Source organism: Hypomesus nipponensis, chromosome 27 (genome assembly GCF_054491055.1).
Source record: "Hypomesus nipponensis isolate SF chromosome 27, ASM5449105v1, whole genome shotgun sequence".
Taxonomy (NCBI): domain Eukaryota; kingdom Metazoa; phylum Chordata; class Actinopteri; order Osmeriformes; family Osmeridae; genus Hypomesus; species Hypomesus nipponensis.
The window spans coordinates 12300831-12577665 of record NC_140387.1 but is presented as its reverse complement, the minus strand read 5'-3'; the positions used below and the strand labels follow the sequence as shown (position 1 = coordinate 12577665).

At 42.0% G+C, this 276835-nt stretch overlaps 4 protein-coding genes, 2 long non-coding RNA genes and 3 pseudogenes across 11 annotated transcripts; 6 read left to right on the top strand and 3 right to left on the bottom strand.

Annotated features, from left to right (window-relative positions):
• Nucleotides 1–889: 889 nt before the first annotated feature.
• On the top strand, nucleotides 890–2198 carry LOC146220830 (uncharacterized; annotated as a pseudogene). The gene is made up of 3 exons (XR_014750901.1): nucleotides 890–1364; nucleotides 1557–1942; nucleotides 2052–2198. The product of XR_014750901.1 is annotated as an uncharacterized LOC146220830 (transcript).
• A 13355-nt stretch (nucleotides 2199–15553) lies between these two features.
• On the top strand, nucleotides 15554–16672 carry LOC146220829 (uncharacterized; annotated as a pseudogene).
• Nucleotides 16673–76535: 59863 nt separating this feature from the next.
• zbtb7c (zinc finger and BTB domain containing 7C) lies at nucleotides 76536–95244 on the top strand. The gene is made up of 3 exons (XM_084693914.1): nucleotides 76536–76617; nucleotides 90893–92244; nucleotides 93366–95244. Exons 2-3 carry the CDS (start codon nucleotides 90911–90913, stop codon nucleotides 93988–93990), a joined length of 1959 nt encoding a protein of 652 aa, XP_084550040.1. The 5' UTR covers nucleotides 76536–76617; nucleotides 90893–90910; the 3' UTR covers nucleotides 93991–95244.
• An 18173-nt stretch (nucleotides 95245–113417) lies between these two features.
• Nucleotides 113418–232039, bottom strand: pi4kaa (phosphatidylinositol 4-kinase, catalytic, alpha a). Of its 5 annotated transcripts, none has more exons than XM_084693900.1 (54): nucleotides 231656–232039; nucleotides 230779–230895; nucleotides 229724–229817; nucleotides 229475–229563; nucleotides 229300–229372; nucleotides 227451–227713; nucleotides 227208–227274; nucleotides 220665–220813; nucleotides 210163–210228; nucleotides 209976–210072; nucleotides 193838–194029; nucleotides 193532–193632; nucleotides 193241–193370; nucleotides 193016–193139; nucleotides 192799–192894; nucleotides 192389–192572; nucleotides 192162–192262; nucleotides 191874–192042; nucleotides 182913–182963; nucleotides 182691–182799; nucleotides 182421–182557; nucleotides 182157–182290; nucleotides 181960–182042; nucleotides 181778–181848; nucleotides 181548–181672; nucleotides 174520–174601; nucleotides 174350–174433; nucleotides 174157–174246; nucleotides 168202–168321; nucleotides 164857–164949; nucleotides 164569–164725; nucleotides 164227–164354; nucleotides 155290–155448; nucleotides 154750–154901; nucleotides 154519–154626; nucleotides 150752–150972; nucleotides 148736–148891; nucleotides 148575–148654; nucleotides 146952–147151; nucleotides 139178–139265; nucleotides 138875–139042; nucleotides 135454–135507; nucleotides 133422–133542; nucleotides 121076–121205; nucleotides 120914–120984; nucleotides 120735–120807; nucleotides 117125–117305; nucleotides 116936–117040; nucleotides 116718–116843; nucleotides 116473–116593; nucleotides 116090–116249; nucleotides 115867–115956; nucleotides 114898–114981; nucleotides 113418–114690 (listed from the first exon to the last, which is right to left on the bottom strand). In XM_084693900.1, the coding sequence occupies exons 1-54, from the start codon at nucleotides 231749–231751 to the stop codon at nucleotides 114639–114641; spliced, it is 6372 nt and encodes a 2123-aa protein (XP_084550026.1). In that variant the 5' UTR covers nucleotides 231752–232039; the 3' UTR covers nucleotides 113418–114638. The 5 variants fall into 5 exon arrangements, with proteins under 5 accessions (XP_084550026.1, XP_084550025.1, XP_084550027.1 ...); XM_084693899.1 differs by having other exon boundaries at nucleotides 193016–193145; nucleotides 231656–232038; XM_084693901.1 differs by lacking the exon at nucleotides 135454–135507 and having other exon boundaries at nucleotides 193016–193145.
• Nucleotides 200098–203930, top strand: LOC146220827 (uncharacterized). The gene is made up of 3 exons (XR_014750892.1): nucleotides 200098–200220; nucleotides 202627–202747; nucleotides 202892–203930. It is a non-coding gene; the product is annotated as an uncharacterized LOC146220827 (long non-coding RNA).
• Nucleotides 215819–216056, top strand: LOC146220826 (uncharacterized). Its single transcript, XR_014750891.1, has 2 exons — nucleotides 215819–215880; nucleotides 215955–216056. It is a non-coding gene; the product is annotated as an uncharacterized LOC146220826 (long non-coding RNA).
• Nucleotides 232040–239262: 7223 nt separating the features above from the next.
• On the top strand, nucleotides 239263–240540 carry LOC146220824 (uncharacterized). Its single transcript, XM_084694102.1, has one exon. The coding sequence runs from the start codon at nucleotides 239263–239265 to the stop codon at nucleotides 240007–240009; it is 747 nt and encodes a 248-aa protein (XP_084550228.1). The 3' UTR covers nucleotides 240010–240540.
• A 4198-nt stretch (nucleotides 240541–244738) lies between these two features.
• On the bottom strand, nucleotides 244739–245941 carry LOC146220823 (uncharacterized; annotated as a pseudogene).
• Nucleotides 245942–259017: 13076 nt separating this feature from the next.
• On the bottom strand, nucleotides 259018–262200 carry tor4aa (torsin family 4, member Aa). Its single transcript, XM_084693936.1, has 3 exons — nucleotides 262050–262200; nucleotides 260228–260683; nucleotides 259018–260024 (listed from the first exon to the last, which is right to left on the bottom strand). Exons 2-3 carry the CDS (start codon nucleotides 260681–260683, stop codon nucleotides 259167–259169), a joined length of 1314 nt encoding a protein of 437 aa, XP_084550062.1. The 5' UTR covers nucleotides 262050–262200; the 3' UTR covers nucleotides 259018–259166.
• Nucleotides 262201–276835: the final 14635 nt, after the last annotated feature.

Sequence of the window (276835 nt, the reverse complement as noted above, 5' to 3'; positions counted from 1 at the left end):
TGCGTGTGCATGTGCGACGATATGTGCCTCGGTAACTGTAAAGCCTCCATACCACCAGTCGGCGGTATAGCAGTCCAGTGATTTCTAAGGTAACATGACATTGCTGCGTGGTTCAAGTGGTTCCTTAGACTCGTCGTGGCTGCATTTGGGATGCAAGGCAGACACCTCGAGAGCTTTCGGTAAGTATATTTTTTAGGGCTGTGAAATGATTAAAATTTTCAATCAAATTAATCACAGGTTTCTGTGGATTAATCATGATTAATTACATATTACCGATTTTCCGAATTTTTGTCATTAGTGTGGGTCTTTGATTTTGCGGTACCTTGATGTTCGAGTCACCCGTTTCCACTCGCAAAACTTTGGTGAGCCCCTCATCCTCAACAATATCAATCGGTCTACAGCTTTTTGCAAAACATTTGGCAACTGTGCTAGTCACCTTGTCACAGGCAGACTTAGTGAGGGCCCTACGCTGTTCAGTGAGGGTGGTTTGGCGCATTCTACTTGAACTCCCATCTTTTGTTCTACTGTTCTAAGGATGTAACATGTCAGCAATGAGGGTAAGTGTTCCTATGAGTTATTTTTGTGCATGCTTTCTATAAAGCTTTCATGGGTTTGGCATGTCAATTAGTCTAGGATGAGTAAGTGTAGTGCCCTTTGATTTAAATAAAATACATAATTTAGTTTCCTCTCCTGTGAAATCATCATGCCAAACCTTTGACTGTTTACACTTGTTGGTATTGTCACTGTGCCCTATTTGCTTTCTGTCTTAGATTCCATATGGAAATGTGTATAAAACATTTTCTATTTATTTGATTTAAAAAAACACACAAAGGCCATCTGTAAGACAGTTATGGATGAGCTGAGACGCAGCTGTAAGTCTCCCCACGACATGGCCAACCAGGTAATGGAGGTCATGCACCTCAAGTATGGCAGAGCTCACCTGGCCTACCTGCTCAGTGTGCAGAACATCAGGGATGCTGAGTCTGGCCTGTATGGACAGAAGACCATCACTGGGCTTCTGAGGCAGGAGGATTCACCTGCTCCTTTTGGGGGATACGAAGACACAGATGGCTGGTATGGAGTGTCTGTGTCTGCACACTACCTGGTAGACAGTCTCCTCCAAGAGTACCAACGTCAGGAACAAGCTCTCACCCAGCTTTTGCAAGGTACCACACCCACAAACTGGCAAGGAAGGTGACTACCATCCGGCACCATGTCTTCTTATGCGATAATGAATGAAAATTGGATGATCCTGTCCTGCTGCAGTCTGAGTGTGAGAAGTCACTGGAGCCCATTTACGAAGGGCTGGCCTGTCGCTACAGTGCTGCTGGAGTAGGGAAGGCCAACTACCAGTGGGTGGACAGGTATGAATAACTTTACTAATAATGTTTTTATTTAGTACACACATCAAAGGGATGTATCAACATTTTGATAAGGCATCTGTTCTTATTTATTTTCAGTTTCGTTTTTATTTTAAGTTCATGATGAAGTCTATAAGGTCTCAAATCTAAATATGACACTGACCATGCACACATATTTTGTCTTGGTGTAAACAGGGATTGCTGTGCAGCTTTCAGAGTTGCTCACCCACAGCATCATGAGCATTTCCTGTGGGATGCATGGAAGACCACAGAAGACCTGAAGCAGCCTGATGTTCTGCTGCCTGGTGTGTTTGACCCTGTTTTGATGGTGGAAATCAACAGGGCCTCACAAATCATGACAAGGAAGGCCAAATATCCGGCACTACATGTGACAGGCAGGGACACAGGGGAGAGGTGAGCCAGACTGTCACCCAGTTCCACTGGACTGGAAGAATCACGAAACTGTGAGGACAGTCCCGACAGACCACCAAGTCTCTGAGCTGTCATCTGTACAAGCTGTGGTCTTCCACGTCACTGCTTCCCCTGTTTCCACTGTAGAGGACATAAGAGACATTTCTCAGGTAATCCAGATCTTTCTCACACACACACATTTAAAAACTTCTGCTGTCTATGATTATTGTCACTTAATGCTTAATGTAAATGTAAATGCAATGCTATTCTACATCAAAGACCTGGCTCCAGCACAGGTCATGCCTTCACAGCAACAGTCCCCACAGGCTGTCTTTTTCCACCCGCCCTCTTCTACCACAACCAAAGAAGAGAGCTCTACAGATACCCTAATCGACACAGGTACAGTCATTTAAATCAGCGGTCCGAGGCCCCCTGGTGGTCCGTGGCGGCATTGCAGGGAGTCCGCAACACAAGCCTATGTTGACCAGTCCACCATCAATTTATTTTTTATATATATATATATACAAATTCGCTGCACAGATTTTTCTAGATTTGTTTTGAATTTTTAATTTAAAAAAAATATATTTTATTAGCGTTCAGAATTTCACATACACATATTTCAATTTTTCAGATTCTATGTATATTGTTGGAGGTTTTTAAGTAGATATATCTAGATTAGTTTGAGGTAAATAAAAGCAACATGGAAAACCAAATGTTAAAACTTCCTTCTATCCACATGCACGCACACACACACAGGCACACGCACAGGCACATCAGTGGGCCGCGGATTACTTTCTAGTAAGAATGGGGATTTTTTTGTAGCAGTGGGGGCAGGTCTGTCCAAACACCCCCCCCCCCCCCAGCCGGTATATCACAGTATAGTAATTGTTCTGTAAATTCAATTCCGAAATGGTACAAAATAACCATACTGTACTTCATCATCACACTAAATTATTTATTACAAACAAAAACAACACGAGACAACACTAGAGTTAAAAACAAGATTCAAAAAAGTTCTAAAGCAGGATATACCATCATACTGCCCAGCCCTACTAATAGCTAATGTAATATTGCACATATTTTTGTTCTATTTCCCCTAAAGCAATAAGGTTAGGCTACTTAAAGAGACCTTCCACTCATAAAGTATGTTCTAAATGGCATAAATGCTGCCAATTAATAATTGACGTAACAACATATTGTAAAGGTTGCTGGTTTGATTCCCCGCCATGCCAAATTACGTTTTGTCCTTGGGCAAGGCACTTCACCCTACTTCCCTCGGGGGGAATGTCCCTGTACTTACTGTAAGTCACTGTGGATAAGAGCGTCTGCTAAATGACTAAATGTAAATGGTCAGTAGCCTATCGATTAAGGTGCTCGAAAGCATGTACACCGTCTGCTTCATTCGATCTTGATAGGCTAAGCATTCTGTAGCAAATAATAAAAATGAACCCACTATTTATTAATTAGGGTTCCTCCGATAGGAGCCATCGTATGGCAACAAACTACGAAGGGAACCCCCGATGACGAGACAGGTGCGTCGGTGGACGGACCAATCAGAGGACAGCATGCGAGTAGCACTCCATGAAGCACTTTGGGGTACGTTCAAGAACTGCACTGTAGATATTAACACTGACATTAATGTGCTCACAGAGAATGTCATTAGTATTATCTCCACAACCACAGACAGGCATGTCCCCAAAGTGACTGTTAAAGTATTTGATAACCAGAAACCATGGATGAATAGTAATACCCGGAATGCCCTGAATCAACGCACGGCTGCATATATATTAGGAATGGATACTGGCAATATGGATGACTACAAAGCAGCAGCATACAATGTCAGAAAGGTAGTGAAGGATGCCAAGAGGGAATATGGGGAGAAGATGGAGTCCAAATTCCAGCAAGGAGACCTCAGGAGCGTATGGCAGGGGCTAAAAATCATGACGGACTACAAACCCCCGCCCCCCTCCTCTGGAGGTGCAAGTAGGGAGTTGGTGGATAACCTCAACACTTTTTTTGCACGCTTTGACACCTGCCAAGGGGCCATTGCACCAGGGAGGGAGGGCGGCGGAGTAGGAGGGAGCGGAGGAGCACTCGTTCTCTCTGAACATGATGTCAGGAAGACATTTAAGCTGGTGAACGCCAGGAAGGCTGAAGGACCAGATGAGATAGCAGGGCGGGTTCTCAAGGTCTGCGCCGATCAATTGGCACCAGTGTTCACGGCTTTATTCAACCTGTCCCTAGCACAGTCCATCATCCCCACATGCTTTAAAAGGTCCACCATCATCCCCATACCCAAAAAACCTAGACCAGCCTGTCATAATGATTATCGCCCAGTTGCACTTACCTCTGTGGTGATGAAGTGTTTCGAGAAGCTGGTCAAGGCCCACATTTGCTCCTCACTGCCCAACACCCTGGACCCTCTACAATTCGCGTACCGGCCCAACAGATCCACTGAGGATGCCATTGCTCACATATTACACACTGTCCTATCACACCTGGACAAGAGTAAGGGGAAAGTGTTGAACTATGTGAGACTATTATTTGTTGACTATAGTTCAGCCTTTAATACCATCCTCCCCTCCACCCTCATCATAAAGCTCAGGAGCCTGGGGCTGAACGACGCCCTCTGCAGGTGGATCCTGGACTTTTTAACAGAGAGACCTCAGGTGGTGAAAGCAAGCCGACACACCTCATCCCCCCTCACCCTCAACACAGGGGCCCCCCAGGGCTGTGTTCTGTCCCCACTACTGTACTCCCTGTACACACACGATTGTTCAGCCACCGCAGACTCAAATACCATCATAAAGTTTGCTGACGACACCGTAGTGGTAGGCCTAATCCAAAATAACGACGAGAAGGCCTACCTGGAGGAGGTGAGGTGCCTGACACAATGGTGTCTGACAAACAATCTGCACCTCAACCCCAGCAAGACTAAGGAGATGCTGGTGGACTTCGGGAGGACACAGGTACGGGACTACACTCCTGTATCCATCAATGGGACCCCTGTAGAGAGGGTGGATACATTTAAATACCTCGGTGTCCAGATCACCGATGATCTGACGTGGTCAACCCACCTGGACACCGTGGGAAAGAAAACGAGACTGTTCCATCTCAGGAGGCTGAAGAAATTCAGAGCCTCCAAACCAGTCCTGCAGAGCTTCTACACATGCATCATTGAGAGCATGCTGACTGGGAACATCACCGCTTGGTATGGGAACACCACCATTCAGGGCCGTAAGGCTCTGCAGAGAGTGGTGTGTTTAGCTGAGCGTACCATAGGGGAGAAACTCCCTAATCTAGCAGACATTTACAGCAAGCGGTGCAAAGGCAAGACCAGCAGTATTCTGAAAGACCCCAGCCATCCAGGCTACGGACTTTTCTCTCTGCTCCGCTCTGAAAAGAGATACCGCTCACTGGCAGCAAGGACTGAGAGACTCAGGAAGAGTTTCTACCCCCAAGCTGTCAGGTATCTAAATGGCACTGACTAAAGCACTTTGAGCAACTGCACTTATATATATCTATATATATTTATTTAAGTAAACCCCCCCCCCCCCGCCACTCTTTAGACTATGTGCAATAACCCCCTGACATATTGAATGTATTTACTGTTTTTGTTATGTTTGTTATGCGTATATTTAGCATGGAGCCGACTGTGAACATTTCACTGCAATGTATTGTGTATGTGACAAATAAAATCTGAATCTGAATCTGGGTACCCCCACGCCAACTATGGGCCACATCAGACCATGGGGGCGCCACAGGAAATGCCCAAAAGTCCGATTTTCAAAGTGATAGCATTTCCACCCCATTGCTCCAATTCTTCTGAAACTTGGTGTGCATGCCTTATTTCTCTTGGCAAACAAAAAAGCCTCAAGGACCCATAAGGTCCGCCTGATTTATTTTCCTGTACAATGATAATTTGGTAAAACCTTCAAAATACCTCTTCTCTTGAACCAAAGGTCTAATTAACTTGAGATTTTGTACAGATATGTATGTATCGATGTGTATTGACGTATTTAAAAACTTTACTTATAGCAATTGAATTTGGGTAGAAAAAAATTTGTCCCGCTGCCCGCTCCCGCTAGAATGACAGTTGAATGTCACTTGTTTTTTTTAAACTCTGATCTATTTAAACAACACAGGACACAGCACTGCGGCATGTTAAAAAAGGGTCTCTTTCTAACGGACTAACATAAACATATTTTTGCTAGCCTACCTGCTGCAAAATTACACCAAGACAAGTAGAGCAATTTTATCCAGTGTAATTTATCACTTACCACTATCTTGTTTTTCATTATCCTCCTCCTCCTTTCTCTTCTTCCTTTTTTGGCTTCCTGAAGCATAATTCCGCTTGATGATGACTGCCGACCGACGAGGTTTTATATTTTGCCAGTAGCACAGATCATGAGAGGGGCCCCTTGAAGGGGATCCCGATAACAGTGTCATTGCACTTTACTGCATTGACTATCAAAGGGCTGTCACATAGTTTGTCGTTGCATTTTATTATTAACCAGTCGATGTCTTGGGGCCCCAAGCCAGCTCGGCGTCCCAAGCAATTGCTTGTTTTGCTTGCCTTGTTGCGACGGGCCTGTGTGTGTGTTGTAATTTCTTACCGGTACGGCGTACCGGGAAGAAATTTCTTACCGGTACCGGCCAGTACCGGCTTACTTTCACCCCTGCCCCTTGTTCCGCACGTTGCATATTGAAAATGCTGTGTGATACAGCGCAAAGAGGGACAGGTGGTCACACTACTTGACACATGCGCGAGCTTGACGAGACGCACACACATTCTTTCTGGAAATGGTGTGCTGACCAAGCCCCCAACCTTGGTCTTTAGCTCCTGTTTCATTTCGCTTCCAATTGCAGCTCGCCGTTACGAATATAAATTATTTTTCCCCGGCCATTGTTGTTTTCAACTGGAATCGCCTGATAGCCGGTTCAGAGGCAGCCACGTTTGGTAAGTCCTATTTTTACACAATTTAACCTAGAATCAATGATAGGGTTCGTGAAAGTACACTACCTGCATGTTTTGGTCGCGTCATGTTCATAAGTTCACCATTTTAAGGGTTCTGTCAACACCAAAAATGTCGAGGAGGGCAGCCTTTAGGAGATGTGGGAATTGTGCTTTTAGACAGATGCTCCGATTATTTTTGTGATTTGTTGAAAACTTGCAAGTGGAGTGAGACTGCGTCCAGGCGGTACATTGTTTTGACTTATATTGACCAGTTTCGATCTAAATACTCTTGCTACAGCCTGTGTTTTGAGTGACTTTGCATGGGTCAAAACTGAAGTCTGTGTCAAGTGTAGATGGGAAAAGCTTTATTTTTCACCACTGACATGGACCCTTTTTTCACTTTTACAGGTCATGCAGAGGCCTGCTCAACAGAGTGCAACAGAGCATAATTTGAGCAACAAGAGAGGATGCTGAGTGTAACAGAGGATGCAATAGAGAATGCCGAGGGCAACTGTTACGTTCCAGGACCCCTCCCTGTTTGTACTGCTTGTTTGCACTCTGTCCTGTCCCTGTCTGCTCTCCAGGGGTTCCAGGTCCTGCCCTCCTGTGGTCCAATCAGTGTCCTCCAATCAGTGGCAGCCAATTGGAGGCACTCAATTACCTTCAATTACACATCTGCTCCTGCCCTCTCCGGTTTTCCTTTGCTATTTAAGTTCCTTTGTTCCCTCCTGTTGAGAGGAGAGTTTGTCTTTTGCCATTAAGACCTTGACTGGGTGATGTATGGTTTATATGTTCTGTGTATACCCAGTGTTGTGCCGTTTGTTTAAACCCTGGGGGGAAGGGGGATTCCTGTAGGTTAGACGCCCATGGGCTTACATTCTACCCGTAGGATTACATTGTCTATACACCCTAGGTAAGACCCTGGACGGACCACCCCCTGTATTGTTTTGTTTAGGGCGCCTTATTTGTGTGCCAGATATGTTTGTATTGGGGGCGGTTGACAGGCTAGGGGTGGGGATGTTACCTATTTGATTTATTTGCTTTGGTCCTGCTCAGCCCCTTTCTCCCAGCCCCATCGTTTGGTCTTTGTCGTGCCCTGTGATTCCTGTTCTTTATTTTGGTATTTGTGAGGAGAAAATAAACTCCCTATATTTTCCGTTACCCCGGCTGTTCTGTGTCGTTTTCCCTATTGCCCACGCTCCTCAAACCTGGTTCCGCGGTTATTAGTTGCAGCGGGTTACGTTTACCTGCCTTCCAGAGGGATTCGTAACAGCAACACAGACCCCTTGCTGGATAGCTTCTCTTCTAACCTGCCCCCAAGACAGCTTCATCCAGCTGGCCTGCCCTGCCTGCCTTGATATCTCAGAAGATCACTGAATTACAACTGTTTAAACTTCATCCAAATCTTATTAAGCTTGCCACAGAACAAATGGCTTACTTTTCTATGCAGTAACTGACCACAAAGGTTCTCAACACTGAGAATAGCTCAGTAGGCTAGGACAGTGTACTGCAAGGAGCAAGGTCACAGGTTTAAACCCAGCCGCAGTCTTTTGGCCAGTCATAATTTTGATTATCTGTTTACTTAAACAGGATGACATCATTCTGATATACCATGTTCAATTTCACCTTGAAATGTCAACTGTTTCTTAACTTTTGTCCCAAAGCTGACCAAAGCTAATACTCAAATCACAGTTGGAGCGCCCCTTGGGTACCCAGCATGCAGTGCCTACTCTTTGGGTCTCGATTAAGGCAGTCACATTTTTCTCCCTGACCTTCCCTGCTTCGCTCTGTCTTGTCTTGTCTGCCTCAAGATACTCTCTCACCATCACTCTCCGAAACTTGATGGAATTAATTAGCTGGTCTCTTAATGCAATTGACACCATCTTCTCGAAGAGAAGCTTGGGTTCGGGGGAACCCAACTGTCCTGACGGGACATTCCAGCTGGCTACACGATGGACGCGTGGGAAAATTGACGTGTCGTGTGTCTAGCGGCGCTTTCCGTTGAGGATGTTGAAGATTTTTCGGAACCGTGATTACAGGCTTTCTGCTGTTTGGAAAAGGCGGTTGGGGGTAGAGCTGTTGGAGCTCTGACTGAACTTACATGGATTACAACAGGGATAAGTTCTCGGCTCTGCAAAGGAGGATCGAGGAGTTGGAGACCTTCCTGAAGGGTGGACGTGAAAATTGAGTTGCGTCTACTTGTCTAAACAACTACACCAATCTTATCTACTTTCAGCCTCGTAACCAGCACAGGCCTTGGCCAAGGCCGTTGCTGGAAAACAACTCCCCTGGATAGCGCTGAAGCGAGACTATCTTGCTCTTCCCTACCCCTCCCACACCATCATCTGTGGCTTGGTCTCTACCTGGGTCCTGACAAAGGATGTCTCCTTGCCAACACAATCTGCATAGGGAGAATCGGACTGATTGTGGCCTAGGTCAAGGGCGCCAACCCAGACCCACTCACACATTAACTTTCACATACTACAGATACCACCACCCCCCTTCCCCCCATCCAACGCCTTCGACTGCTTGTTTCCCCTGGGTGGCTGGCGGGTCTGTGTCCAGCGCCTACCATGGCTGCAGGTCCAGATGCTGCTTGTCTACCCCCCCCCCATTGCCCGTTGCAAGTGTCTTTGTAAATGTTGTGTTGTAAATGTTTTGTGGGCTTATGTGCTGAGGTTTTTGCCTGTTCCCACACTGTACTCCTCTAGGAGCATTGTCTGGGGTTTGCCTTTTTCTGTTCTCCTCTCTACTCATGTTATGCTTCGCTGTAACCTTTCTAGTTGGCGCCGCTAATGGCTGCCGAGGTAGGCTCTCCTGCCAAAGTAAATTCTGTGTCTGTGTAAACTTTCATGGCAAATAAACATCAATTCAGTGCAGTATGTCCAATAGGCAAAGACTTGTGGAAAATAGTACGGTTACAACAGCCGTGCGAGGGATTTCAGTTGTTGTGTTTGTTCAGTTAGAAGTTTGTAAAATTATTGTTTATCAGTTAATATAATCTTGTTGGTCACCCTCATTGTGCATGTTGTGTATTTTAATGGGACCAGAGAGTTGGCTGCTGTACTGCCATAGGCTATTCTCACAAGGAACTGAGCATGAGCTCTGCTGTAGCCCGGTTGCCCACATGACTATTGTTAATTGTGCATTGACTGAGATTCTGGAAAGAGATCAACTCAAGAAGAGTCACAATATCTGCTGTTTTTCAGCCATCTTGGGGAAAATGTGTCAATTGTGGGAGGCATGTTTTTGGACCACCCCTAAACCTCATGTGGCCGCTGCAGCATTTCTCCCTTGGCATGACCTGTGCTGTGAGAGAGGGAAACAGCATGTATGGAAGTTGTGTGGGCAGATGTGTCTTTATATAGGGTGAAATGCAATACAAAATGGCTGAAAGGGTTGTATGTATGTAAATGTCCACATTGCCTCAATATCTTTGTGTCAATAAACCTAATCATTTTGACTGATGGTTTTTCAAACCTTATTGGCTTTGAGATGACATAATTCTGAAGTAGTACCATGTGCAATTTGACATTGAAATGTAGACAGTTTCTTAACCTTCGTCTACCCTTTCTATTCATAAAATCTCAACAGTTGGTGTGTAGCAGAGAGGATAGAGAGACTGACTTGTAACCTTACGAGTTCAAATCCCCATTTAGCCTATTGTTGTTGGCCAAACATGAAGTCATTTTGCTTCTACATTGTACATTTTTATAATATTTTGCCATTTTGAGGAGGAACCCGCATCGCTGCTTGCAGCTATATTTATTATTTTTCTTCTCCGCTAAATGGCTCAATAGCTCAAAAAGTCCTGGACCCAATTTTTTCCAATTTGGCCCAATGATCACTCAGATCACTCATTACTCCCAGACGGCTAGTGGCCCATCTGCGCCCATAGGTGGCGCTATAAAACACGCCCATAGTCTACGTGATTTCCCCAGCGCCCCATTATTCCAAAATGCCTGAAAATGGGTATGCATGCCTTATTTCTCATGGGGAACAAAAAAGCCTCAAGGACCCATATTGTCAGACTCAGACATGAAAATCCCTCACCTTTCGGCAAAATTCGCCGTTTTGAAACCAAAACAGGTGGCTCCAGCTTGATGAATTGAGTCATTGAACACAGCAGGAGAGAACGCAACGTTAGCCAGCTAGCTAGTTAAAGCTCCGGTGGAAAATTCCAAATGAACGTATGTGCTGCCTACACACAACAGTGACACTGACAGATCTGGTTCAAAGTCCAAGGCCTATTTTTAGTCCCAGTCCGTCCCTGCCGTTCTATCAATAAGCAGACCTGCCAACCTGTACACAATTTGTGTAGCGGATACGCATTTTGACTTCAAAGTACGCTGGTACTTGTATTGGCTGTCAATCATGATGGAAGAGTAGACAAGTTAAGTTACAGCATGTCCACCATCTCTTGTGGGGGTTATGCATTAAGCCATTTGTGGTGCCCTTACCACATTGTGCCTCATATACTGTAAATGTTAGTCCCAGTGACAGGCTTGCATCAAATGGCTTGCATAATACTTAGTAAGGAGGCCATAATAATTTTTGACTCATGGCTTAAAATATGGAATATTAAGATTTTTCTTATGGGGGAGCATGCACCAGGACCCCCTTAGAGGGGTAATATCCTTCTCACCTTTTTCACCCCTGACCTGTTTTCATGCCTGCAGACTGATGAATGTTCTTGTACTGTCCAAATTTGGTACAACCTTCAAAACCCAGATGTGTAGAGTACATGTTTTTATAAAGGGTCAAATTGAATAAGAAATGCTATACAAAATGGCTGAAAGAAGTGTATTTATGTAAATGTACACATTGCCAATATCTTTGTGTTAGAAAATCAAATATAATTTTGACTGATTTTTCAAACCCAATAGGGTTCAAGTGAATTCAAGTGAATTGCTCCACAGGCACACTCCAAATTCTCACAGACTCATCCTGTCCCTTGACACTAGAGGTACCACCTGTCCCGCTCTGCGTTGTGTCGCACAGCATTTTCACCCCTTGTTCCTCACGTTGCATATTGAAAATGCTGTGCGATACAGCGCAAAGAGGAAGAGGTGGTCAACCTACTTGACACACGCGCAAGCTTGGCGAGACACACACACATCCTTTCTGGAAGTGGTGTGCTGACCAAGCCCCCACCCTTGGTCTTTAGCTCCTGTTTTATTTTGCTTTCAATCGCAGTTCCCCGCTACAAATATAAATTCTTTTTCTGCAAATTCATTAAAAAGGTAGAGGAGGGCAGCTTTTAGGAGAACAAGCGATTCCCCACAGACCTGTTGGCTCAGAATTTTGTTTTGGGACGAGAAAGTCTTTGTAATAAGCCTATGCGCCAAGGAGACCACATAGGCTTAGGCGGCAGCCATGTTCTGGTCGCGTCATGTTCGCAAGTTCACCACTTCACAGTTCGGTCGACACCAAAAATGTCGAGGAGGGCAGCCTTTAGGAGATGTGGGAATTGTGCTTTTAGCCAGATGCTTCGATTATTTTTGTGCTTTGTGGAAAACTCGCAAGTGGAGTGAGACTGCGTCCCGGGGATACATTGTTTTGACTTAGCCTCAGTGACAGACTTGGCTCGCTTGCAGTGTGTAAACAATATCGTAATTCACTCAATTCTAGTCCTAAAACGTCAGGGAGGGCTGCTTGTTGTAGACAAGTGTCTACTGAAGATAGCCAGTATATAGGATCCTTCAAAACAAGCTTATTTCATTTGTCATTTTCCTGAGAAAGCGACCTACGTTAGCCAGGCTAGTTTCACTCGGTCAGCCTATTTAAAGGTCTCAGACAGTCAGAATCACTGTTTACAGGCAAAGGCTGTAAAAAAGCTTTTCTTTGGTCAGATGTGTATATTGACCAGTTTAGAACTAAATACTCTTGCCAGAGCCTGGAATCGAGCCAAATGTTTTGAGTGACTTTGCATGGCCGGGTCTCCATCAGTTCAACACATTTGGATTCAAGCTCAAGTAATGCCACTGCATTTCACAGTCAAAACTGTAGTTTATGTCAAGTGTAGATTGTGATGCCATGAGAGTCTACATAGCCCTCAGCGGGACGGCTCAAAATAGTGCGAGGACACCGGGGTTGAACGAAAACAAGGGGTTTATTACTGATCCTCAGAATTAACAAAAAAAACTTGCATACAATGCCAGAAAACTTATACCGCCTCTTCCTTCTGCAGGCCTCCTTCTCCTCACCCCACACCGCTTAACTGTGGCTCTCCCTCTTTAACCGAACCCTTTCGGTCATTAGGGTCTGATCAGTCCCAGGTGTGCGGGAATGCCCCGCTTTGAGGGAGGGATGGAGCTCCCGACTCCCCCAGCAGAGGGAGCTATAGTTGCTCAGGGCTGCAGCCACCTCCAGGGAATGTAGCACCCCTCCAGGACCCAGCCTCTCGTGACGTCACACATCCCCCCCCTCGAGACCGATGTCCTCGTCGGGGTGAAGGAGGTAAAGAAGGCGTCACGCTGGGAGAGGGCGTCTGGATTACCGTGGCGCTTGCCAGCCCTGTGGACATCAGAAAAGTTAAATGCTTGTAGGCTCAAAAGCCATCTGGTAATCCTACTGTTCGTTTCTCTGTTCCTGGCCATACACTGTAGAGGGGCATGATCAGACACCACCGTAAAACGTTGGCCCAGAAGGTAGAACCGCAGGGATACGAGGGCCCAGGTTACAGCGAGACATTCCTTTTCCACCGTGGAATAGTTCTTCTCTCTTGGAAGTAGCTTCCTGCTTATGTAGAGAACGGGATGTTCCTCACCGTCATGTGCCTGGGCGAGTACTGCACCCAGACCCACCTCTGACACATCCGCCTGGACAATGAATTATTTCTTGAAGTCTGGCGCCACCAGTACTGGACTGGAGCACAGAGCTCGCTTCAGGTTAACAAAGGCCTTCTCCGCTGCAGGGTTCCACCTCACCATTCGTGAGTGCCGTTTGGTCGTCAGCTCCATTAAAGGTGTTGCTATGGTAGCAAAATCCGTAATAAATCGTCGGTAGTAGCCGGCTAGAACTAAAAACGACCTCACCTGCTTCTTGGTGATTGGCTGGGGCCAGTCCTGTATGGCCCGCAACTTGGCTTCCTGAGGCTTGACCAACCCTCTCCCAATGGTTTACCCCAGGTAGTTCGTCTCGCTGAAGGCCAGCCTGCACTTGAGCCCTGCTTCCCTGAGCGAATCAACCACTGCTTGCACTCGGGGTAGTTCGTCTCGCTGAAGGCCAGCCTGCACTTGAGCCCTGCTTCCCTGAGCGAATCAACCACTGCTTGCACTCGGGGTATGTGGCTGGCCCAATCTGGACTGTGTATGACCACATCATCCAGGTATGCTGCCGCGTACTTCTTGTGGGGAGCAAGGACTCGATCCATCAAGCGTTGGAACGTGGCAGGTGCCCCATGGAGACCAAAGGGGAGCCGGGTATACTGGTAGAGCCCCTCCGGTGTGGCAAAGGCGGTCTTCTCCTTGGACGCCGGGGTCAGGGGCACCTGCCAGTATCCTTTTGTGAGGTCAAGAGTGGTTAGGAAGCGGGCACGCCCTAAGTAGTCTATCAAGTCATCGACACGAGGCATTGGGTATGCATCAAATTCAGACACCTCGTTCAACTTCCGAAACTTATTACAAAACCGTACTGACCCGTCTGGTTTGGGAGTAAGTACGATAGGGCTTGCCCAGGCACTTTGGGACTCTTAGATCACTCCCAGCTCCAGCATCTTCCTTACCTCCTCCTGGATGGCCACTTTACGAGCCTCCGGCACGCGGTATGGGCGCTGGTTTACCGTTTTGCCCGGCACGGTGCGGATCTCGTGTTGATTCACCTCCGTGTGCCCGGGGAGGGAGGAGAAAACATCTTGGTTCCGGTCCACCTGTTCCAGGGCCATCTGTCGTTGATGTGGGGACACGCTTGGGCCCACCTGAACCTCTTCTCGCCCCTATTGTTGGCTTCGCTCAGTTCGCTGTCTACTCTTTTTGTGGCATCTTCCTCCTGACGGTCTAGCACTTCAACGTTAGTGTCGGTGGCGCTGCCACTGGTAGATGTACTACTACTACCGAATAATTCGGTGAGTTTTTTACAGTGTTGTACATCTGTTTAGTTAAACAGGATGACATCATCATGAAATACCATGCACAATTTTATGCAATTCCACTTTGAAATGTCAACCGTTTCTTAACCTTTGTCCCAAAGGTGACCAAAGCTAATACTCTGCCCTTTCTACTCATACATTCTCAGCAGTTGGTGTGTAGCAGAGAGGATAGAGAGGCTGCCTTGTAACCTTATGCTCATGAGTTCAAATCACCATTCAGCCTATTGTAGTTGGCCCAACATGAAGTAGTTTTGCTCTCGTTTTCCAACTCTTGACCTTCTACAATGTACATTTTTATAATATTTGCCATTTTGCGGAGGAACCCGCATCGCTGCTTGCAGCTATATTTAAAACTACTTCTGCATAATAATGCACTTAAAATACAAACATGAGCAAAGGCAGCAATCGCTATTGAATCAACAGGCATGTGCAGTTTAGCTAGCCCGGGGAAGAATACAGACAAAAAAAATCCCCAGTTAACTTAATGTAAATTAGCAAGAACTATAGACTAATACAATAACAGGCTTAAATGAACTGACAACATAAGTTATACGACTTACAGTTCTCAAGGACGCACACACGCAATCTCAACTGTGGTATGAAGTGCGTGTCCGTGCTATTCTCCGACATGCACTCTAACAATCACTGCTGATAGACGGCCTAACATTTTGTACAGTCCTATTTCTGATACCGTGGCAGCAGAAATGTTGCCGTGGCTGCCCAAAATCAACATAGATGAAACACATAATACTTACCTCCTGCAAAATACCCTCTGCAGTTCTGCCAAACACACCACCACTGCCCCATACAGCATCTCCATGTGCTTCCCGCACTGGACCCATCAAAACAGGAGGCCGCATCTTTGTCCTGGATCACAGCCGATGGACAGATCCAATGAAAACTGCTATTGATGGGTCTCCTAGCCAAGCACCATGGGGAGAAAGACCTTCTGAATAGGGTGGATGCTGGCTATGCTGCCATGTTGCAGAGTGCCTGCACAGATCCCAACAGCCTGCTGCACCCAACAACAAGGCAGCATATCTCTCAATATGTGAAACATCTTGCCAAGCTAATTAACACCAGCTCCTCACTCAACACCAACCCAGAGAAGCTCCTGGAGACCCAGCAGCTGTGGCAGCGTTTGACTGTCAAAAGTCAAACAGTTAACGTGCCAGTCACTCCTCTTGCTCCTGTAAACCCACCCACTCCTCTGCCTCCAATAAACCCACCTCGTTCCAGTAAACCCAGTGGGTTCCACTGAGGATGGCCCACTGACCAAGGCTGCAGTAGAGGTCATGGTAAAGGAGATCTTTGAAAGGCAGCAGGCAGCAATGCAGCAGCCTAAAAAAACAAGGACCTGCCTCGCATGTGGACAGCCAAAATGCCGCTACCTGAATGATGGCTCCTCTGTCCATTTCTTTTATCAGACTGGAGAGGTGAAGTATTTCTACTGTTCAAAGGAGGTCTTCATGTCCTATTCAGCTGAAGGCCTCACCAACCCCAGGATGGCCTTTGAGGATTTTGCTGCCACTGCCTTCTTTCAGCAGGAGTTGGAGGCCTCAAAGCAGAGAGGGGCAGAGAGAAAGAGGGTAACGGGAGAGAGGACGTCTTTGGAGCTTCAGCCTACTGGCCGTCTGTGCAGGTTCTGCCATCACCCAGTGAAGCAAGGCCCCAACAGTCCCCACCTTCATGGCAACGTTCCTGGAGTAGTTGGAAAGTGCATTTACTGTCCCTCCAGTTTTGTCCCTCTACCAGTCACAGGGCATAGTAAAGGAGATGACCTGGAGGGAGTTTCAGCAGTCTGCCTTTTATGAGGCTGAAAAGCAGAGGTGGATGGTTGAGAAGGGCAAGTGATACACTTGCTGTCTCACACTTATATATGTATGCTTATATAATTTTAATTTACTTCACTTGCCGTATCTTTTTCATTGCTCAACATAACATTACTGTACATATTTATTTGATAACATATAAACTCCTCAAAAAAAGTTCGGAAACGTTATTTTGGTCGATTGTTCCTACCCTTCAATAATATAAATTAGTATGGTATTTTATATTGTTGGAAAGCCTGATTAGTCTTGTAAGGATCGTGCATTCTTGGAATGAGCAACACAGCTAACCGTGTGGGTAGCGGCCCCAAAAAAGGTGCCAAAATCCCCTGCAATATTCTTCTGTTGGTATTCAGACGTGCTGTACGTGCCAGAGTGACCAATGCAAACATGTTGGCTGACTCGCAACGAATCCTGGTTGAGGAATGGGATGCCATCCCACAGCAGTGTGTGACCAGCATGAGGAGGAGGTGCCAGGCTGTTGTGTCTGCATATGGATCTTCCACACACTACTGAGGTCCCTGACAGTGTAAAATGAATAAAGTGTAAAAATGGCCAATATGTGTTGTTTTTTCCTTATTACCGTGGGAGAGTGCAATCATCCAATCCACCAAGCAAATCAAAAGGAGAATGAATACCAACAGAAGAATATTGCAGGGGATTTTGGCACAAAAAAATGGGCAGTTAGCTGTGTTGCTCATTCCACGAATGCACAATCCTTACAAGTTGTATCTTGTTGTAAAGGTGACAAGGTGAAAAATCAGACTTTCCAACTATATAAAATACAATACCAATTGGTATTATTGAAGGGTAGGAATAATCGACCAAAATAACGTTTTGGAACTTTTTTTGAGGAGTTTATATATCATTGTTCATATCTATGTACATTGCTGCACATTAAAATTACTGTATGTATTTTTGTTAATATTGTTCATAGCTATTTTGTGGTGTGTTGTGACGTTTAAGAATTATTATTAAAAAGTACTGCAGGTTCTCAAATTAAAAATATACGATAAACATCCAAGTGTTCTGTGTGAAATACATTCTACATACATTCTGTGTTCTCCTACATCTATTTGTAAACATAAAATATAATAAAGTCAATACAGTATTAAAATGTTTAAAACGGTACTTTATAATCTTGAAAATGAATCATGGGAATGGATATGTAATACTAAAAATAAGACACTTTGCCTTGGGTGGGATTTGATCCTGTTCTCTCAAATGCCCGTAGAAAAACTCACAAACATCCTCTACGGCTACACGCCTTCGCGTCCCAGTCCGGTATTGTCAGTGCTGGGAATTGCTGTGTTCAGTTACTATATTTAAAAAGCCCTTTCTCCTGTGGCAAGCGTACAGCTGTAATTCAGTCATATTTTGACATATCAAGGTGATTGTGGTCTGAAAATTATTAGATTACATGTTCATGAAAATAGGAGCAACAGCGAACGAGGAGTAAATAATGTAAATTTTTATGAAAATCCCAAATGGCCGACGCCCAAAATGGCGGACACGGGACACAATAAGTGTCCCAAATTTGTTGTGAAATTTTTGTGATGTCATCTTGAACCCTATTAGGTTTGAAAAAACATCAGTCAAAATTATATTTAATTTATTGACACAAATATATTGAGGCAATGTGGACATTTACATAAATACACCTATTTCAGCTAGGGGTGGGCGGTATACCGGTATGAATGCGAATACCGGTATTGCTTTGTGCCATGATATGGATTTTGCCATATCATGAATATCACGATATATTAATAAATGTATTAGTAAAGTGTTTCTGTTTGGTATAAAATATAAGTCAAGTGATACTGCCTTGGATTGCATTTTCATGACATTTTAAGAATAACTAATATCGTGATAAATACCTATACCGTCAGTGCTTTACCGTGATAAACATTTTAAGCCATACAGCCCAGCCCTACTTTCAGCCATTTTGTATTGCATTTCTTATTCCATTTCATCCTATTTAACGACATGTATTCTACACGTGTAACAAATGTCAAGTCAATTGGATCTATGGTTCAAGAGGAGAATGGTTTTGAAGGTTGTACCAAATTTGGACAGTACAAGAAAACGATATGGGTCCTTGAGGCTTTTTTGTTCTCCATGAGAAAATAAGGCATTTATACCATTTTACAGGCATTTTGGAGTAATGGGTGTGGCTTATAGCGCCACCTATGGGCGTACGTGGGCCACTAGCCGTCTGGGAGTAACGAGTGACCTGTTGTATCATTGGGCCAAACTTTTAAAAATCGTGTCAAGGACTTTTTGAGTTATTGAGCCATTTAATGGAGAAATATAATAATTATAGGAATACTACTAATAATAATACTAACAAAAACAATAGGTTTCCTCCTATGTTCTTCCTTGGCCCCTAATAAAAATTATAATAAAACCAAGAAAAACAATAGGTGCTGCTCTAGAGGCTTTGCAGCTTGGCCTCTAATAAGCCACAACTGCATTAGACCTACGCATTTTTATTCGGTCAAATGAGCATATAAACATGGATGCAAGAGGCCAGTACGGAGTCCATTTACGAGCAGAATCAGAATTCTGTTTATTCGCTATGTGTTACACAAACACGTAATTTACTGTGTAATGAAGGTGCAAACGATAAACATATACGGATCTTAAATTAAATAAGTATAAGTACAATAGTTTTACTAATTCTAAGAACTAAACAATCTAAGCAGAACACTGAATTAACAGACAATACACAAAAAACAGGACGCATCAACCGGCCAAGGCTGCCAAAGGAATCTCTGAAATAAGGGTTGTACTACATAGTCTCAATTTACGTTATGAGGTATCTTTTTAATAGTCCATCAAGATACATAAAATCCTAAACCTCAAATATATCTTGCCTACTCCATGTCTCAACTGTAGCCCACCTTTCCTATTTTTACACTTAGAGGTGATGAAAGAAATAAACTTTAAACATAATCCGCACAGTCTTGTGTAGTTACCTGACCTCCACAGTGACCACACTCACAACTTATATGACTCTTATATAATAACATCTTCTAAGTGAGCTTTCATGCTCCACTGGCTCACAGTTGTGTCTCAGGAGGTCGGTCAGTGTTTCACCGATAAGGACACAGCTGAGCAGAGAATCTCATGAAGTTCCTCACTCTCCAGATGGCACCAGACACAATTAATATGAGTGGTGGGATACAAGCACAATTAATATGAGTGGTGTGATACAAGCTTAAGCATGGCACCCACTCCAGCCTCCACCAGGCACAGTAAACAAAAAAGAAAGTTACATTGCAACAATAACATCTCAACATCTGCTGAGAAGGTGATCGGCTGCAATCTGCCTACCCTCGAGGACCTGCAGACATAGCCTCGGGAACATATTTTATCAAGGGGGTGCTGGGGGGGGGCCTTAATTTTGCGGGGCAGCAGGGACGTACTGGGAGTAAAAATAGGCCCTGAACTTTGATCCAGACCGGCCCACCAGAACTGGCGTCGTGGTGTCAGGGGTGCTGCAGCACCCTCAGCACCCGTAGTTCCCGCTGCCATGCCTGCACACCTCGAGGACCCTGAGGCAAGCGAGGAAGATTGTGGCCGACTCCTTCATATGGACCTTTATGTGTTTATATACACCTTTTGAATGTGAACACTGTCATATGTGGCTTTGGGATGTTCGGCTCCTCCTGTTAATGAATTGCCATGTGATGCTCAATTAGGGGCCGGAGTGTTGGAGCAGTTTTGTAATTTAAGTTTCCAAATGTACCCAAATTGTTAATGTTGATAAGTTTAGGTTAAATTAACGGAACATTCGAATTATGATTAGAAATTATGCAAAGGTGAATTTGGCCCCGGGCCATCGTTATTGTCGAGCCCTGTAATGTATTGTATCGTGTGAATAAAGTATCAGTTAACAACACTACTGAGACCTCCTGCCTGAACCGATCAAACCAACAATGGCAGCAAGTATTACCCAATCAGGGGTAGAATAGGACGAGTCTTAACAGCATGCGGGTGAGATGATTTGCATGAGATGCTGCGTTGACAACTCTGAAAATACGGGATAAACTATCTAAGCGCTATTTTATTCTCAAATACGGAACAATTACGTATTTAAAGGGACGGCTGGCAACCCTAGTACCAGCTCCACCGTTCACTTGGGTTTGTTTATAGCGAGTCATCACCTTCCCAAGATGGCGGAGAGTTGACACAAGAGCCAAGGGCAAATGGGGCGTCTATGTATGTATGTCTATGGTTCCAAACAGATTGTCAATTTGTTTACACTAATAACTTCTTAGCAAGTTATTTTTAAGTTTAACAGCCTGAGTTCATTGATCAGTTATTTGGGGTTGCTACATCACTCAAAAGAGCGGACAAACTGAGCATTTGATTTGACATGTCTTGACGTGCAAAAAATGTTTTAATTAACTGTTCTTCATAAGTAATCATATACCTTTTGTATATTACAATTAAGTTTAGGGTGTTAACTATACAAAACATAAAAAATCTCAATTTTGACAGAAATTGACAAATCTTTTTCGGCTCAGGCAGTGCTCGAAGTGGGCCGGTACTCACCGGTACGCAGTACGGTGAGTACCTCTACACCTCTACATTTTACTCTTAAGCGTACCAGCACCTTTTCTTGCGTACCGGTGTTACGTCCCAACTGGTTCCCAATTTAACTGGTTCCCCAGCTGTGCGTGCACCTATCAGTCTGCCTCTATCACCAGATTCGTCACAAATTCACAAACATATTATGTTTCATAATATACAATTATGAAATGAATTGATTTAAAAAGATATAGCGAACAAACACTCAGCAATAGGCTACACGAAATCGCATAGGAAACGAATGTTTCCATGTTGTGTTATGCGTATTTTGATTGTATTGTCTGGGTTAGCAGCGACGTTCTTAGTATGAATTTGTAATATGTGGTGTCAGAAGGAGCTGTGATGTCGTGGAAAATACCGATATTGCCTCGAAACAACCCAAAATACGTGCATAGTAGCCTACATTCGGGTAGTGTCTATGGGAACCAGTTGAATCAGAAGAAGCCAATTCAAAATGTTAACTGAAGGCCAACGTAGTTAAGAAATACTTAACGATTTAGGTACATTTTGTGAGCTGTTATAGCTTGCGGTGTTAATCAACTCTGGTGCCTACATGTTTTTACTCTAGTGCGATCGAATCCCACTTCATGCAAGCCTGCAAATGTTTTATTTTGTCTCCATTTATTTTGTCGCGAATGGTAGCCTAATGTAGTGCGCACGTAGCCTATTGGCCTACTTTAATATTTGCCGCAGCAAATATGAGATCCGACTTGAAAATCGCCAGTAATATGTTTGTGAATTTGTGACAAATCTGGTGATAGTAGTAGACTGATAGGTGCACGCACAGCTGGGGAACCAGTTAAATTGGGAACCAGTTGGGACGCAACACCGGCACCTTTTCTTGCGTGCCGGCACGCTAGATTTGAAAAAGTTATCTAGACAGCATCAACTGATGCCTGAGTAAAACAGATTTTTCACTGCTGCTTTCAAACCTAGAAACTAAACGACTTTCGTTTGTAAGTAGCCTAGTGCTATTAATGTTAGCCTGGCTTCAGAAAGGCACTAAAAGAACGCGTGTGCCAGAGCCAGACACGTCAACAGAGGTCAAGTCCAACCAGAAACTAGGGGTGCACCGATCCGATACCAAGATCGGATATCGGCCCCGATCTAGACAAAAAAGCTGGACCGGGGATCGGAAAAATTAGCCGATCGATGGGCCGATCCAGCACATCCTACGTCATTCGTCAGCAGCACGTGTGTCACATTGCTGGAAGAGTTGAGCATTACCAACATGGAGCGAGCCAAAGGGTCGGCTGTGTGGAAATACTTCACACTTGCTACGCCGACTAGTTTGTCGGCTGCTTGCAATATCTGCAAACAAAATGTTTCGAGGGGTGGTAGTAGTATGACAAAGTACAACATGACAAATTTAATCAAACACCTCAAAAAAGACATAAAGGCAATGAGTTTCACTACAGATATATGGAGCTATGCTGTGTGTCCAATGTCGCCTTTATGTTTAACTATCCACTGGTTGGACACATTTACATTACATTTAGTCATTTAGCAGATGCTCTTATCCAGAGCGACTTACAGTAAGTACAGGGACATTCCCCCCGAGGCAAGTAGGGTGAAGTGCCTTGCCCAAGGACACAACGTCATTTGGCACGGTGGGGAATCGATCCGGCAACCTTCTGATTACTAGCCCGACTCCCTCACCCCTCAGCCATCTGACTCCCAGGTGTACACGAGCTGTACACCACACAGTGCTATGCTACAAGCGAAGAACTTCCACGGTTCACACACCAGCGATACCATTTCGGCTGCAATGAAGGAGATGCCTGACCAGTTTTACATTCCTGTGAATAAAGTGCATGTCATACTCAGGGACAATGCAAGTAACATGAAAAAGGCCATGGATAACATGGAGGTGAGGAGCTTAGGCTGCTTTGCTCACATATTGCAGCTTGTAGTCAATGAGGGACTACTGTCACAACTGAGTGTGAGCGATGCCATTGCAGTCGGTAGACACATTGTGGGACATTTTAAACATTCCCCACTTGCATATTCATGGCTGCAAGATATCCAGCTCCAGATGCAAATGCAACCTAAACGCCTGCAACAAGACGTCAAAACAAGGTGGAATAGTACCTACTTGATGATACTGAGTTTTCGGTAACCCTTCCTTTTACAGTCCCATAAGTAAGTAAGACTTTATTTATATAGCACATTTCATACAAGAATTGTAGCTCAAGGTGCTTTACATAAAATCAATAAAAACTATAAAAACAATAATACAAGTGATAAAAGTCATAATTGAAATAGCAACAATAATATAACTAATAGAAGTAGTAAAACACTTCTGAGATAAAATTACTTAGATGCTTCGGTAAAAAGGTAGGTTTTAAGCTGTCTTTTAAAAATGTCTAGCGTGTTTGCTTCCCTAATATTTATGGGTAATTTGTTCCATAGTTTTGGGGCGTAATTAGCAAAGGCCGAATGACCAATCTTCTTATGACTGCTTCTGGTGACCTCTAATAGGCCTGCATTTGATGATCCCAGTGTTCTAGCTGGTGTGTAGTTTATAAGGGAGTTAGCAATGTAGCTAGGTCCTTGTCCGTGTAGAGCTTTGTATGTGAGGAAAAGGACCTTAAAGTCAATTCTGAAAGTGACAGGGAGCCAGCGTAAAGTAGCTAGGACAGGACTGATGTGTTCTCTCCTTTTAGTTTTGGTTAATAATCTAGCTGCAGAATTTTGAATGAGCTGTAGTCTTTCAGTGGTTTTCTTGGGGAGACCAGTGAAAAGTGCGTTACAGTAGTCTAGCCGGCTGGATATAAAAGCATGAATTAACTTCTCTGCATCATTTTGGTTTATGAATGGTCGTACCTTTGCTATATTCCTCAGGTGAAAGAAAGCTGTTTTGGTCACTTTATTTATGTGAGAGTTGAAATTCAAATCTGAGTCCAGGATTACACCGAGACTCGTCACCTCTGGTTTAAGACAGGGGGTTAAGCCTCCTAGATCCTTAGTAAGCATCTCTCTTTTGGATTTGGGGCCACATAATAGGACTTCGGTTTTGTCTTCATTTAATTTAAGAAAGTTATCATTCATCCATTTGTTAATTGCCAACAGGCAGTTGTTAACCCTTGTGCTGCCTTCGGGTCACATGACCAAAAGGTTCATAACGAACCATCGTTGTGTTTACCCAATTTTACCCTATACAAAAGCAAATAAAAATAATTTTCTTTTCACCTTCGCAATGTGGGGGGTCTGAGACAGCCCAACGATTAAAAGAAAATGCTTCATTTTGTTTTTGTATGCGGTAAAATTGTCGCAAACGAAGGTGGGTCACAATGACTGATGGGTCAGAATGAGGAGAACACAAGGGTTAATGGAATTGATGGCCGTTGCATCGTTGGGTTCAGTGGATATATATAGTTGTGTGTCATCCGCATAGCTATGGAAATCTATGTTATGTTCTCTGATTATGTCGCCGAGTGGTAACATATAAAGAGAAAAAAGTAATGGACCCAAGCAGCTTCCTTGAGCAACCCCATAGCAGTTCTCATGTTTCTTGGACCTATGGTCTCCTAAACTAACATAAAACTTCCTTCCTGTGATATGATTTTTTCCAGTTCAATACACTATTCGTGAACCCAATAAGCTTTTCCAGTCTTTTGATTAGGATGTCGTGATCAATGGTATTTAAGTACTAGGTATTTACGTAGAAAGTAAAGGGTATGTTTTGTGTTTTATTGGGTATTACCGATTGGTACCAAGGTGGTAAATACCTAGATAATTTGAAGTATTTACCCATTAACTAAATACTAAGATGCTGGTCATTACTGGGTATGTTTTCTGTATTATTGGGTATTACCGATTGGTACCAAGGTGGTAAATACAGATAAAATTCGAAGTACTTACCCATTAACTATTTATGGTTGGTTAGTTAGGCCTTTATATTTCCCATGGAACATAGGCCATTGATGAATCGTTTCCACCCTCGTCTGTCTTGAGCCATCCTTTCCAGCTGTTTCCACGTCAGCCCCTTCTTTATGAATTCCTGCTCTGTGCTCCTTCTCCAGGTGTTTTTGGGTCGTCCTCTACCCCGTTTGCCTTGTGGGTTCCTTGTCAATGCCTTTTTTGTTATTGCTGTTGTGTTTCTTCGTAGTATGTGTCCAATCCAGCTCCATTTTTTCCTTAACATCTGTATATCTACTGTTTCCTGTTTTGTGCATTCCCACAGGTTGATGTTGTTAATTGTGTTTAACCAGAAGACGCCAAGGATGCGTCTTAGACAGTGGTTTATGAAGGTTTGTAGTTTGTTTGTGGTGTTAGTGGTGGTTCTCCAGGTTCAGAGCCATTGAGCAGCACGGTTTTAACGTTGGAGTTGAAGATTTGGAGCTTCGTCTTGAGGAAGATATTTTTACTTTTCCAAATTTTGTTTAAGATGTTAAATGCTGTTCTTGTTTTCCCAATTCTTATCTTCACGTCCTCCTCTGTCCCACCATCAACAGCTATCACACTTCCCAGGTAGGTGAATATGTCAACATCTTCCAGCGTCTGGTCCCCGATGGTTATTGGGTCTGTGTTCTTGTTGTTTATCCGCATTACTTTGGTTTTTGGTTTTTAACTATTAACTAACGTGCTGGTTATTACTGGGTAATTTTCACTGGTCCTAATTAGGTAAAGACAGAAGACAAAACTTAGTATTTACCTGGAAACTTACAAATATTACTATTTAAATACCGCTGGTAGTAAGTTGGTATCTACAGGAGATATATATGGTAAATTATAATGTGTTATTGGGTAAATACCACTGCTAATAAGTAGGTAAAGACAGCCAAGCTCCAGCAGAATTACGAAAAAAATACTCTACTATTACCCTGCAGTTACCTAAGGTTAATGTCGGTAACAGTCCACGTCTAATGAGAATATAAGAAAGTACTTTCCAATAAAATACCTTTTCAGATACATTTATCGATATGGCCTCATTTACTTGGCTGGTATAGCACTACCTACCTCCGCGGGAAGTTTTCCTCAACTATCATGGTAAATCTTCTTGGATATGTTCCTGCGAATGTTTGGACTATTTACTCAGTAAGTAATCTAAAACTGGACTGTTAAAGGGAGCCGTGTTTGTCTCCATGGTGTTACCAGGTTCTTACCATATTCTTTGTGAGCGAATACCACTTTGTCAATGTTACCCATAGTATGAACTTGTACTTTAAGTTCCAAGGCGATATCAGGTAAAACATGGCTATGTACTCAGTAAGTAATCTGAAACTGGACTGTAAAAGAAAGCCGTGTTTGTTTCCATGGCGTTACCAGTCTCTTACCATATTGTTTTCAACAGTTCATTCCCTTTTCGTGGCAAAAAACACAAACTTGGATTATGTTACTAAGAAAAATATGACACTTCACTCTGTAAATTGGAAGATTACTTTAAATTAGAAAACTGTTTCCATGGCATGACATGAACAAATACAGTACAATGGTTAAATACATTTTTCAAATACATGTTATTAGCACAAGATCAAAATACAATCATTTACTAGAAAGGGTACAATTTCAAGGGAAATTGTAGGGTGTGCTTGCTTGCTTCAGTTGCAGGTGGGTCAGTTTTCCCTTTTAGTGATATTTCAAGCATTTAGCCTACTCATATTACATAATTCACTAAGAACACCCTTTGAAACAAGGAACCCCCTTTGAAACAAGCTACTCTTACGGTGCGTGTCCACGCGGAGCGGTGCGGAGCGTCGGCTTCCAATCCATTTTCAATTAAACCAGGGTTTGACCGCTGGTCTAGGGCATTGTGGGAAGGCGAGCGGGGCGTCGACGCTCGCGTAGGGTATTGTGGGAAGGCGAGCGGGGCGTCGAAAGTTGGATTTTCTCAACTATATGTAAATGTGGAGCGTGAAAACGCTAGCGTTGGCCAATCGGGTTGGTTTCTTGTTTCTTGTAACGTAGCAACTGTTTGTCATGGTAAACATTTCTAGGTTTGACAATTTGAAGATGGAAGAGAGCAACTCATTGTATGTGTGTCTACACACTCAGTCTTGTTTTATACTCCTCTGTATGATTAAAGAGATGTTAACAAAAAATGTATACCTGGCGCAGGGTTGCCGAGGTTGTCGGTGTCCCTGGTGTGTTAAATTCAGTCTCGTCACTTTAGCTAGCTACAGTACGCAACCTAGCTCTAACTTTCTTCTGTGCTAGCTGCATACTGTACTAGTCTAGCTACAGTAGTCTAGTTTACCCGGCACACGATTGACATTCAATGTTGAAATGCTACTTGGCAGTCACTCGCTAGCAATACAGTAAATGTGTAGTGGCCATAACCGAGCGAATGTTACTGAAGGGCTGTACAGTACTGTAGCCATAGCCTAGTTGACAAGATCATGCAAAATCTAGTCAGCGTATCTGATTCCTTGCATCATGCAGTGTAAAAGCTGTATTTTGATCGAGACAGGAGCACCTGTATTTATATCAATAATGATCAATATTGTAAGTACATGAACCCAAGTCTGCACACTTGTCCATGACACCGTTTTACACAAACTACAACAGTGACCTTAGAGAACAACAACTCTGTATTAAAAGGGCAATTGACTGCAAAACCTATTTTACCTTGTCATAGTTGAATAACGACAGTTCGGTGGGTAAAATGAACATACAGTGAATATCTAGTCCATTGACACCGCTTTCCTATTCAAATCTCAAAAAGAAAAAATTTGTCTGTAAAACGCTAGCTTTTCAACAAAGCCACTGGTGTGACGTAGGACTGGGGACCGCCCTTTTTGGCTCTGGTCTGTATCTTTGTCAAGCCACAATATTTACATCCAGACCAGCCCGAGGTAGCTTCTATCTCCGATACTAGTTTAGCTGCGCACTGCTCTGTGTAGGCTACTTATAAGGAATTACAAAGAAGGTTTTGAATTTTAACAAGGACATTGAAAATGGACCACCATTGTAAATGCTGTGTTCCAGGCTGTACAGGGTAGGCTAACACTCACAGTCTTCCCAAGGAGCCCAACATTCGACAGGCATGGATGCTGTTGTCGAGAAGATCCCGGCGAAGTTCGACACTCAATCATTCATTTGCTCTGAACATTTCACCCAAGACAGTTTTGACAACCTTGGACAATTTCAAGCAGGATTTGCTAGGAAGCTGAACCTGGAAAGAGATGCTGTTCCGACCGTATGCTCATTGCAACCGCAAGCTATAAGGACTGTATGATGTTGTGCTAACAGTTATTAGCAAAGCTAACGTATCCTGTAATATAGCGTTAGAATACCAGGTAGAATGCTAAATACGTTTCTACACACATCAAATGACTCGTGCTAGACTAGCTGTTGTCGGCATTAGAAGGGAAGCTTCCGAAAAAATAGCCAGAAAACAAACAGCAGTCTGGCTTATTGCTAACGCCTGTCTAGATGATCTATTTGAAAGAACTGGAGAAAGGCAGGTGCTGGATACAGGATAAGTTAGCAATGCTAGTAACTGTTACTAGTAACACCCAGACTGTAGGCATGTAAACTAGTTTAGCTTGCTTACGCAAGAGCATAGGTAGAATGTGTGAAAATTTAGCTTAGTTTATTGGCAATGGGGCTAACGTTGTTTCATGTTCCTGACTGTTTCATTCAAATAAATAACCTGTGTTTTGTAAATCTACAATTCACGATGCATGTTTGTCCAGATCTTTGTCATGTTATTTTTCAGTAAGATATCTAGAGCTAGCTAACTGAAGCCGAGTAGAATCACGATATGGTTTGGTTGCTAAGCTGTAGCCTACCGTTATACCCACCTAAGTCAATCCAGTTTGCTTCAAAAACAGAAGCTTGGAAACAAGTAATGTTATAATTTCAAATGATATGTAGTCAATCTGTTGAAAACAGTGTTGTTTAGACACAATAGATTTATTTGCGCGTTTTTATTTCAAGTCTCTTCCTTCGGTGTGTCAGTGAGTGCTGTTGTTGCTGGCTGTGTTGCGTTTTTGCTCCCCAGCTTCATTCGTGGAAAACCAACCAATCAGCGCGCAGCTTATCTAAATATTAATGAGCATACCATACAAAGAGAAAAGCTAGTGTTTTTTCCCAGGAACAATTCAGAGGGTCTATCAGGGGGCATAGAACAGCACCTGGGCCATTTTCAACCCAACCAATGTTACATACCCTATTCGGAGACCTTAAGGAACAGTGTGAAATACCTCAAAAACCCAGTCAATTGCCCCTTTAACTTCTCTGTATCTAACACGCCCCCAAGCTTGGAGCACTGTGGGAAGGCAAGCTGTGCAGAGCGTTAAAAAACGCTGTAGTGGACACTGGCTGGCAGTATTTCAGATGGAATTGTGATTCAAATAGTCTGCTAACTGAGAAAAAAAAGTCCCCCAAAACGTAAATAAGTTCAATATTAATTTAGGGGGACATGGCTAATTCAAAAGCAGTTTGCTAGAGGCAAGCTAGCTGCCGTTGCTATCCACACTCCATTGATTGTTTGAAAGCGGTTTCTTTTGTAAGGGATAATTAAGCAATAAGCCCCAAGAGGCCGTGGTTTGCGCTGATTTTAGAACAGGTAATGGGAGTTGATAGACTGTGGGCCAAGTCCGTTTTTCTCTTTTAGTTTTCGATTTGATAGATCTCCTTCAGGGAACTGGTAAATTTTTTATAACTGTATAAATAAATTGTTGTTGAGCACATAACGGCTTGTTTCCAACGTCAATTGTTGCACATTAAAAAGATAACGTATATATAATATCGCAAGTTAACAACTAAATGTTAGCCGGAGTAAGAACCAATCAAAGCTCGTGTTGTTACCTTGTCAACCTGAGTTGACCAATCACGTCATTGTTTGAATCGGTGCCTGAAGACCTGGATGTGGCTAGGAGTCGGAAATCGCTTTGGCTCTATTTTTTGTATTTCTCGTGTCCCAGTTCAACTTCTGATCCAAAAGGTTTTGGACCGGTCCTCTTTCTTCTAATGTAGGTGTCAATATGGGCGTGAGGTGGTTGAAGAGATCTTTTCCTTGTTCTCTGCAGAGATACTGTCTCAGAAGTAGACACAACACATGTAAATGGCCTCTGAATTATAATACCATTTGTCTTATGTGTTGTTCCCTTTCCAGATAGTGTTTCTTCACCAAAGTTGTTGTTGGCCCATACAAGAATTGCTTGAACTTGAACTGTAATGTTTGGTGGGATGTATGTATCACCTCTTTGCAATTGCAGTTCTGCTAGAGCGGTGTCATGTTCCAGTACTTGTGAGTTGGAGAAACAGTGCCCTAGACCATTCAGTTTTCCTAAAAGCTGAGCTGATCCTGTCGTATGTCGTACAGCCATGGCTAAGGAGGAATGTTTTGGCAACCAGCGTCCTCTCATTGCCAGATTCATGATATCTTTCTTGACACAATGACACAATCTTACGATTGTTCTCCACACTAACATTGGCACACAAACCACCAGTTCAAAATTCTGTAGTCATACCGTTTGTCCAAGCCAGGACATTGTATAATTCATTTGGTACAATATTTGAGGCAGTGTCCATCTGAAGGTCTTGCGCTGTGGGTGGCCATGGCAGTTTAGGAGTAGTTTTGCACTTGGCCTCAATAATCTCTGAGTGACATGGCTGCATGATAGAGAAGGCTTGAGTCTTTTGTTCCTTGCCCTGCTCCAACATGACTTGGTTCTGTGTCATCTTCACTATGGTCTGATGATGAGGATGATGGCTGTGTAGCTTTATCATGGATTACTTCATCAGCAGTTAAATCATCAACATACACTAAATAATTTATTGAACATTTCAGAAATCTCAATAAGGATGTGACTTTTGAAGTCCGGCTTTTAAGGAAAAGGCTTTTTAAGTTGAAATGTCAACACCTTCTTTTTCCTTAACTATTTTCTTAAAAAGGCCATTTAGCCATGAGAGCCTTAACACCTCACGGTTTCTCAGCAACCCATTTTCCACCACTGACTTGCAGAAATGGGTGTAGCCTGCCTGATATGGATTGCTTTCTGGATTTCCCTCTTGAGGAATTTTGGCCAGATGTCTTGTATAATGTCTGTAGCAGCTCAAATGATACATGGCCTCTGAAGCTACAAGATCCCTCCCACGTATGTGCATTAGTACACTTTCATCCCTCCGTTCCTCTGCAGCAACAAGTAGCTTACCGGCAGTTAGTGTTTCACACTGAGTTTCACACAAAAGTTTTTCTTTTGACCTTTTTCTGCTGTGACTGTTAGTAATGTATTGGTTCTTTCTGCATATTAGGCATCCAACAGGCAAGAGATGGGAATCTCTTTTTGGGAGGCTTGGGCCATCTGATGCAGAATGCAAAACCCGGATGCAGTGTCATCACTGACTTCCTCTGGTAGTAGTTGGGCTTTATCTACATATGTAGGGAACAGAACAAAGGGGACAAAGCATGTTTATCAAAGGTGGTTACTTTTAATATAGTAATCTCAATGTTTAGAATGGGAAAAAAAACATTTAATGTCTTTTTTTTTTTTACTTTCCTAAAAAAAAACAATGACTTTTGTGTTCAATTGATTGTCAACCTGTAATCTAATATTGAATCGATGCTTTTTGCCCTTGTTAAATGTCCAGCTTTTCAATAAAAAATGTAAGATACAAAGTGTTCAAAAATGTACATTTATAAAAAATCACATTGTGTAATTAAGATTCATTGGTAGTGTGAGGTTTATTTAACAAACATTTTTAAACCAACTACAATACACGTACAACAGTTACATGAAGCACCAATACAAAATTATCTTAAGAGAATTGGTAGAATTTATGTTTTTTTATACATACCTTCAGTATCTTTGGCTGCCTTTTCTCTCCTAAATGCTCTTGCAATGTGCTCTTTATTAGTGAAGAGCATGTAGCACTCCCTATGGAAGCCCACATTAACTGGCACATCTTGGTCTCGCCACGTCTCCGTCAAATTAAATTTCGCAAGTGCTTTTTCAGCAATCAAACTCTCAGCTGTGTTGAGATTGACCCATTTCTGGGCACACTGAACAAATGATGCCCACTTGCTTTTGAGAATAGGGATATTTGGATATTTTGAGAATAGGGATATTTGGATATTTTGTCTTCGAGGCAACATGTATACAGCACTTCATTGTTAATGCTAATGCTAATTATGTCAAATTAGTTGCCGGCTGTCATCGCGTCTCGTTTTTATGTTTTGCTGTATATGTAACATTAGATCACCCACAGGTGATCAATGGAGGTCTGACGGTAAGTGCTCAATGTATATTATAGCTCATGTCATGTAACGTTAGACAAAAACTATTTTTTTAAACTATTTTTAATAGCAGGCTTTCGTTCTTATCAGGGCGACTTGACAGGTTGTCAAGGAGACGGGGATTTGTTTACGTTTTCTGAGGCGACGTTTTAGTAGTCCTACAAATTTGCCCTTTTAAAAATGTAAACTTTTAAATCGATATCTTCATCAAATGGGCACATATCCACGTTGGAAACAATCGGTAAACAACTTATACACATTTTTCCATGCCATTTGTAAATAAATTACTTCATTCCCTGACAGGGATCAATGAAATTCACAATTTCAGGGTCCGGCCCACGGCCTATTGACCGGCGTTCTATACATTATCCCGCTTATTACACGGCTACTTGCCAACAAATAACTTAATACAGTGTGTCTTTTTACAATGTATTTGTTACCATTAGTATTGCTGATCAGCAGAGAAATAGTTCGCTTCCCTTGACAGCGGTCAAATATGCATAGCAACGGTCAAAAATGAGAAAAATGTTCACCGCAGAACGTTGGGAAGCCTCATTCAAGTGAATGGAGCATTCTACAGCATTAAGAACAGCCGTGTAATAAGACATTATTATATGGCAACGACGGTACGAGCGTTCTGATTGGCAAATGGGGAGTCATGCCAGACGCGTATTGCCCTCCTCAGTGGTCAATACGGCTCCGTATTGCCCTCTGACGTCATCTTCAATATGAGCGACGAGTCAGCTGCTAAGTTTTACTATCCAGATGATGCTGAAAAGATTTGTCATCGAAAGTGAGGATGAAATTGTCCAAATTAAAGCCCCTCCATCCACCGGCAGTGAGTATTTAAATTACAAAGGCACGCACTCCGTGGTGCTGATGGCCGTTTGCGATGCCCAGTACCGCTTTAACATGCTGGACGTTGGCGCTTACGGGAGGCAGAGCGACGGGGGAATTTTTCAGGCAAGTCGGTTTGGGCAGGGGCTTCTCCAGGGGAGACTTGACCTTCCTCCGCCAGCGGATCTCCCTGGAAGTGAGGTGCCCATCCCACACACGTTTTTGGGAGATGCAGCTTTCCCCCTACATGCAAATCTGTGCTTCCATTTCAAAAAGCAGTTTGTGAATTTTTAATTTGGCCTCAGAATTCTTATGTGGGGGTAGCTTTTGGAGCATAATGGCCACCATGTTTCCGAAAACACTGTCCTCATTCTGCGGACGAGCCTGTCTCTCTTCCCTGACTCGCCGTAGCTCCTCCAGCCTCTCCAGGATTGCCTCTTCCCCACCTTTCCTTTTTCGACACTGTGATGTTGGCTTTGATGTTGACTGTGATACTGGCGGCTGTGAGTCAGTTGACTGGGAATCAGCTGACTGGGAAGGCTGTGCTGTGCTGGTCCCAGGGAAGACGGCATCTAGGTCTTCCCTGTTAAGCGTTGTTTCTTCCTCATTCTCCGACTAGGAGGCAAAGGAATATGTTGTAAAATGTCAAGCCTTAATCCATAAGCATGGCATATTGAAAACCACATTGAGAGGAAATACACATATATATATATATATATAAATGTAATTTCAGCATGATTCCAATCATTCAGAGCATTGTGCCTCATCTCAGATTGCTTAGATACTGTGTATTTAAAGGGTTAATAAACTAGTAGCTTCAATGTTGCTGCCCCTGCAATATGTAGCCTAATGTTTGAGTGTGTCATTATGCTGCAGTCACACTACTCACCGTCACCTCCTCGTTGTCCGGGAAGTTTATCACGGTGTTATTGGTGAGCCTGACAAAGTCGTGCATTTATGAGAGGCTAATATAAAAGTCGGAGACACGCTTTCCTCCGGCATCGCCGCTTCTCCTCACCATCCTTTTCTTTGTCTTGTTATACCTGGTACACATACATCCTACTATTATGAGTGACCTTTATTAAGATAACTTAACACTATCTATAATTGCTATTCTATTGTATTCTGCTGTTAGCTACATTAGCCCCCAGGAGGAAATTAACGTTACCTGTCTCGCAGTTTCTTCCATCGTGCCTTGCACTCTACTACTGACAAGCCGATGCTCTCTGTGATCTCACCCCATGAATTCATTGACACTTGGGCATCTTTATAAAATGGCAAAGAGGCATTATACAGGTCAGGATATTTCCTCACCTGCTCCGCCAGTCTTTCCTCTATTCCTTCCATTGCAAACAGCTGTTGGAAATCAGCTGTTTTGAAAACAGCTGTTAAACGCTCGCGGAAAATTCAAAACAATGAAGTCAACGACGCGTGCCGTCTATCTAGCCAATCACATTTGAGCGACACTGTGACGACTTTAGCGCCAGTAGAAATTTCTCCTGGTAGGCGACACTTCAAAGCGACGGTTTAAAGTGTCGACCATGACATTATTTCTGTCGGCGACCATTTCAAAAGTGTCTGCGACCTATGTATAAATTGGGCTTTAGAATGTGGCTGTAAAATTAGCTCTGCAGCCAACAGCTGAGTTACTGTTGCTAACGTAAAGATAAATGGCATCAAGTGTGTGTGTGAATACAAATGCTGTAACGCCAGTGTTGTACACTTCTTTGTTATTTGGATAACCGTTATGCTGTTGGTGTTATGGCGTGCGCAATATCCGCCTTTCCCCTCATTGAAATTATTATAAGTGTGCACCTATGCAAACCAGGGTGATCAGATGAGAATGGGGAAATTAGAAGCATTTTACAGCAACAGGGGCTACGAGCCATTGCGATACATCCGTTGTAAACATTAGCGCATGTTGCCGCCCCTCTCCTCCTCATTAGCATTTAAAGTTACAGACACAGAAACAGCGCGTTCTAAGGAAAGCTGATTGTGGGACCACTTGTAGTGGCTATAATTCTGCACCATGGCTGATTTTCGGGAAAGAGACTTCAGATACAGTATTAGGGGACCACTAAGGCCTATATAAAAGCATCCAAAAACCGCATGTCATGTCGCCCTTAAATAAATAAATTTATGTATGGCTGCGGGAACTAGAAGTGCTGAGGGTGCTGCAGCACCCCGACAGCACGAGAATTTAAAATGATATGACTTTAAAATCCACCACTGTGGAATAGCCCCGCAATAGCGGACTGGCCATAGGGAACACCGGGAGAAGAATAAAGATGGAAAACGAGGATAAGGAACGTAAGGGTGGGGCTGAAAAATAAAGAGAAAAAAAGACGTCCCTTTCACTAGACAAGGTTTACCAATAAAAAAAAACTGCCATTTTTATTTTACACAAGGCTCAAAAAACTATTTTGCACTCAAATAAAGGCCCAAAAAGTTGGCCTTTAAGTATCGAATTCCCAAACTAGCATCACATCAAACACAGATTATGCATGCATTAGCAGGCAGCTGTGGTGGCATAGCTATTCGGGGGCCGGTTCTGGTGGGCTGGTTGGGATAAAAGTCTCCCAGTCCGTCCCTGCCGCCCCGCAACATTAAGCCACCCCCCTGATAAAATTTGTTCCAGAGGCTATGCATTATGTTGTTAATAAATAGGCTAACAATAAATTGTTGTTGTACCAGTAATCCAAGTTTTGTTTTTCACTGCAGAAATCTCAAATTCCATAATGATTTGCCAATGCAAGAGAGTACCGGCACCTTTTTTCCTCCACGTCAAGCACTGGGCTCAGGCTATAACAGTCGTTCTCAAAGTGTGGTCCGCGGATCACTGGTGGTCCGCCACTGCCCCTGTTGTGGTCCGTGACGGCCACACCCCTCTTTTCCAAAACCTTTTAGCAGACAGGCTACTGATTGCTGAGCCGGGTGGCACAACCGTAACGATATGCGTCAGGGAGGATGAATGGGAGCAGGGCCAGACTGATGGCATCACAAGGTTTTACCAATTGAAAAAATGCTATGTTTATTTTACATAAAGCTCAAAAATCTATTCTGCGCTCAAATAATGGCCAAAAATGTTCGCATTACGTGTGGAAATCCCTATCTTGCATCACATCAAACCCATACGTCCTAGGTTTGGGCTCGAATGTTTATGTAACCCTAGTTTTCAGGCCGCTAAGCCCCAGCAAATTTTCTGCGTTGTGTTGTGTGGTTTGTGCCAGGGTACGTGGAAAGAAGGGTATCTTTTGTCAGTTTCACAAAATAACCCCCAAATCAAATATAGAGAAGATAAGGGTTTGGACACCCAGTTTCCGGTCTTTTTGCAATCACTAGCAAAGTGTTAGTAGTATTATTTTCGGCATACCAAACAATCTACGTGTCAAATTTCATGAACATATATGGACGTTTACATGTCTAAATAATTTAGGAAAGTTACATTGATGAGAGAAAACCGAAAGACCACTCGGGCGATGCTCGGGCAACAATCTTTACTCTGAAAAGTGTTCTGTTTTGTCATCGTTCTGCTACTACGGGTTAGCATACAAGTGTTTTTTTTTTTATGCTAGCTTAACATTACTTTGTATAGCCAATGCCAAAATACACCATCATGTGTGAGGTGATCTGTGGTCGAGGGGAGGAAGGGAGGGGGGCAAGGGACTGACATGAGAAGAGTTCAATAAAACATCCAGCAGGTGGTGGTATACAGTCATTGAGATTTGATCGCATAGTTTGGAGATGTTGAAGCGTGATATCTTATTGTGGAGGACATAACTACGTCCCCGGATATATATTGACAGCATTGATGGTCAGTTTGGTGACCCTGGATAAAGTTAATATCCCCGGAAAAACAGCAGCGGCTAGTGTTTACTACAAGGATAAGTGCGGTCGGGCGCACGGCTAATTTTTTACCGGCTCTAATAATGGATAAGCAAACTAGGGGTGTCACGATACCAACAATTCAGTAGTCAGTGCCGATACCAGTAAAACAACACGATTCTCGATGCCCATTTCGATACCATGGTAAAAAAAAAGGATTTTCTAAGATGTACTTGAACCTGAAGCATGAACTTATTTATAAAATTATTTGGAAAAATAGTAAAATGTCATAAGACATACAAAGCAACACAGCATGGCGCAACATAATACAGAGCAATTAAGCCATTCAGCTAACAAGATGAACATGAGTTTACCTTCTAACCAAGGTAGGCTATAGGCTAATGTTAAAACTACAGCATAGCTAACCTAAACTACGTACATAACATAAGCCATTGTAAGTCTAGTGCCCACCATCTCAAACATTGTGTAACGTGTATGACAGATTAAAAAACAGAAAGAGTGCATTCTTTGGATGTATTCGGAACTTCGCTGCGACCACAACGAACATTGATTTATTTGGTATGATGCCAGTTGTTAGCATCGGTGCTGCGCCTCTTCTGGAAAGGCTCACCTTTAATTCTTTAAATCCGGATGACGATCTTTCAGTTAGCTAAATTGGAAGTATTACCTCCCTTGATCTGAAAAACACGGTACTATCTTCTGCATAGTGGCTTCTGCGGATTAATTATAACGCCATGGTCATCTGCCTCAAACGCAAAGTAGGCTATTTCCAAACACAACTTTTTGTGCCTATGTTGTAAACATGTAAAACAATGTAAACGTCGACTGGAATACTCCTGAATACTGCCCCCATCAGTTCCAGAAGAGGCGCAGCACCGATGCTAACATCTGGCATCGGTGCTCACAGTGTTTAAGGTACTAAAATGGGCATCGTCTGTGTTTTGTTATTTTAGCATCGAAAGGTATTGTAAGTATCGGTTCTCGTGACATCCCTAAAGCGAACTATATTTTTACAATATTTAGCTAAGGTAAGAAGTTAAAGCATAACATGAAATCAGTAAATCAGCTGAAAACGTGATACAATCATTTTTAACAATATTTGAAGTGGAATTTGATCAGAATATTAGCTAAAAACGGTCGGGATTGGACACAGTGACGTTAGTTTGTCACACGTTCGGCTGCTAGCACTGACAGCACATTCATTAAACATCAAGTCGCGCTGCTATACATTTGGCTCAACCCTTTACACAACATTGTTAACGATTGAACTAAACATATTCATGGTACAAACCAACACATTTACAATCAAATAAATGTTCTAGTGTTACAGCGCTCTGGGACTCAGCCTACCTTTTTGACATGAAAACAAAGTATGATTTCCAATATTGCGGAGGGTCAAAAAGGCGGTCCACTACGGCAAGGCCAAAGAGAAAAGAGCACCCTCTGCGGGCCATTATACAACAGTCCCTTACATTTACAACGTCTTGCTCCGTGCCTGATTAACACTCGGATCCAGGGGCGTAGCCAGGACATTATTTCTGGGGGGCCAGCTCTGGCCAGTCTTTTATTTGAGGTGGGACATGATTGTCAAAAACTACTATTTTAAAACTCACACACTGCATCACTCAGAGCAGCAGTTTTCTAACGGCTCATCTAGTCTTATGGACACTAATGATGTCTTATTGATAATCCCATGTTATTGGAATGGGTGCTTAGATAATGTGCGAGTGTGATGTGTCATGATTAAGTGAGGGGGTTCGGGAGCTTAACATGAGACAGGGCTGTTTTAGTGCAAGTGACAGAAAGACACAATATGAATTGTCATTTTAGGCACTGTAGCATGTGAGAGAGAAAGAGAGAGAGAGAGACTTTTTGACTTTTAAAGATACCTTTATTAGGCAGTTAGAACTACCAGCCAACCAAGCCATCTCACCACACCAAACCCTTCATATCAACACAAAACCACTTCACTTACAACTTCCACACAATATTAGTTCCTCATCAAACCAACCCCCCCCCAAACAGCAAAAAAACAAAAAAAACAAAACAAAACAATAAATATAAACCCCCTATTCACAGCTTTAACTCTAGACCCCCCTCCCCATCCACTGCACACAAGGCACCCCCTTTGACAAACTCCTCCATTTTCCCCACCATATTTGTAATACGAGAACTCAATTCTCAACCTTGCCGTGACCACCCCCAGCAACACTGCTCTCGCATCAACCGACCCCACTCCCCCACTCCTACTCTTCCTCGTCTTCCATATAGCGAGCTTGGCCTGCCCAAAAAGGAAAGATGCGAGGCATACTCTCCTCTTCTCTGGAACTGAGTACCTGGGTCCCCCTATAAACAACGGCACTGAAAACTCCCACCCGAGCCTCCTACTCCAGTCCTGCAGCACCCAAAACAGTGCCTGTAGCCTGGAACACTGACTAAAAAGATGCCTAACATCCTCCTCCTGATCGCAAAAAAAACATTCCCTCCCCACCGTAGGATCAAGGTGTGCCACGTGTCTGTTAGTAGCGATTGCCCCGTGAATAATCCTCCACTGCAGATCAGCTGTGCGCTTCTCTGTGGGAGGGTTATACAGGGTGCGCCAGCATCCTATCAGGGGGGAGTCAGTTCCTGAGACCACAGTCCATTTAGAGGGCCTAACCTCCACCAGTGCTCTCTGATGCCGCACTTTGACAGCCATCATGTAGAATGCCTTCCTGTTTACTTGCTCCAGGGTCCCACACCCGCCCACCCCGAAGGACAGGATAGATTTTACAGGTTGCTGTTCCGGCTGGACGTCCCTCAGCGCCGCCACAGTAATGGGTAGAAAACCCCCCTCATCCTCCAACTGTCCCTGATCCAGCTGCGCTGAGTCCTGTAACCACTGTGCGTACGATCTGGGCAGGGCCCGCCGGACTCCTTCCAGAGCTTTCTGCAACAGCCAGAGAGACCTGACCCCCGTGGCCGCTGCTATATCCTCCACTGATCTCCACCCGGCCACCGAGACAAGGTCGCCCAGCTTCGTAACGCCCGCAGCTATGCAGCCTACCCGTAAACTCCGGGACTGAAACAGCCCTATCTTCAAGAGCGGGTTGTGAAAAAGAGACTCCTGCCACACCCACGCCCCCGTTGAGGACAAGTCCCTTGTGAATGCCAGAGTCTTTTGCCACGCCAGCATCATAGACCGGTAAAAGGGAGTCAACTCCGCCAAATCCACTTCCCCAGGGCGGGTGAGGAACAACTGTCTCTCATAGTTGAAACCCCAAACCCTCCTTTAAAGGGCCCACGTGACACCCCTCCACCTCACCGCTGGATGTATCAGTAGCCTCTGCGTCGCCTGCAACCGGAAAGCGTCGACTCGGCTCCTCAAATCCACCAAACCCTGGCCGGGGGCCGGATCCAATGCTGACCAGACCAAAAGAAATCCACCAAAATCTTCTGCAGCTCCTGAAGGAAGCCGTCCGGGGGGTCTAGTGCACTCAAACGATGCCAGAGGGTGGAGGCAGCCAGATTGTTCACAACCAACACCCTCCCCCTGAAGGACATTACTGGCAACAACCATCTCCAGCTAGACAACTTGGCCACCACCTTGTCCACCACCCTTTCCCAGTTCAACCCCTGATAAGCATCAGACCCAAAGCACACCCCTAAAATTTTCAATCCCGATCTGCCCCACTGCAGCCCCCCCGACAGCCTGGGCTGTCCTGATGCCCCCCATCTCCCAATGAGATAAGCCTCGCTCTTCCCCCAGTTGACATTTGCTGAGGAGGCCCTCTCATACAGTTCTAACCCCTCTGTCACAACGTCAGCATCCCCCTGGCTCCTAAGGAGCACACACACATCGTCCGCGTATGCAGACAGTGCTATCGCTCCCTACCCTCCTACTCACGGGCAAGCCACACCCTGCAATCTGCTCCTCAATTTACATAGCAGTGGCTCTATGGCCAGAGCATATAACTGGCCTGAAAGTGGACACCCCTGCCTAATCCCCCTCCTAACTGGGACTGGCCGGCTCAAACCCCCCCCCCACCTTCACCATCACAGAAACATCACAATATAACAAACGCACCCACAACATGAAACCATTTCCAAACCCAAAGGACTCCATGACCTCAAAGAGATACGCATGGCATACACGGTCAAATGCTTTTTCCTGGTCAATTGACAGAATTCCCAAGTCATGCCCCCCAAGCTTTGCCCAATCAATAACATCCCTCATCAAAAAAATGTTGTCCATTATTGTCCTTCCGGGAACACAGTACAACTGGTCCTTGTGCAAAATGCTGTCTAGCACCACCTTCAGCCTGTTGGCCAAGCATCTGGATAAAATGTTATAGTCCAAACATGAAAGCGACACCGGTCTCCAGTTCCTGAGCAGCCCTAGATCCCCCTTCTTAGGCAGCAGTGACAACACTGCCCACCTACAGCTGCTTGGTAGCCTGTGTTCCTCAAACGCCTCCTGGTAAACTTCCAGTAGGTCAGGACCCAACACACCCCAAAAGTGTCTGTAGAACTCAGCTGGTAGGCCATCCAGCCCTGGCGACTTCCCCACCGACATCTGCTGGACTGCAGCAGTGAGCTCTTGGAGAGTGAGCCCCACCTCCAAAGCCTCCCTCTGGTCCGCCCTGAGCTTTGGCAGGTCCTGCAGCAGCTCTTGGGCACTCTCAGGATCCCTGTCACCAGCCCCATACAGGTCCGCTCTGGTGCGCCTCCTAACCTCCGCTGGATCCTAAGTGATCCCACCTGAAGGCAGACGAAGATGGAGCATCTGTTTCCGCTCGTCCTTCTTCCTTTCTAGGTTGAAAAAGAAAGCAGTGGGGCCGTCCATGTCCCTGATGTTTGTCACACATGCTCTAATAAGAGCCCCCTTGACCTGGTCCTGTAAAAAAGAACCTAACTCTACTCTCTTCAGATGTAAAACCCCTTGCGAGAGAGAGAGACAGAGAATGTAGGTAGATCCATGTAAATAATTGTACATAATTGTCTTGTTTGTTTGTTAGCTTAGGTCTATTTGTTATTCTTGAGAACATATCTGTCTGTTGTTCATCTTACATCTTTAGTTTTTCCTTAAGTGTAGAAAAACTAAAGATGTAAGATGAACAATATCACAAGCTTGTCCTCTTTATTGTTGAGGCTGTTTATGGTCAAGAACTAAGGGATACTGGTTACTTAACCGTTTACAGCAGCTGTATTCTCCGGTTGTGAGGATTTCTAGCAAATCGAACAACAAACTCATCTAAGTTTAAATACGCTGCCCTCTATGCTCAACACCCCATGCTTTTATTTCAATGTCAAGAGTAAATTAGCAACAGTGTGTTATCTATGACTAATGACAGCTGGGAATGGATTTAAGATCACTAGCTAGCGCTAGCTCGCTAGCCAGAGATAATCTTACAAGTTTGCAAAAATAACAGCAGCAGCATAACTCAACTCGCTCTGACACAAATCCTCAATGTCGACAGATTTTAACACATTAAATTGAGTGTGAAGATAACTTTATGATCTTATAATTTCAATGATCCTTTCAAGTATCACCAATTTACTCACCTGTTAGTTACAGTGGTATCCAGTGGTTAGCTGCTACTGCGCTGTAAGAATGCAGGTACGTTGGTTTGTGTCTTGCGTTGTTGATGGGGGCTGCAGCGAGGCAACAGCCCTGGTGGATTTAGGTGGTATTGCATTCTCAAATCTGGCTCATACTACTAGCTTTCTCATTGAATAATTGTTCTAAAATGATTTTTGCTCAATTTGAAACCCATCCCAAATGGGTAAACTAGCACCCAAATTATTTGCTTATGTCAAGAAAAGTTGCCTGGAAACGTGCTCGCGGATACTAACGGGACGAGCACAAAAGGGAACATTAGCAAATCGCTGATTTAGCCTAGCTGAGCTGAGTGAGAACTTTACCACTGAGCACTTTTCATAGAAATGAATGGGGACACCATCTTTGAAGACAAAAGTAGCTGTGTCTATTAACATATAAGTCTATGTTGTAGCATGAAAAAAGTGACAAATGACAATATAAGTATACGTTTTTAGCCGTTTCTGTTCAGTTTGTATATAATATTTTTTTTTTTTATGCAGTGAGGTTCATCAAACAGTCTTAAAACTTTTATTTTTTTCATAGCGGAAATCATAATGAGCAAAATACAATATCCCTTAGAAAATCATGTGCTGCTAACAATTGTATGGTGCCAGGTCTGGGTAGGAGCAGAGGCCTGTTGTTCCAGGGATATACTATTTAGTTAGATGGTCCGCAAGTTTTTATTTGTTGGCTAAGTGGTCCTTGGTCTGAAAAAGTTTGAGAAACACTGGGCTATAGCCAACAATGAGCGGCCGCAACATCCGACGGGTTCTTGCAGACCGCCACCCAATTATTCGGCTAATATTGTTGTAGCGTTGTCAACCCTGGGCTGGTCTTGGGCCTGAAAGATAAATATTAAATTTAATTAAAATATTCCCTTGCAAAAAAGAAGTATATTAAAGTATACTATAAGTATCCTAAAATATGGATAGTACACTTTTAGTTGACTTTTGATATACTTTTAAGAAGTATGCTTAGAAAATAGTTCACTTTTAATATACTTTTAAGAAGTATACTTAGAAACAGAAAATGGTATACATTTCTTCTGGAGTAGGATGTACGTTTTCTATTATTATACAGCAAAAACAGTCAAAATAATTTAAAAGTACCTTACAGGTTACATTTTTTAGATCCATCTCATTCTAATTATTCATGTCTATTAAAATGTATTATGCATTGCACATTGAATCGTTTTTTGGTACTGAAGCTGTAACCTTAATTACTGCTAAAACATTCTTATCAATTGGAGTATTAATGGAAGAAAAAAACGAAAAAGCTACATGAGAATTTGAAGGTTATACTGTCAAACTGACTGAAAAACGAAATAACAACGTGAAATAATGAATGTCATGTGGCTCATTGGCTAGTCAATTCCCATGATGCAAGTCGGTAAATAGTGTAAACATTTGCTGATAAGTTTGCCGTTTGTTTAATTAAGTAACATGATAATAATATACTTTTTATACTAAGTATACTTACAAAATAAACTTGAAGTATACTTCTTTTTGGTAAGGGTTTGCCTTTTTGTATCACCCAATATATGATACAAAAACAAAGGTCCGGTCTTGAGCCTGAAAGTCCCGGGCTGAAAAGTGGCCCCACTCCGGCCCTGATTGAGACCCAAGATTCCTAGATTGTTTATGGGGTTCAGGTCAGGCAAGTTGGTTGGCAAATCAAGCCCAGCAATACCATGTGCAGTGAACCAGTTACCGTTTTGGCACTGAGGGCAGGTGTATCAAGTCCTGCTGGAAAAGGAAATCAGCTTCTCCGTAAAGCTTGTCAGAAAATGGAAGCGTGAAGTGCTCTAAAATCTCCTGGTAGATGGCTGCATTGACTCTGGATGATCATTTCCTGGTCACGTCTATGTGTGGTGGCTCTTGATGCACTGACTCCAGCCTCAGTCCACTCCTTGTGAAGCTCCAAGTTCTTGAATTGGCTTTGACTGACAATCCTCTCAAGGCCGCCGCCATCCCTGCTACTTGTGCACCTTTTCCTACCACACTTTCCACTTCCAGTCAATGTTCCATGAAGAAGCTTTGCTACAGCACTCTCCAAACAGCCATTCCTTTCTGCAATGACCTTCTGTGGCTTACCTTTATCATGGAGGATGTTAATGAGTGTCTTCTGGACAACTGTCAAGTAAGCAGTCTTCCCCATAATTGTGGTTGTGTGTACTGAACCAGATTTAGAGATTGAAGGCTCAGGAATCCTTTTTTGAGTTAATTCGCTGATTAGAGCTCTTCTCTGATTGTCATTTCTGTGTTAAAATGTTTTATCTTTTTTTATAATATTTTGTGATACTGGATTTTTTTTTTCTCCATGAGCTGTAAGCCGTAAACCTCAAGATTTATGTGTAATGATTCTAGAAGGTTTCACTTTTTAAATGAAATTATGGGTAAAAATGAACTTTTCCATAATATACTAATTCTAAGAGATGCATTTGTTTAACGTTAAATACTGTAACTTTAATGAAACAACTTTGTTCAGCAAATCTGTAGTCTAGTCTTTTCAACCCTGTGAAACCTACCACCTACCACTAGGTGGGGTTGATCGTTAAACTCCTGCTTCATAGATACAGCTGTGAGAAGTCTGAGGTGGCAAACCAGTGTCAAATCATTACACTACTGCAAATGAGCTATGTGGAAGGAATGGATAACTGTGGCTATTATTTCTACTGCCTGATGTTTTCATAGAGTTTTGTGGGAAAATTAGTCAAGAAAAACAAGCCCTGGCAAGATGCATTCTTACAGCAAACCTCAATGGCATGGGCACAATAATGGTTTTGCAGCTTGTAAGAGTGACAGCTAATAAGATCTTAAGCTTTAAAAGATGCCGATGGGTCATAGGCTTCAAGAGTCAGTGCATGTAAATAAAAAAAATTGCCAAACGGGACCATTTTATTAAATACTTAAGCACATGAGATGTATAGGTATTAGATTTCTATACATGCATAAATGAAAAATGTCTGAAGACATGTTTTTATTTTGTTACTATAAAGTGATCTGTGTAGACAAAAGGACAAAAATATTTTATCAATTTTAAATTTAGGCTATATTTGAAAAGGTGCACTACCTTTTACAATTATACAATTAACTTGAAATTGAACAGTGAAATTATGAAACATATGAAACATTAGCTTACTCCTCACTCAGTTTTCATGCAGTTTTCCTCCAGGTGCAGAGATGGTAAAAGGGTGCACTCCCCCTCCTGGTGTAGCCATTGCACTGCAACGGGACCCCCTGTTGAGAGCGTTGACAGCCCTGAGCTGTGTGTGTGCATGCATGTGTGGTGAGCACCCGTTGAGTAGGTGGGTGAGCTGGATGGGAGTGGGAGAGGTGGGAAGGGGGCAGATGGACTGCAGAGGGAAGTTCAGGAGGGACACAGAGAGTGTCAGAAAGTGGAGAGGGAGGGAGGCAGAGAAGGGGGAAGGAGGTGATGGATAGGAGCGAGGGAGGGGCAGAAGGGGGTGATAGGTATATGACAGGAAGGGGTAGGAAGGGTGTCAGGTGCAAGTGAGGGCAGGGACTGGAGCATGTCGAGTAAGGTGGAAAAGGTCACCAAGAGAAATTAAAGAGTCAGGTTGACCTTCACGGCTATTTTAATAGAATTAACTCTGAAGTCCAAATCTATTTGGCAAATATATATAACTTAAAATTCATCCAGTTCAGTTAAATGATTGATTATCCTTAAAAACGTCCACCACAATATTCCTTGAGGGTAAGTGGAGTGAGACCTCTCCTAATAAATACAACATTGTGTCATCCCTACCATCCTTTTTAGAATCAATAACAATTGGACAAACTGAATTATAATTAAAAATATATAATGTTCATTACAGATCCTGGTGACACGTATGCTAAACAGTACCACATCAGCATATTTTTATTATTTAAGTATCTCCCCCTTGTAAATGTGTTTAGGTGTCTATGTTAGCCAGTTGTGCAAACTTTACTGATTGTGTGTGTTGTCTGGGCACCTCATCAGTTAGTTCCACAGTGAGACTGCGCTCTTTACCTCCTTTGACTGAGTCTTCTGTGGATAAACCGAGCCAATCATAAGATGAGCTTTTTGCAAAAACACAATATAATGTAACGAATAGTAAAGTGTGTAGTGTGTGTGTATTTGTTGGACATAACTCATGTTCTTGTGTGTCTACTGTACTGTAAAGTGATGAGGGGATGGGTTACGGGGAGGGACAGGACGAGGTCCGGGGGTGTTTAAATGGTGACACCCCACTGACGACTGAGCAACTTTCCATCAGCGCTGTCCTCTCTGAAACCTCTCTTTTTTAGACATATTGCCACCTCACAGCCTGTACAGGCACAAACAAATAGGAGTGTCGTGGATGTGTTGGGTTTATCCACAGCCAAAAGACATCCCACACAGTCCTAAGAGACTCACTCATTTTTTGGGGTAATCTTTTTAACGAAACATCCCCCTCCTCCTTGTGTCTTGCCCACAGTTGAAGTCATAGCTAAGTCATATTCCATTTGATGTTGACCTGCTTGAGGCTAGGGCTTAGCCCAGCGAGTGCAATTACAGATGTGGGGAAGTGTTTTAAACTACAACAGTCATGTGAATTAACTGTATCTGCAGGTGGAGCTAATTGTGTCTTTACAGTTGGCTATATGCTTTGATTCCTTCATATTGTCGCATTGTCTCTATTGTATCTTTACTAAATAAATACTACCTAAATAAGCATTTGTTCTACCAGTAACTGATTTGAGAAACAGAATTTACACCCACAAAGTCTTGCCTTTGCAGGTAGGATTCATTTGCACCTCCAAGTTGCCATGGCATTAAGAAAAATTCACATGTTCATCTTTAGTGGTCGAGAGGTGTGAGGCTATTTATAGACTGTTTCTGTCTCAGACTCTGCACATTAAACTTTTTCTGAAGTTTATGTTGAACTCAGAAGTTATTGTAGGAAAAGACTCGCAACTACAACTGACACAACGACATGAATACAAACATGGAAAATATCCTTGGCCAATTGTCCATAAAGGTTTTGAGTTTTAGTTGCTGGTTTGAGTTAGCTCCAAATGTATGTTAATTTTCCACAGCATTACACCAGACCTGAGTACTCCATTTCCATATAGGGCATAGCTTTCTCAAGATGCACCTTGGGGAGGGGTGTAACCAAAACTCTAATAATGTGGGTGTGGTCATCTGTCATGGTGAACTGCCTGCTTTTACCCCTCCTGATCACCAATCAGCATAGGCAACATCACCTCCACCCAACTCCTTGTTTACCAAGCCTGGGTAGGGGAGGGCTGTCTGTCTGGCTGGTTCAGCCTGTCTGAAGTTGGCCCGCAGCACTTGTGTCATCATAGTGTTTAGGTGGGGTTGGGGTTATGGTGATGGGTGTGTTCCTGAACATAGCTGCCTTTTTTAGTGTAGGGGCCTCTCAACCAACCAACGGACCAAATAGGTCCAGGCTTCCACCCCCACCCCAGAGGCTTGGTGGGAGAGGGGGCGGGGTGGGCGCTCATGTCTGTGGTAAACAGATGGCAGGAAAACAGTGTGCATAAAGCCAACGTTTCTGACTCAGTTGTGGCATTTGTCTCAAGTACTCTTGCCCTCACCTTTTACTTAGTTCCTGTAAAGAGCAAAGGTTTAATTTACATTTAGCAGACGCTCTTATCCAAAGCGACTTACAGTAAGTACAGGGACATTCCCCCGAGGCAAGTAGGGTGAAGTGCCTTGCCCAAGGACACAACGTCATTTGCCACGGCCGGGAATCAAACTGGCGACCTTCAGATTACTAGCCCGATTTCCTTACCGCTCAGCCACCTGACTCCCCATTTCCTGATAGTGACAAAAATATAAAATGTGTATGTGTGCATGTGACTGTGTGTATGTTTGTGCGTGTTGTGTGTGTGTGTTGTTGTTGGGGTGTGATTTTGACTCATGTTGGCACATGTCTGGGCTCCAAGAAGACACGTTCTGTGTTAGCAAGTAAAGTTGGACTTCTCATCATGCACTTCGCTCCCCCTGGTTGACTTGTAGTAGGGGGGACACACCCAGAGTCGAATGACAAACAACTCACCTGTACCTATGTCTGTAAACGTGTACGCATGCATATGCATGAATTATATAACCGCATGTGCAAGCAATTGATGAAGCAGTATTTGCAAAATCTCATAATACAATTATTTTAAAAGGAGCTGCTTCTAATAAAATAAATGGAAATGCATATAGATTGAGAATGACGAGAGTTTGGTTCTCTCTGGGCTTAAGAAGGTTTTTAATAGCAACCAATGTGCTGGCAATGGACAGTGCAGCCTAAAGGCAGCAGTTAAGTCAGGCCGGTGTCTCCTCCGTGATGTCCCGTCTGGGTGAGGAACCCTACAAGCCGCAGGGCCAAGCCATTCTACACTTGATTTACTGTCCTGCCACAGGTCCACTACTGTATAATTACTCCAGTACACACACACACACTCAAAAACAAGTAAAAACACACATCCATGAGTGATAAGTCTACATTAAGAGTAGAGAACATACACATACTGTACAAATTGAATCTATACTATTCAAACTGTCAGAAATGTTTAATTTGAATGCTGAAAAGATAATATTGACTCATAGTTATGTAGCTTCCTCTGACACAGATAAACAGTGCGCAGTGTGTTGTCTTCAGCAGAGCCTGCCCCGGTCCCTTTTGTCACTCTCAAACCTGCAATTGTATTCAAGGCCAAATATAGGAGTTGGAATGCTAGGGTGGGCTGTGTATGTGTCACACAACAAAGCGCAACACAAGGGTGTTGCCTTCTCCTTAACATCCTCCCCCTTAACCGCCTATGTTGTTTGCATGGAAACCTAGCGATTGTGCGCAATGAGGTCCAGCTCTCAGCCCTCCCAGCTTCCCAAGCACAACTTCAGACCAATTCACTCTCCTCCCTGCCTTTGCTTAATACTTGATTTTTTGACCGTCTTTCTCTCTCTGCCTCTTTCTTTCCACATCTCTTTACCTGTTTCTCTTTCTTGACTCAGCTTTTTTCACTCTCACTGCATGTATATTTCTCTCTCTTTCTCTCTCAACTTCTTTCTCTTCTCTTCTTTGTCTTGAATGCATTAATATCCATAGGAGATTAGCATAATCATTGTGAGATAAAAATTAAAAACTAAAGGCTGTGCAACATGTATGCATAGTCAGTGGATACTGAAATAAATTTAGGATTATGGGTCACATGACCAAAAAGCTAGAAGATTGAAGATCTTGAAGATGTTTTTTTGCTTTCTTTGAGTTGGAGCCTTCTACAGTCTTCTATGGTCAGTTCGCACCTTCCTTGTGTTCAAATGCAAGCATCGGCGGTCTGGGGAGGGTGGTTGGAGTCGTCTAGTGCTGAATTCACTAGCAGTGGGATATTAGAAATTAATTCTCGCAAATGTCCGATGAGCCACAACTTTTATTTGTTTTCAAAGCTGCCAACTGGGGTGGCAGCTGGGATAGCAAGGCTATTTTTAGGGTGGCAGTTGCCACCCCGGTAGATCAGCCCCTGTTGAGATGGGCATGGAAGACCAATCAACACGGCCTTTTACAAACAAAAATTACAAACCAGCCTCATTAGATGACACCCTCCTTGCAAGAAGCTGAGCTTAATCTGTAACAATAAAACACACATACTGTCTAATTGTGGCCTAGCGATGGTGACAACCCAGGCCTACTCATACACTAACTTTCACCTGTGGATTGTGTCTCTGTCTTGGGTCATGACCAAGGATGTCTCCATGGCAATACTATCTGCGAACTGAGAATCTGACTGATTGTGGCTTAGGCGAAGGCGCCAACTCAGGCACACTCATACACACCCCTTCCCCCATCCAACGCCTTCGCCTGCTTGTTCCCACAGTGTGGCTGGCGGGTCTGTGACCAGCGCCTATATGGCTGCAGGTCCAGATGCTGCTTGTCCATACCCCCCCCCCCCTGCAAGTCATGTGGTTCTGTAATGTTGTACAATGTATGTGCTTATGTGCTGAGGTGTTTTTTGCCTGTTCCCACACTGTACTCCTCTTTACATTTACATTTTAGTCATTTAGCAGACGCTCTTATCCAGAGTGACTTACAGTAAGTACAGGGACATTCCCCCCGAGGCAAGTAGGGTGAAGTGCCTTGCCCAAGGACACAACGTCATTTGGCACGGCGGGGAATCAAACCAACAACCTTCTGATTATTATCCCGACTCCCTAACCCAGAGGTGGGGAACCTTTTTTCTGCAAAGGGCCATTTGGATATTTATAAAATCATTTGGGGGCCGTACAGAATTATCAACTTTAAAATGTGCCTGCTATATTTGGTCAACCTTTTGATTACTAGCCCGACTCCCTCACTGCTCAGCCATCTGACTCTAGGAGCATAGTCTGGAGGTTGCCTTTTTTTCTCCTCTCTCTCCTCATGTTATGCTGAAAAGTTCTTCCAATCCTGTCTATCCCCTTGTCATGTTTGTGTATTTGCGAATTCAAGAGACCGCAGATAGAGTGCGGCTCATTAGATCAACTCGTATTATTGTTTTTGTTGATTTTATGTAAAGCATTTTGAGCTGCAATTCTTGTATGAAAAGTGCTATATAAATAAAGTTTTACTTACTTACATAAAGGATCTGTTTGACAAGGAAGTTCTCCTCCTTGTTCCACCCAATTTAGAAAAGTAATAGGTCTTATGTAGAGAGACTTGTCTGTCCCCTACACCCTATGTGCGAGGTAGTGTTGGAAATATGCAGACTAAAGCTGATAAATTTCTTCCACAGCGTGCATGTGTACAAGTGAGCAGGTGTGTGCACATACACTGTAGTGAATACTGTGTGAAGCCGTGTGTGTGTGGCCAGTGAGCAGTTTGACTACACCACCCAAGGTTATAGCAGGTTATAGGGAGGTTATAGGGAAAAGGGTTTGATTTGGGCGGGAGGAACATTGTATGAAGTACCAAGAGGAACCAGACCTACAATGACGAAAGTATCAAAAATACAGCTTTAATTGATAACTTCGGGGACCCACCACTAATACTCTCGTTCTCGGCACCCCCACAGCAACACACACCAATCGTAGTTTGGACTATAAAGGTAACTCATGCTTATCCTGGGTACAAGCTGAGGCTTACTGCCCAGGTGTGTTTAACAGCTTTGTGGGGGTCCGTCTGTACTCGGGGTCTCCCACAGGTCAGTTTTCCACGTGACGGCTTCCCGTCTTTCTGAGTGTCTGTTTGCGTGCCTCTCGCAGTCAGATCTTCAGGTATATTGGTGAGGGGAAAAAGTGTTCCACCCCCACCCCACTTCAATATGGTCAGATGGCTGAGCGGTTAGGGCAGGGGTGGGGAACGTCTGGCCCGCGGGCCGCATATCGTTTGGTCCGGCCTGCCATGGCACTGCAGGAACCATATTATTAGGTGCATTATTCGTTGGCAGCAGCACTATTAATATGTGGAAGAGGACCGTGGAAGCGCGCAGCGTTGCGTACCAATGTACCAAATTTTGCTCGCGCGCTCTCAGTAAGTGTGGAATTCCTTTCTAGCAAATCAAACCCAGAATACATTGTTGGTTTGGCCTAAGCCCCGAATGTTTACAACGCTGGCTCGGCGCCTGATTAACACTCGAATCGATAAGCAGTCTCAAAAATGGTAGCAATATAAAAAATAATACGATCCCTTTCCATAATCATGATACCCCCCCAGAAATATTCACTGCACCCCCAGTCAAAGCAGGCTGCATCCGTGCCAGCTAACATCACAAACCTCACAAAGAGAAGCAATTCCAGCCATCACATTAGGGTGAGTTAATTAAATGTTTGACCAAATATAGCAGGCACATTTTAAAGTTGATAATTCTGTACGGCCCCCAAATGATTTTATAAATATCCAAATGGCCCTCTGCAGAAAAAAGGTTCCCCACCTCTGGGTTAGGGAGTCGGGATAATAATCAGAAGGTTGTTGGTTTGATTCCTGGCCGTGCCAAATGACGTTGTGTCCTTGGGCAAGGCACTTCACCCTACTTGCCTCTGGGATAATGTCCCTGTACTTACTGTAATTCGCTCAGGATAAGAGCGTCTGCTAAATGACTAAATGTAAATATGTCCAGCGGCCAAAACCCACACCTCTTTCTGGCCACTTGCTCTGTCGGTCAATGTCAGTTGTTCGGGTTCAGAAGGCACAGGTCAGTCATTGATAGGGAGGTTATCAAACGTGCCCTCAAGCGGTCTCTGTCCGTCTGTCCATTTAAACAGATTAGTCAAATATGGTTCAACATAAAAAAAATCTGACTTTAGCGAGCATCCATTCTCTCTGCGTCATATCTGTTAAACTTTTATTCGAAACTTGTTTCAAATGTGGTTCAATCTTAAACAACTTATTCATGGCCTTGCGTTCCTTACGCCGCAAATCCTTTGATCACTAATGGCAAATTCGATTTTACAGAATTGCTCCCCATGTTTGCATGTACGTTTTAGCAAAAAGAATGTTAGTAAAGTAATATTCCGAAAAATCTAATCATTATTTATGTCTTTTATTTTTTTAAAGCTTTTTTTATCTTTTAAGAAGATATCTCTATACATATAAATTTAGCACTTAATGACTGTAACTGCAAGACACAATACGTAATTAGTCCTTAGAAAATATTGCTCGAGCCTTAATGCTTACTTCACTGATACGTCTATTTTCAACGTATTATTTTCTCACGGCGCAACCAACCATTAACCACCTGAATATCACAATAGTATACCAGACACCATTAGATCAACTCATGTAATGGACTTTACAGCAAAGGAATCCTGCCTATTAATCAGACCTCTCAATTCAAGGTTTTTACGGCCCTACGTCCATGAAACACAGCGGAAACGTCTATTTTCAACATATTATTATCACACGCAGATACAACACTATTCAACCAACAGAAAGCCGAGAATCCCGCCTCACTTTTTGAAATGTTTTTACGGTCCCGTCCCGTATCTGCGCGTCTTATGTTCTTTTTCAAGCAACTGATAGGCCTTCGTATTGCATCAATCAAAACAGTCATCAAGTGACATAAAATATAGTCTTGCCAATCTATTTATTAATTTGTCAAATTACTATAAAAAGTCGTGTCATGCCTTGCCTCATACAGAAACCATCCCTTCCCCTTTTACAAATAAATGTTGCACAGGTTCGTTGTCTAAACAGCTGTAGGACCACAGGTAAGCGGAAATGAACATAACCATTAAAAATGACAATTAAAGTCTGCTCACCTGCTGACACCCTTTTGCTGCAGATAATCTGTTCTTTGACGCCAATCTGATAGGGAGGTTTCTGAAGAATGTAGACCGGAAGGAGTCACGACAACGGAAAGGAGTTTGATTCTTTGGTTTATTAGTCGAGTACCCGGATCAAACAATCAGTTCAAGACAAACTGATGGCATGAGTGACAAAACATCTCTCTTCAGAGAGCTTAAATACAGTTGCTGGACATGTTCACATATAGAATGCACAGAATTGCTTCCTTAACGGGTCTTTAGTGGTCAGTACACTGATACACTAGAGCATCCTAGCAGGTGAACTGGTCGTTAATCACATAAGCTCTGTTTTGTCCATAATTTGCCTCACAGTCTCCTAACTGTCTGGACTGTGTGCTATATTCTGCTCGGTGGGAGTCTCGCTTCACGACCTTTGACCTTATAGATACTTAGGCTACACATGTACACAGAAAATCTGCATATCAGTCATCAAAAAGACATCAGGGGCCTCATGTATAAAGGATTGCGCAGCTTTCATACCAGAAGATGGCGTACGGCCAAAACTCGCAAAGTACCTACGCACAGAAATATTCACATGTATAAAACCGGTCGTACGCCAGGTCCTGCGCACCTTTCCTTTATAAATCACAATCAACGTGAGATTGACCGCACGTGAACGAGCCACTGACCCCGCCTTGCCTCCTCCCACAAATGAATATGCAAATGGACTATAAATGCACTCCTGAGGTCATTTATTTGTCTGAATAACCGTATTTCTTCGAATAAACGCCGCCCTCGAAGAACCGCCTCACCAAAAATGAACGTTAAACTCCACTGCGTTTATTCAAAGAAATACAGTGACTGTGACGGTTCTGACAACCGAGTATGGAGGCGAGAAAATGTGTCCTGTTTGTAGGGTTGCCAACTTCCTCAACCGCAAATGCGGGACACTTTCTCCCTCCCCCCCTGCTAATGTATGCAAATTCTGTGCCTGATGTGATGCTAGGTAGAGACTTCCATGAATTTTTTGGGCTGATTTCAGCGGAATTTTTTTGGGGGAGATTGAAACAAACAAACATAGCCGTTTGTCCAATTGGTAAAACGTTGTCTAGTAGAGGTAATTATGTTTACGTTTCTTAGCCTGGTTATCCATCTTCATATTGTCTCAAATTAGCTTTCGATCTGTCAGTGTCACTGTTGTGTGTAAGCGGCACGAAGGGCTGCATACATTCATTTGGAATTTTTCACCGGAGCTTTAGCTAGCTGGCTAACATTGCGTTCTCTCCTTCTGTGTTCAATGACTCAATTCATCAAGCTGTAGCTAACGTTAGCTAAGTCTGTCAACAGAGCTCCTGGGTAACTTAACTTAGATATACCAGAAAATATAACAATGATTGAAACCATCATTCACCAAATTCAGTCAGGTAAATCGCCGAGTCCAGGAGTGCTTTCGGCTTCTGATGGTCGTCTGCACTGGTGATGCAAGGCCCTTCGTGTTAATATTTCCATGCACTCGCGCTCCCTACTGACACGCGCACCTGTTCGCAGTTCACTGAATATGAATACCGGCCGGCGAGGCTGTGATTGGAAAACGGGACTGGAGCTGTCCCGGATGGGACAAATCAAAATCACCCATAAATCGGGATGTCCCGGACAAATCGGGACGGTTGGCAACCCTACCTGTTTAGCGGCCTGTCATCAGGTATTAGCGACAAAAGAAAGTCGGCGGAGTGGAAGACACTATTTGCACCCTTTCTTGTTTTTAACCTGTATTACTTTGAGATTTAGCTAAATGTAAAGTTGATTACAAATAAAATTATTATTATTATAGGACCATAAATGCTGTGGGTTCAGTGAACCGGACCATGGCAGAAATTAAGAAGAAATGGTCTGATGTAAAACTTTAAATGAAGAAACGAGTGGTGGCGCATGGTAACAGCATGGCAGCTATAGGGTTAGCGTGACATGCATTTCCTGAGTGATTTTGTCGTTTGTTTGACACCCTCAAGTTTAACAGAAGTTATTAAGTGGTGGCGGATTAAACAGAAGGCTATAGGCCCCTATAGCATTTCCCATTTGGGGTTTTGGCATTTTGATGTGATCATCCACATTAATGATCAATCTTTAATTTTTTTGTTTTTTGAATAGTCAACGTCATAAACGTAGTAGTGGAAAGTTTATTCTGTAATATTTGGTGAGTTTCGGCACTTTTCTATGAGGGGCCGTGAGGGACATTATTCAGAATACCCTCTCACACACACAACTGAAAAGCTCTCACACACACTACTGAAAAGCTCTCACACACACTACTGAAATGCTCTCAGACACACTACTGAAAAACTATACGCTCACACACACTACTGAAAAGCTCTCACTCACACTACTGAAATGCTCTCACACACACTACTGAAATGCTCTCACACACACTACTGAAATGCTCTCACACACACTACTGAAAAGCTCTCACACATACTAATGAAATGTGGTCATATACACAACTGAAATGCTCTTGCATAATATTGTGGAATATAACGGTTCAGTGGTGAATACGAGCATTACAATTAAAAAGGAAGGCCTTCCTTTCAACTGAAGGAAACAGGAAGTCCACACCAGGAAGTGCATTTGCTTTTACTGGATTTGAGGTAAACCACAATGCATGTTCACATGATCCTCTTAGTTTTTCACGTCCAAACATTATTTTTTTAAGTAAGAGGCAAAGAAGAGGATATTGTAATTTTTATTTACTAGTTCTCCGCAATGCATTGAGTCATTGCAAATTGAGGAGTCCCACAATTTCAGTCAGGAGGGGCTTTATAGAGAGCTTGGTGATCATACACAAACTCTATCTGCATTTTTTTGCTGTGTCCAGATATGATCATGAGGCTATGATCCAACAGGCATTTTGACGGCAACCACAAGCTGATTAGATGGCGGATGGTCTTTCATGGCTGTGTTGATGGCTTCAGCTGGACCATTATATACTTACGGTGCTTATCTAACAACAGAACCTCAAGTGTCTTGTCATTATTTTTGGGAGGAGTAGAGAACTTTACATTTACATTACATTTAGTCATTTAGCAGACGCTCTTATCCAGAGCGACTTACAGTAAGTACAGGGACTTGAAATAAAAAGCGTGCGTGTCATGTTGACATTGGTTGGCCAAACAACAAGCTTGAAAAATATATTCATGACAGCTTGCATTAGCAGATTGAGGCTACTTGGAGGACTATACGAAAATTTAAACTGAAACGCCTTCCGTTGCAACTGAAATTTTCATGTGTGTATGAGAGCTTTTCATATACGTGTTCGACAGCTTTTAATTTTTTGTATGAGAGCTTTTCAGTAGTGTGTGTGAGAGCTTTTCAGTAGTGTGTGTGAGAACATTTCAGTAGTGTGTGTGAGCGTAAAGCTTTTCAGTAGTGTGTGTGAGAGCATTTCAGTAGTGTGTGTGAGAGCTTTTCAGTAGTGTGTGTGAGAGCATTTCAGTTGTGTGTGTGAGAGCATATTCTGAATAATGTCCCTCATGGCCCCTCATACTTTTCAGTTCGAATTTGCCACGTTACAGAGCCAGACAAGACTTTACGGATGGTCCGCACATTCTCACGTCTGCTCAAAAGTTTCTGTGACGGCCCGCACATTCTCACGCCAAGTAAATCTTTAGAATCATTAAGTGTGCGTGAAAACCAGCGTACGCAAGTTTTTTGTGCGTACGCAACATTTATACATGAGGCCCCTGGTGTGTTCGACTTTATGCATCGCCTGCGGCACCAATCGGCGGCTGACTTGAAGCAGTGCATGTAGGTTAGTATTTTTGTCCGACTTGAAATGGCACCGATGCCATGTCATGGTTCGCCATCAAAGTACTGCAAGTGCCATTCAAGAGCAGCCGGCTGGGTCAGCCAGCACAGCTTATCCAGAGCAACTGCACCAGACCCACAGAAAAGAGAGTTACGACACTCTTTGATCTCGCCAACATGCAATTACGTGGTTCAAGTAGCTCGCTGTAGTTGCAAAAAACCCACTGCTGTCAACCTGTTTTAATGGTTTTCGGTGGGAAAGACAACAGCTCCATTTCTATTTACTGACATTTTCGGGATATTAACACATCAATATATTACTGGTGTGTTGTATCATGTACATGTCTGCTACTTTATTAACATTTATGTATTACATTTACTTATAACACTAGGCAGCAATATTGTAAAGCAGAGCTAGAAATGGCTATGCTAGCTACCGTACTGTAGCCTACTGTTTGTACTTAACATTTAGCCTTTGACTTTTGCTGGAAGTAAATGGGACTTGTTTTTTTCAGCCAACTTTAGCATTTAGCACGTTAACAACACTTATATTTGTAGTACTTGATGCAAGTTAAATCTAATCTCGCTAACAATCACAGCAGCAACTGCTCAGTTTAAGACAGAAAGGAGTTTGGTCAATAGAACAGAATATACACGGCAACCAATTGCATTCAATAAAACGTTTTATTATACAGGATGTCCAGTGAGAGGGTCATGTTTGTTTCCCCACCCATGTTCTTTCACTCCTGTTGTTTGAAGTATCTGGTGATCTAAATGTCTACTGTTCACAAACCTCAGACTAGACACGCACATCATCATAGTGGTTGAAATACAGTAGCTGGAAGCCTGTGCAAAGAGGGATTGTGATGGCAACATCTACAATACTGTCAATCCAAGAAGACATGCTGTCCCAAGGACATAGGGTTCCTCCGGTAGGAGGAATAATAAATATAGCTGCATGCAGCAATGGCTGATTTAAAAAAATCAGCCATTTGAAAAGACACACAGTAGGGTTAGATTTATAGTTGTCAATGTGTTGGAGTCCAGTTTCTACTCACATCTACCGATGAGCACTGGGGAGCAGAGGGAGACAGCTCATTTGGAAGAAGCCCTGGCAATTAGTCAAGCATGCATATTTCAAATATTCACAATAATCGACTTTTCATCTTACATTCAACCTTTTCTCAGATTTGTGTACAAAACATTGTCAAGCCTTCATATGAACTTGTGATTGAATCAGAGTATCAGTTTTGGACCGGCAGATCTTTAAAGCCTTATTTTAGCGATAAACTAGATTTCCTTTATTTTAATAATTTTTTTGAGATATTAAGTTGCCTTCGCACATGGTTACATGGTGTAGTGTCTCCCTTGTGTGTGGAACTGATCAAGTCCCGAGGTGAATGTGGTACTTATTTATGGACACACGAAATATGTGCAACAGGTGTAAAGTTTTAGTAAATGTTCATAATTTGGCAATTTTGTAATATATTCCTTTTTGTTTCCCAAACTATAGAAAGACATGTTTCCTACACACGTAGGGCTCGGAATAGAATCAATCGGAGTAATGTTCATGAGGAGAATAATTTTGTTGTTTTGGACAAATCTTTATTGTACAGAAAAATCCAATATGGTGGCTGTTATAGGTTCTTGAGGCTTTTTTGTTCCTCATGGGAAATAAGGCATGTGTAATACATTTCAGAATTTTGGGACAAATGGGATGAAAATTGGGGCGTGGGCTGTAGCGCCACCTTCTGTCTAAACTGCATCCAATCAGTGCTAAAGTGTAGTACCTACCCTTTCCGTTCATAGTTAATGTAATGTGTTTTTGAGTTAATGTAATGTCGTTTTCCATTTGGGGGAGCGTGTTTTTGTATTGGGGGGAGGTGAACAAGTCATCTGATTTGGGGGGAGTTGACTCGTATTGGGGGGGAGTGTTTTCATTTGGGGGATGTACGCATGTTAGGGGGTGTGTTTTGCACTTCAGGGCCACCGTACTAAACTTTTATTTTTATTATGACTAGAGGATGTAAAAAGCATTATTTTAGCATTGAATTTCCTTTAATTTGATCATTTTTTGAGATATAAAGTTGCCTTTGCACATGGTAACGTTTTGTAGTGTCTTCCTCTTGTGTGCAACAGATCAAGTCCCTAGGTCAATGTGGCACTTATTTATGGACATGGTTGCATACATGTACAACAGGTGCAACAGGGGCAAACTCACCATGCTTGGACCAATCATCACCTTCCAAGGCTTCTCCTACCACTGCTATGCTGACGACACGCAGCTGTACCTGTCGTTCCCCCAACTGATCCGGGGATCTCAGCTAGGATCGACGCGTGCCTCACAGACATCTCTGTCTGGATGACCAAGCACCACCTCCAGCTGAACCTAGCCAAAACAGAACACCTCATCATCCCGGCCAAATCTTCCATCTCCCACGACCTCTCAATCACCCTGGGATCTGCGACGGTGACCCCCTCATCCTCTGCCAGGAACCTTGGGGTTACCATGGATGACGAGCTCTCCTTCACGGCCCACATTGCTGCAGTCTCCCGGTCGTGTAGATTCACCCTCTACAACATCCGGAAGATTAGGAGATACTTGTCTGAGCATTCTACCCAGCTGCTAGTCCAAGCACTTGTCTTCTCAGTTGGACTACTGCAACTCGCTGCTCGCCAGTCTCCTAGCATGCGCAAGCCACCCTCTCCAGAGGATTCAGAATGCGGCAACCCGTCTGGTCTTCAATCTACCCAGACACTCCCATGTTACCCCGCTCTTCATATCCCTCCACTGGCTTCCCATCACGGCCCGTATCAGATTCAAGACTCTGGTACTGACCCTCCGAGTGGTGAACGGGATTGCACCCGACTACATCAAGTCTCTCCTCCAGCCTTACACCCCCACCTTCCACCTATGGTCTTCTTCTGACAACCGTCTGGTGGTCCCACCGCTCAAGACCGCCCGGTCCCAACACAAGCTCTTCTCCTGTCTGGCCCCCCAATGGTGGAATCAACTCCCCACCTCCATCAAAGACACTGACTATCTCCTCACCTTCAAGAAAAGGCTCAAGACACACTTGTTCCGGTAGTACAACGGCACTTAGGAATGGTTGGCTGGACCTGATGTTAGTTTCCTCAAGGATCACAATGACTCTGCTTAGAGACTTGTTGCTCTTGTTGGTTAGTGGTAACTGAGTTACATTTTTGTAGTCGCTGTGATATATTGTTTTAATGTTGCTTGTTTTTCCACAGGTACACTTGCACTTATAGCGGTTCATGTTGTTGAATTGTAACTTGTTTAACTACTTGCTCCTGTGGTTCTTTTCTTCTTCTTCACTAATTTTGGTTGTTCACAATATGTGCTTCATGTTTTTGGCTACTCATGTTTTGGCGTGATCTTGTTGTTATTATCAGTGACCTATGCATAAAAGCGTCTGCTAAATAAATAAATGTAAATGTAGCGATTGCGTTGGTTGAAATCAATTTAACGTTCCGTTGTACGGTTTAGGCTGAAATTAATTATTTTCATCAACAGATTGACACGTTTAGGCTGTGGCAATGAAGTTTGTGTTAAAGGGGCGATTGATTGCAAAACTGATTTGACCTTGTCATAGTTGAAAAATGACCGTTTGTTGTGTAAAACAGATATACAGTGAACCTCCATTCATTTAATTGAAACCTTTTTCCTATCAAAATTTCACTTTTTGAAACTGCAACTTGCAGCGCTAGGTTTTGAAACAGTGCAAGTTGTGACATCACAACTTGCAGCATCAACTTTGTCACGCCCCAACATTTACCTACAGACCAGCCCTCAGTCAGACACAAGTTTAGCTGCGCGCTAAACTGTGTACTTCCACGCAACAACAAGTTTTAATTAAACACAATTTAATCAATTAACACAAGCATATTTTAAATAGAAAACATTAGGAGCACAGACAAAAATTTAGGGGCACAGTCAGTTTCTGTTTTAAAAACTTTAAACATTGCATCATTATTAAACTATTGAATGAATTACACAAAATTTACCTGACATGATTGGTTACTTATTTATTCATTACATATGAATGTATAACTTTTTTGCATTCAATCTAACATTGTTTCAAACTGACTGGCTTGGCCAAGCTTTGTAGCATGGAAGTATAAATCTTTTTCCAGCTGACAGTTTTCAAATGTTTATTTTGATATGTGTCATGTTGGACGTTAGTTTGCCTAGTTCTATTGTTCACACTTGAGTGTGAATGTGAGCTAGCTATATCGCTAGCCAGGCTGTTACAGCGCAGGACAGATGCAGTAGGCTATCGCAGCATGAATAGTAGTTGAAATCTCACAAAAAATGGAAGAATAAACGTTTCCTGTAGCAAATAATGGTTTGAGAATTTTCGGGTTCCATAGATGCAAAAATGGTATTGCGTTAATAGCGCCAAATTATTTTTAACGTGTTAAACATTTCAAATTAATTGTTAACATGTTACTTTTCCCAGCCCTACTTTTTATTCATTAAGCAGACACTTTTGATTCCATCTGTACCTGTGAGTCTCTATAGACAATGCCTCCACACCCCTGAGATGTCCATCATTTGTTAGATCCCCCCCGAGACCGACTTAGCCCAGATGGAGTGGCTAGGAGGCAGGTTGGGTTGAGGTGCAAGACACCTCCTGCCTGCCTTAATTTTCACCTTCCCCAATGCATCTCCCGCAAGTGGTGACAGAGGGGTGCTTCTGTAGCACAGCAACTTGCCATTCAGCACAAGCCAGACTGGACTGTATGGTATGGTTGCCTTGGGAAAGGATATGTGTGTGCTGTCTCTGTGTGTGGACTTTGCAACATTCTTGTACGCTTGGCTGTACATGTGTGTGCATGCTGAGCCTGTGCATATGCATGAGTGTAGGTGTGTTAAGCGTGTGTGCATGGTTAGGCCCTGCATGTGTATATGTTTGTGTGATGTGTGATGATAATAAGGCTCTGAGGCAGACAAGATACAGCAGCAGGACCAGTGAGTCTCATCAGCTGATGACCTGGTGTTTACCGTGCCTATGTAGCCTGGAGGGAGCCCAGCTACCCTTCTTCCATGAGCTGACACAGCCAAGCGTAATTGGATCTCCCAATGCAAAAGATTCATCACCCCTCTAGTGATTTGCAATGCAGAACACAGGTGCATTAGGCAAGGTTTTGGAAATTGCTCTTACCAAGAAATTACAGTGGGTGATACGGTGTAGAGAATGAATGCATAAACAATTTTCTTCAATATTCTAATTTCAGGAGAAAATCATGTTGAGTTCATGTGCAGTGATTTTGGTCCGCAATTAAGAGTTCATTATGTGTTGTGATTTTAATGATCATGCTTTGTCTGTGCCCCTGTACAGTACATTCAGTTAATACATTCAGTTGGATAATCGTGTGGATAGTTAATTCACTTGCCCACACACCACACAGGCTAGACATAAAATAGTTCTGTTTTTTGTTTTAGACACAGTATCATACCTTCAGTGAGAACCCAAGTTTTATGCTAACATCAGTACGGTTGTTGGTTAGGCTGTATAAATACATCACATTATCGGTCTGACAGGATTATTACATAGCAAAGAGCATCTATACTTGTTTCGACGAGAGACACAGGTAGGGCCTACTGTGAATGTTCTGCCACCAGGTGTCAATAGAAATGTTGAGCCTTGCCCACGTTGAGTCTCGCCCCAAGTTGCATACTGTAGTTAGGGCTACTTGAGTGAGAGGGCAAGAAGTGAGTGTACCCAGGACTACTCTATTTCTCCTGGGGGTCAAAGGTTGAGGTCAGCACCACTGGCAACCCTGGTTATCAAGCATGCTGGGAAACTGGGGGGAGGACGATGAGGCCATGGAAACACTAGGGGAAACTGGTCTCTGACAACAGGTGACTATGAGTGTGAGTCCTCCTGGCCCCAAACATCTCTACACATGCACATACACACTCACACCCTTATCAGCGGTCCCTGTGAAGTCTGTTCCAGCAGGAAGTCGGAAGGAAGCTCTTGTGAGTGACCGTGGAGATAACCCTGCTGGTTCTTGTTTCCATGTGGTAGAGTAACCAGCACAGATACGTCCTGAGCTCTCCACAGATGATGCAAAATTACCCAATCCACCCAACTATGCACTTCTTAGAATGATACCTTTTCAAAAACATTGAATATCATGTAGACCTGTACAATCTTTGTTGGCCTGTGCTTTTATGATCAAAGACCAGTTTGAAATCCAGAATCAATGGGTTGGTTTTTCTTTTGGCATATGGCAGATTTGTGAATGCATTTCAGATTCAAAATGAGAAAAAACTCCAGAAAGAGATTACTTAGGCCAGCATATGACCAACATTTTTCTACCAGCATCCCAAGATTCAAGATGTAGATAGTTTATCAGTCTTGGTATCATATTCTTCTTTAATAAAGGATGAGGAATTAGTAGACTTCCAATCTACAGATAGTTTTGAAAGTCCAGATTTGTATAGATACTTGCAAATGCTGCACTATTATATTAAAGAGGTGAAGGAATCAAGGAAGGCAGAACTCTTTGATACACAAATGCTTATCAAAGCATTCAACTCGGAACCCCACATAGATTATTGGGGTCTTAATGAGACATTTCTTATAAGAATGTTATAAAAACTGAAATCTTTCAAAAGGAATGGGCTCTCATCTTCTACACCCAGATGACTACGACAAACTCACATTTTGCTGGAAAAACTGTGTACGATTTTCAAAATCACCCAAATGAAATTAAAGCAAATGAAAATTATTTCAGATCTAATGTTTGCAGCCTTTCTGGCCTGATGTTCAAACCACCACTGAGAGTGAAGGATTTGATATTGAGTTCACTTTCGGTACCTTGGAAACACATCTCAGAAACTGGATATCAGAGACAAATTTTTATAAACAATCATCATGGTAGCAAACAAGAAGACAAGATGCTAGCACCTCAAAGAGCCTCCCACCCTGAACCAATAGAAAGATCACATAAACAGAATACAGTGTACAGTATGGAAAGTATGACATTCTGTTAAAGATTACAGAAAGAAAAGGGAGAAGAGTGCTGGTCTAAATGGGACACATACTGTACCTGGCTAACAAAGCCTGACAACTGAAACAATAGTAAATGTTATAAAACATAAACAGTGTATGAAAAAATGATCAGGAGTGCATAGTTCTAAAATCTGTCATGGTCAGAGTCAAAAGACAGTCTGTATTTATTAGCAACATAGCAAAGCAACCACCGTTAACAGACAGGGTGAACAAAAATAATCCTATAATATACTGCAATGCAACTACAGTGCAACAATAACATCTTAATTGCTTAAGTAACACCAACTAGTCGTAACATGACATTTCCATTACAGTAGTGCCTACAAAAGTGCAGTAGAATCAATAACATAAGTGTAACATCAACTACTCTGGTGCAGGAAGGCGCAAAAGTTGTGGGTATCACAGGAAGTGTACAGGACTGTAGAGAATAAGACTACAGAACAATGTTTTATGTGATATTTTCATCTTGAATTATATTGGGTGAAGGTACCTCATTGTTATCAAACATCCCTAGGCTTCATCAGTCTGGCCACCCTTGGCTACTTTATCATGCCACAGCAGTAACTCAGTGATAGCATGAATGGTATGAAGACCCAGACACAGTACATACACCATCCCTAATCTAAGGAGGCCATCACACACTCTGCCTCCTCAACTGCTCCTCCGTCTTACTCAGAAACAAAGCGAGGGTGGACAAAGCAGGTCTGCCCACAGATGACCCAGAAATTGCAGCCTGCTCCTTGTTATCTACAAAGGCTTGACATGCATTGTGGAAGTCAGACAGTTTTTGCCAATTCCTGCTACTAAGACTGCTGTTCTACATATCTTTGGCATCTCTCTTTCAGTTTATTGAGAGAGCATCTAAAAAATACCTGTCTGGGAGCTTGCCCTGCCTGCCGGCCAACCTTCCTGTCTGTATGACTGTCCGCTGGTCTGTCTGTCCGCCTACCTGCCTGCTTACTTTGCTGTCTGCATGCCTGTCTGCCTGCCTGCCTTACTGCCTACTTACCTGTCTGAATGCCAGCCTACTGAACTGAACGCCTACCTGGCTGCCTGCTATTTGTCTGTGCCTGTCTGTCTGTCTCCGACAGTCTCCTCAGTGTGACTCTGTTCTGTAAACAGGTGCTGTGTGTAGGCTTGTTAGCAGCTGAGTGGGACGCTGTGTGTGTGTGTGTGTGTGGGGGGGGGGGGTCCCAGTCAACCCTCTGTGCCTATGGGCAGAGAGCAATGCCCAAGGAGGTGAGCTGATTACAGTTAGGCTTCCTGTAGGGCTCTGCCAATAAGCAACACTGTTATTTCAGAGAGAGAGGGTATCAGAGGAGCAGAGCAGTCAGGCAAAGATGGAGACCAAAGAGAGTACATACAGTATGTGACTGTAAATGGAACTCTGTACAGTTTTTTCTTTTACAATTTTAAATAGTCTTTAAACTTACAATACTTAAAGACATTAAAATAAATGCTATATTATTCAACAGATACGTGATTAATAATGATACTTGATACATGATACATATTGAATGCTAATGATGCAATGATATGGAATGGGAATCAAATATAATTACTATTAGGGAAACCCACATTACACAGTACGCTTTTAAACAGTTTTACTGTAATACACAGTGTATAGTCAACTTAAGATAAATGGTGTGATACTGGGTAATCCTTCTTTTTACAGTCCCATAAGTACTTGGTATTTACGTAAAAAATAAAGGGTATGTTTTGTGTATTACCGATTGGTGCCAAGGTGGTAAATACAGAGATAATTTGAAGTATTTACCCATTAACTAAATACTAACGTGCTGGTTATTACTGGGTAATTTTCACTGGTAATAATTAGGTAAAGACAGAAAACAAAACTTAATAATTACCTGGAAACATAAATATTACTATTTAAATACCGCTGGTAGTAAGTTGGTAACTACTGGAGACACATATGGTAAATTATTATGTGTTATTGGGTAACTACCACTGCCACTAAGTAGGTAAAGACGGCCAAGCTCCAGCTCTAAAAAAAAGCTCTATTATTACCCTGAAGTCACCTCAGGTTTATGTCGGTATCAGTCCACATATAATTATAATATAAGATAGTACTTTCCAATAAAATACCTTTTCAGATACATTTATCGATAATGGCCATACTCATTTACTTGTCTGGTAACAACCTCCGCAGGTAAGTTCTTGCGCATGTTTGGACTAAATACTTTGAATTATCTCTGTATTTACCACCTTGGTACCAATCGGTAATACCCAATAATACACGAAACATACCCTTTATTTTCTACGTAAATACCAAGTAGGGCTGTCAAACAATTACAATATTTAATTGCGACTAAATGCATTATTTTTTGATTAATCGCAAATAATCGCAAAATTATTAAATCTATTTAATTTGTAAAAATGTTACCCCAATGATTTTTTTTTTGTGGAAACAACATTAAAAGGGTGTACTTAACTTCAGATAGGCCTTACTGGGTGATAATGTCTATATAACAAGTTCAAATGGAATACAACTTAAATTGTGAGGGAGTTTTATTCACTCACAAACTATACTGCTGTATAATAAACATCCACAAAATTAGACGTATTCTGGAATATAAAATACATTAAAGACATGTTGTCTCATAGCCTACTACGATATCCTGCTCCATAATATTCAAATCTCACTCAAACATTCATATACTTTAGCAACCACAAATTGACCTTTATATTGAACAATACAGTTTCTATCTTGTTGAAAGTGTTGTCTGACATATATTACCGGAGCAAACGCTGCTGCTGCTACCGCTAACACTGCTAACTGCTGTGTGCTTTGCCAGCATGTGATAGGTTAGGCTGGAAGTACTCCGGTGATAACTAAACTCAGCCTGATAATCAGTAGGCTACACACAGCCTTAGTTTTGTCAGCCGAGCCGTCTCGCAACTTTTTGAAATGGAGCTTCCATCTAAAAACCCTCATTCAGCTACCGTCGGCAGCTGAAATCATGTGACGACAAGTGATTCCCAGGGTCAAAAAGAAACCTGTGTTAACGGCACGATTTTTTTTTGTCGCGTTAAAGTGAGATTGCGTCAACGCGTTATTAATGCGTTAACTTTGACAGCCCTAATACATAGTACTTAAGGGGTAAATACTTTGAATTTTCCCTGTATTTACCATCTTGGTACCAATTGGTAATACCCAATAATACACAAATCACACCCTTTATTTTCTACGTAAATACCTAGTACTTAAGGGACTGTAAAAGGAAGAGTTACCAGCCCCATTCAGTGTTCTTGTGTTGCTCACTGTTCAGTGTTGGTGCTGTTTTTTATCTATGTATCCTACCCATCAGATCGTCCTACCATGCATGCGTACACCAAGGTTAGGGTAATGGTTAGTCTAATGGTTTTGCCTTATGATAGGAAAATAGGACAAGGTAGGACACATTTTAAAACACCATGTCTAATGTGAGTGGCAAAGCAATTTATTTCATGCCCAATTAAGCTAGCGTAGTACTTTGAAGTTACTTACTTCCTGTGTTAAATTAATTCCTGAGGAAAACCGTCGGCATTGTGATATTTAGGTGACTGTACACAGTATACACACAAAAGCACAAACATCCATGATATCAACAAAATCACACTCCAGGGTTTCATATATCAGATCTACATCAGGAATAGGGGGAGTGATCCATCAATGGAGAGACAGAAAGAGAGAGAGAGTTACAGAGAGAGAGAGAGGGAGAGACCTGCAGAGTAGAAGGAGATGCCAGTGCATGTGGGTATCTGAATGGTTGTCAGGTCAGGCTTCCTCCCATTCCTTATTTCCCATACTGCACTGTGACTGACGGCAGTGGTAGGGGTGTGATGCATACTAACCATACTAACTTGTGTGTATGTGTCGGGATGGGCAAAAGGATAGACAGTTAGACAGTCAGGAAGGAGGGCAAGTTTAACTAATAGCCATTACCAGATCCAGCAGTAAAAATAAAAACTCTTAAAGGTGAGTAGGCTGGCAGACCTTTCTGACTATGACATTTACCCCAGCAGAGGAGGATGAAAGATGGAATCTGAGGCTGTGTCAGCAAATCTTAGAAGATGACAAAACACTGGCAGCTCAACTCAACTATAAGTCTGTGAGTCAATTCTTCTGTGTTCTTGTTGATCATTGACCATGTGCCGCATCTCACGATTGGAATGAATCACTGTTTCTGCACAAACAATTGCTAATTGTTTACCCTTAGTTAATTTGAGTGAAAGTGTGTGTAAGAAAGAAAGAAAGAAAGAAAGAAAGAAAGAAAGAAAGAAAGAAAGAAAGAAAGAAAGAAAGAAAGAAAGAAAGAAAGAAAGAAAGAAAGAAAGAAAGAAAGAAAAAAAAAAAGAAAGAAAGAAAGAAAGAGTGATGAAGAGAGGCATAGAAGGGTGAAGAGAGAGAGAGAAAGAGAAACAGAGATAGGTGTGAGCTTGGCTCAGTGAGAGCAGCTGTATAGAGGACACTGTGGGTGGAAGTGGTGGATTCGTGGGTGAGTTAAACGGCCAGTCCTCTGTGATCTCGTAAACAGTCCTTTACACCCAGCTTAATACATCGCTCATCACTAGACACAAGACTTAACAGGCCCTTATGGAAATTAAATTGCTCAAGCTTTACAGTTGGGCCCCCTGGCCAAAGGTGTGTGTGTGGGACAACATGTGGGACATTAATATTATGATGTGTGTGTGTGTGTGTGTGTGCACAGTCTGGTGTGTTAGCTGAATATGGTGTGCGACTTGTAACTGAATGCTCAACAACAGCAGTATTGCATGTGTGAGGGTTTTTTGTTCAGGCCTGAGGTGACAGGCACAGTTCGGGAGGGTCCTGCACATCTGTGCCCAGTCAATTTCTGGTTGCTGGACCACGTGGAGACTTAAACTATGAGAAATAATGAGAACGGCCGATCCTTAAAATAGACGCCTCCCTCTTCTCTGTGGTCCGCTCCTGTGAAGTCTTCGTCCAGCCATGACTTTCCATGTGAACCCTCCCTTCTCCCTCCTCCGTTCTGGTTAGCATCCCAGCTAAATCTGTAGCCTTGTGCCTGTAATTAGGCCTGTGCTGCCTGAGCTACACACTGGCAGCTGGCTCACTTCGACAAGCACTGGAGGAAACACCAAGAAGTCATTGTCTGATCAGCCATCCACCTGGCCAGCTGGCCAGGGAGAGAGGGGTCATGGGATCAGAGGTGGCGGGTGAAACTGTGTGAATGACATTGAGAGGTTGTCTTTTCTTTTCAGCCTTTCTCTCTCATGTTTGACTTTTCTTGCTACACGCCACCCCTTGTCCTGTTTCATCCTGTCTATCCCTTTACCCACCAGTCTAAAGCACAGAGAAGGCAGTATTGAAGTCTCTGGAAGTTTTGTGAGCTTTTACTTGCTATGAAAAAATATTATTAAGGAAATTACAGAGAAAGGGCCGGTGCAGGCTAGTTTGTGTAATTTAAAAACAACTTCTTCCCACTTTCTCCCACATTAGTGAATCATTAATTGCACAATCTAGCACAAATGTGTACATTAATGTACTTGCAACCATAGTGTGTATTGTACAGTACATACACACCCTGTCAAAACTCAAAGCCGGGTTACTTCCAAACTGTTAGGTTTTAAACTGTAAGTCTAAATTTGTTTTGGTTCATTTTGAACCACATGAAACATAAATTTCCTGTGCATTATTCCTCTGCAATAAAATCCACAAATTTAGATATATTGAAGATAGGAAATGAGTAGTGTGTCATTATAGCAAACAGTACATTTTACATTGAAATACACCTCCAGAAAAACCTTGCATAACTCTGAAATAACAAGATGCATTCCCCAGTCCACTTTGTTGTGATAAAATAAAAATTCCTGTCCAAACAGTGATATATTCCTTTTTATTGTAGAGGCTGAGTTTTTGGCTTGACCATGTGCATCTTTGAGACTGATTCTTTGTGAACGGTCTTTGATTCTTTTTGGACATAAAAGGCGGTTGGGGGCACTCATTTCTGTCAGTGGGTGGTTTGATAAAGACTGCCAGAACACACTGGCCATCCTGTAGTCACACACCCCTGGCAGAGCATGGCTATTTTAACCGCTCGCACTGCAAAACCTATAATCCTCCACTGACCAGCGCCCTCTCCTCCCCATAATGAGTATGTATATATTGATAGTCCAGAGGCATTATTGTGCTGTTTATACATTGTGCCATTTGAATCTGGAAAACAGTAAACAATTGATTGCGACAAACTGTGATTGCGAGCACTGTCACTCTCTCTCCCTCTCCCCCTTTCGCAATGATGACCCAGCAGAAACTCTCCCAGAGAGATATGGTATGGCCCTAGGTACTTTGGAACATCAATATCACTTGCTTCTTTTGCATGTATGCATACAATAGGCTATGGCCAGGGTTGTGTAGTCTGTATATGTTTTGTACGTACTCTTAACTGCAAACAAATAAAAAAACGTGACTTTATCTCAGTGAAGAACCTCTCTTACACGTGTGAAAGAGTCGAGGCCATCACTTTTTCCTTTTGCTGTTTTTGCGCAGCAGGTGCGATATTGTATTTTGATAGAGCTTTTCCCACCAGCCAAAAGGCCTTATTCAAAACCACAGGCTTAATCACAATGACAGTACAGCTGATAACAAACACTTTTACAGACGTCTAAAGAGACATCCTGTCTCCGAACACCAGCACAATCTCAACAAGAACAGAACAACGATCGTTTGGTCGATAAGAGCCCCAGAATGAGTTCAGAAGTAAACGTGACGACCGCCTGTCATCTTTTGTTACACAATTACTGATCGAGAAAGTAATTGTTTCACAATTGCAACAAACAACAACAAACAAATGTTGGCTTGTGTAACATTTCTGTCTCAGCCAGCCTGCATTAGGTTGTTAAAGCAACAGAGAAGGCTCTGCTGCCCCCATACCCAAACTCCTTCACCCTTTTCCCTCACACCTCTTCCCCTTTCAGTGAGTGAAAGAGACAAGATCCTGGTCCTGGGTGGGTAGGATGTATGTTGAGAGGAGAGAGAACTGTGTGAAACTGTGTAGGAGAGGCAAAGAAAAACATTCCAGTCTTGGCAGCAATAATGCTGCGGAGGGGAGGGCTGGTGGAGGAAGGACAGAGGTTAAAAGAACAGGGCATGGAGGGCATGGTGGGGGGGTGAGACTGCAGGGAGAGAGGGTGTGGGCATATGGGGATGGCTGGGGGGTGGTGAACTGAGGTAATATTGTTGGGTGTGTGGTTGGATCACATTCCTTTCCATGTCTTCTCATGCTGTGGGTTGTGGTGAGGTTGGCTAGGACAGAGGGAGGAGGGGGGATAGACAGAGGAAGAAACAGACAGAGAGGGGGGAGGGGCAAAAAGGGGGAACTCTGGTGTGAACCAGTCTGACCACTCCAGGGGCGTATCCTTGGCACTGCCTCACTGAGAAGCACGGGCACCCTACTCATCCCACCACTCCCTCTCTCTGTTTCTCTCCATCTCTCTCTCTGTCTCTCTCCCACACACTCTACCTCTTTATTTTCGTCTGACTTTTTTTAATAAAAAAGATAACAAATAAAAGCTTCTGTTTGTGTCTTTCACCCAAGTTCTATCTTTCCTTTTCTCTCTCTCTCTCCCTCTCTCACCCACTACTGTTGCATGACGCAAGTGTAACCTCTATGAGGGTAACATTTGCTTCTTGTCACAGAACACAACACACACAAATCTGAAGAGTGGAACACCTTCCTCATGCTTTTCTATGAATGTAGTCCAGCATGGTTGTAGTGTGTTCAATCAGGTGCATTGGTTGCACCCCAGGCATTGGTAAATTATCTGCTTCATTGAGAGGAACATGAAGTTTACGGGTATGTGCACAGAGTTGTTTTATCATGATCTGCCATTCTGGGATCCTTTCTCTGAAGATGGCACTTGCCAAGTTAAAGCAGTAAAAAATCAAATGTCTCAAAAACTGAAACTAATGCCTAAATATTTGCAGTAGCGTGTGGATATGATGAAATACAGTTGATTCGAGTCAATGTGACATGTTTTTGGCTGACATCAAAGCACTGTCATGTAATGTGAACTAGTACAATGTTATTACTGACTAGGAACACACAATATCTATACCAAAACACCTTTGCCATGTATACACCACCAAAATAAACATAATAGGACAGTCAAAGTTGATGGGAAACCATTCACCCAGTAGTTACATACAAAACAACGCAAATGCACAGAAAACGCTATTCAGGAGCTGAAAAGAGCTGAAAAGCAAAGTCATCAGTTTTTTCCCCTAAGGGAAAATAGGTTGCAGCCAGGTCTTAAAAAACACACATGAACACATGAAAGATAGCACATTAGACAAGATACACAAACAACAGTACAATACAATGCAGTGCAAGATCTCTTCATGTTATGACAAGATCAAAGACAAATCACTGAAAAGTGCAATCATTTTAGCAAATTTTGCATACTAATCGCAATGCACACAAAACACTTTTTTATGAGTTGGAACTTATCTCTTCCACCTAAAGGCTTCTGCATTTTGGTCAGTACAGTCCAACATGGCATGGGCCTTCCTAACATTACTGGCCACTCTGGCAAGCCAGCCAGCTAGATTCTGGTTCTTAAACCATGCCCCAATACATACATAAGACAGCATTGACTCAACAGAACTAAAGTTCTGATCTCTTCTGACTGAACTAAGATGTTGTTATTCCTTCTCCAATATAGTATCTGCATTAGCCTGAAAGCACAAGCTATTGTGAAACATAATACCCAAATATTTTTTCCACCAAATCAATTTCAATTCTCTAAATATCTGTGACTTTGGGGATTGATTCAATTAACTAAAATCATTAGAATCCCATAATTACCACTGGTGCACAGTGCCCGTGATGCAGTCAGTAATTAAGATGTTGGTAAGACACACACAGATTCCTGTAACTATAGATTGTGCAGTGCCCATGATGCTGTTGGTGAGTAAGATGTCGGTGACACACACACATTTCTGGAATTATAGATGGATGGTGCAGTGCCCATGATGCAGCTGGTGATGAGAGTTTTCCTTCTGGCTTCCATGTTATCAAATTGGACAGGCCACACAGGCTGTGAAGCTCCTGAAATCACCGCAATTGGCTCGCGCTCTGCAGCGATTGTTTCGGCAGCTGGTCGAATGTTTCCGCAAGACGGATGATAAAATTCACCATATTATATGATATATTTGGATAAAGCATGTTATTGAGATTTTACTATGTTAGTTGTGGGCTATAGCCTATCACCAGGCCCAAACGGAATACGCAGATTTTTTTCACATTTTCTGCGGTTACTCAGACTAAAAATCCGACTGAAATCTGCGGAGTTCCGCTAGCCTTCCTGTTTTATGTCGGACCGACCGAAGAGGTTCCACAACAGTTTGACGGCAAATATGGTTGATTGAATGTTGATTGAATGTTGACAGACTTCTCTTGCTGTAATTTGGGTCGATAAGTGTTTCCTTTTCAATTCTTAGCATTTTTGGCTAACGTTTTAATAACAGAGACGTAATATAAGTTGAAAAGTGTATTTACATTTTGCCTCAGACCAATTCGTTCTACTTGAAAATCTGCGGGTTTTTGTCGGAATTCTGTGCCCGCGTATTCCGTTTGGGCCTGCCTATCACTTAACACTCAACTTCACTCTGCTGGTAACAAACGGCCAACCATGTGTTTATCCCGATAAAAACGATATCCGATCAATTCTCAAAATGTAAACATAAAAAAAAAAAAATCCTGATTGTTGATTGTGTTGATTGTCAAGCCAACATATTTGTCCGTTGTTTCTAAACAGTGTGCTTAAGAACGAGATAGACAATCTGTCATAGCCCCCAATCAAGCAGAAGAGACACTGAAACCCATAGGCTACATCACAAACCAACTGAGAAATTTGGGAAGATTGACGACACAAAGTTAATCATCGAAGATGTGAAGTAACCTAATCCTATATGGAGTTGTATGCCCCACAGCACGTATTTTACGTCTTTATTACTTTATTTTACATCTATATTTAACGACTACAGCAACAAAAAGCCAAATGTTGCCACGTTATGTTGGGGTGCTGTTGCGACGGTTGTTAGAGCAACAAGTTGCCTAAATATAGTCTATGCCATGTCTATGTACCATGTCAGCTTTACATGTTAAATAGAAAACTCAGAGAAGGTGAAAGGCTTGGTGACCGGCGCCATTCGTAGCCGATTGTGGTGCTTTGCGGCGCTTCAGGCCGCTTCGCAGCCAGTGTGTCCCAGGCATTAGTTAGATTGAATCTATGGCTATGGATAATGGAACGCCGAGTTAGTCAAAATTAAATAAATAAATGAATAGGTAAATGAATAAATAAATACATACATAAATAAATATGGCTATGAAATAAACTCTGAAATAAAACAAAGATGGAAACAAATATATAAATATAGCATTATATAATTATATAGCTAAATAAATTTACCAACATCAACAAATAAATACATTTATTTATTTCAAAATTAAGTTTTTGTAGGGACAACATTTTTTTTTTTTTTGACTTTTACACACCACATGTATTTCCATATATATTTCCACACAACATTTATTTCCACACCACATTTATTTCTGTGCTGTATTTATTTCTGATCTCACATGCAAACGAGAGGGGCGTGGTTATCTTCAGACTATTTGACACGTCTGGTCGTATTACCAGACTTGGTAGCCACCTGTTTGTTTACTACACAATTTGCACCAAACATTGCTCTGCTCTTTTTCGGATTTCAAAAAGCCAAACCACTTCCAAATAACTGTAGAAGACGAACCCTTTTTATCAATAATTTCTTCATTGGAAGTTGCTGCCTCGCCATGGCTATCGCTGTTTTCCGCAATAAGAGTCATTTTACGCGGTTAACATTAGCTGCTCCCCTCGTGGTGCTCAGTCAGTATATTTTAGTGAGGGTAGGCTTAGGCTGCCATTTCTCTGCAACTTCCTACTGCATCACAGATGCAGACAAATTAAATGGACTGCTGTTCCTAATTTTTCTCTATCGATATTATTGAAAATGAATTAATGTTATGATATCTTTATTGAGGGAAGTCATTACTTTGATAAATCGATTAAAAAAAAATATTGCCCAGCCCTAATCCACATTATTTCAAAATCATGCTGCATTGTTATTCCACCCTCATTATATTGTCATTATGAGTGGGTGATGTGAATGTGCTACCTTTGCTGCCAGGTACAGGTTGACACAGGGCTGCACACACCCAACACACATGGCAGCACACACCCAACACACACAGATACAGCCACTTACACTATCTTTTATCCTCCACTCTATTTTCTTTGCTTTTTTTGTTGGTTTAAACTTTGTAATTCATTTCTGACATATTTTAGCTCCCCCTGTCTGGCCTAGCTCCTGTCTACCCCCAAAGCCCGAGCTCATGTTTTAGCCCCAACTCTGTTCCCTACTGCAACATGATGAATATGTCACTTTACTACCAGCCCCATCCTCAGCCTCAACTTCAGCCCCAGACCCAGGAGTTAATTTGCAGGCAAGGCCCTTGCGTCACTCCCCTCCCCTCGGCACAGGTGGACATGTAGGGAATGCTTCCAAATACTTTTGGTTCAGAGGGAGGGGGTGTTGGCTGATGAGTGGGTGTGCACATTTGTTTTGTTCTGTTTTCTTAGATAACTGTTTTGTGGTAAGGTTCACTTTCCTCTTTCGAGTCAGTGACACACCTTCAGTGCAAATTTGAGCTCCTCTGTCTTTCTTACCCACCCTACCTCCCTCCTCTCTTTCTCTGTATCTCTCTCAGTTTCACATGCCTACCAGAGAGGATTGGACTTGTCTTCATGACAGGGACTGAGTGTGAGAGGAACTGAAATCCAAACGCCTCTTCTTAAAGGTCAGTAACATCTCTACAGCTCACTATTGCTATCGAGACTTCTCTTTATATATCCATTCTTCTATGGTCTCATACACTTGTCAGAGAATGTTTCACTCTCAGTGGGTCATGTTTCATACTGTACATCTTAGGGAGCTACAGCATATTAGAGATACAGGAATCACACTATGGCCATGACTTACCTCAGGTCAGTGCGTTTTATTTTCCAGTGGATGAAAAAGCATTCAAAAGCATTCAACTACAGTCACTTTTTCAGGATAACCACATTGACAGAATTGTTTTATTTTGTGTTTTAGAGGTAAGTCAAATTGTAAGTTAAAGCAGAAACAAAGAGGTTGTTGAAAGGCACATGTATACAAGTACCGTTGTTTAGAGGAGTGTCTTAATTATAACATAGGTAAATTGAACACAGGATTGAGTTTGTAAAAATGTGTCTAGCTGTTATCATGTTCCTTTGAACTTAATGAAATTCTTATCTATGTTTGTCAGTGTACCACTCCAAAAATTGACAGGGTTTTAAGAAACAATACAAAAACATTTGATAAAATAACATTTTGAAATCCGTCACTCACAAAGAGCACATTAAATGGCCATAAATATGAACTTACTTCAAAACAATGCAACTTAGCTCCAGTAAGATGCTACAGTACAGTGATGGATACTTCATCTTTGTAGTTACTGACATATTACATTATTTATCAGTGTCCTCTGCCACACTGCACATTTCTCTACTGAAACACCATGCTAGTTCTTTGTTTCCTCCTGAACAAGACACAAAGCAATACGTTTACTTCTGAAGATCCAACCTTCTGACAGTCTTTCAGAAACTGATCATTTGTAAATATTTTTTTTTACACACATGCACTTACAAACAGCAGACAGATGATTTGATCCCAGATTGACAGAGCGGAAACACCCTATGTTTTCGCCATAGCAAAAAACTTTTCTGCAGTCCTATTTGCTGAGGTGAGGCCGGATCCACAGCCCTGAGTCGACCCAGGCCAACCTCACCCTGAGGGAAGAGAGATTACCTGGGGATAGCTGGCAGCCACACCTCTCTGTCTACTGAACCAGACTCTAAGGTCTACACTTCTACCCTCTCACTCTGACGAGGACTTTCTCACGTCTGGAATTTGATCCCTGAGTTTCTTTTGTTGGGATAAGGAGACTTTAGTGGTGTGTTCACAAACAGAGCAGGAGTAGGCTAGCTTTATTTGAACAGGCTCCAAATGAATGCAAAGCTTGCTGTATCTTAACGCTCAAAAAAGCATATCTACAGTCCTGAGCAGCTACGGGATGATAGCTGACAAAGCGATGGCTCTACCTATCTTTGTTGCCCCCCTCCACAGCCCTGTCAGAACTCTCCCACGGGCTGCCTTCCCTCCTTCCTGTATTTAATCAATAGTCAGAAGTGATGGACCAGTGTTATTGCATTCATGAGGGTGTAAAGGCACAGGTTCTGCTCTGCCGTGTTTGGTGAGTAAGCACCCGACCATCACAGATGAATTGAGGGTGGGAGGAGGCTTCAAGAGGGTGTCGTGGGTGGAAGGCCGAATATCTGCCAAAAAAGCTGAGTTTGGGGGATTTGTGTACTTTGGTGTTATTCACGAAGCAAATGCCTTTCTCCAACCGCCAAACATGCTCACACACACCCAGTGATCATTCCTACTGTCATTCTGAACTCTCTCTTTAGTAATCAAGTGATTGACATGCCAGTGTGTGTTGCATTGAATACGTTTTCACAATTACACACTTGAGTAAAGTAATATTTGAAAGGTTTTCAAACGCGAATTTGCTTAAGCCTGTCTGAAGCTCAAGATATGCTCACTTATTTTTATTTTATTCCATAAGATGTAATTATTCCGACAAGTGTATTGAAAAGTATTATTACACTCTTTGTTGCAGCTCTGTATGTTAAGCGGATAAGAGCATAACAAGTTAATCTTCAGAAAAACAAAGACTGTACAATATTCCATTGGTTTCATTTTGTATCGTGAGAGGCCTACTGAGCATGTCAACCCCCCGCCCCCTTGAGGTCTGCCTCTGCTTGAATGTCTATAGCCCTCCGCTCTGTGCGTCCTTGAGATGCTTCAGCTATGTAGGTGTTTCCTGTGTGGCCAACATCATCTAAAATAGTCTTTGTAACCACTGGCAACCCAGCTTTTCTAAGTGACACAGATCTCGCAAGGCATGATTTTCAAGCATTCAGGCACAAATTAAATTAAGAGATTCCACCACCGCTTGTGAGTATACCCTTGGTCTAACGTTAGAGAAAAAACTAATTGAGCATAGGATTAAAACAATACATATTTCATAATGTCTTTGAAAGATTTGGGTTGAAGAAGTGGGTCCACCCACCTGTGTGAGAGGCAGAGAGGGACTGGATGGCTGTTTAAAGGCATGAGTGTGTGGGCTAGCTGCATCTCTCACTACGGAAAGCAGCACTGATCCACCCACCCTTCCCAAACACACAATAGTTAACCTGATTCCTGAACCAACATGCCCTCTGTGCTCACTCACTCACATAGCGATAGGATGGGGGTTTATTTGTAATGGGGCTATAAGAGGAGATGGCAGCAGGGGGTCTTCTGAATGTGTGTTCTTGCGTCTGTATGTATGTGTATGTATGTGTGCGTGTGAGCATGTATGTGTGTTTGTGGCAGTATATGTGTGGGTATGTGTGCATGTGTGTGTTTGGCTGGCGTGACAGGCATCTGTCTCCCCTGCCCTGCAGCCTGGCTGGTTTTAATTAGGAGGTGCCAGAGAGCCCGAGGGCAGACAGAGGCTCTCCCGCCATGCTTGGCCTCCCCCTCGTTATCACCGCCGGGAGATGTCCTCACTCACCTCAACGCCTCACTCACACACACATGCAAACGCACCATCTCTTATCGAACACAGGCAAGTGCACACACACATACACACACAAACACGTAAACACACTATCTCTCACAGTACACACAGGCACCACACACACACGTCCCTTGCTCAGGCCTTTCATACAACTGATTATGGGACTACCTTTAAAATAACTTCTATTGACAATAGAAACCCACATCCAGACATACCTCATATAAGCTGTAAATACTAACTCATGCTGTCATTACAGAATGTACAAAATCATTCATCAATCTGCTGGATGAATGTAATACCCTTTTGGACTGGATTTAGAATGTGTGAAAAAAGGCAAAAGAAAAGAAACTGCTAAATGACTTAATGAATAGATGGCAGCAAAAAGAGTTCCCAACTTCACTCACCTAACTCTTGAAGCTGGGTTCCAGAATAACCTAAAGTAAAGAAAGCATGTGTTTGTGTGTATGTGCTTGTGTATGTTAATGTGATCGTCTGTCCTTGGAGTTGGTTTAGCAGGAGAAAGAGAGTTCACAGCAGAAGGTTATCTATACCAACACTTTGTGAATGTTTATCAATCCCCTACACCCCAGTTTCTTACTCTTTTCTTTCATCCTATCCACCCTGTCTCCTGCCCTTCTATCCCTCCCTACACCTCCATCTGCTTCTCCCTCTTGTCCCTTGTTTCAACCCCTCCCGGTCCCTTCCTCCCTCCCTCTCTTTCTCCCTCCTTCCTGGGTGAGCCTGCTGGCGCCGGCAGCCCTGGTATGGCTGCCATGCTGAGAACCAGTGGGTGGCAGCAAACAGGTACTCCAGAGCCTGACACTTACTCAGCCTTCGGCCTCCTGGCCGCGAACACACTGTTCCTCCAGCCCTCAACCACGACAGCCTCCAAGCTGGACCAAATATATTTAACCCACTCACTCACTCACCAGGAGCATTGCAGATATTTGATAAAAAAACAGTTTGGCAAGTACAGTACTCAGTCAAATCTTAAGCATCCAAGTTTTTTTTACCAAAAATATGATCTTAAATAGTATTTTTTGGGGTATTTGTGACTCAGTATAAAGTGCAATGTGGAGAAAATGATTGTTTAATTATTCAAACATTGTGTCTTAGCCTTTTTACATTACTTTTTATTTTATTTGTGCATAAATCGCTTGCACAGTCCTGTACATTAGACACAGTAAACTCTGGTTGATCTGTAGATTTCAATAAAATATGAAAATGTATCTTTTTCCGATTGTCTAGTCGGTGCTGGGTGGTGAGAGAAGGTCAGACGGATAAAATATTTTTAACTTGACAATAATATTGTAATAATACTTACATATCAATATACTAAACACAAATAGTGTAGGGGGCCCTTTGATTGGCATGAAAAAACAATACAAAATGATGCCAATTAAAGGGCCCCCTACACTATTTTTGTTTAGAGCCCCCAAAACCCTATGGCACTGATCAGAGGGCAATACTCTAGAAATATAAATTAACGCTTGTTAACCACCTCACCTGAATTCACCTTCAACATCACTGCTAAAGTTGTATAAATATGCAGGTTTCAGTGGACTCAACTAGAATTGTTTACTGGACACTGGACCATGCCATTTTGGGGATTTTATTAGACTGGTTGCCCATTGCATAAAAAAAGTGCTCTATGTGATGTCAAACAGGAAATTCTCACGGCCCAGGTGTTCCTCTTATGCAATGCCCATCTTTGGAAAGTGTCTTTTCATTACGGAACACTGAAGTTCTGTAAACCCAGAATGCTAAGAGACAGACAAAAGAACATAATGTTGACATGGACAGTTGTTGTTGTAGATATATGGAATATATATTTTCAGAGGTCATTGTCTGGCTGATGCAGTTGCCATAGATATTGTGTTCACCCTTTAAATGAAAAATAGGAACTTGACTTCCAACACAATCTGGCATAGTCTGAAAGTTTAGAGACAGCACTCTTAAGAGAACACTTTTCCTACTCTTCACTTTACTATTTTTCAGTCTCACTTTCTCTTTCCTTCTCTTACTATTTCCCTCTCCCACTTTCTCCCTCCCCTCCACTTCTTCTCTCAGTACACAGCTCTGCCATCTCTGAATTTGAAGAATAAGAGTGCCCTCGTCTGTTTTTGTTGCTGACACCCCTGTTGGCCAGAGCTTGACTGTCAACATATTGGGAAAAGTACACTCCTACCTTTAACCTGATTCTCTGTTCTCTGAGTCAGACAGAGAAAGTATACTCTGCTTATTCGTATTTCCTTTCTATACTTCACTAGGGTGGAGCACAAAGCATGAATTCATGTTTGCTCACCCTTCACCCTTCATTATTTTGGCTCCAGTGGTCTTGACACCTGTTTTTCTTCAACAATAGTATGATGTTTTTATGAAAAATCAGTTGCAAGACACACAGTCCAATAATCTACTGTACATTCAGTTCTTGTAAGACCCTTACCTCGGTGTGTTTTATGTTAGCCCTTTGATTAAGACTTGTAGTTTCGTGTAGTGCCCTAAAATAAAACAATCATGTGTATTGCCTTGAGGGATGTGATGGAGGCAATGCTTATCAGTCAGTCTGTCTGTCTGTCTGTCTTTCTGTCTGCTTGCTTGTCTGCCTGCTGGGAACAGGAAGTAGTTTGCAGAGTTTGGTGTGCGAGAGTACTGCCCCAGATTACATTCAGATTACCATACAATACGTACCAATCGTCATCTCACAGACTGCCTACGTTTAACACAAACAGTTCCTGAGCTTCTGACTGACACCTACTGACTGTATTCAATATACCGTAGTCTATCATTAGTGCCAACAGGTAACCTTTTAACCTATGTTATAGGTTTAAAGTTACAGTGTCTTGGTAACTATCAGATATGAATTAAGTGTATAAAATGTATTTTTTTGAATCCCATTCTGTCCAGTTTGTTGAATATTTTCTAAATTGCTCAAGTGAAATCCTAAACCTATACTAGCAAAGCCAGTGTATAACACAAATGCAATGAAATCATTTTACATTATGATGAGAGTTTTAAGTGTGTGAAATGAAAGTTCTAGTTAGGATCAAACATGCACCTGTGTTTTCATTTTTGTGATAGAGAAGAATGAATGACAATGCCTGTTTTTGACAGACATTGTGTTTTCCACCTTCCATCTTAACATCATAAAACAGAGAATCTAAGCCGATCTACAAATATTTTCCTTTGTGAACAGGCAAGTGGCATAAATAGTCTTCCAAACTTGTTTCATTTCTTCCGTTTTTTTCTTCTTTTTCCCTAGTTCTCCCTAAACAACCCTTTCCCGTTTCACCCCACTCCCTCCATACTGAAATCCACTCTAACAAAACTAAAAATTCATTTTGTCTGACCTAAATCAGAGGGTGTCTGCGCCATAAGCTTATTACACACTACGCTTAAACTTGTGTTGTGGAGGAGGATGGGGTATTATTATCTTTTAGCTACCCACCCTGCTATAAAAACTAGTGGTGCGACATCTCCACATTGCAGTGTGGCTGCCCTCCCTCTTGCCTACACTCAACTACACACACAAGGCTGCCTCCCTGCTTGCCTGTTTGCCTCACTGCTGGAAAGTCCACACTCTAGCTGCTCACCAGTCCGTTCCTGACCAAGACAGCTCCAATTTCTTCTGTTCCAGTTATTTTACGCTGTTGTACCGTGTACTTAGATTTGCTACCGGATAGTCCCTTTTTTGTGAATGGCCGTCCGGGGATGTGTGAGGAGCTTGTGAATGGACTGACAGACAGCGTAGGCATCAACGTAGACAAGGCAATGTCGACAGGTCACGCAGCACCTGTGGTGTAGTCTTGGAATGAAAAGAAACACGCAAGGATAATTAAAAGGTAAATACGGTAGGTGACATCTGAGACTTTTCCTCTCCCGGTAATCTCCTACATACTTCTTGGAATGTTGTGAAACAAATCTGGACGTGTTGATTTTTTTGTTGATGCCAGAGCATGCTCTCTGTGAGTGTCTGTGTGTGTGTGTCTTGTGTATCTTTGTCTTAAATATTTGTAAGATGCTTATGTTGTACAGTTTGTGTACCTGTTCACTGTGTGTTTGTGTGTGTGTTAGTGTATTGGAGTGCTACAGTATGAGTTGTAGACTATGAGTGTTGGTTGCAAGTGTTTCACCCAGGTGCTAACACACTGACAGTAGATCAGAGTGTGTCTACTTATCTGATGACTCACATAATTATTTGGGTAGGACTGGAGACACTGTTTAAAGAAAATGAAGGTGCCACAGTCTTAGTTTTAATAAAAATGCAGAAGCAACATGCAGGGTGATTTAGAATTTTAAACATAGTCTGATGGAAAAAAAATTGTGGGGTGGGGGGTGGTTTGGCTTTGAAATAGGAGAACTGTTAAGGCTTGTGGGCAAGTGATTCAGTTACTGAAACACACATGTATAGTCCATAATAGTGAAAACCATTATTTAAACTATAAACATTTTCATGTTTTTTCATGTATATATATATGTATGTGTAATCAATATGCCATATAGTAAAATGTGGCTTAAATTATATATTTTTTCTGCCATTGCTGTCCTTCGTGCCACAACCAGTATTAAAATACAAGGATTAAGCTCTTAGAGTGTGACATAATTGATAAATTTAGTTGTTTCCTTGAAAGAAGGGGTAAATCTAGACTCGTGGACAGTCGGCAACTCGGCATTTAAAGAATACTGTACCCTGTGTTGAAAAAGGGGAGATTTAGTGAAGTCACTGATCTTTTCACGAGATTACCATATATGAGACTATCACAAAAATATATTGCAGTTTATTATTTTCAAATAAATGTACTGTAAGGTACAATAGAGTATGCCCAAGAATTACATACTTTTTACTTGTCTCTCCGATGTCAAATTTATTTAGATCTCTCTCTTTTATCTTAGAAAGACAGTTTGAAGGGAGAGAGATGAGAGGGACAAACATCACAAAGTGCAAGAACTGGGATTCTATCTCCTTATAAACAGGTGAACTATACTGTTGTACAAACCGTAGTGCTTCAATCTTTGCCATTGAACAGCTTCACTGAGTGATACAGATAATGGTGTGAGGCTGCAGGTTTCCCTCAAGGCTAGAGTGAATACATACTCTTGTGAGAATGACCCACACTCCGTAAAACATCCATCTCTGACTTTATTCCAGATTTGAATGGATAATGATTGATGTTATAATTTGCATCAATGTTTCAACAGTGTTGACTGATACCTATTGAAAGTATGTAAAGTAACAGTATTTTAACATACACCATGAACATGACTTATGACATTTTTCCACGCACCTGGGATCAATGTCTCAAACTCTGTGTGAATTCATCCGTAAAAGTATGCATAAGGGGAAAACTGGAAAACCCTGTAGGCTACACAATGTTTTTCTCAGATTTATGAACACTTGAGTATGCAACAGATATCACACGTTTGTCTTTGATTCCACTTAACTTGTGATTATGCACACGTGAACGAGCTAGTAGTCCACACCCTGTCAACTCCCATATTTGACCTTACATGGTTGTTGAAACGCCCATATTTTGTCAGGTTTCTCAATAAACTTCTCAATTAATCCATTATGAACAATGAATGATTCTAAATGAGAAATAGCTTAAGCAACAAACAAAAAACAGTGAAAAAGATCAACTTTACTGAATGTGAAATGGCGATGTTAATTAGCGAAATAGTCGGAAGAGGAGGAGCATCTTATTAGATGGCCTAAGGCTAGCTGCAGTTTTTGAGCTTTGATGGAGTAAAAATGTTTTCGAAGTACAAAAAATTAATGCATCAACAAATTGTGCCCTTAGCGTAAGATGTTTGCAGTCTATTCACCTTATTCCGCCCCGCCCACTTTCTTCATCTTTTTGCACTTCCGTTGTATTTGCACTTCCGCTTTACCGGGGATATCATTCAATTCAATGGAGAACTGCCGAAAAGCACTGATTATATTTGGGAAACCGGTTTCATTCTTGTGAGGAGTAGGCTAATCTACGAGCTATCAAAAGCTACGAATTTTCAAAAGCCACTTTAGCTACGGTGGCTTTGGGAAACGGCGCGTAAAGCTAAGATCTGTTGTACGCAGTGGTATGTAGTCCAGGGTAAACGCAGGTATACCCACTTATTTTTCAGTCAGGATTGCATATAACCACTTCTCAATGACCGCTGGTGCTTTATGTGTATTTAGTAGTGGCTCGGTGTTATTTTATAGTACGGTGAAGGCATGAGTCATGACCAGCCCTACTTTAATAGACCAATTATCACCACGTCAAGCAGGCTCTAGCCTACTGTCGGTGAGCGACAGGAGTCTGACTTGCGGTCAACCAGGCGACATTCTCACTCAAATTTCAAGACTTTCGTGACCGAAATCAACATTCTGATGTGACAAATCAATCGGGAATCCTCAAACTTTTTTGGTCTTTTTAAATTGAACTATTTGTGTAATCTATGTAATTCTCCAGCCGTTATAAAGGCCACCTGCTGCAGCACCCCCTGACAGAACGAGAATTTAAAATGATATGACTTGGAAATCCACCACCGCGGCACAGCCCCGCAGTATCGTAGCCTACTGGCAATCGGGGGATGGAAAACCAGGCTAACAAACGTAAGGGTGGGGCTGAAAAATTAAGAGACAAAATGACATCACCTTCACTAGACAAGTTTTTACTAATTGAAAAACGGCCGTTTATGTTACATAAAGCTCAAAAAACTTTTGCGCTCAAATAAAGGCCCCAAAACTTTGCATGCAGGCTGTGCGCGCTCGCATTAATTGTGGAACTACAACCTATAGCCTACCTAGCATCACTGAAAACACATCTAGGCCTACATGCATTAGCAGTTCAGCTGTGGTGGCGTAGCCTACACGGGGGAAGATTCTGGTGGACCGGTCTGGATCAAAGTCCAGAACCTATTTTTACTCCCAGTCCATTCCTGCCGTCCGCAACAACCATTAAACAATGTTTAATCAACAGGTAAGATGAAGCCAGCCATTCAAACAACAATTTCCTTTTACACTTGCAAATGTCCTCGCAAAACTACATTAGCCAGGGGCTCAGCTACTGATTGCTGTATGGGCTGCTTAAAGATTTTGCTAAATTAGAGTATACCCACTCCTCTAAGGACCACCACTGATCGTACGATGGATTCTACGATCAACGCAGGCTTAGGACACTTTCGGGAAACGTAGCCCAGGTCAACCGCAGTGTAAGGGGATCTAATGTAGGCTAATTTAAGGGCAGACGGATCATGTCATCCCACACCTCGGGCATCACAATACTGAGGATGGATTGGTTTATCCCCGACCTGTCTTCCAGCTCCAACTGAAAAGTCCCAGTTGCAGAGAACTTTAACAGTCGATTCGCTTGACTTTGGTTTCACTTTTGATGGGCATTCCCAACTCACTCAGTAAAGAGGTTAAAAAAATGTATCTCGGATATCTATAACGATTTATCAACCAGCCATCATTGTGGGCCAAGACTGCACAATCCCTGAACTCCCTCTCACCTTAATCTCCTATTGGCGATCTACGGTGGCCCTGAAGTGCAAAACACACCCCCTAATATGAGTACATCCCCCAAATAAAAACACTCCCCCCCAATGCGAGTCAACTCCCCCCAAATCGGATGACTTGTTCACCTCCCCCCAATACAAAAACAGGCTCCCCAAATGGAAAACGACATTACATTAACTAAAAAACACATTACATTAACTCTGAACGGAAAGGGTAGGTACTACACTTTAGCGCTGATTGGATGCACTAGGCTAACTAACAAGAAATAGAAGTACAAAATGCAATAGCCTGGCAGAGCACCAGAACATTTGTTTGGCTATCGAAGAATGTAGCAAATAGTAGGCTACTTAGGCAAAAGTATTTTGTGATAAATGTAAAAATCGATAGCCAAACAACTATCCTGATCCACGTTACTCTATCATTGTGGCATTTCGTTCTTCTGTAGTGGACTATTAGTTTTTTCTTCTGAAAAGTCCTGCTTCCTTTGACTGCGTTTTTAGCATGCGCATAGGCTACTTATATTGTGAAACGTTAACAGCATATATAAGATTATTAAGATAGGAATGACCCTGATTAAAATAAAGAGTAGTGTCATGACTCTGTACACAAATGTTTCCTCTTTCCTTCCAACCAAAACGATCAAGTTCATGATAATGACAGTTACGTAGACTAGTTGTTTGGCTATCGATGTTTACGTTTAACACACTATTTATGCTTTTGCATACGTAGCCTATGCTACATGCTTCGATACCCAAATTAATGTCCTGGTGCACGTAACTCTGTCAGGCTATTGCATTTTGTACTTCTGTCGATCAATTTCTTATTTCTTGTTAGTTAGCCTACTGCATCCAATCAGCGCTGAAGTGGAGTACCTACCCTTTCCGTTCAGAGTTAATGTAATGTGTTTTTGAGTTAATGTAATGTCGTTTTCCATTTGGGGGAGCGTATTTTTGTATTGGGGGGAGGTGAACAAGTCATCCAATTTGGGGGGAGTTGACTCGTATTGGGGGGAATGTTTTCATTTGGGGGATGTACTCATATTAGGGGGTGTGTTTTTTACTTCAGGGCCACCGTAGCGATCTCCAAAAGCGATAAAGTATTGCGTACCGATTGTATAATAGCCGTAGCCTATATCACTTTTAGCTTAACTCATTTGTGGCCTAAATTCACACGTTTTCTGTCTGGCTAAATAGTTGAGACAGTATCGAGAAAATTGGCATAATTTACAGCCTATACAATTAACTCCCATTGCAGATCAAGTAAAACTGTCATTTGTCATGCATGAACTTTCTCTTTGTCTTTCGGTCACTATGCATCGCTTTATTACATCTCAAAACGTAGCCTACGCATGGGTCATAAAGTGTGCAGAGGTCAACATAAACTCGAGTGTTTTTTTTCATAAATCTGAAACTGTGTAGAAACACCCGTACACATTTCTGCGTCCATATTCATGCGTACGCGCCTTCGTACATTTTGCCCGTTTTATTAATCAGTGAAGGGAAGGATATATCTTTTGTTTGGCTCGTGTTGCACACTCAGATTAATCTATTTCAGAACTAGAATGTAATTATCATCTCATTCAATCTATTCTACAAACATATTTTTGTATCTAAAGATCCTAGGAAACTAGAACATTTTTTACTACATGATATGGATGGTGTTTTATCAAAAACAATTGGAACAAAGTCATTAAAAGGAGCCCCACAAATATACATCCAACCCATCCATCCATACGCGCCTCTCATTCTACTGTCAAGAAACTGTGTTGGCCATTGATGGCATAACTCTTTACTGTACATGCAAATGGTTTCTGGACAATGTGAATGACAGCATCAATCTATGTATACTGAGGTAAATATCATTATCATAAAGTAATCTGTATGAACACATTTGCTCCAGAGTCCCCTGCAATAGACACATGTTTATAAGTCAAAACAATGGTTCAACCTGACAGGGTTGAGCTGGTGGCCCTATCCAGTCAGTCATCCAATTTTGTGCCGGTCAGGGACACAGGCTGCCCCATTAGCCTCTGTCTAGCCTCTGTCCACTGGCACTAATGATGAGGCTGCCACAGGATCACGCTGTAAAGCACTGAGGAGTTGACACTTAAGTGTCAGGAAGGGCATCTTTACCTGGATACTGGTGAAGTCGCAGTCATTTGAGACTGGTAATTCCACTCCATGGGTTGATTAGGACAATTGTATCAATTAAGAAATCAGTTTTAATGTATTTTTTCTTTATTTTATGATTAAAATATTAGAGGTGTGATTTGACTTTGTACAGTGTATTTTACCAAGATACATTAGGGTGAGATTTTCCAAATCTCCAAGAGAAAGGAAAGAGAGCAAGAGAGACAGAGAAAAAAAGACAGAAACGCCTTTTCAGGGCCTTTCACCATAGGTTGAGCTCTCTGCTGTTCCCACCCTATTGTCTAAGGGTGGAAAGGAGAGGGAGAGGGGGGTTGGAAAGAGTTAAGGGCAGTTGGGTGATGAAATGGTGCATTAAGACCTTGTGGTGGGAAAGTTGTGCCCTACGCCCCTCCCTGCCCATGTGGCACATCCTCCTCAGATCCTCTCCACATTGTAATTAGGGACCGAGTTAGTGTGTCCCGTGGAGGGGGTGGGGGGAGGGAGGGACACACACACACTACCCCCCCCCCCCCCCGCACACACACACCCTCCTTCTCTTCTCTTATCCACTCCGTTGTTCTAAGCTCAGTTCTATTGTTTGACTTGGCTGGCTGTTCCAGGGAGGGGCGACCGCGAGGCTGTTTGTGCAACCTGTTAGGGAACCTTTGAGGACATACAATCCTATTTTTCTCCCCCCTCTTCAGTGGAGATTCTTTCACCTTGCAGTGAATGTCCATGGTTCTCTACACACAGAGCAAATTCAGTCAAGTAGACCTCGCTGGAGTGAAAATATGTGTGTTTGCTGTGACCTCAAAACCTCATCTCCAGCCTTAGCCCGGGTCTAGCTAAGCTAACACTATCCATCTCATCTGTCCATCATATCTGTCTCTTTGTTAACCTTAGTTAGCATCCTTTGACATGGTACAATGGACCACTTAGTATTTATCAACATTACCCTCTTCTAACAACAAGACTGGACATTTGACTGTATTTACTAAACATTCCTACAATCCAACAAACATGCTTAACCATACAACTGTTCCAGCAAACCCTTTGCTCCAACCTGTCATGTTGTATCTCTGTTGTCTCTTATAGGCATCATGTAGAAACTGTGTCAGATTTATCATCATAGCTACAGTTCCCTAGCAACAAGATAAAGAACATTATACATTTTATTGGTTGCTGAGTACCATTTTACCTGGCGATAAACTGCAAACTATGTTCCTGAGATAGTTTTAAGGTAAAGGTGGATGCAGTCAACAAGGCAGTCGTGGTCAAGCTGCTTATGTGATCATCAATAGCAGGTTTAAAATCTATTCATAGACCTAAATGAGGGAGAAAATGCAGCATCCATTTTATCCATTGAATCAACAGGTCCAACACAATTGCTGAATATTGTATAGAAAAAAAACTACATATTCAATAGATTAGAATTTCTGTAGTGTCCAATTAATCCTGAAAATGTGTTTGGGAATATTCTTTATCATCTTGAGTGGAATCTTCCCCTTTTTCTGTTGTCTCTTCCACGTCTGACCACATCAGCTTGCAAGCTATACCTAAATTATGTCTGATCACTCATTTGATATCAGACAGGTGCAAACACACATGCATGCACACACACATACACAGGTTCGCCCATAATGTTTAAATTCTCATTGTGTAGAAATCCAACAAAAATATGTTTCTCCACATATAGCTAAAGAAACTGATTACCCCTCTGTTATGTATTATCAGCAGGATTTAACATCTCTGTTGTTCTATGGCTCTCTAATAATCTTTCTCTTATCCTGTGTTGCAGCATAAAGCCAGCCAGAGCATGGCCCACAGTGTGGAGGACCTTATAGGGATTCCCTTCCCCAACCACAGCAGTGACGTCTTGTGCTGCCTCAACGAGCAGCGGCGTGATGGCCTGCTGTGTGACGTGGTGCTCATTGTCCGTGACCAGGAGTACCGCACGCACCGCTCAGTCCTGGCCGCTTGCAGCCAGTACTTCAAGAAGCTCTTCACTGTGGCGAATGATGGGGGCAGCGAGCACCATACCGCTGTATACGAGATTGACTTTGTGGCCCCAGAGTCATTGACGGCTATCTTGGAGTTTGCCTACACGTCCACACTGACGGTGACAGCATCCAATGTAAAGGAGATTCTAAGCGCAGCACGCATGTTTGAGATTCCTTGTATTATTAACGTGTGTCTGGAGATAATGGACTCTGGTGGGGGAACAGATGGACGAAGAGAGGAGGACGAAGAGGATGAGGAGGAAGAAGACTTGGAGGCAGATGAAGACGATGAAGAAGATGAGGAGGAAGAAGATGACATTGAGGAGTCCAGGAAAGGTATGCAGGAAGACCACGAGGATTCCACCAGCGAGAGATCCACAAAATCTTCAGAGAGTCAGGGTGGGTCAACCCCTACGAAGCAAGTGGACAGTCCCCCCAGCACCTCTCAGTACCAGACACAATACCAGACCCAGAGGGAGAGGACATCCCAGGACACAGATTCCATCTGTAGGAAGACCAGCGAGAAAGACAGCATGGAGAGCCGAACTCTTAAAGACTTTTCCATAGAGTCACTGCTTCAGGAAGGGCTGTATCCTCGAATACCAGTCCTGGACAGGAGTTCCAGCTTCTCCCCCTTACTCCCTGGGTTCTACCCCCCCATGTGGGCCTCCGAGTTCCCAGGCATCTCCCAGCACATTATGGAGTCTGGCCACAGCCACCACTCCTCGCATCCTCCCTACCCCCCTCAACCCGAGGCCTGCCCCCTGAATCTAGCCGTCAAGAGAGAAGTCATCAAGGAGGAGCTGAAGGAGGATGTCCCATCCAACATTCTCCATGGCAATTTTCTGAAAGACTTTGTGAGCTCGGGCTTGGGCGTGGTTGGAATCGGGGGGACAGATGGTCACCTGGGGCAGGTGAAGGATGAGGCAGACTTCCGCTCCTACCTGGGATTTCTAAGTGCTTCCCACCTGGGGGCACTGTTCCCCCCATGGCAGCTTGAGGAAGAGAGGAAGATGAAGCCCAAGGCCTCCCAACAGTGCCCCATTTGCAACAAGATCATCCAGGGGGCCGGAAAGCTGCCACGACACATGAGGACCCACACTGGAGAGAAGCCTTACATGTGCACCATTTGTGAGGTGCGCTTCACCAGGTAGGAAGATTCTAATATTTAATAATATACTACTCTAATATTTAATATATATATATATATTAGTGGTGGGGATAGATTAATATTTTTAATCTACATTAATCTCACTGTAATCTTAGCGTTAATCTAGATTAAAATGGCTCATTTCAATGCCAAAGGCATTCAGAATATGTGTGCTACCCAAATAATGACTAAAAGTAAGTCTTTGAGAACGAGTTCTCAAGCCAGGTGGTGCATTAGACCAGGGGCTCATCTCCTGTTCTGCATTAGCTAAGGGATGCTTTGTGTTTAGGTGGTATTTGAGACTGGAAGAACTCCTACAGTAAATTAATTCCGCATAGCACAAGGTGCAAACAACCTTAGCCTTGTCGACGTTTCCATTGGGAAGCTTCTTAAAAATACATTTTCGCTGAAGCAAACCAGGCGGCTTCATAGCTGCATCCATGTTAGCACATCACGTTTGATGTGAGAATTTTATACACAAGGCATACACACAGGTTCGAAGACTCGTTCTCGCCCCGTAGTATAGACCCAGCTCCCAACCCAACTTTGAGAATAGATTTACAGCGATATTTTTTTATCGCCAGATAAGAGTCTCACCCACCACTAATATATATATATATATATATATATATATATAAAATGTCTATAACATGTCCATGAAAAATGCATGTACATATGCATGTTTGGTAGCATATTTACAGTTTATTGTCATGTTAAATGTGTCATAGATTGTTGACATAAGAAAGACAAAGGTGAATAAAGGGGATGTTCATGGGGTTCTAGGGTGAGATAGTTATCAACTGTTGTTTAATCTCAATACCACATGTGACCTTCAGACTGGAAACCCCCCTCATGTGCTTCTTTGTATTAGTAACCTCAATCCCCTACTTCCTGTCTCTCTACTGGTTTAGTTAAAGCTGTCATATAGCACCTCACAGAACACACACTGTTTTTGTTCACCACGGAAATATACTTCCTCGCCAGAAACTTAGAATCAGAGTAAGAATCGTTTTCATCTGCAAAAGTAAATGCAATTCTAAGAAAGATGTCCTTTCAAGAACATGTAAAAAGACAGAAAGTATCTTGAATGAAATGACTGATTCCTCTCTGTCTCTCCCCAGACAAGACAAACTGAAGATCCACATGCGGAAGCACACAGGAGAGCGACCCTATATCTGCCTCCATTGCAACTCCAAATTTGTCCACAACTATGACTTGAAGAACCACCTTCGTATTCACACAGGGGTGAGGCCCTACCAGTGCGAGCACTGCTACAAGAGCTTCACCCGCTCTGACCACCTGCACCGCCACATCAAGAGGCAGAGCTGCCGCGTCTCGCGCCCTCGGCGGGGACGCAAGCCTGCCACCTGGCGCACAGCCAAGAACTTCTTATGCCCTCCTCCATCCAGCTACCACCTGGAGGAGAAGGGACTACCTGGCAGCTGCAGAGTCGTGACATCCTCCTCCTCCCCAGGGGTCAAAGGTCACAATGGTGGGGAGATGCGTGAGTTAGGAAGCAGAGGTCTGGCCTACAAGGATTTTGACAGTGATAGCAGGGAGAGGAGAGAGGGGAAGAGGGTAGAAAGGAAACACGTAATGGAGGAGGTGGGGAGGCCGAGAGGCGTGTTCACCTTTGCCTTGGCAGGGGAGGAAGTCCTCAGTCACCCTCAATTTTATTCCACAACCCCTGATCCTTGGACCATGAGACTGGAACGTGCCCCGCCCATCCCTGAGCCGTCCAACTGAACTCAGACACAGAGTTCACTAGTTAAAGATCTATCCCTCCTACTGTACAAAGACAAGAGTGAAGTCATGAGAATTTAAGAGTAGTGATGTCATCATACACAACATGCTGAGCATGTTGAACATGCTCAACATAAGAGGTCATCTCTTTTAGGTAATCTCTGATACAAATTGTGAGGGGGAAAAAATGCAATGTTCACTTTTGCCATAAAAAAAATAAAAAAAACTTTTGTATTTTTATCATCACTTAAAAATGGATAAATGCGTCTGGTTGGGGTAGGACCTCGTGGTTTACAATGCTGTTTGAAACATTTACTGAAACACTCCTATCCTGTAGAAATTACTTTTACATTACTTACAAAACAACTTAAAATACAATTTAACATTTGTCATGTAATGAAACAATCAATTATTCTCAGGACACGATATAGGATTATTGACTACAATGAATGTAAAACCAGTAAGGGTGTTCTGATCAGTCTGCAGATATTTACCTAAGAAATCTTTCACAGATTTGTAAATTGTGATTTAATGAGCATGTTCAACATGTTTACAAACAGGGTATTTGACAGTTTCTAATTTCCTTTGAATATTATTCAGCATGATGATAAACATGAAAATTACTCAACTGAATCAAGACCATTCAAAACTTGTTTTTACTTTTGTACTGTTTTGTTCTCATCTAAGCTTCTGTCTGCACTATTGTAAATATATAAATAATGTTTTACAGATTTACCATTATGATATATACTGTTGTATCGATGCTGAAATTGGTATTGATCTTTATTAATTGAGAAACTATCCAAAGATGTGGAGTTTTCACAGTTGGTTTTCATGCTAATGCGTTTCTTCAAAGGACAAAAATGTATGTTTGTCACAGGCTAATTGCGCTTTAGCTTTGTACTGCTAGTGTTTTCTGCAGTAATATTGAAAAGGGTTTCTGCCCTGTTTTTATGAACTTGTTCTCCACAGATTTATGTATAAATATTGTTATTCTGAATTTGTTTTAATCAAATGGGAAACTATTTTCTTGCTATTTATGCATATTTAAATAAGCCTTGGCTATATTTTGCAAATCTGTTTTATAAATACACTACTTGTTGGAAATCGACTTGGATCTGAGTGTCAACTTCATTATCCAGAAAAGTATGTGTGGGAGTATGTGTATGTCTTTATACAGTTTGTGTCTTTGTGTGTGTGTGTATGTTTGTGTGTATATGTAGAGAGAGAGAGAGAGAGAGAGAGAGAGAGAGAGAGAGAGAGAGAAAAAGAACGACATGAAAATGTTTTTGAAAAAATTATCAAGATTCAGTAAATAAATTGAAAAAGCTCTCATCAACAATACATATAATTTATTTAACGGAAATTATGAAGGAACTATTATTTATGCTTTGACAAATTCTAAATGAATTTAGCCTCATGAGTCCTCTGATCCCCTGAGTCCCTGTGAATGTTTCACATCTATTAAACATTCACACTCAAAACCATAGTTACCAACCATAGTTACAAAAGTTGACAGATGAGTCTCTACGGACCTCTACTGGGCCATAAGCTATATTACAGTTTCACTGCACAGCCATAACAATCTTCTTGCATAAGATGACTGGCTATTAAAAAGTCCTAGATTTCACAAGCGGCATGCGCCAAAATAGTAGAGTTTTCGGTGATGATGCAGTTTAGTCAGAAAGAGAATAAAACACTGGAAAAAAGTATCTGTATAGTTCATAGGTCACCAAATCAAATTGAGTGACAAGACCCCCTTTAAGCATAGACCTCGACCCATACGTCCCCAAGATCTTGATGCAATGCGGTGACACCTACAAGAGCCGAGTGAGGCAGGGATAATCCAGAAGTCAGAGTCACCGTTCTCTTCACCTACAGTGGTGGTTAGAAAGAAGAATGGAGACATAAGACTCTGTATCGACTACAGGAAGTTAAACCTGTAGACTATCAAGGACTCCTACGCTCTGCCTAATCTGGAGGAGATTTGGCCGAATCCCAATTCTCTGCCTTACCCCTACCCCTTACCCCTTAGTTTACCCCTAACCCTTATTCCTCGAAACTGAGGGGTAAGGGCTACATAGCCCTATGAAATAAGACATCACTTGGTTACAGTTACATATATCGATGTCTCCAAAGCAAGTAGTGTTATGCACTGATGTAATGGCTCACTTCTATTAGCTAAACTAAGAATCTGGGAAGGGACTTCAGTAACAACCGGTAAACTTCACAAAATTATCATCAATTTATTACGTACATCTAAAAACACACTGCAGAGATTGCAGGTCTGGTGCCCTAATACACAGTATGCTTAAATAAACCAGTTTACATACAAGGCAGTGACATAGGCACTGCAATTACACACATCAACGTGTTAACACGATACACTAAGTGAGCACACACACACAACACTGGCAACACAATGCACTAAGTGGGCACACACACTCAAAACGGTAGTGAGGTTTCACGGCAATCAATCACAGGTCTAAGCATAGCTGCATATACGTGTATTACATCTGCTCAGGACCCTGACCATATATCTGCAATAAAAACCGACAATAATACAAAAGCTAAAAGATACAAATAACAACAGGGATAGCAATTTGACCAGTCCGTATTACCCGTCACGCTGTTCGCACAGCTTGTGATACCACAAACACCCATGCCCTCTGCCCTGCCAACATGCCCCTTTTAAGGGGTGTGTCCTTCATTGGCGCTGATTGTCTATTGGAGGAGGCGGAGGCTCGGCAGTAGGTGTGCGCGATACTAGATGGGCTCGGCAGCCTCCTGCTGCATGTAGGCGTGGGGTCGGCAGCCTCCTTGCATGCTTTTTGACCAACCGAGTTGGCTTGAAGGGCAAATCCTGTCTCTGAGGTGTCCTCCTTGAACAGCGTACTCAGCAGCGTCTGAGAATGTTCATCCCCAAGAGACCTGGAGTCTGTAAGAGACAATGATGGGTAACACTTATTTTGATGGTCAGTCTGTTGACACGCTATAGGTTATCAATAACTACTCAGTAGCATGTCAACAATGTATCCGTTTACATTCAACAAAACAGTTTCAACAGATATGTAGTTATGCATTCAACTAACTGTCTGTAGATTATCAGGTGCATTTCAAGTGTGGATCTACAGATTGTTCTGAAAGTGTCTACTGACATTCAAAGCTTGTTTTCAACAGGTCATTAACCAATATTCAACTAACTGTCTGTAGATTGTGTGTCACATTTTGATAGTCCATTTGTTAGCACACCATAAGCTGTAAGCAGCTACTCAGTATCATGTCAACAATGTATCAGTTGACATTCAACAGTTTCAACAGACAAGTACCATACATTCAACAAACTGTCTGTTGACTATCAGGTGCATTTCAAGTGTTGATCTACAGTTTATACAAAATGTCTGCTGACTTTCAAGGTTTTTTAACCAACATTCAACTAATTGTCAGTTAACTGATACGTTTACTATCTGTTGATAATGTGCTTCTCTTTGTGATTATTTACAAGCTATTAATAGGCATTCTCCACTAAATGTTTGTAGTAGTGTTTTAGGACCATCCAATTAAAGTGAAAAACCGTTAGCAGAATGCCTTTAAACTATCAACAGAACACATTAACCATTTGTACATAGAGGAAAGTTTTGCAAAACTGATCACTAACACTGGTTAACTAAAGTCAATACCAGGCTATAAAGTACAATAATACAAAAATGATAGGCAGTAAATTAAAGGAATATAAGCTATTTTATTTTTTTATAAATTTTGGTCAGGTGCTCAATACCTGACCAAAAATAAAACATAAATACAATCATCACACTCGCAACGTTTCTATTTTGTACAGTTACAGTAACACATTTACACAGTGCCGCTGCTAGCCATTTTGGTTCCCTAAGCATAATTCCTTTATGATGCAGCAGCATCACAATGTAACACCTATTAGTGGTGGTTCTCTGCTGTGTATTTGTCCCTAAACAGCTGGTTGAGGGTGGTTGATCAGGGCTTGGCAGGGACGGACTGGGAGTAAAAATATGCCCTGGACTTTGATCCAGACTGGCCCACCAGAACCGGCGCCCGTATACGCCACCACAGCTACCCTGCCAATGCATCCACATTCTGTGTTTGATGTGATGCTAGTTACGGAGTTCCCGACATAATGCGAGCGTGCACGCGAGCGACATTTTTGGGCTTTTATTTGAGCGCAAAATAGTTTTTTGAGCTTCATGTAAAATAAACAGCCATTTTTCAATTGGTAAAACCTTGTCTAGTGAAAGTGATGTCTTTTTGTCGCTAAATTTTTCAGCCCCACCCTTACGTTTCTTAGCCTGGTTTTCCAAATGAGAAACATTTAAAACTGAAAACATGCAGCCAAGGAGCTCTCCACTATTACTCATTTAAAAACGATTTGATAAATCGAATTAAAAAAGCATCATAGAATGTAAAGTAATAGCTAGCTGGCGTCAGTTACTAGTTTGAGGTGTATGCATAGGCTAACTATTAAATAAGCAGCACATTTCCCGTATTTAACAATGATTAAACATGGACTGACCTGAAAGGGATGCAAGGGCATCAATCTCTTTTTCTTTCTCTTTCTTATTTCTGCCCCTGACCCCTGTTGTCTTTTTGAGGCCATTTTCGAAAAGTTGACATAGCCTACTGTCAAAGTTTGTCAGGCCACTGAGATAGGAAAGGGCACCCACGGCGAGCTTGGGAAGTTGAGTGTGTCTTTATTTGGGGGGGGGGGGGGGGGAGGATTTGGGACAGGACTTGGTGCCCTACGCACAGCGCGTAGAATGCGTTATGGTAGCAGCGGTACTGCATTTACAGAAGAACAGAACATACTACTGAGGCTAACATCAACTGAATCAACTGTTAGAAACACTAGATCACCCCCTAAGCTTGTTTATGAACTTGAAACTTGTTACAATAATTAAGTATTTTACAGTAAAGGGGACGGCTTTTCACTTTGATTGGATTGTCCTAAAACACGTCTACAAACATTTAGTGGAGAATTCCTACTAATAGTTTGTAAATAATCAAGAAGAGAAGCACATTATCTTTAGTTGTGATTCAATACATTATCAACAGATAATAGTAAATGTATCAATTAACTGACAATTAGTTACATTTGGGTTAAAAAACCTTGAAAGTCAGCAGACAATTTGATAAGTCTGTAGATCAACCCTTGAAATGCATCTGATAGTCAATAGACAGTTAGTTGAATGTATGGTACTTGTCTGTTGAAACTGTGTTGAATGTCAACTGATACATTGTAGACATGATACTGAGTAGCTGCTTACAGCTTATAGTGTGCCAACAGAGGACTATCAAAATGCAACACACAATCTACAGACAGTTAGTTGAATATTGGTTAATGACCTGTTGAAAACAAGATTTGAAAGTCAGCATACACTTTCAGTAAAATCTGTAGATCAGCACTTGAAATGCACCTGATAGTCTACAGACAGTTAGTTGAATGCACAACTACATATCTGTTGAAACCGTTTTGTTGAATGTAAACAGATACATTGTGGACATGCTACTGAGTAGTTACTGATAACCTGTAGTGTGTCAACAGACGGACCATTGAAATAAAGTGTTACCATCACTTGTCCTACCAGGCAGAATAACGATCTACCAATTGTGGTAAAAAATGAAACATGTCATGACATCATCCTTCCAGCAAGGACAGTAGTGGCAGAGGTGCATGCTGTACAGAGTGTTGAGCTGAAGAAGCACTGTGTCTACAGACAATTCTCCAGACCACCTGAAAGAGACAGTTGAAACCTGTAGCCTGTGTTTCAATTTTGAAGGTTCTCACCTTTTGGCTGAATGGAGAGAACAAATTACGCAAAAGCTCAACTCAATGCTTGAAGTATTTGCTCATCATGAACTAGATTTTGGTCATACAAGCAAAGTAAAGCACCACATCAAGCTTCACAATGAGACTCCAATCAAGCAAAGAGCGAGACCAATTCACCCACAAGATAGACGCAGTCCGCAAGCATTTACAAGAGCTGTTGAGCTCAGGAGTTGTGCGTGAGTCTCCATTCTCATCTCCTATTGTAGTTGTGAGAAAGAAAATGTGATGCTACACTCTGTATTGATAATCTCAAGCTGAATTTGCAGACAATAAAGGATGCATACGCACTCCCAAACATGGAAGAGACTTTTTCTGATCTAACTGGATCCAAGTGGTTCTCTGTGCTTGATTTGAAGTCAGGATACTATCAAAATGAAATGGAGGAATCTGACAAACAGAAGATGGTATTTGTGTCAGTTAGGGTTTTGGGAATTCAATCATATGCCACAAGGAATCACAAACGCACCAAGTACTTTCCAATGCCTAATGGAGCGTTGCATGGCTGACACACCTAAAAGAGGTTCTTGTTTTTATTGACGACTTGATAATTTTCCCAGAGTGACTTGAAGAACATGAAAGTAGGCTACTTAAAGTACTCAACCGTCTAAAAGAATATGGCCTGAAACTATCGCCAGAAAAATGTAGGTTTTTACAAACCTCAATGCGGTACCTGGGCCATGTTGTATCCAAACATGGGGTTGAAACTGACCCTGATAAAATCGAAACACTAAAATCTTGGCCTTATCCAAAAACTCTAAAAGAATTGTGGTAATTTCTTGGGTTCTCAGGGTATTGCCGTAGATTCATCCAAGACTACTCAAGTATAGTCAGACGTCTAAATGACCTTACTGCGGGGTATCCTCCACTGCAAAAGGCGAATCAAAATAAAGTGGAAAAAAAGTGACTATCATAATCCCAAGGAGCCATTTGGAAACAGATGGACACCAAAATGTAAGCAGGCGATGACACCATAATCCAAAAGCTCACTTCGGCCCATGTTGGGTTTCGCCAACCCCAAGCTCCCTAGCACCTGAAATGCTAACCCTAACCCATCCACGAGGTAACCCGGTGGAACGTTTCAACAGAACCCTTTTGCAGATGTTAGGTACTCTAAACACAAATGACAAAACTCACTGGCATGACTTTGTTAAACCATTAGTACAAGCACATAACTGAATGGAGAGAACAAATTACGCAAAAGCTCAACTCAATGCTTGAAGTATTTGCTCATCATGAACTAGATTTTGGTCATACAAGCAAAGTAAAGCACCACATCAAGCTTCACAATGAGACTCCAATCAAGCAAAGAGCGAGACCAATTCACCCACAAGATATAGACGCAGTCCGCAAGCATTTACAAGAGCTGTTGAGCTCAGGAGTTGTGCGTGAGTCTCCATTCTCATCTCCTATTGTAGTTGTGAGAAAGAAAATGTGATGCTACACTCTGTATTGATAATCTCAAGCTGAATTTGCAGACAATAAAGGATGCATACGCACTCCCAAACATGGAAGAGACTTTTTCTGATCTAACTGGATCCAAGTGGTTCTCTGTGCTTGATTTGAAGTCAGGATACTATCAAAATGAAATGGAGGAATCTGACAAACAGAAGATGGTATTTGTGTCAGTTAGGGTTTTGGGAATTCAATCATATGCCACAAGGAATCACAAACGCACCAAGTACTTTCCAATGCCTAATGGAGCGTTGCATGGCTGACATACACCTAAAAGAGGTTCTTGTTTTTATTGACGACTTGATAATTTTCCCAGAGTGACTTGAAGAACATGAAAGTAGGCTACTTAAAGTACTCAACCGTCTAAAAGAATATGGCCTGAAACTATCGCCAGAAAAATGTAGGTTTTTACAAACCTCAATGCGGTACCTGGGCCATGTTGTATCCAAACATGGGGTTGAAACTGACCCTGATAAAATCGAAACACTAAAATCTTGGCCTTATCCAAAAACTCTAAAAGAATTGTGGTAATTTCTTGGGTTCTCAGGGTATTGCCGTAGATTCATCCAAGACTACTCAAGTATAGTCAGACGTCTAAATGACCTTACTGCGGGGTATCCTCCACTGCAAAAGGCGAATCAAAATAAAGTGGAAAAAAAGTGACTATCATAATCCCAAGGAGCCATTTGGAAACAGATGGACACCAAAATGTAAGCAGGTGATGACACCATAATCCAAAAGCTCACTTCGGCCCATGTTGGGTTTCGCCAACCCCAAGCTCCCTAGCATCTGAAATGCTAACCCTAACCCTAACCCATCCACGAGGTAACCCGGTGGAACGTTTCAACAGAACCCTTTTGCAGATGTTAGGTACTCTAAACACAAATGACAAAACTCACTGGCATGACTTTGTTAAACCATTAGTACATGCATATAACTGCACGAAAAATTATGTCACTGGTTATACTCCATATGAACTCATGTTTGGGAGACTACCAGTTGACATGGTTTTCAATCTACCTGTAACTAACCTGAAGAAGTCACATTCACAGTATGTACAAGATCTGAAGAGTCACCTAGAAGAGAGTTCAAGGATTGCCAATCAAATTGCACTCAAGAAGTGTGAATGAAATAAGATCAGATTTGATAGGTGAGTCACAGAGTCAATACTAAACGTTGGTGATCGAGTTTTGGTTAAAAATGTTAAACTTAGAGGTAAACACAGATTGTCGGATAAATGGGAATCCAGTGTGCATGTTGTCGTAAGCCGTGCAGGTGACCTCCCTGTTTATGAGCTCACGGAGGCTGTGACATCATACATCAGCTTCTGTGAGGACTGCTGTATACCAACACGAACCAGGGTGAGCTTCAACAATGACCAACCCTGGTTTACAGCTAAACTCAGAAGGCTGAGGCTGGACAAAGAGGCTGCGTTTAGGAGTGGGGACAAGGACAGATTCAAGGAGTCGAAGAACAGGTTTAGCAAGGCGGTGAGAGAGGCTAAACAACTATACTCAGAGAGGCTGAAGTGCCAGTTCTCTGCTAACGACTCAAGAGTAGTGGTTCTACTACCAAACTCTGGCCCCAGGACACGCTGGAGGGACTGTCTCTCAGCTGGCCTGGGAACGCAAGGTTTACAGGATCCGCCTTATTGAACACAACTGAATATCCAAGTTTCTTTTGAAGAATATATGTCTGTTTTTATTTTGGTTTAAGGGATATTCATTGGTAAAACAAATACAAGATAAAGCACGCCGGCAAATCTAACTCAATTCTGTGGTCTGTGGTCTGTTTATTTCTAACCCAATCTTACTACTGCTCCCATCAAATCTAGAACTGGGGCCTATTCCATAAAGGCCGCTCAAAAAAGCTAGATTTAAAGTCCTAAACCAGACTTGAATAAGTTTAATTAGTCAAGCGGGGCTTAAGCGGTTCCATAAAGGCCAATTTCAGCTCACGCAGCCCGAGAGGTAAAACATGGATCATACAATCCACCACGGCAAAAGCAATGCACACGGCCACATGACTTCTTCCAGAAAGAACGTCCCCTTTAAATCGTGTACAATGACTCATCCACCGCTTCAATCAAAGTAAAATGACACGCCATGATTGACGTCGTGAACATAGACCTTCGTTGATTAAAAAATACCCTCTTAACTAATCTAAATTGACTTTTTTTGGACATTGTTTAAAATAAATATCCTACTATTAATTAAAACATTATCCAGTAGGCTAGTGCTAACTTTTTAACATGGGTTTTGTATCGGGGAAATGGGGGGCGGATTTAGGTTTGTTTTGCAATTGTAGGCTACTGTTAACAATTATATTGCTATGATAATTATACTCGGATAATTTAGATTGAGATGTAGGCCTATGCCTGATGCCTAAACATTTGAAATCACAAACTAACATCCATACATTTAACGGCTATGGTGCGTAGCCTATCAAAGCATTGTTCATCATTGTTTAATGCATTAAGCTAAATGTTGTAGCCTATGTAGGCTATTTCTGTAGATTTTCTATCAATGTTGAACTGATGAGAATGAGAAAATTAGAATATACGTGGTAAATCATCGTCTTCCCGTTGGGTCAGTGTTAAAGGGACGTCTGGTTAAGCACCAAGTCACGCTAAGCCTGACAGTTAGTCTGACCCTGACCAGACTAGTTTTGTAGCCTAAGTTGCCATAGTAACCGAACTACGTTGAGCTAGCTTTATGGAACCGAATGAACAAGAAATGAGTCCAACTAACTGACATAAGTCTGGCTTATTCGGTAAACTGGCTTTATGGAACAGGCCTCTGGTCCTTAGCACACTGTTTAACCATTATAGGTGCAACACTAGCATGACCTGCACATCCAGAAAACATCTTGTTTTCATCACTAGTACATAGTGGGTTGATATATGGTCCTCCTGTGGCTCAGGAGCAGAGGTGCTCTGCTCAACACATGCTCTGCTCAACAGTGTTGGAATGTGGGGGGGATTATTTATCTTTTTGCTTTTTGCACGTGTGTCTTGACTGAAATGAGCAAAGCCTAGTTCAGGCATGGCCCTCAGGCAGTGCGCCTCATTACGCTCATTAACTACACCTGTGTTAACCTGCTTCAAACCCGTTGGGCCATGTCCGATACTCCTACACTCACTTCTAATTGTTGTATTATTCTGCGGCAGCCACCCTCCCCATCTCCCCCGTGTTGTCTGTATGTTACTATCCATCAGGGGGGGTTATTTCTCTATTTGCTCCTTGCCTCATCTTCTATGTACGTTGCTCACTAATGCTAGAGGCAGGGAGTGCTTCCCCTAGATACATCCACTCTGCCAAAGTCAAACCTATTTCCATTTCTATGGTTATCAATAAATGTTTAAATCAAATCACGTGAGTGTCTTGACTGAACTAGGGTTGATAGTTTGAATCCAGGGAATTCCATAACTATTACTTTGGATTCTCCTGGAAAGAGACATGCAATTAGGATTCCTCTGTCAGGGGGCATTTAACCTTTTAGCTGAGTGAGTTTTAAATGTTTCCAACGTTCCCCACAGCGCAAGTTATTTTTCCAAAACAGTAGCTAGCTAACTTTAGTGAGCTTCTGGGCTAAGTTACCTAGTATAATACTCGTAGCAATGCTACTACTATGCTAGTGTTACTTGTTATCCTTCTCATTAGTACATTTTGAAGCCATACTAAGGCGTTTGATGCATAGTTGGAAATTTCATAGGAAAATTTATGACGCTACTCATTTAAGGTTTAACCCTAACCCTCTACTGTGTTAATTTGAAAATAATTCGCAGTTTTGAGGAGGAATCTTACATTGCTGTTTGCTAGATTCAGAATTATTTTAGTTTAGAATAGTTTTTGCCAATTCCCGTGAGATGGTAAATCTTAGAGACATGAACATTTTCATATTTATCAGAAGTTGTGTGTAAATACTTCAGTACAAATATGAACCGGCTAGATCAAGGCACTATAATTAATGTAAAAAATTTGAAATGTTTATGTTCAAATTTCAAAAGGCCACGCCCCCCACACCATAAGTCAAATTGACTTGAATTTTGTCCATTTTTTATGTTTTGAAAAACACATTTCTGACCGCTTCTCCTAAACCGCAGGTCGGACTGCTACCAAATATTGGGTGGATAATTTTTGGACCGACATTATCTAAAGTTGTATAAAACTTGTTGATATTTTAGTTATTTTTTAAGATATTGAACAATAATTCAAAAATTGTGTGGTTCAGCAAATACATTGACAAAAGTCCACAATCATTGGGCCAATCATCACAAAACTTAGGTGATATGTCCACATAAGTAAATGAAAAATACCTTGAATTTGTCATTTAAATTGACCAATAGCAGGCACTACAAATACAGAAAATGTATGTGACTTACATTTACATTTATTCATTGACACTTTTATCAAAAGCGACTTACAAGAGAGCTTTACAAAGTGCATAGGTCACTGATAATGACAACAAGATAGCCCCAAAGCATTGTGGGTAGCCAAAACAAGAAGCAAACATTGTGAACAACCATAAGAGCAAGTAGTTACAATTAAACAACATGAATCTCTAAGTGCAAGTGTACCTGTAGACAAAGCAGCAACAGTAAAAATAAAAATAAGATTAACTAAAACTGAATATTTTGCAGTAAATACAAGAGTTTAAATCAGTTGCCACTAACCAACAAGAGCAACAAGTCTCTAAGCAAGAGTCATTGTGATCCTTGAGGAAACTAGCATTGGGTTCAGCAAACCATTCCTAAAGGCCGTTATATGGTACTCCGTACTTCACGATTACGGACACATGGGAATGGCCTACACATAGATGGAACGCCCTGAAACGCCGTCTCCGTCGTCTCCGGGGCCCTCGGAGAGCTCTCCCGTGCACCGTTTGAATTTCTGTCGATCCGTCATGCCGTGCTGTACAGCGACGGATACCCCTTGGCCGTGATCGGTCCGCTGTTAGCTGCCATCGTTCACTGTGTGTGAGGAAAGCCGGGAGGAGGTACATAAACACTCGACGACGACGCTGACGACTTCGACAGAAAGGCGTTTTCTGTAAGGTCGTCTTCTTGAAAGACGTCTGTGATGAGAACTTCTTGGAGAGAAAGTTTATTGTGAGCTAGTTTATGCTCTTCTCTAGCGAATTCATAGAGACTTGCCATTGCACAACAACATACATATTACCCAGCAATCATCATTGCTAATCACAAAAATACCAAAGAAAATAAGAACGTATTCATTTCATGGAATCGTTTTTTAATAGTTGCTATAGTGTATATAAGATAAGCATATCATTTTGTTATAGAGTGCAACTATTTTCCCCTATTTTTTCGTCTGACTAGTGACAGCTGGTAGGAGGGTCACACGTGTGATGAGAGGTGGGAGATGAACAACGACGATTTCTAACTTACAAAGACGCAACAAAGCAATGTGTTTTCGACAAAAAAACGCTTCTCCACCTACTGTTCTGGCGGTGAATTGTTTTCAGCACCCCCAGCCTTCGGAGAACCATAAAGGCAACAGAAATGCCAATTAATCCGTCCTATCCTGCGGCCCGCCCATCCGTAACAGAGTCTGAGTACCATACTTGCACCTTAAGTACCGTTGTACTCCCGGAACAAGTGCGTCTTGAGCCTTCTCTTGAAGTCTGTGTCTCTGGTGGAGGTGGGGAGTTGATTCCACCACTGGGGGGCCAGGCAGGAGAAGAGCTTGTGTTGGGACCGGGCGGTCTTGAGCGGTGGGACCACCAGGCGGTTGTCTGAAGAAGACTGTAGGTGGCGGGTGGGGGTGTAAGGCTGCAGGAGAGACTTCATGTAGTCGGGTGCAGTCCCGTTCACTGCTCTGAAGGTCAGTACCAGGGTCTCTGAATCTGACTTAACACAAATCTGACTATAAATCTGAAATAGTTTGTCACAATTTTTACAAAATTAGCAGAATATATTTGATATATGTTGAACAATGTATTTAAAACTATTTTTACATTGCTTAAAGGTGACATGACATGCTGTTTTTGGATGCTTTTATATAGGCCTTAGTTGTCCCCTAATACTGTATCTGAAGTCTCTTTCCCGAAATTCAGCCATGGTGCAGAATTATAGCCACTACAAGTAGTCCCACAATCAGCTTTCCTCAGAACGCGCTGTTTCTGTGTCTGTAGCTTTAAATGCTAATGAGGAGGAGAGGGGCGGCAACACCATGCGCTAATGTTTACAGGATGTATCGCAATGGCTTGTTGCCCCCGTTGCTGTAAAATGCCTTGAATTTAGCCATTCTCATCTGATCACCCAGGTTTGCAGAGGTGCACACTCAGTCATTTCAATGTGGAGAAAGGCGGATATCGCGAGCCATAACACCAACAGCAGAACAGTTATCCAAATAACAAAGAAGTGTACAACACTCGCGTTACAGCGTTTGTATTCACACACACACTTGATGCCATTTATCTTTACGTTAGCAACAGTAACTCAGCTGTTAGCTGCAGAGCTAATGTTACAGCCACATTCTAAGGGTAGCAAGCTAGGTAACCATATACAGTAAATCAACTAAATGATATAGCGTTAGTTAACTTACTTATCCAAGGTTTGTAGCTTGACCAAGGAGATTTAGTAATGATCCAGAATTTAATTTCAGCAAGGCCAGCTTTGAGTTGGCTCAAGTTGAGGAAATGTTTGGCGCAGACATACAACACTTTGGGAAGTTGTGTCGGCGCATTTCCAGCGAAAATACAATTAAGATACCTGGTGTGCAGAGGCTCGGATGAAGGAACAAAAAAAAAAGATGTGTGCTTGCATTTGTATATCCAAGCACTGAGCAATGCTTCGTTTGTTTGCTCGCCATGATGTCTCTCCAGGAAAAACCGGTATCGCACTCGCCCTTGCACGGTGGTAGCTCAGTTTCTCATGGGCGGGCTAGATGATCTGGTCGGGCAAAGCAGAGAGAGGGGAGGTAACCTTCCCCCTATCTACGTCACTAGGGGGAGATTTTCAAACAGCGCAATTGAGCCTTCATTTTGTCAAAGGCGGAGAAGAACACCCAGGGCTTTGTTTAGACCTATCGAAAATTCTAGCCACTGGGGAACAAAGGCAGGCTAGGGGAACTCATATTAATGTTATTTAACCTCATAAAATGAAGTTTTCATGTCATGTCACCTTTAATAAGTGGTGCCACCTGTTCCAAACATGTGCATGGGCCTGGTGCTTATTGGGCCAGAAATCTGTGACAGTTAGTCCAAGTATTAGTGGCGTAACTATAGGGAGTGCAGGGAGTGTAGCTGCACTAGGGCCCGTGGCAAAAGGGGGCCCGTCCTCGGTTTCATCGTAAGAGTGAGACAACCTGACCGGGCCCCTTGCTCCGCTCTAAAATTAACACTTGTAGATAACATGTGATCCAACCTTATCAATTTGCAAACATTTCTCAATTATGGTGTCAGTTATTCATAATTATGAACTATCACCTGCCCAATAAACATTTTAAAAACAGTCAGTTTTAACAACAGCAAATAATTGATTTTTCCTCATTTGCCTTTTGCTGAATGAAACAAATCTCGTTTTTATTAAGTAATATTGCCCTCGAAAAATAGCAAGGATGTCTGGGTAATATTGTTGACAAAGATTCCCGCCCACCCACACACAATTGTTCCCATCCAGTTGTTGGAATAGCACAGAGTTTTGAAGCGAATTAGGCTACCCCATGCCATGCCCTTTAAACACAAAAGTGGGTCCAGAATTCCTCCATACCAGAAAGCGGCAGGAACGAAAAGAGATAAATGAAAGGGTGGCAAAACTGTCGAAACTTTCCTCTTTTGGATTTGTGGCGAGGCGTGGTGAAGAGGACGCTACGTCTGACCCCCAGCCCGGCAACAGCAATGAGTTTGAAACTCAGCCACCAGGGTACAGTAGGCTAATAATTACATAACGTTTACTGTCTGGTGTATGCAGTTGACATGGCAATTAAACGTCATAAAAATGCATATAGGCCTAGGCTATACCAGGCAGCAGCCAGGTTAGATATTGTAAGATATGTGCAGGATGTAGTCGGAAAATAGCCAAAGCTGGATACACTAAACGTAATAGCATATCTAACGAACATAAAATCTAATATTCACCATTGAAGTTACTTTTTTTAGACTAGTACCCAGATAGCACACATGACAGATCGAAACGTCATTTATAACGTCGAATAAGCATCGGCAAATGAACAAATTTCTTCTCATCTCTGTGCTTAATTTCAAACGTCGCAGATACGTCGGTTCATCACTGATTGTTCCATTATGCTTATTCCGTGTTGTAGGCCTATCGCAAGCATATCTAGAGCCAGAGACTCGCAAGTCAGAGGCGTTCACTTTTTAAACCGTCATTTATCTCACATAGTAGGCGCAGTCGTTGTTAGGTAAGTAAATGAAAGTAGAAAAATATCATAAAGGTTTGCAATAAGTAGCCTACAACAATGTGTAGTTATTGTAATTAGCTAGCTAGGTTTGAGTGAACGTTATGCTACAGAGCTAGCGCTAGCGCAAATGGACCTAACCGGCTAGGCTAGTTCGACACACTGGTCAGACATTTTACAAAAATGTAGCTAATAGAGCAAAATAAACAGACTATATACATGCTATGTCAAAGTGTTGTATAGTAATAAGTAACCTAGGCCTACATACACATAGGCTAATGCATTCTGGTTTAACAATGATATGTCGGATTTCTTTCTTCTAATTTCGGCAGTTACAGTAGCTACAGTTACTAGTACAGTAGCTGTAACCATGACAGTCAAGACATTCAGACTGCGTGGCGGAGACCAATGGAAAATGCAGAATTGTAGGCAAAGCTGTATTTGTTTCTCTGTTCCGTTGATATCTCTTTTCTGTGTTGGAGTTCTTTTAAGAGCTTGATGGCATCAACATCCAGTCTGATAATAAAAGATCATTAACTTGAATTGTGTCTCTTCATTATAATACCCACACTCAAAGAAAATCCAGGTTGAATCAAGTAGGTAGCTACTGCTAATAGCCCATTATATGTTCATTTGCTAAGTGACATTTCAGATAGCCTATAGGCTATCTATATATAGCGAAATATTTGTTCTCTGAGAGATCCGAAATAAATAAATATAGAGTTAAGTGGAAATATCTGTAGAACGGCCGGTTAGTACAGTTTTGATTCATCGTCTGGAGGTCAGTTTCGATCAATTGCCGACGTCTCGGCGACGTCTTGCCAATGTGCAAATGATGTCCATACGATGTAGGCCCGATGTATGTTGTATACATCGGGCCGACATCGGCAAGACGTGCTATCTTGATAGTCACTAGCAATTTCCTGACTGTTGCAGGCCTAATGAGTCGAACAGAGAGGATTGCAGTGAGTCAGTTGTGGTCAGTGATCGTCAAACCGAAGCAGGAGGTGCCAGTGATCAGGAGGACCATGTTGAGGAGATGCCAGTCAGTGCAGAACAGGATCAGACCAGAGCAGGAGGACTGTCTTGTTACCCCACAGACAAGGGGAATTTTGATGAAAATATCTTGGACGCTTCATTAAAAGGATATATACTTGCTAATGGCTCTTGCAAACCTAAAGGTCCATTCCCTAGGAATCAATTAAATCGTTGCTTTTCAAAGTCATTTTTTCACATCACAACAAAGGCTGGTATCAAATTTCCCCGTGGTTGGCTTTGCTACTCAACACAATTGGATTGTGCCTACTGTGAACCGTGCTGGTTGTTTGGGGATCGCAGTTCTCCTCATTATAACAACACGTGGGTGAAGGGGGTTAGAGACTGGAGGCATTTAGCAGAAAAAATAGAACGTCACGAATGCTCTCAATCTCATGTCACAGCATGTGTTGTCTTTGAGCAATGGAAACTTAATGGCACCATAGATGCGCAGTTGGAGAGGGATGTTAGAAATGCAGCACTCTTTTGGAGACAGGTGCTGGAGCGCATTGTTAATGTAACGCTGACCCTGGCTCGCTGTAACATTTCTTTCAGGGGCCATAGGGAGATATTGGGGCAGCCAAACAGTGGGAATTTCCTTGCTATAATCGAGCTCTTGGCAGGCTACGATCCTGTGCTTAAAGATTTGATCAATCGACCCGAGGGCTCGGTTAAGTACCTTAGCCCCGCCATCCAGAACGAACTTATTTACATTTTGTCTCAACGAGTCCAACAGGACATCGTAGCTAATATAAATAAAGCACCGTTCTTTTCTGTAGTTATGGACACTACGCAGGATCTGGCAAAGCGTGACCAACTTAGCCAAGTCTACAGATATGTGACAATAGTTAGAGATGCTATGGATAAAGCCGTGGACATAAAAGTAATGGAGTATTTTTGGGGGTTTGTGGAGACGGCGGATACATCTGCTTGCGAATTAGCAAATAAGGTGCTGGACAAACCAGCCATTCACTTGACTTGTCGAAATGCCGTGGGCAGGGCTATGACGGAGCAGCCAACATGAGTGGTCTTTATTCTGGGGTACAAGCCAGAATAAGAGAGATGGAACCGCTAGCGACCTATGTTCATTGTGCAGCGCACAATTTGAACTTGGTGCTTAATGACGCTGTGAAAAACATTCCCGAGATGGAACGTTTTTACAATACAATAGAGCACATCTACGTGTTCTTTGCACAAAGTATTAAAAGATGGGCCATGCTCACTAACTCTACACAGTCCTCAGCTGACCCAAACGTGACTCTGAAGCGACTATGTCCTACTCGCTGGTCGTCGAGATACGAGGCCCTATGTGCCATACGCTACAGGTATGTCGATGTATTGAAAGTACTGACAAAAATCGCACTGACGGGTGAGAAAAGGGATGAGCGCGACGAAGCTGCTGGGTTGAGGAGATCAATGGAGACATTTAGTTTCATTTGTCTTATGGTTCTCCAGACAAAGGTGTTAGAGAGTGTAAATGCAGTGTCCAAAGTAGGCTACTCCAAAAAACAGATGTAGACTTGCATAAAGCAGTGGAACTGCTGGATAATATTATTCAGATCTTATCTGACTACCGGGGTGCTTTTGACCAGGTCAAGGCTACAGCCCAGACACTCGCAAACAAATGGGGGGCTAAAGACACATTTGAAAATGTACGAATAAAGAGGGTGAAGCGTCACTTCGACGAGCTCTCGGAAGATATGCGTTTGTCGGATGCAGAAACGTAGTTCAGAGTGCACATTTTCAATGCTAATCTTGACATCATAATCAGCCAGCTTTCTCAAAGATTCAGTAGTATGCGAGCAACCTGTCATGTCTTTGAGTCTTTACACCCCAGTACCCTTCAACTCGCAGGAGATGATGAGCTGTTTGGAAAGGCAAAAGTGTTGTCTGACCACTATGACAGGGACATTGCGCCTACGTTTCCAGCGCAACTCTTATCATTCAGGTCCTGCTTTAAAGTAGCGATCTCTCAGCAGTCATCAGTGCAACAGATAGCAAAAATGCTGATTGTTGATAACCACTCGGTTACATCAGCATTTGGCGAGGTGTGCACAGCTCTGGTATTGTTTCTTACAGTACCTGTAACCGTAGCCACAGCAGAGCGATCCTTTTCTAAACTAAAGATGATTAAGACCTACTTAAGGAGCAGCATGGGGCAGGAGAGACTGAGTGGATTAGCTTAGCTACCCTCTCCATCGAGAGCATCCGAACCAGGGAGTTGAACATTTCTGAAATTGTTGAGGAATTTGCTCAACGCAAGGCTCGTAGAATGCCATTCTAAACGGCATGTAGCCTATACGTTTTTTTTCATACGCTTAATGCTAGCCTACTTGAAATGTATTGTTTTGCTTCAATGTCGTAAGAATAAGAATAAGTTACTTTGCGCATAAGCCTAATATTGTTGGAGGATTTTTAAAAATTATTGGTTTCAGCAGGTGCTGACTGTGGATCCGCTGTCAAGTGTCTGTTCCCATAAATCCATGCAAATGTTAATAATTCACAATTAGTTTGATTACCTTTTCACTACCTCTTTTGTAAAGCTCTATCTTGGAAGTCGCTTTGGATAAAAACGTCTGCTAAATGCATAAATGTAAATGTATGAGGCCGCTGGCTAAGTGCCAGAGTTAATCACAACCATGCTGATGGTCAGTATAATAACATTACAACTACAAGCTCCATTTATGGTGCAAAGTGACAACAGATTATGATTTGTTTATTTATTTATTTAATCATTTATTTGGCTCTGTCAACACAAATAGTTCCACAAATGGACTGGGACTGGAATGGTACCAAGTAACACAAACATTTTCTTGCACACTGGCCTTAGACAGTGTGTAGGTATACATGCAATGCTGACAAAATAACATTTAAACTCTAATGTTATTTGAGGAAATATGTTCATCTCTACGGTGTACAGTTTGTCAGAATCAAGGATAATGATTGTTAATGTAAGCAAAGTGATGCTGATAGTATTAAAAAAACAAAGACAAAAAAATGGGGTGCTAGTTTCTCCATTTCGGATTTCTTTAAAATGAATCAATTCAAAGCAAAAAACAAATACATGAAAAAAATATGATTTAGAGCCAGGTTCGTGAAGAGAAAGAAAACTAGAAGATGACAGTTTTGGATATTTAGACTAGAGTTAATTGAATAGAATGACTGAAATGAGCTGGAAGCCAAAGCGGATATGCAACAAATGACTTAATCACTTAAAGTCTATGGAGGATTGTTACGATGTAAAATTAACTGTACGTAAAACATTAAGTAACTTCCAAATAAGCTGCTGCACTGGTTTCTCGCCGGTTCTATTTAAGTGTAATAATTTGATGTAATGGCATTCCCAGTTTCTGAATTAGCTGTATTTATGCACAGTTAAAAAGTTAGTCTGAGTCTGGGTATTTACAATGTGAGTTGATGTGCCAATGTGATATGGTGGAAATACTAGCGAAAGTTTTTTGGTACTTAGGAGTGCTGACCAAACTATGGACATAAGTAGCAGTAATGTAAGCAAAGTCATTGTTATTTCCTGGCCATTTTGCAGCCTCAAAAACACCTGTGACGGACAACATGGGAATTATTACATTGGTGTTATCTTCTATATGTCAAAGGGTTGAGTTTCACATTCACGTTCACATCTTAAGCATTCTACCTCCCCTATAGGCTAACATTGGTAGCTACACTAATCACAAATCACACGACATTCTCCTGAAAGTGAGAATGATCTAAAATGTTCATGTTCTAAAGCTCCCTACTTTAACAAACAATAATGTGGGGATAGTTTTCTAGATTGCTACATTGTGCATTGGCTTTTTTTCCTGAGCTTTACCATTTAGCTTTTGAAAAGCTGAATTCAAGCCAGGTGGTGAGTACTACATTAAAAGGGGGGGGGGGGGGGTGATAAGCAGCAGGGACAACATGGGCTTTCAGTATGGAATCTGGTTCTGGTAGTACTGGAGCATGTCGTAGGTTTTGCTTCTGTTGGGAAAAAAATACAAAACCAACAATTAGCTTTCACCTAATTTTACAAACTCTTCTGCTTATGCCACAAAGGGCACATTTTTCAATGCATTCATTGTGTATTGAGAAATCTAGCGAATCATCTACAAAGATTTAACAGACATGATCTGGCAAATGGCAGATGAGATTAGTGGTGCAAGGTTTAGAAATCAAGCTACTTTTTACCTGCTGCTAAGAAAACAACTCTGGATGATTTTAATGATGAATGCAGAAGCCTCCTTCTCACTCATACTAGGGTTGAAGCGCTGCCTACAAGCCAAACAAAAGAATGAATCTATTATAACCATCTTCTTCCACACACACTCTTGTAAAAAACAGTGACAATTGGCACATTAGCCACAAAAATGCACACTTTAATTTAATTAGCTTATGGACAGTTTGGATATACCGTATTTTTCAGAAATAAAGCCGTGGCTTGTACCACGATTTTACCGTTTTCTTGTGGTTGTACGGCTTATAATTCAAAGCGGCTTATAGTTGTCTAGTTATAGATCAAAAAAGTGGCTTCGTCCAAAGAGCTCTACAGCCCGTGCAGCTAATTTAATGCTCAACACTTGAACTGGGGCTAATTCTTGAAAGAGGAATTATTTACTGTGTTGTCTCAGTTACACTATCAGGGCTTGGAAATACAGTGACTTGCTTAAGTAGGCAAATGGCTAGTAGAACATAACATTTCATAATAATTTCAGTAAATCAAGCCACTAAATGAGTGACTTGTATTTATTTCTGGACATGCTATCCACAACCAAAGTTTGTTGGTATTGTAGCGACAATACTCTTGGTACCCAGAATGCCCCACGGCAAGCTGAAAAGCTACGAAGTTAAGGGAATTAGCTTAGTTATATAAGCATTGTTTGGAGTTCTATTGTTCTATTGTTGTGTAATGCTATATATGGTCTGTAGTTTAGATAATTTGAGCGTTCACCCTGATTGTGAATGTTGTCTAGTTAGATGGCTATCCAAGCTGTCCAATGTGTAAGTGTTCCTGGGTAAATAAACAGTTGGCCTATATTCCAGTGCGACCGAGACTCAGATTTACAAACACAAATTCCCATTCTGGTGGGATGCATCTAAAGAAAAAGCGGCTTATTTTTCATGAATTATGGTAGAATTTAACCAAACATATCTACTCACTTCAGAAGTTTAATGGTCTGTCCTCTGAAGCATGGTAGTCCAGTGTCCAGCATAAGAGTTACCAAAGAAACCACTGCATCCATGTAGGGCCTGAAGAGGATGAAGAGCGAGAGAAGGATACAGCAAGAGGATGCAGGATGGTTCCTACCAAAACAAACTTACCCATCCACAAATTAACACAGACTTTACTATAATGCAAATGTGCACAGTCACCACCACTCACCTAACTGCCAGATATCCCCTCACACACATCTCCATGAACCATTTGAAGGGCGTAGCCTCCATCTTGCCCCCCATGATCATCACCATTTCATCGGTGAGCTTAATGTCTGGCTCCCATCCAAGATTCCCACCCGGGGAACTCTCAAACATGAAACCAAAGTCTAGGGTGCACAAGTACACATCCATAAATCCACATCCATTTATCCAAGTACTCATCTTTACGTACATATGTACATGTGCACATACAGTACACCACTTCAGGACACTGTAACACTGAATGGCATATGAATGTGATAACCCGTGTAACGCTCTGCCAGTAAGTGGGTTTATATAATTGGGTAATCATGCACTAGATAAGTAGCTTCTGCTGACGTGGTTCTGTACCTATGTGGATAAGGTGTCCCTTGCTGTCCAGCATAATGTTGCCGTTGTGCCTGTCCTTGATCTGCAGTAAGAAGAGAAGCAGGCTGTAGGCTGCCATGCTGCGGATAAAGTTATAACGAGCCTAGGAGAGAGTGAGAGTCATACAGAGAAGGGAAAAAAACACTATTATATGACTTGCATTCAGGTCCAATGGCTATTTATTTTTTTACAATCCTGGGGTCAGGGTGGCAGGCTTGTAACATCACCTTCTGGAAGGCCAGGGTGGACTCATCACCGTACTGATTACGAAAGTAGTCGTACATCCCAAAGTCTGTCTGCCTGCCCAGCTGGTCACGAGACTTGCAGTCCGGGATGCATTCAATCACGCCGCACTGGTGACAGGAAAATGTGCGGTATGTTTGGCATGTTTAAAGCAGCTTTAAAAGTACTAGTAGGTGATGTGAAGTGTGTGTGTTACTCTCACCCCAGGAGCGGTGGCCACCACTCTGTAGGGGAATACAAACAAGTCCAGTCCTCCCAGCTGGAAAATGTTCTTAAACAGGCCAATGATCTGCAAGGCAAGCATGTCCTAGACACAAGGGGGTGACAGACAGTTAGGTCTCTGTGTTTTAGCTTAATGTAAGTAACCGGGAGTTGGTGGGGGCTTCCTAACCTGTCTACAGTCATCTCCCACTTTGAAAATGGCTGCCTGCCAACAGATCCTTTGTGCTTCGTCTGAGCTCTCCTCCCCCTCTTCTATAGAATCAGAGGGGCAGCGGAGCCCCTCCTTCTCCAGCTCACTCACACCGCAGCGTTTCACCTTAAACTTGGCCAAGTAGGGAGCCTTGGCAGCACTTCAGATGTAAAAAAAAAAAGGCACAACAGTCACATTGACCACTTCTACATGTTTTATCCCTGAACAGGCCGATAAAAATGTACATCTAAAAAGATACAAAATATCTATATAGTATACAATCAACTCTGGAATTATCGGCGACTCTGGCAAAGATTATAAAAAAGTTACCTTTTTGTAATTGAGCTTAGTGCAAAAAAAATTCAACCTTCAATTAAAGTTAATGTATTTTTAAAAGTAAAAGATGTCTTCATCTTCGTCTTAATTATTTTTTTATGAAACCTTGTGTGCCACAATTTTGGTTTACATTTAATGCTTTGTACAAACTCCCTTTGCCACTGAAACAGCACTTCTCAGCAGTCTTCTCCTGTAATGTGGTTGGAGCATACAAAGCAAGGAATCTGAGACCACTCCTCTTTACAGAATCTCTCCAGATCATCCAAGGTCCTAGGTCATCTCTTGAACACTCTCCAGCCCACACGTTTTCAATGGGGATTAGATCTATTCAATTTACCTTTCGGAGTGACAAGACAGGCAGTGAATACTAGGCAGTGGATCAAGGGTGCATTGCGGGTTGCACATGAGCAGTAGTGCATGTGTGTGTAAAACGAAAGTTATTCATAAATCAAATAGGCAGCTTATCTACTACAACTAACCTAAAAGCAGGGCCAGGTTAACAATGTTCTGTGCCCTGGGCAACAAGGCTCAAGCACCCCTCCCCCCCCTGTGTTTGATGTGATAGTAGTTACAGATTGTAAAACTTTTTGGGGCCTTTAATTGAGGGCAAAATTGTTTTTTGAGCTTTATGTAACAAACATTTTACAAGCTGTTTTTCAATTGGTAAAATATTGTCTAGAGAAGGTGATGTATTTTTGTCTCAATTTTTCAGCCCCACGTACCTTGCGTTTCTTAGCCTGGTTTAGCCAAGGAGGTTTCCACCTTTATTACTCATTTAAGAACTATTTGATAAATGGAATATAAAAGCATCATAGAATGTAAAGTAACAAAAAAAGTTTGTCAGGCCACTGAGATGATTTTTCACGAGTTGCAATAAAGTACTCACATTAAGGAAAGTTAGGACTGCGTTCGTCGTGGTATAACATTTTAGTTGACATTGTCCAGGGCCCCTTAGATGTCATGTTCCCCTGGGCAAGTGCCCAGTTGCCCTAATGGTTAATCCGGCCTTGCCTAAAAGATCATTTACAATACGTTCCTTTACATCTAAGGACTAAATAGGATCATCTTGGGCATTGCATCTTGCACAGGATTATTCTTTGAGCTGGTAAACCGTGAATGCATTTTCAGGCTGTTGAAAGGTGCAATATCCATCTCCCTTCTATGATCGATCGCGTAGAATCCAGTGGCGTAACTATAGGGAGTGCAGGGAGTGCAACTACACTAGGGCCCGTGGCCAAAGGGGGCCTGTCCTCGATCTCAAGTGAGAACTCTACCTGAAGAACTGACCGGGCCCCTCGCTCCGCGTAAATCACAGAAAGGCTAACATATGATCCAGTCCGATCAATTCGCAAACATTTCTCAATTATGTTGTCAGTTATTCTCACCTGCCCAATAAACATTTTAACAATAGTCAGTCTTAACAACAGCAAATAATTCATTTTGCCTCATTTGCCTTTTGCTGAATGAAACGAATTTAGTTTTTATTAAGTAATATTGTCTGTGTAATATGTTGTCAAAGATTCTATAGCCCACCAACGCGTTGTGATCGTTTGCCATCCTGTTGTGTTGCATTGCGTTGCATGTTGAGTAATTAATCACAGTTTTTTTTTATCCCAACAGTTCCTTTCAACGTAGTCAAGTTACCCAACATCAAGGAGTCACCGAAGCCTATATTCAGTCCGTGTTTCCATGATAAATTATAAGCCTTAAAAAATCTTGGTTACACTTTTGTGAATCCAATGATCATGACAGCTCCCACCAATGCCGTCATCTTCTTTTATTTTATATCTTATGAAATTAATGAATGGGTTTGCCTACCATTAGCTAAATTGTTTCCAATATCTAAAAGTAATAAAATATGATTTGTTTCTCCCTTATGTGCATTTATACACATTTCGTCATTTAGCAGACGCTCTTATAGAGCGCGACTTACGGCGAATTGTCTGGGCTGATTTGAGCGAAAAATTGTTTTTGGAGCTTGAAACAAACAAACATAGCCGTTTGTCCAATTTGTAAAACATTGTCTAGTGAAGGTAATTACGTTTACGTTTCTTAACCTGGTTTTCCATCTTTATATTGTCTCAAATGAGCTTTTGATCTGTCAGTGTCACTGTTGTGTGTATGCGGCACATACGTTCATTTGGAATTTTCCACCGGATCTTTGACACCGATGTTGTCTGTGTAGCCCAAATATTGAGGGCTCCTTAGGGATGGGAAAATAAATTACAATAAATAAATATATATGTGAGAGAACAATGGTTGTGCTTGCCGAAGGCTTGAGCACACCCAATTATAGGCTATATATAAACTATACATATTTTACTAGACATATACATATGCTAGACATCTTATTTAGGCTATATGACGTTTGTCTGAATGACAGACTTGTGCAAGGGAACCCTTGCGACATCTGCTGATAGAAAAGTGAATCGCAGCCGGAAAAAATAGATTATTAAATAAATAAATTTAATAGATTATTTTAGGTATAGCCATCCTTCTTTTTATACCAAACCACGTAAAGAGATTTCTCAAATAATTTGTTGAGATGGAGGTGGCATTTAACCCCAATATGCTACTTTTCCTCACTTATCCAACAGTGAGAAAAAAATGTATCCATTCCTTTTTGCTTTGTTTTTTTATAACCATTTGTTGACTTATGAAGCTCGACACACTTTTCCCTCATTCAATTTGTGTGTTCTCTTATCTTGTAATGTTGATGTATGAATATGGTATATTGCCTGTGTCACCTCATCTATATGTGAGTCATGGATTACTGCTTGCCAGTTCTTAAACACTGATCAACTTTAAAAGGTCTAATATAATTAGAAAAATGCTTCAGTTAGTTATAGGAGTCCCAAAAATGATGGGTTATTTTTTGAATATGTAAGCGAAATTACCAAAAGATTACATCCTACAATGGGGGGTCAGATGGCTGAACGGTTAGGGAATCGGGCTATTAATCAGAAGGTTTCCAGTTCGATTCCTGGCTGTGCCAAAACGACTTAAGGCAATTCACCCTACTTGCCTTGGGGGGGAATGTCCCTGTGCTTGCTTTAAGTCCCTCTGGGTAAGAGCGTCTGCTAAATGACTAAAATGTAAAATGTTATAACTCTTTGCCAGGGGTGCCATTGCTTCAGGAGTTGACTGTATATAATAATTATTATATAATACAGATAATACACACAATACAATTTGAGATAAATGTATAACTATACTATCAATTGATCAGGGTTATTAGGCAAATGTAGCACACCTCTGCATAGGTGTTCCAGACTTGTAGTCTATATCCAAAACAATGGCTTCAGGGTTACTGGGGAGGTAGCATCCTGAAGTCCACAGCATCCACATAAGGAAGACAGAGGGTATGAAGTCAAGGGGGGCGAAAAACAGGAAGAAAGCACATTACACTGTTACAGTAAGGATCAAGATTACCTGGCTGGACCTTGATATCAGACAAGGCTTTGAGACATGCCCTCTTCCTCTCCTCTCCCTTTGGAACGGGCCTGAAAATCAATTTTTTAATTTGTGCTACACTAGAATACCCCTACCATACCAATTTCTATGACAGAAGGATATGCAGTGAGGTGTTCCTACTTGATGATGGCAGACACATTGGTGATCTTGCCAAAAAAGTCAAACTCTCTCCCATAGAAGTCTTTGGCTGGACCAGACAGGGATCTGGTTATCTCCTCTACCATCTGCTCCAGCAGCTCCCCTATATCAGCTGTAAAAAGGAAGAAACAGGGTTTCAATTGAAGTGCAAAAATTCAATTCATTTATTATTCAACTGAACTTGAATAATGACAATAGACAATGTACAACTTTTGACATTGATAACGGGGAACAAGTCCAGACTAAGCAAAGCCAAAAGATTTATGAGAAACTTGAGGAACAAGACGTGATGAATCGCGATGATGAGAATTCTCAAGACTATGTTGAATTAGGAAAACACGGTGAGGCTGTACCTATATATGATTATTTGGGAGCTACAAGATTTTTTGAGTGTGTGAACCTAGAACAGATCAGAGATTTCAAAGACGATGTCCAAAATAATAGGGTAGAGCAAGCTGAGGGAATCAAAGGGGCATAGACAATAATTTAATCTAATCTAGGTTCTAACAGAACTGCTGAACTGATTACAAGTCCAGCAAGAGTCTAGGATCACAGATAAGGGGGTCACTCCAGAACATCCTAAACAGACCCTCCACAACTTTAATCATAGAGGAAATCCTGAGTAAAACTTGAGGTGGAAAGTGAAAAGTTCAAGGGTTTTCTCTGTCAGGAGTGTTATCACCATCATGCCAGCACTTGCGGACTATAGAAGCATAGAAAAAAGTAGATAAAAAATAGTTTTTAAAAAGTAGAGGAGAAAATCTGTCATAACCCATTCCCCTCTTAACTACAAGTATTCTACTTGTACAGATGCGACACCAGTATATGATCTGACTGGTCATCAAACCTGATGACTGGTCATCAAACCTCTGGAGTCTTTCACATACCAAATCTGACAATTTACCTGGCATGCAGATGGAAGATAAAGAGGACTGGGGCACACTAGCAAGAAGTTTAGCAACAAGGGAAGCTACTAACCTTTTGACATCATAACCCCTGAGTCTGATTCTTTATTTCTGTGGCTAACTATCCCAGCAACAAGGGAATCTTCACAATCAACAGGGAGTCCTTGGTGTTTACTTATCCGGTAGCTACCCATCACGTTGCCTACAGCCCTGCAGTGTCTGCTTAGTAATTTACAAGTGACATTCATTACCGAAGACAATATTGTGCAGAAAACATTCAACAAAGGAATCACTGGATTTCTAACGATGGTATTGTTGCTCCCCAAGCGAAAAGGTGTTTTCAAGAACACAAATATTCTATTACAACTCAGGACATTGACAGCATTGATTGAATGCAATTGTCTCAAAGAGTTCCAATATGGCGTAATGAGCCAAGTATTTAAAGTGTAATCCCTGTCTCCTTAAACATTTTGTAAAATAAAAGAACAATGTGCTGAGCCTAGGCAATACAGTAGAGTGATGTAACCTCTCGCGTTTCGAACAACCTGAACATTTACAGAATGGAAACCTTTGCTATTTACTGGATGGCCATAAATAAATGTGCTTGATTGACTGATTGATTATTATTATTCAAATGGTTGTTTTGGAAATTAATTACATAGTGTAAGAAATCGCTAATGAAGAAACTATTTGAGAGAAGGAGCAAATCTTTAATGCACCGCTCTTCCTAACAACACTTCCTCCCAAAACACTCATAACTTTCGATGCCTACTCTGTGGCAAAGTTTACGGAACCAATGCAAACACACCTGAGATGGCATTAGTGTTGCTTTTGTCAACGAACATTTTTATTAAATATTGTCGTCAACGAACCTTTATCACCTGACAAAAACGAGACAAGACACAACGTAAATGTTGCTAAAGTGACGATGATTTTAATTAAATATATGATATTGTTGAAATTTTTTTTTTTTTTAAATGCTAAAATGTCTCATTTTTGTTGACGAAAACGAGTCGAAATGTTATAATGTTATTTTGTCTTGTTTAGGCTTGCTTATTATTATTATCCAAATAAGCGCAGCTAGTTCAGGCAGGGCAATCGGGCAGCGCGTGTCATTCATTTCGGGGATGTAAGGTGTCTTAAGCCATGTTCACACTTGACTTATTTTTTTTGAAAAAAGCGCTGCCTTCAGAGCGCCTTCTGACCGCCAGGGGCGTTTCTACACGGGGGACTACAGGGGCCAGTGCCTTTGTAAGAATGTCCCTGGCCCCCCCTGTGGCCCCCCTGAGCAGACTGAATAATTTATTTTGTATTATTTTATTTTTTTACATGTTTTACTTTCTTCTAGTAGTCATCATGAAACGAGGAATTGACATTGCAGCCTTTTTTGCCCCAGTAAATACAAAAAGTCAGAGAAAAATATCAAGGTATTGAGAGCTGAAAGAGGGAGAGCCAGAGCTGTTTGTATGATTTTAATGTAAAGCAAAATTAAAGTATTTAATGTTTAAATATATATATTTTTTTAATGTGCCCCTCTGATCAAACACTGGCCCCCCTTGGCCCCCCCCAGTAAAATTTGTCTAGAACCGCCACTGCTGAGCGCCTTCTGAGCTACTTTGTAGCTAACATTAACTAACGTGAAAGAGAGTGTGTGTCTGTGTGTTAGAGATAGTGACACCAGGTGAAGGAGAGTGTACAGGGAGTGTGTGTGTGTGTTAGAGAGAGAAAACCCAGGTGGAGGAGGGGGTAAAGGATGGAAAGCATGTCGTTATTGAGGCACCTCCATCAAGCGGCTCCTTGTATTACAACTACAAGGGGACATTCTCCATTGTCCTGTTGGCTGTTGTTGATGGCCATTACCGCTTCAGGGTGGTCGACATCGGTGCCTACGGCAAAAATAGCGATGGAGGAACATTAGCTGCCTCTGCCTTTGGGTCTGCCCTGCGGCAGGGGACCCTCAACCTCCCTGTGGATGCCCCTCTACCTGGAGCAGAGAACTTGGGGCCCATTCAGTATGTGTTCCTGGCAGACAAGGCATTCCTCTTGCAAAGAAATCTCCTTCGCCCCTACCCTGGGCACCTCTTTTCGCTGGCTCTCAACGAAAGCAGTCACATTTTCTTTCCCTCCCCTCCCCCTGACCTTCCCTGCTTGCTTTCCTGCTTGGCTTCTAACGTACTGTCTAGTCATTCACTGAGAAATGCTCTGAAGTTTCAGTCATTTGGATAGTTTTTGATGATATTACTCACAATCAAGTGGATCGACTACAACCACAAAAAGGAAAAACCTCAGGGACTGGAGCCCAAGGAGAACGTCAAAGTATTTTGGGCTCTCGCAGACTGACCACAGGCAAGCAAACTAAAGCTTGTTCCCTGTAGAACTATGGCTTGCAGAAAATATTTGTCTTAGCAACACATCTGTCGAGGACCTGTAGTCAGAGGTACAAACAATCCTCAACAATAAACCAAACAACCCTAAGATTATCATCCATACTGGCTCATTTGAAATCCTACACAAGAAAACTGGCACTGAGATATTTAAAAACATTTCACCCAGCTACTGAACACACTCAAAAGACGTATTCATCAGTGGACCAATTGCATGCTTTCGCAGAGGAAAAGAAGCCTTCAGTCGACTACTATCTTTCAACACATGGTTGGCATCTGTCTGTCTGGCACACAAACTCAGATTTATCGATAATCTATGTGTTCTGGAACTGTGCAGACCGTTTTCAAGCTGACAGACTCCACCCAAACCGTAGAGGATCTCGACTACAAACAGCAAACATCAGTCACCTGCTCCTGACCACAAATCAAGTTTCCTTCCCTATCCCTGTTGTGTTCTAAGCTGACTTGACGCATCCCAAACAATCTCCCATGGAATAGAACAGACCATTCAAACAGCCTCCTGCAAGGACATGGGCCTTGCACACATCTGCACCCTCCGGATGAATTCCCTTGTTATGGAACAGCTCAGTGAAGTCACAGAACTATCCATATTCAGTTAACAGATTTATAAACCCCTGTTTTATCTGTTAATACCCCACAGATAAAACTGGCCCTTCTAAATGTTAGATCACTAAATAACAAAACATTTCTAGTGAACATGATCTGGTCAAAGAAAACAACTTAGACTGCATCTGTCTAACAGAAACTTGGCTAAACAATGACACGGCAACAGCAACTTTGATAGAAGCGTGTCCACCTGATTACAGCTTTCACCAAGTTTCTAGGAAATAAAAAAAGGTGGAGTCGCAGCTATTTTCTCCTCTGAACTATTGTTCAAAATCACTGAGCTAGGTGAATTCACATTATATGAAGATCTTGCTAAAGAGCTCAAAACCGAACCAATACTTTTTGTTATTATATATCGGCCACCCAAGCACTCGCCAATATTCATACAAGAATTCTCTGAACTATTATCACTATGTGTCACGAGATATGACAAAGTAGTTTTAAATGGAGACTTAAATATCCAAGTAAATAAAAAAGCAGACCCAAGAACTATTGAGCTCTTAAATCTCCTTGACAGTCTCAATCTAACACATAACAGACCCAACACACCGGCACGAAAACACACTAGATCTAGTGATAACAACTGGACTTAATATAAATAATATTTCAATAACTGATCTACCCCTCTCAGACCATCACTGTATACTTTTTAATGTGGAAATTATCCTAACAAAAACCACAAAATAATTCTTAGTCCAAAGAAGATATTTAGACGATCAGCTATGATGACATTTTCTGAACAATTTGTTCTATATGAGCCAACTAATCATGATTGCTCTCTGAATGAAATGGTAGAGAACCTCAGTGATGCACTATTAACTGTGTTAGACTCTGTTGCACCACTGAAAACCAAAAAGAAGTCCACAAGCAGAACCTCCCCATGGCTGAGAAATACAAATGTTAGTGAAACGAAAAGAAAATGCTGTGCAGCAGAGAGAAAATGGAGGAAAACAAAGATCACTATCCACTACAATACCTACAAAGATACACTAACCACCTATAACAAAAACCATCCGTCTTGCAAGGAGAGAATATTTCTCCAACATTATTACAGAAAATGCCAGAAATTCCAGAGTTCTTTTCTCCACCATTGACCAGCTGTTAAACACTGTCCCTGCCCCCCCCCCCCCTCCATCCTCGCAGTTAAATGTGAAGAGCTTGCTTTGTTCTTCAAGAACAAAATAACTTTGATCAGAGCTAGTACTTGTAATAGTGGGGTCGAAACTGACATCAGTAGATTCTGCAACATAACCATGAGCACATTTACTTGTATCACACTTAGTGAACTTTCCAAAATTATTAGCAAATCTAACTCCACAACCTCAGATATTGATCCTATACCCACAACATTCTTTAAGCGAGTGTTTGATAATGTCTCAGGTCCGGTGCTAGAGATTATAAACACATCCCTTAGAACTGGTGTCTTCCCAGATGCCTTCAAAACAGCTGTGGTAAAGCCCCTATTAAAGAAACCCAAATTGGATGACAGTCTACTTGCAAATTACAGACCAATATCAAACCTTCCATTTATTAGTAAAGTACTGTAAAAAATAGTTTTAGTCCAATTAAAAAATGTTCGTGAAGAAAGTAACATTCTGGAAGTCTCGCAGTCAGGTTTCAGGAAATATCACAGTACTGAAATTGCTCTCACCAGAATCATTATCGACCTCAGACTAAACTCTGATGCAAATAAAGTCTCTATCATTAGCCTGTTAGATTTCAGTGCAGCATTTGATACCATTGATCACAATATCCTAATCAATAGACTTGGAAAGCTTATTGGTTTCACAGATAGTGTACTGAACTGGATGAAATCATATATCACAGGAAGGAAGTTTTATGTTAGTTTAGGTTAGGAGACCATAGGTCAAAGAAACATGAGAACTGCTACAGGGTTGCTCAAGGAAGCTGCCTAGGTCCAATACTTTTTTCTCTTTATATGTTACCACTCGGTGACATAATTAGAGAATTTAACATAAATTTCCACGGCTATGCGGATGACACACAACAATATATCCACTGAGCCCAACGATGCAACGGCCATCAATTCCATTACCAGCTGCCTGTTGGCAATAAACAATTGGATGATGATAACTTTCTTAAATTAAATGAAGACAAAACTGAAATCCTACTATGTGGCCCAAATCCAAAAGAGAGATGCTTACTAAGAATCTTAAAAAAGTAAAGTGACCAAAACTGCTTTCTTTCACCTAAGGAATATAGCGAAGGTACGACCATTCATAAACCAAAATGATGCAGAGAAGTTAATTCATGCTTTTATATCCAGCCGGCTGGACTACTGTAACGCACTTTTCACTGGTCTTCCCAAGAAAACCACTGAAAGACTACAGCTCATTAAAAATTCTGCAGCTAGATAATTAACCAAAACTAAAAGGAGAGACCACATTAGTCCTGTCCTAGCTACTTTGCACTGGCTCCCTGTTACCTTCAGAATTGACTTTAAGGTCCTATTCCTCACATACAAAGCTCTACACGGACAAGGACCTAGCTACATTGCTAACTGTCTTATAAACTACACACCAGCTAGAACACTGCGATCATCAAATGCAGGCCTATTAGAGGCCACCGGAAGCAGTCATAAGAAGATTGGTGATGCAGCCTTTGCCAATTACGCCCCAAAACTATGGAACAAATTACCCATAAATATTAAGGAAGCAAATATACTTGACATTTTTAAAAGACAGCTTAAAACCTACCTTTTTACCAAATAATTTTACTGATATTTTATCTCAGAAGGGTTTTACAACTTTTAGTAGTTTTATTATTGTTTTTATAGATTTGTTTTGGATTCTTGCAAAGATTGAGGCTTGTGTTTGACCTGCACTATCGCTTATGTGTTACATTTTATTCATTCTTGTTTATATTGTAGTTTTTATTATTACTTTTATCACTTGTATTATTGTTTTTGCTGATTTTATGTTTTTGCTGATTTTATGAAAGCACCTTGAGCTGCAATTTTTGTATGAAATGTGCTATATAAATAAAGTCTTACTTACTTACACTAGCGGGGAAAAGCGTGCATTTAATTACCGCCTCTCTCACGCCAGGAGAATGGTAGTGTACCTTCGGTATCCTAGCAGCCCAAAGGAGGATATACCGGAGGGTGCTTGGTGTGTCACCACAGGTGGCCCGGAGTCGGGCTAGTAATCAGAAGGTTGCCGGATCAATTCCCTGCCATGCCAAATGACGTTGTGTCTTTGGGCAAGGCACTTCACCCTACTTGCCTCGGGGGAATGTCCCTGTACTTGCTCTAAGTCCCTCTGGATAAGAGCGTCTGCTAAAATGACTAAATGTAAGTTGCAATAACGATTGCAAGTAATTGTAATTAAGTAATATCAAGAAAGTAGAGTACATATAATATAATTTAATCAATAATAATTACAGCAACAAATAGAATACACCTCATATATTACTCTCCGAATTCAATGTCAAATAAGGCTTGTTGAAAGCGAAGCCTTGCCATGGCTTGCTTTTTAAGTGTGGGTGCCAGACTGAGGAGGTAGTGTTTGATTTCTGTGTATTTCTGGACCTGGGCTTGGTCTAATCGATTGAGTATTTGAGTTTGGTATGGGGTCATCTCTGGAGAGGCCTTCTTTTCAACCCAGCCACTAGACGTAGCTCTAGGTGAAGGGTCCAGGTTAGGACTTGGTGTACAAGTCGGTGAGGGAGGCGTGTTATCTGGGGTAACTTCCGACATCAACAGCTACCCTCTAAATCTAAACTTTCCTCAGTTTGATCCTGTATGAAAATAAAACCCAACACAGCACTTATTAGGACATTTTCAAGGTTTATACATTTATTAACCTCATTCTAATCATGTTTCCATACCGGGGCCAAATGCTGGTAAAATATGAGAGTGGCTGGTAGATTTTCAGACACAAAATAATGATTTACTGAACTATTGGCTGGTGAATTTATATCTCAGTAGCTGGTTAATTTTAAAGTTAATTTCTCACCCTGGTCCATACACACACACACACTGATTTTCTGCAAGACACATTCTTAATAGCCTACTTAATTACCTGTCCTGTTTCTGAACAAATGTTATTTAGAATAACTGCCATCTTACCTACCTACTCGGCCTTAGAATGCCTGCAATATGTTGTGCAGTTGGCTCAACAACAGCCGAAAGAGGAACCCTGGACTGGTATTTCATTCTATCCCAAAAGACTAAAGGCAAATTCTCCTACTATTGTTATAATGAATAGCAGAATAATAGTTAATGTCGTAGATCTTCTGTAAACCTTCTGTACATTTACATTTAGCAGACGCTCTTATCCAGAGCGACTCGTTGTACAGGGTACAAGTACAGGGACATTCCCCTAGAGGCAAGAAGGGTGAAGTGCTTTGCCCAAGGACAACTTCATTTTGCATTGCCAGGAATTGAACCGGCAACTTTCTAAGTAATAGCCCAATTCCCTTACCGCTCAGCCATCTGACTCCCTTTTGTAGGGCTCGTTCCCTTCATTTTCTTCCAATATAAACACATCTCAGGGCTCGACACATCTCACCTGCTGGACAAGTGGATTTGTTTTGTAGGGCAAGTGGAATTAAAATGTATTTGCCCCACTGGACAAGTTATACCTCAAACATAATTAAATGCCATGTTACTTAATGTTATGTGCAGTGCCACTCATTACGTCTATTTAACAGATTTTAAAGTTGCTAGCTTTTTTCCTCTGTGTTTCGGTGAAGTTCAAAGTGGTGAATTCTGCTCCAAAAAGGTAGAGGAGGACAGCCTTTAAGAGATTTGGGTCACGAAAGTCTCAATTTGAGTGAGAATGTGTCGCCTGCATAGTAGTAGGCGGCATGCAACCGGGGGACCGAGGCAGGCGGCTTACACTGTTTTGACGTTATCCTCTGAGTCAGACTCGGGCTGGCAGTGTTCACAATGTTGTATTTCACTCCATTCTACACCACAAATGTCAAAGAGGACTGCTTTTGGTAGATACGAACCAACCGAAGATTGCCAGAATCTTGGATTTCTTTAACCAAGCCTGTTTCATTCGTCATCTGCCTGAGAAAGCGACCTCCGTTAGCCAGGCTAGTTTTGCCTGTTATAGGTCAGGCTATTTAAAGGTTTCGGACAAGTGACTTTTGTGCATAGAACGGTTGTTCCTCAAAAAGTTAATGTCAAGCCCATCAACTGACATTAAAGAACATGGTCAAGATTAATGACAGCTAGCCGTGAGCTAAGTGGCACTATGATGAGTGCTAGCTAGCTGTTAGCCACTTAGCTAACAACTCGCTACCTAGTCACCAAAATCATACATTTGATTTAAAAAAAAATAATAAATAACTTTCCCATTATTAAATATAAGTCCTTGGTGGCCAGGTGCCACACTTTCACGTCATTCACCCATCCAGCCACAGCATATTGATAAGCATCCGTACCCTTGAAAGCTTTCAAGTTATCCCCACTGTATGGGGAGGGGTTATGCACAAGATAAATGTTTATAGCTCTGTCATGGAAAGCCAATTTGGAAAAGCCTGGGGCAGATAATAAGGAACCAAAGAAAACTGGTGGTAACAAATAGGCTAAGGATCGGAGCCTAAAATTGATTTCTTTTTTGACATAATCTCTCTTACTCAGTTTTTCATTGAAATTGGCAGTGTGGGCGGCCATACTGGGCCATAGATCGGAAGTGCATATGGTGGCGGTCTGTTCGGAAGTGACGTAGGTGGCATCTATGAATAGCTACAGTAACGTCAGTTATATGAAGGAGAGTTTACGTGTAGGCTACTTACCAGAAAAACCCACAGACCTACCGATCTGTTCCCAGATGGACTCTTTTATATGTATATTTGCATATATATTATATATATATATATTTATTACTCATGTCATATAACTCAGAGTATTGCATTTTTTTTTTTTTAGAGTAGTATAAAACGGCAATTATAAGTGGTTCGACTGGTACCTTGTCCATCTTTGTCTATTTACGGCACCAGTAACTCAGGTAGAAGGTTACTAGGGAAGGTACACGCAGAGAATGTCTAATATAGGGAGAACTGCTACTCTCGAGAAACTTCCGGGTTCTGAACTGGTTGCAGTTCCACTCAAGTTCCATATGAGGGCGCTAACGGTCGAGTACAGAATGAATGGAGGTCTATGGAGCTATACCCTTTAAAATCCACTTCTTAGGATATAACTTTTTGTCTAGTAATTTGAATCTGAATTCGAAAGGGGAGGCAAAAAAAATACACACCGCTGGGTGTTAGATTTTTTTAAAGTCACCTTTCTGTTCTAAAAAGCCTTTGAAAATGTCATTGACGTCATTCACATTGTACGACCAGAGCTATTGCTTGACGGCAAGGTCTGGTTACTTCCACTGTTCTCTCGAGGCATCGACAACACAGCTGATAGGATAGGTTCTCCCTGTCAATACACATGCTAGAAAGAGTTTTGGCTTGCTAATGTTGTTGCTAATGTTGCTAATGCTCTGACATTCTGGTTCTGCTTTGGATGCCATCAAGCGGGATCTCTGGTCATAGTCAGTCCTTCACTAACCAATCAGCATTCGTTAGCAGAATGCTAGCGTGTTATGGGGAACAACGACTTACCTTGTAAGAAATCGAAAGGACATAAATACTCGTTCATTCAACTTTTGACCTGCACTCCATGTTGAACATGCAAAAAGTATAATCAAATCTTATATTTCTCAATGACAATCAGGCGAAAGAGACACATTTAGCCATTTAGCTCCATAGACTCCCATTCATTTTGCACTCAACCGCGATCACTCCCTCTGGTGGAACTGCAACAAAATTCGGTACAATGGGGCTTAATAGGGAGTGGCAAGGCTCTCCTTAAACAGGCTCTGGTACACGTGTACCTACTCTCCTTGTCCCGATTAGTCAGCTGTCAGAAAAGCGCTTGATGTCACCCAGCGCTTTTCTGAAAAGTTGAAAAAATTGAACTCAAAGGCGTCGGGCGCTGCGCTTTAAAAAAAAGTTTTTTCCTTTTTGCTTTTCCCATAGGGTTGCATGGAAATAATGAAGTCAAATGTGAACACGGCCTTAGTCCACCTTTCCTCCGCCCACTAATACACCCATGTTAGCAGCGCATATTCATTGGGCCACGTCTGATAAGGCGTCTTTAAAAGATGTGCGGATACGCACACACTCACTCCGGTTGTTGTATGATCAGTGCTGCTGCCACCCTCCACTATCCCCTGCTCCCTGCCTCGTATGTATGTGTTGCATCGAGGAGGCAGGGAGTGCTTCCCTTAGATCATCCACTCCGCCAAAGCTAAATCTACATGTCCATGTCATGTAACACTAAATGCTCAAATCTAATACGTGATTGTATCGACTGAACTCATGAGGCTGTTGTTAATGTGTCTCATTTTAACATTAGCTTTAGACGTTAGCCTGGAGCTGAAAACGACTGAGACAAACGTGCGTGACTAGTCTGTGTGTGTTTATATTTGTTTGTGTGAAAGTGTAAAGTGGGTTCTTAGGTCCTACCTGACTGACTGACTCCATGTGTACTAAACAGAGACTTTTCAAGCTAATTTGTTCTAGAATGTGGAACGAGACAGCGTTGCCCTATCCGTCCACTTCTGCCTTATTTATAGAGAATGCTCAGTCAATAAGTTGCTTTATGTAGCACCATGGTCCTGGAGGAACGTCTTCTCGTTGCTGTGTACTGTACTAACTTTATATGGTTGAATTACAATAAAACCTACTATTACTACTACTAACGAGAGAGGGTACAATTTCCCCTCATCTGTCCATATGACAAAAGCCTATGGCAAGCTAACTAGTGCTAGCGCAGGGCATGTAAGCCGTTTTCACAAACAGATTGACCTCAAGTTTAGGCTGTGGCATTGAAAACAGCAACGCACCACACAAGCTTGAGTTTAAATACATTATTTAATGTGGCATTATGTACTGTACATGCAAGTCTTGAATTGCTTAAATGTATGATGCTGTTAGTACACCACGGCACAAAACTTGCTGAGCAAGTCTTACTAGCATGTCTTATCTATGCATCGTTGCTAACGTGCGCTGACATTGGGACGTTGTGATGTTAGGCTAGCACTGAGGTCCCTTCTGCCACACAAGGGACTTATTGCCACAAAAACGTTGTAAGCCTCTAAACCGTGCAACGGAACATAAATTAAAATACAAGCAACGCAATCGCTACCAAGACTAACATTTTTACACCGGCGTTGTGTTTGTAGTCCAAGTATTGACGGATTCTTTAGGGGTGGGAAAATAATAAAGAATAAATATATATGAGAGAAAAATGGTTGTGCTCACCAAAGGCAAGCACACTTAATTATTTAATATCCAGGATTTTTCGTACTAAAAATATGATTACAAAAGGATAAACTAAACTATTTCAGTCTGAGATGAAGTAAGATAGAGAAAATAGATGCTCACGGTCTTTGTGGTGGCCCTCTTCGTCCAGGTAGATGTTGGTCTTCATATTCCAGATGAATTGATGGGCCAGAAGCTGAGACTTCTGGGCCGCCCACAGAATGTACTCTCTAACGTAACCCATCTGCTCAACATCACAAAACAAAGCAGGATAACACAAAACATCATAAAACATATAGATTCATACTAAAATGTATACAACATTTTCATTTCACCTCATGTCACCAAGCCCACTTTCAAGAGTTTGTTTCTTCTATTTTAGTGTCTGAAATTCAGGTCAGCTACTTAGTAAGCTAGGTAGTAGAAAGTACAAACATTCTTATAGATTCTTCTTATATAGATTATAGATTCTTAGAGTTTATCTTGCCTGGAACAGATTTCATGCAGTCTTAGTGTCTAGGGCTGCATCAAATATCCTCTTTGGTCTGCTAAATTTCTGCACTAATCCACATTTGACCAGTGAGGACCTCATTCTTAATATTACTGTAACTGCTAGTTTCCCCTTGCATTCTGTAATTCCTGCTCTCTTCTCTCTGTCCCCCCCTCCACACCCCACCTGTGGTGGGGGGGGTTTGAGCTGTCAGCATCTGCCTGGTCATCGGTCTGCCAACATTGACGTGGTCGCCAGTGAACATCGATCTGTGACAGTCTGCCAAAGCTGGATCTAGTCGCCAAGAGGACATCGGTCTCCCTGATGGACAATAGCGAGTTATTGCTCCCTTCCCTTCCTGTCCATCCACCTGCCTGTGATGCTGTACCGATCACACACACCTAGCCCTAAGGCTACCACTGCTTTAACTGACATTTACCAACTCTGACCCAAGTTGAACACTGGATTTTGGTGTTTTTCGCCAACCGTCTCTGGAGGAGGGGATCCCTCACTGAATTGCTCCTCCCAAGGTTTTTCAATTTTTCAAGTGAGTTTTTCTGGGAGTTTTTCCTTGTCATCCTTGAGGTTGGTTGAGGGGCAGTTCTATGGGGGTATGTGAAGCCCTCTGTGACATTGCTTGTAAAAAGGGCTATACAAATACCTTTGATTTGATACAAACCATTGACAGTATGGGACAAATTCATTTTGGCAATTTTCCAAAACACATGTTTAGTAAGTATTCCTGTGGAAATTATGGAATGATGTCCCAGATTAACCACAGTAAAATAAATCCTGAAGTCGAGAACCTTTCGAAAATGCTATCCTGTTGCATTCAACAACTGGGAATGTTTAGTTTTATTAGCTAGCGGCTGTGTATGTGTATCATATAAAAATGCCTGGAATCTGTGTGTGTGGCTATATAACTACACTGTAAAATAAAACTTTGGCTTTTATTTCCTTTCAATATCTTTTATCTGGTCAGCAAATTAGGCTAAAAAGATAGATAAGAAATTAAATAATTAGTTTCAAGTTTGAATCCACTCAACATGTCTGTCAAATTAAGATAGTTCACTCAATTCAGAATGTTGAATTTGCTCAACTCAGGTTCATGTAGTTTAATTTGTAATTTGTTTAACTACTTGCTCTTATGTTTCTTCCCATTGGCACTTATTTGCTTATCACAGTGTATGCTCATGTTTTGGCTACCCGCAATGTTTGGGGCTATCTCGTTGTTTATGATCATTGACCTATGCACTTTTTGTAAAGCTCTCTCTTGGAAGTCACTTTGGATAAAAGCGTCTGCTAAATGAATAAATGTAAAACTTTTACACATGCACAGAACACTGCTCTTCACAAAATGTCGGTGTCAATGGCTACTGTCTGCATTCTTTTACTTTGTGGCGTGAAGAAACTGAGGCTTTTGTCAAAGAATCCTCCATTTGCAGCAATTTGAGCTTTGCAGACCGTTGGCATTTTAGTTGTCAATATGTTAAGGTAATCTGAAGAAATTTCATCCCAAGCTTCCTGAAGCACCTCCCACAAGTTTGATTGGCTTGATGGGGACTTATTTTCCAACATACAGTCAAGCAGTTCCCACAACAGCTCAATTGGGTTGATATATCCGGTGACTGTGCTGGCCACTCCATAGTAGTGGGGTTCACTTACCTTGTCATAGCGAAGAGCCTGGACAATCTGAGGGATGTAGAATAGTATAGCGTCCTGGGGAACAACAGCAATAATAACCTGTTTATTGCTGAAGTGCAATGGTACTGACTCTGTGCATACACATGTATGTGTGTGTAGGTGTTTGTACTTATGTTAAGATATGTCTCTATACCAGTGTAGAATATAATTAAAATAAAAGTTTTATCATCAGTGAAGATAGTTTGTGACACAGAGTGATAATGAACTAGCTACAGAAAGAGAGAGAGACCTGGGTGTGTAGTTTTCCTGTTCTATATGAATCCTGAAAAAAGTTCAAATGTTATTCACAATAGAACATATAAAACATTTAAAATGTTTAAACAGGTGAAATGTACCATTTTAAGGAAATAATAAGGTAATTTTTTATTTGATGGCAGCAACACGTCTCAAAAAAGTTGGGACAAGGCTATGTTCACAACTGTGGAGCATCCCCTCTTCTTTTAACAACTGTCTGTATCTGTCTGGGAACTGAGGAGACCAGTTGCTGGAGTTGTGGGAGAGGAATGTTGTCCCTTTTGTGTCTGATACAGGATTATTGCTGCTTAAACAGTCCTGGGTCTTTGACATATTTTTCATTTTGTGATTCACCAAATGTTTTTAACCGGTGACATTTCTGAACTACAGGCAGGACAGTTCAGCACCCAGACTCTTCTATAATGTAGCCATGCAGTTGTAACAGATGCAGGATGTGGTTTAACATGGTCTTCCTAAAATATGCAAGGCCTTCCCTGAAAAAGATGTCGCCTGGATGCAAGCAAATGTTGCTCTAAAACTTGTATATACCTTTCAGCATTGATGTTGCCTTTCCGGAAGTGCAAGCTGACCTATATAGGCACAAATGCACCCTCATACCATCAGAAATGCAGGCTTTTGAACTGAGCGCTGATAACAAGTCGGTTGGTCCCTCCTCTTTAGTCCGGGGGACGCAGCATCCAAGGTTTCCAAAAACAATTTCTAATTTAAATTTGTCTGACCACAGAACAGTTTTCCCACTTTGCCTCAGTCCATTAGCTTTAGCCCAGAGAAGATGGCAGTGTTTCTGGATCATGTTCACGTGTGGGTTCTTCTTTGCATGATAGAGTTTTAACCTGCATTTGTGGATGGCACAGCAAACTGTGTTTACAGACTATGAGTTCTGGAGGTGTTTCTAAGCCCATGCAATGATTTCCATTACAGAATCATGCCTGTTTTTCTGCAGTGCTACCTGAGTGCCTGCAGATCACAGGCATGCAGAATTTATTTTCCCCCTTGTCCCTTACACATTGAGATTTCTCCAGATTCTCAGAATAATTGTATTATATTATGTACTGTAGATGATAATAAATTCAAATTCTGCAATTTTATGTTGAGGAACATTATTCTAAAATGGATCCACAATACATAAATGTAGGTTTTTGCGGATTGGTGAACCTCTGCTCATCTTTACTTCTAAAGACTCTGCCTCTCTAAGATACTCTTTTTATACCAAATCATGTTACCGACCTGTTTGAAATTAACCTAGTTAGTTGCAAAATGTTCCTCCAGGTGTTTATTTTTAGTAACACTTACTTTTTCTAGCCTTTTATTGCCCCCATCCCAACTTTTTGGAGACGTGTTGCTGCCATCAAATTCAAAATTACCTTATTTTCTCCTTAAAATAGTACATTTCATCAGTTTAAACATTTGACATGTTTTATATGTTCTATTGTGAATAATATAATGGGTTTATGAGATTTGTAAATCATTCATTCATTGGGGAGTCAGGTGGCTGAGCTGTGAGGGAGTCGGGCTAGTAATCAGAAGGTTGCAGGATTGATTCCCCACCGTGCCAAATGACGATGTGTCCTTGGGCACTTCACCCTACTAGCCTCGGGGGCAATGTCCCTGTACTTACTGTAAGTCACTCTGGATAAGAGCGTCTGCTAAATGTAAATTGTATTCTATTTTGTATTTTATTTTAGAAACCGTCCCATCTTTTTTGGAATTGGGGTTATAAGACGTCATGAATGTGAGGCCAAGAACGAGGCTCTGTGAGATCAAATAAGGCAACCTAAACTCTCAGTGAACTAAGAGTAAGCTGTAAAAAACCTTTAGTAGTAGCGAACTTGGCAAGGTACTAGTCTGGAAAGTCCCCAAAACCTTTCAGAATCAGCTGAAATATTACACGGCACTAGCACTACATCATTGAAAGAGGGCCAATTGGAGGCAGAAGTCATAGAAATGTATGACTGTAACAGGCCAATAGGTTTGTTTGAAAAATTCAGGGGTGGTTATAAAAGGCTATAAAAAGAGTAACAAAGACAAAGGAAATCAGATGGTTCCTGGGTACCTTCTCATTGTTTAATATGAAGTATTGAGCTAAATTAAACTCCTACTTGTATCAAGACATGCTCCGGTTTATGAGCTGTTTTTGAACTTTGAAAACGTAGATTTTTATACTTCGAACATGGTCAGAACGCGAAAAATATGCAGGTGAACGTATGCATGTGTGTGAGTGTACATGTGTAAAGGTTACTGGTATTTTTGTCCATATGTTAGTCAGGGTAAATTTTCACTCTTTTACAGACTATAAAAGTGCAAATTATGTATCATACATCTGAAAGGAAACTTGCTTAATTGAATGTTAGTACCTCAGTTTTTGAATTTTTTCACACTTTCTACAAGCAGGTAATGGGTGGGAACAATAGCTGGTGAACTCCACCACAAACCATATGGACATCGGCATTGCAACTCTGCATACTAGCTAATAACTGTTGGATGGGGTACTGTTTACTGCTTACAAACGCATGGCTGTCAATTCTCTGCATGTTTAGCACATAACAGTAACATAAAAACATAAACATGCTTGCCTACATATAGCTAGATGATCACACAGGCCCTAAACAGGACAGACAGATGTTAAACAAACAAATACAAAACAATGTTTCATGCAGATAACGGTGTTGTGAATCATGTAGGCTACATTGTTTCATTTCATGCATGGACGCCAAGATAAACAAGTGTATTATATTTCCAGTGTTGACTGTCTTACCAGCATTGATATGTTGATTAATAGCAGTGGCTATTAATTTGTTTACTATTACGTAATAATGCATCTTTGTTCATGGGTGGTGGCTTGACCGAAACGAAGTAACAACAGCCAACAAACCCAAAGATGCTAATCAGTCTGAACCCTTATCATCATGCCACTTAAACAAGTTTACTTTGTTGACAAATTATGAGTTTTCAGTTATCCTAAAATGTATCCTTGTTGTATTGAGTGACTTCTTTAAAACGCAAACTTTCTTAAAATGAAAGAAAAAAAAAAGGAAAGTGGAAAAGAAAATGTCCAAAAATGTCTGACATTCAGACCTTTTTACCAGTGCCAGTGTGTATAAATGGACTGTGAGTATGTGTTTCTCACCGGTGGGAAGGAGCGCAGCACTTTGACCCCATACTGAGCTGTGAGGGGGTGTGGGGGATACATGCTGCTGAAGTAGGACAATCCAGTGGGGGGGTCTGTAGGGGCCCAACACAGGATGTGGCTCAGCTCTGGAGAGTCAGCATCAATGGTGTGCCATGTCACGAGAAACTGAGGAATGCACGCACGTACGTACACACACACACACACACACAATTACTTGTTACATTCTATAGCATGCTTTAATCCTTTTCAATCATTTCATGAAAATAGTCTTAGATTGTGAGTCCTGCTGTGGTTTCTAACCTTGACCGCCTCAGGCACATCACTGACCGCCCCGGGGTTAAGTCTCACCAGTCTTGTCACCTCGGCCACAATAGCATCATTCTTAAACCTGGTGACATACAGAAGAAAGTACACTTTGTGATGACTAGCTAGAGGTGCTGTAAACTCTGCTCATTTTAATATGTTAACAACCTTATCCACATTGAATAACCCTTTCCAATGCTAAACCATCAAACATTACATTTACATTTAGTCATTTAGCAGAAACTCTTATCCAGAGTGACTTACAGTAAGTACAGGGACATTGCCCCCGAGGCTAGTAGGGTGCCCAAGGACACATCATCATTTGGCACGGTGGGGAATCAATCCTGCAACCTTCTGATTACTAGCCCGATTCCCTAACCGCTCAGCCACTTGACTCCCCGCAAACATGTTTAATCAAAATTCATGAGCTATTTGTGTTCACAGTGACAAATAAATGAAATTTGATACAGATGTATGTCACAAGTATACAACATTTCAAGGCAATTAAGTAAATTGGTTTTACCGTTTTTGTTGGCATATGGTTGATTTTGTTGGCATACTGTTTTTGTTGGCATAAGGTTGGGCCAAATTAGTCACAAACTGTCAGCCTACCCACCCCCGGAAAGATTTTAATGTGTATGTATGGTTTCAAGCTTGCGTGTGTGTCAAGGGCCACAGAGTCAGAGAGATCTTGGAGCACATGCCCATAAAGGGCAGAGAGGGAGATTTCCATTAGCAGATTGCACTAGCATTTAGCATTTATAACTACTTACTAACCGAGAGTGAGGTCATGCCGGGAAATATCAAACCTCGCCGGGAAATATCAAAGCTGAGGTTTGATATTTCCCGGCATGACCGAACGGTCGAGGTTAGTAAGTAGTTTATTATATGGCATTTTTAGCTTCTTTTCATTTTGTAAACGAAAATAAATGATACCTCTAGGCTAATTGCGGCTAGCTCTCAAGTCTCCTCACACTGTGTTTCATGTGTTGCCTAGCAACTCATTACTTTTGATAGAAAGCGGACAACATGGTTCTGCTAAAATGGCTTTAATTTCAACACAAAATAACGACACAAGTGATTAAAAGAGTCTAGTCTTCATCCTCACTTTCGATGACAAATCTTTTCAGCATCATCTGGATAGTAAAACTCAGCAGCTGACTCGTCGCTCATTTTGAAGATGACGTCAGAGGGCAATACGGAGCCGTATTGACCGCTGAAGAGGGCAATACGCGTCTGGCATGACTCCCCATTAGCCAATCAAGAGCTCGTACTGTCGTTGCCATACAATAATTCACAATAATAACATTCACCTATGTATCAGCTGTGTTACTATGCATTGTCAAGAGTCTCATTTTTAGATTGAGTCTTTCATTTTAGTATCGTTTTTTGGTGTTGTAACTACTGGATTTTTTGTTTTAGCAATTCATAATACTCCCTTTTAGTTGAAAGGGAATCCACCATTCTTTAGAATTGTATTTGAGTTTTTTAACACCCTTTAGCAGACATGTATCCCACTAATGGATACTTACTTTCAAGTGAATTGGACCAGTGGGACCATTCAGCTGAAACTGTCTACTGGTGTGACAGCCATGTCATAAAGTGTACAACAAAATCATTGTCACACGCAAATGGCGGTCAAACCACTGGACATGAATTTAAAAGGAAGCCATTTAGTTCATTTAGTGTTTCATTAAATAAGATTTAATGGGTAATAGTGAATTCTCTGTAGTAGTATTTGTCTAATTTGTTCAGTTTTGTTCTCCTTAATGGGGGATACAGCAAGTAAAAGGTTCTTAATGTGTTTGATTTCGTCAGTTTAAGGTCACAGTAGGAGGTTTGAGAGTTGAGGTTCAACAAACGTCATTATTATTAACAAAGGGTGTAATTTTAACACTTTTCATGTTTGAGTTTTTTTCGAGTGTGCGGCGAGAACATTTTCAAGTTCAACTGTGACACATAAATATAGTATGTCTATACAGTATAACACTTAGCATAATTAGCATTTCTCTGTTTACGTTTGATCTATGTTGCACCTTGTATCAATGACATGGCATAACCCATTGGTTATTTGTGGAATATCTCATGACACATTGCTTTCGGGACTGGCGGACCTTGCTATACCTTCAAAGTAGTTTAGTAAGCTTCAACTTTTATTCTGGTTACTAAAGTACACAAATTGAGATGAAACCATGAACTGTTGTTGTATTCCACTTGCTGATGTTTTTGCTTGCATGCTGGTAGTAAAGAGTGTTATTCAAGTAGCTAGCTGTTATGCTAACTTGCTATGTTGCATGGTTTATAACAAACATATTATTGTTTATTGTTATAAGGATCCCCATTAGCTGTCACCAAAGTGGGACGAGCTAATCTTCCTGGGGTCCAACAAAGAGAGAAACAAATAAAATAAAATCACTTGATAATCTAAAAGCAGCAATCTAAATGCTCATTATAAACATCATCAAAATTATTCAGAATAAGTTTGTTGGGGGTGTTTGGTGGAGGTGTTTGGTGGAGGTTCCGATCAATTACCCGGAGGTGCACCCTCAGTGGACCTCGGCGACGAGGGGAATGACCAAGTTTGACGCAGCTCGCGTCTGGCCCAGAGATCCGCTACCATCAATGATTGGCCAGTCAGTCGCATCCTCAACTCCCTGTATGACCGGGGTGTGTCTCCTCCCAGGGGCTGCAACTCTGAGGAACTGTTCGATTTTTTTGTGGAGTGCGGCGGGGTCACTCCTCCTGCTCCCCCGAGCGCTCCGGCAGGAAAAAAAGCAAGGGGAAACAGGGCACCTCTTACCAACTGGCATCCGGAAAAGGACTCGAGTCCGGGAGAGGAGCCCGAACCTCCCGTTCGGACCCGGTGCTGGCGGCCCTTTTGGATATTAAAGTATCTCTGGCTGACATGGGAGCTCATGTCGTCGCGTTGGAGGGCAGGTCAGCGACGGCGTTGGCTCCGCGGATAACCAGGTCCGGAGGCACTCCGGCGGCCTTGGACTTCGCTGCAACTCCAAGGTGACTCTGACTTAAGACTTACCAGCGGCCGCTTCTGGGGCTCCGTTCCTGTCTCCCGCTGCCGGCATTTCTGCCCATCTGAGGAGCCAAATCCTAGCAGGTAACGATGTCAATTTAGCGAAGATACTGCTATGCTCTGCAGATCCGGTGGACAGGAAGGTGGTCGAGTGGGGGGAAGTGTCTGTGCTTTCTTAAGGGGTGTGATCCCAGGATGTCCAAAAACCTGATTCTGCCCGAGTTCTACGTGGCTTTCGGCATATACCGCAACATTAAAACCGCAGGCAGGGGCGCGTGGCTGGGGAAAGCCGACATCACCAACACGTTTAAGGTCATGCCTCTTCACCCCTCTCAGTGGCATTTATTCTGCGTTAGGTGGGGCAGCAAGCTGTACTTCTCCGTCAGGTTGGCGTTTGGCTGCCGCAGCAGCTCGTGTATTTTTGACTTGCTGTTGGAAGCGCTGTGCTGGATCCTGGTGAAAGTCCACAGGCTGCCATTCGTCTTGCACCTGCTGGACGATTTTTGGGTGGTGGATTTTCCGTCGTCTCCGCCCGCCCACTGTAAATCGGTGTTGAGGGACAACTGTGGGCCCGTTCACCTCTTTGGAGTCGTCCGCCGCTCTCGATTTCTATACGGACGCAACTCCCTCAGTTGGGTTTTTATTGTACTCAAGTATTATTTCTGAGTATCTGTACTTTACTGTATTGGTTTTTTTATACATACGTTTTGCTTAATACTGCTCCACTATATTTTCCATACATTGATGTAACCTTTGTAAGGAATAATGCACTGGGAGCAAGTTGGTTATGAGGAAATAACCGTACGACAGGGGGATGCTACCGTTTACCAACCTAAAGTGTGGTTATTTTCCATAACTCACTCGCTCCCAGTGCATTATCCCGCTTATATCACAGCTAACTTGCCAAGTCTTAACTTAACACAGTGTGTATTTTTAAAATGCATTTGTTACCATTCGTAGAGTTTATCAGCAGATAGCCTAAATAGTTCGCCAAAGACGTTTAACTTTACTAACGTCGCAAAGCAACGGAGTACGCTGGGGTTAAAAAGTTACCGGACTACTTGCAGAGTGCTACGAAAGACGTGAATCCAAGGCAAAAAGGCCACTTCCCTTGACAGCCGTACATAGCAACAGTCAAATATCGAAAAATAGCCTAATGGACCACAGACCGTTGGGAAGCCCCATTCAAGTGAATGGAGCATTCTACAGCATTAAGAACAGCCGTGTAATAAGAATCGCGGTCAATACGCGGCTGGCATGACTACCCATTAGCCAATCAGAAAGAATGGGTAGTCATGCCAACCGCATATTGACCTCATCGCCGGTCTGCGGTCTGATACGTATTCTTATGGCCCTCCGCTGACATCATCTTGAAAATGAGTGATACCGAGGAGTTTTACTATCCATATGACAATGAAAACATCAACAGTGACGAGGACATTTTTAACTTTCTAAAAGAGCGGAAAAGTGTGAACACAGATAAAAAGCGCTAGGCAGATTGCTAGGTTTGGTTCCTCAGATTTCAGATTGGTTCCTAGGTGCTAACACCTGAAACACACCGTGAGAAGACTTGAGTAGAGCTGAACCAAACGACATGTTTTAAAATGAAGAGCTAAAAATGCCATATGATTAACAACTTACTAACCTCGACCGTTCGGTCAGGCCTGGAAATATCAAACTGAGGCTTTGCCTCGGATTTGCGTTGCTATCGCTCGGTCGATACGTTAAAACATCAGTTTGATATTTCCCTGCATGACCTCACTCGGTTAGTAAGTCATTAGTTATACTTATTTTTTATTATAAAAAATACATCGGTTGCTTGGTGCCCCTGGAGTGTTGGTGCCCCTGGGCAGTTGCCCAATTGCCCATATGGTTAATCCGGCCATGAGCACTGGTGATCCGCAGACGTGCTCTGATTCGGTAGCAATTGATCAAAATCCAGCGTCCGAGTCAAGATATCTGCGGAGACACCCTGGACACCGGCCAGGGAACAGCAGGTGCTTTGCTGACACTAGTCATTCTCACTAGATAAAGATATCTTCGTGTTCCAGCGTACGTGCTGCCTTTGTGTACATCTTGATGGGTTCGCTGACGGGCGCAAGAGGGGCAGCTCTCTAGAGGTAGATATCTGCCTGATGTCGGATGAGAAGGGTACCGGGGAGATGGTCGGTGTATTTGGCATGTCGCAGGTTCACCTTCCGTCTAGCACCGGGTCTGGACAGGATGTGTGCGTGGGACGGCTCGGTAAACCGCACATCAGATGGTATGTAACACGACGGATATGCACACATAATCGTAGTCATCGCTAATGCTAGCATGACCCCCGCATCCAGAAAACGCTTGTTTTCGCCACTAGTACGTACGTACATAGTGGGATGTCAGGGGGACCTCCTGTGGCTCAGGAGCAGCGGCGCTCCACTCTACACATACCCTGGCAGAGTGGTGGCGTGTTGGGGGATTATATCTCTGTTGCTCCCTGTCTCATATGTCATGTATGTGTGTTGCATCGAGGAAGCAGGGAGTGCTTCCCTTAGATCATCTACTCCGCCAAAGTTAAATCTACATGTCCATGTCATGTAACAATAAATGCTCAAATCTAATACGAGATTTTCTTGACTGAATTAAGATTAGACTGATTTGTACATATTAAACATAGGATTCCTTAATGTCCGAAGCGTTCCTAAAACTAATTAATTCATCGAAATCCACCAGCTGCCTCCTCAACCCCCTTCCTGCCAAACTTCGTAAGAAAGTCCTCCCTATTATTGGATCACCCATGGTAAGTATTATTCATGAATCTGTTGTAACTGGCCAAGTCCCTGATGACTTTAAACAAGCAATTATTAAGGCCGATATACAGTATGCTTCTGCGTTTTTCGAAAAACGGACACATGGGAACACCCTTGTCTCCGTGGAACGCCCCCTATGGGCTCTCCGTCAGCCCTCGGAGAGCCTCGGAGAGCTTGACGTGCACCTCCTCAATTTTCTAACTGTCCGTCGTAATTTCGGAGAGCTACGGAGACCCCCTTGGCTGTGATTGGTCAGTATTAAGAACTGCTTGCGTCAGGGGCAGGATTGCGTGATAAACAGGACAAACAGAATCCTTTGACCGCCATTGCTGTACGTTTTTACAATTCTTATTTCAGCTAAACAGTACATGTAAATCAGCATCTGAATTAAAATGTGACGAAAAATGGACAGTGTAGTTGCTGAAAATGTGCATATTTTATTGATTAAATGGCTAATTTGTAAATTTCCTCCGACTTCTTGGTAACCAATGTAAATAAACACTCTACGACGTCTTACAAAAAAACGTTGCGCCACCTATTCTTCTGGCTGTGAATTGTTTTCAACACCCACAACCTACGGAGAACCATGAACGCAGTCTCTCCGTGCGTATCCGTGCGCCCACCCATCCGTAAACGGAGACGCAGAAGCATATTTTGGCCTTTAAGCCCCTGCTTAAAAAAACAAACCTGGATCCCGGATTTCTCAGCAATTACAAGTCAATTTCAAATCTGCCATTTCTCTCAAAGATTCTTGAAAATGTTGTGGTACAACAGCTCACTGAACACCTTTCCTCAAATCAGTTGAATGATCACAATTTGTCCACTACAACGGCCGCTCATTCAGGAGGTCCATTGTAAAAGTACCGCAGGGTTCTGCCCAAGGCCCTCTGCTTTTTTCTCTCCACATACTGCCTCTACGAAACATAATTAGGAGCTCCGGAGTACAATTTCACTGCTATGCAGATGACACCCAGCTATACATGTCCCTAAAGCCTGGAGAACTACCACACGCTCTTAAAACATGCGTCTCTGCAATAAGAACATGGATGACAGCCAATTTCCTACTCAACCCGGATAAAACAGAGGTGCAAATCTTTGGACGTAAAAAAACAGGAAGAATATGTCCAATCTTTTGCTGGACCTCAACAGCATCAAAGTATCCCAAAGCCAGCTAGTCAAAAATCTAAAAGTCACAATGGACCCAGATCTCTCATTGGAATACCATAGTCAGAACTGCATTTTCACTGGCTCTGATTTTTTATTTAGCTTGTGACAGTCTTTGAAATTGAGCGAGTTCAGGTCGCCCGTGAGACCGCCTAGTCTTTTAGGCGGTGTTACGTCCCAACTGGTTCCCAATTTAACTGGTTCCCCAGCAATATATATAACTGGAAATTGACGTCATAGGAAGTGTTGATATCGTCTCGATCCAGTAACTGAGTTTAAACTACATTCAACTGGCTTCATGGAACTGAATCAATTGGAAATTAGTCAGACTAACTGACATAAGCCTGGTTTATTTGGTAAACTTGCTTTATGGAACAGGCCTCTGAAAGATCTAATTGATCCCTGTCCCTGTTTTTGAGATGGCAAACTGGGCCAAAAATATCAACAATTACATTTAAATTAATGTCCTGCAAATCACACATTGCATTGTTGCATCCACATAAGAATAAAGTGTTCTCCTGGAGCATGGACATATTTTCAGCTTTTACAATAAATCGTGTAAATATAAATTAAACAAATCGAAATACTTAATACATTTCTGAATGTTCAATGCATTTGTTACCGGTGGTCCACAAAGTCTAGAATTATTTGGCAGTTAGTTAGCCCCGGCTAAACATACTGTGTTCTATTGTCCACCCTAGTAAAAGGGGTGCCATGGGAACCACTGCTGTAATACTGTACCACTCCATGTGCAAATATCTGTGTGTGTGTGTGTAGCTATAAGTACCTCGAGGGCAGTTGCATAGCCAGGTAAGGAGCTATGCTCCAGGCCAGGTTGACATTGTCCTTCCACTGCTTCTCTGTCAGACTGATGTACTTGGACCTCCAGTTGGCAATGCTGGTCTCCACGGACTGCTCTGTAGAAATGGCCAGCTCGTGGGTGGACAGTGGATTATACCACGTTGTCAAGCGTTCAATCTCACTGGCCTGGAGAAAGTAGAAAAGGGAGGAGAAATGATAAAGAAAAGGAGAAATAAAGAAAAGGAAAAAGGAGGAGGGAGACAGAAATGATCAAGTCTTTTTTTCAAGGGAACCAATCAAAAGAATACAAATAATGAATATATACAAACATGTACACTCACTGGCAACTTTATAAGGTACACCTCTTCAATTGCTTGTTAACACAAATAGCTAATCAGTCAATCACATGGCAGCAACTCAATGCATTTAGGCATGTAGACGTGATCAAGACAACTTGCTGAAGTTCAAACCGAGCATCAGAAGTGACCGAGCATTTAACTGACTTTGAACGTGGCATGGTTGTTGGTGCCAGATGGACTGGAGTATTACAGAAACTGCTGATCTACTGGGATTTTGACGCACAACCATCTCTAGGGTTTACAGAGAATGCTCCGAAAAAAAGAAAATACTCAGTGAGCGGCAGCTGTGTGGATGAAAATGCCTTGTTGATGTCAGAGGTCAGAGGAGAATGGGCAGACTGGTTCGAGATGATAGAAAGGCAACAGTAACTCAAATAACCACTTGTTACAACCAAGGTATGCAGAATACCACCTCTGAACGCACAACACGTCAAGCCTTGAAGCAGATGGGCTACAGCAGCAGAAGACCACACAACGGGTGCCACTCATGTCAGCTAAGAACAGGAAATTGAGGCTACAATTCGCACAGGCTCACCAAAATTGGACAATAGAAGATTGGAAAAACGTTGTCTGGTCTGATGAGTCTCGATTTCAGCTGCGACATTCAAATGGTAGGGTCAGAATTTGGCGTAAACAACATGAAAGCATGGATCCATCCTGCCTTGTATCAATAGGTTTAAGCTGGTGGTGGTGTAATGGTGTGGGGGATATCGTCTTAGCACACTTTGGGCCCCTTAGTACCAATTGAGCATCGTTCAAACGCAACAGCCTATCTGAGTATTGTTGCTGACCATGTCCATCCCTTTATGACCACAGTGAACCCATCATCGGTTGGCTACTTCCAGCAGGATAATGCACCATGTCACAAAGCTCAAATCATCTCAAACTGGTTTGTTGAACATGACAATAAGTTCACTGTACTCCAATGGCCTTGACAATCACCACATCTCAATCCAATAGCACCTTTGGGACGTGGTGGAACGGGATATTCGTATAATGGATAAGCAGCCAACAAATCTGCAGCAATTGCGTGATGCTATCATGTCAATATGGACCAAAATCTCTGAGGAATGATTCCAACACCTTGTTGAAATTATGAGACTAAAGAATTAAGGCAATTCTGAAGCCTAATAAAGTGGCCAGTGAGTGTATATCCACATACACACTTGTCAGTGGGAATAAAAGCAGAATAACTATGTCCACCATTCTCACACAACTCGGAAGAAGGGAAGAATAACAGACTGTCTCACCAGCAGAGCCAGCAGCAAGGTCCTACGCTTCATGTAATACTTATGCAGCTGAGTCCCTTTGTTGCTTTTCTTAGAAATTCCTGGAAGGTGACATTGAACATGTCAAATATGTTTATATTTTGTATTTGTGTGTGTGCATATGTGTATGTTTGTGTGCATACCAGATTTCTTAGATGTTGTAGACATGCCACTGGAGAGTGGGTATGTGTTGATCCATCCCTGTCCACTTTGTTGGGAGCGAGAACTGGAGTCCATGTTGTTTCTGGGGTCAGCAGCAGTCATGACAGACAGGCTGTTCAACGAGGTATCCTGGTTGTCTATGCACACAGATCCACAGTCAGTAGGCATAGACAGACACACTTTCACTCTTTCTTGCTATCTCTCAAAAGTTCTCTTCATCTTTCCCCCTCTTCCCCTCTGGGTCTCTCCTTGCTCACTTTGACTCCTGTTCTTTTGAAACCTGGTAATATATTTTCTTCTTATCTTTCCTCTCTTTCTCTCTCAACCTCTGGCCCAAGACACATAGGTGGTTTGAACAGCTATTCTCCGTGATCCAAATCGCACACCTGAGGTTTGTTTTTACTACTTTCAGCTCCAACTCTTCTGTCCCAGTATGCGAGTCACAAAGAATGTTTGCCAATTTCTATCCTGTAACCCTCTCCTAAAATGTTGTTCATTCATGGTGATCTGTCTCTTTTCCAATTCACTACTCCGCTAAATCTGCACAAACACAGAGCATCCACAAAAAAAACAAGTGGAGTGAATTTTACTGATCTATTTGATGGAGGGAGACATTTTGACAAGCGAAGATGATTCTGAGCAGTTAATGCCAAGACACTGAGATGGACTTGCATTTGAGAAGAGGGAAATCCTATGGTAGTAGAAGATGGCTAGAGCCACTGGCTATAAAGGGTCCATAAACTGTCTACCTCCTTTCCATTTAGTTAAAGATGCTGTTCCATGATTTGCTTCTCAGTACATTATATACGTGTGAAATTAGTTCCTGAAAGCATGTGCAAAGCGCAAAAAAACTTTGTAGCACTGAAATGTGGAGTTAGGCTGTTGAACAGTTTGTCTCTCTCTCCGTTTTCAGCTCAGGTTTTGTATAGGTGGGGCAAAAACCCGACTTATCTACGTCACAGCGACCTATCTACGTCAGATCACAGACGGTTGCATTTTGTTACTCAGCTGGTATGATGCAAAGACAAATTAATTAACACATAAAACACTGTTCTGAAAGTGTTGCTGTTGTTGCTGAATTTAATACATTTGAGGGAGGGGGGAGCTTCAGCTCTTTCGGGCCCCCCCCAGTCTCAAGCAGAAAAAACTGCTGATTTTCTCCCAATTTCAAAGCCTTATTTAACATACTTGTCTGTTTTTTTTCATTCGAATTTGGATGGGTTGTTAACAACACATTCTTCTGTGGTGTGATGAACTTAAAACTCATTTTCAATTCCACTTTACAGCATCTTTAAGAATGGCAAGAATGGAAATATGCAACCCTCAAATCAGTGGCTCTTGGCTCTATTTTGGAGCTTGTCAATGTGTATGAGTGTGAAACCAATAATTTTTCTCTCTTTCTCTTGGATCATATCAGGAGTGCAAAGGAAAAGGAGGTCTGAGTGGGAAAATGGAGGCGGGTCAATTTCTCAATTTGTAATTTCCAGTTTTTTTGTTTGACAAATTGACAAATTGATCTGGAGGGAGCAACTGATCCAGTGAGGCGTCGAGATGAGAATCATAGAAAACTGAAATCAGTCATGCTTTTGGACACAGGTAACAAATCTACACTTCACTTCATGGCTAAACGATGAGAGTAGGAAGAAAGTGGAGGTCAGAGAAATGAAAATATAGAAAGCAAAAAGAGAGGGCAAAAAGAGAAATAGTAGATTGAAGATGACAAAGGCAGACAGACATGGACAAAGAGAAAAGAAAGAAGCAAAAAAACAAGAAAGTGTGCTAGAAAGATAATACACCAAATCCATAAATTGATTGGCCAAAAGATTGTCAGTCAAATAAAAACATAGACAGATGGATAAACATAACAATTGCTCAATCTACCAGTCTGTCTATCCTCAGCCCAGTGGTGTACAGTCCAGAAGTGCATTTGACCTGTGTAAAACCATGCCTTGGGCAGTAATAGTGGTGTACTCTGGGGTCCAACGCTGTAGGCTTACTTAAGATCGATATTGGAGAAGTGCTGGACACAATAAGCGATCCGAATATCCCGGCAGAGAGGGTGCTGGGGGCGAGGTTGGCGCCAAGCTCACCAGGTGGGACCAATTGGCATGCGGCCAGGTACTTTTTGTCTGACAGGATGCTGGCGTAGAAGCGGGTCATGATGCAGATGTCCTCACGGAGATGCGTGTCCCCCTGGGTGGGGAACTTGGGGGTTACACTGGGGACAAGCAGGGAGAGAAGCTATAAGTTAGTATTATTCATGGCTTAGAGTACTGCATACTGGACAGACTGTTAGGTACAGATAGGTACAGCTTGTCACCGTGAGTGAAAAGGTTCAGTCATAGTGAGTAGCCAAAGAAGTGAAAATGATGTCACCAAGGACAGAACTGAAATGAGTAGTACACAGAGTTTGTTTTCCTTTGTGCTTAAGTTTATTTGCTATGCTCTTTGAGTGTCGCTATGTGTGTGGTATGCATACAGATGTTCTTCATTTAAGTTGAGCCTCTCACTTCAGCAAAATGGTGCAATGTGTCGCGTGATGGGTTATCTTTTTCTCTGCATCTTGGCTTACAGATCTTTCATCTATAGCAAGAGCCACACTGGTTCTTCAGATGCAACATCCTGAGTGACTGTGTAAGGATGGGTGTCATTTGCAATGTTATTAAATGCGTATGTAATTTGAACCTTACTTTCACCATTCTGCTCCCATAGAGTCAGATAACTGTAATTCTATTTGTATTTGCATGTTAGTAATTAGTAATATTGCAATTTGATTCATTTTCGTGTTCAGTTTCCCATCTTCCTTTAAAGTTTAAACCATAGGGGAATTCGTTTGGGTTGTTTGGCCAATATTTAACCCCCTACAACTGTATGGAGCGATATTAGTACAAGTTGAATCTGAAAAGCTTCATTGTGTTATTTTGCCTACAAACATCTATGCCATTGTCTATACCATGCTATTCAAATGAAAAGTTGTCAGGTGTGCTTGAGCAGGGAAACATCTAAAACAGGGCTTTTCAATAGGTGGCCTGCGAACAGCTTTGGACTGGCCCCTGGAGTTTGCTCCGGTAACCTCATTCAGTTTGTGACTATAATAAAAAAATATATATATAATAGGTGTGTTCAACTTCATGCAGCGCCGGCGTCGCCTGCAGCCCGGCTGACTTGAGGCAGCCAATGGCATTCTCAGCTTCAAATTGTCCGGTTACAGCATGAAGTCGAACCATAGAATTAATATAATTAGAGTAAGCTATTTTGTCTTCCAAGATCATCCCCATTCAAGATCAAGACATCCCCATTCATTTCTATGAAAAGTGCTCAGTGGCGCAGTGAGGCAAGCGGGAGCGCGAGACTGGACGCGGCCATCTATCCACTTCCGTGTCTTCCGGTCTAGCTTTAAACAGTGGCTCTTTTTTTTCCTAGCTCTGAGACCTTGTGCATGCTTGCAACTAGCTGTGCACGTCATACTTTGCGACAACCAGTCGCGAGCATACATTTATATGGTTACGAGCGTGTGAGCTAAGGCATTGCAGTTGCAGAATCAATGGTCAGAATGGGGTACAAGTCCGATAAGAATCATACACAGATGCAAACTTAACGTATGTATTCTGTCACTGTATAGTACTCCTTTCACTTGTTTTTTAGAAATAGGCTATAGGGCTAAATATTTACATTTACATGTATTCATTTAGCAGACGCTTTTATCCAAAGCGACTTCCAAGAGAGAGCTTTACTGTGTGGGGACACAGATGGCTTTTCCTTGTAATTTGCAATGTGTCTAGGATGGGATGCAAGTCCCCCGACTCATCGGCTGTCTTTCTGCCATGTAAATTGTCGCAGCTGCTCCATCAACGTCTCCGGGGCCCTGATGGTCTCAACGGGATGACCTCTCTTTGCCATGTCTTGCGTCGCTTCTTCCACGGTCTCGTAGATCTTGGTCCCCTCGTCGTATTTCACTTTTTTAGGGTACAGGGTTTGAAATTGAATGTCTCGGTCCTTTAAAATCCTCCGTACCTCTGCGTATTCTTTACGCTTTTGGAAAATGCGCGGGGCATAGTCATTGTCCAGGTTAACTCTTTTCCCCTGCCATGTAAATCCTTTCTTTTGCCACACGGCGCGGAGTATCACTTCTTTGGTTCTGAAGCTGAGGAATTTTACCAGAATGGATCTCGGCTGTGCATTCGACGGTGGCGGTGGTCCAAGTGCGCGATGGGCTCTCTCGATTTGTAAATTTGCGAGTTCGGGTATGTCAAGGTTTTCCTGGAGCAACTTTTCCACAAATATAATCATCGACGTTGAGTCTGTTTCAGACCCTTCTGGGATCCCATAAAGTCGGATATTTTCTCGTCTGGAGCGGCCCTCTTGATCAGTTATTTTAGCTTCCAACTGGGTTTGTAGCTTAAGCATTTCTGATAAGATATCCTCGGTGTTCTGAATTATTTCCTCAGCATTCACAATTCGCCCTTCAGCCTCATCCAGTCAGGTATTAACTTTCGTTATTTCGTCTTTGACGCCCTCAAGTCTTGACTCTTATCATCCCGTCGAAAATCTGTCAACTCTCTAAGAATCAAGGCCAGGTTGACAGTGTCTTCCTGAGGCGTTAAATCACCATCGTGGCCGCCATTGTTAGCAGGGAAACGGCTACGACTCTGTTCTGTTTCGTCGTGCATCCCTAATTGCTGCAAATTTTTTTAGTTTTTTTACCTAGTAGAAATTGATCACCCGTTTCACTTGTTAATTTGAAATCACTCTACACTTAAATTCGAAGTTTTAGGGGCTTTCAAAAAGTTTCCAATCGGGAGAGCCTTCTCTAACCTACCATCGTGTTGGTGTCTCAACCGGAAGCCGCAATGATGTTTTCAATAAAAAACAAAAACATTTGCACTAAGCAATACGATCCACTTTTCCATGTTGATAAGAACATTAAAATGATGGGACAAAAATACATCAATGGACATTTAGAATAGACAAAAATGTGCGATTAATCGCAAGTTAACTATGACAATAATGCGATTAATCGCAATTAAATATTTTAACCGTTTGACACCACTAATAAATATAGTTGCCACTGACAGGTTGAACAACACCGAGTGGTGTAGGCTACTTGACGAGTAACTAGTAGGCTACTTGTCGTAACTGCACGACAATGCCAACAGAGACAGAATCGATCTGATCACAGAGGCAGACCTGCAAGAACTGGGTGTTGGTGGTCCACCAAAATGATTGTGCATCATTGAGCACAGGCTCTTCCCCATGCTGTATGAAGAGAAATACCTTTTAGAGATGCCCATCCTTTCCCTGAAAGATGTTCGGTTAGGTCAGTATAATTTATAAGGTTAGCATAGGATAATATCCTCCTTGAATCTGTCCCTGTCCCCACTCCTAAACGCAGCCTCTTTGTCCAGCCTCAGCCTTCTGAGTTTAGCTGTAAACCAGGGTTTGTCGTTGTTGAAGCTCACCCTGGTGCGTGTTGGTATACAGCATTCCTCACAGAAGCTGATGTATGATGTCACAGCCTCTGTGAGTTCATCCAGACTATTGGTAGCAGTTGTGAACATATCTCAGTCAGTACAGTCCAAGCACGCCCGCAAATCCTTCATAGCCTCACTGGTCCACTGTTTCAATGTCCTCACAACAGGCTTACAGCGCTTTAGCTTTAGCTTCTGCCTGTATGCAAACTCCCATTTTCAAAAGCAAGTGAATGAAGAACATCTATAGATAGTATTGTACCTGTACATAAAGATGTACTAAGTGTTCACGATACCTGAAGTAGTCAAAAGCAGTGGAGTAGATTTTCTCCCGGAGCACGTTCCTGATGGTAGCATTGGAGACCACGTCGGAGTGGAGGAGAGCCAGACCCAGAGTCAGCAGCCTGAGCAGCAGACAGCACAGCAGCAGAGTCAGTCAGCACACAGACACTGACTGGCTACAGCAGCTCATTTAGGAAATGACCTTGAAATCATCAGATAGAAATCAGGAAGTGTGTGGAGGCGACCTGAAGCGGGGTCCAATGGCCGCCACATGGCGGTTAAGGCTGCTCTTGTTTGTGCCCACATTGAGAGAGAGAGAGCGCTGCAACAGGCTGCAAAAGATCTCCACCTGATCGGCACTGGAGTACTTGGCAATTTCAAACCTCTGGACCAAAAACTGTGGGAACAGGAAACAAGGGATAAACAACAGAGAGAAAGATGAGACAGAGAGGTAGGATGCAAATGAGAGACAAAGAGGAGAAAGGTTGTGTTAAGAAAGGAAAGAGAGGGAGAGTAGTACCATGCCCCATTATAAAAGGATGTGATTTGGCTATTTATGAGCCAGAAAGTAAGCACACTTGGGGTTTGTTTACGCAAACAAACTATGTGTATTTGTTATGTGCTTTCCAGGCGGTTTGTGTTGAATACATTTCAGTAAAAGTATCGAACGTTGTATCTAACAATTTTGTTATTGCTATTAATTAAGTGTCTATTGAAGGACATTTAGCAATTGCATCACCCAGTCCTACTTCAGCCTCGCTACAAAGTCAGAGTGGACCTCTCACCTCTATCCAGATGAAGTGGGGGGTGACGTCCGGGGGGCAGGGCACAGGCTGACTTTCCTCTGATGCTGCCAGAGGGTCAGCCTCCACCTGGGCATTCGAGAACAGACCCATCTTCAGCTCCACCGTCATCTGCCACGCACCTGCCATCTCACGCATAAACTACACAGGGGACAAGGATAAGGGAGGGATCTTTAATCATATACTGCACACCGGCAAAGACACACACAGATTTGGCCAATTAAGTAGAGGGTTCTGGTGTTGCAGGGAAATGTGATATGTATAAAGATTTGCCAATAAGGGGTGGGTTAGGCTTACAGTATAAGATTACACAGCCTGGAACCATTACGTGTGTAAAAGGGCAAATCCAAAGATTGGAAGTTTGAATCGGTCATGACACGTTCTAGCAGCTTCTTGCGATAATTTTGTATTTCAATTTGTATTGAACACTGAGTAATTTGTTGAATTGAGTTTACATAATTAGGTTATGTTGGAGTTTGGAGTAGTAAGATAACACAAATATTTGTTTCAAACCTAAGGGAAATAGGTTTATTTAGGCATGGATTTATTTTGGATGTTGGATTATTAAGTTAAAGAAAATATTATAGAACTACACAAGCCTGGCTGGCAGCCCAACTTAGCCCCACCCACAAAAAAAAAAATGTGGTCGGGAAGTTGGGTCTGGGGAACCTCGGTTGGGGAAACACTATGTCCAAACAGGAGCTGTTCGGACCAATGAAATTGTCAGGGCGGGCTTTATACGATGATGGACAGATGATCAACAGTAACATAATCAACCATGTCACCAAAGAGCGCTGGGGTTGAATTTGTTTTCAACAAACAACATATTACGTTGCTCTGATTGGTTGTAGGTCCATCCAATTGAGCGAAGAGGCATTTGTTTTATGAGTTCGGTTGAAACGCGCCCCATTCTCACAGCCCAACGGAGAGTTCTCAGTCTCATATTCTGAATAGAATTATGAGTATGACAACGTCAGGCTACTTTTCATGTATAATGTATAGAGAAAACAGATTTTCTTTTTTGGGGGGGGGGGGGGGATGGATGTGTTTATTGTTGGACAACATTTTGTCTTTACAAATAGATACAGTATACAGTATGTAATTCATGGGCACCAGTCTTTCTGTGTGTGCAAGTACTCATTGATTTTGGTATGGAACCCGTCAGTTCATTTTCAATTTCCAAGAGCTGTTATCTACAGGTGTAGACCAAAGTGCCTCTGGAAGAAATTGGATAGATACAACCAAACCAATCAGAGCAAAGAAACCTAATCTTAGTTGTTTACAAAAATGCCTCAACAGCGCTCCTCTGTATTTTCATCATATCAAACTTTCCGCTGATCTTTCAAAGCACCCCAAGAGTTTCCCCAAACTGTATAACATAATGCTAAAAACATATCATGATTTAGAGAGGAAGAGAAATGCATAGTGAAATGTCAGATGGGGCTGTGGACAACTAGGCTATGCCTATTTAATAAGCTATATATACAGTAATTATCATGATTTACTGATTAGACTGCGTACTCTAGGAGCTCAGTATTACATCCCCCGAGACCTCAACAGGACAGTCTGAGTCACTACCACCCCAATCCATACTTCAGCTACTGCCCCTCCATGTCGTATCGCTGCTATTGAGGGCATTGCAGGAGGCACCACAGCTTTTCTCCCCCACTACCACCGAAGACAACCTTACAAATAACGTCTCCCCCAAACCTCGGCTTTGCCGTATCAATCTCGCTATCGCTCGGTGGATACGTTCCAGCCTCAGTTTGATATTTCCCGGCATGACCGAACGGTCGAGGTTAGTAAGTAGTTTATTATATGGCATTTTTAGCTTCTTTTCATTTTGTAAACGAAAATAAATGGTACCTCTAGGCTAATTGTAGCTAGCTCTCAAGTCTTCTCACGCTGTCTTTCATGTGTTTCCTAGCAACTCATTACTTTTGATAGAAAGCGGACAACATGGTTCTGCTAAAATGGCTTTAATTTCAACACAAAATAACGACACAAGTGATTAAAAGAGTCTAGTCTTCATCCTCACTTTTGATGACAAATCTTTTCAGCATCATCTGGATAGTAAAACTCAGCAGTTGACTCGTCGCTCATTTTGAAGATGACGCCAGAGGGCAATACGGAGCCGTATTGACCGCTGAGGAGGGCAATACGTGTCTGGCATGACTACCCATAAGCCATTATCAGAAAGCTCGTACCGTTAGCATGGGGCCAGTTGCATAAACTTAGTTTAAGACTAGTCTTAGCCTTAGACTGTCTTAATTGTCAGGTTAGACTAATCTAACTAAGCCTGTCTGTTGCATAAATAGTAAGACTGACTTAATTTGAGGTAAAAAAGGTTAGCCACCTCTCTCCCTGACTAAACCTTGCGGTTCACTTGTCTAAAGTGTCTTACAGCCTGTTAGAGTCTAGGGTTTTTACTCTTTCACAGTCTTGTTGAGTTGTTCTGACCATTTTGATACTTGTGATGTCAAATCAGTGGCTTTAGGTCCGCGTTTTGTTGTTTTCTCGATTAGCCCGCAGTAGAGAAGGATAGGGTTTTTATATATTTTGTATTGTTTTCTTATATTTGATAATACAAATTTGAAAAGACAGCCGTTATCCGTCCACATTTGAACGCCCCCCTCCCGGATCCAGAGAGATGCGCACAGCGCCCCGCGCCAACAAGCCTAGGTGAGTCCCAGGAATCGTCATTTTGACATGATGTGGATGATCTGTCCAGCGGGTGAATTACGCGAAAACAGGGTTTTGAAGGTTCTGTTGTTCAGACACACTCTCTCTTAGGTACGGTGTTGTGTCCTAAAAATAGGCCATTCGTCCGAGTGGGAAAACCTAGGAATAAGTGATCAATAAATTATTAATGTTTGCCATAAATCAGAATAGGAATTGGTGTTTATTCGACATGAAAGTTTGCACAGACAAGGAATTTACTTTGGCAGGAGAGCCTACCTAGGCAGCCATTTTTTGGCGCCAACTAGAAAGATTACAGCATAACATGACATGAGGAGAGAGGAGGAGAGAAAAAAAACAACCACCAGACAATGCTCCAAGAGGAGTACAGTGTGGGAACAGGCAAAAACCTCAGCACATAAGCCCAACAACATTTACAACAGGGAGTGGAGGGGGGGGGTAGACAAGCTGCATCTGGACCTGCAGCCATGGTAGGCGCTAGACACAGACCCGCCAGCCACCCTGGGGAAACAAGCAGTCGAAGGCGTTGGATGGGGGTGGGGGGGCGGTGATATCTAGGTAGGATGTAGTAGGTTAAAGTTCATGTGTGAGTGGGTCTGGGTTGGCAGATTGCAGATTGTGTTGGTAAGGAGACATCCTTGGTCATGGCCCGGGTAGAGACCAAACCACAGATGTCGGTGGGGGGGAAGAGCAAGATAGTCTCGCTTCAGCGCTCTCCAGGGGAGTTGTTTTCCAGCAACGGCCTTGGCCAAGGCCTGTGCTGGTTACGGGGCCGAAAGTAGATAAGATTGGGGTAGTTAATAAAAGGCTAAAGACATTAAATGCTGCTAAAAAGATCCCTTGATGTTATATTAAAAGCCTAGTGACGTTGCAACATTTTGGTTGGTTGAGTGCGGAGATTCTCGAGAGGGAGCCTCTGACCAACTCAGAACTAAACGTGTGATCTCCGCGCACGCAGCCTAGACAGTAGACGAGACAGTAGGCCGAGGGTTGGTTGATTCAGCACGCTGGTCAGCGTCGCACGCGCACACATAATACATCCTCGTTGCGAGCCCATACGATTGTTCCATAATGTTAATGGCTAACTAATTATACAAATTATCTGACAGTACGACTGACAGTTTCACTGTCAGTCATAGCCTAACTTACATAAATTGCGAGTTTAATCATGATGATTGACAGGACACACAATAATTGATTGGACATACAATTCTAATTGATTGTTTCAGCTGGCTAAATTTAGGTTGTGAAAAAGGCAACATGAACATTATCTTGCTGCTGTCAGATAAGTGCTATACACGTTAAGTTATCTCAATCAGTGGTAACTTTGTTACGCTGAGGCATTGAAACAAGCACATTCATTTTGAACTGTTATGAAACCCATTTCGGCCGCTTATACTCGCAACTTCGTTGTTTGGGTCATGACCCAACTTTCATAACCATAGGTGAGGGTAGGAATGAAAAGAGAGAGAAAAAAAAAACGGAAGGTCGAGAGCTTTGCCTTCCGGCTCAGCTCTCTTTTCGTGACAATGGTGCGATACAGCGAATGCAATACCGCCCCCGCTGTCTCTATTCTTTGGCCAACCTCCAGCTCCATTTTCCCCTCACTCGCGAACAAGACCCAGAGGTACTTAAACTCCTTCACTTGGGGTAAGAACTCATTCCCTACCTGAAGTAAGCACTCCATCGGTTTCCTGCTGAGACCCTTGGCCTCAGATTTAGAGGTGCTGATCCTCATCCCAGCCGCATCACACTCGATTGTTCTCCGCTTCCCCCCCCTTGAGGTGGTGGACGGTTTTCCAGAAGTTCCTTAGTGCGGACCGAAAGTCCTTCTACATATCTTCTACGAACTTCTCCCACACCTGCTGCTTTGCCTCTCTCACTTGCCTCACTCATTATTACACAGTTCAGTGGAATTCTCCATTTTAATTGTTCAATATTGTATATAATCACAATATAATATAAATATATTATATAATATGTTTATTATATAATAAATGGGCTGCCGACCACAGCCCACATTGCTGCCAACCGCATACTGAAATGCAAGTATCAAAACGCACAAATCTAAAATGGGTAGGTCCGAAGTAGCTACATTACTAATGGGTGTGGTTTGGGCGTAACGTGCAATAAACCAATCAGAGCGTCATCTCACATTCCCTTTAAGAGCAGCGCTTGTTCCATGGCGGATTGCTATTATAACGGAGGATTAGCCAGGCGTACGCCAGGAGCGGTTCACCGAGGAGACCGAAGTTCTGGTCAGGGCCGTAAAAGATAGAGAAATGACATTGAATGGGAAAGGCAGAGCAGTTTTCTCATTACACTAAATTGCCCCTCATGTTGCTCATTCAAATTCTTATTTTTATATATATTTTATTTTTTTAATTGTTATATTTTTTAATTGTTTAGTTCTTAGAATTTGTTCAACTATTGTACTCTTTTACTTAATTTAAGACCGGTAGGCCCTATAAGTTTATTGTTTGCGCCTTCCTGCCACAGTTAATTCCGTGTTTGTGTAACATAGGCTACATGGCGAAGAAACCAAATTCTGATTCTGATCCTGATGGAGATGGGAGAAGAAATCCACCCAAATTAGCTTCAGTTAAACAGGCATGGGAGGAAATTGCCACAATTGTTACAAATCAAGTTCACATACATAGAGATTTCTCTTGAAAATCTTTTTATAATCATTGAAGAAATGTAACAGCCATAAATCAAAACAATGCAACGTAGCTTCGCAGAAAGAAGCCCCTGGCTTCGCCAGCAGTGCGCACGGACCAAGCTTGCGCCCTTAAAATAGCATCTGAATAATACGCCATTGACTTTAGAGCACGTTTTTCCTGGTCAGTGGCGGAATTGTTTTTCGGAAACTGCAAAATAGCACCAGAGAACGTTTTCGCCGGAACACGCCTCCTTTTTCACTGAACCGCCCACGGGAGCGCAAAGTCATTTTGACATGCATCTATGGAGGGAAAAGTCGGCTGTGCGTCGAGTGCAAACTAGGAATGACACTTGCGTCGTTGACTAAGTCAATTGCGCTGGGTGCAAGATCGAGCCCACAGACTGTCTCTCCACCTTCAAGAGAAGGCTCAAGACGTACTTGTTCCGGGAGTGCAATGGTACTTAAGTATGGTTTGCTGAACCCAATGCTAGTTTCCTCAAGGATCATAATGACTCTTGCTTTGAGACTTATTGCTCTTGTTGGTTAGTGGTAACTGATTTAAACTGTTGTATTTTCGAGGTTTCTAGCCTGAAAAATGCAGCAAAAGCTTTTGTCACATACTTCAAACACAGTGCTCTCCAATGCAGACCAACAAAAACGCTGAAGAAGTCCGTGGAGAAGAGATGGAATTCCAAACACACAATGTTTGAGTCCATCAAGTCCTAGTATGGAGAGATTCGTACTGTGCTGGAGGAAAGGGGAGAAGAACACCACTTGGATGATCTACCAGAAAGAATAGTTGGAGACATGGTGAATTTTCTCCATTGATTCGTAAAGGCCACACTTGCATTGGAAGCAAGCAAACAACCAACTGTTTACCTCGTAATTGTGTGGTTGAAACGGATAAAGCGTCACCCGATTCCAACTCTGAATGACAGCAACGTGATCAGTTCACTAAAAAGGAAAGCTACTAAAATTCTACTGGAAAAATATGAAATACACATGCTGCACAAGCTAGCAATGTTTATGCACCCCAAACTTAAGAGTCTTAAACTTCTGAACAACCAGGCATTAATGCACATGCTTGTGCAGCCTAAGGGCCCAACGTGTGCAGGGGTCCTGGATTGGCAGAACTGTTTTTTATCATTTTAAATTTACTTTAGCGCGAACAAAATAAAGACCCGAATTGGCCCATAAGTATTTTTTTTTTTTTTTTTTCACATAAGCAGGTGATTGGGTAGATGTGACTTTGGTCAAATCATGTCAATCATTTTACATTTACTTTTACATTTAGTCATTTAGCAGAGGCTCTTATCCAGAGCGACTTACAATAAGTACAGGGACATTCTTCCCGAGGCAAGTAGGGTGAATTGCCTTGCCCAAGGACACACCGTCATTTTTCACAGCTGGGAATCGAACCTGCAACCTTCTGATCTTCGGGCTCTCCCTTAGAGATAGGGTGAGAAGCTCAGTCATCCGGGAGGGGCTCAGAGTAGAACCGCTGCTCCTCTGCGTCGAGAGGAGCCAGCTGAGGTGGCTCGGGCATCTGATTAGGATGCCTCCTGGATGACTCCCTGGTGAGGTGTTCTGGGCACGTCCCACTAGGAAGAGGCCCCCGGGGACGACCCAGGACACGCTGGAGGGACAATGTCTCTCGGCTGGCCTGGGAACGCCTCGGGGTCCCCCAGGAAGAGCTGGTGGAAGTAGCCGGGGAGAGGTGAGTTTGGGCCTCCCTGCTTAGGTTGCTACCCCCGCGACCCGACCCCCGGACAAGCAAGAGATGATGACATGACATGATAACATGAACCTTCTGATTACTAGCCCGATTCCCTAACCGCTCAGCCACTTGACTCCCACCTGATTGTAGTCTTTTCATTACTCACTGCTATTGCTAGATGGCATAGTGGCAGCATTACCGAAAGAAAGTATGAAAGTGGAGCACAGAAACACAAAATACAAAGGTTAAAAGAACAACTTGACCAAGATATCCTGAAAGCTAACACAGTTACGTTTCCCTTATGTTGCCGCAAAGTCATTCGATGACCAAACATTAGTGGGAATGTGGGAAGTGAAACATGGGAAGTGAAGGACGCCAGTTGGTAACAGCAAGGTCACAAAATGACGTTGCCAGTCCGTAACCGCGATGTCCAGGCAACGTGATTTTGTGAACCTGTCAATCCGTAACCGCGACGTCCAGGCAACGTAATTTTGTGACCTTGTCAGTCCGTAACCGCGACCTCCTAGCAACGTGATTTTGTGACGTTGCCAGTTCGTAACCGTGACTTCCTAGCAACGTAATTCGTTGACAGTCCGTCACTGCAACGTTAATTAAGTAACCTATATTTCTCAATGTTACTGCTTATATTGGGGCAGTTCATATGCAGACCTCATTTGCCCAAAAATGCTTCTTGTTCTTGTATAATAGGCTACATGGTAGCCAACTTTAGGAGGACTGTTTGTGTGATGTGTAGGGATGAGTATTGATAAGATTTAACAATTCAGATTCCTTATCAATTCCTGCTTATCGATTCGATTCCTGACCAATTCTCTTATCGATTCTCCCCTCTACAGCCAACTAGGTCTGTGCGTCCTGCGCCCCCCCCCCCCCACACACACACACAGACACACACACTCGTTCTAAACAAATTTCTCAAACTGGCTTTGAAATTAGCTAATACCTACCACCTCTAGGCCTCTTCAGGCCTCTGTTTTCAAAACAAAATCTAGTCGAGATAGAAACTTTCAGTTTCCTTGTGATCAAGCTTCTATTACTCAACATCAGTAGGACTTACTGAGGTCCTAACAACAGGGGAATTAACTTCAGTGTCACCTTTCAAAAGACACATTTACATGCATGTACTCCAAATGATTCAACAACAGCTTTCAATGTACTTTGGGTATTTTGTTTAGGCATTTTCAGGCACATTTAACAGGACTATTAAAAGGTTAAACAATTGAAATACTAAGTTTAATGATGGATTAAAAATCAATATGCTCAGTTTAATAATGGGACACGCGAACGTTTGCTGATAACACATGCCCCCCCGATAACTTGAAGTGATCAATAAGATCAATACTAATGGGAGACGAATGCCAGAGCTAAAATGTATGCTTCAAACGACAGGACAGAAGATAACTTGATCGACTACACACAATAAAGGCAAATTGCTTCACACAGTAACAAGTGGTTGTGATCTCTTTTGAGCAGTTTGGCTCTACCTTAGATAGTTAGAGATGAAGCGCGAACGTTAGCTGCGCTGCTGCATGCATCGAACACATGACGTTCCAGTAACTTAATTCCATACTGTGTGTTCAAATGCTTCTTCATATTTGCAGTATTTCCTCCCTTCACAACTTGTGACAATACGGTTCTAGGGGCTGCCATAGACTCCCATGGCAGAAGATGTATAATAATAAGAATAAGTACAAACACTTAAAATGGCTTCGTGGCTTGGCCACCAAAAAAATCATCCATGTTGCACCATATTGCTCCAACACAATACTCATATTAATTGGTCGACATTCGTATACACATAACGACAAATGGAAGCACGTACCGGTACTTCCACACCGGTTCGAGCTGCCAGCAGCCACTCCCAGCAGGCGATGGCCGTCTCCATGCCGTGCTCTGTGAACATCTTGAGCGGAGACCAGCATAGATGGTGCAGCAGCTGAGGGTCACATTCTACAGATAAGGAATAATAGATATGATAAAGAGACAAAAATAGATAGAAAAAAGTAGAATGAGAAGTAGAGAGAGAGAGAGAGATGGGAGGGAGACAGATGATTTGAAAAGGTCCCAACAAGATCCGGTTTGATCAAGATTATCAGGTGCTGTTCAACGTGTTTTTAAGTAAAAGTGTTTTTTTGCTACTCTACATCAAAGTACCCACACACACCTTTGGTGCTAATAAGTAGAGCGGCCAGTTTGAACATGGCTTCGGTAAAGCCCTCAGGCTGTCGGCAGTCCAGGGCCTCTGCCATCTGTTTGACCATCAGTCTGCACAAGTCCGACTCACTACACATCCCCTCCGCAAAGTGGATCATACCTGCCACCTGGAGGGGAGTCAAAGGTCAGACAGGATTAGCAATCACAACTTTGCTGAGGCCACAACATGAACTCTGTTAAACTGGCGTGGAAAATGGAGGCCTGACACAGAGAGCATGGCACTGTTAATTCATCCTACCTCTCCAGCATAGCGGTTCCTGAGGTTGAGGGAGGCCATGAAGTTGGAATAGTCTTTCTTTACACACGAAGGCCTTTCTGTCAGCTGGGTGGTCTATAATGAAGGAGGAGGTTAGAAGAGACAGATGCATAGATGGAGGAATGGGTGATATACATACAGATCTTGTTATGAAAAAAATGTGTTAGTATCAGTACAACACTTTACCGCAACCATCCAAAAATTGGACCGATGCTAGGTTTGCAATGTTCACTAGTACATCTTTGATGTGATTCTTTTGCCACCACTATGAAATATATTTTTGAATTCCAATTATATTGACATTATGTATGCCTATTGATCTGGGAACTATGGGAGGAATTGGTTTTCCTATGATGTGTGAGCTGGATTCCAAAAGATAATAAACCTATATGGAATGATTTTTGTCACCTTTTAACAAGTTAGTATACATTATTGCAGAATTATACACAGTTTGCGAACAAAGAATTTAAGAAAATAAGAACCTAGCACTTTCATTGTGCCTTTCTACAGACAAAACTATTGTGCCTCAATGGGTACATTGATGTGCCCCAGAAGCAGGGTCATCAGGATGTTCCCTATGGAAGTCCGAGATAAAAGAGGGGTCAAGCCCATCTGCAGCCGGGACCCAGGAATGCTCCTCAGGAGCAGAGACCGTACGGTGTACACAGGTCCGTCATCCAACAACAGCGGAGGCGGCGGAGCGGGTGTCGAGAGAGGAGCACGGACGGGCATACCATCAACATCACCCACCACAGGCTTTAGCAGGGAGACATGAAAAGTGGGCGAGATGCGGTACTAAGGGGGGTGAATGGACAGATGTACCTCGGGCTGAGCTTTCTCAGCCTGACGTCTCTCGTCGATAGCCAAACTTCTTGACCAGTGGCCTATTGTGGCACAGGACGCCGATGTTGGTTAGCGTGGATCTTCTGTCGACGGACAGCCCCTTGCAGCCGGACATGGGCCGATTGCCAGACCCCTTCACTACGTTTTATCCAAGAATCAACCAAAGGCAGATTGCCAGACTCCCCAGTCCATGGGAACAACGGAGGCTGATATCCCAGGATACATTGAAAGGGTATAAGTCCCGTGGAAGCACTCACTAGAGAGTTCTGGGCACACTCCACCCAGACCAGATATTGACACCAGTCATGTTGCTGCTGGCTGCAGTATGATCTCAGAAACCGTCCTATTTCCTGGTTGTCCTACAATGTCCTCGGGCAGCCCGTAATACCTGAACAGTTAAATAACGCCATGGCAGTCTCCGAAGCCGTTGGTAGCCCCTTTAAAGGCACAAGTCTACAGGCATTGAAATTCTTGTCCACTGCGGCCAGGATGGTGTTGTGACCCTGGGAACTCGGCAGGTAGGTCACAAAATTCAGGGCAATGTGTGACCATGGGCGTTGCGGGACGGGACTCAATGATGGCCATCATTGTCTTTGGCAGGTTGAATTTCTTCAGCTTCTGTAGGAAGTACATCCTCTGTTGTGCTTTCTTGGTAAGGGAGCTGATGTTCAGTTCCCACTTGAGGTTCTGGGAGAGGATGGTTCCCAGGAAGCAGTAGGACTCCGCAGTGTTGACTGGGGAGTCGCACAGGGTGATGGGGGTGAGTGGGGCTGTGTAAGCCCACAACCCTCTCCACTGTCTTAAGTGTTGTTCTGGCTACACCAGGTCACCAGGTTGTCAGCTTCCCACCTATAATCAAACTCGTCCCCACCAGAGATGAGCCCAATGAGGGTGTTATTGTCCGCAAACTTCAGGAGTTAGACGGACGGATGACTGGAGGTGCAGCTGTTGGTGTACAGGGAGAAGAGCAGAGGAGAAAGGACGCAGCCCTGAGGAGATCCGGTGCGGATGGACCTGGAGTCAGAGACTTGTGTTCCCAGCTTAACACACTGCTTCCTGTCAGAAAGGAAGTCTGTGATCAACCTGCAGGTGAAATCAGGCACGTTCCGCTGGGAGAGCTTGTCCTGAAGCAGAGCAGGGATGATGGTGTTGAAGGCAGAGCTTAAGTCCACAGACAGGATTCTGGCGTAGGATGCTGGGGAGTCCGGGGGTGACCCTGCTGTAGGGTGAAGTGGAGGGCCATGTTAACTGCGTCGTCCACAGACCTGTTGGCTCTGTAGGCAAACTGCAGTGGGTCCAGTATAAAGCCCCTACTTAAAAAAAAAAAAAAAAAAAAAAAAAAAGGGTCCCAGTTGTCTTAGCAACTACAGGCCAATTTCAAATTTGCCATTTCTCACAAAAATTCTAGAAAAGGTTGTCGTACAACAGCTCACTGAGCACCTTTCCTCAAATTGGCTTTATGAACCTCTCCAGTCTGGATTTCGTCTTCACCATAGCACTGACACTGTTCCTGTTACTAGTTGGAGACGACGGGGGACTGGGCATTCTTATTCATATAAGAATAACGTATTTTAGAGTTTCTCTTCCCTGGAACAGATTTCATGTTCCAACCGAGGGGGGCTGGCGCTATCTTAGTGTCTAGGGCTGCATCAAATACCCGTTTTGCTCTGTTAAATTGCTGCATGATCGGTGGGGATATCATTTTAATATTACATCCCCTGTGGTGTGGGTTGGTCAACGCTGAACCTGGTCACTAGTGGACGTTGATCTGTGACACTAATCATAACAACAAGATAGCCCCAAAACATTGCGGGTAGCTAACACATTAAGCATACATTGTGAAAAACCAAATAAGTGGGGTCAGAAGCTGAGCGGTTAGGGAGTCGGGCTATTAATCAGATGGTTGTTGGTTCGATTCCCGGCCATGCCCAATGACATTGTGTCCTTGGGCAAGGCACTTCACCCTACTTGCCTTGGGGAGAATGTCCCTGTACTTACTGTAAGTCACTCTGGATAAGAGCGTCTGCTAAATGTAAATATAAGTGCCAAAGGGAAGATCCATAAGAGCATGTAGTTAAACAAGTTACAATTAAACAACATGAACCTCAAAAGTGCAACAGTGTACCTATAGAAAAGCAAGCAAAAATAATATATTTCACAGCACATTCCTACGCAATGTCCCTGACCAAAGACTCAGGGGTTATTTAACCCTATTATAACTAGGGAAAAGCAGCTTGGCGGTTCCAGTGCTTACGGGCACTGGCCTGCCTTACCTGTTCGCTAGCTGCACCTTTTAAATCACCTTAAAAAATAGTTTTTGTTGCATCCAAACATCTTTACACGCTTCAGTGCATGTCCTTGTGTTCAGAGCAATACATTTGTCATATTTCAATTTCAAACAATGCTTGTGACGCAATTGAACCACACACACACAGATTCCTGGAATAATTCTTAGATAGTTGCATTTTGTGTTTCCATGCCTACCCCCAGAGTAGTGCTCTGCCTGTTGTATCCAGCGAAGTGTAGAATGCTCTCAGTAGCCATGGCCAGGCCAGTGTGCTGGGACAAACCCGACACCCAGTTTTGATGTTTATTCAGGTACTCCTTAAAACAAAAGCATGTCAGGGTGGAAATTAATTTTCAACCAACTGTGGAGGAAATGGGATTTAATCACAATCAGTAGATCAGGTATCACCATATCATCTGTTCATATAATCTATCCTATTTTCCACTTACATATGTGTTCCAGTTATAGTTCTGATGTAGTATCTGCCTGCCTATAACAAAGATCACCTTTTGGCTGTGCATGTTATTTGTTATATCCTCTGACCTTCATGGCTCAGAGAGATGTTTATGAGGGTAAATTAGGGTCAGAAGCACAGGACAGATTTTTTTCTTCAAAACCAGATGGCCAAAAATGAGCTTGCACAACTGAAATGCATAAGCATACAAATATTTTCTGTGCTTTAAAAAAATGGGTTTTGAAAATACATATCTGTTCTACACTTTTGAAAATTGTAAAATACAATCTTAATTCTGCACCAACATACAGTTTTCCATTAGCAGATGTTCTTTTTGACCCTAATTTACCTTCATAGACTTTAATAGTACTACTGTGTCTGAACTAAGGCCGAATCCTAATACTCTGTCTTACCCATACCCCTACCCCTTAGTTTCCCCTAGCCCTTGCCCCTCGAAACTGAGGGGTAAGGGCTACATACCCCTATGAAATGAGACGCCACTTGGTTACGGGTACGTCATCTAGAATGTATTGATGTCTCCAAAGCAAGTAGTGTTATGCACTGATGTCAAATGAAATTCACTGCTAATGGAGTTCAGTTAAAACTGTAGACATGCTAGGGAAATGCGGGACTGTTGTAGAAATCAGCAATGTAGCGTTAGCGTATAACTAGCTATTTAAAAAAACGTTTCAATTAAGAACATGGTTGCAAATATATATGTACAGATATGTCAGAACATGACAAACACTTGCCAAACAGTGGATCATTTCACAAATCTAATGTAGAACATTGAAAACAACTAGTTCTTGAAGTCCTTTTTCCTCAACAAAATAAATATCTCAATAGAAAAACTAGAGAGGGTACAATTGCTGGGGAAATTGTGGGGTGTGCTTGCGTCGGTTGCTGATGGGTTATGTATATCTGAGTCCACACATTCGTAGATATAGGCCTACGTTTCAACTATATGGAAACAGATTATGAGGTCAAACGGATGAAATGAGCGAAAACAAGACAATTTCCCCACATCTGTCCATATGAGCAAGCCTATGGCAAGCCAACTAGTGCTAGCGCAGGGCATGTTAGCTGTTTTCACAAACAGATGGGAATACAGTTTAGGCTGTGGCATTGAAGACAGCGACGCATCACACAAGCTTGAGTTTAAATACATTATTGGGTGTGCTCAAGCCTTCGGCGAGCACAACCATTGTTCTTCCTCATATATTTATTATTTATTTTCCAACCCCTAAGGAACCCCTCAATATTTTGGCGTCGGTGTCAAACGTCGGTGTCAAAAGGTTTGTCTTGTTAGCTATTCTGTGCTTGTATTAGCATTGAGGTTCCGTTGCATGGTTTAAGAGGTTACAACGTTTTTGTGGCAAAAGGTGCCTTGTGTGCACAAAAGGAACTCAGTGCTAGCCTAACGTCACAACATCAGCACACGTTACGACGCATAGATACAACGTGCATAGATGTGCTAGTAAGACTGTTGCACAGCAAGTATCATATTGTGCCGTGGTGTACTAGCAGCATCATACATTTAATCCAGACTTGCATGTACAGTAAGTACATGTCACATTAAATGATGTATTTAAACTCAAGCTTGTGTGGTGCGTCACTGTCTTCAATACCACAGCCTAAACTTTGGCAAAATAAATGTTTTTCATTTCCGCCGCATTCAAACATCCCCTCAGTGAAGTTTGGCTAGCAATAGCAGCTACGCTAGCTTGCTCATAGCACAATTTACCGGGGTCAGCTTCTCCACGCAGGGCTCTAGACTGAGACCAAATAGTCCATTTGGCATTTTTACTGACAATTAGTGATGTGTCGTTCGTGAACGATTCGTTCATTTTGAACGAATCCTTATAAGGACTCGGGAGTAACGAGTCCTCTCAACGAGTGATTCGTTCATTTCCCGACTCTGTCTTTCTACGAGTCTTTGGATAATTGTTCACGTGGCCTGCATAGGCTCTGTACTGGTAGCCAGAGGAAACAAACGATTTGTTCATTTACCGACTCGGTCTTTCTACGAGTCTTTGGATAATTTTTCACGTGACCTGCATAGGCTCTGTAGCTAGAGGAAACGAACGATTCGTTCATTTCCCAACTCAGTCTTTCTATGAGTCTTTGGATCATTTTTCACTTAACCTGCATAGGCTCTGTAGCTAGAGGAAACAAATGATTCGTTCATTTCCCGACTCGGTCTTTCTACGAGTCTTTGGATCATTTTTCACGTAACCTGCATAGGCTCTGTAGCTAGAGGAAACAAATGATTCGTTCATTTCCCGACTCGGTTTTTCTACGAGTCTTTGGATCCTTTTTCACGTGACCCGCATTGTATTTTTTAGTAGAGGAAACAGTTTCCTTATGCCCTTTCGCGTGGCCGCTGTTCTAGTAAGACGTGAATGATATTCGCTCAAGTCATCATACTGACTGGTTTTGTTATTTTCACTTTACATTTACACTAACAGTTGAGTGCAGTGTAATTGTTTGACGTGATAATTAAATGCTAGTGTGATAATACATGACCAAATCATACAAACTCATGATACATTATTTTAAAGCAGGAATTTCTTTTGAAATAGTATCTACTGGTGCACATGTCATGCACTAACCTACATGAGAATATCATACGTGTTTGCAGTGGACGTATAGCCCCCCCCCCCCCCCCCGTTGAAATGAACGAATGATTCGAAAAAATATTCGTTCATTCTACTGAACGAGATTCAAAGAACCGAATTAGTAAAATGAACCGAACTTCCCATCACTACTGACAATGATCGCTTCCATCAAACTTATTTTGAATCGCGATTCCATCTGAAATACTGATGGTGACAACATTGTTACAATAACTTGTTTCAAAGGGGGTTCTTAATGAATTAATGCAATATGAGTAGGCTTAATGCTTGAAGATATCACTAGAAAGGAAAAACTTAAGGGGACGTTTAAGTCATTCCCAAGGACTACATAATGCATGGACACAATTTCAATGACAGTAGTTGATGTGTTATAATGTGTGCTGCTCTTATTTACTGAGTTTGATTATAACTTCCCTTCAGAAAGAGTTACCTTAGTCAATTTTAGATCCACATAATTGTATCATACTAACAAAACCATTTATGAATGTTGTTTTGTTATATTTTCAAATATAAGCAATACATGGACATTTGAAATAGCTGAACTAAAAAGTTACCAACCACTTCACACCATACATACATCTCAGGATGACGCCCAGATGGGGAGTTACTGACCAATCAAAGAGCTGATGGGGAGTTACTGACCAATCATAGAGTTCACCTTCAAAAGGATACCCCCTTTCGCTTGAATTATAAAACCCCAACGCACAAGCAAACCCCGCTTTTTTGTAAGCACAAACAATGTTAAACCATATCCAGCATCTGTTACAACAGCATGGGTTCGTAATAGAAGAGTCCAGGGGCTGAACTGGCCTGCCTGCAGTCCAGACCTTTCACCAGTTGAAAACAGTTTAAACATTTGATATGTTTTATATGTTCTATTGTGAATAACATAGTGGGTTTATGATATTTGTAAATCATTGTATTCAGTTTTTTATTTTATTTTACACTTTTTTGGAATTGGGGTTGTACAATTACAGTTATTTTGCTGCTGCTCATCAACAAAAACAGAGCTTGCCAAAAATTGTCACTGGTCAATAGATTGGATTTTTGTCGCTAGGGAAGGTGAAAAGTTGCAAAATCGAATGACAGTCACTAAATTGGCAACACTTGGCCTGTCACCATGCAACTTAACTTATGCAATGCATACCTCTATTCCTGCAACATGATTGGCATTTGGCAGTTTGTGATTTGTTGATAATTCAAGTTTATTAAACTGAACATAAGCGACCATTTGTTATATTTCTGTGGAGGAAAATAATACCGCAATAAATGGGGTGTGCTTGCCTTCGGCGAGCACAAACCATTGTCACCTCACATAAATATATATATATTTATTTATTATTTTTGCCCGCCTAGGATCAGTCAATATTTGGACGACATAGACAACGCCTGTGTCAAAATGTTCGTCTTGGTCTTGATTGTGTTGCTTGTATTGGGATTTACGTTCCATTGCACAGTTCATTGCACAAAAGTGCCTTTTGTCAATGAAGGGTAATCTGTGCTAGCTACGTCATCACGTCAACACACGTTAGCAACGACGCATGGATACAACGTGATAGAGACTTTCTAGCTCGCAAATTGGAGCTTGGATTACGAGTGAAAAATACCAGCCCCAAAAAAACACAACCATTTGGCTTTGTAGAGAAAGCGATTTTGAGTGGAACTGCAATCTCGGATTTTTGATTTAGGTCGTGAAAGGCTTTGAAATCGAGTGCAGGTCGCCCTCGAGACCGCCTAGTCTTTTAGGCGGCAGCCATGCTAGAAAGTGTCATAGTAGTATTTTTGTAGCTAATTTTATAGTTGCGTCTGCTGAGTATTTTCTGAATTTCGTACCAGGGTCAATAAATGGACAGCAGTGTTTTAAAGATATGGCGATTGCGAAGACAGCCAGTGGGTCGGCATATTTTTGTTATTGGTGTAAAACTTAAAATTTGAGTGAGACCGCGTCTTGTTTTGACGTTAGCCTCAGAGTCACAGACTCGGCTCGCCCACTGGCAGTGTAGTAGGCTACAGTACTGTCTTCAATGCCACAGCTATGGCTAAACTTTATTATGTCTTATTACACGGCTGTTCTTAATGCTGTAGAATGCTCCATTCATTTGAATGGGGCTTCGCAACGTTCTGTGGTTGATACGCGGGTTTTATATACAGAATATCGGTGAACAATTTTCTCATATTTGACCGTTGCTATGCATATTTGACCGCTGTCAAGGGAAGTGGCCTTTTTGCCTCGGATTCACGTCTTTCGTAGCACTCCGCAAGTAGTCCAGTAACTTTTCAACCCCAGCGTACTCTGTTGCTTAGCAATGTCAGCTGATTTGAAGCCTAAATAATTTTCAAAGTCTTTGAAGTTCAACGTCTTTGGCGAACTATTTCTCTGCTGATCAACAATACGAATGGTAACAAATACATTGTAAAAAGACACACTGTGAAGTTATTTTTGTTGACAAGTAGCCGTGTAATAAGTGGGATAATGTATAGAACGCCGGTCATTATCGGGGAAATAAGCCCCTGCAGGGCAAAACAAAACCCCTTTGCTTCGCGTTGGAGTGATGTTCGCCCTGTCGGGTCTACTATACATTATCTCTTACAAAAGAAACGTTCCTGTGCTTTCAAACAATCAGTGGAGTGTGGATAGCAATGGCAGCTAGCATGCCTCCAGCAAACTGCTTTTGAATTAGCCATGTCCCCCTAAATTAATATCAAACTTATTTACGTTTTGGGGGTCTTATTTTCAGTTAGCAGACGGTACTATTTGAATCGCAATTCCATCTGAAATACTGCCAGTGACAACATTGTTACAGTAGCTTGTTTCAAAGGGGGTTCCTTGTTTCAAAGGATGTTCTTAATGAATTATGTAATATGAGTAGGCTAAATGCTTGAAAATATCACTAGAAGGGAAAATGGATCCACCTGCAACTGAAGCAAGCAAGCACACCCTACAATTTCCCCAGAAATTGTACCCTCTCTAGTTATTATTGTTTTATAGCCCACCCTCACAAGGAATTACAATTGAGTAGATACAAGAACGATATATGGGTGGATGTTTATGAGGATGCTACCTGTAGGTGGGACTTGGTGACAGACGGGGCCCATTTCATGGCCTCTTTCAGGATCTCCCCACAGCGAGCGGCAAAGTCCTTCACGATACTCTACAACCACAGTAAACAAAGCTGAACAATTCCTACTCATTTGCGAGATTAGAACTTAGCTTCATTAGCCAGTTTGAAACCTTTCACAAGTGGAATCTCTTACCTCTCTGGCCTCATAGGTGTCAGGGACCGTGATCCTGTAAGGAGTGTCTGGGATGTCGTAAAAGGGTTGGTCCTTATGGATGTCCTGAGAAGGTAATATTAACAATGTAGCATTGTACCAGACACTCATAAGTCAATGTGTGGTTGTTATTTAATATGTACAGTACACACTGCACTAAGGGAGAGAGAGAGAGTCTGTAGGATGTCCAGCATGGTCTTCAGCACACGGCCGCTCCACAGCAGGTGAGGGAAACTAGGTGTGGGGGAAGAAAGGATGATCAGTCTCTTTTGTATAAGTGGGGGTGTGTGAGTACATACACTGGGGGGTAAACGTTTGGAATAATGTAGAGATTTTGCTTTTAAGGAAAGAAGGTAAGGTGTATGTTTATTCACCAAATTGGCATTCAACTGTTCACAAAGTATAGTCAGGACATTACAGATGTAAAGTACCTAAACACCACCAACACTACTTTAAAAAAAAAGTTATTTTGATCAAAATAATCAGGCCCCATTTCCAGCGATCATCAATCCGAAAACCCTTATCCTTGAGTAATCACTCAAAATGTCTAATTTGGTAATACTAAAACACTTCCCGTTATGACAAACCAAGTTGCAAGTTATTTGGTTTGTTAAATAAGCTTAACATTGTTTTAGTGTTTGTTTTTGAGTTGCCATAGTTGAAATGCAATAGAATGGCATGTCTTAGGGTTAATATTAAGTAAAACATTACTAAAAAGAAACAGCGTTCTTTAGAAACTTGTCAGTCAATAATTGTTTTTAGGAATGAATGCTATCCAATTCTTAAATTGCAATTATTGAAGATTTCATACTAAGGTGTACACTACAGTCTTCAAAGACAAAGGACAGTTTGCTCTAACAAAGACAGAAATAGACGTGGGGGGGCCAAATGTACAACTAAACAAGAGAAAGAGTAAATCAGTGTCTCTTCTTTAACACAAGAAGCACCGAGCGGGGATCATTTTTGACACGGTCCAATGAAAAAGGGCTATTGTCGGCATTCCGTATTGCCCGCAAGAAGCTGAAAAGCTTATTTTTTTCTTGCATATTACATAAGTTAAAGTGCTGAAGAAGCCACTTAATATAATAAACAACATGTTAGGATCACTAAATGCTCATCATTGGTTTATCTAAGCTTTTTGGGTTGTGGGCGAGTCATGCTTGATGTGATTTGCATAACGGTGCAGCCGGTTTTCCCCGAGGCTATTAATGCTAGTGCAGTGGTACTAGCTGTAATGTGTTGTATGTAGGCTGTGTTTGTCTGTACCAAGTACGATCCCATCCCCCCTCCTAATCAAGTAGAGAAATTGGCAGATTTGGTCCAGAGTCAAGTCCCTTTAAATATAATGTTTCAGTACTAAACAGAATGAATATGTTAATCTTGGGCATTGCATTGTGCACAGGATTAATATTTCTTTGTTTTACCTGGTAAACCGTGAATACATCTTTCAGGCTGTTTTCTGAAGATGCAATTTGCACAGACAAGTTACTGGGTGTTAAAACACACAAAGCAGGATCATGGAATTTGATTGAATGCAAATATTGTTTTCTTTTCTTTACTGTGGTAAAATAACAGGCGTTCAACGCTCCTAATGATTAACACAAAACAATCACATCTTTCAAAGTGTGAAAAGGTCTAAAATCTTTGAAGCCGAATATCAGGGCTAGAGCTTTCCTGGTTAATAAACATTAAGATACGCATATCTCCTCAACGTTTTTCAGATTTCAATATATAACACATCATTTGAAAATGTACAGTCTGCACTTAAACAATATGTAAAAACTGTGAAATTAGTTGGCAGACAACCGCCCCTTTTCACCAGAGCGTGTCACATTTGACCCCAGCAAAGAATTATTATGTTTTATCTTCGCACTTGATCAAATTCCAGGACTCTGCTTTCTTGATTTCTCATACATATATGTTTTATTACCCAGTATTTTTACATTTTCAAAATCACACCGGAAAAGCTAGTTTAAGGCAATTTTGCTCATGTTTCTGTTTATTTCTGACAGTTGCGCATTTTGACATTTTGGCCCCTGCCTTTCAAGGCTGTGATCCACTTTACATCAGCAGATAGAAAAGTCTGTCATTCAAACAAACGTTGTTTAGCCTAAATAATAGAGGTGTAACGGATCGCAAAACTCTCGATCCAATCCGAAGTTCTGAGTCACAAATCAGAAACATTTTCGGATCAGAAAGAAATGTGACAAATACAGCTGCTCTTCATTTATTTTAATTGTATTATTGATAATAATCATCTTGCGACTTAAATGATGCAGGAAGTTTTTCAAGTTCTTCCGCCCCTCTGCCAGCCATGACTGTCACTGCACTTTCTCTTATTAGCTTTTTTACTAAATGAGCATCGCAGATTAATTTGTTGCACCGTTTACGACACCAAACTTTTTTTGCTGACATTAGCTCGATCTGTTGTTGGTCTGTCCATATGCGCATAGGGCCTCCTGTATGTGGTCGCATATGATTAGCACTTATTAATAATCAAATTAACCTTTAGCGCTTCAGACGAAAACAGCATACATCTGTGTAGTCTATCTTTTCACTGCAACTCTGTACTGAGATTCAGGGAATTATTAAGTAACAGCGGCAGTAAAACTGCATTATTGTGGTTAAACTTTGCAATTGATATATATTAAAATACCCCTAGTTTATATATAGCCTATGATTATGTGCAAAATGATGACAACAATGTAACTGAATTCTATGAAGTTCATTAGCACAGTACATGAGCGTTTATGTGTAGACTGGTAAGCGCAATTATTTTGTCATGACATAGCCGGAACAATACTTTTTATGGTAAAATGCTAACATGTTTGGTAAAGCAGCTAAACACAACTAATAAATGCATTTAACATATATTCACACATGGGCGAAACAAATCATATAATACTACTTTGATAGTATTAAAAAACTAAAAATTATAGGCTGATGGTAGACTAAACCGTTTATAAAAATAGTAAGGTAGGCCAAATAAAAGGAGATGACGGTATGGGCGGGGGCTATTATGATAATTGGATTTACAATAGCAGGGACGGACTGAGAGTAAAAATATGCCCTGGACTTTTATCCAGACTGGCCCACAAGAACCGGCCCCCGTATACGCCACCACAGCTACCCTGCCAATGCATCCACATTCTGTGTTTGATGTTATGCAAGTTAGGAATTTTCACAGTTCATTTTTTAATTAAGCGCAAAATAGTTTTTTGAGCTTTAAGTATAATAAACATAGCTGTTTTTCAATTAGTAAAACCTTGTTTAGTGAAGATTATGTATTTTTGTCTCATTTTTCAGCCCCTTACGTTTATTAGCATGGTTTTCGATCATTATATAGTCTCCACTAGCTAGCTTTCGATCTCAGTGCCACTGTTGTGTGTAAGGGAGACAAAAGGTTAGTAATTACAATAGTAATCAGTAACGTAATTTTGGGATTACCCAGACTCAGTAATGTAATCTGATTACTTTCCATTACTTTTGGATTACTTTAAAAACCTAGTTTATACCCCACTTTATGTCAATAAGGGCATTACACTCTAAGTGGACTGATGGCCAGTGGTAATGTACCAAAAGAAAAAAAGGATATAAAAGGTCCAACAATGGCAGTTGACATATACTTCCCAATATTATTTACACACATGTATTTATTGTTTTAGAAATGCATAAAGCACATTTTGATAAATCCAACAAAAACTGGAGAACAATAATTGCATTAATTCATTTATTGTGGCCACTGGCCACTAAATGGCAGAGATGTAATCTAAAACAATTTACGTAGCTTTTATTAAGGAACACTGCAGACCCCTAAATAGTTCTAAATCATTGTGCCGGTCATGTTTCCAACATGATAGGCACTAAAAACACCTTCTCAGCACGTTCAGGGAAGAAGCATTCCACCAACTAACCATAAAAATAGGTTCCCTCCTTATGGAGAAATCCTAATAAGAAGAAGAATAGGTAGAAACACTTAAGCCCAATTTATACTTAGGTCTCAAACACATTGGAAAAGGTCGCCGACAGAAATGACGTCACGGTTGTCACTTTTAACCGTCGCTTGGAAGTGTCACCTACCAGGAAAAAATTCAACTGGTGTTGTTGTCGTCACGTAGTGTCGCGTAAGTGTGATTGGCTAGATAGACTGCATGCGTCGTTGACTTAACAACCCCTCTCTCCCTCTCAAAATTAGCTACGGCCATTTTCTCCGATCAATCACCAAAGCTACAAAGCGTTAATAATGTAACCATAGCTATGAATGTAATGGTAACATGATTCAGTTTACGTGACGTGAACCTTAAGCGCAAGCGACTGTTAGCTGAAGTGTAATTGCAGCAGCCTGAGCGACACCTTTTTTTTGGTCGGCGACCATTTCAAAAGTGACATAAGTATAAATTAGGATTAAAAGGTGGCTTCGCTGCTTGGCCACCAATAATAGGAATACTAACAAAAAACCCTAATAAGAAAAGGTAGAAACACAATAGGTGGCTTCTCAGCCCCTAATGAGAAAAGGTAGAAACACAATAGGTGGCTTCTCAGCTTCGCTGCTTGGATACCAATAAGCAGCAACAAATATACAGCCAAAAGTATTGGCAATGACACACATTTTGTCTTTTGTGTTCAGTTTGCTGCTTCAGGTGTTTTGGTGTTGATTCACATTGTTACTCAATTATTGTGTAGAGTGATCAGTTGGATTTTAAATAAAAGCTTCATTGGCCCCCCCAAAATGAAATTGATCACAAAAACACACATTTCACTGTTTTGGGGCCCTGGCATAAAGAATATCTGTAATTGATTGCTCATTTGTAAACACTTGATCCGTTTAAATAGGTTGGAATGTAGGTACTTATGCAAGGTAGTTAGGCTAATTGAACGGGCAATAATATGCAGGAGGAAAATGTAATTGGCTGGTGAAGACATTAAGAGTTAGTGATTTTTAATATATTGGTGATTTATTACATTTGTGGGTAGTTCCTATAAATTTGAAAGATGGAGATTTTCACCTTCCAGCAAACATAACAAATCCTTGCAAATGTATTAGTTATTACGTTTACGGAAAATGATGTACTACGTTTGTGGTAGGTAACTGCTATTATGTTACACATTACATTTGTGGATTTATTACATTAAAAGATTAAGATTTGTATTTCGTTTCGGGTTTATTACGTTTGTGGGAAGTTGTTACATTTGTTGGTCTAACAACAGGCCTTATGTGAAGAATTGCAAATAGAAAGCCACTTTTGAACAGAAAGAAACAATTCTAATTGTAACGGTACTTTTTCACATTATTATATATATATATATATATATATATATATATATATATATATATATATATATATATATATATATATATATATATATATATATATATATATATATATATATACAGTCATGGCCGAAATTGTTGGCACCCCAGAAATGTTTCCGGAAAATCAAGTATTTCTCACAGAAAAGTATTGCAGTAACACGTTTTGCTATACACATGTTTATTCCCTGTGTGTGTATTGGAACAACAACAAAAAAAGGGAGGAAAAAAAGCAAAATGGACATAATGTCACACAAAACTCCCAAAATGGGCTGGTCAAAATTCTTGGCACCCTTAACTTAATATTTAGTTGCACACCTTTGGAAAAAATAACTGAAATCAGTCGCTTCCTATAACCATCAATAAGCTTCTTACACCTCTCATCCGGAATTTTGGACCACTCTTCCTTTGCAAACTGCTCCAGGTCTCTCTTATTGGAAGGGTGCCTTTTCCCAACAGCAATTTTAAGATCTCTCCACAGGTGTTCAATGGGATTTAGATCTGGACTCATTGCTGGCCACTTTAGAACTCTCCAGCGCTTTGTTGCTATCCATTTTTGGGTGCTTTTTGATTTATGTTTGGGGTCATTGTCCTGCTGGAAGACCCAAGATCTCAGACGCGAACCCAGCTTTCTGACACTGGGTTGTACAGTGCGACCCAAAATCCTTTGGTAATCCTCAGATTTCATGATGCCTTGCACACATTCAAGGCACCCAGTGCCAGAGGCAGCAAAACAACCCCAAAACATAATTGAACCTCCACCATATTTCACTGTAGGTACTGTGTTCTTTTCTTTGTAGGCCTCATTCTTTTTTCGGTAAACAGTAGAATGATGTGCTTTACCAAAAAGTTCTATCTTGGTCTCATCTGTCCACAAGACGTTTTCCAAGAAGGATTTTGGCTTACTCAAGTACATTTTGGCAAACTGTAGTCTTGCTTTTTTATGTCTCTGTGTCAGCAGTGGGGTCCTCCTGGGTCTCCTGCCATAGCGTTTCATTTCATTTAAATGTCGACGGATAGTTCGCGCTGACACTGATGCTCCCTGAGCCTGCAGGACAGCTTGAATTTCTTTGGAACTTGTTTGGGGCTGCTTATCCACCATCCGGACTATCCTGCGTTGCAACCTTTCATCAATTTTTATCTTCCGTCCCGCCCAGGGAGATTAGCTACAGTGCCGTGGATTGCAAACTTCTTGATAATGTTGCGCACTGTGGACAAAGGCACATCTAGATCTCTGGAGATGGACTTGTAACCTTGAGATTGTTGATATTTTTCCACAATTTTGGTTCTCAAGTCCTCAGACAGTTCTCTTCTACTCTTTCTGTTGTCCATGCTTAGTGTGGCACACACAATCAAAGCTAAGTGAACTTCTCTCCTTTTTATCTGCTCCCAGGTGTGATTTTTATATTGCCCACACCTGTTACTTGCCCCAGGTGAGTTTGAAGGAGCATCACATGCTTGAAACAGTCTTATTTATCCACAATTTTGAAAGGGTGCCAAGAATTTTGACCAGCCAATTTTTGGAGTTTTGTGTGACATTATGTGCAATTAGCTTTTTTTCTCCCTTTTTTGTTTTGTTCCAATACACACAAAGGGAATAAACATGTGGATAGCAAAACATGTGTTACTGCAATACTTTTCTGTGAGAAATACTTGATTTTCTGGAAACATTTCTGGGGTGCCAACAATTTCGGCCATGACTGTATATATATATGTCCTGACTATACATTGTGATCAGTTGAATTGCACTTGGATGAATAAAAGTACCAATTTCTTTCCATAAGAGCAACATCTGTGCATTATTCCAACTATTGCTATGTGTGTGTGTATACATATACGCGTGTGGTTCGGCCATCATTGCTGTCTCACGTTTCTGCCAGACCGGAGAGGTATTTGTCCGCAACTCTGCGGATCCTCTTGTGGATGTGGTTAAAATTAACCAATAGGAACTGAGCGTGACGTTCCAACTCCTCCTCGTGGGCTTTGGTCTTGGCCTGCGGGGAGAACAGCAACAGACTGAGTATATGAGACACATGGATATTGATGTATTGAAATGCTTGTTGCGTGTATGCTTGTTTTTCCTTTTTACCAGCCCATACCTTCTCAGCCATCATCTGCAGGAAGACGTCAAAGACCTTGTCGCCAACTGCAATCACACACTGCATCATACCTGTAAAGAACAATAAAGAGAAGGAGAATGTAAATTGTATGTTAATAATGTAGTTGGTTCACTGAGACTGATCACCACAGAACTGTGAAAGGCTGCTTCCTACCAACATACCAGATTTATCTTTCTGTATGGCTCTGTCCTCAAAGTAGCGGAACATGACCTGGAACCGGTCTGAGTCCAGGGAACGCTGCATCCTGGGAGTCGGACATCAGAGGTGGATAAAATGGAGAACAAATAGATGGAATATGGGTAACTGTGGACAAGAAGTGTGCATGGCCATGTCAGAGAGTGAGTTAGATGGTCCTAACCTCATGTACTCCAGTCTGTAGACTGACAAAAGATAAGTGGACATGGCAAAGTCTAGCTTGTTGATAAGAGCGGACACATCTGGGGTGGGGTCCAGAAGGTTGATGATGGTGCTCCTCAGGTCATTCAGCTCAGCCTGAAAAACAACCGCAGGATGTCAGCTGGGAAAATGTATGTGTATGTTAAACTGGAGTGACAATATGAGTTTTCAGGACAAATTTGTATTTTAACATCAGCAGGGATAATGTGCGTGTGTGAGTCTGTACCGGAGTGACAGTGTCATTCTTTAGGGCAGAGTTGTACTGTAGCTCAGAGCGTAGAGGTTCTCCGCTCGGAAAAGTAAGCAGGGGGGACTTGGTAGCAATCTCACACACTCCCTCGTACCACTCCTCTGGCCACAAACCTACACACGCACATCGAAAGCAAAATAAATGAACACTTTTAAAGGTGCCAACTCCTACATGCTCAAAAAGGTTGACAATACATTACATTGATCTGAGAATTGTTAAGATATTGATGCGATGTCTGATGCCCACCTGAGCCCTCCACAGCAAAGCCCATGACCACGGAATACAGCCAAAAGTCTCTGAACAGTTTCTGCAGCCGAGGCTTGGCCTCCTTGATGGCTGGCAAGCGCTTGGTCAGCTTCATAGGAAAAACAGATGAGATAGTTGTTTATGAAGGTTTTTGACATATCAAAATGCTTTTTACACATAATGTTGACAATGTACAAGAAACTTATATGAAATGGTATTTACCACAGCAATAACCGGTATGAGCACACCAAGGTTTCCAGCACTACTTGATGCCTGGAAGAAAAAAAGTTCAATATTCTATGTACAGTGGTTTCAGAAGGTATTTATATCCCTTTACTTTTGCATTGTATATTTTATTGTAAATGGGGAAAAATGCTGTCTCTGACCATTAACCTACACTTAATTACCCAAAATGACTAAATTAGTACAATCTTTATCTCATAAGACCAGAGAATCTTTTTCCAAATCTGTCTTCTTCTTTTAAATGCTTTTAAATGCTGTTTGGCATTTAGACTTTACTCAAGAGTAGAGTTGCAAAATACCAGGAATTTTGTGAGTTGGAAACTTTGCAGGACAATATTTCAAAATACTATGGCATGTTCAGGATTATTCCTGAACCTTCAAATATTTTGAAGAATTAAGGGGGAATTTGGGGAAATTAATCGAAATCTATATATCGAAAATACAGCAGCAAGCAGCGATGCGGGTTCCTGCGATGCAAGATGGGAAAATGTTATAAAAATGTAAATTGTAGAAGATCGAGAGTTGGACAACAAGAGAGCAAAATGCCTTAATGTTTGGCCAACAACAATAGGCTGAAAGGGGATTTGAACTCATGAGCATAAGGTTACAAGTCTCTTTATCCTCTCTGCTACACACCAACTGTTGAGATTTTATTAATAGAAAGGGCAGAGTATTAGCTTTGGTCAGCTTTGGGACAAAGGTTAAGAAACGGTTGACATTTCAAGGTAAAATTGCATGAAATTGTGCATGGTACATCAGAAGGATGTCTCCTTGAAGCCAATAAGGTTTGAAAAAACAATGTGGACATTAACATAAATACACCCCTTTTTGTATTGCATTTCTCATTCCATTTCACCCTTTATAAAGACACATCTGCACGCACACTATCCCCATCCATGCTGTTTCCATCTCTCCCAGCACAAGTCATGCCAAAGCAGAAATGCTGTAGTGGCCGCCTGAGGTTTAGATGTTGTCCAAAACTTGCCTCCCACAATCAAAACATATCAACCGCAACACTGCTTACAGGATTTCTCAAAGGTATGTATTGACTCCCCTGAGTAGGGAGGTCTCTTTCCAGTACCTCAGTCAATCCACAATCAAGAACGGCCTCATTGGCAACTGGGCTAGGGCCAGTGTTGGGGTAGTTACTCAGAAAAAGTAACTAGTTACAAGTTACTAGTTACTTCTAACAATTGTAACTAGATGACTTTACTAGTTACTGCATTTGAAAAGTAACTTCACTACTAGTTACTTTACTTACAATTTTTTTTAGCAAATTTCCACATTTACCTCAAAGATACATGGACAAACATCATGGCCCTTTCATCACTTAATTTTTAAATTTTCAATAAAGGGCATCTCTTAGCCTTTCCACATAGTGTATTGTAATTGTAAACATGTAAAACAAAATGGCATATAAAACTCAGCCTCACTTTAAAATCTCATTGAGTTGACAGCAGTTGAAAGACACCTCTCGCCTGGACATAGAGTGCATTTTACTGTAATATTTTTGTCTTTTCGAGCAACAAACTTAAAATAATGACAATATCGCCACTGGCTGAACCCTCCTGTCTCCGTCTCATCCATTTTCCCGCTTCCCTCCTTTACGCCAACCTAGTATCAGTTATGTGATACTGGGTTGTCAATAGGTGCGTTCAACTTCATGCAGCACCGGAGTCGTCTGCAGTCCGGCTGACTTGAAGCAGCCAATGGCATTCTCAGCTTCAAGGCAGCTGACTGCAGCCGGCTGTCGGCGCCGCCGGCGCTGCATGAAGTCGAACGCACCTGGTGGCTACGCACCAGCAGCTACGTCCCTCAAATCACTCAAATCGGTCTCTGTGACAACGGTGCCCAGACAAGCAAGCACACAGGCATGCATGCAAGCGCCACTAAAAGAGAACTTTTCGGACTGGCAAAAATGGCTTGGGTAACGCAGGAATGCGCGTTCCTGAGGTCTAGTAAAGTAGTGTAGTTACCAATATTTCGAGTGTAATGCGTTACTTTACTTTGTTACCTATAATAGTAATATCGTTACTGTAATCCGTTACTATGTAACTCGTTACCCCCAACACTGGCTAGGGCACAGTCCACGTTCAACTGCATGCGACTATGGCATTTGATAGAAAAGTGGCCGACTCTCTGTTCCCATTAAACTACACAACATGCACACTCAGGGTGACCAACAAGATGATATTAACTAACAAACAATGGGCGTCATTCTCGAACACAGTTAAGAAGAATTTAAGAAGGAATTTCTTCTGAATTGGATTTAGGAAAACATTTGGCATTCATGAAAGTTTTCTCATCCAGGATTTGTTCTAAACTTCAGAAAACTTTCCGAACTAGCAGTTGTAAATCGTCCAGAGTTGTCTAAAATGCGATTCCTTAAAAAACCACAAAGATCAAAGGAATCGCATTTAAGAAAACTCTGTGTTTGAAGTGTCTTGAAGTTATGAGAAATTGTTGGTGATTGCGTTCACATCAACTCTACAGACTATGGCAAGCTGTTTTATCATTTAAGCAATGAATTATTGATATCCAGAATTCAAATTGTTGATATCCAAAATGCAATTCTTGATATCAAGAATTTGAATTTTGGATATCAATATTCATTGGTTAAATGATAAAACGGCTTTTCACACTTACTAAAAAAGCTTAGAATTGTATTTTTATATCAAAAATTCAAATTTTGGATATCAAGAATTCATTGGTTAAATGATAAAACAGCTTGCCATAACAGACATCCTCGGATTTAAATAATTATAATAATTAACCTTGCTTAGTGTGCACACTGTTAGATCCAGTGGAGAACAATTCCACTGCTCATCTTACTGGTATGATGTTGCACCAATGTACCTGTGCACCGGTTTCTTTTAGCTTGGACATAACTTGCGTTACTGTTGCTTTACTAATTGTGTCAATTCTGACTGCACACGTCACTGCTGTTGCGTGCACTTATAAGGAGCTGTCGGGGTGTGTATTTATGCCATTTCAGGAGCACAAGGATGCCATCAGTTTGTCTTGAACTGATTGTTTGATCCGGGTAATCGACTAATAAACCAAAGAATCAAACTCCCTTCCGTTGTCGTGACTTCTTCCGGCCTGCCCTTGTCAGAGAGCCTCCCTATCAATGTTCGAGAATGAGGCCCAATAACATAACAATTTGACATGCCGCATTGCATGCTGGGTACCCAAGAGCGCTGATGCTGATTATCTAGCTGTGCTCCGACTGCGTGATATGACGAGATGCTAGTGGCGGGCTAATTCTCGGAGTCTCCTGCATTAACAAGTTCGGCCAGATTAGCAAGCTATTTTTACTAATGTTTTGTTTGCGATAGAATGGTAATGCAAGTTAGTGTGGTGGGGTGAGCCCTTAATAATTAGCTCCACCCATATTATTTGAAAGGTCTTAATTGGTAGCTCCACCCAGACCAGGTAAGGCCATTTAAATGTCCAAGTGTGGAGCATTACGTGGGTTGCTCCCGTTCAGGGTTGGAGTCGTGAGAGACGGGGTTGGATCACAATCCATGTGGAGCGTTTCCCATTGTGCAGTGCAAAACGTGTTGGATTCTGCGGCATGCCCCTGCTCCCGTTAAGGGTTGGGGGAAGTTGCATGTCGGAGACTGAGCCAAAAGTCGTAATAGGCTTGAGTTTGGACCGGGTGAGTGCCTGTGGACTGTTTTTCTGCGTTTGTTCCCTTCTCCGTCGAGTTTGCTTCTACTGGCCCATTATTGTGGGGGGACGAGGCTAGTTCTAAATAGTCTGGCTGGACTAGCTGGTGACCGATACCGTAGTGTGTATTTGATGTGTGTTATATGTTTGTTTTTTTATTATGACGCACTGACTAACTTTGAGGGTTTATCCCTGTCTGCCTCGGGAGGACCTTCTTGGTTTTACGGAGTTTCTCCGCCATTAACCGTTGCTGTGTAGTTCCACCCAAGTTTTGATTATTTTGTTTCATTTGTGTGAACTTTCCGTTTTTTGGTTGTGGTGTGATTTTTTGGGAGGTTGGACTCTCCAATTAACGTGTGTGCATGTATCTTCTTTTGGCGCGGAAACTAACTCAGACCATGAAAGTTTAGCCCCGGCTCTTAACTGATCACAGTGCATCTTTATATTGTTCCCTTTGCTACTTACTATATAATAAATTATATGTATTTTTGGGGAAATCACATCTCTGTGTGTCATTTAGTTGACTGACCCGTAACTTTTCAAACTGGTTATTGTGCTCAGGCACACGCTTCCACACAAGCTAAAAACGTATTAGTTAGCTTGGCTAAACTGGTTTTCATAGCAACAAAAATCAACAAAAGATTACATCCAAGATAACAATTTCGCCAAATCTGACTGCAGCTTTGTATACCATGTGCAAAGCTAGTCCTTAACAGGTAGGATTCACAAAAAAAGTGTTTCTATTGTTGTTTTGTTATAAAACGTGCCATAAGCCACATCACAATAAAAGCCTCACCACCACAAGAAAAAAAAATCGGGGTATAAACCGTGGCTTAATTCCGAAAAATAAGGTACTACAACTAACCTAACAACTAACAAAACCGAACTTTTTGTTCCCTAACATCTATGGATTAAATAGAATAAAATAGGCTAATCTTGGGTAGACTGCATTGTACACAGGACTTATTTTGTTGTTGTTGAGCTAACCCGTGGATGCATTTTTCAAAGATGCAATTCCATCCCATCTAACAAGGGACATCCTGGGGACGTTCGGCGGTGTTCCTATTTGGTCCCCTATAGGTTATACCATGACATTATCCTTAGGACGTCCTAAGGACGTTGTGTGGACGTTATTAAAGTTCCTAAAAGGTCAGAATTTAGTCAATTATAGACATTTATTTTTAAACTTTCAGGGGACGTTCCAGGAACGTCCCTGGTTGGTTATGATATGACATGATGTTAAAAACTTTCGGGGGGTTCCAGAACGTCATTCGTTGGTCATAACGTAACCACCTAAATTCAGAACGGATATTTTCGTTTGTGTGTCATTCTGTGATGCGACTTGCTCGAGCTATAGCCTACTGTCACTGTGGAAACTGTACAGTATTAAATAAAATGTTTATGTATGGTACCAATAACTTGCATTTGTAAACATTATAGTAATAAATAATTTTGGTATGTACCATCACTGAAACGAAATATCTAAGCTGGATCCAGCCTATCCAAGCTAGCAGCGTCTCTAGAAATGTTCCATACTAGCCTATTACAGCACATCTCTCGCGGACGTTACCGCTCGTGACGTGAACCCTGTTGTTGAGTGAAGCTTTCACTGAAAACGTCGTTGAGAGACAGCAAAACTTTTAGATCCCGCATTCATTTATAGCTATAGACCGTTTGATAATCAATTTGTGTAAATGTATCTTCAACTTAAGTTTTACTAGTATAGTTCTTTGTTATTGTGTTTTTAATAGTGTTTTTTGTGTAGTTGGCTAGTTTAGAGTAATTTAGCGAACTCCTGTGAAGGTGGGACACCCGAAGGACAGAATTTGAGGTAAATATGTTTTAATACAAACTTTAGCTCTACTATCTATGTATTTGTATGTTTATCCAACGTGAAATAGCCATATTGAAAATGTATGTATATTAATTTCTAGCCAATCTGAGTTGGCACTGGTTTTCTAAGTCGGCTAAATTGAGACGTCGTATTGTCTTAATTTGTACAGAAGCTAACAATTTTATCGATAGCACTAGCAAGCTCTAAATCGGATGCCTACACACTAGTGGTGTCGTCTCTTTAAGGATAAAGAAAATACAAAACAGCTGAAGCTACTTTTGGACAGGTGAAAGCTACAGCTCTAGTCAAGTAGCTCTAGAGTAGCAAGCTACTTTTGGACAGTTAGACTAGAGCTACAATGAACCAAGACGTTTTGCAAGAAAAGTTTCATAATGACAGTTGGCTGTCACTGACACTTAGCGTCATTGTTGTCCTGGTTACGGACTCAGAAGCGCATGATCTCTTACGGTGCATTCAAACTGCAGCGTTTTTAGCGCTCTGCACCGCTGGCCTTCCCACAGTGCACCACGCTCGTGTGGGGGTTGGTTAGAAAAGTTAATACAGAGTTGTAGTACTCTAAGGTCACTGTTGTAGTTTGTGTAAAACGGTGTCTTGGACAAGTGTGCAGACTTGGGTTCATGTACTTACAATATTGATCATTATTGATATAAATATAGGTGCTCCTGTCTTGATCAAAATACAGCTTTTAAACGGTACGAAGCAAAGAATTCGGCCTTAAGGGTGTGTTCACATTTGGCAGATTTGGTTAGATAAAAACAAACTTTGATGCGATTGCTCTGTCAGCCAAGACTATAGGCCATAATTACATTTTTGTTCTGGACCAGGAGCTCCAAGAGCACCGAACTACAAGTGTGAACACGACAGTCATAAACTCCACCTGCGATGAGCAGTAGCCTAATTAGAAACGTGCACCATTTCGTGTTGATGTAAACACACAAGCCACAGTCCAAGTTATTGTTCAGGGAGCCAACATTTGAGAGCAGGATAAACAGGACAGCAAGCAGAGATCGTAGCTTCTATCTTAGAAGTTACAAACTCACAGGCTACACTTCTCTCATTTTTGCAATACTTGGACCGTGTCCTGTCAATAAATACAGAACAATAACTGTTTTGCCAGGAGAACAGGTAATCAGACCCTTGAATGTTTATGAGACAATTTCAATAGCTCCTTCTATAGACCTGCTGATCGCAAACTATAGTTTGAGTATCCACTAATCCGCCTTACATACATAGATACACATGTACATTTTCATCGGTGATATTATTGGCTAATGATTCATTAGACCCATGTTTGAATACATGCAAAAATGCTTTTATTAGTTACCTAATTCCTTAATTAATAATATTTGCAATCGTAAATGATTGTTGCCGCTCTAAAATAATGGGACATAAGAATTGCGCTCATACCATCTTCTACACACAAATGTACATATGAAACAAATGCACTTCGTATAATTAAATTCTTGTCATTATTTTGCACATAATTATATATAGGCTATATACATGTATAAACTATACGTTTTAGGTATATTTATACACTATATTAAACTTTGTCTGAAAAACAGAAGACTTGCATACAGGAGCCCTTGCGATATCTGCTGCTTTGGAATGCAAGAAAAAAAATGACCAAACGCGCACCTGGCAGCTATTTAACAGGAACCAGAAGTGAAATAGCCTTAAATGATCTTTTCCCAGTGGGATTTTGAAACATTTTAAATACTGGGTGATAAAACACGCATATCTAAGAACAGTCAAGAAAGCAGGGTCCGGGAAAAATGAGCTTAGTATTAACCAGCTATATATTCCAGAGGAGCCCTCAATCTGTACACTTAACCAACCCGTTTCTCCCACCCCCTAGACGTTTGAGCATAGAGGTGGGTCGTAACAAGGGGTAATGGCCAAATTTGCATTTATCATCAAAGGAATGAGCTTCACACTAAGGCGTGTACTCTAAAGCTGGATCTATTTGGAGGTGGAGGGTCTGTCATGGTCTGGGGAAGTGCGTCAATGCTGTGCATTACAGGGAAGATATCCTCCTCTCTCATATGGTACTTTTCCTGCAGGCTCATCCTGACATGACCCTCCAGCATGACAATGGCACCAGCCATACTGTCGTTCTGTGTGTGATTTCCTGCATGACAGGAACGTCAGTGTTATGCTATGGTTAGCAATGAGCACAGATCTCAATCCCATTGAGCATGTCTGGGACCTGTTGGATCAGAGGGTGAGGGCTAGGGCCGTTCCCCCCAGAAATGTCCTATTTTGGGGGGTCATTATGCATAATTTACAGTGCATCCAGAATGTATTCACAGCACTTCCATTTTTCCAAGTTGTAATGTTACAGTATAGTTGGTTAGGCTGTATAAAAAAACATCCCCTCACTGGTCTGACATGATTATTACATAGCAAAGATATATTCTATACTTATTTGGAGAAGGGAGACAGGTAGAGCAATTTGTGAACATTCTTCCACTAAGTGCCATGCCCACGTTTGAGCCACACCCCAAATTGCTGACTACATTCAGGGTCTTCTCTTAAAACTGCCTGGGACGAATATCTGTCTGTGCTCCAGGTCTGCTGAATCCCCCGACTTGAAATGTCCAGGAACTTGCAAGTGCCTTGGTGGAAGAGTGGGGTGGTAAATCTGGCAATGTCCATGAAGAGGAGATGCAGTGCATTACTTAACACTGGAAGAGCAGAACACCGGTCATTTAACCACAGTGAAGAGAAGACATTTTTTACATTTTCAAAATCACACCGGAAAAAGCTATTTCATTTTCATGTTTCTGTGAAATTGCTGCCAGCTGGGGGTTTGGGCATTTTTTTTCTTGCATTTCAAGGCTGCGATCCTCTTTCTATCAGCAGATGTCGCAAGGGCTCTCTTGTACAAGTGTTCTGTCTTTCAGATAAAGGTTATAACCTAAATAAGATGTATATTTTTTACATTATATGTATAGTTTATATATATAGCCTATAATTATGCAAAAAGAAAAACAACAGCTTAATTTTATTATATGAGGCGCATTTGTTTCTCTAACTTACATGGGCGTTTATACTTTTTTGGGGGGGACAACGGCACCATGTCAGCCGACAATAGAATGTTGATAATGTCGGGCTACGCATTTATAGACCAACTGCAGCCTAACCTCAACATGTGTGACCACCATTATAATTGATTACATTTTGCTGAATGATTGAAGGGTTGGACATCAAACGTTATAATGAAACAATCACCAACTGTCACAACAGAAATTAATTGACAGATTGAGGAAGGCAAGTTAACTCAAGTGCCATCTGGGAATGTTTATATATTTATACTTATATTTACACATTAAGTTTGCAGAAAATTAAAGCAGCTAAAAGTGAGAGGTTTTAGTTTTTTACTGAGTTTATATATCTTTGCATGTGTGTACCTTCAGAGCCGGTCCTTTTTCCACAGCCCTCTCACTGGCCCTTTTACCCTCCAATCCCAGCTGCACAAACAGTTCCAGCAGGTTCACCAGCAGCTCATCCACCATCTGCTCTGCTTGAAGGTTAGCTGCTATGTTAGCGAGTGCGTTGATCACAGCCAAGGAACAATGTCTGGAAAGAGACAGAACACATGCAAAATAACAATAACAGCACACTGTGTCATGATTGACAACATAAGATACTGGAGGTAGTGACTGGTGGAACATCACTGTGTTTTTAGGTATGCTCACCTGTATCCATGGTCTTTATAATCCTTGGTGGAGTAGACCATGGAGCTGGCCTTAACACTGATTTGCTGGAACAGGTTCCATACTTCTTGGTAGATGTATTGCTGATGAAAGTAAAATACACAAGAGGGAGGGAGAAGAGAAAGAAAGAAAAAGTGATGGTTTTACAACTGTTTACAGGTCGTTATAAAGGTGAGTGAGATGGAAGACTGGGGTTGGAGGGGACTCACGTTGCCGGTGATGACCATACAGCCCAGCTGGTCAATGATGAGGACATCCAGCTGGGAAGGGGGCTGGCAGAACTTCTGCTGCAGGATTTGGAGGATGGGCTCCATGACCCTAGGGGTGTCCCTCAAAGCCACCGCGATGTGCCCCAGCGACCTGATGGTGTGGTCAGGGATCAGATGAGCATCCCTGGGAGGGAGAGAGAAAGAATAACAGAGAAAATCAGGGAGGAAGGGGTGATTTATCAAAACACTTGTCCATCACAATGCCTTGTTGTAAAGAAGCTGAACCTAGATACCCTGTTGAAATATATTAGGTTTTTGTTTTAGGCTCCAACATGTTTGCATCTATCCTGGTGTGAATGAACACTTGAGAAAACGAGACAGGACAGGCAAGCAAAAAATGCTAGACCTACTTATCATTTTCCTGTGAGATGTAGAGGCGGTTTGACAGACTGGCGAGGAAAGCCTCTACAATGACACTGTCCATTGTCAGCCCGGCTTTCAGACACCTGAGAGAGGGAAAGAAAGACACAAGATGGAGTTATTATTACCAAAGAAGTTCATTTTACAGCAAATGCTGAAAGAATTGTGATAGACTGAGAAAAGATAGTGTGTGTGTGCATGTCTCACCTGCAAATGTTGTCTATGGAGATATCTCGGAGCTGCTCGTACATTGAGGGCTGGCTCCTCTTGCTGGAGTGAGCGCTAAAGGTAGACTGGGAGTGTTCATTGGTCACATGGATCTTTATGTCACCTGCCCCTTCAAGATAAGAAAAGTGCATCAAGACTACGTTTTCTTTTGAGTTTTTCTTGTGTTTGTGTATGTTTGTGTTTGTGTATGTGTGTGTGTCTTACCAGTAGTGTACTGGCTGTGGTATTTGTAAAGTTTGACTAGTACAGGAGATGGCACCACTAGGAAGTCTCTCAAGGACATGGTGACAGAGTGAGCCACCACAGGAAAGCGTTCGCACAGACGTCCTAGGCCCTGTAACACACAAACACAAACAATTCCTTAGGACAGTGGGACAAAATAGAAAGGACGCATGAGAAGGAAGGAGAAGTGAAAAGAAGAGGAATGAAAAAAGAAGTGGAAAAAAGAGGTGAGGATGATATTAAGATGAAGGTCCAGCAGTGAGATGATGGTACCTGAAGACAGCAGATGAGAAGGGGCATGTGTGCAATGATAACTTTGCTGGATGTTTTGGACTGCAGCTTCTCAGACAGTTTGGTACACAGGTTCTCAGCTCCTGGAGGATCCAAGACAGAGGACGGAGCACAACAGGACTACAACGGTTAGGTTGTGTTATAGGCAATAAACAAAGACAGACAGATGAGACAGAAATACATGAAGAAATAAATTGAGAGATGGACAGATGCACAAATAAATTCGAAACAGACAACAGAGAAGACTGAACAAAACTGAAGAGACAAAAAAGACAGGACAGAACTCACCCTGCTCCTCTGTGACGGCCCACACCATCAGGTCTACACAAGCAGCATTGGCCTGGCAGCGCAGTTTGAGCGGGCTCAGTTCACTATGGAGGTATTCAACGTCGTGGAGGATCCTTTGCAACTCCGACTGACTGCTGCTAAACTGCTCCAAAACAAAGTCATGCACCTCCTTCACGTATCCTGTCTGGAGTTCTGGAAACGGAATTTAAAAAGTACCAATTGAAGAAATGTTTTTACATGTGCTCCAGGTCCACAGGGACAATACAGGTATTGGTGTACTGTAGGGAACAAATTATGTCAAATATGTGACACACTCTGGTAAAAAGGGGTCGTTGTCGGCCAAAGTCATTTCTCAGTTTTTCACAGATTGTGAAAGTGCGGATTGTAAGCTTTCAAATGATGTGTCATACATTTAAATCTGAATATAGTTGAAGAAGATACGCATATTTGAATGTTGGTAAACCTGAAACACTACTTTCAGCTACTGGTTGCACTATCAGCAATATTGCACTATTGTACTTCACTTGTCTTAGGTTAGCATAGGTTGATAAGGTTAGTATAGGTTATTTCAGCTACTGGTTGCACTATCAGCAATACTGCACTATTGTACTTCACTTGTCTTAGGTTAGTATAGGTTTATACGGTTTAGAATAGGTTATTATGTGTATTATGTGTATTTAGAGGTTTAATATACTGTATTGAATATTGTGTATTATTTGTATATTTGGACGTTTTCTATATTTTAGCTTATAATAGATGTAACCTATGTTCTGTGTAGTTATATGCTATGTTATGCCAGGTTGCTTTGCGTTGTCTTGTCCTAAGAATTTCAGTGCCCAGTCTGACCCTGTGTTGTTCTGTACATCTGACAATAAAAGACTTGAACTATTATATTGAGTGACTTCTTCAATACTTCAATAACATGCAAGAAAATGAAAACTTTAAAAAACAAATAAAGAAATACGGAAAATACGGAATGCTGAAAATGGGCCTTTTCACCAGAGTGTGTCACATACTTTGAAACCGCAAAGGCTATGGTCATGTTACAAAAGGTCTCAATGACAAAACTGAATTAATTTGGTGTCTTGATCGTGCAATTTACCCAGAAGTTGTGAAAATATAACATTTGTGGGAGGAAGTTTTCACTACCGTATTTTCCGGACTATAAGTAGCATTTCTTTTCATGGTTTGGCTAGTCTTGCGACTCAGTCAGGTGCGACTAATTGATAATTGTTTTCAATGTTAATTCATACCAGCTGCTTGTATTTCAAATAGGGGAAGCTAATTTTTGGCCTACATCATATACATTTTCCACTTATTTTGCTAGTTCACTGGATAGTTCACCCCTACGTCACTAGCCTAGCCTACTTTATGAATGAATGAATGAACAAACGATCTAACGAAACAATATTAAACTTGAAGGGAATTATGTTAAACTGAAACAAGGAATGTGGTGTGTAATTGTATGAAATGTATGATGAAAATTGGCTAGTAATTTCGCCAGTTAAATACCAAGAAATAGGTTGCTGCAGTTTCTTTGGACTATACTTGCAAAATCCGCGATGGGGCTGAGCTTCAATAGCTTTGGTGACTTTTTATAGTACAAAATTGCTGTCAAAAGGATCAAAAGGAAATGCAGTCTTTCGACAGACCCTCCAATCATCACGCAGAAGCCCAGCATCCATATCAGCCCACTACTCATTCACCCCCAAATCTTTATGATTGCATGATCAACCCTGTAGTGATGGAGTAGTAGAGATTCTTTGAATCTCATTCAGTAAAATGAACAAATCTTTTTTCAAGTCATTTGGAAACACGTATCATATTAGTCCACTGCAAACACGTATCATATTCTCATGTAGGTTAGTGCATGTGCACCAGCAGATACTATTTTAAAAGAAATTCCTGCATTAAAATAATGTATCATGACAGTTTGTATGATTTGGTCATTTATTATCACACGAGCATTTAATTATCATGGCAAACAATTACACTGCACTAAACTGTAAGTGTAAATGTAGAGTGAAAATAACAAAACCAGTCAGTATGATGACTTGAGCAAATATTTTTCACGTCTTACTAAAACAGCGGCCATGCGAAAGGTAATGAGGAAACTGTTTCCTCTACTAAAAAATACAATGCGGGTCACGTGAAAAAAGGATCCAAAGACTCGTAGAAAGACCGAGTCGGGAAATTAACAAATCGTTTGTTTCCTCTAGCTACCAGTACAGAGCCTATGCAGGTCACGTGAAAAATGATCCAAAGCCTCATACTCTAAAGGCCAATTTATGCTTCTGCGTTTTTACGGAGACGGAGACAGGGAACGCCCTCTCCGTCAAGGAACACTCTCTCCGTGCCCTCTCCAAGCCCCTCGGAGAACTCTACGTGCACCTCCTGATATTCTTGACTATCCGTCCGTCCATCATTTTACGGATACCCCTTGGCTGTGATTGGTCCGTATTAAGAACTGCTTGCGTCAGGGGCAGGGTTGCCGTGACCAACAAGGCAAATAGAATCCTTTGACCGCCATTGCTGTAAGTTTACAATTCATATTTTAGCTAAACAGTACATCTGTACAAACAGTACAATCTGACGAGAAATGGGGTGTGTAGTTGCTGAAAATGTGCTTATTTTATTGATGAAACGGCTAATTTGTAAATTTGCTCCGACTTTTCGATAACCTAGCTAGCATCGCAGTGCAGCGCCACCTACTCTTCTGGCAGTGAATTGTTTTCAGCACGCAGAGCCTTCGGAGTAGTATAAATTGAACCAATCCGTCCGACTCCGTGCGTGCGTCTGTCCGTTAACGGAGACGCAGAAGTATAAATCGGCCTTAGCAAAGCTTAGCATAGCTAAGCTACCCCAGCCCTGGTTCGGCTGTTCGTGACAGTCAGCTATGACAGTCGCGCCTCGATTTTTGCATATTTCTCTAAAACTTGCTAAAATAAAAACGATCCTGCTAGATTATGTACACTTTGAGCTGAATGTACATACCTTGTTTGGCCAATTTGGTCGACTGTGGAAAAATAAAAAGTCGAACCGTTTTTAGTTATGGAGAGAGCCATCGCGCTAGCTCGATTATGAGAGATGTAGCTAGAATCCACACCTCAAACAAGTTAACCTAGACGCAAAACTGTATGTCCAATCCAAAAAATAAGGATATTTTCCGAGACCCAAGACTCTGCCGAATCCATTGATATCCTTTAGGTGTCTGTGCGGTCAGAAATACAACTCTTTTGGCAGTTTCCAAAACGTCACCCAATTCCGCTTTCATGGTGTGTGTCTGTTTGGTTGCCACGGTGATGGCGCAGCTGTGATTGCTAACAAGCTGGGCAGAGAGAATCACAAATTTAGCTGGAATCCACATCTCAACCAAGCATATTTAACCTAAACGCAAAACTATACGTCCAATCCAAAAAAATGAGACCGAAGACTCTCCCGAAACCAGACGTGTCCTTTATATGTCTGTGCGGTCAGAAATACGACTCTACCGGCAGTTTAAAAACACATCTACTTTCGAAATTCTCTGACGAATATTACCCACCTCTCCATTGAAGTTAGTGAGAGAATTTGAAAGGCTGCTCTCGCTTCAAGGCTCAAAGCTGAAAATCTGTAAATGTGAGCTCTTTAGTAGTTACATTGACTGAAAGAGAACAAGTTTTCCTACATTTTAAGGTATAACCTGTTTCTGTGAGTTAAACTATATGAACGTCAGGGAATTTGTTTGACAATTTAGTTAAATACCAGAAAAAGAACAGCCAGCAGTGTGCCACTCTGCTGGCTGCTCAATCCATAAAAATCAAGAAGGAGCTACATTTTTAATTTGAACAAAAACCTTAATTCTTTAAAAAGTATAAAAGTGAGAAATACCAGTCATAGCCATCATCTCCTGAAGGAGCTGAACGTTTTGATACAAAAATTGTAGGAATCGGTGAAAGTATGCAGGACTAGTTAAAGGCCAAAAAACGGCGGAAGAACTGAGAAGTTGAAAATCAATAACAGCTTAACAGCATTCTCACAATAAATGCATTGAATAATGCCACGGCATTTTGAGGACGGCCTTAATACCAAGCAACTGTTTAACTGGAGCGATCCAAAATCCAAAGGGTGGGGGTGGGCATTTCCCCCGTGTAAACTTGGACGGTGCACTTGACCGTCCATTTTACAGATCACGATTGATCAAAAATCGTTTTCCGGGTACAGCCAATTTGTTAGAGCTATTTTAGCTAACATTGTTGTTTCTTTAGCAAATAAATGGAAAGGAAAAGAAAAGGAGAAAAACAACGGGAGAGGCAAGCAAATATTGCACAATTTACATTTATTCATTTAGCAGATGCTTTTATCCAAAGCGACTTCCAAGAGAGAGCTTAACAAAGTGCATAGGTCACTAATAATAACAACAAGATAGCCCCAAAGCATTGCGGGTAGCCAAAACAAGAAGCACACATTGTGAACAACCAAAAAATAAGTGCCGAAGGGAAGAAATAAGAGCATGTAGTTACGCAAGTTACAATTAAACAACATGAATCTCTAAGTGCAAGTGTACCTGTAGAAAAAGCAGCAACAGTAAAAATAAAAATAAAATTAACTAAAATAGAATATTTTGCAGTGAATACAACAGTTTAAATCAGTTGCCACTTACCAATGAGAGCAACAAGTCTCTAAGCAAGAGTCATTGTGATCCCACAATGTAGAAGTATAGAATACATAGGCCGTCAAAAGAAGGAGAAAGTTTGCAGCCCAAAGATGCGGCTGTACCAGAGGCGCCAGGTGCCAGTAGCTGTAAGCAGCTGTATTTTTGACATTTAGAAAATTCAAATATCATTCCAAACCAAATTGTTTAAATTTTTCTAAAAACATTATACATTTGGTATTACGGTTAGCCAATATATAGGATGTACATTTTAAATGAAGTAAAAGAAATAGCCAAGAGAAAAAGGCACTCATCTAAATATGCTCAACATGTTTTTTGGCTTTAAATAATAAATGTGCTATGTGGCTCAAATGCAATTGTCTTGATTTTCTGTTTTGTGTATTAAAGCACGCACAGGTGACACAGGGAAAGAGATGGAGGCTGCTGTGGTGACAGGGTCCAGTGGAGAGACTATGACAGGTGCAGCACTGCAACTGTACACAAGAGTCAGTCTGTTAACAGGGTTATTATATGGAAATGAGTTTGTTGAATTGATTGTCATTATTGAACATAGTCAACTGATTATTGTTCTTTTGCAACATCAAATAGCAGATGCAGAAACAGAGACAAGTATGGAAAAAGAAAGTGAGGGAGAAAGTGAAAGGGGGGGGGGGGGGGGCGGGCCGGTCTGTGTTTCAAAGTCCCGGGCCGTTTTTCGGTCCCAGTCCGACCCTGGCCTCGTGTACTAACGCTTTGGCGCCCACTTCAGGCGTATTTGTTTCGCAATTTGCGCGTAAAAGCATGGCGAGGTATGTACAAACATGGCGCACTGAGGTAAAAGCGCGGACTGCCTGTCGTGGGAACTGCAAATTTGGCGTTTTGTGTCATGCATATGTATTCACGGGAGGGTCCAGGGGAAAGTGGGAGTTTCCCATAAAGATGGGAAAGTGAGCCTAATTATGCGTTCCGCGGTATGTACAAAAACTGCCTGTGAAAGCTCACCTCTATTTTGTGTTTGAAATTCTACGCTTTTTAAAAGCAGGCGTAAACCAGGATTGCCCATATGCCTCCTGGTGAAATGGCAGCAGTAACCCGTGCAAGATGAAGACAAAGGCCAAAGGATTTTTGCCACAAGAATCACACTTTTTGAATTAAGTGAACACAAAATTATTACACGTTACAGATTAAGCAGCCATGCAATATTACAGTTGCAGGAAGAAATCAAAGATTGTATCGAATCTCCGACACAGCGTTCACATTCCATTCCAGCAGTTGTTAAACTCCTCGCTACATTACAAATATTGGAATCAGGATCATTTCAAACGGTCATCGCTGTTTCGACTTTGGTGGCTGATCCATGATAGAAAGAGAAGAGAAGGCCCATTCAATTGCGCGTTGAAATGCTCGCAATGTACGGTATAGTGGGCAGAGAAAGGCGCTGATTACCCGATGACTTGCATGTTTTGTAAATACGAGTAAACTGAAGTATCACAGCGTGCGCAATCTGCGGGTTGGCCAAGGCGATAATAACACGTTTGCGAATGTACGTAGGCTACATGAGGCCCCCAGTGTCTTAATTTTATTTTCTCTGGAAATGCGCCGACACAACTTTCCAAAGTTTTGTATGTCTGCGCCAAACATTTCAGCCACAAATGTTTCCTCAACTTGAGCTACTACAAAGTTGGCCTTGTTGAAATAAAATTCTGTATCAGTACTAACTCTCTTTGGTCCAGCTACAAACCTCGGACAAGTAAGTTAACTAATGCTATATAATTGTTTTGCTTTATTGTTACCGAGCTTGCTACGCTTAGAATGTGGCTGTAACATTAGGTTTGCAGCTAACAGCTGTGTTACGGTCGCTAATGTAAGGTAGATAGCATCAAGTATTTGTGTGAATACACATGCTGTAACGGCGAGTGTTGTACACTTCTTTGTTATTTGGATAACCGTTCTGCTTTTGGTGTTATGGCGCGCACGATATCCGCCTTTACCCTCATTGAAATGACTGAGTGTGCACCTCTGCAAACCAGGGTGATCAGATGAGAAACAGCAAATTTGAGGCACCTTACAGCAACAGGGCTACAAGCCATTGCGATACATCCATTGTAAACATTAGCGCATGGTGCTGCCTCTCTCCTCCGCATTAGCATTTAAAGCTACAGACACTGAAACAGCGCGTCTTGAGGACAGCTATTTGTGGGACTGCTCGTAGTGGCTGTAATTATGCACTATGGTTGAATTTCGGGAAAGAGACTTCAGATACAGTATTAGGGGACCACTAAGGCCTATATAAAAGCATCCATAAACAGCATATCATGGGACCTTTAATGAAACATTAATTAAATAGCCTACTGACAGTTTCCTAAATGCCTCAGACGAAGGAACCTTAACATTGTAAAAATCGCCTGGGGAGTTGAATTTTGGTCCAACACTGGCAGGTCTCGAATTGATCTCACGGTACTTTGATGGCTTTGTCACAGTGACTTAGCCTCGGCGCCGTTGGACAAAAGGTCTAGGCAGCCGCCTGTAGCCGGCTGCGGCGCTGCATGAAGTCAGTCCATGTCAAACACACCTAATGTCAAACACGTTGCGGGTTAGGATAGACTGCAGTTGGTTGACAAGATTGCGATGTTGTCCCCAGTCAAAAGTATAAACAAACACACAGGGACATCATAAACATGGTCTAATTAGATCCAGTTATACTGGCAAAATATCTAAGTTATTGTCAGAACACAGTCCAAGTATTGCAAAAATGAGAGCGAAGTCTATAGCCTAGAAATTCTTGGCTATAGACTTGATGTTAGCCTGTTGTAGTTTAGCCTATTCAATTTAACATTTTTTGGAATGACAAGACACAAGGCAAGACAAGTTTATTTGTATAGCACATTTCAACAACAACGCAATTGAAAGTGCTTCAGATAAAACCATTAAAAGCATCAAAACAATGCAAAAGAAAACAATATTAAAAAACAATTAAGAACATTCAATAAGACTTTAAAAACATTCAAAAAGCAAGAAATCTAATAAAAGTTGCAGTGCAGTTTAAGAAATAAAATGCAGGAGTGAGATGCAGAAATTGATATCCTTGAATCTGGTTAAATTAAAGGCAACAGCAAAGTCTTCAAACTGGATTTAAAGGAGCTGTGGGTCTCAGCAGACCTGCAGCCTTCAGGGACCTTGTTCCAGATATGTGGAGCAGAAAAACTGAACGCTGCTTCTCCATGTTTAGTTCTGACTCTTGGAACACAAAGTAGACCAGCCCCAGATGACCTGAGGGGTCAGGATGGTTAATAAGGTAGCAGCAGATCACAAATGTATTTTAGGTGTTGATTCAATAAGAGCAGCTGCAGTGTTCTGCAATCTTGGTCAAACCAAGTTTCAGTTAAAAACAAAAAATCTAGTTTGTGCCTAACAATAAAATCATTGATAAAAAATGTTTTTACCTGATATTTAATACATCTTAGTTTAATGTGTTTAAAGCTCTATTTGCCCAATTTATTTGGACAGGCTTACAAGGAATGAATGTTAAATTTGATACATTTGCAGATTTACTATTGTTTCTTTTAGGGCTGCTACTAACGACTATTTTTCTATTGATTAATCTGTAGCCTATTTTCTTTTCAGGTGCTTGTGCATAGCGCAAGTGTTGCTGTGGTATGCCATTGCAACTTTGCACAGTGTACAAACCACTTTATTGTTTGGTGATAGCGTTAAGTCAAAGTATTCCCATACTTTTGAAGCCTCGGGTATTTGGGGACTCGGGTTTCAGAACAAATTCGGACTCTGCTGCAGCTGCCATGATATTTGAGTGTTGACTGGAGCCGACAAATGACTTGGGCCAACAACGAAAGACGTCATGCAAGCACCAATTACGTTGTGATATTGAAGAAGAACATTTGTTATAATGAATTGAATTTTTAAAAAGCGTTGATTTGAAATATTGATGTCGACGCATTTTCAGCGTCAACATCGTCGACGAACCGTGGCAGCCCTAGTTTCTTATTGCATATTATTGAGTGTCAGTCAATGATGGGCTACTGCATTGAACTAGCCAACTAGTTAATCCAAAATGTTTTTTTGTGTGATGATTAACATCTACCTGGTTAATGGTTACTCATCAATAATCTTTCCTGTTATTTTATACTATTACTACTAGAAAGTAGAGGAGACAATTGAGGAGAGCCATCCCAGTCTGAGTGGTCCTATGCAAGACACAGACCAGAGAGACCCCAGTTACGTCTAGTCCAGCCCAGTCCAGGTCCAGGAAAAACCAAGAGGTGCGTTTTTGCATTCTGCATTTACATTTAACACAGCTGCTACTACATTTAAAGTTATGTTTAATGGTATGGTAAATGTTATCAAGTGTCATCATGGCAAAACCAAATGAGTGGAAAATATACTGTAATTGTGTTGCATGTTAGGTGACTGTCCCCCTTGTAAAAAGAAGAAAAGTACAGCACTGGACCAGCTGTTTGAAGAAACATATGAAGTATGACCATCAAGAAGCTCCAAGTAGAAGGTCAGCGAGGAAATCCTGAGGTACAGAGAGATAATCCTTCTGCCTCTGAATGGCAATCCACTGGAGTGGTGGAGAGCAGAGGTGGACTTACCATTGTTGTAAGATATTGCAAAAAGATACCTCTGCATACCAGCCACAAGTGTAGCAGCAGAAAGAGTTTTCAGTACCGCAGGAGATATTGTTTCCCCTCAACGCAGTGTACTTCGGTGTGACCATGCCGATCAATTGATTTTTCTTTAGAAGAATCTTTAAAAACTTGAGCACAAATGAATTATTAGGAGGTAGCTAATGGATATCAGCATACACTTAATGTCTGACCAGAAAATAAATCAAACTAAAAGAAGAAAATTGAATCTGGAAAAAAAGGGATTGTACTTTCACAGTGTCTACTAATAATTGTTTTTTTCTCCTTATGCTGTTTGGCAGCAATTTATGCCATTACATAAAGTAATAATCTAGGCCAGGATGGCAGTTGTGTGTTTAAACAAAATAATTTGTTTACAGATATTTCCTATTGCTGCTTCTTATAGTTTGCAACTTTACTTTGTGTTTGCAGTGAAAGGTTGCACATATCTTGATTGGTATTATGTTACCTTATCTTGAGTCTGTATGATTTACAAAGGCACTTAATTTGTAGAAGCATTTATTCTCAATATGAGAAAAGTCCAAGGTCAAGCTCTGGTTTATTTATATTTTTTTCTATAGTCATCCCTCAACAAGGGACTTCTTTGGGTATCGAAAAAAAATATTTTATTTTACTATTTTATTTAAAGGTCACATGATATGCAGTTTTTTGGATGCTTTTATATAGGCCTTAGTGGTTCCCTTTTACTGTATCTGAAGTATCTTTCCCGAAATTCAGCCTTGGTGCATAATTACAGCCACTACGAGCAGTCCCACAATGAGTTTTCCTCAAAACGTGCTGTTTCTTTGTCTGTCTAATGTTTACAACGGATGTATCGCAATGGTTCATAGCCCCCCCGTTGCTGTAAAATGCCTCAAATTAAGCCATTCTCATCTGATCACCCTGGTTTGCATAGGTGCACACTCATAGCCATGATGTCTCTCCAGGAAAAAAAAATATCGCACTTGCCTTTGCATGCTCGTAGCTCAGTTTTTCACGGGCGGGCCAGATTATCTGGGTGGTCAAAGTAGAGAGAAGGGCAGTAGCCTGGCTCCTTGTAACATCACAAAGAGGAGATTTTCAAACAGATAAATGTAGCCTTCATTTTCTCAAAGGCGGAGAAGAATACCCAGAGCTTGGTTTACACCTATCGAAAATTATAGCCACTGGGGGACCAAAGGCAGGCTAGGCGAACTCATTAAGGTTAAATAACCCTCAAAGTAAAGTTTTCATGTCATGTGATGACATTTACATTTTTCTAATACTTATTTTATACCGAAATGTATTATTTATTTTTTTCCTTATGGTGTATTTATTTGGCTGCAATGTGTGTTACTGAAATGTATTTTTTATTTGTATATGTGAGACAAACTACATACAGAGTAATTTCACAATAAAATGTTTGTTCATATTCATTGAACAAATGAAAAGAACTCTTTCAGAATATTTTCAATTATTGAACTGCATCGAATCTCATTGAATCGTTTTTTATCAACATGCATCTTTTCTTGTATCGTATCGTGCCCATGTTTCGAGATACGAATCGGATCGTCTTTTTCATGAGAATATTCACACCCCTAATATATATGTATAAACTATACATATTATATTTATACACCATATATTAAACTTTGATAGAAAAGAGAAATCGCAGCCTTAGAATCAGGGTCGGACTGGGACTGAAAAACAGCCCGGAACTTTCAAACACAGACCGGCCCAACCCCCCCCCCCCCCCCCCCTCCACCATCTCCCTCACTTACTTTTTCCATAATTGTCTCTGTTTCTGCATCTGCTATTTGATGTTGCAAAAGAACAATATTCAATAATGACTATCAATTCAACAAACTAATTTCCATATAATAACCCTGTTAACAGACTGACTCTTGTGTACAGTTGCAGTGCTGCACCTGTCATAGTCTCTCCACTGGACAGTGTCACCACAGCAGCCTCCCTCTCTTTCCCTGTGTCACCTGTGCCTGCTTTAATACACAGAACAAAAATCAAGACAATTGCATTTGAGCCACATAGCACATTTATTATTTAAAGTAAAAAAACATGTGCATATTTAGATGAGTGCCTTTTTTTCTTGGCCATTTATTTTACTTCATTTAAAATGTATAGCCTATATATTGGTTAACAGTAATACCAAATGTTTTTTTTTATGTTTTTAGAAAAATGAAAATAATATGGTTTGGAATGATATTTGAATTTTCTAAATGTCGAAATTACAGGATCTTACAGCTACTTGCACCTGGCGCCTCTGGTACAGCTGCATCTTCGGGCTGCAAACTCTATCCGTCTTTTGACGGCGTAAACATGTATGCTATACTTCTACATTGTGCAGCATTTGCTTGCTGTGCCCATTGTTTTTCTCCTTTTCTTTTCCTTTTCTTTTCCTTTCCATTTATTTGCTAAAGCAACACCGATGTTAGCTAAAATAGCTCCTACGAATTGGCTGTACCGAGAAAACGATTGATTTTTGACCAATCGTGAGCGTAAACTATTACGATTTTTTTTCTTGAATAGTGCCGTGGCCGTAGCGGCCGTTTGTTTGACCGGGCGTTTGGGAAATATCCCAAGTCTCCCGATGGCTAGTCCGACCCTGCTTAGAATGCAGGACAGAAAACGGCAGAACTCGCACCGAGTAGCTATTTAACAGAAAGCAGGAGTGAAATTAGCCTGGGTCTGCCCTCTTCTGTACCTCCACTCAATTTATATTTTGCTTCTGTACTGCGTCTGGGCATGAGGTACGTAAGTCAGATGTCACAGGTTAACTTTCTACCTGTCCAATCAGCGACAGAGAGATGGCTGAGAATGATTATGTTGATGTTGTGAGCTAGTTGGTGTTGTAGTTCCGTAATAGCGGCGGAGAAAGATGCAAGCGAAGCCACATTCGGTCTGTTGTGGCAACGCTGCCGAATATCCATAAGCTAAAGCTGGAGCAATACATTTTTTTTCTGCATTTTGTTGGTGGCCTTGATGTTGTGGCCCTCCTCCCCACGGGGTTGGGAAACAGTTTGATTTTCCAGCTACGGCAGCTAGCTCTGTTACAGTAGTGGTGAAAGAATTGGCTTGGACGAACGCTAGCAATTGGTTATGGCAGATCAGAGTGGATCTAGGCAGATCCAATAGTTTTAAACTTCAACAGAGTACCCGCCTACAAGGAAGTCAACACTTGTCAATAGAGCGAGCCCATACTCTCTGTACAAATGAAATGTACGAGAGTCTGGTTAGGACCAGGCTAGAGTGAAATAACCTTAAAGGGGTAATTTACTGATAGACTGTGAAAGACCCAGAGAAACACAAATATCCGACGAGGCAAAATCCCGGTCAATTTTGGATCCCTGCCGGTCACATTTTTTAGGTCTCGAAAAGAGGACATGTCTGGGTAAAAGAGGATGTCTGGTCACCCTAGTTTTATTCTTTAATGAATGTTTGTTAATGAGTTATTTTTCAACCAATAACTCAATTAAAATTACAAAGACGGACATTTGCAACTTTTTATCGCAACTTTCACTTGCTCCCGCAATTTCATTGCAACAAACACCTAAAAAACACAACTTTCATCGAAACCTTTTGGAAAAGCTCCCGCGAAATCAGGAATTTTAGCCCGCAACTATAACAAAAAAGGTCCGCGAAATCCTGCAGAGACTGTTTAAAGCCTTCATTTTGTAACATGTTTGCCTTGTAATTGATTCTATTCATTTGCAATGTTATTAAATGCGTATTTCATTTTAACCTTACTTTGACCATTCTTGCTTTGATTTAATCCATAGAGTCAAATAACCTTAATTATATTTATTGGCATGAACCAAATAATGCCAATAATATACACTGTTCAGTTTCCAATCTTCCTTTAAACCATAGTGGAATTAGTTTTGGTTGTTTGGCCAATATTTAACCCCCTACACAACTATGACAAGGTAAACTCGGTTTTGCAGTCAATGACCCCTTTAAAGGAAGACAGAAATTGTACAGTCAAAGATTACATCCTTACAAATAAGAAACATAGCTCATGCCAATGCTATGTCGGAGAGGAAAGAGCATTAGCCATAGTTACGTTTGATCAGAGTTGATCAATGAGGTTGAGTTGGATTTAGAAGGCTATCCACCAGGGCATGGAAGCTCCTATTGGGTCAAACGAGGTGTCTATCGAAAGGTCAGAGTTTAGCGGCCATCCCGATCGTAAATATTAGAAGCAGAACTCCTTCAATGAGCGATAGTGCGTGACTGACTGCCCAATTGAAATGGCGAAGGCAGAATGATGCAACAAGATTGTGGCTTGGTGTGGAGGTAATACATTGTTTTAGACAAACTACTTGATATAATAAGATAGTTTGAACCTTTGAGAATGTAACCAGACCATTGTTGTTGGGATGTTTTGCATAACTGGACAGCTGCAAGCCGTATAAAGTAAGTAAATAGTTTTTCCTCATGCTTTTCAACAAAGGTAGTATATCACAAAGACGTTGAGTGTACTTGCTATTGCAACTCGATCTTGAAATGGTGTAAATCAATGGAAGCACAAGAATTGTAACTTTCCAATGATGTATAGCATGTGTAGCAGTCAAACAAATACCGTAAACAGGTTCAAACTAACCAACAAGTGCAACATGTCCCTCAATAAGTTTCATTGTGTTCATGGAGGAAATAAACTAACATCAGATCCAACTCATCTTTCTTAAGTACCGTTGTACTCCCGGAACAAGTGCGCCTTTAGCCTTTTCTTGAAGGGGAGAGACAGTCAGTGTCTCTGATGGAGGTGGGGAAATTATTCCAACATTGGGCGGCCAGACAGGAGAAGAGCTTGGGTTGGGAGCGGGCGCTGTTGAGAGGTAGGACCACCATACGGTTCAGAAGAAGACTGAAGGTGGTGGGTGGGGGTGTAAGGCTGGAGGAGAGACTGGATGTAGGCAGCTGCAGTCCCATTCACCGCTCGGAAGGTTAGTACCAGGGTCTTGAATCTGATATGGGCCGTGATGGGAAGCCAGTGGAGGGCGATGATGAGGGTAAAATGGGAGTGTCTGGGTAGATTGAAGACCAGGCGGGTTGCTGCATTCTGAATCCTCTGGAGAGGGCGTGTTGCGTATGCTGGGAGACCGGCGAGAAGCGAGTTGCAGTAGTCCAACTTGGAGAGGACAAGTGCTTGGACAAGCAGCTGGGTGGAATGCTCAGACAGGTATCTCCTGATCTTCCGGATGTTGTAGAGGGTGAATCTACATGACCGGGAGACTGCAGCAATGTGGGCCATGAGGGAGAGCTTTTCATCCATAGTAACCACCAGATTCCTGGCAGAGGATGAGGGGGTCACCGTCGCAGATCCCAGGGTGATTGAGAGATTGTGGGAGATGGAGGGTTTGGCCGGGATGATGAAAAGTTATGTTTTGGCGAGGTTCAGCTGGAGGTGGTGCTTAGTCATCCAGGCGAGATGTCTGTAAGGCAGGCCTAAATTCTGGCTGAGGTCCCTGGATCAGTCGGGGGGAACAACAGGGACAGCTGCGTGTCGTCGGCGTTGCAGTGGTAGAAGCCAAGGGAGATGATGATTGGTCCAAGTGAGGTGGTGTACAGGGAGAAGAGGAGGGTTCCAAGGACAGAGCCCTGTGGGACACCAGTAGAGAGCTGGCGGGGGGCTGACAATTTGCTTCCCCAGGAGACCTGGTAGGATCTTCCCGAAGGGTAGGATGTGATACACTGAAGTGCAGTGCCAGAGATGCCCATCTCAGAAAGTCCAGCGAGCAGAATCTGACGGTTGACCGTATCAAATGCTGCAGATAGGTCCAGCAGGATGATGACGGATGACCTGGAAGCAGCTCTACACAATGGAGAGCACAGTTGCTGGAGACGTGTCGTCTCAAGCAGGTCCTTTAAAGCTTGCAAAGCTAGCAGGAGGGCATCACATGCAGAGTGGAGAGGCACCCCTCCCAACTCTATGGTCCCTTAGCATTGGTGTTTTGTGGGTAATCAGCATACTGAGGGAGTCAAGACGGCTGATTAGGTTTGTCTGATGTGGTTGGATCAGACTCACAGGTGTGACAGGATATTGGCTGTATGTGGTATGGCTGACCACGATACAAGACCAACTAAAGTCTAACCCGCAACGCGTGTAACATCCTTTCGCAAATACATTTTAATTTTGCTGACTGATTGAAGGTCTAAACAACAAACGTTGCAGTAAAATGATTACAGACTAACACGGAAAATGAATGACGGATTGACGAAGGCACGTTTATTTTCCAACCTTGCCTTTAGCTTCGTGCAAGAAGTGCCATCTAGCGGTCATAACATGGCAGTAAAATTGTCTCTGTCTGGAGACTCAGGGGTGATTTGACCCCTAATCGTGCTAATAGTAGGAAAAGCCAGCTCTTCGGTTCTTGTGTTAACTTACACATTCACACAGTCTGATCAGTTTGCCAGCTTTCCTTCCTGCCGTTAGCAGCAGCAATTGTGTTTCTTTTAGCCCCAGATAATGTTTTTAATTTCTTCATGTGTTAAATTCTCAATATTTTTTTTATATTAGTTTGCATTTGCTTTGTCAGTTGTGAGATGATAGGCTAACTCTGGACATTCAAACAAGCAGAAGGGCAGTAGATTAAAATCGACAGTTTTATATGGTGTAAAACAATGTATGATATACTGTATCTTATAGTGATAAAATGTGATTATGCATGAGGAAGTTTATACATTTACATAGAAATGCACCGGATAATTCCAACCTTCTGACTAACTGTTTGGTAAAGAGGTGCCCTACTACTTGATTGAAATGTTTTTATTTACTTTTATCAATATGCAGATTCATACTGTATCAGGTGGTTTCAGTGAAAAAGAGTTGTAAAGAATAACTGTTCTCTCAATGTGTTCTTACCTTTCAGATTGTAGAGGGTGTCTCTTAGCATCTTGAATATGGCCACGTACAGAGGATCACTGAAGGTCTTATAGTCCAGGTGGATACTAGGGTTCAGCTAAATGAAAATAAACCAGGAAGCCTTTTAGTACTGTTAAGGGTTTTCAAAATTATTCTATTATTTTTGGGAAATATACTTAAAAACAACCTCCAGCAGATCCATCAAGGTGTCATCCAAGAGTTTCAAAAACGATTCAGAGACAAACTGTTCAACCTGTTCAAAGAAAGAATGACAGTTATACACAAACACTGAACCTGATAAATACAACAGAGCCACAATACTTCATGACATAACTAATTAGGATTCCTCCGATAGGAGGAAACCTATTGTGTTTGTTTTACATTATTATCATTATTAACACCTATTGTGTTTCTACCTTTTCTTATTGAGGGCCAAGTAGCAACCTGTGAAGGCACCTATTGTTTTTGTTGGTTTTAATATTATTATTATTAGGTGCAAGCAGCGAAACTGCAAAGGCTCATTTTGTTTAGGTTGGAGAGATTGGGAGATACCATGTCTAATACATATGATACATATTAACTAATGTCTCCAATCTTCAACATATTTGGCACAGATTATCTTCAGACCAAGCCTCACAAAAGTTAATACATGGTTTTTGGATTTTCAAAACCGTTTACCGGTTACCGTCCGGTACAGCCAATCAAAGTCGGCAACAAAGCCTCCAAACGGGATGTGAAGTCATATCTCAGCAAAACTTTGCTGCATTGACATAAAACTTGCATGTACTCAGAACCTTGTTCTGAGGATGTGTAACATGTTGTTTGGGTCATTTGACCTGCAGCAAAGCTGCAAAGCCACCTATTTGGTTTCTACCTTTTCTCATTGGGTGTATGCTTTGGAAAGGCGCAACCTATATTGTCTCTCATATATATTATTTATTTATTATTATTGGGTGTGCTTGCCTTGGCACGGCTCAACCTATATTCTGCTGAGTTAGCTACCTAAAACGGCAAGACAGTAGTAGAAACGCCACAGGCAAAGACCAGGGTGAGGCTAGGGTGATAAAATTATGTTTCCAGGCTGTGATATCAACATCTTGTATTTTTGTACGCCCTTCAACTGGTTGGCTCCAGCGATTCCCATACAGTGGTAGTCTAGTAGTAAAATAGCTCAGCTGTACAACTTACTGGGGGCAGTGGCGGCTGCTGGTCTTTCAAATAGGGGAAGCTCATTTTCGGCCTACATCATATACATTTTCCATTTATTTTGCTAGTTCACTGGCTAGTTCACCCCTACGACACTAGCCTAGCCTACTGTATGAATGAATGAATGAACAATCTAAAGAAACAATATTTAACTCGAAGGAAATGTGGGAATTAGGTTAAACTGAAACAATGAATGTGGCGTATAATTGTATGAAATGTATGAGAATTGGCTAACAATTTCTCCAAGCAAATACTAAGAATTAGGTTGCAGCAGTTTGTCTTGTTTTTCGACTACACTTGCAAAATCCGCAATGGGACTGAGCTCGAATAGCTTTGGCGACTTTTTCTAGTACAAAATTGTCTCCTACAGTTTTTATCAAATTTTCTTAAAAATTTCCAGAGATTATCTCCAGACTGAGCCTCACAAAAGGTATCATATTGGTTTTTAATTGTTTGTCGGTACAGGATATCAAATTTGGCAACTAATTGAGGTCATATCTCAGCAAAAGGTCCACAAAGGTCATGCCATTCAAACTCTAGGGGGCTCTGAAATAAGCAAAAAAGTGTTTCAGCCAATAACTGTCGATTTGTTTGCCTTAATTAAGTGTTTCTTTGTCCTGTGATATCTTGTGAAATCCCATGGGTGACACTTTAACTTGTGATGCCAGCCAAATTGATACGGCCGCCATTCTTTATTCATGAGAAAAAAACTTCCCCACAGATTTTATCAAATTTTCACCAATTGTGGCACAGATTATCTTCAGACCAAGCCTCACAAAGTTATCACATGATTTTTTGAAATTTGTAACCGTTTGTCCGGTACAGCCAATCAAAATCGTTGACGAAGCCACCAAACAGAAAGTTGGGTCGAATCTCAGCAAATCTTTGATGGATTCACACCAAACTTGCTACGTGTACTTGAAACCCTGTTCTGTGGATTTCTAAAATGTTTTTTTGGAGCTGCTTGGCACCCTCATTGGTGCTTGCAGCTATATTTATATTATTATATTTCTGTGTGTTTTGTTGCTTTTTTGGTTACATTAAGGGTAAGGCCTTGTTAAGTATAAAGGGTAGACACAATATGCTCCGGCTTCTGCTTACATACTTTTGCATTGGTCAGAGAATATTACGTTTGATTTTGTTTCATTGTTCATGTAATGATTTGGTATTATTTAACCACTTTCATGGCTGTGTGGTCAATCAGTTGTTTTTGGTGTATAATTGACAGAAATAAATATTATTCTATTCTCATTGTCGTCGTCATCTGCCGCTTGTCCGGGGGTCGGGACGCGGGGGTAGCAACCTAAGCAGGGAGGCCCAGACTTCCCTCTCCCAGGCCACTTCCACCAGCTCTTCCTGGGGACCCAGAGGCATTCCAAGGCCAGCCGAGAGACATAGTCTCTCCAGCATGTCCTGGGTCTTCCCCGGGGCCTCTTCCCAGTGGGACGTGCCCAGAACACCTCACCAAGGAGGCATCCAGGAGGCATCCTGATCAGATGCCTGAGTCGCTTCAACTGGCTCATCTCGACGTGAAGCAGCAGCGGTTCTACTCTGAGCCCCTCCCGGATGACCGAACTTCTCACCCTATCTCTAAGGGAGAGCCCGAACACCCTGCGGAGAAAACTCGGGGAACATTTTTTTGGTCGCTTGTATTCGCAATCTCGATTTCGGTCCCTACCCACAGTTCGTGACCATTGGTGAGGGTAGGAACGTAGATCGCCAGGTAAATAGAGAGCTTCGCCTTTCGACTCAGCTCCTTCTTCACCACGACGGACCGATGCAGAGCCCAAATCACTGCGAACGCCGCACCGATCCGCTTGTCAATCTCGCGCTCCATTCTTCCCTCACTCGTGAAGACCCCGAGATACTTGAACTCCTCTACTTGGGTCAAGATTTCTTCCACGACCCAGAGATTGCACTGCATCCTTTTCCAGTCGATATCCATGGCCTCAGATTTGGAGGTATTGCTTCCCATCCCAGCCACTTCGCAGCGACCCGATCCTGAGGTCACCAAACCGGACCCCCTCAACGCCCTGGCTGCGCCTAGAAATTCTGTCCATATAAATTACGAACAGAATCGGTGACAAAGGGCAGCCCTGGCGGAGTCCAACCCTCACCAGGACTAGGTTCGACTTACTGCCGGCAATGCGGACCAAACTCACGAACGCCTTTTCCAAATCCACAAAACATGTGTAGACTGGTTGGACGAACTCCCATGCACCCTCCAGGACCCTGCCGAGGGTGTAGAGCTGGTCCACAGTTCCACGGCCATGACGAAAACCACATAGCTCCTCCTGAATCCGAAGTTCGACAATCCAACGGACCCTCCTCTCCAGAACCCCTGAATAGACTTTCTCAGGGAGGCTGAGGTGTGTGATCCCCCTAAAGTTGGAGAACACCCTCCGGTCCCCCTTTTTAAAGAGGGGAACCACCACCCCAGTCTGCCAGTCCAGAGGCACTGTCCCCGATGTCCACGCGATGTTGCAGAGTCTTGTCAACCAAGACAGCCCTACAACATCCAGAGCCTTAAGGAACTCCGGGCAGACCTGATCCACCCCAGGGGCCCTGCCACCGCGGAGCTTTTTAACCACCTTGGCGACCTCAGCCCCAGAGATAGAAGGGTCCCCCTTATGTCCCCAGACTCTACGTCGGAAAGCGTGTTGGTGGAATTAAGGAGGTCTTCAAAGTATTCCTTCCACCGATTCTATTGTTCTATATAAACTCCTCAAAAAAAGTTTGGAAACGTTCCTTTGGTCGATTATTTCTCCCCTTTAACAATACCAATTGGTATTGTATTCTATATCGTTGGAAAGCCCGATAAGTCACGTTTACAATGAGGTACAACTTGTAAGGATCGTGCATTCGTGGAATGAGCAACACAGCTAACCCAGCTGTCGGTAGCGGCCAAAACCTTTTGCCAAAATCCCCTGCAATATTCTTCTGTTGGTATTCACTCTCATTTTGAGGTTCAAGTGGGATCAGCTTGGGCGTGCTGTACGTGCCAGAGTGACCAACGCAAACATGTTGGTGACTTGCGACAAATCCTGGTTGAGGAATGGGATGCCATCCCACAGCAGTGTGTGACCAGGCTGGTGACCAGCATGAGGAGGAGGTAACAAGCTGTTGTGGCTGCGTATGGACCTTCCACACGCTACTGAGGTCCCTAACAGTGTAAAATGAATTAAGTGCAAAAATTTCCAATATGTGTTGTTTTTTCCTTATTACTGTGGGAGAGTGCAATTATCCAATCCACCAAGCAACTCAAAACGAGAGTGAATACCAACAGAAGAATATTGCAGGGGATTTTGGCAAAAGGTTTTGGCCGCTACCCACATGGTTAGCTGTGTTGCTCATTCCACAAATGCACGATCCTTACAAGTTGTACCTCGTTGTAAAGGTGACTAATCAGGCTTTCCAATGATATAAAATACAATACCAATTGGTATTATTGAAAGGGAGGAATAATCGAAAAAATTAGTTTCCGAACTTTTTTTGAGGAGTTTATATTTTTATCTTGACTCGGGTGAAATGACCGCGCTCGGCGCTTCTAATGATTAACACAAAAACCATCACACCCTGTCTGAAGGCGTGAAAAGGTCTAGAATCTTTCAAGGAGGATTTCTCTGCTCGGGGATTCCAGGTTTACAAACATTCAGATACATGTATCTTCAACTATTTTCAGATTTCAATGAATGACACATCATTTGAAAGCTTACAATCGGCACCTTCACAATCTGTAATAAACTGATAAATGACCTTGGCTAACAACGGCCCCTTTTCACCAAAGCGTGTCACATACTTGAAATATGCATGCTTGGTTAAATGCTAGGGTCTCTGCCAATGAATGTTTGCCTTCTTCCCCTTACGTTTGCCAAATTCTCACTGACACATCCAGGGCCCTGACACGCGCAAGCTTGGGGCCACGCACACATATCAATGGCTTCCTGGCCAGCCTGGCCTAACCAAGCCCCCACCTCTCACTCCTTGGCTTGAAGCAAAGTCCTTGGTGGATCTTTTTGGAGTCAATTTAGTGTCAATAATATTTTGCATCCATAGAAATGGTTTTGCATCCGTAGAAATAGTTTTGTATCCGTAGAAAAAGATTTACATCCGCAGAACGTTTTTTAGTTGCAACACTTTTTATGGATTAGGGCTGCCGCGATTCCGCGACGCTGAAAATGCGTCGACATCAATATTTTAAATCAACGCATCTTTTAAAACAAATTTTTTATAATAAAAAATACAAAAAACGCTTCAATTCATAATAACAAGTGTTCTTCTTCAATATCACATCGTAATTGGTGCTTGCATGACGTCGGTCGTTGTTGGCTCAAGTCATTGGTCGGCTCCAGTCAACGCTCAAATATCATGGCAGATGCAGATTCCAACTTGGTTCCGAAACCCGAGTCCTCAAATACCCGAGGCTTCAAAAGTATGGGAATACTTCGACTTAACGCTATCACCAAACAATAAGGTAGTTTGTACACTGTGCAAAGTTTCAATGGCTTACCACAGCAGCACTTGCGCTATGCACTGTTACGGCCACGGCCTGGTTCCTGTCCCTTTTACACCCCCTGCTGGTTCACCTGGATTATCCTGCCAAGACTCTACACACCTGCTGCCCATTACCTCAACATCCTGCCTACTTCAACCCGGCTTTCCAACCACTCCTCGTCAGATCGTTGTCACAGCTACTGTGGTAGTATGCGCTTTTGACCCGCAAGCATTGCTTGATTCACTTGCCTTCTGTAAACCTGTTTTCTTTGTGCCCAGGATCGTCATCCGAGAACCCAATCCCTGTCTGCCTGCCGACCCGCTGATTCACCAAACAAGACCACAACTCAGGACTACACCGAATAAATTAACTAAATCGTATCTGTACTGCGTTTGGGTCCACTCTGTACCACACCGTAACATGCACGAGCACCTGAAAAGAACACATACAGGCGCAAAAAAGGCAAAACCACCGTTGTCTGGTGTTGTCTATTCATGTTTATAAGGGATAGCCTTTTTAATCTATGTTGTCATTGTAACTGCTAAATACACGCATTATTAAAGCTATAAAGTTGTCTGCCTGCTACCTTAGAGTTTCCATTGAATAAATGTTTAGGTAGGTTATAATCGGTGTTTATTCTACGTTGGTCGATAAGATGGCTCTCTAGGTTAGCTTTTGCTATTTAACCTAGCTAACTTGTTAACCGTAACCATGACGCTTTGCTAGGACAATGGAGGCAAAAGAAGTGATTTAAAGACGTTAGCCCTACTCCGGCTCTAGAGTGTGGTAAATGTAGACTACTTGGTTCTTAGATAATTGGCGAATATCGCTATCTAATCATTACCGAACTGGCATAAGCACCAGCCCAGAACCAGCACCTTGGAATTTTTGGTTTAAAAGGGGTGTGTGTTCGTGTATGTTGGGATATGTTATGTACCTTATCTAAATATTTTAATTAACGTTGGAGTTGATAGTTTAAACCTACCAACGTTTTTTTTTGTTTTGGAAAATGAATCGTTTAGATTAATCGACTAATCAATAAAATAGTCTACAGATTAGAAAGAAAAATAGTCGTTAGTGGCAGCCCTATTATGGATGCAAAACTAATAATAATTATGGTTTGTTATTTTAAGGTGTTTAAGGGGAAAATTCCCCCACAAAAAAGTATACATTTGTAAGCTTCGATATCGTGGATCTTCGTAAAATCTGAGTCTGGATGATGACGTAAAATGATAAGAGTTGATTAAGTTCTGCGTGTGATATAGACGCATTTCCTGTTGATGGAAATGAATGGGAGGAATTTGCATATAAACTGCATGCAAAACAGGGATTTGGCGTATATATGGCATGCAAAATAGAAGTGTAAACCAGTGTCATAGATACGCAGAAGTATGAGACTGGGTTGGTGAGCAGTATTCTGATTCTACTCAACAAGCATTGTGCTGATAGGCCAACATTTTGGACCAATTTCGAAACAGCCATAGTTTTGCACTCAGACATAGTTCAGTAGAGAAAGTTTTGCATCCGTCGAAAAAGTTTGACATCTGCAACAAAGTTTTGCATCTTTGAACCAATTTTTTTTAAGGATGTAAAACTATTTCTGCGGATGCAAATAATTTTCTACGGATACAAAACTTCTTCTACGGATGCACAACTTTTTCTACGGATACAAAATGATTTCTACGGTTAAAAAATAGTATTGACACAAATTTGACTCCATAAATCTTGGTGGTATTGCATTCCCGATTTGGTATCCCAAGTATAGGAAAGTATAGACCGCTAGTGACTCCTACACTATAAATGTTCCACCATTGCCCATAGGTGGCGCTACACACCACACCCCAACTGTCTGTTTTCGAAACCGTGTGATGGGAATTCCACCCAAAAAGTCAAAATTGTCAGAAATTTGGGATACATGCCTTATTTATCTTTAGATTTTCTTTCTTTTACAATTATAAAAGAGAACATCCTATTTTTATCATTAGATAATTAACCCATTCATTAGTTGTCTATTTTTAAACATAGCAATCTTTATTTTATTAGAAAGATGTAACCCAAGCTGTTTAAGCAAAGGGAATTTAGGGGAGTCAAACTGAATTTCAAAAACGTAATGTCCGGCCCCTTGACACTTTATCAAATCTGGCCCTTCAAAAAATAATTATAATTGCACTACAATATTGTAGCAAAAACGCTCTTGGTTCCCAGCATGCCTTGCAGCAGGACTAATGCACCCTGTTGGGGATTCATGTAGTTCGAAAAAGCATTGTTTAACTCTGAATTGCTGAGTTTCTGTTCATTACTGTGTTGTTGATAGCTTATAGCCTGGGTAGCCTTAGTTAGTCACCCTAAGGGTGTAAACTATCAAACTAAGTGGCTACCCAAGCTGTTGCATTTGTAGTTAAAACGTTCAGTGGTGGGCATTTTGTTTAATTTCAGGGGAAAATTTCATTCACCATAAAGTTCTGATCACTGATGCGTGATCATGTTTTCAGGCGGTGCAAAACCCAACCTATCAACGTCACAGCCACCTATCTATGTCAGATCAAAGACAGTTTATATAACCTGCATTCAGTTACTCAGCTGGTATGATGCAAATCAAATGTATTTGTATAGCCCTTTTTAGACGCAAGCATGTCACAGAGGGCTTCACATACGTCCATAGAACTGCCCCTCAACCAACCTAAACCCTCAAGGACAAAATAATTAACACATAAAACAGACTGCAGGTAGGTATGTTCTGATATCTGCAATTGATTTAGCTAGTTGTTGCTAAATCCCTGCTAAATTCAATAAATTCGAGGGGACGGAGCTTCAGCCCTCCCCCCCCCCCCAGGATCAAGCAGAGAAGACTGCTGACTTTCATTCGAATTTGGATGGGTAGTTAACACCACATTCTTCTGTGGTGTGATGAACTTAAAAACTCATTTTCAGTTCTGCTTTACAGCCACTTTAAGTGCTTAAGAGAACACTATGTGACTGATCCGCTGAAGGACAAGTCACGCAAGTGTCGTTCAGCCGAGTGATACCGACCTTAAAACATACTGTATCTTATATAGTCTACAATATCTGGTCAATCTAAAGTCTACAGTTAATAAATACATTCTTCTCCATAATGGATTGTAAACAATAAATGTCTTAACAGGAAAAGGTCAAACAGCTGTTTCAACAACACATACTCTAAGTCTCCAATTGACCCTTTCAAGTACTTCACCCTTCCGTCATGAGTCTTAATTGGGAGGATGTAGAAAATTCCCACCCTCAAGGGTAAGCTGCCCCATAGGGTAATCAGAGGCCTCAGGACAGACAAACATTCCCTTTCATCCTCCACCTGTTGGCCTAACTTCTTTTATGTCACAGCATGTCTTTAACAATGGTCATAAAACACACAATTCAAATCAATCTTGAAAACCACATACATTCTATTACATTCGTCCATTGGATTTGTGGCGGAAATAATTATGAACAGCTTCCAAGTTTCTATCTTTCTGAGGGAGGATTCAGTTAATTTTGTTCACTTTAAAGATGTGTTCAGAGTTGCTAATAAATTGACAGAGCATACAATCTCCTGCAGTGTTTTCAAATGTGTTGACTGCTGTAGCATGATACAATGACAACATCAAATGACATGGTTCAAGATGGATTCACCCTCTAGGACGCAACTTTGATTCACCTCGATAAATTAAAAAGATAAAATACAGCTGCAAGCAGCAATGAGGCGGCCAAGCAGTCAAATGACCCAGAAAAACATTTTAGACATCCTCAGAAGAGGGAAACAAGTACACACAGCAAGTTTGGTATGAATCCATCAAAGATTTGCTGAGCTATGACCCAACTTCCTGTTTGCTGGCTTAACAGCACATTTTGATGTACCGGGCAAACGTTTTCGAAAATCAAAAAACCATGTGATAGCTTTTGTGAGGCTTGGTCTGAAGATAATCTCTGACAAATTTGGTGAAGATTGGACACACTTTGTAGGAGGAGTAGAGAAAAAACTTGTTTTCAGTCATTAAAAATGGCAGCCACATCAATTCGGCTGTTATCACAAGTTACAATGTGTCACACACGGGATGTCCCAAGATATCATGAGACATGACAATAAAGGCAAACAAATCAACAGTTATTGGCCAAAACGCATTTTTGGTTCCCACGGCCACTCCCAGTGATCAAATGACACCAAATTGTTTGGACATCCGCAGAAGAGGGTTCCAAGTCGACATACCAAGTTTGGTGTTAATTTCTCAAGAGTTGCTGAGATATGACCCAACTTCCTATTTGGTTGCTTTGTCGCCGATTTTGATTGGCTGTACCGGACAAACGGTTTTGAAAAAAAAAATATTTGATGAAATTCAGTGAGGGTTGGTCTGACAATTATGTGTGCCAAATCTGGGGAAGATTGGACAACAATTGAAGGAGGAGAAGCAAAAAAAAAAACTATCCGGTTATCTATATAACCGGAAATTGACAACATGTTGAACTCGACTTATTCCAGGGAATCCAACGGTACCTCATTTTTTTAATTCAGTCATACGGTTAAAATTAGTCTGTACACACAAGTCCAACCTCGACCAGTTGGTGGCGTTAGAGTGCTGCAATGGGAGACATAAAACTTGGTGTAAATAAAGAGGGGCCTGTCCTTAATGAGTGTGCCAAATTTTACAAAAAGTGACCATATGGTTCTAGGGGCTGCCATAGACTCCAATGGGAGAAGAAGATTAATAATAAGAAGGTAGAAACACTTAAATGGCTCTGCAGCTTCGTAAACCCAAAAGCCCCATCAGTCTGCCAGGATTTGGGAAAACTGACACAAATATTATTTTCATCAACTATAGCTTTAATATACTTGAACCTCGGTAGAGATGTGTAGGAGCAATGTTGTGTACGTGTGATATACTACATTTTGACATTTTGCAAACGTCAGGAGGAAACCTCCATTGCTGCTTGCAGCTATATTTATAATTCTGACTGCACTCATCTCGGTAGGAACTGACCATGTTTAAGAGCTGCCTGAGCATATCCAAAGGAACCTCAAACTCTCTGCAGCTGCTTCCAGTGAAGAGAGGAGACATGGAGAAACTGGAGCTGATAGTAGAGAAGTAGTAGTCTGGGTCCACCGCACTACCATCTGGGAGATATGAACCTGGAGAGAGAAAGAGAAATAGGAGGGAAGGAAGAAAGGTATAGAGGGTGGAAGGGAAGGAGGGAAGAAGGAATCCCAAGAAAAAGTTCAACATGCTGAGGCAAAACAGATGTTCCATTCATTTGAGCATTTTGTTGCAGAAAAATGGCACGACGTGTTGCAAGATGGTTTATTTTTTCAAGATTCTTTATGGGAGTGATCTTTGGACTACCATGGAGTAGATACTGGGTCAATATTTAGAGACACACTGGTTCTTTGGATGCACTGTTTTGAGTTACAATATGGATAGATTTAATGCTAGCTCAAATTGAATCCAAATTTAATTTTTGAATTGGAAATGTTCATTGAATCAACTAAATATTAAAAGCAAAATGTTGAATAATTTCACAGACTGAAATTGAATTTTAAATAAAATATTATTTTAATGTATTCAAAAGAAGGGACAGCCTGAGAAGAATGATCTGTATGAAGACAAATTAGGGTCATACAGATTTGCAAGTGTAAAACTAGATTTTCTAAAGTGGTAATCAAACTGATAACCTTCCATATTCAAGTTTGCTTTTTAAACCAACAATGTAGGATAAGTAGTGTCTAAGTAGGCCTCTAATTTTTTCTACTATTCAGAATTCGGTTTATTCACCATGAATGTTATACAAACACGGAATTTACTGTGGCAGGGAAGTGCAAACACTAAACACATACGAATCTTAAATTAAGTAAAAGTACAAAAGTTTAACTACTCCTAAGAACTAAACAATCTAAGAATAAAGCAATTTAAATATAAAATAAAATAAAAATATATATAAATAAGAATAAGAATGAGCAGCATGAATGGTCAACAATGCAATAATGATCAGATACTGGGTTAAATAATGAATGAATGTCAGTGGGAGTCCTTAGCCTTGATGAAGAGGCCAGTAGCAGAGGGAAAGAAACAGGTCTTATGGCGTGAAGTTTTGGTCCTGATGGACCGCAGCCTTCTGCCGGAGGGCAGTGGCTGAAACAGGGAGTGTCCAGGGTGGGAGGACTCAGCCACAATCTCCCTTGCTCGCCTCAGGGACCTCGAGGTGTGCAGGTCCTTAAGGGTAGGCAGATTGCAGCCAATCACCTTCTCAGCAGTGCGGATGATACGCTGCAGTCTGCTCTTGTCCTTGGCAGTAGCAGCAGCGTACAAGACAGTGATGGAGGAGGTGAGGATGAACTCAATGATGGCTGTGTAGAAGTGCACCATCATTGTCTTTGGCAGGTTGAATTTCTTCAGCTGCCGTAGGAAGTACATCCTCTGTTGTGCTTTTTTGGTGAGGGAGCTGATGTTCAGTTCCCACTTGAGGTCCTGGGAGAGGATGGTGCCCAGGAAGCGGAAGAACTCCACAGTGTTGACTGGGGAGTCACTCAGGGTGATGGGGGTGAGTGGGGCTGTGTTCTTCCTGAAGTCCACAACCATCTCCACTGTCTTTAGGGCATTGAGCTCTAAGTTGTTCTGGCTACACCAGGTCACCAGGTTGTCAGCTTCCCACCTGTGGTCAGACTAGTCCCCGTCAGAGATGAGCCCAATAAGGGTGGTGAAGTCCGCAAACTTCAAGAGTTTGACAGACGAATGACTTGAGGTGCAGCTGTTGGTGTACAGGGAGAATAGCAGAGGAGAAAGGACGCAGCCCTGAGGAGATCCGGTGCTGATGGACGGGGAGTCAGAGACTTGTGTTCCCAGCTTAACACACTGCTTCCTGTCAGACAGGAAGTCTGTGATCCACCTGCAAGTGGAGTCGGGCACGTTCAGCTGGGAGAACTTGTCCTGTAGCAGGGCGGGGATGATGGTGTTGAAGGAAGAGCTGAAGTCCACAAACAGGATCCTGGCGTAGGATGCTGGGGAGTCCAGATGCTGTAGGGTGAAGTGGAGGGCCATGTTAACGGCATCATCCACTGACCTGGTGGCTCTGTAGGCAAACTGCAGTGGGTCCAGAAAGGGGTCTGTGATGGATTTGAGGTGTGCCAGCACCAGGCGCTCAAAAGACTTCATTACCACAGAGGTCAGGGCGACGGCTCTGTAGTCATTATGTCCTGTTGGCCTTGGCTTTTTGGGCACAGGGATGATGGTGGAGGACTTGAAACAAGCTGGCATCTTTTTAGGCACAAAATACATACAATTGTGTAATTTATGTACTAATATTTACTGAAGGGCAAGATCAACACAACAATACTTGTGTACTGTACTTATCTATATTATTTTATTATATTAAGATACACAATAATGGGTGAAAGAAGGACGGGTTGACAGATTACTGTTACCCAACAATGCATCTTTTGAAAATACAGCACACACCTCCAACTACTGATAGTGACAATATAAAAAGAGCCTAGAAAGTGCTGCCAAAAGACCCTTTAAGTTTCCTTCTGGTTGGCCAAAGTGCCTCTATGTTGTGGGATCTTTGGGGATCTTTGGGGTCAGGGCGACGGGTCTGTAGTCATTAAAGATGTTTGTAAACACAGTGGACAGCTGGTCAGCGCAGTGCTTGAGGGTGGCAGGAGAGACAGAGTCCGGCCCAGCTGCTTTGCAGAGGTTCTGCCTCTTGAAAGTCTGTTACCTTCACCCTCCTGAATGGAGAGAGTCGTCACTGTAGAGGGGGTGAGGGGGAATGCCTCGTGGATGGGAAGGGGTAGTTCAGGACTGTCCAATTGTCTTTCAAATCTGCAGTAGAACTTGTTCAGGTTGTTGGCCAGGCGGGAGTCGTTGGTGGAGTGGGGGGCACTGGGCTTGTTGTTGGTCATTAGCAGAGAACTGACACTTCAGTTTCTCAGAGTACAGTCGTTTAGCCTCTCTCACCGCCTTGCTAAACCTGTTCTTCGACTCCTTGAATCTGTCTCTATCCCCACTCCTAAAAGCTTCCTCCTTCTCTGACCTCAACCTTCTAAGCTCTTCTGAGAACCAGGGCTTGTCGTTGTTGAAGCTCACCCTGGTGTGTGTTGAAATACAGCAGTCCTCACAGAAGCTGATGTATGATGTCACAGCCTCAGTGAGTTCATCCAGACTATTGGTAGCAGTCGTGAACATATCCCAGTCAGTACAGTCCAAGCACACCCGCAGATCCTCCATAGCCTCACTGGTCCACTGTTTGATGTCCTCACAACAGGTTTACAGAGCTTTAATTTCTGCCTGTATGCAGGAATCAGATGGACCATGGTATGGTCAGAGTGGCCCAGTGCTGCACGAGGGACGGCGTGGTAGGCTCTACCGACTGTAGTATAGCAGTGATCCAGAGTGTTCTCTTCTCTGGTTGGGCATTTGATGAATTGTCTGTATTTAGGGAGTTCGTGGCTGAGATTACCTTTGTTAAAGTCGCCGAGTACAATAACAAGGGAATCCGGGTTTGAAAAATGATTCCAGATCCGGAGAACAATGTTGCAGAATCACTGTCACATCTACACACCAGCCACTGTTGATGTAGACACAAATACCACCGCCTTTGGTTTTGCCAGAGTGTGCAGTGTCCCGATCAGCTCTCAAAAGTTGAAAGCCTGCCAGATGTAAGGCGGTGTCCGGGATCAAATCTCACAGCCATGTCTCCGTGAAGCACAAAACCAAAGATGAAAGAAAGTCTGTTTTTTCATCAGTAGCTGAAGTTCGTCCATTTTATTGCACAGTGAACGTATGTTGGAGAGGAAAAACTTGGAAGCACTGTTCGGATTCCACGTCTGCGTAGCCGAACTAGCGCTCCCGCTCACTTTCCCCTTCTACGGCGTTTCACTGCATGAGCAAAGCCTAACGCGGCACTGGCTAGAATTCCCACTAAAGGCCGTTATATGCTACTCCATACTATACGATTACGGACACATGGGAAGGGCCTACGCATAGTTGGAATGCCCTGAAACGCCCTCTCCGTCGTCTGCGGGGACGACGGAGACCTTTCCCGTGCACCGTTTAAATTCCTGTCGATCCGTTGTGCCGTGCTGTACGCAACGGATACCCCTTGGCTGTGATTGGTCCGCTACGACATCATTTCCAAACAACATCATTTCCGACTTCGACAGAAAGGCGTTTTCTCTAAGGTCGTCTTTTTGAAAGACGTCTGTGATGAGAACTTCTTGGAGAGAAATTTTATTGTGAGCTAGTTTATGCTCTACTCTAGCGAATTCAGAAACGTGAGTTTGTTGTCTGTGCACTGACTGCCACAGTTTAGTGACCTAGAGTAGTACATTGTAGTTTTGACTGTACATACAGTTTGTATGGATCTTTTTGTTTCCAATTATATCAGTCTTTTTGTTTATCATTTTTCACATTGGATTATACACTTGGTGGAGAAATGAATTCACAAAACTAGAGCCTTGTCTTTATCGCAGGAGTGTCAAACCCATTTTCACCGAGGGCCACATCAGCATGGTTGCCGTCAAAGGGCCAGTTGTAACTACGATGTAACGTCAGTAACAATGTAAAAACATGGTGTTTTTGTTGTAGCTTTTGTGAACATAGGGCATATTATGCTGCAATTTAAGTCCGCCTTTTAATTCTTGGACAATCTGCTGTTTTTCTTGGAGGATACATTTGCAAATTTTGTGTTTGGTGACAAAATGCAAGCGCGCATAGCGCAAGAGCAAAACTTGTTTTGCCCTTCATCTGAACGCAGAATAGCTTTTTGAGCTTTATGTAAAATAAACATTGCCGTTTTCCAATAGTCTAGGTAAAACCTTGTCTAATGAAGGTGATGTCTTCATCATTGCTGGCTCCAAATTGTCGATAAGGGAAGCAGAAACATGCTAGCTTGGCTGAGTACTCTAACCAAGTTCGAAAGCGATACCAACTTGGGTTGAATGCCAGAGGACCTTGGCTGAAAATGCACATGGGGTACGTTCGCAGAACCGGCTGCATTGGAGTGCTGTCATTCAAACCATGCTCGCCTTCACCCAGTTAAACTTTGCGTTTAACACTGATGTGCATACACTGCTTTCTAGAGGCGGGATGTCGTCACTTTGCCGTAACACAATTGAAATGCATGGTGAGAGATGTCGTTTATGGTCAATGCACACTGTAAAGCAGCGTAGACTTATTTCAATAGCCCATTAATCTTCCGCGGGCCACATAAAATGACGCGGCGGGCCTTGAGTTTGTCTTTAATATAATATTATGTGACTGCACCTGCTGCACTCATCGTCTGACTTGTGACAGCTGGTAAGAGTGTCACACGTGTGATGAGAGGTGGGAGATAAACAACGACGATTTCTAACTTACAAAGACGCAACAAAGCAACGTGTTTTCGACAAAAAAACGCTTCTCCACCTACTGTTCTGGCGGTGAATTGTTTTCAGCACCCCCAGCCTTCGGAGAACCATAAAGGCAACAGAAATGCTAATTAATCCGTCCTATCCGGCGGCCCGCCCATCCGTAACGGAGTCGGAGTACCATACTGGCACCTTTAATCTGCTGCTGGAAGCAGGAAAGTGGGAAATAAGTCCACAGGAGTTGTGGTCCTTATGTTCAGAAGTACTTCTCTTGTTAGAGAACCCCGGAAATCTTGGCAGAACACTGAATTAACAGACAAAACGAGACAAAACAGAGCGCACCTAACAACCGCGCCACCTTTGATGTTATGGTGCGCGCGATATCCGCCTCTCCCCTACTCATTAGCATTTAAAGCTACAGATACAGAAATCGCACGTGCAAAGCTCATTGTGGGACTGCTCAAAGTGGCTGTAATTCTGCACCGAGACAGAATTTTGGGAAAGAGACTTTATTAAGGGACCACTAATCTCTCTATAAAAACATCCAAAAACAGCATGTCATGGGACCTTTAAGGCCTTAAAGGGTCTTAAAATCTTTGAAGCTAAATATCTGGGCAAGAGCTTTCCAGGTTTAACAACATTCAGATATGCGTATTTTCTTTCTGATTTCAATGTATGACACCTAATTTGAAAGTTTACAATCTGCACTTTCACAATCACTAAAAAACAGAAAAAGGACCTCGGCCGACAACATCCCCTTTTTATCAGACCATGTCACATATTGTAGGGCTGGACTTAACAGATTGTTTTGGGCCATAGCTGTGCATGACTGTTGCTATGACAGATTGCTTGACATAGGAGCTGTCAAGAGTCAAGAGTGGGTAAAACGGACATACAGTGAACCTCAAAGTGCATTGACACCTCTTTCCTATGCAAATATCACAATAAAAAAATGTAGTTGTGAAACTTTGAAAAAGCCACAGAACTGACAAACTTTTTTGGCTCTGGAATGTACCTTTTCAGCCATTGGTTGGGCCATTTTCAGCCCAACCAATGTTACATACCCTATTCAAAAACCTTAAGGAACAGTGTGAGATACCCAAAAAGCCAGTCAATACTCCCTTTACATAAACATTTTGTGTTGATGTTAATAACTTGCAATTTAGGGACTATTTAGTCCTACCTTCAAAGTACTGTGCTGATGAGTCTGCTGGAGAGCTTGGAGCCAGTCCTGCCCTCTCTGGACTAGCCTACGAACAAAATACAAAAAAACCTCACCCACAAGAATGTTTCAGAAATGAGACATTCTTGGCTTCTGTGTTGTTGGCCAATGTGTATAGTGAAATACTGTAGTACAATCCCTTGTTTGCTGTGATGAGAAGTGATGATATCCCCTAACAGTGAAAAGTGACAATAGTAGTAGTACCTGTTGAGAAATGCTGGATACTGAAGAGCCTTTGCGATGGAGGGTGTCTGCCAGACACACGGTGAGCAGGGAACTTGGCAGGATAGAGCGGAAGTCATTGAAGGAGCGTCGGCGCAACAAGTCGACATCTTCACCGCTGGACAAAGGAGGGGCAACCGGCCGTGGGAACAACTTGGACAGTAGAGGTTCTTCAGTGTTGCTATAGCGACCAAATGCCCTGGTAACACCCAAGAGGCTGGGAACGGTGTACCTGCATAGGTATTCTAGGAGAAGGAAGGTCGGTGGGGTGGGTTGTGATGGTTGTAAATATTTATTTACAGCACTAGTCTAATGAAACATTAAAGTAAAAAAAAAATGCTTGCTGGCCAACTTTTCCCATTATCTGGCTGCTAGCATTATTAAATAAGGACCATTTTCCTGGAGAACATACAAATTCTAAAGGAACTTGTAATGGAAAGTATTTTTTGGCTTGAGGTTTATGGGGGCTCAGGTGGGTTATCTCCTGGGCCATTCTGTTTGCTTCTTCTACCTGTGCTGACATGGGTTCCTTTGCAATAAAAACATACAGAACAGATTGCTCTCCTGCCCATGCCCCATGACATGATGAGCACTTGGACTTGGCCTCCACTTATATGGCTGCCCACTGCTCCTGGCTGTCCTGGAAGTATGGACACCAGGAAGGGTGAAAGCAGTGGACGCATTTATTTTGTTGACACTGGAGCGTGTGTCACATGTTGACAACTAAAGATTGCTATCTAACCCATAGATACAAGGTGCTCATCCATAGCGACAGAACAAACACTCTCGTAACTAGGGCTGTCCCCACTCAGTTGACTAGTCGATTTTCTGGTCGATATGCTCTTAGTCGACTAAGCTGCCGTATGGCAGTGAGAGATCTGATTCCCGCTTGTGTCATCATTGCTGAATTAACTAAATGTTCTACAGAAATTGTAGATTATATTATTTAAGACAAATACAGCGACTTTAAAAATATATAATTAAATATATAGGAAAAGGTGTTACTGTTTTCCCTTTTGTTAATCTGCGCATTGTTTTGGTTTGGTATTTTGCACACGGCACGAGCACAATTGGCTGCAGAACTACAAACTTTGCTATAGCCTACTTTGTTAACGTCGAATGTGATGTAGCCTACCACCTGAAAAACGTAAGTTGGTTTAGCCCTACTTCGCTCATGCTAACGCGCTGGGTTGAAAAATGAATATGCCCATTATAAGAATCACATCCAAATCGAATGACATTATCTTCTCCGGCCAAGACAACAAAATCTTTCTCTGTTGCAAGGTTCCCCACTCAGCTTCACGTAAGTTCACATGCTGCAAGTTCAGGCAGTGATAAGCGCGCTCTGATGATTTGCATATGAAACTTTTTTTTGTAGTAGTAGTAGTAGTAGTAGTACATTGTAAGAGATACTAAATACCATCGGCATTTGGTTACAACAGGACTGGTGATACGAGTCTTATTATTAGTAGGCTATTAGCGGCTGAATCTGCAATGTCCAGCAGCCATTGAGTCAGATCGTGAAAATGTTTGTACGTTTTTTTTTTTTGTAAAGCGTTTCAAAGTTCGATCAGTCAATTTTCAGAGGTTTTAGTCGAGTCTTGGTCGACCAAAGAAAATCTTAGTCGGGGACAGCCCTACTGATAATAATACAAAATACTAAACTGAAGAGATTTTACCCATGGTGATTCATCAATGACGATACCCATATCAGATTTGAGGTTGAAATTACACGTTGCATAACACACTTTTGATTCAGATCTTTTGATCAAAGTTTCCCAAAATCTGGCTACATTTATGCAAGTCAAAAAACATCTGTCATTTTGAATACCTTTATCGTGGGCTTCTGGGTTATGGCAGATATCCAGCAGCAGCTGCATGATATCCAAGACAGCCCCCAGGATCTGACAGAATGAACAGAGCACTAGATGACCACCTTTCACAAACTCAACAGTGTATTATTCTGGCAAATCACAAACAATCCCACTCAACACACTCTCACACACGTTTCCTCTTAGACTCTCATCCCGCTGGGCCACATCTGATAGCAGTGTCACCAAGCAGAAGGAGAAGTTCTCTGCCACAGGAAGGGCCTCTGTGAAGGAGACAGGATAACACACTGATGACATATCCTTCTATATCAGGGGAAATATAGTATGTGCTATACAGCTTATACTTGGGACACTGTGAAAACAACAGTTTGCTGCAGCTTACTCTTACAAATATATCTCAAAATGACAATGACATCAGTTTACCTCTTCCCTTCTGTTCAGAGTTTTCTTCAATCCACTGGACCCTGGGAAGGCCCTTTAGCAGCCCAATAATGTACGGGACAATAATATCTTTGTGCTTCAAAAAAAGGAATAAAGAAAAAAACAAAAATAAACACGAGCATCTCTTATTTAACAATGATAATTAAAGTTAAAGGCAGGATAGACAAGTTGTGGTCTATCAGGACCAAAACCTCAAGCCACTGGAACAGTTTCTTTCCATCCGCAGTTGGCCTATTTAACAAAGGTAAGGACTCCCATTGCCATTAGCAATTTATGAAGTCCATCTATCACTTACTACACATTGCACAAGTCATCTACCAGTCATTTTGCACCATCTTATTTGAGATCTTATTTTATATTTTCCATTTTATAATATTGTTCAGAATGATTTAGACTGTTGTACTTTTTCTACTTTTATATTTAAGATTAGTATGTTTATCATATGCACCTTCCTGCCACAGAAAATTCCTTGTTTGTGTGAACTTACATGGTGAATAAAGCCCATTCTGATTCTGATAGAGAACCTAGCAATTTTAGCTAGAGTTTGAAAGGATTCAAACCAAAATATCCTACCCCCTCCCTTGAAAAGCCACTCCTCTAAAACACATGAACATGCTGCCTGACTACTGCTGGGACATAGGTACAGACAGGTAGCCCGTCCAATCATTGCATACAGTCAAATTGCCGTCAAATCATTAGAGCCTATCCGACTTTAATGACTGGTCGTGTTTATTAGTGCTGCGACGCACATATTGGATTAAAATGAAATCAGTGACAAACCTTTAGATCAGGGGTGTTCAATCCTGGTCCTAGGGGTCCGCTGTTCTGTATGTTTTAGATGTTTCCCTGCTCCAGCACACCTGATTCAAATGAATGGTTGTTACCAGACTTCCACAGAGCTTGATAACAGCCCATTTATTTGAATCAGGTGTGTTGGAGCAGGGAATCTTATACATTCAGGACAGCGGACCCTGAGGACCAGGACTGAACACTCCTGCTCTAGATTTATTGGCTGCTATCAGGATGGGAAGTTTAACCTGCAAGTCAGACTCCACCAAGAAGATGCCCAGGGCAATGACAGCATCCCTCCTCCTCTCATCTAGCTGGAACACCCCCCTGAAGTCCACAGGGCACATGCATTGAAGCTTCTGGACCTGAAGGAGAACAAGAACACTCTGTAGTAGAACTATGTATTCAACTGGGCAGGACAGATATCATTAGGAATCAAGAGACAATTCTGATCAGCAGCCCAGAGTATTTCCACTCCACATCATGCAAAGCAAAATTCTGACACATGCCTTTGTGTCAGATCACTATTGATATTGGTATAAAGACTAGCTATTTAGCTGTACCCAAACATCTTTAATACTCTGCTTTTTGTCGAGAATCATCATTCTTTAAATATGGACGTATTTAAATTTAAACGTAACCTAAACTTCCCACTTGTCAACAAGGCTCACCGTAGCCTAGCCGACCATACTAGCTAGGTAAACATGATTCAAGTGAATTAGCTACTGTTTGTAGACAGTATGATGGAATCGATATCTTAGTTAAAGCAATTAACTAACGATATAAATGAAAAGGGGGAGTTCCCCACCCAAAACCAGACTGCATAAAATGAAAACAAACAAAAACACACAAAACATAAATAACAAAGAAAACCATAAAACGTATGAAACTTGCTGCATAACCCCGGCTTTGCCAATGTGGAGTAGCTGCTAGTTAGCAAGCTAGAGCCAAACGTTAGCCATTTCATCCCAGCGAAACCATAACTGTCGGCAAAACAGGCCCCAACGACTATTTATAATACTATTTGACATGCAAAACAGGTCTCCACTGTAAGTCAACAACGGCCATATAAAGATGGGCCCTCAATGCTTACTAAACTACTTAATACTAACAACATATTCTCACTTTATCTACGGGAGCTGGTCGGTGTGCAGCCAACGATCGTGCCAAGGACAATACAGTGTTAAAATAAAATCCTCTCGTTCCTCCTTTCACAGACATGTTTATGGTGACAGACTGCAAACTAACTATACATCTAATTTTTTCTGCATCTTCAAGCGTGGGTCCCAAATAAACTGTGGACAAATTGTCATACACAGACTGAAGCTGAGTGAAGGCATAGACCTTTTAAGTAGACCAAGCGTTGTACCCAGCTTATATACAGTAGACACAGCGAGTCTGCTCTTTAAAGATGGCATCCCCATTCATTTCTATGGAAAGTGCTCAGTGGCGCAGTGAGGCAAGCAGAGCGCGAACGGACCGCGCCATCTTTCCAGTTCCGGTCTTGCGCATAACAGCGGCTCGCCTTGCTCCAAACTCCAAGACTTTTAAAATTGTATCTATTGAGAAATACACATTTACATACAAAATAGACAACGTTCAAACAATATTAACAACTGTGTTAATAGAAAATGTGTGTTTGCTGAAAGCAGTTGAAAAAATGAATGGTGAAAAAGTTTTTTTTTTAGTTTTTAAAAGAGGTATGTGCAATAAATAATGTAAGAGTATGTTGTGAAAGTATAGCTCAGACATGAAAATCCGTCACCTTTCGGCGAAATTTGCCGTTTTGAACCCAAAACAGGTGACCAACGTGAATCGTGTAGATTCGATGAGAAATGTTTTTTTGGGGTGGGGGGGTATTCATATTCAGTGAACTGCGAACAGGTGCGCGTGTCAGAATTGAGTGCGAGTGCATGGAAAATTAATACGAAGGGCCTTGCATCACCAGTGCAAACCACCATCAGAAGCTGAAAGCACCTGGCCTCGGTGAATGATGGTTTCAATCATTTTTATTTTTACTGGTATATCTAAGTTAAGTTACCCAGGAGCTCTGTTGACATAGATTTAGCTAACGTTAGCTACAGCTTGATGAATTGAGTCATTGAACACAGCAGGAGAGAACGCAACGTTAGCCAGCTAGCTAGTTAAAGCTCCAAATGAACGTATGTGCCGCCTACACACAACAGTGACACTGACAGATCGAAAGCTAATTTGAGACTATATAAAGACGGAAAACCAGGCTAAGAAACGTAAACCTAATTACCTTAACTAGACAACGTTTTACAAATTGGACAAACGTCTATGTTTGTTTGTTTCAAGCTCCAAAAACAATTTTTCGCTCAAATCACCCCTGAAAATTCGCAGAATTTGCATGCATTAGCAGGGCGCTCGCTGTGGTGGCGTATACGGGACCGGTTCTGGTGGGCCGGTCTGGATCAAAGTCCAAGGCCTATTTTTAGTCCCTGTCTCTCCCTGCCGTTATATCAATAAGCAGACCTGCCAACCTGTACGCAATTTGTGTAGCGGATACGCATTTTGACTTTAAAGTACGCTGGTACTTGTATTGGCTGTCAATCATGATGGAAGAGTAGACAAGTTAAGTTACAGCATGTCCACCATCTCTTGTGGGGGTTATGCATTAAGCCATTTGTGGTGCCCTTACCACATTGTGCCTCATATACTGTAAATGTTAGTCCCAGTGACAGGCTGGCATCAAATGGCTTGCATAACACTTAGTAAGGAGGCAATAATAATTTTTGACTCATGGCTTAAGTTATGTTTCTCCAGCTCTCCCCAGGTTGGCAAAAAAGTATCTAAAAATGCTTCAGATTGATGCTTTAAAATATGGACTATTTAAATTTTTCTTATGGGGGAGCATGCACCCGGACCTCCTTACAGGGGTATATACTTCTCACCTTTTTCACCCCTGACCCGTTTTCATGCCTGGTAGCTGAGAAAAAACATTTAATAAAATCACGATAGAAAAATATTTAGTAATGCATTACAATATGTTCTTACTTTTGAAAAAGGAGGGATGGAAAGAGTATCTTATTTGGAAAAATTTGAAGTGTTTCTAGTTTGAAAATTGGCAAATATAATGATGTTAAAAGTATGAAGCAGACGGTGATCTCATCAGAAGCAGGTTTTATTTGTTTACACTTACATTACATTTATGCATTTAGCAGACGCTTTTATCCAAAGCGACCTCCAAGAGAGAGCTTTACAAAAGAGCATAGGTCACTGATCATAACAACGAGGTAGTCCCAAACATTGCAATCAGCCAAAACATGAAGCATACATTGTGAAAAACTAAACAAGTGCAAAAGGGAAGACCCATAAGAGCATGCAGTTATACAAGTTAAATTAAAACAACATGAACCCCAAAAAGTGCAAGACTGTACCTGTAATAGAATAATCAACAGTAAAATATTTCACAGCGAGTACAAGAGTTCAAGAGTTAACTTCGTTATAACTAACCTACAAGAGCAAACAAGTCTCTCAATAAGAGTCTGTGATCCTGGAGGAAACTAACATCAGGTCCAATCAAGCAAGCATTCCTAAGTGCCGTTGTACTCCCGGGACAAGTGCGTCTTGAGCCTTTTCTTGAAGGTGGGGAGACAGTCAGTGTCCCTGATGGAGGTGGGGAGCTGGTTCCACCACTGGGGGGCCAGACAGGAGAAGAGCTTGTGTTGGGACCGGGTAGTCTTGAGGGGTGGGACCACCAGGCGGTTGTCTGAAGAAGACTGTAGGTGGCGGGTGGGGGTGTAAGGCTGCAGGAGAGACTTGATGTAGTCGGATGCAGTCCCGTTCACTGCTCGGAAGGTCAGTACCAGGGTCTTGAATCTGATACAGGCCGTGATGGGTAGCCAGTAGAGAGAGATGAGGAGCGGGGTAACATGGGAGCGTCTGGGTAGATTGTAGACCAGGCGGCCCACTGCGTTCTGAATCCTCTGAAGAGGATGGGTTGCGCATGCTGGGGGACCAGCGAGCAGCGTGTTGCAGTAGTCCAACTTGGAGAGGACAAGTGCTTGGACTAGCAGCTGGGTGGAGTGCTCAGACAGGTATCTCCTGTTCTTCTGGATGTTGTAGAGGGTGAATCTACACGACCGGGAGACTGCAGCAATGTGGGCCGTGAGGGAGAGCTCGTCATCGATGGTAACCCCAAGGTTCCTGGCAGAGGATGAAGGGTTCACCGTCGAAGATCCCAGGGTGATTGAGAGATCATGGGAAATTGAGGGTTTAGCCGGGATGATGAGAAGTTCTGTTTTGGCGAGGTTCAGCCGGAGGTGGTGCTCGGTCATCCAGGCGGAGATGTCTGTGAGGCAGGCCTCAATCCTAGCTGAGATCCCCGGATCAGTCGAGGGGGACAACAGGTACAGCTGCGTGTTGTCAGCGTAGCAGTGGTAAGAGAAGCCATGGGAGGGGATGATTTGTCCAAGCGAGGTGATGTACAGAGAGAGGAGGAGGGGTCCAAGAACGGAGCCCTGTGGGACGCCAGTGGAGAGCTGGCGAGGGCCTGACAGTTTTCCTCCCCAGGAGACCTGGTAGGATCTTCCCGATAGGTAGGATGAGATCCACTGGAGTGCAGTGCCAGTGATGCCCATCTCAGAAAGTCTGGAGAGCAGGATCTGGTGGTTAACCGTATCAAACGCTGCAGAAAGGTCCAGCAGAATGATGATGAATGACCTCGAAGCCGCTCTGGCAGACAGGAGGGCAGTGGTGACTGAAAGGAGGGCAGTCTCTGTGGAGTGGCTTGAAGCCCGATTGGTTGGGGTCAAGCAGGTTGTTCTGAGAGAGTTTGACAGTTGGTACAGCACGTTCAATAGTTTTTGAAAAGAAGGGTAACAATGATACCGGTCTGTAGTTCTGGAGGACGGCAGGGTTAAGGAAGAGTTTTTTGAGTCGAGGGGTAACTCTGGCCTGTTTGAAGGCAGAGGGGAAGGTGCCGGAGGTAAGAGAGGAGTTTAGGACATGGAGAAGAAAAGTTATGATGGAGGGGGAGATGGTTTGAAAGAGAGGGGAGGGGATAGGATCAAGGGGACAGGAGGTGGGGCGTTGAGAGGGAATGAGGTCAGAGATCTCTGCCTCGGACGGGAGAGAAAGAGTTAAGATATTTAGTTGCGTCAGTCATGGAGGGTGAGAGGGTAGGATACGTGGGTTTAGCGAACCGACTGCTAATGTCGACGACTTTTTTCTCAAAGAAGGTGGAAAAGTGTGTGCTATCAGGGTGGAGGGAGGAGGTGAGGGAGGTGGGTTAAGAAGGGTGGAGAAAGCAGAGAAAAATTTGTGGGGTTTTGAAGCAGAGTTAATTTTGTTCAGAAAGTAGTGGGTTTTAGCACCAGTTATGTGAGAAGAGAAGGATTTAAGGAGGGAGTGATACTTATCAAGGTCCAGACCATCTTTGGACTTGCACCATCTCCTCTCAGCTGCCCGAAGGGTGGACCGTTCTTCACGAATAACATCCGTAAGCCACGGGCAGGAGGGAGAAGATCGTGCAGGCCTGGTTGACAGGGGACAGAGAGAGTCAAGGGATGCAGTTAAAGTGGTTAACAAGGAGTCTGTGGCAGTGTTAGTGGGGTGGGACAAGAACTTGTCAATGGGAGGGAGGAAGGATGTTACAATTGAGGAGAAATGGGAGGGGGATAGGGAGCGCCGGAAACGTACAAGGGGAGGGGAGGGAGGAGGGGTTGGAGGGAGAGAGACAGAGAATTGGATAAAGTAGTGATCAGAAATGTGTAGTGGGGTAACAGAGTTTAAGTCAGTGATACAGTTACGTGTAAGGATGAGTCTAGCAGTTTGCCTGCCTTGTGGGTCACCGGTGTGCTCAGCAGCGCCAGGTCGAAGGAAGTCAAGAGAGACAAGAAGTTGACAGCCTGCGTTCCTTGGAGGTGGATGTTGAAGTGCCCAAGGACTATCAGGGGGGTTCCATCATCCGGGAGGACGCTGAGGAGCATGTCCAGCTCCTCCACAAAGTCGGCTAGCGGTCCTGGTGGGCGATAAAGAATAAATAAGCATCCTTTGATAGGATCAGTTGGCATCACATCAGTGGCGTAACAATGACTTGGCGGGCCGAGTGCAGATCTCAGCAACGGGCCCCTTAACCCACTTGTCGTCAGACGAAATTATTGAGTGTTGATCTTAGCGAGGCGCATGGAAATGTACTTATTATCAGTGTTGCGTCTTAACACGTTCATGAACTCGCTCATAATTTTGGTGAACGTGAACTAAACGTAGCCTACTGTATTACTGCCTGATGAACGATACTGTGCAGTGGACGCATTCATTCTGGTGTCTGTGAAGGGCACGTTCACTCTTTTCAATTTCGTTTAATAAGGTGCCTGATTTCTAGAGACTTCCAGGCTAAAAACACACCGTTAACAGTCTTGTGTCCAAGGTTACCCAACCTGTCAATCGCTGGTGTGCTTTCTGTCTTCTACTGTCTATGCATGGCAAGTGTGAGAAAGCCGAATTGCGTAGAGGCAGAGAGCGGTATTGCAGACGGCAGCCACATATTGAAAAAAGAACTGAACTAGTTCATTATTTGGAGCTTTGAACTTAGTTCAACATTTTGAATTATGAACTATGAACTGAAGTAGTTAGTTCATGTAGAAAGTGAACTTTCCCAACACTGCTTATTACAATACACATTGTGAATTTATTGGTGAATGTTTGATTAGATTTTTGTTAGCTAGCTTAACGTTTAGCCTATCTAGCTTAAGTTATTTTCCAACAACATCCTGCACATTGTTTTCAATATCTAACCTGGCTGCTGCCTTGTGCCTATACGTGCATTTAATGACGTTTAATAGCCGTGTCTAAATGCATTCAATAGGCTATACCAGACATTATAATACGGGTGGTTGCAATCAAGCATTCTGATTGGTTGAGAGTGAGTCACGGGGTGTGGTTTATTGAGCATTAAGTGCTGTACGCCTTATTACATTTACCTTAAAACGGGAGCGTTCCGTATTAGTGCGCACTCAGAATAACTAAAATGTTGCTTAAGAAAAAGACTGTCTACAAGTACTGGTGTGCAGCAATTTATTGGTTAGCAAGCTAAACTAGCAACATTCGGTTAATTTTTGAGCAATAATATTGCACTGTCCCGTGCTATCAGTGCTAACTAGCGTACTGGTCTAGCTACTGAAAAGTTGGACGGATGCTCAGGTCTAGCGATTAGTTGCTAACTAGACATCCACTTATTTAATTTGAGCTTCGTAGCCACGCAATTACATGACCTCCGCTGCGCGTCGGGCCTAACAACACCCTTGAACACGTACTTTATTGGCGATAAAGTACTGCCTCTCGTACCGTATTGCTTAAGTAAACGTTAGCCTACCCTGGTGGCTGAGTTTCACTCATTGCTGTTGGGCTGGGGGTCAGACGTAGCGTCCTCTTGAACACCTCACCACGAATCCAAATGAAGATAATTTTGCCAGTTTTGCCACCCTTTCATCCTGCTCTTTTCGTGCGTGCCGCTTCCTGCAGCCACTTTTGTGTTTTTGAATGAAGGGCATGGGGTAGCCTACTTACCGCAATTACTCAACATGCAACGCAATGCAACACAACAGAATGGCAAACGATCACAACGCGTGGGTGGGCTATAGAATCTTTGACAACATATTACACAGACAATATTACTTAATAAAAACTAAATTCGTTTCATTCAGCAAAAGGCAAATGAGGCAAAATGAATTATTTGCTGTTGTTAAGACTGACTATTGTTAAAATGTTTATTGGACAGGTGAGAATAACTGACACCATAATTGAGAAATGTTTGCGAATTGATCGGACTGGATCATATGTTAACCTTTCTGTGATTTATGCGGAGCGAGGGGCCCGGTCAGTTCTTCAGGTAGAGTTCTCACTTGAGATCGAGGACGGGCCCCCTTTCGCCACGGGCCCTAGTGCAGCTGTACTCCCTGCACTCCCTATAGTTACGCCACTGCATCACATAATGGTGTTCAAATGATTTGGCAGTAACATGGAGTGGTGTGGATGTGTATTTAATATGTGGGGAAAGAAGCAAACCTGTCCCACCACCCCGCCCGGTTGAGCGGGGTGAGTGAGTGAAGGAGTGGTTGACGGAGAGCAGCTGGAGTTGCAGTGTTCTCTGGGCGGATCCACATCTCTGTCAGGGCAAGGGTATGAAGAGAAGCATGAGATGCAAACGCCGGGATGAAGTCTGCCTTGTTCACAGCAGACTGGCAGTTCCAGAGCCCTAAAGAAAGAGAGAGGGCAGGTGGAGAAGATCTGGATAGGTAGTGAAGGTTAGAAGTTGACCGTATATACTTCGTGACATATCTACGTCTACGGGTAGTGTAATGAACAGGAATGCTAAGGAAACACATGCAGCTACCCGAGCTGTTAGGACCAATCAAATTGTCAGGGCGGGCTTTATACGATGATGGACAGATGATCAAAAGTAACGTAATCAACAACGTCACCAAACGTCACCGGTTTTTCCTGTCTGACGACATACCGCGCTGCACCTGAGCTGCTCCAAACTTTTCCCAAACTTTTTCTTGTTAACCGCTATTATATATTAATTCGTTTATTCATTTATTTTGTCTTTACCGATTTAATCCATACATCTACTGTCTAGTTATAGGTTTACTCGGCGCGGCTTTCTTCCTTGGAGCTCGACGCTACTGTTCCCGTTGAACTAACCAACTCAACGCTCTTGACGGATTATCTTGGTTGGCATAAACTATTCACGTAAATTAACTATAATGTTTCACGACCACTCACTTTGTCCTACATGTGCCATTTTGTTCGATAAGTTGACTCTGTTAGAGAGTCGCGTTCAGTCGCTTGAGGAAGAACGTATGCTAGTAACTTTAGATGCGACTGGCGCAACATCACAGACAGGGAGTCCTAGCGTGAGGGAGAACTCAAGTTTAGCCCCACCGGTTTCACCTTTGCAGCATGGTGGGAGTGGGACTCCTCAGACGTTAGTGATCGGTGACTCCATCACTCGTAACATTAGATTAGAGCAACCAGCGACAGTTTACTGTGTACCGGAGGCCAGAGCTACCGACATAGAAGCTAATCTTAGGGTGCTGGCTAGCACTAGGGCTAAGGCAAAGGCCCAAGCTAAGGCACATGGCGCACGCACTGATGATAGGTATAAGAATATTGTCATTCATGTCGGCACCAATGATGTAAGGCTGAGGCAGTCAGAGGTCACGAAGGTTAATATAGCTCGGGCATGTGACCTTGCTCAAAAGATGAGTCGGCATCGAGTAATAGTCTCTGGCCCACTACCTGTTAGGGGGACTGACGAGATCTACAGCAGGCTTGTCTCTCTCAACCGCTGGTTGGCTCGCTTTTGCTCAGAACAGGGTTTAGGATTTGTAGATAATTGGTCTCGTTTCTGGGCCAAACCTGGCTTGTTGAAAAGTGACGGGCTCCATCCTAGCTGGAGAGGTGCTTTTCTTTTGTCTAGGAATATTGAAGCTATTTTAGAGCAGGCCTGACACTCACTAGAACAAGCCGGGCCACAGTCTCTTAGAGAGTCTGATAGATATGTTGATAGGCATGTTGTGAGCTGTTGGGGGCCCGATAGCTCAGCTTGTAGTGTAGCCAGCGTGGATGCTGATGTTGTTTCTCCCATTGAGACGGTGTCTGTCCCCCGCCATTTTTCCAAATTCCGGCCCTCAATTATTAGGAATTATACCAATTTGATATGTATTCAGCCTTGCTCCCCCATTGCTCTTCCTACTAAGTTTTGTGATAGCAGTGCCACCTTTTCAGAAGGATTACCTACGTCTAAAGCTGCCAAAAACCCATACTGGAATGTTGGGCTCCTAAACATCAGATCTCTATCCCCAAAGGCCGTTTTGATTAATGATCTGATGTCTGAATGCAACCTGGACCTGATTGGACTCACCGAAACCTGGTTAAAACCTGAAGAATATTCCTCCCTGAATGAAGCATCGCCTCCGGATTTTGCGTACTCACACATCCCTCGTGTCTCAAAGAAAGGTGGCGGTGTTGCTATGATATATAAAGCTAGCTTCGACCTTAGCCTAAAATCTCTAAATACCTTTAAATCATTTGAGATAATTTGCATGAAACCACCAACTACTCTAAAAAGGACTAATTCTTCTACTATTGCCCCCCCTCCCTCATTTAGTTTAGTTACTCTATACCGGCCCCCCGGCCCGTATTCCCTCTTCCTAGAGGAATTTGCAGATTTGAGTGCTGATCTTGTGACATATACTGATAATGTCTTAATTATGGGTGATTTTAACATCCATGTGGATGACCCAAAAGATCCTCTAAGTAAGGCCTTTACTGCTCTATTGGATTCCACAGGTCTCACTCAGGTGGTTTCTAAACCTACCCATCTTCACTCGCATACATTGGATTTAGTTCTCACACAGGGAATCAAGATTAGTGACATCATTGTCCACCCCCACAATCCTATATTATCAGACCACTGCCTGGTTACCTTTAAAATGGATCTCTACCAGAGCCTTGAAGGCACCCAGAATATTTCTACTAGCCGCTGCATAACCCCAAACACAGCTATGGAACTGGCTAATATTCTACCTGCTGCACTAGAAGCACTGGACGTCCCAAATAAATCATTAAATGCTAAAACAAGGGATCTGAATTTGGTTCTTCAGTTATCCCTAGATTCTGTTGCCCCACTCAAACCAAGGAAAAGAAAAGACAAGAAAATGGCTCCATGGTATTCAGAGGAAAGCCGCACTCTCAAGAGGTCCACTCGAAAATTAGAGCTTAAGTGGCGTACCACTAAATTGGAGGTTTTCCGCCTGGCCTGGAAGGACAGCCAAATTGAGTACAAGCAAGTCCTCATCAGGTCCAGATCAGAATATTTCTCGAAATTGATTAGTAAGAACAAACACAACACAAAGTTCCTATTTGATACTGTTGCAAAACTCACTAAGAAAAGTACACTCTGTGTTAGTTCAGATCTCTCTCCCAATGATTTCTTAGATTTCTTTGACCAAAAAATCTATGCAATAAGGGAAAAACTACAGACTAGGCCTGGAGGAGTGGCCATCAACACGGAATTTGACTCTATACCCAGCATGCTGCATGTTGAGGCTCTTACTCACTTTAACCCTATTTCTATGGAAGCGTTCATCGAGCTGGTAGATTCCTCGAAACCCATCAGCTGCCTTCTTGATCCCCTCCCTGCCAAACTTTGTAGGGAACTTCTCCCTATTATTGGACCTCCCATGCTTAGTATTATTAATGAATCTATTATAACTGGACAAGTCCCTGACAATTTCAAACAAGCTATTATTAAGCCCCTTCTTAAAAAACCAAACCTGGATCCAGGTTGTATTAGCAACTATAGGCCAATTTCAAATTTGCCATTTCTCTCCAAAATTTTAGAAAAAGCTGTGGCACAACAGCTAACTGAGCACCTCTCCTCAAATCAGCTTTATGAACCTCTCCAGTCTGGATTTCGTCTTCACCACAGCACTGAAACTGCATTAGCTAAGGTAGTCAATGATCTATTATTAGCCTCTGACGCGGGCTCTATCTCTGTTCTGGTTCTTCTAGACCTTAGTGCAGCATTTGACACTGTGGAATATGAGATTATCCTGGAGCGTATGGAGAACTATGTTGGGATCTCTGGTACTTCACTTCAGTGGTTTAGATCGTATCTATCTGATAGATCACAATATGTCCACTATGATGGTTGCTCATCCAGGAGCACTACTGTAAAATACGGAGTACCACAGGGTTCAGTTCTAGGCCCTCTGTTATTTTCACTCTATATGTTGCCTTTAGGAAACATAATTAGAAGCTCTGGGGTAAATTTTCACTGTTATGCAGATGATACTCAGCTATACATGTCCATAAAGCCTGGAGAATTTCCACATGCTATGGAAAAATGTGTTTCCGGGTTGAGAACTTGGATGACAGCAAATTTCCTTCTTCTTAATTCGGATAAAACCGAGGTTCAAATTTTCGGCCCTAAAAAATACAGAAATAATTTATCCAATCTGACCTTAAACTTAGATGGTGTCAAAGTATCTCAAAGCCAGTTGGTAAAAAATGTAGGAGTCACATTGGACCCAGACCTTTTGTTTGAGTATCATATTAAACAAATCACCAGAACTGCATTTTTCCATCTACGTAATATTGCCAAAATACGAAAATTCCTCTCAAAGGATGATGCTGAAAAACGAATACATGCTTTTGTTACGTCCCAATTGGACTACTGCAATGTGTTGTTCTCTGGCCTCCCAATTACCTACTTGAAAAATTTACAGCGGGTACAAAATGCTGCTGCTAGACTATTGACAAAAACAAGAAAGTTTGATCATATAACCTCTACTCTTATCTCTTTACACTGGCTCCCTATCCAAGCCAGAGCTGATTTCAAAGTTTTACTACTAACTTACAAATCTCTACATGGATTGGCACCACTGTACCTCTCCGGTCTCCTTGTACCCTATTGCCCCGCAAGGACTCTAAGATCTCAAGATGCCGGCTATCTGGTAATACCCAAAATTAAGAAAAAACTGCTGGAGGTAGGGCGTTCTCATATAGAGCACCTCTTCTCTGGAACAAATTCCCTGTCTCAATTAGGGAGGCTGATACTGTTTCGACATTTAAAACTAGATTAAAAACGTTCTTGTTTAGTCAATCCTATGATTGTTAAATGTGTGTACTTTCTATGTAAACCTTGGGTGTGCGTTTGCCTATGTGTGTATCACATGTAACTTTTAAATTGTAATTTTAACTTATGTTCACACTGCCCATTTAAATTTTACAAATAAAGTAAACCTGTTATTGTATATTGTTACTGTAATAGTTCCGTTGCTGTATATTTTAATTGTTATAGTTTACTAGTTGGAGACAACGGGGGGCTGGTTGTTTTCATCCTTATTCGTATAAATATAACCTATTTTAGAGTTGTTTCCCCCGGAACAGATTTCATGTTCCAACCAAGGGGGGCTGTCGCTGTCTTGGTGTGTGGGGCTGCATCAAATACCCTCTTAGCTTTGTTAAATTGCTGCACTAGTCCACACTTGACCGGTGGGGATCTCATTCTATTACGACTGAAACTGTTAGCTGCTCCTGGCATTCTCTCTCTGTTCTCCTCTCTGTCCCCCCCACACATCCCCTGTGGTGTGGGGGGTCTGAGCTGTCAGGACCTGCCTGGTCGTTGGTCTACCAACGCTGGACCAGGTCGTCAACTGGAAACCAGCCTCCATGACGGCCAACAGCGAGTTTCCAGGTCCCATCCAACGTCTATAAAGCCGAACAATGGATTTTTGGTGTTTCAAAACCCATTGACACTGTATGACTATGTTTAGCTTGTGTTCTGCTCCTCTCTCTTGCCAACCGTCTCTGGAGGAGGGGATCCCTCTCTGAATTGCTCCTCCCAAGGTTTCTTCCATTTTTTCTCCCGTTGGGAGTTTTTCTGGAAGTTTTTCCTTGTCTTCCTTGAGGGTTTAGGTTGGTTGAGGGGCAGTTCTATGGGGGTATGTGAAGCCCTCTGTGACATGCTTGCGTGTAAAAAGGGCTATACAAATAAATTTGATTTGATTTGATTTGACCAAAGAGCGCTTGGGTTGATTTAGTTTTCAACAAACAACATATTACTTTGCTCTGATTGGTTGTAGGTCTACCCAATTGAGTGAAGAGGCATTTTTTTCTACGAGTTCGGTTGAAACACGCCCCATAGTCACAGCCCAACGGAGAGTTATCAGACTCATATTCTGACTAAAATTATGAGTATGACAACGTCAGATTAACAGTAGTTAGTATCAGCATGTCAAAACTAACATACAGACAAGCCTCATATATTGCACATACAAACACAAAATCACCCTCTCTCCATGAGAAAAAACAATGTTAAATATAAAGATATCAATAAATATTTGTCTGTACGCATCTATATTGTATGTGGGATGGAAAATTACCAAAGTAAAAACGATTTTGTCTTTGTATATTTAATTGTCCAAATAAATATGACTTGTTTATCAAACTGCATTAATCAGAAATAAGTTACAGTTAAATTGATCATAATTTAAGTGAACTGAAGTGTATTAAAACAGAAAATTGGAAATAAAGAAAGAAGAAAACCCTTTCTGCAGAAAGCCTTTGCGTTTTCCCCAAAGATCCCACAACATAGAGGCACTTTGGCCAACCAGAAGGAAACTTAAAGGGTCTTTTGGCAGCACTTTCTAGGCTCTTTTTATATTGTCACTATCAGTAGTTGGAGGTGTGTGCTGTATTTTCAAAAGATGCATTGTTGGGTAACAGTAATCTGTCAACCCGTCCTTCTTTCACCCATTATTGTGTATCTTAATATAATAAAATAATATAGATAAGTACAGTACACAAGTATTGTTGTGTTGATCTTGCCCTTCAGTAAATATTAGTACATAAATAACACAATTGTATGTATTTTGTGCCTAAAAAGATGCCAGCTTGTTTCAAGTCCTCCACCATCATCCCTGTGCCCAAAAAGCCAAGGCCAACAGGACATAATGACTACAGAGCCGTCGCCCTGACCTCTGTGGTAATGAAGTCTTTTGAGTGCCTTGTGCTGGCACACGTCAAATCCATCACAGACCCCTTCCTGGACACACTGCAGTTTGCCTACAGAGCCACCAGGTCGGTAGATGATGCCGTTAACATGGCCCTCCACTTCACCCTACAGCATCTTGACTCCCCAGCATCCTATGCCAGGATCCTGTTTGTGGACTTCAGCTCTGCCTTCAACACCATCATCCCCGCCCTGCTCCAGGACAAGCTCTCCCAGCTGAACGTGCCCGACTCCACCTGCAGGTGGATCACAGACTTCCTGTCTGACAGGAAGCAGTGCATTAAGCTGGGAACACAAGTCTCTGACTCCCAGTCCATCAGCACCGGATCTCCTCAGGGCTGCGTCCTTTCTCCTCTGCTCTTCTACCTGTACACCAACAGCTGCACCTCGAGCCATCCATCTGTCAAACTCTTGAAGTTTGCGGACGACACCACCCTCATTGGGCTCATCTCTGACGGGGATGAGTCTAACTACAGGTGGGAAGCTGACAACCTGGTGACCTGGTGTAGCCAGAACAACTTAAAGCTCAATGCTCTTAAGACAGTGGAGATGGTTGTGGACTTCAGGAAGAACACAGCCCCTCTCACCCCATCACCGTGAGTGACTCCCCAGTCAGCACTGTGGAGTCCTTCCGCTTCCTGGGCACCATCCTCTCCCAGGACCTCAAGTGGGAACTGAACATCAGCTCCCTCACCAAAAAAGCACAACAGAGGATGTACTTCCTACGGCAGCTGAAGAAATTCAACCTGCCAAAGACGATAATGGTGCACTTCTACACAGCCATTATTGAGTCCATCCTCATCTCTTCTATCACCATCTGGTACGTTGCTGCCACTGCCAAGGACAAGAGCAGACTGCAGCATATCATCCGCACTGCTGAGACGGTGATCGGCTGCAATCTGCCTTCCCTCGAGGATCTGCACACCTCAAGGTCCCTGAGGCGAGCGAGGAAGATTGTGGCCGACCCCTCCCACCCTGGGCACTCCCTGTTCCAGCTACTCCCCTCCGGCAAAAGGCTGCGGTCCATCAAGACCAAAACTTCACGCCACAAGAACAGTTTCTTCCCATCCGCTGTTGGCCACTTTAACAAGGCCAAGGACTCTTACGGACTTTTAAATCACAATCTGCACAATGACACCCTGCACATTGCAATTCGACAATTGTATCCTTCTCTTTGCACTATCTGTATTTTTAGGTTAGATTGTAATTATGGCTACTTATATTTTATTTTTTATTCTAAATCCCCTTAGTATTAGCTAGACTTGGCTCCTCTTGTATAGTTTAGACCACATATTTTAGTTTCAAGATTCCTATATGTTAATGTATGCACCTACTTGCCAAAGTAAATTCCTTGTTTGTGCAAACATTCATGGCAAAATAAAATCCCTTCTGATTCTGATTATCAACACAAAGTTTTCTGAACACTGATATTTGATATTTATGAATAAATATATTGGAATTTCAAAAGTTTACAAAATGTTCATATTGTTTCCAGACTTAAGTTAATACTCACAGAAGTTTGCTGTAGTTTGCCTACCAGGAGAAGGTGGGCGTGGAAGATGCCATAGTCTACCTAATGCACAAGGCACACTTATCTGGACAAGGGGAAAGGTGCTGTGAGAATCATGTTTTTTGATTTCTCTAGTGCCTTTAACACCATCCAGCCCCTCAGAGTGAGTGACAAGCTCTTGCAGATGGGGGTGAACGTCCTGGTATCCTGGATCACTGACTATCTGACCGAGAGACCACAGTTCGTCAGACTGAAGGACTGTGTCTCTGAGACTGTGTTGTGCAGCACTGGTGCTCCACAGGGGACTGTGCTCTCACCAGTCCTATTCACCCTGTACACATCTGACTTCACCTACAACACGGAGTCATGCCACATCCAGAAGTTCTCTGACGACTCTGCTATTGTGGGATGTATCAGGGATGGACAGGAGGGTGAGTACAGGAGCTTGGTGGAAAACTTTGTGCAGTGGTGTAGGAATAACCACCTGCAGCTGAACGCCACCAAGACCAAGGAGATAGTGGTGGACTTTAGGAGGTCCCAGCCTCCTCTGCTACCAGTCTCCATCGAGGGGGTCAGTGTGGAGGTGGTCAACACCTACAAATACTTAGGTGTTCACATGGACAATAAACTGGACTGGTCAGCCAACATTGATGCAATCTACAAAAAGGGGCAGAGCCAACGCTACTTCCTGAGGAGGCTGAGGTCTTTCAATGTCTGCAGCAAACTCCGGTGCATGTTCTACCAGTCTGTTGTTGCCAGCGTCCTTTTTTATGCTGTGGTGTGCTGGGGAGGCAGCATAAAGAAGAGGGATGTATGGCAACTGGACAGGCTGGTGAGGAAGGCGGGAGCTGGCTCTGAACTGGACTGCCTCACTACAGTGGCGGAGAGAAGGACCCTAAGCAGGTTTCCCTGAGCACATTCAGTGGCAGACTCCTGTCACTGTCATGCTCATCTGACAGGCTGAGGAAGTCCTTTGTCCCCAGGGCCATTCAGCTTTTTAATGCCACCCAGAAGGGGAGGGGGAAGGAGATGGACTTCTCTGCATGGGTCTACCTCAGTCTGCCCTCCCCTGCTCATCTCATCTCAGTCCCATGCACAGACTTTACAACCTTACCACTTACACATTCTGCACTAGCACTTTGCTCTTTGCACTTTCCAAACACACACACACACTATCCACACCAGCAGCACCAGATCACTGTCCTCCTGGACACTGACACTCATAATCATTGCACTCTGTACAATAGGGTCGGACCTTTTCCTCTATCTGAAAACACTCTCTCTGTGTGAATATGCTCTCCCTATGTGTATGTATATGTGATTTATGTATGTATGTCGGTGACGTGTATAAGTGTATATGTGTATAAACTACTAGTGACCAAAATTTCCCTTGCGATTAATAAAGTATCCATTCATTCATTCTATTGTTGGCAGACATGGGATATCCTTTCCTGGTTCAGCCGAGCAATCTCGTACAAAATGTAATTCGCTTAGTTATACGCCGGGAGACTATATTAAGTCTGCGATTTGATGTGCTTTAGTTCCCTGATGAATACCTAAGTTAAAGGGGCAATTGACTGGGTTTTTGGGGTATTTCACACTGTTCCTTAAGGTCTCCAAATAGGGTATGTAACATTGGTTGGGTTGAAAATGGCCCGGGTGCTGTTCTATGCCCTCTGACAGATCCTCTGAAATGTTCCCGGGAAAAAACACTAGCTTTTCTCCTTTTATGGTATGCTCATTAATATTTAGATGAGCTGCGCGCTGATTGGTTGGTTATCAACGAGTGAAGCTGGGAGCAAAAACGAAACATGGCCAACACTCGCTGAAACACCGAAGTTGGAGAAATGAAATAAAAACGCGCAAATAAATCTATTGTGTCTACACAACACTGTTTTCAACAGATTGACTATATATCATTTGAAATGATAACATTACCTGTTTCCACTTCTGTTGTTGAAGCAAACTGGATTGACTTAGGTGGGTAGAACGTTAGGCTACAGCTTACCAACCAAACCATATCGTGATTCTACTCGGCTTCAGTTAGTTAGCTAGGCTAGCTCTAGATATCTTGCTGTAAAATAACATGACAAAGATCTGGACAAACATGCATCGTGAATTGTAGATTTTCATTACACATGTTATTTATTTGAATGAAACACAGCCAGGAACATGAATCAACGTTAGCCCCATTGCCAATAAACTAGGCTAAATTATCACACATTCTACCTATGCTTTTGAGTTAACTAGCAAGCTAAACTTGTTTACATGCCTACAGTCTAGGGCTCTGTTCGAAAACTTAGACAGCTGTCTTAATCCTTGATGTCTTACTAGACAGGTGTCTAACGAGACAGCTCTCTTCGGGGTAAGGTATCTTAAAAACCGTTGTTTTCGAACAGCCTATTAAGACAGGATGTACGTCATGGCGCTGCGTGTACTTATGTGCTCGCACTAGCGCGCTTTGTCAGACGGCAGTCAATTGCGTTGAGTTTATTGTCACACTAAGTCAAGTTAAGCTGTATTTAAACTTGTGTTAGATATAGGCTCAATAGCTCATAACATTTGTGTTTGTATTTCACTCATTTGATAGGATTATGATAAAACGCAGCAACTAGCTAGTGTCTGCACTGCACAGCAATGCTAGCTACTATACGTTATCGAAAAGTCGGAGCATATTTACAAATTAGGAGTGTTATCAATAAAATAAGTACATTTTCAGCAACTACACTGCCCACTTCTCGATACATTTTTATTCAGATGCTGATTTACAAGTACCGTTTAGCTGAAATATGAATCGTAAAAACTTAGAGCAATGGCGGTCAAAGGAGTCTGTTTAACTTGTTGCTCACGGTAACCCCGCGCACAGAGTTATGGGTAATACGTGCCGCCATTAAGACAGCAAGGCAGCTCATATGCTGTCTTAAAAAATGACCTTTATGTGACGTATTTCAAGGTATCTTATTAGACAGGAAGAGAAGATTTAAGACATTTCGAACAGACCTCGCTGTCTTAAAAGGAAGGAAGGAAGGACGCATTTTAAGAGTTTTCGAACAGAGCCTAGGTGTTATTAATAACAGTTACTAGCAATGCTAACTTATCCTGTATCTAGAACCTGCCTTTCTCCAGTTCTTTCAAATAGATTATCTAGACAGGCGTTAGCAATAGGCCAGACTGCTGTTCGTTTTCTGGCTATTTTTCGGAAGCTTCCCTTCTAATGCTGACTACAGCTAGTCTAGCTAGAGTCATTTGATGTGTGTAGAAAAGTATTTAGCATTCTACCTGGTATGCTATATACAGGAAACGTTAGCATTGCTAATAACTGTTAGCACAACATCATACAGTCCTTATAGCTTGCGGTTGCAATGAGCATACGGTCGGAACAGCACTTCTTTCCAGGTTCAGCTTCCTAGCAAATCCTGCTTGAAATTGTCCAAGGTTGTCAAAACTGTCTTGGGTGAAATGTTCAGAGCAAATGAATGATTGAGTGTCGAACTTCGCCGGGATCTTCTCATAGACAACAGCAGCCATGCCTGTTGAATGTTTGGCTCCTTGGGAAGACTGTGAGTGTTAGCCTTCCCTGTACAGCCTGGAACACAGCATTTACGACCGTGGTCCATTTTCAATATCTTTGTTATAATTCAAAACGTTCTTCTTTGTAATTCCTTATAAGTAGCCTACACAGAGCAGCGCGCAGCTAAACTAGTATCGGAGATAGACGCTACCTCGGGCTGGTCTGGATGTAAATTCTGGGGCGTGACAAAGATACAGACCAGAGCCAATAAGAGGGCGATTACCGGTCCACGTAGGACCGGTAGCTTCGTTGAAAAGCTAGCGTTTTACAGCCAATATTTTTCTTTTTGAGATTTGAATAGGAAAGAGGTGTCAATGGACTTTGATATTCACGGTATGATCAGTTTACCCACCAAACTGTCGTTATTCATCTATGACAAGGTAAAATCGGTTTTGCAGTCAATTGCCCCTTTAACGTTACCGGTTTCCGTCACAGTCTGTAATTTATTTTAGCAACATTCTAAGCCCTTGGGCCAATACCAGAGAATGTCTAATATAGGGAGAACTGCCACTCTCGGGAAACTTCCGGGTTCTGAACTGGTAGCAGTTCCATGTGAGGGCGCTAACGAGCGAGTGCAGAATGAATGGAGGTCTATGGAGCTATACCCCTCAAAATCCACTTTTCTCAGGATATCATTTTTTGTCTAGTAATTTGAATTCTGAATTCGAAAGGGTAGGGAAAAAAAATACACACTGCTGGCTGTTACATTTTTTTTAAGTCTCCTTTCTGTTCTAAAAAGCCTTTGAAAATGTCATTGACGTCAAACACATCGTACGACCAGAGCTACTGCTTTACGGCAAGCTCTGGTCACTTCCTTTTTTCTCTCAAGGCATCGACACACAACTGACAGGTTAGGCTCTCCCTGTCAATACACATGCTAGAAAGAGTTTTGGCTTGCTTATGTTGTTGCTAATCTTGCTAATGCTCTGACATTCTGATTCCACTTCGGATGTCATCAATCGGGTGCTCTGGTCGTATTAGTCCTTCACTAACCAATCAGCATTCATTAGTAGAATGCTAGCGTGTTATAGGCAACAATGACTCACCCTGTAAGAAGTCAAAAGGACATAGGTACTCGTTCATTCAACTTTCAACCTACAATCCATGTTGAACATGCAAAAACTACAATCAAATCGGAGATTTCTCAACGACAATCAGACGAAAGAGACAAATTTAGCCGTTTAGCTCCAAAGACTCCCGTTCAACATGCACTCGCTCGTGATCACCCCCAGTGGAACTCTGGTGGAACTGCAGCCACATTCGGTACAATGGAGCTTAATAGGGAGTGGCAAGGCTCTCCTTAAACAGGCTCTGCTTATACCCAGCTAACACAGTTCCGTTGCCCTTACGTTGTTGCAACGTCATTCGATGACCAAACATCTGTTGCCGCCACGTCTTTGGCAATGTGGAAAGTGAAAGACGCCAGTTGGTCACGCAACGCCATAACCGCGACGTCGAGGCAACGGGATTTTGTGACATTGCCAGTCCGTAACTTCGACGTTAATTAAGTAACCTATATTTATCAATTCTACTTCTTATATTGGGGCGGTTCATATGCAGACCTCATTTGCCCAAAATGCTACTTGTTCTTGTATAATAGGCTACATGGTAGCCATCTTAGGAGGCATATGTTTGTGTGATGTGTAGCCTAACTCAAGCTTATCATAAACGAGGCAGCATTACCATGTAACATTTAGTAATTTTATTTCAAACAAAGTGCCAAACAGTGAATTTAAATCTTCTGCCAGTCCCCGCTACAGGTCCTGTCTGTTGGCCCTGACAATGAGCACAAAATAAGTTAGTGTCCTATCAACATAATTGCACGTGTGAAAGGGGCTATAAGTCATTTAAAAATCACATCTAAAGTAATATACATCATCAAAAAAATATTATGGGATTGTAGTTTTTTGTCACATAGCCATGTGACAGAGAGTGGACTTCTTAGAATGGTGGCCTTGCATGTGTTGTTCGAGTGAAATAAAACGTTTTGCAAACGGCATGGTAGTCATCCATTCATCAAAAAGTTATTTTGACTGTAATGCAGGATTCCAACTCATAATAGAGTTTATTTAAAAGTTGACTCTCTGAAAAAACTGTAAGTATTTGTCGAGTGAATAATTAGTTAATGATTAGTGAATGTAACTCATGTTGTGACTTTACTTGAGGAGGCACATTACTATTAACAAATGATTAATTACCGTCTCAATCCATGGATACCGCCATTGTAGAAATGAACACATGAATTACCCTGTTAACTCAGGGTTTTGGTTCACACAGTTAACTAACAGTCATAGTTTGCACGATTAACATAAGTAGTTAACTCACCTATCAGTTAATGTGTTAATGTCAATAGGAATTGATACATGATTCCAGATTCAATTAATGGTAAATCATATGTGACTCCCTATTACCAAATGATGTGTTCATGATCAGTGCATCATTAAGTACTTTCTGAGTTTTGTATTAACTGATGATGATTCATGCATTAGTTAATGCATTAATGAATAATAATTAATGCACCCTTATTGTAAAGTGTTACCATTTTCCTTTTGCTTTTAACACTATTCAACCACACTTGCTAGTAGAGAAACGTCTTTCTGACTTCAATCTTGATATGAATATTATTAGATGGATCTAGACTTTATGACAGAAAGATCACAGTGTGTGAGAGTTAATGGCGTCCTTTCAGACAAGCTCCATTCATCCACTGGCTCACCCCAAGGTTGTGTACTCTCTCCTCTTCTTTATATGCTCTACACGAATAGTTGCCAGTGTAAGTTTGAGAATAGAAACATCATAAAGTTTGCAGATGACATAGTCATAGTCAGCTTGCCGAACGGAGGGGATATGGATCATGGGCTGGTTGTCAATGACTTTGTATCATGATGTGAGGAGTTTCGCCTTAAACTGAATTTGTCAGACCAAGGATATGATTATTGACTTCAGGAGGTCGGTGATCATTCTCCAATTCATAACTATTGAGGGGATTGCGATTGATTTGGTTGAGAATTATAAATGTCTGGGTACTGTATTTAATAACATGCTGTGCTTTCAGACCATCACAGATGCCATTTCAAAAAAAGTACAGCAACGTCTCTATTTCCTGAGAAAAATGAATTCTTTAAAGGTGTGCACCAAAATGATGACACTGTTTTATAGAACCTGTATTGAGTCAGCACTGACATTTTGTGTGGTGGTATGGTTTGGGAATCTGAATCTGGACAATAAGAACAGGCTTGATCGGCTTGTCAGAGTGGCCGGTAAAGTCATTGGGGTAAACCAAGTCCAGCTCTCTGAGCTTTACGTTAGGAAGGTCGCAAGGAAGATGCAGGCCATATTGGCTTGTACTGACCATCCCCTGAAGGGGGCGTTTGAGCTCTTGCCTTCAGAGAAGAAGAAGGTATAGAGCTCCCACACAGAAATTTGGGGACTCTTGTTTGCTTTGCTATTGGGAGGCTTAATATGCCTAAATGAATGGCATTCATGGACGGAACTATAAAATTATTTGGGGTTTTCAACATTAAGTGATCCTTGTACTGTATTATACTGTATTGTGTGTTCTCGGGTATGCTGTTTATGTAGTATTTTATGATGGATTGTATGTATTTTGGTTCCTGTCTACAAATGTCCCCTAGTGGGATCAATAAAATTGACTTGACTAACTACGAAGAAAGATCATATTTCTTCCATTAATAGCTTCTCTCAACTGCCTCCCTGTAAATACAGAATCTAATTCAAAATCCTTCATCTCACCTACAAAGCACATAATGGTCGGACTCGATCATAACTTGCTGAGCTTATATGGCTGGATGTCTCCCTGTCCCCATCTCTCACTCCAAAATCTAGAGTTGCTGGACCTAGTATCTGCTTGATGGGTCTCACACCTCATTGTGTAACTTAGTGTCACATTGCTAAGTCATGTGTTGATAAGTAAGGGTCAAGATGTGGTGTGATTGGTTGTGCTTGTGCATAAAGGGAATTGTGAAGCATTGTTCTGTGTATTCTTCATCTACTGAGACGGTCATACTCCTTTTCTTCCTCACCTCTTACTCTCTCTGGTTTACAATAATCAAGGTAGAATAGGTCAGATTTAAAACTGTCGCTTTGTAACATGTTTAGCTTGCAATTCATATCATTCATTTGCAATGTTCTTAAATGTATATCTAATTTCACCTTACGTTGACCATTCTTGCTCAGATTTAACCCATAGTCAAATAACTACAATTTTCATTGATATTGACATAATTTGGTTGATGTTAACACACTATTCAGTTTCCCCTCTCCCATTAAACCATAGGGGAAGTTTTAGCTGTTTGGCAAATATTAAACACCCTACAAACTCATAGTACTTAATTACCCGACTAGAACCCTGCACTCACAGAATATTTGATATATTATAAAGATGGTTAAAAATGCAGTTGTCTGATGAAGTATGGTGGACAGATAATATTGTTTAAAGAATTGCTGTGTGAAATCTTATTAATAAAGGATGATTATCCTTAAATAACCATACACATTTTTTATAATTGGAAAACCGTAGTTCTTATCCTCAATATAGTATGATCAGTTCAGTTGTGTGATTCAAGATGAATAGGAATTTAATCTGGATATTATGACTACAAATGTGTGGCCCGGAAATGCCTATTCATCCTGAGGAGACTGAAGAAGTTTGGTATGGACTCAGTCATCCTCACTAACTTTTACAGATGCACAATAGTGAGCATACTGACTGGTTGCATCAGTGTGGTATGGCCTATATAGTGTAGTCCAGTCTTCTGAGTTGCCCAACCTTGTATCAGACACCTGCACTTTATAGATCTATAATAAATATGTTGATTTTGTCGTGAACTTGTACTTGGTGATTCACTTCATTGACTTGGTACTTTCACAGCAATTGGGTACTATCTAATATGTCTTCAGTCTTAACCCTGTACGTTTATCTGCAGTTGTGAATTTAATGGTATAGAATCATGTGTTAAAGCTTTATAGTATGAGCAATATCAATAGGTTAGTGTCAAATACACTTTTGTATAGGTTATAACAGTCTGCTGGTTTTGTTAGTGTTGGTACGCACACATTTTTTTTTACCTTTACTGATGGTCTGAAGATGTTTAATTTGCTATCTTGCACTTCTACACCAGTGCTAAACAGAGAAGTGTAGTCAGAAGGCAAAATTATAAATTAAAACTTTCATTAGCAATAGGCTACATTCATTAATAACTCATTAGTACCACCACGTTAGCAAACACAACAAATAAACTATACAATTACACTACACTGTTGCCACATGTTGGGAAATAACAAAATACAAGCAATATTACAAATGTAATGGATGCAAACTTTACAGGCATGAAAAACGGTATTGTGGTCACGCAGACTATTGTAGGTTGGGGTTCAGTGCAAGCACGGCTTCTTCTGTAGGCTATAATTGTTAAATCCTATTTGAGAAAGGACACTGTTCACAGCTGTCAATAGGAAATTACTATTACCTGAATGACTTGTACTGATTGGGAGGTTATGCCTGTTCTGATGATGGCATAAACCATGTTAGATTGTTGGCTCTGTGCAATGTTTGGGTTTCCTCTCCCTTGTCATCTGTTTCTGTGTCTTTGTTTCTGTTGCAGGATGGCAGGCAGGTAGAGGAGCTGTGATTGCTGCTACAGCACACCTGTGATCTGTGCCTCAGTCCTTAATAAGCTGTGCCCTAACAAGCTGGGTCTCTCCATTACTAGCAGGAACATCACTGTTTGCTTTTTAGTTCGTTATGATTCTCTACACACTCTACACTTGCACTGATCCCACATCCACTCCCTATGCTACTGTTTTACATGACCCTCACATGCAACCATTTCTTTGTTAGATATAGAAATAAGGATAATGTTATCCTTATTTCACTAAGTATGCATCTAATCTTCCTATGAACCCAGTTATGACAGCTATATATAAGCATAGTCAGTGACAGTGGCGGCTGGTCAATAGAGGGCCGGTGAAAAGTGTTCTATTGTTGTTTGTTTTTCATGTAATACATTTTCTAAACAATAATTACTAATTTTAAGCATTACTGTGTTAAAAATACACAATAACGTGTTGTGTGTATCTATATATACCAAAATTCTGTTTTGGGATCAATTTACTTCATGCTCGACATCTGGGGCGTTAGAAAAACGGCTGGACAATAGAGGCTTAGATAAAACATATAACTTTTTACCACAGACTACAATTAGAGACACAGGAAGATTTTGTAGAAGAACTGTTGGTTTATTTTGAACTTATCCTGTTGAGTTGGTGTTTATGTAAGGTATTTTCTTGTGGGCTTTTATTGTGACAGGGGTGTGTGGTTCTGACGTTGGAAGAAAGTGAGTGGATTGGAATGCTATGTGTGGGGGAGATACAGTAAAGATGTAGAAAGTGTGCCCCAAGACCGTGTCCGTCTCTAACAATTAATGCAACATAAACTAACCCAAACAGTCGGCTACATTGGTGACAGCGGTGGGATGGATTTTATTTTTTTCTCGTTGGGCCTGGCATGGCTCTGCTACTTACGTCGATGGGCTTGTCGGGTGCAGTCGTTTGGCGTTAGCTGTTGCTAACTCCGTGCTGTTTTTATTTTTTCACAGTTATGGTAGGCTAGAATGTTGATTCTGCACGTTGTGCCTATGGAGTTTTCTCGTTTTAGTTTAAGTTAGAGAGGAAATAAGGAGAAACGACATGGTATCCAGATCGAGGGAGAGCCATAAGCACGTGGAGGAGGGCAAGATGGACGGCTCCACGCGGAGGGCGTTAGCGTGCGCTGCTCCATCATCTCCTTCGCCACGCGGGCTGAGCTCCAACACTTCCACCGGTCCCGCCGGGCCAAGATGCAGCGCCCCCGCCAGCTGCAGTACAGGTTGTTCCCGGAAATCGATGAGAACTTTGGGAAGTTGTGTCGGCGGTTTTCCAGCGAAAATAAAATTGAGATATTGGTTGTGCAGAGGCTCGGATGAAGGAATTAAATAAATACTTGTGCTTGCATTTGTACATCCAAGCACTGAGCAACTGTTGTGCTTCATTTGTTTGCTCGCCATAATGTCTCTCCAGGAAAAAACGATATCGCACTTGCCATTGCACGGTGGTAGCTCAGTTTCTCATTGGCGGGCCAGATGATCTGGGCGGGCAAAGCAGAGAGGGGAGGTAACCTTTCTCGTATCTACGTCACTTGGAGGAGATTTTCAAACAGAGAGTTTGAGCCTTCATTTTGTCAAAGTCGGAGAAGAACACCCAGGGCTTTGTTTAGACCTATCGAAAATTCTAGCCACTGGGGGACCAAAGGCAGGCTAGGGGGACTCATATTAATGTTAAATAACTTCATAAAATGAAGTTTTCATGTCATGTCACCTTTAAAACGTTGTTAACACTTTGCTAATACGGCAGATTACGTGTTGAATGAAAAAAACAGTCAGGATAGGTGACAACTATTGCAAATGTGATGTTCCCTGTTGTGAAATTTGTCATAAAACCGCGTTTTATGTGCATGTAAATTAGCTGTGTTAGCCACATGGCTATGGTGCTAAACGTGAATGAGCTAGGAGGCTAACATCGTTGGGCTCAAATTAAATTAGCCTAAATACATTTAGTCTTATCTCTGCATTACTCGTCAGTTTACCTTTCAGTGTATTTCAAATTTGCGAAATGTGGGCGAGAAGGGAGAGTTAGTCAGTTAGAGAGGTAGGCTAAGTCTGAGTGAAAAATCGCTAACTGATACCAGCGGTTGATTCTACTGACTGTTGAGTAACCTTGTATTCTCTTGATTTCGAGGGTCATAGAGAGGACAGTAAAGATAGTAACGGCAGGGGGTCTGTGATTGGTCAACCCCCCCCCCCCCTTTGCTTCTTGCTCCGCTGCAGCTTCCCATGTATGCTTTGGCGACTTGGCACAGACAGACTTTTAAGGTTGAACCCGTTGAAAACCGGCAAGGCATTATTGAGCATTATGTGTAGGGGAGACTGGGGACAGTCGCAACAAGGGACAGTTGCAACAAGTCTTATTCCTCAAATCAGAAACATGAGTGATGACACTCATACTGCACTTGCACAGTTAGACCCCTCCCCCCACCAAGAAGACAGAACACATATTCAACATCTGCTGCTGAACAAAACGTGTATGAAAGTACATTTTTTTACAAGCTGTATTTTTGTCATACTGTCCTGACCTTTTGTATGAATGAATCAAAACTTACTTAGTTTGAATTATTGTTTTGTTGACTTCTAAGTGAGATGGTTAGCATGGGAGTCAGATGGCTGAGCGGTGAGGGAGTCGGACTAGTAATAAGAAGGGTGTCGAATCGATTCCCCGCTGTGCCAAATTATGTGTCCTTAAGGCACTTCACCCTACTTGCCTTGGGGGGAATGTCCCTGTACTTACTGTAAGTCGCTCTGGATAAGAGCGTCTGTTAATTGACTAAATGTGTCAAGGTCAGTGTGTCTAGCTAGCACATGATGTTCTGTCATGGCTGATAGCGTTGGGGGCTACAAGTTGCAACCGTCCCCAAGCTAAGCATCCATATCAAAACAGACCACACAACAGTATTTTTCAACATGAACAAGTCAATATTTTGGATCGAGCATCAGATTGCAAATTGTTAAATTCTTCCTGTCTGACACTGAAATATGGAGAGATTGAATAGCATCTGTAACACCTGCACACTGAATCTATGAAGGCCTATGTTCTACACATAAACGTGTCATGTCTATCAGCCTAAATGTAATTCAGATTTTTATTTTATTTGTATAAATTCAATGTACACTTATTTTAGAAAATGCCAACAAATACAGAAGTGTAGATGTAAAGAATTTCTGTAACAAAATGTAATCTCTTGCCTATAAAGTTTGTCTTTGAAAACATTTATTGCTCACTTCCCAGTCATGAGTGGCCCTCCTTTGCACACAGAGTACCAGTCTATGCTACAAGCATTGTCTTTTTTCAATTTCACTAAAACAGATGGCAAATCAAACATCTTCCAAGAGTTAGTTCATAGCATATTGACCTTGGCCACCACCTGCTTGCAGCCTGTCCTTGCATACTTACGTCCCCCTACAGAAGGATAGTATTCCATCTCCCCCGCTAGACGCTCAATGTTGGTACGGTCCGGATAGAACCCCTCACGCGACATCTCATCCATGAAGCACTCCATCACATGACTTTTCTCCAACAGGATCAAAGGCAGCAGCTCTGCCTCTGCCCATATTGGATGAATGTCCTCCAGAGTGTTGTGCAATATCAGGGATAATTCTTTTACCAAATTGTTGTGGCACCCCACTGCAGAATTTGTGATAGAGACACTTGAGGAATTGTGCAGCAGGTGTTTGGTGATGTGGCCATGACCCAGGTTGCTAAGGAAAATATAAACGGCGTTCAGATACTCATTGGAGTGCTGTGAGATCACAAGGTCCCTCAAGGTATCCAGTATTTCACCATGCATGTGCTCAACTTCATCAAAGATGAAGACTGGAATCTTCTCGTCCTCCTCAGCGCGTGTAACCATGTCTGTGACAAGGGTGGACAGGGCGCGGGAACAGTACCAGGCTTCGGTCTCCAGGGGGCAGTGGTGTAGAACATAGTACTGGAGCACCAGTGATTCCCCCACCACTGATCGGAAGTGTCCAGCCAGAAGACGACCCATGTGGCTTTTCCCCACTCCACTTGGGCCGTGCAAGGAAAGGACCAGGGGCTTACTGTGGACGTAGGTGGAAAGGTAATCCTTTAAGTGTGACAGCAGGGCCTCCACTGCCCCCTGCTGACTAAACACTTCCCTCCTTAGCGTCTTCTCTAAACCCTCCAGGTCATATCTGAGGACGTGGTCATCAAGGTTTTCTATTGCATTGTACACCTGGAGAGGCACAGATGATAGAGAGGAGTGAGACAAAGCAAGATAGAGAGTGAGTACCAATACCCATACTATATGGTATGTCTGTCATTAGTATCTACCATACTAAATAGTATGGCAGAAGGGTTTTAGCACCCACTGAGAGAGAATATCATTGCTCACTGATATTGACTGATTGAGTCAGCCCTCGAGACATTTTAGCCTACCTGCAGAAAGACAATGGCCAAGAGCAGGAGGAGGCAGTTCTTGGCACGGCTCTGTTCCTGTTTAGGCGGCGCCCTGCAGTCACCTCCACTAGGAAACATCACACGGGATCTCCTCATTTTCTTCCTTTTCTTCTGGGAACTATTGTAAGAGGTTGAGGACATTGTAGAGGGGGTAAGGCTATCAAAGGTAAAGATTTTGGGACTGGTGCGACTGGCGGCCCCGGTTAGGACCAGACCCATCCCCCCGTTCCCCGGCCCCACCATCATCTCTTGACGGCGCCTCTTCATGGCCTGGTACTTTAGTTTGATCCGGATCATGGCCCGCACAGAGGAAGAGAAATGGGAGAAAGTGAGAGGCGCAGACTGCATCTTCCCGTCTCCTTCTTCCTGTTCTTCCATTTCTCCCTCTATCAGAGACCCTGATAGTCTGTCACAGATGTCCTCCTGGTCACCCATCTGAATGAGATAGAGACAGAAGGGGAGAGAGATGGAAAGAGAGGGAGAACAAAAAACATATTTCTCTTTATTTCAATTGATGGGGTAATCCCTATTGTGAAACAGACTTAAGAGTTACATTTGTAATCAATGTCCAATGGCCAGTCTGTCTCAACTTCCTTTTTAAGAACCATAAAAGTTCTTAACTGAGTATATGTTTGTGTATGCATGTTTCTACCTGCCACATTTTATTTCCCCTAATCTGTTGTAAAGTTTAAATAGTTAGAAAAACTCTGAGGATGAGTTTCACTTTCAGACCAGTGAAGTTCAAACCAATGCATTTTCAATGCACCTCACCATTCTCAGAAAGAATAGAGTTTTGAGGAATTCTGTTCAAGTATAAATGGTTTCGAATCACATCAGCCAAGCCCAACATCTAAACACACTACAACTGATTAGAAGACAAGACTCATGATAAGCAAATTGTTACTGTAAAGGACGCCACTTAATCAACACACAATGCTTGTTTAAGTATTCCAAAACATAATTCCCTATTGGGGATTAACATATTTTTTGGCAGAATTATGTCTATGGCAGCTATATATGACTATTTCCTGTCTTACAAAACCAGCCAAGTATCAATAAATATATTCCTAATTTATGGTTGTCCTAATCAAAGTCCTAACCACCTTTCTACTCCATTGCAGATCCAACCATACTCAACCCCCCAAAAAGTAAATCATTTTGGAACAAGGCTCACTTTTCACCCAGTTTATGACTTGGTAAATAAAGAGTAAGCACACAATTCCAGATATTTATGTCAAACCCAGTTACTCCCCCTCACAACACTAAACGCTGAGTTCTGGAAAGCATGGTTTACTTGGAACAAAGCTAGCTTGAGTTCTTAAAGCATAGTTTAAGCCAGCATTTGCCTGCAGACAAAGGGGCTGAGAAAGACTGATACTGTCCTGCAGGTACAATCGGTAAGTTTCTATCATTAAATATATTTTTCCCAATTCACAAAGTTTGCCTGAGACAGGGGCAGCATTCCTGGCATTCTAAAGCTTTCCTTAAATGTTGTATTTTAGACCCATATGCTGACTCCATTTCCTTCCTGCTGGTCTCTGCTACAGCTCTCTCTCACCAGTTAAACACATGCAGACAGACAGGAAGACAGACACACACATTCAAGTTATGAAATGTTCCGAAACGGATGCTTCTAGTAGGAAGTGAATAGAGAATTAGAATTAGAACTGGCCAGAGGTCGGAATTAACAGTTGCATGTGCCTCATCCTCCCATTGTAAATGCCAAACAGAAAGAGAAGTGGTCTGAAGAGATGTTGGAGGGGCGAGGAATGGAGAAATGCAGGAAAAACAATCTGCCTACCTTGACAGGGAGTTGTAATCAAGCTTCAGGAATGGGACTGTGTCCTCTCGACTTGTTGCACTTCTATGTGGAGAGAGGAATGAATAGTCCTTTAGAAAAACTTTCAAAGCAACGACTGAGAGAACCACTCCTATCTCTCTCTATCTCACCCTGCCCATTCCAACTCTCCAAACTCCTCCCACTTCCTCTTTTTCTAGACTTTTTTCTCATCTCTCATTCTACTCGTATTCAGCGAAATAATACTAACCCTTTTTACAGATTTTTTGTGTGTATGAAAACATTCCACTCTTCCTATTTCAGTTAAATGAATGTCACATTAATTTGTACAAAATACATTCCTTTTATGGCTTTCTCTGATTTAACTGATAGGGGTGCTACCTCATTGCTTTTTAATTTGCATGTGAAAGCAAACATGTAACATGAGCCTAATACGGTGCATTTACATTTTTGTACACACAAAAACACCTAACTGTAGGAGAATAAAATGGTACAAGCAGCTAGTCAGTCAAATTTTAACCTCCTCTTTTATGCATTTGATACCCTAGTTGAATAAATGCAAAAAGACCAAGGGCATGTACACTGGGTTGAATAGGTCCTAAGGACATCCTGAAGAAGTCCTGAAGGTCCTGATGAAAATAGCTCTAACCTTATCTCAGGTAGGTTTTGTGTGTTGAATGCCTTATTCGTGGTGAATGAATGAAGCAATTGTATTTTTAAGAAATAAGCCCCAAGAGGCCACGGTTTGCGTTGATTTTAGAACAGGTAAGGGGAGTTGTTAGAAAACCCCCTTACTTGTTCTAAAATCAGCGCAAAACACGGACTCGCGGGGCTTATTTCTTAAAAATACAATTGCTTCATTCATTCACCACGAATAAGGCATTCAACACACAAAACCTACCTGAGATAAGGTTAGAGCTATTTTCATCAGGACCTTCTAAAACTACTACTACAAATATTTGATATGGTTTCATAAATAAAAACTATTAGAAACAAAATAGTTTAATAATAAACCATCATTCTTCCGCAACTACAAAGTATAGTTCCTACATAAATCGTTGCCACGCAACAGCCAGATGGGCACCTTTGCAGTGTTTTTTTATTTGAAATATTAGATGCGCAGTAATATGGAATGTTAAAGAATGTTATGAGGACAACCTGTAAGGTTATGCTGGATTTTACAATGGCATGGAACGCAATATAGCCAATCACAATCAAAGATGGAAACAACCAGTTTTAGAAATAACAACAATACAGGGAAATGTCCAACTAAAACAAGTTCATTCATGTCAAGTAAAGGGGATTATTTCTTCAAGTTCTTTGGTTACACTTGAGAATATAAACCCATTTAAACCATTGCCATATATTCCACCCATGCTATTTTTTGCACCCTACTTTCTATTTAGTTAAGTAGAACCTCTTGTATAGTATAGTTAGACTTGTTTAAACTTACACCACTTATTTAGGATTTACTCCTATATGTTGAATGTATGCAACTTCCTGCCAAACTAAATTCCTTGTCTGTACAAACTTTCATGACGATTCAAACCCTTCCTGATTCTGATCATTTTTGCCATATTGGAGCTATATGTTATGTCATTACTTCAAACAGCAAAGCTGCAGAAGCAACCTTTGTCTTTCTCACTTTTCTTATTGGAGGCAAAACAGTGAAGCTTCGTAGGCAACCCATCGAGTTTGTATCTTTTCTTATTGGGGGCCAAGCAGTTTAGCTGGATAAACAACCTATTGTGTTTCTACCATTTATTGGGTGTGCTCAAGTCTGGTGAGCACAGCCATTGTTCTCTCTCATATATATTTATTATTTCCCCACCCCTAAAAAATGTAAATATTTGCACTACATAGACGTCGGTGTCAAAATATTTGTCTTGGTCCAGATTGAGTTGCTTGTATTCGTGCGAAAGTTCCGTTTAACGGTTTAGGCTTGAATTATAGGCCATATTGCAGGTTTATTTTTCCAATGAATTTGTTATTTGCTTGTTGGTAATAAACATTTAAACTGTTATCCATTGTATTTGATGTTGTTCCTCAGCAGCTATCCTCAGCAAATACTGAGGATAGCCTACCAAAGTTGTACCAATGTCGTTGGCAATGCTAGCTAATGTTAGTTTGCTAGCTGTATATAACATTTCACTGGGTCTTGCAGCTGTTTTATTGACTGAAATTATTATGAAATGTTATGTTATACTATCCATTTGCCTATTTTAGCAAGTCACAGTATTTCCAAGCCCTGATAGTGTAACTGAGACGACGCAGTAATTAATTCCTCTTTCAAGTAATAAGCCCTCGTATTGAGCTTTAAATCAGCTGCACGGTCTGTAGAGATCTTGGGAGGAAGCTGCAATACAGTACATAACAGAAAGTGTTTCATTCTGCATCTATCCATTTAATTGGCTTTGACGGCAATCAAGTCTCAGCAATTCCTCATTTTCCCTCTCACGTCTACTTAGTTTGAAATGATAGCCTGTGGGCCATCATACATATTAGTAGTTTTTGCCACCTCTTCCTCATCCCAGTCAGTCGCCATAGTTCTAGTACTCGGCTGAGGCTACTCTCCCCAACGACTCCCCAATGTGACGTCATCACCGAATTGCGCTAATATGCTAATGCTAACACCAAAAATGCCAAAAACTCTATAACACCATTTGGAGAAACCATTTGTAGATATTTTAAATGATATACATATCTTGAGTGCTTCATGTACCCATAAATCAACAGTGGTGTTTAACATGCAATATGGCCTTTAAGTTTTTGTGGCAAAAAGTGCCTTGTGTGGCACAAGGGCACTCAGTGCTAGCCTAACATCACAACGTCATCACACAATAGCAACCCCATCAGCAAGCCCTCAGTATTAGTACCACATCAGCAAGCCCTCAGTATTAGTACCCTAGCTAAATCCCTAGGAAAGTTGAGGCTACTTGGTTCCCTTTCGTTCTTTGGGGAGCAGTCTCACCAGTCTTACCCGGCGTCATGGAGCCGACCAGCTAAATACTTATTTAGCACTAGCATTGCTACCTGCATATACCTACAGCTGTGACCCATTTTGCTCCTAGATTCAGACCAAGACCGAGTAAATTGTAGAGCTAGCTAACTACTACACTTCTGCTGTGTGGAAATCCCCAGAAATTCTCTCTAGTTATGATTAGGATTCCCCCAGAAGGAGGAACCTGTCGTATTTGTTAAGGATTCCACCCATGCAAGCTTGGAGCCATGCACACACATGCCAGGCTTCCTGGCAAGGCTGGGCTGACTGTTAAGACTTTCTGTGGCTAGTTTAGCCACAGCTTATGTTATTGGAAAACATCCAATAATAACCAATGAAACATGAAAATAGCAAAAAACTAGGAAAATATTAATCCACCAGTAATTTTTACATTTTAACTATGGAGGCATAGCCTATATTGAATAAATGTTAACTCCTCTGTTGTACACCCATTTTGGGCTGGTTTTGAGCACTCGTTGGGCTGGACATTTTTGCTGGACCTGAAAATGGCTGATGCCAGATTACATTGGGTGGCAGATAAATTTCGAACAGCTAGCCTGCCTAGCTTAGCCTGGTCCTAACCAGACTCGTACATTTCATTTGTACAGAGAGTCTGGCCTCGCTCCATTGACAAGTGTTGACTTCCTTGTAGGCGGGTACTCTGTTGAAATTTAAAACTATTGGATCGGATTTAGGTTCGTTTTGCAATTGTAGGCTACTGTTAACAATTATATTGTATGATAATTATACTCGGATTATTTAGATTGAGATGTAGGCCTATGCCTGATGCCTAAACATTTGAAATCACAAACTAACATCCATACATTTAACGGCTATGGTGCGTAGCCTATCAAAGCATTATCCATCATTGTTTAATGCATTAGGCTAAATGTTGTAGCCTATGTAGGCTATTTACGTAGATTTTCTATCAATGTTGAACTGATGAGAATAAGGAAATGAGAATATGCGTGGTAAATCATCGTCTTCCCGTTGGGTCAGTGTTACAGGGACGTCTGGTTAAGCACCAAGTCACGCTAAGCCTGACAGTTAGTCTGACCCTGACCAGACTAGTTTTGTAGCCTAAGTTGCCATAGTAACCGAGTTCGAACTACGTTGAGCTAGCTTTATGGAACCGAATGAACAAGAAATGAGTCCGACTAACTGACATAAGTCTGGCTTATTCGGTAAACTCGCTTTATGGAACAGGCCTCTGGACTACTTTTTCATGATCATAAACGTTTGTTAGGGCTAAATCCGACTGCATTAAATCAATGTTGAATAATCCGCCAGAGCAGGTGTTTCGATCAGTCATTAAACCAGATACCAATAGGGCCGAATCCCAATACTCCCCCTTACCCCAAGCCCTTAGTTTACCCCTAGCCCTTGGCCCTCGAAACTGAGGGGTAAGGGCTACACATCCCTAAGAAATGGGACGCCACTTGGTTACAGGTACGTCATCTAGCACGTATCAATATCTCCAAAGCAAGAAGTGTTATGCACTGATATTTAACAAAATTCGCTGCTAATGGAGTTTACTTAAAACTGTAGACATAATAGTCAAAGTGGACTGTTGTGCAATTCAGCACTGTAACATTAGCGTACCACACTAGTTATTTTTAGAAACGTTTCAATGAGGAAAATGGTTGCAAATATGTTCAGGACTGTGTATAACACAAAACAAGACTGTCATAATTTTTTTAATCAATTCATTGAGCCGAAGATATTACATTTATCGGACTCTCTGGATGATCTGGCTGCCATTGTTGCCCGCGCAACAATAGTGATTCACATAGCCCTAGGTTTCAAGTAAGCTCCCGATCTTGTTTGGTTTTAAGGGGTGTATTAGTCGTAGGCAGAATCCCAATACTCCCCCTTACCCTTACCCCTTAGTTTTGCGCGTTCCCGTGAGAGCTAGTGGTGTCCCAATACTCTTTTGGAACTAGTGGTATGGCTAAGACTAAGGGGTATACACCCCTTAAAACCAAGTAAGATTGGGAGCTCACTTGAAACCTAGGGCTATGTGAATCCTGCGCGACCGGCAACAATGGCGGCCAGATCATCCAGAGTCCGATAAATGTAATATTTTCGTCTTAATTAATTGATAAAAAAATTATGACAGTCTTGTTTTGTGTTATACACAGTCCTGAACATATATATTGGCAACCATTTTCCAAATCGAAACGTTTCTAAAAATCGCTAGTTTGGTACGCTAATGCTACAGTGTTGAATTGCACAACAGTCCCGCATTTCTCTGACTAGCATGTGTACAGTTTTAAGTAAACTCCATTAGCAGCTAATTTTGTTTAATATCAGTGCATAACACTTCTTGCTTTGGAGATATCGATATGTGCTATACGACGTACCTGTAACCAAGTGGCGTCCCATTTCCTAGGGCTATGTAGCCCGTACCCCTTACTTTCGAGGGCCATGGGCTAGGGGTAAATTAAGGGGAAGGGGTAAGGGGGAGTATTGGGATTCGGCCTTAGCCCTACCCCTAGCTCAAAAAGAGTATTAGGACACCACTAGCTCTCATGGGAACGTGCAAAACTAGGGGGAAGGGGTAAGGGGGACTATTGGGATTCGGCCTAGGTCGTGTTACGTGTTCGTAATGAAATTATGAACATATTTTGCTCCAACATTGTAGGTAGGCTACTGCAACACATTTTGCTGATCTTACATTAGCTGACAAGCTGACTAGTCGACCAGCTAACTAGCCTTTTCAAATAAGACGCTGCAGTTCACTTGATTGTGATTGGCCAAATGACTCGCCTGATGTATCACCAAAGATGCTTCATTGTGAAAACAACCGCAGTAGGTTTTTGAAACTCCCGTTTATGGGAAATTGTATCCCCCCCCCCAAATAAAAACTCTGGATCTACACGATTCCCGTGGATTATATTTTTTTCAATCAAAACAGCTATTTTCACCGAAAAGTGACAAGTTTGCAGGTATGATCATCAATATGCAAATTTGAATGAAAATAGAAAATTATTATGTAAAATTATAACACTTGTTAGGTTTTATGTTTAATGTATGCACTTGCCCACCAAAGTAAATTCCTTGTTTGTGTACACTTACTTGGCGATTAAACACATTTCTGATTCTTCTGATTTGCATTTTCATGATCATTGAATGCTTTAATTATTTGTTCCTTTCATTAGTTAAGAAGCTGAGCTTCTCTTTCTCTCTGCCATTATGCAGCCATTATTGTGCTGCTGACTGAGTCATGTACTGCACGTGCACGCCGGTGTTACGTCCCAACTGGTTCCCAATTTAACTGGTTCCCCAGCTGTACGTGCACCTATCAGTCTGCCTCTATCAGGCCAAGGTACTTAGAAAATGAGTGACTGGAACTGTCATGCGCCACAGTAGCTCGTGGTGTAATGCAACAGTTAATAGCGACGCATCTTCTCTCAATCGTGGGATCAAATCCCCCTCGAACCTTTTATTTTCTTAGCTTCCATTTATTATGGTGTGAATGGCTGTAATGTAGTGCTCACTACATTTGTTCAGAATATACAATTATGAAATGAATTAATTTCAAAAGATATAGCGAAGAAACACTCAGCCATAGGCTACACAAATAGCATAGGAAACGAATGTTTCCATGTTGTGTTACTTGTATTTTGATCGTATTGTCTGGGTTAGTATGAATTTTTTATATGTGGTGTCAGATGGAGCTCTGATGTCGTAGTAAATACGGCTACAGCCTCCAAACAACCCCAAATACGTGATTAGTAGCCTACATTCGGGTAGTGTCTATGGGAACCAGTTGATTCAGGAGAAGCCAAATCAAAATGTTACCTGAAGGCCAACGTACCAAATACGTAATCAGTTGGCTGACATTACAGAGATTGTGTAGCTCGTGGTGTAAATCAATGGACTATCGTGTGAATGTCTTTTTGCTCTAGTGCGATCGAATCCCACTTCATGCGAGCCTGCAAATGTTTTATTTTTTCTCCTTTTATTTTGTCGCGAATGGTAATCTAATGTAGTGTGCACGCAGCCCATAGGCCTACTTTCATATTTGCCACAGCAAATATGAGATCCGACTTGAAAATCGGCAGTAATATGTTTGTGAATTTGTGACGAATCTGGTGATAGAGGCAGACTGATAGGTGCACACACAGCTGGGGAACCAGTTACATTTGGAACCAGTTGGTACGTAACACCGGCAACAACTCACAGCATAGCAGAGGAGGCAGGGGAGGGGCAAAGTGAGCTTGAACAAAGTAAGAGGAGCGGTGTTTGAACAATCACTATGATGTAAAGGGAGTTGTGAACTGAATGTAGAGAAGAGAAATTTAAACTTAAACTTAGTATCGATCTTTCCATACGAGTATTGATCAATGCTGATACCAATGTTGGTATCGATACTATCGATACTTTAGATCGATCCGCCCACCCCTATTTTATACTAGACGTTGTGTTTGACCTCCTTGTCTATTCTTTTTTAGTCTATGGCCGCACTGCATCTGCAATTCTCTAAATCTCTCTTACTAATTAAACGCCGCCCACGAATAGAGAATGCAAAGTTACGTCACTGTAGGTTAACGATACGTCACGTTGTGTTGCATGTTTGGACATCGCCGCCATCTTTGCGGGCCTTTCCAGCCGGCCAGTCCAAATATGGGAACTTAAATTCCCATGGCTCCTAACTTGTTATCTTCGCCAATCACCAATTTTATATCTAAAAACTGCTAGATACTTGTGACAACATAAACTAAAAGCACATTTAATTTGGTTAAGGGGTTAATGGGCGTGAATTAATAAATTTATCGTTATCTATCGTTTGCCTAAGCAGAGTCAGAGGATACCATGGGAGATGTCCTACAGTGTTAGATGTACTGCTTCAAATTGAAAATATTTCGCAATATTATTATTATACTTCGAGTAAAGACACATTTCTTAACATATGTTGTCAATTTTGTAAATTTAAAATCGAAACTTTTTTGTTACAAAGTATTTGTTGGAGTAACGCAAGTTTTTCAGGACAAAACACAATCAGGCTTCTGCGTTTGTGACAGGCACCTACTGACCGTAGTAGCCTGTATGCCTCATTGTTTGCAGATTTCTGTGAAACTTGCTAAATACACTAGCTGCCAGCCCAACTCAGCCCACAAAATAATTTGGTCGGGAAGTTGGGTCTGGGATCGCTCGGTCGGGGAAAAAGTATGTCCAAACAGGAGCTGTTCAGACCAATCAAATTGTCAGGGCGGGCTTTATACGATGATGGACAGATGATCAACAGTAACGTAATCAACTATGTCACCAAAGAGCCCTTGGGTTGAATTTGTTTTCAACAAACAACATACTACGTTGCTCTGATTGGTTGTAGGTATATCCAATTGAGCGAAGAGGCATTTTTTTCACAAGTTCGGTTAAAACACGCCCCATACTCACAGCCCAACGGAGCGGTTTAAGACTCATATTCTGACTAGAATTATGAGTATGACAATGTCAGGTTAAAAAATAAACATTAGCTACCTACACTATGTAGGCTATCCTTTAAGCCGGAAGTATTCAATTACGCAACATCATAATTTAGTCATGATCCAAGAGAGTTTTCATTGGTGCGTGATTTCACTCCTATATTGTTTTCCTACTAAGGCCCCGTCCACACTAGACCGGGTAAATACAAATACGCGTATTCAAATTGAAAACGATCTCTGTCCACACTAGCGTTTTCAAATCGTTTTCCAAATATTTGCCGTCCACACTAACACGGATACATGAGAATCGTTGTCATGGTTACGCCACTTCTGTCACTCCCTCCCGCCACGCTGCTCTATTTACATGCACGCAATCAGCTGAGACTGACACTTGTTTTGAGGTTTAAAAAAACCTGTCATACAAAAAACAGTTACACTAACTTATAAATAAGTTATAGAGACGGAGCAGAATATTTCTTTCACTTTCCATCTTGACGTTATAACCTCTAGAGCGCAAGCTACCCCAGTGCCATGGCAACGCCCTCTCCGTCAAGAAACGCCCTCTCCAAGCCTCTCGCAGAGCTCTGCGTGTACCTCCTGATTTTCCTGACTATCCCCATAGACATAATAAAGAGTAGACGCCGCATCGAACGCTACTGCCTACTGGCGCTGACGAGACGTGGGGCCGCCATCTTGGAAAGGTCCAATCGCTCCACTCAGTGTAATCTGTTTGGTTGGGGCAATGAGCTGTCAGCGCATTTAATTAATCATACCGCACTGAATACCAAACAGATTTTCACACAGGTTTTTTTTGCTGCAAAGGTCATACATGAAGCTATGATACAGGCCACATGTTTCAGCGTATTTTAATATTCATAGTGGGCCTTTCCTTAAACCTTTTCCTGCCGGACCATTCAAATAAAATCATAAAATCATAAATTCATTAAAATGCCCATGGTTCCCGCGTCAATATCTTTGCAGTCCAATTGCCGATTTTATTTCTGAAAACTGCCAGATACTTATGACAACTTAAGCTCAAAGTACATGTCATTGGTTAGGGGTTACTGGGAGGGGGAAATAAATGTATCGTCAGCAACGGGAGCCATTGTTTTCCGAGGCGGAGCCAGAGCTGAGACCATGGGAGATTGCCTTCTGTGTTAGATCCACAGCTTCGAATTGAAATCGGCGACGATATTATGAGTAAATACAAGTTTCTTAATATGTGTTGTCAATATTGTCGATTAAAAGTCTATACTTTTTACTTATGAAGAATTTGTTTGTCGGAGTGACTTGAGTTATTTGAGCAAAGAATTACGAGTCCGGCTTTGCCGTTTTTGATAGGCAGCTATGACGGTAGTAGCACTGTTTAGCCTCGATTTTAGCAGCTTTCTGTGAAATTTGGAAAAACAACATGAACTAGCTAGATTATATAAACTATAAGCTAAATGTACGTGCCTTGTTTGGCCAATTCGGTCGATTGTGGAAGAAGTACGAGTGCTATAGCGACTGCCCTGATGCCTACAGTAAGACTTTGTCACACATGTAACAGATGTGTTCAGGGCATGGACAGGCACAACTCAGTGGGTTTTGTCATTTATTTCGCTCCTGCAAAAGACAATGGAACAACAAATGTCCTTTTTCATTTGCACCACAGCTTCCCTCGGCATTACAAAATTTACTAGTACCATACACATTCTTACAATACATACAAAGTACAGTGCAGTTTGGAACACTTGCGCGTTAAAAAAATTATGAAAAATAATACTACGTACAATAATTCCATGAAATATAATTCACATATATACTAAATGGAATGACAAATTCTTAAGTGCATTTTAACTTTGTTACACACACACACACACTGTACTACCACTTTCTTCTGCATCCATCTCCTCCCAGCCCTTGACATTTAGCAGCCCCCCTCCCAACACACACACACACACACATGTTTTGCATGCGCTAAAACCCCTGATAGACTGTTTTGCAGAACTTCTTTCTTGTGCTCCCTTTCTGCAGTTCAAGAGAGGTGAGTTTGGCAATGTGGTGCAGCCTTATTTTGAGAAACACAAACACAACCAATGACAACAAGTCAGAATAATGGTTGTCGATGCCAAACTGTGTCTCCACAGTGTGTTCCCCAAGCAGAAAAACATTCTCCGTTCCAATCTCCTCACGGACGATGTGTGTGACTGTCGACACCTTAGGAGCTTGAACTGTTGAGCTTGAAGCTCGGTGGATCACCCTCTCTGCAGCTCTCAGCACCTTTTAATAATAAAATAAAATACATCATATTTATATAGCGCTTTACACAGAGGTCAAAGACACTTTACAGAACAGAGAAAATAAGAACAAAGCACCCTTAATATACAAATATTTTTTTTAAACTAGATAATAAAATCAAACCTTCACTGTGCCTTGTGATGGAATCACTAGACCGCCGTTATTTCTAAGGGCTAGGAGGTGATAGCTCTTGTCAAATGAAGATGGTACAGCATCTCTGACCAAGCTTGCACGGCACACGTGCATGTGGCAAGCGTCCATCATCAAAAATACTTTCTCGCCAGTCACCGGATGTGAGAAACTGGTTTGGAGTGGCTCTCTTGGGTCCCCCTTCAGCTCACATCCAAGTTGATTGCACATACTTATGTTGGAAGTGTGACAGTGTAGTCAAGTGTATGAAATTCCATCAGCCCACGTGGGTAGTCGAGTCGGAGCATTTGGTACAACATTATTTTATTATTTTAATATTTAGCATTGATTGATTCATAAAAAGTTTATTAATGTACAATTTTATGTTTTAATGTAAACATTTGAAATTACATTTATTTTATGTAACATTTGATGCCCTCCCCCATATGTCTCCAAGCACGGATGTTCATCAGTCTGAAATAAACGGCTGATGAAACAGGTCGGTTAAAGTTGAGTCCGTATAATTTTGGTTCTGAGTTGTGAAATACATATATGTATGTTAAAAAGTAAGCAAATGTAATGTAATTAATGTAATGTAAACATGCCTAAGTTTTGCTTGATGCAAACTGCGTGATCCAATTGTATTATCTTGTTTAGTGAATCGTTCCGGGCACGTAGCTAGCTACATGCTGCCATTAGCTTAGCTTTGATGATTAGCCTGTAGTACTGTGGTTAAGATTGCGATTCTGTGCCTACCAGTTGTCACCAGTGTGTCCGCGTGCATAAGTTCTGGTGGGCTAATTGATGCTGTCTTTACCACAGGTACTTTATTGTTTAAATGTCACTGTTCATTATTATGTTATCTTTGTATTAAATGCACGTTCATGAGTCTGAAATAAACGGCTGATGAAACAGTTGTCACCAGTGTGTCCGCGTGCCGAAGTTCTGGTGGGCTAATTGATGCTGTCTTTACCACAGTGGTTACATTTTTGGTGCCGTGACCCGGATACTCTGAAGATCAGCCATTGCCGATCGCCGGAACAACTGCTGCATGAAGAATACACAACGCTGTTTTTGGAAAGGTTTTTAGTAAATGGACTGTTTCACTAAATGTTATGAGTAAATGTAACATGTCAACGCCTAAGGCTCCAGGTAGATCTACCTCAGTTATGTCTAATAGTGAGCAGCCGCCTTTCGTAATGGAAGACAATCTGGTAACTCCAGTTGGAAGGGGGAGGGGGGCTCAGCTTGTTCAAATGGTGGAGCACAGTCTTAATAAGGAAGTTGGTGCAACATCTTCGGTTTGCTCAGTAGATGACTTTAGTCAACAGGCTGCCAGTCAGGGGATTGGGGATGAGAATCACTGTATAGGTGAAGAGTGTCAGGGCCATACTCAGCAAGGTTCCATGGTTGAGTTGATCAAACAAATGGGTCAAGAGATAGGAAACAGTATTGTCTCAAGTCTGTCAGCAAGTCACATTAATCCACCTAAGGTCCACACTGACACTGCTCCAGTACCTAATTTGCCAGACTGGACAAAAATGAACCTCATTATGAGGTCTGACGTTCGCGAACCTCCCACTTTCAGGGGAGATGGTACAGACAAATGTAATGTATATGAGTGGCAAGAAATGATGCAAAACTTCAGAGCAGGGCATGGAGATCATGGATAGGCTAATAGGGAGAGCTAAAGATCTAGTTAAGGTTGGCATTCGTAACAACCCTCTAGCTAACATAAGCAGAGATCCTGAGGTCATCTACAGTATTCTGAAACAGCATTATGGTGAGGCTATTTCTTCTATTGGCCCGCCAATGATAAAATGAGCTACGGCTGTGCAAGCATGATATTGGTTTTTCCTCGAGAGACATCATGGCTTGCAAACGACCGAAGCATGGCAGTTAGCCCCGCCTCTCTCCTCCATAGCATTTAAAACTACAGACACAGAAACGGCACATCCTCCGGAAAGCTCATTGTGGGACTGCTCGTAGTGACTGTAATTCTGCACGAAGGCTGAATATCGGGAAGAGACTTCAGATACAGTATTAGGTGACCACTAAGGCCTATATAAAAGCATCCAAAAACAGCATGCCATGGGGACCTTTAACTTAAGTCACATAATCTCAGCTTGAAATTGTAAAACAAGATAACATTGATGACTGTATTTCACTAACTTTTACAAAGTAACAACTATGTTATCAAAATTGTACTTACTTAGTCTTATTCTTATTTGTATATATATTTTATATTTAAATTATTTATTCTTAGATTTTAGTTCTAAGAAACAGTTAAACTTTTGCCCTTTTACTTAATTTAAGATCTGTATGTTTATTGTTTGCCCTTCCCTGCCACAGTAAATTCTGTGTTTGTTCACATACATAGTGAATAAACCATATTCTTTTTGCAGTGTAAAAGAATGGGAGGATACCTGGAAGCCTGCTCTTAATATGTCTGTGTCTAGCTGCCTGGTTATTGTTTTAAGAGTTTGCAATTCTGTATATATTATTGATATACACAGTAACATTTTATGAGCTTGTTGTGATACTGTTACGGCCACTGTCTTTTTCTCTGTTCATGTTTTGTTTGTTATCGACTTACATTTACATTTAGTCATTTAGTCACTTTCTGGGTTCTGGGCATCGATTGTGGTTCAACTTGGCTGCCTCCATAACACTTAACTTATAACATGGGTAAGTTGGTGACCTAGGTAACGTTTTGGGGTTTTTGTTTTAGATTCACGGTAAGGTAAGGGGGCGCACTGGCTCTGCCTTTCCATTGCGGGGAGGGCCAGTGTCTACCAGGTTTTGGTTTTATTTTCACTAACTCAGTCTTGTTTTTCTATTCAATAAACTTTTGTATTATTTTTTATAAACATTGACTTGCATGGTTGGACTCACTTATGTAAGCCTACAAGCAACCGTCTGATCCTTTGCTTGGTGGAGGTAAGAGTAGACTACCTAGAATAAGAGTAGACTACCTATGAATACCACATTGCATACAATGTTAAATGATGGATTCCTTGTGGCTGAATATGAATAATCTGTACTGGGAGTGCGGCGCAATGACTTCGCATTCAGAATTATCCATGCCTTTATAAAGGTAATGGCATGAAGGTTGGCCAAATTAATTATACATTTTTTTTAAATTGCGTGTTGAACACGTGGTAAAACTTATACAAGTTTTTAAAGTAATAGGTCTTTATATAATGTGCGCTTCACTTAACTAAAATGATAACCATAGTAAACTTATGTGGACTACAAATACGGCGCATATTAGCGTTAAAACATATTGGCAGGGTTCTGGGAAATGTAGTTCTTTTTTTACTTTCAATTTAAAAACTATTTTTTTGAGAAGATCTTTGTCCTTATTTAATTAACTTAATATGACAAATATACATTCATTGCTCTTTTATAAAAGACTTTATAAAAGTCTTCACTTAACATTATTTTACATCATAATCTTCGAACATGGTTCCAGTATGATGTGAAGAGGGTCAATATTGGTCTAAATACAAAATCCCAGGCTGATCTTACCTTCAGCTGAAAGAAAATGTAATTGAATTTTAGGAAATTACATTTTTTAGGTGGTGCTGTTGATCCCCTGTAGGGGCTAGGGTTATGAAACTGAAAGATACAGTTTATCTAACCCCAGTTATTCACTGTACCAAGCCAGGACTATGTGCCATGAAAGGAACCCTAACCCTAAGCACAGTCTGTTTAGACCACGTCTTATGCAGAGCAACTAATCGTCTTGTAAGTTTGGGGATAAACAAATGCACAAGTGGGTCTGCCTGATATTGTTCATGCTAAACCAGGACTATGTGCCATTGAAACATAATTTTAACAGCAAAATCAAACCCATTTTTGGAAAGGTCTTAGCTTACAGGTTCATTTATGTAAGTTTGACCCTTATCTGATATATTGTAAACCCGTATCTGATATATTGACCT

Excerpts from the sequence above, each read along its gene's own strand:
- pi4kaa (XM_084693899.1), bottom strand. The coding sequence starts at position 231,751 with ATGTCTGTGAAAGGAGGAACGAGAGGATTTTATTTTAACACTGTATTG. Across the intron at positions 210,229-220,664 it reads TCAGGCAGCTCTTAAACATG|GTTGAACAGTTTGTCTCTGA; the intron begins GTCAGTTCCTAC and ends TTCTTTGAACAG. Across the intron at positions 192,895-193,015 it reads TCCATAGACAACATTTGCAG|GTGTCTGAAAGCCGGGCTGA; the intron begins GTGAGACATGCA and ends TCCCTCTCTCAG.
- zbtb7c (XM_084693914.1), top strand. The coding sequence starts at position 90,911 with ATGGCCCACAGTGTGGAGGACCTTATAGGGATTCCCTTCCCCAACCAC. Across the intron at positions 92,245-93,365 it reads TGTGAGGTGCGCTTCACCAG|ACAAGACAAACTGAAGATCC; the intron begins GTAGGAAGATTC and ends GTCTCTCCCCAG.
- LOC146220824 (XM_084694102.1), top strand. The coding sequence starts at position 239,263 with ATGTTTCACGACCACTCACTTTGTCCTACATGTGCCATTTTGTTCGAT.
- tor4aa (XM_084693936.1), bottom strand. The coding sequence starts at position 260,683 with ATGGGTGACCAGGAGGACATCTGTGACAGACTATCAGGGTCTCTGATA. Across the intron at positions 260,025-260,227 it reads TGGCCATTGTCTTTCTGCAG|GTGTACAATGCAATAGAAAA; the intron begins GTAGGCTAAAAT and ends GTGCCTCTCCAG.